This window comes from Pinus tabuliformis, chromosome 8 (assembly GCF_031772625.1).
Source record: "Pinus tabuliformis cultivar Carrire ecotype Pingquan chromosome 8, CPIR1, whole genome shotgun sequence".
NCBI classification, from domain to species: Eukaryota; Viridiplantae; Streptophyta; class Pinopsida; order Pinales; family Pinaceae; genus Pinus; species Pinus tabuliformis.
In genome coordinates this window covers 1502647173-1502888201 of record NC_142294.1, presented here as the reverse complement: position 1 = coordinate 1502888201, position 241029 = coordinate 1502647173, and the positions used below count along the sequence as shown (strand labels likewise).

At 36.3% G+C, this 241029-nt stretch overlaps 1 protein-coding gene across 1 annotated transcript; it reads left to right on the top strand.

Moving 5' to 3' along the window:
* The first annotated feature begins 13331 nt into the window (after window positions 1-13331).
* LOC149241546 (calcium-transporting ATPase 8, plasma membrane-type-like) lies at window positions 13332-193750 on the top strand. Its single transcript, XM_089370583.1, has 28 exons — window positions 13332-13787; window positions 41097-41183; window positions 41286-41355; window positions 42048-42139; window positions 42257-42388; window positions 42501-42590; window positions 119411-119480; window positions 154562-154632; window positions 155196-155279; window positions 155377-155454; window positions 155594-155665; window positions 155809-155892; window positions 155990-156072; window positions 156172-156280; window positions 156444-156499; window positions 156613-156655; window positions 156740-156823; window positions 156944-157072; window positions 190492-190557; window positions 190688-190786; window positions 190926-191036; window positions 191158-191328; window positions 192100-192159; window positions 192558-192722; window positions 192895-193011; window positions 193139-193237; window positions 193337-193474; window positions 193614-193750. The coding sequence occupies exons 1-28, from the start codon at window positions 13665-13667 to the stop codon at window positions 193716-193718; spliced, it is 2688 nt and encodes an 895-aa protein (XP_089226709.1). The 5' UTR covers window positions 13332-13664; the 3' UTR covers window positions 193719-193750.
* Window positions 193751-241029: the final 47279 nt, after the last annotated feature.

Genomic DNA, 241029 nt, shown 5'->3' with positions numbered 1-241029 from the left:
TTCACCTGTTGATATGGATGTTACTTTTTGATTGTGAATTGAACTTGTCTACAGATTTTGTACCAAATTCTTCAAAGAAGCTGCTTCTCATGATGAATGGAAAGAAGCGATGAAAAAGGAGTATGATGCCCTCATAAAGAATGGCACTTGGAAGCTGGTTGATCCTCCATTTGGAACCAAACCAATTGGCTGCAAGTGGGTCTACAAGAACAAATACAAAGCTGATGGCTCACTTGACAAGCACAAAGCTAGGCTTGTGGCAAAAGGTTTTGCACAGAAGGAAGGGGTTGATTATGAGGAAACTTTTGCCCCCACAGCAAAATGGGCCACCATCTGGACACTCTTTGCACTAGTAGCTCAGAACGGTTGGAAAGTCCATCAAATGGATGTAAAAACTGCATTCTTGAATGGAGATCTAAAAGAGAATGTTTTTATGTCCCATCCTGAAGGATTTGCTGTGAAAGGACATGAACAAAAAGTATGCAAACTTGTGAAGTCCTTGTATGGCCTCAAACAAGCACCGCGAGCCTGGTATGAAAAACTAACTGAGCATCTTCTGAAACTCAACTTCAATCATTTTGATCTTGATGATTCAACTTTATTTGTCAAGAAAGTTGGCAAAACAGTTGTATATCTTGTGGTATATGTAGATGATCTTTTAATGACAGGGAACAATGAAAGCTACATTGCATCCATAAAGAAGGATTTGGGAAAAGTTTTGAAATGACTGATTTGGGCTATGTTCATTACTATCTTGGCATTGAAGTAACCCAACATCCAAAATCCATATTTCTTTCTCAAAAGAAATACATTGGAGATTTGTTAAACAGATTTGGCATGACAGAGTGCAATCCTCTTTCTACTCCAATGGAACAAAACTTAAAGCTCACATCTATTGAAGGAAAGGAATTTGAGGATGCAACAAAGTATAGACAGCTTGTAGGAAGTCTCATCTACCTCACTACTACCAGACCAGACATTTCATTTGCTGTTGGAATCCTCTCCAGGTTTATGCAAAAGCCTTGTGAGGGACATTGGTCTGCTGCAAAAGAGTTCTAAGGTACTTGAAGGGAACTCAAGACCTTGGAATCAAGTATACACAGGTGGACGACTTTAGCTTGATTGGATACTCTGATTCAGACTTCGATGGAGACAAAGAAACTAGGGTATCTACTTCAGGATATGCTATGAGTCTTAGATCAGGAGCTGTCTCTTGGAGATCACACAAACAATCAATTCCAGCAGATTCCACAACAGAAGCAGAATACGTGGCAGCAGCTGAAGCAACGAAAGAAATTATGTGGCTTAGGAAAATTCTTGAAGATTTGTAGGTAAAACAAGTACAATCAACTCCACTCATGATTGACAACACATCTGCAATAAACTTGGCCAAGAATCCAAAGTTCCATGATCGTACAAAGCACATCAATACTAAATATCATCTGATCCGACATCATGTTGAGGCAAAAACAATCCATCTCCGTCATTGTTCCACAAATGAGCAAATTGCAGATGTTTTCACCAAAGCGCTTGGAAGAGAAAAGCTTGAAAGATTCAGAATGATTCTTGGACTCACCAACATCCCTTCAGATTAAGGGGGGGGAATGTTGACACCTAATCCTCTGCGGTTGGGTGAACCTGGAATGTGAACAGTCATCAGAAGATGAACTAAGCAGTCACATTCTTGTATATAACAATAGCTACCTAATGTAATAAATCGAATCAGTTTTTCTGAGTTTTCTGCCAAACTGGAGTTACTCCTGGCCTGACAGTTTCCTTGATCGGTAACTTCTGGATGGGTAGCCATTGTTGACACCTAATCATCAGGATTGGGTGAATGCAATTGATGTAAATAATAGTAAAGAATATGAATAGTCATCGGGAGATGAAGTGAACAGTCTCTCCCTCATGTATATAATAAAGACCAACCTGAAGGAATAAAATGAATTGAATTCGTGGAGTTACTACCTGGCCTGACATGGTATCAGAGCGAGAAGCGGCCCATCTGCTCCTCCCCCTGGCTTGGCCTTATCACCATAATCCATAACCAGAACCCTCTCTCGCCCTATAGCGTACAAGAAGAAGAGGCCCTTGTATTAATTTAGGCATCTCGACTAATACGGATTCAAGCTCCTGAAGGCAGACGGATTCGACCTCACCGCTCTGAGCATTGGACGATGGCCTGAATTAAGAACAAGATGAAACCGATGGCATTGCTGGGTTTCGATTCGTTTTGCTGCTGCTGCATTTGCTCTTCCCTCGCTGCATGTCGACACAGAATTTGAAGCAAAACGGTGAGCGTGGACCTCATTGTAATATACGTGAGTGTGAACTTTATTGACTGTGATATACGCTCTACAGTTCCAGCCTCCATGATTGAAGTTTTTGGGACATTCATCTTCATATTTTTGAGATTTTGTGGTTATAAATTTTGGTAAACTACTCTGTGTGATGAAATGAATTTAGACGCTGCTCTATCATCTCTATATCATATCTGCTCTTGAAAATCTCGTCCTTTTTTATGTAATCAAAACGTATTTATGCCTATATGGTCTAGCACAAACCATACGCTCGATATTGAACGCTGATACCTGTGAGTTTTTGAGTACTCTCTGCATTAGGTTTTACCTTGTCGTTGGAGTTGATCCTCGATACGTTTCAAATGAGTATTGACTGGAATATTGACATAAAAGATATGCTTACTGGCTAATTTTATGTGAGAATAGCTGAGAGGGAATCTGAATGCAGAAGCTCAAAGTTAAATGTGGAATTTTGGTAAAAAAAATAAAAATTATTTGTTATCGTCTACATGGTGCAACTAGGATACTGGGGACACTGTTGGTATTTACGTTATAAAATTTTGTGTATTTACCATGAAATTTGCATTTTGACATTTGAATTTGCTGTCCAGTCATATTAGAATTATATTTTTCCCATTAGGAGTAAAATTTTGCAGCAGAAGTTTTTGTTATAGAATGCATTCAATCATATCCATTGTGGGAATAGTTCTCACTAGCAAGGAGAAATATCCTGGGTGGTCCCAGATGGTAAAACACACCCTCATTTTCAATGAGTTGTGGAAAGGAGTGTGCATTGGAGATAGAGACAAATAGTCAGAACAACCTACCTTGACAAAGAGCTCGCCATTTGGGAAAATAAGAACAAAAAAGCCTATGCACTAATTGTAGCATCTGTAAGTGAAGAGGTGAGTCGCCATATTACGCCATTTTCAACTGCTTTCAAAGCCTTACAAAAGCTGAAAGAACTCTATGAATCACATTCTGCACTTGAATTTGTTCAAATCATGATTAAACTGTTCACTCTTGAATTGCAAAATAATGATCCTCTTGCTCTTGCATTCGAAGTAAAGTCTATAATGCATGATATCCAAGCCACTAAGATTGATTTGGATATTCCTCTTATTTATTTTCTCAAGGGACTTTATCCTACTTACTCCAATTATCTTGAGTCATTGCAAGCAAATGGAAATCTTAAAGATATTACCTTTGACTCTCGTGTAAAAAAAATTTGCTGAAAGAGAGAAAGTTTTTGGAAAGAAGACAACCCTTGAATCTTCTGAAGAGGCTGTGTGCCTTGCTCATAAATAAAATCATCCTGCTCAAGATTCTTTCAGAGGAAGAGGTGGTCGAAGAGGAAGAGGAAGATATTTCAGAGGCAGGGGGGCAGACACTCTCAAGGAGAAAACGTAGATTGGTACTGATCTGAATGATGGGAGTGATGTGCCCAAATGGATCTATAACACCTGGTAAGAGCGAAACCCAATTCTTGTTGTCAAAAATTGAAATTCTAGAGAAAGAAATTAGAGAATTGAGGGAACAACTAGCAGAAGGAAAGGCATAGCCAAGAGCCCTAGGGCTAGATACTTTGGCAGAGGCCATGGACAGGGCCAAAAGGGGAGAAATCTCGAGCACTCTGTGCGTAGCCTGTGCTGAGAAGTTGGTGGCAGTAGGATTCAAAGTCTATGCAGCAGACACCACCTTAAGGGAGACTCAAACTGAAATCTAGGAAGCTGTTACACAAGAACCTGTCGAGGACGTTGTTGTTACACAAGAACCAACAACCGAGACAACACAATCCATAGGAAGTGATCAGGTAATGGATACACAGGAGCCCTTGGCTAACACTACTGTTTCATCAGAACCAACAATGGAGGAGGAATTTAGCCAAGTGGAGGAAGAGAAAGATAATATCCATGAGCTTACAGTCAACACTGCTACTACACAAGAACCAACAGTGAAGACCGAAGCCGATTCGGAGAAAAACGATGTACAAAAGTTTATGGATAACACTGCTACTACACAAGAACCGACAATGAAAATGGGATCTGGCTAAGAAGATAAAGAAACTATGACAAAAACCACTAACGAAGTTGTTGCTACACAAGAACCAGTAACCGAACTAGAACAATTTTTCCCTTAGGAGGTTGCTATACCCTCAATTGATAGTGGATGCAGAAGAACACCAAGTCCTAATGAAGGATGGCATTCTAAGAGATTGTTTCTGTTGCCAGAGCTACAAAAGTGGAAGCAGCTCGTGCTCTCTCTCTACAGGAGGGAGTGATTTCACTCGAAATGCATAAAAGAATGATGGATTCCCTAAGAGAAAAATGGCTAAAAGAAGAATGGGAAAGAGAAGAGGAGGCACGGAGGCACAAGGAAGTTATAAAGAAGAAGGATGAACAACTGTATCAGTTGCATCGAAAAGTCTCAGACCTGATGTTTCATAAGACCAAACTCCATGATGTTGCTCTAAACTTGCTAGCATGCAGTCGGCCATCCCCATCATACCATGTGTTCTTGTGGGAACATTACTACTAATTTCAATTAAAGGAATTTTATGAGAATAGGTCCTATTTGTGTTATTCAACCCGTACCTTTTTGGAAAATTTCCACTCTTGTGACTTTGATGACTAGAGCTTGTTGTGTGAGCTGTTCTTACACAATAACATGTGTGAATTTGTGAGCATGAAGATGGTGGCAAGAGTCCTCTCCTACATGGCGGACTTGCAGTTGCAGGCCTTCCTTTCATTCATGAGGAATCATATTGAGTGGCACCTAGCCAAGAAAACAACAGAAACCAATGAGGAAAGAACAACATTGTGGGTCAAGGCTGAACCAGGAATGGCTTGCAAACTCCGGCGAGAGTTTAGACTATTCCTGAGCACTCCGAAAATTAGAGAACAATCGACCATCTATAGAAAAAGAACTGTGAGGATTTTCCTGAACATGTTTACAAATATGAGGAGCCAAGCGTTGGCCAGATGTATTAAGTGCACCGAGGCCTGTAGCACAAAGTTACAGGAAGGGGACCCCTTTTAGTACAGGAACTTCATGGCTATTGTTACATAGGATTCGAAATATGCTCATATTATATAGACACTGGAGGCGTTCTAGATTGGCCTCAGGTTCAAATTTCCTTTGATATGGTTCCCATTAGATGAGTATTAGCCTGATTACCATTTATGTGACTACGAAGAGGACTATTGGCCACATCAGTTAATGGCCATTCAAGGATTCAGAGTTCTGGGCGATGATACTACTAGTGCCTATAATTTCACAGATTTGCATTGAGGGTACAATAGAAGGAACTGAATTTTGCATGGGGACATGCAGCTGCTTCAGTCAGGGGGAGATGTTAGGTGTGGTTTTTTACCTATTTTTTGCACATTCTTTCCCCAGTTTTGACCTTTCTGTCCTCTAGGCCTGTGACTTTATATGACAAAATTCCCTGTTTTCTTACCTTTTTGACGTATTCTATTGCCATGTTACTTTTTTGTATTTTACCGAATAATACGAGGCTTGATTCCTTTTTTTGGCTAACTGGGAGAGTATTGAATAAGTATTTTAAAGTCATTCTTTTCAGGTGATGGCTGCGAGAACAAAGCTATATAGGAAGCAAGGATTAACTACAAAAAAAGGTAGAACAGTTTGTTGTTACACATTCGATGATGTTATAGGTTGCTACTACACATTAGATGCTATTACAGGTTGCTATTACACATTAGATGTTGTTACAGATTGTTGTTACACATTGGATGTTGTTACACCACGATTGATCCTTCGTCACACCAACAGTGTTGTCGCCAGTAATGTCGCATCATCCTGAACCGCCATTCACTTGATGCTGTTGCATTCGAGGCTGGAAAATGTGGGTACTATTCCACTAACAACTGTCGATAGTATGGATTGTTTATTTTTGAAGCAATAAGACTCAAGCAGTTGCAATCATATCTGATGGATATTTGTATTTAGCAATAGGTTGTAAATTATTTTATTTTTGATCATCATGAGAATCGTGAGATTCTCATGGTTGTTCTATTTCTAAGTTCGGGTTGTAATAACTATAAAAGACTTAATTTTTCATGAAAAGGGACACGACATATAGAAGAGTATTGTTACTCTGCTTCTGTAATTCTGAGTTTATTTTTAATATCAATCAGCATGGTGATGTTGTTACTATTCTTCAACTGATTTGTTAATCACTTTTGTGTTCTTCCTATGACCTGCTGAGGAGGAAGGGCCCTCCTCTTTGGTAGCGATTGCAGTGATCTAGGTAGTGTACATTCTAGTTTAGTTCATTGATTATGGTTTCTCGCTGTTGCTATAGAAATCGTGGGTTATATTCGCTGCTATTTCTATTTATATTATGTTGTTACACTAAGTTAATCAACAGAATGGTAGTAACGAGTTGGAGTAGATATTAGTTCCTGTGTGGCGCGCCTTTAATTTGATAGCTGCGAGTTGTGATTTAATTATTTAGAGTGCTTTTTTTATGTCTACACGCATGGTTTAATTCAACAATTTATATCAACGGAATCTTTTACAATTTTGGGCATTTTCTTATGCTTGGCTGGAGTGCATCAGCACAGACAGTGCAAACTCCATTGAAACAACAAGACCTACCCTGGGTTGACAATGAATGTTGAAGTCTTAGTCAATTAAGATTGATTAAAACAACACTATAGACCTCATAAAGGAGGAAGCATGTAATCTCATTCTTCTTGAAGAAAGGACACAAGAAGAAATACTTTGGCAAAAGAAATTATAGAATTAGATGGATGAAGGACTAAGAGTGAAATAGTACTTTCTTCCACAATTTGATGCTTCAACATTGGCACCACCATCATATTTCTTCCTTAAAAATCTAGGAAGGTGTCAAATTTTAGGATGATGAGGACATGGCTAATGTGTTGGACCAATATTATAAAGACATACTATGTAACTGCAAACCAAACCACTTAGAGGCTATAGATAAAATAGTTCATTACATTTCACGTCTGATTACCAAAGAGAAAAATGAGGCTCTCTTAAGAGACATCTCTATCAAAGAAGTCGGAGAGGTAGCAAAATATATGCCCTGTAACAAGGCCTGTATAGACCAAACAACTTCACTACTAGCTTTTCTTAGGCTTATTGGTCAACAATTGTACATGATATCTAGTAAGAAATGGAGAAAGCAAGGATATCAAAAACCATCCTTAAAGCTCTTGATGCTACATTGTTCACTTTAGTTCTTAGAAAGGACAAAGTAGAGGACCCTGACAACTTACACCCATTACTTTGCGTAATTTACTCTACAAAGTGATCACCAAAATAACATCTAATTGTCTCAAACCCTCCCGTGTTAGCTCATTTCAGTGAAACAAACTGGTTGTGTGGAGGGGCGTACAATTCTGAATGGTATAATTATTGCACATGAAACCATTCACTCTTTCAAATCCTCCATGAAACTTGGCATGCTTCTAATACTTGATCTCTCTAAGGCGTTTGATAAAGTCAATTGGAACTACCTCTTCAGGAATCTATGCATATTTGGCTTCGACCTTGACTGGATCTATTAGATTAGGAGCCTTATCTCTTCATCCTTCTTCTCTATTTTCTAAATTGATTTCCTATTACACCCTTTTCGACCTATCGTGGTATTTAGAAAGGATATTTGATGTCATATTTTCTCTTTATTATAAAAGTGTAAGGTCTTGGGCAAGCATTCAAAGTGAAGTTGAGGAGAAAAAAATCAAAGGATTGTGTCTATTTGGAGACAATCTCACTCTATTGCACCCAAAATTTGTGCCAATGATACCTTGGGTATGGATGTTCCAACTATTCAAGAAGCCAAAAGATTTTCTCACATTTCAGAGAACATCTCTCATGCCTCACATATGATAATAAACATAGATAAGCACCATATTTTTTTCTTTAATACGACTTGACTATGCATAAACATATGGAAAAGTTACTTGTTTTCCAAATCGATAAATTACTATCAAAATATCTAGGATATCCACTTGTAAATAGTTCCATGAAGCTTAGTTTATGGGAGGATCTCATTAGTGAATTCATCAACAAGTTAACTAGGTGAACTTTCCAATCCCTAAACCTGGTAGGAAGACTAGTCCTCCTCAAGTTGATGCTACATGCTTTGAACATATATTCATGCTTTGCTATGATGGCTCCCTCCGCCATCCTTAACTCAATCAAAAGCCCACAATTTTATTTCTTGTGGGGAGGAGAAAAATTGGAGAAACAAATGGGTGCTTGTAGCTTGGGATAAGATATGCAAACCCAAGTTGAAAGGATGGCTAGGGCTAAGAGATCTTTCAACTTTAGCTACAATTTTGAGAGTCGATATTTGGTGTCATTGGGTTCAAGGAAGTTAACACCTTTGGAAATATATATGGATGAGAAATATGCAAAATACCTTCCTATTGGGAAGTTCATAAGAATTCCATTATCCCAAGAAGGTCCATCCATTTGGAATCTAGCAAGAAAAGGAAATCATTTGATACAAAAACACTTCTTCTAAAAAATTCTTTATGGATAGATAACCATGTTTTCAGATGAAACATGGCAACAACTCCCAAAGCTCCATGACCAAAATGACTTAAGGGATTTTCACCTCCACATGAACTCCCAAGGATTTCAAATGTCAAAGACTATTGGGAAGAATCTAATTCAGATCAAACATGGATACAATGGTTAATTTCAAGGGAATGGAACCCCGGACCTAGGGAGGAGACTTGGTCAGATGTTTGGCAAAAGCTTTAGCAAAGACTCATCTTGATATCCAACTTAGTTGATAAACTACAATGGGGTTATGGAATAAGTGGTTCCTTTTCTATCCATGCAACTTATAGCTTGGAAGTAAGTTTCAAAGAATTTCCAAAAGATACCATCTAGAGCTGCAATTGGTGGATAAATCTATGGTTGAAGTTTTCCATCTTCTTATGACTCCTGGCTCAAGGAAAACCTTAACCTGGGAGAACATTAAAAAACATAAGTGTATGGGCCCCTCCGATTATTCTTTGTGCCTTGAGGACACTAAAATGTGGAACACTTCTTCAATAGTTTCCCCTATTCCAATCATTTAAGGAGTGATCTAGAATTTGGCATTGTTGGGTTGTGTTATATTCTTTCCACGACTAGCCACCCTATTACAGCGGGGCCTTAGAGGGGGGGTGGAAGCCCCCGTCCGTTGCATCCATTGCGTAGTGGGGGGGGGGGGGGTCATAGGGAGGGCGGAAGCCCCCCTTATCCAGAGGGTTTGAGGGGGGTGAGTAGTCCCCCTCTATCGGGTTTGGGGCAGTGTAGCAAGGAATTGTTTTTTGAACCCTATATTAGGTGGGGCGAACCTACCTATGGTTTTGAGCATGGTTTTCGCACATGGTTTTGGGCACAATGGTTTTCGGTCCATGGTATTGGATGCTTTGACATGTATATATATGTATTGTAACATTGAAAAGAACATAATGAAAAATCAATTTGGTAGTCCCAATTTTGGGATCTAGGGGAAAATCTCTATGTATATGTGTTTTATGAGTTATGCTCTCGCATTGTTTATTTTTTGTGTTTTAGAATTTCTATGCAGGTAATTTCTGTATGGGGTTAAAACCTACAAGCATGAAGAGATCAAACCATGATCTATCTAATATCCTTCACACCATTACCAATTGGAGGGATTAAGATTTCAATAATCCTATCTTGACCCAAATCTAGACTATCATTCCAGGATTTCTCCTTTGGTCTATTTGGAAAGAGAGTAATCATCGCATATTCAAAAATCACTCCCACTCATGACTCCCTTTAGAATATGGCTCAAGAGAGTGTAAAGAAATTAATTTCCACATAGCCCTAATCAATCAATACAAGTAGGCCTCAGGCAAGGAGGCCCTGCTGCTTCATAGTTGGTTCTCTACTCCAAGAATAATTTTTTCCCCCTCTTCACGCTGCTACAATGTTTGTTCCCTCCTCTTGGAGCCCTCCTCCCCCTAATTTTCCCATGGGTTCTTTACTGGGGGAGCAATACCATACCATGTGCATTCATATTGGGGGATATATATTGAGGAAAAAATGACATAATATATTGAGCATATAATAGGGGGTAAAAGTTTTTATATTGGCGGGTACAAAATATGGAGCTCAAAGTTAATGAAAAAATATTAAAGGGTATAAAAATGCTATTGAAAAAGTGGATACCTACAATATATAGTGAAAGTAGGGGTTTTTTAAATTGGGAAGGTGTATTGGGTTCGTATTGGTAGGAGTTAAATATTGTGACTTTTATAGGTATTTTCCAATATGTAGTCAAATAAAGGGTATTTTTTAGTATGCCATGAACACATGTGATATGTTAGAGGTTCATTGAGTGAAGAACCCGTGAGTTTTCTAAAGTTCATTTTTAATGGTGCTTCAGAAGGTAACCCAGGTGAGGTCGTATCTTCATAGATTATTTGGGATCCCCCATATATATTTATTCAAGATTTATGGGATATAACAATAAAAACAAAACAAAATTGAAAGCCTCTGAAGAGGGGCTATTGATTTCCTAGAATCAAGGCTACATCAAACATATGGTGGAAGAAGATCATCAACTTTTGTAAAAGTGATCTGTAAGATCTTTCATAGCACCCATATCATCAAAATATCTCTTAGTTGGAGACTTGCAAGCCTACTTATATGAGTAACATCACTATGTCCTTCCATTTTGATGATCATCCCTACTCACATAAGAAGAACTAGAAATAAAATTGCAGATAAGTTAGCCAATTGAGGATGCATCACATTAGCTTGATAGGTCTCCTCCTCATGGAAATCCTTTGAAGACTCTCCCCTCAAGCAAGAATGTTGAACCATAGATAAGCATGACAAATCACCCTGGCCGATCTCTTTCTATTTTATTCTTTTAGGTTCTTTGTTTGTATATCTCAGTCTCTAATTTTCCTATGTGGCTCAATTTTTAGTCTTTGTTTTTTGGTTTTTATATCAGCAAGTAGAAATATCTCCTATACTCTTTTGAAAAGGTTGATATCTTGGATTTGGTTTGGTTTTCTCAATGATACACTAGCACATAACTCCATAAATTAATATGTAATTCAAAAAACAATTCTAAAAATAATAACAACACTAAAAACAATTTTAGGAGCTTTAAAAAGTATCACCACCATGAGAAATCAAGCATAACAAAAATAGTATAATGAAGTCCAAAAATTAAATTGGCCCACACAAGAAAGAAGGGATATAACCTAAAAATAAAAAAAAAAATCCATAAAAGCCAAAAAAAAATATCATTATAAGACAATGAAAATGCTACAAAATATAAGGATGAAATCCAAAAAAAAAAAATGTCATGGAAAATTCAAAGAAAATGTTGTGAAAATAAAAAATTACCAAAAAACTTAGGAAGAATGACGTAAATTAGTTAAGAAATGAACCAAAGTTCTTTACTCCTTTTAAGTCAACAACCACAATGAATTGGGAGAAAATCTTTAGATCTTACCAGTATAGAGGCTTTATGTGAAAAATGAAAAGCAAACCCAACTAAAAAGTGCATTCCAAACACAATGGAATTGTCAAATTTTCTCCATATTGCACAAATTTTGCCACAATAGAACAACTACTCCAAAATTTCAAGAGTTAATAATGATATATTTATAACTTTGACTTGAGAATCAGAAGAAGGAATATAAAACTCTTCTAATACTCAACATAACTACCTTTATGTTCAAATTAAAAATAGAGTAAACTCATCAGTGCTCTCATATGACATTGGAAATCGGATGGAGGAAACTAAAGAATGAACACAACAAATAAATAATACACACATATCTAAGATATGAACATTGAAGATGAGATTAAGCACAAATGGTTTATATTGAAATTAACATTATAATAATTTTTTTTTTTTTTTAATTTAAAATGGAGTAGTCGTTGTTGTATACATATCTTGGTTTTCAAAGATGTAATCAAATTAATAAATTAACAATTAGTTTTTTGTCATTGTTTTTAGTTAAGAGATTGTTGAAAGTTGGATCAGTTTATCATCAATTTGAATCAGAAAAAGATTAAATTACAAAAAGCTAATAACAAAGAATTAATGATCTTATAGATTATTTTTAATCTCGTAAACTTTAAAATATCATTTCATTACAAAAATAACTAAAATACATTTAAAAAATAAAATAAAACAAAACTGCGGCGTACCTCTTATACTAACTTCGACCAATCTGATGCTAAACCACGTAACTGCACCGACAAACTTCAACCGATCTGCTGCTAAACCCTGACGTAACTTCACCGACAAACTTCAACCAATCTGCTGCTAAAACCATGGCGTATCTGCACCGACATTATCCTTACACAGTCTTCCCATGCAATTCCGGCCAACCTTCGTAAAAGTTATAGTTCAAAAAAGAATGATTAACTTTCCAGGGGTTAAAGCAAAGAAAAACCACGCGTCATGATTTTTTTGGCATTTTCTCACATCAAAAGAGCTTTTCGTATATAATCGAATGACAAGAAATATTGATGTGACTGCACATGCCACTGCATCGACCAAAGACGAGAGGAATACTCCTGTGGGAGAAACAAAAGCAAAACCCAAAGCATATCAACCACGAGATCAGATCTTCTTTTTCTTTTTACTGTGTGCAGATGCCTGCTTTGCTTACAATATTTTTAAGCGAAAGCCGAAACGCAGAACAGGGGCCTCAATGTTTTTTTTTCGAGATTAGCTAACGCGTGGCTCCATTCTTTCAGGCCCAACTCATTTTCATCAAATTACTATATGTTTTTAAAATGTAATTTTTATATATATACACTAAAGGAATCGTGGTTGGACCAGTTTTTAGAGTGGACCAGTTCTCAAGTATACATAATCTTATCCAGAATTGTTACGCGTCAAGAAAAAGAATTTCTGACCGTACTTTAATTATCCAGAATTGTTACGTGTCGAGAAAAAGAAGAATTTCTGGCTGTACGTTAATTTCAAAATGGTGGGCATTGGTGTTTTTCAGTATACATAGTCTTATTCAGAATTGTGACATGGGTCCAGAAAAAATGAAAATGTAAGTGTGTTTCTGAAAACTATTGAAAACAGTACTTTAATATGAGCAATACCGTGCTTTCACGCCAAGGATTGTTCCGAAATGGTGACATTGGTGCGATTTTAGTGTGTTAAATACTTCCCAAAACAAAAGGCAAGCTGTGACTTGCAGTGGAGGTGGTCTGTAGTTTGTGTTATTGTGACTGGTAACATTTCTCCTGCGCGTAAACAAGATTTCCACGAGCTCCGGCGGTCGCGGAAACCCGACGAGAAGTCCTTCGAGGTAGAAGTACGAGCGATTCAAGAAGAGTGAGGGTATAGACGAAATGAAGCGGGGTGTTCCAAATGAGGCGCGCACGAATGCCGCACTGGATCGCGGTCGCCCATCACAGAATGTTTACGAGATCCCTCACAAGAATGCCACGCTGGAAGAACTGAAAAAATGGAGGGTAAGTATGTTTCTTTTTTATTTCAATTTTTATTAATAGTTGAGTGTGGAAAAAAATAAATAGATATTATGTTTTTATTGGTCAAAGGACAAATTTAAGTGATTTTTTTGTTAAAAAAATACATATGGTTGATGGTTGGATAATAATTACAATTTAGTCCTCATTATGATCATGAGTTATAGTGAGTGGTTCGAAACACTTGTCAACAATCTTAATGCGATTTTTTTTTTCACGGAAAAACTCTTTTAAATATGAATGAATATTATATTTTTATTTTAGAAAAAAAAAACAGGTTTAATTTATAAAATATATATTAAACTAAAAAAATATTAATTTAATATTGGTTAAAGTTAGAAAAATCCACACTGATTCAAGTTCTTTATATAGGGTGATATGAAACCATAGACTCTGATCCATTTTAAAATTATCCATTTTGGGTTTTTTACGTTTTTAATTTTGATTAGGATTAAGATAGAAAGAAGTTTTATCTATATTAAATAATAATTTGGTAGTTTTACTTGAGTTTAATTTTGAATTGGTCTACATTTAGATTTTGATAGGAAGAGAATAGCTTTTATGTATAATAAAATGATTTTATAAGATTTCTTTAAATTTTAGATTCATCTATATCCAATTTTGATGACTAAAAAAGTTTTGTTTCAAGTGGAATGATATTTTAAAGAGCTTTTCTTTTTTAAAAATGATTTAAGTTTCAATAGATTGAAATTTAAATTATTTTATTTTTTATTTTTTTTATAGTTATAAAAAATTCACTACATAATTAAATAATTTTATTAAACCCATCCACTTACACACAAAGTAAACTTTGTAACTTTTTACATCTGTAGATTCTAAGCCGGGACAATTCCTCAAAGGGTGTGATTCAATTTTGAATTCTATCCAAATCTATATTTCTACTTTCTGCATCTCTAGATTCTAATAGGGGACCATGCTTCCAAGGGTTTGATTCAATTTTGAATTTGATCGAAATCCATATTTGTATAACTAGGGGGAGCTTTGTGCATGGTAAAACATGCTTCTAGGGGTTTTTTGTCATCCAAAATTGATCAATCCGAATTTTGGTAATTAGAGGGAAGCTTAGAATGTTGTTTTTGGTGATTTTGTTCAATTTTGATTTAATTTAGATATTTAAAAAATTAATAAAAAAATCAGATTAGTTGACACCTTAACTTCTTATAGTTAGGAAGTTTCGAGTTTTGATATTTAGAAGGAATTTTGTCACGTGAGTGGGATTTTAGGGCATTTTCTCTTATACAAAATGTTTTAGCAAAATTTGACTCTTTTTAGATAGCAATATCTCATCTCAATTTCTAAACTATAATATCTGAAAGTCTCATATGATATGCAGATTTTAATTTCAATTATTATAAGTTTTAATTTCAATTATTACTTTTAAAATAAAAGCATAAAATATAATTTTTTGAAACAACTTAAATGTTTTATAATTCGTTTCTATTCTAGTCACTCAAAAGAATGTTAGTTATTATTTTAATGTAAAATCCTTCTAAAATGATTTAGAATTAATAAAATCGCACCTATTAAATTAGTACAACTACATTAAAAATATTAATGTGTTTGATATAGTTCAAGATTTCATAAATATAATAAAAAATAGTATTAACACCAAATAATGTACACATTTACCTGTTTAACCATGTATAAAAAAAAACCATGTATAAAAAAATTATGGATCAACTTTAAGTTAACAAAAAATGAATTACACGTCTTATTGTAAAATGTATCATTTTGCTAAATAAAATCTGTTTATATATAATTGAATGTTATAAATAATAATGAAGAACTTTTCATGAATAAATTTATTAGAATTGGAATCATCTCAAATCTCTAAGAAATTGGTGAGTGGGAACCACATGGCACAAATCTAGTTTTTTAAATTTATTAAAAGTAATGGATCATTATGCTAAATAAAATTTTCTTATATATAAGTAAATATTATAAATTATAATGAAGAACTTATTAGAATTGAAATACTTTTAAATCTTTAGGAAATTTTTGGCAAGGAGCCTCATGGCAGGAGTTTACTTTTTTAAATTTATTTTTTAAATTTATTAAAAATCAATGCAACTTAATAAACGCTGCAATACACTATAATCATTGCATATTCCCTTGAAAATCAATATAAACACTTAACTAAAAAAATCCACAGATCCTCATCCACTTTAAAAAATAAAAAACTTTCCGCAATTAAATTTAATTTTTTAAAATTCAATTTTAACATAATTGGTCAAAGTGTCATATCAGTAATTACATCCTTCAGATAAGAATAGGAAAGGAATTTTTTTTTCTGAGTGTGCGGCATCTTGCTTTGCTCATGAGCGAAAGCTCACGCGCGGAAACAGGGGCCTCTATGCACTCTTTTCAGGTAAGCAATTTACGCGTGCCGCGTTCTTCAGGTCGAAATCATTTTCATCGGCCGCATATCTGTTTTTAAAGTTTAATTCTATGCAGCGCACGTATATTACGCACACTGAGATATATTTTATGGACTCTAGTAGTTAGAGAGAAGCTTATTTATGGCATAATGACGCTTAGGTGTTTCGCTCAAAATTCTAAATTGATCGATGTAAAAATTTTGATAAGTAAAGGGAAGTTTTATAGATGATGAAATAATGTTGTTAAGGTTTTTTCCAAATTCTAAATTGACCTGTGTCTAGACTTTAATAGCTAAAGGTGAGCCTTAGGTATGGCAGAAGAATGTTTCTAATAATTTTATCTATTTTTAATCAACATAGATCTTTAAAAAATGGGAGCCTTATGTATGGTGGAAAGATGTCCCTAATGATTTTACCTATTTTTTAATCAACTTACATGCTCTAAAAATGGGTCAAGATTCAAATGAATCAAAACTCTGATTTTAAATATCTTTGTATTTCAATAGTTATAAAGAAATTTGCTACATAGTTAAAGAAATTAGTTTAACACCTTCTCTCACATGTACAACAAGTCTACCCTTGTCAACGTTTATCCCTATTTACATAGTGATGCCCCATTCTATTTTTTAATCTATAATTCAACAAATCTATATATAACATGGACTTTAACTTCATTAATTACCTTTAAGATAAACATATGATATAGTTTTTCACTTAATAATTTTGAATATTAAAAAAAAATATACTTAAACATAAAATGTACTCATTTCTTAAAACTACAAAGACTTTTTTAATGGGAAGAAATGGCCATTGAGAATGTCGCTAAAAATATGAGCATTCACAAATTAAGGCACATCACTAGAATCCACATAGTAAGAGGGATTATAAAAATTAATCACTCCTAGTTCACAGATAACATGCTAATTGAACGTGCATCTACAGTGATAGCCTCTTCATTGAAAGCAATAATGGTTCTCTATGTAAATGTTTCAAAAAATCTTACGAATTGTGGGAAAGCCAACTTTATGCTTGGAACACAAGGCCTAGAATGCAAGTGTTTATTACTAGAATACCTAACTTCCAAGTTCAAGACAATTGGAAGTCATTTAGGTATTTGGGCATCCCTATATGTCTTCACCCCCCCTTCCTACCTCGCCATTGCTACCAATAATCAACCTGAAGCTTATTCTCTTCAATTGGGTATTAAATTGGTCTCCTCCCCTAGAATACATATAATTTGAACATTATAGGTGACTCCAAAAAAACCATTCAACATTTGTGCTTCGACACTAATCCCACTAGATCATTGTTGATTTCCATATTCTTCAAATTCATCTCTACTACCCCTCCTTTTCTAAGATTTATTTCTTCCACATTGCTTGATCCAACAACTCCTTTGTGTATTTTCAAGCAAATAAATCCCTTTTAAAAAATGTTGTGGTTTAAGTTATCAATGGGAAATGTTCTAGCTACCTTATTTCATGACAAGGCTCTTATTTAATTTACCATTCTTAGCCATGAAACATGTTAATTAGATGTTTTCAACCCATATATATCAATTATTTCACCTCCCTTATGTAGCTTCTTGGATTGAGGTGGGATCTTGCACACTGGATTGGAAATGCTTGTCAAGTCAATCAATGATGATCTTGTGTCAACACTACCCTACTAGGTACAAGTAGTTATTTTCTCCAATTTAAGTCTTCTAGGGTTCCTATTTCTTTTTTATTCTTCCTTACTACCACCTTTGTCTTTCCACTCCTCTATGCCCTTTATTCCCCATGGCCCTTTCCCACTGTGGACTTGTCCCTCTATATCCTAATTTTTTTCATGGTTATATGTAGCCTCCCTGCCATTAAGATCACTATGGATTAATTGGAAGATGACATATTTTACCGCCACTAATCCTCCCACTCTCTACAAATTTAATTAGCCAACCTAGAAACTAGACTAGAAACAATGATGAAGATAATGATTTAACACATGGATTTAATCTGCTAAGTCTAAGATGAAATCAATGCAAGTTGGAGTATGTTGTCAAATATCATCATTGGTGATTGGTCATCATCAAAATTTTGTGTGGCACTCCTCCCCATGCGAATCTTGCTCTATTTACCCACCAAATATGAACTCCACTCTTTCAAACCTTGATGTAGCAACCCCTAAAGTTTCTTTACCAATTCAAAAAATAAGTTGGGTATGTATTATATTATTTCCTTAACTTATATGAAACATGGAAAAAATGGGGTTTGAGGGGGGGTTGTTCAGCCCCCCCTAGTTGGGGGGTAGGCCACATTTGACAGGGTTTGGGGAAATGACCTAAGTATTTTTTTTTGGGTGGTTTTTTTCACTTGCCTTTGCTGAGTTGGGGGGTATGCCACATTTGACAGGGTTTGGGGAAATGACCTAAATATTTTTTTTTGGGTGGTTTTTTTCACTCGCCTTTGCTGGTTTTTGGCCCATGGTTTTGTTGAAAGCAACTTTGTGTTGCATGGTGGTTTTGTCCATGGTTTTGTAGTTTCCGTTATGGAACTACAATTCCATTTTCAGTTCATATGTTGTGGGTTGTATATTGTATTGTAATATATTGTACAGGAAAAAATGAAAAAGAGCTTGATGGTTTCCTAAGTTTGGGTTTCTAGGATAAATTATTTATGAAAATTTGTGTGTTTTCCTTTGTATCTTTTCTGTTTTTTATTAATAATTTGTTTGCATCGATTAATTTTATAGGATTAAAACATAAATTTGTTATCAGAGAATTTTTGTATTCAAAGTGACACCTTTGTGGTTAAGGGGTTTGGATCATATTTGTGGTAGGTCTTGTTATAGTGGGAGATTTGTGGGATTGATACTTGTGGTGAATTGTGGTGAGTAGTTAAAAAATAGAGATCACGAACTTTAATGGGAAAAGTTTTGAATTGTGGAAGATCAAAATGGAAGACTTGTTGGTGGATAGAGTGGATTGTTGTGGATCCAATTGCTGCATTGAAGGGGATGTCAATAGAAAATTGGATGATGATGGATCAGAAAAAAAAACAACATAATATGATTGTGTCTCTCAAATTCAATATTATTGAATCTGTCAGGGGAAGCAACAAAAAATGATTTGTGGGACGCGTTAGGGGCTTTATATCAGTCTAAGTCCCTAGTAATCAAATTGTTCCTATAGAAAATGTTGTATGACCTTAGGATGAAGGAATGGAGACTTGGTGATAAAGCATCTGAACACTTTTAATACTATGGTGGGTCAACTATTATTTGTTGATATTAATATTGCATATGAGGATAAGTGCATTAGTTTATTATGTTCTCTACCAGACTCATGGGACATTCTGGTTATTTCAATAGGTAGTAATGAAACTACCTTCAAATTTCAATGAAATAGTCTCATCCTTGTTTTCAGAGGAGATGATACAGAAAAGCATGGAGAGTTAGAATAGAGATGCCTTGTTTGTAAGTGGATGCTCCGAAAATAGAAATAAAAATAAGTCCTCAAGTGGGAGATATAAATCTAGAGGAAGATTGAAATCTCTAGGAAAGTTCATAAAGGTATGTTGGAGATGTGGAAAATAAGGGAATTACAAGAAATATTGTAAACTCAAAATTGCATAGAAAGGGAAGGGATCTTAAGATGCGCCTTTTGTAGAAGAAAAAACCTCCTCAAATGAAGGAGGGGTGTGTACTTGGCTTCTTCAAGTACACAATTAGATCATGAATCATCACTAATTTACTCATACTCATCCTTTCATATGACTCCTCACAAGGAGTGGTTTTGTGAGTATCAAATATTCAATGTTCGTGATGTTTTATTAGGAGATTACTCGAAAGCTAGAATCATAGGATAATGAAAATTCAAGTCGGAGATCATGGATGGAAGGATCAATACACTCCTTGGAGTTCTGCACATCCAAGGATTAGCCAAAAAATTGATTTATGTAAGAAACATGAGTGATGCAGGTGTAAAAATATTGTTTGAAAAGGATACCTACAGGATGGTTCGAGGAGCAATGGTATTTATAAGGGGAGTTTGAATTGGAACTATGTATAATATATTGGGAAGCACTGGTAGTGTTTGGTGTAATAATTCCATTATTACTGAGAGTGGAGTAGAAGAAGGGAAAACGCTTGTAGCTTCAGGAGCAAATACTATGTTGTGGCATCAAAGAATGAGATATTAGGAAGGACTACTAGTGTTGGGTGCAAAAATTCCATTATTATTGAGAGTGTAGTAGAAGAAGGAAAAAACATTGCAACTTCAAGAGAATAGATTATGTTGTGGCATCAAATATTGGGACACATTGGAGAGAGGGGCCTTCGAGTATTGCGTGGAAATGGTATGGTAAACGATATGTTTAATTTCTCTATGAATTTTTACTTTTGTGAACATTAATTATATGGAATCATAATCGAGCGAGATTCTTCTATGGTGCTAGGAGGGCAGAGGGAATACTACAACTAGTGCACAATGATGTGTTTGGACCTATGTCATTTGCATCACTAGGTAAATCAATGTACTGCGTCTCATTTATAGATGACTTCTTAAGGAATTCATGGATATGTTTCCCTGGAAAGAAATCTAAAGTCTTTGACAAATTTAAAGAATTTAAGGCTCTGGTGGAGAATCAAATAGAGAAGAAAATAAAGGTGTTGAGGATGAGTATTGGTGGAGAGTTATGAGGGAAGGAATTTGAAGAGTACTGTAAAAAGTGGGGTATAGAACGATATAAGAATACCCCATACACACCTCAGTAGAATGGATTTGCAGAAAGGATAAATAGGACATTGATGGAAAAATCAAGGAGCATGCTCAGTGGTTCCAGGTTGAGACAAGAATTCTGGGTAGAGGTAGTGTATACTACATGTTACTTGGTAAATGACTAACCCTGAAGTGTTGACAAGCTCCAACCTGTAGGGGACTTCATGCACTAGCCTAGCACCTCCATTCCATCCTATAATGACTGAAATGAGACAAGAGTGTGGATTCTCGTGCCAGGGACAATGCTCCACGATACAATATGATTTACAATGATTTTTATTTAACACCCAATCACACTATGACCTACAACACAACTATGACATCATCCCAAAAGAGACTCCTATACCTCCCAATAATGCCTTTTCGACTCTAAGCAGATTGACTCTTTTACAATAATGACTCTTCCAATGATGACACTTTACAAATCACTCTTTTACAACTTTAAAATGATGACTCTTGGCCTTGACACTTCTTCACAATATACTGCCATGTCTTCAATGGATGTCCCACTGTAATGCTTCCTTTGATTTGACCCTTATGCTCTTGAATTCTTGCTTGAAGTTGTAATTAAATCTTCTTCTACCTATATCCAAAATTTGCCCCGTGAAACCAACCCCAAAACAAAACATAATAGCCTTCAACTTACCTCTGCCTGCAAAACACATGTAAGTGCATGATAATGAATAAATACAAATTAAAAATTACAATGCATACCTGTTATGAAACCAGTTCACAAAAAGACAGAAAAGATATATCAACGCCTTAGAATTCAGCCTCTTCGAGGAGGCAACCTCCTTTGCATTACACAAATGAACAATTCTTGGATGATACAAATGACTAAACCTCCCTTCTATATATAGGAGTCTAAGGGGTCACAATATAATCAAGCCGACATAACAGTAATAACATAAGGGCACACCAATAACAATAGTGGGTTACATTAATAACAATATGGGGACAATAGGGGCACAATAATAACAATAAGGGCTACAATGACAATAGTAATGGGGGAAGCACTAGTATTATAGGAACCTAACATTACCCTCTTCTTCCAAAACGTGTTGTCCTCAACGCTTGAGTAGTTTTGGATGCTTCTGTATAAAATTCTCATCCTCCCATGTGGAATCTTCGGTGGATAAGTTCTTCCATTTGATGAGATACTCTGAAATTGATCAATTTCGTAGCTATCGAGTTCTTGTTTCGGTGACTGATTCTGGTTCCAATATGATTTTTCCTTCCTCGTCAAGTTCTGGAAATATTGTTTGAACTGGGAACTTGTCACCTATAACCTTCTTTAAACATGAAACATGGAAAACTGGGTGCACTTGGGAAACTGCAAGAAGCTCCAATTTGTATGCTATAGTACCAATATTTTGCAACACCTTGTATAGACCATAATACTTTGGTGATAATTTATTATCCTTCTTAGCTTGCTTGAGGTACATTTTTTGATATGGTTGTAGCCGTAGGAATGTCCAGTCACCTACATCAAAACTTCTTTCATTGTGATGTTGATTTTCCTGTTGTTTCATTCTATTCTACGCCAACGTGAGGTTATCCTTTAAGAGTTGGAGAACTTGTTGTTGATGCAGGATGTGATGTTCCATTGCTTGAACCTTAGAATTTTCTCTTAAATATGATGTGATCGATGGTGGATGATATCCATAAAGTGCCATAAATGGAGTCATTTTTGCTGCAGTATGGAAGGAAGTGTTATACCACCATTCAGCCAAAGGCAACCATTTGACCCATTGTGTCTGTTAATCATATACAAAGCAATGAAGATATCCTTCCAAACATTTGTTTACTATCTCAATTTTCCCATCAGATTGAGGATGATAAGATGATCTATGAGCTAACTGAGTAGTGAGACAAAAAAATAATTCTGTCCAAAAATTTCCGGTGAATATGGGATCTCTGTCGCTTACAATAATATTTGGGTTTCCATGTAGCTTTTGAATTGTTTCCATAAATGCAGTAGAAATTGTATTGGCTTTAAATGGATGCGATAATGCACAAAAGTGTGCATACTTGGTAAGTTTGTCAACTGCCACCATGATGACACTCTCTCCTTTGGACTTGGGTAAACCTATGATAAAATCCATTGAAACCTCCTCCAAATGTTGGCTTGGAATGGATAAAGGTTGTAATAGACTCAGGGTCTTAATTTTTTCAACTTTATTTTGTTGGCAAACTAAACATCCCGCCACAGAATTTTGAATATCTAATTTAAGGCCATCCCAAAAAAACTCCTTCTTAATCTTGTGGTAAGTTTTTAAAAATCCTGAGTGCCCTCCTAATGGAGTAGTGTGCAGTGCCATAAGAATCTTTTGTTTGAGTTGGGAATTCTTACATATGTATAAGCGATCTTTGTACCATAACAAATCATTTTTCCAGCTAAATGTATCATATATACTGGGATCTTGTTGTATCTTTTGAATGAGTGCCCACACTTCATCATTCTTCCATTCATCCCTTGCTTTGTTTATCCAATCTGATTGGATAATAGAAATGGTGCACAACAATGCTTCCACATCCTCATCCTTTCTTGAGAGTGCATCTGCCACAACATTTTTCTTCCCTTTTTTGTAGATGATTTGAAATTCATAAACCCAACATCTTTGTGACCCATTTTGTTTCTCTTCAAAGCATAATCTTTGTTCTAAAAAGTATTTAACACTATCATTATCCGTTTTTACCTTGAATTGTCTTCCCATTAGGTAGGGTCACCATTTCTTAAGTGCATGTAGTATTGCCAAAATTTGCTTCTCATAAATTGCTTTGTGTAAATAATTTCCTTTGATTGGATGACTTTCGAAAGCAATGGGTATTTCATATTTCATTAAAACAACACCAATTCCATTTCCTGAAGCATCACATTCCACAATAAAGGTTTTTATGAAGTCTGGCATAGCTAAGATAGGTGCTTCGCACATTGCTTCTTTAAGATGTTCGAAGGCCTTTGTTTCTTCTGGAGTCCATGAAAATGCATCTTTCTTCAATAATGTTGTTAGAGGCGCTGCTATTCTCCCATAATTCTTAAAAAACTTGCGATAGTACCTTGTCAACCCAATAAATCCTCGCAAATGCTTTATGGATGTGGGGATTTTCCATTCCCTAATGGATTTAATTTTGCTAGGGTCTACCTTAACACCTTCATGAGATATAATATGACCCAGATATTCCATCTCTTGTGCTCCAAAGAAACATTTGGAGCTTTTTGCATATAATTGTTTCTCCTCCAATAGTTTGAGCACCTTGTCAACATGCTGAACATGATCCTTCCAAGAATTGTTGTAGATTAGTATATCATCAAAAAATACTAACACAAATTTTCTAAGGAAGGGTTTGAAAATGGAATTCATCAAACCTTGAAATGTAGAAGGTGCGTTGGTAAGGTCAAAAGGCATGACCAAAAATTCATAATGACCCTCATGAGTTCTAAATGTTGTTTTTGGAATGCGTTCAGTCTTCATTCTGATTTGATGATATCCTAAACAAAGATCCAACTTGGTGAAGTAAATTGATCCATGCAATTGATCCAATAATTCATCAATGACAGGAATGGGAAATTTATCTTTAATATTGAGCTTGTTGAGCTCCCTATAATCAGGAAACATGCGCCATGATCCATCCTTCTTGTGCACCAATACTACTAGAGCAGAGAAAGCTTTTTGACTAGGTTGAATTATACCACCCTCTAACATTTATGCAACCATACGTTCAATTTCACTCTTTTGGGCGTAGGGATATCTGTACGGCCTAGTCTTTGGAGGAACACTTCCTGGAATCAAATGAATAGCATGATCATGGTCACGAATAGGTGGGAGGCCTTTGGGAGTCTCAAATACCTTGGAATGATTGTCCAAGACTTTTTGGAGATCTAGAGAAATAGATGATTTCGATGTGCGAACCTCTAGAGAACATAATTGTGTAATTACGCCTTGTTGTTCCTTCTTTAGAAGCTTTGTCATACCGTTAGAGATGATTACCTTTCCCGGTTTCCCTTCAATACCCCTTAATTCAACTTCCTTTCCTTCCGCACATAATTTCATTAAAAGTTCTTGAAAATTAAAAGCTATTGTACCCAAAGATTGTAGCCATTGGAATCCTAGTACAACATCAACACCACCCATTGGAATGGAAAGCATTGGGCTATTCAATACATATTCTCCCATGGATAGCTTGATATTATGGCACTTTCCAAAGCAATTTATGGTTCCTCAACTTGCAACCATCACTTGACATTCTGGTGCTGGATATAGGAAGCAATTCAAATCCTTGGCTATCTTACAATGAATAAAATTATGGGTAGCTCCTGAATCAATCAACACTATTGCATTTTTCTTCTTGATATGTCCTTGTATCTTGATAGTTTGAGGAGTGGTAATTCCATCCAATGCATTACAGGATATGGTTGGATTCATTTCTTCTTTATATAGGGTTTGTTCCTGGAGTATATCCTCTTCTTTTGACATTTCTTGTTCCTTTTCTTTCTCCTCTTCACAATCTATGTAGAATAATTTCTTCTCAGTACACTTATGACCTTTAGTGTATTTGCTATCACAACTGTAACAAAGTCCTTTTGCTCTTTTCTCTTTCAATTGTTGTGGTGTCAACCTTGTGGGTTGTGGAAGGCTAGGGGCAACAACACTTCCATCTTTATAGTTGTGAGTGGTAGGCTTCCTGAATGCCATAATTTTTCTTTCCATTTTTCTTGCTAACCTGAATGCCTTCTCCAATGAATCAGGTTCCCAAAGGCAAACCTCATGTTGGATATTATCCTTTAAAGCCCCTATGAAAACATCAATCCTATGCTGCTCTGGAATATATTTTACCCTTATGTTCAATTTTGGGAAGTCCTCAATGTGCTCCATCATTGAACCCTTTTGTTTGAGATTTATCAATTGGCTAAAAAAGGTGTTGCTTTTTGTATCCTCATAATGTGCTATCATTTATTCCATAAAGTTTTCCCAAGTGACAATTTGTTTATGGGAGCAAAGCCATTGATACCATACAAACTGATTCATTTCCAAATATAAAGTGGCAATACGTACCTTTTGTGTGTTTTGCACATTATGGAGATCGAAAAAATTCTCCATCTGTAGTATCCATGTTTCAGGATCCTTGCCATCAAACTTACTCATATCAATTTTTAGAACACGATGGGTCTTCAATCCAACATTAGAGTCTATGAAATCATGATTAACATTTCTTTTGTTGTCATCATGAGTTTCATTTACTACCCTTTCACCATTAGTAACCATTTCTTGTAGCAACTTATTCAAATTTATCTTCAATTCTTCCATATTAGCATCCATGCCATTCATCTTAGCTTCCATGGCATCCATCTTAGATTCAATTGCCTTTTGTGAGAGTGAAATTTGTCGTACTTGGTCATGTAATTTTGATATATCATGTTGCATTTCTTCCTCTTCTTCACAAGTCATACTAGATCTTTTAGGTCACTTACTAGGTGTTTCCATTTTCTTTCTTCGGGGTATCAATTAATGCTAATAATTATTCACTATTCCCTTTGAATTCCTTCAAACTAATTTTTCAAACCAATCTTATGCAAACTTTAAAAAAAAACTACACACCTGTTTTTTCTTTGTAAGAACTCGATATTAAATCTATTGTATCTCTATAACTGTGGATCTTGAATATCTGAAATCACATCCTGCAATAGCCCTTCTGATCAAGATTGGATTCTCCAAAGAAGAGTTATGCCAAATCTCCCACGTGACCTGATTATAGACTAGTTTAGTAGAGTGAACTTGTATGAAGTGCCACATGTCACTGTTTCAACCTTAGTACCTGAAACTAATAAACAGAAAACTACAGGCCTTCCTCTTTCTGAAATGTCTTACGCAATTTCAATCTAATGCTCAGAACAAAATTTATGACGATTTTCCCTAGGCCACCTATTTGGAATGTAATTCAGGATTCTGCAGAAACCCTAACTTCTCAGATCATATCTCAGAAAATATAGCGAGAAAAGCTCTGAAATTTAGACCCTAAGTTCAAAACGACTTCGGCTCAAATGAGTTTTTTTTTCTAAAACGTCGTAGAAAAAGACTTATAGCACAAATACCATGATGACCTATTTGGAGCAGCGAAATCCTAGAATCCAAACCTTTGATACAAAATGTTATGAAACCAGCTCACAAAAAGATAGAAAAGATAGATCAACGTCTTAGAATTCAACCTCTTCAAGGGGGAAACCTCCTTTACATTACACAAATGAACAATTCTTGGATGATACAAATGACTAAACCTCCCTTCTATATATAGGAGTTTAAGGGGAAACAATATAATCAAGCTGACATAACAGTAATAACATAAGGGCACAACAATAACAATAGTGGGTTTCTATGGGGCACACTAATAACAATATGGGGACAATAGGGGCACAATATTAACAATAACGGATACAATGACAATAGTAATGGGGGAATCACTAGAATTATAGGGACCTAATAGTACCTGAAGTGTGCTTTTCACTTTTGTTGTTCACTTGCTACAGTAGTCGACAAATACTTCCACTCTTGATATAGGCCTGGACTCTATGAAAGACTATATCCAAAATTGACCTAAAGATATATACAATAAAAACTGATGACAAACCCTAGACTTGTGATGGACCAAGTTCTAAGTACAACAACAAAGAACATTCCATCAACTATGACAAGACTAGTAACATGAACTTACAACATCATATAGATTTAACAAACTCGGTGTAGCATCAAGAATATGTAGCATAAAAATGTGTAGTATCAAGAATAGGACATCCGAAAAACTAGTTGTGATGTATAGAGACATAGAGATATAACCGAGACACTGTATATACTTACGTTGTTTTGCAAAAACATATGTCATAGATGATACTAAAAATTCAAATGTAAACACTAATCATACATACCTTTCTGTAGGAGACCTACCCTTGACTGTTGATGTGTGGTCCTTATTGTAGTGAACCTTGAATGCATGCTTTTTCTTTCCTTCTAGGACCTCGATATTGAATCTGTTGTATCTATGTAATTGCGGATCTATAGGGTCTAAAATTGCGTCCTGTGGTGTCCCTCTGAGTCGTATTTCCAACCCCATAGGTCTGATCAATGTTGGATTTTTCAAGAAAGAGTTATGCCCAATATTCCACAATGACTTGATTATAGACTGGTTCAGTAGAGCGAACTTGTAGGAAGTTCCATGTCTCACTTCTGTGAACTCTCGACCTAAAAAATCTACTGAACGAACTATAGTCTATCCTTGTTCTATGACTATTGACAAAATTTGAATCCAATTCTCATAGATAAAGTTATGATGATTTTCCCGACGTCACCTATTATACATGGAATTTGGGAGCCCGCATAAACCCTAACTTCCTCAGGTCATTTCTTTGAAAATATAGCATACCAAGATCTGAAATTTGGTCACGAAGTTCATTAAGATTTTTGCTCAAGTGAGTTTTAACTTCTACTTCTGAAGTGGGGAAGAAACAAAGTTGTAGCGAAAATTCAACAATGACCTGTTTGAAGCCACAAAACCCTACTAGAGGAGGATATCAAGGTCATTATTTATATGAATGTCTTGAGTTGAGAGGGTCCTCAACAAGTGAACATTGGAGGGATTGTAGGAGCAAAAAAAAACATTATTAATTATTGACTATTCAGTGACCACAACCAATTATGAGTGCCATGCCACAACCCCATAGGGTTTTAGCCCACTAACTAGGGTTGCTAACTTCAAACATGAATATCTCTCAAACCGTGAATAATTTCTTGGCATGCCATATATCAACAGAAACATCTCGATGACTAGAATCCATCTAGAAGACCCTTGACTCAGAATAGAGTAAGTTTTCAAGTCAAAATTCCCATGAAATATCGGGGTAGCCGCTGGTGCTGCTTGGGTTGACATCAATGACAACAACTGATCAACACTAAGAAATGCCTTTTCCAAACACTAATGTTGGAGCTTATGAAACTCATTTATGCTACTTAGTTTGGTTTTTATAACTTTGAACAAAATTCACAATATGTCCCTAAATGATTCTTGGAAGTGAGTTGAAACTTGCCCCAAAACTCAAAATGGGACACAAATGTGAAAACCATTAGTTCTATTGGACTCCTATAATAGGATTATATCTAGGGACACCCCCTCCATGGAATCCATAGGTCAAATATTGATTTATTTGGATTTCCTAGAGGTTTGGTTTTTCTCATTAAATATGAATGCAAAATTTGCAAAAAGGCGTTGGAATTTTCAAATCTTGAGTGATCATGGGTAGCGTTCTCACATAGGACTTGGAAAAACACAAATGTCGGCTTAAAAAACTCATTTATGATGCTTGATTTGATTTTTATACCCATGTACAAAATTCAAAGATGTCCCTAAATGGCTCTTGGAATCAAGTTGCAACTTTCCATAAAATTCAAACTAGAACTCAAATAGGAAAATTGTCGATTCCACTGGACTCCTTGAACCATCCTATTGCTAGGGACACCCTAATCTAAAGACTCCATAGGTAAACCATTTATTTATTTGAGGATGTTCAAAGACAGGGTTTTATTCAGTAAAGATCAATGCAATTTTTTCACAAGGGGTTGGACTTTCCAAAACACTCGCTCGAGTGATCATGGGTATTGTGCTTGCATGGCCCTTTTCTAAATAAAATTTCCAAAGCTTATGAAATTGAAATTCGAAGCTTGTTTTGGTTTTTATACCCACAAAAAAAATCAAATATGTACTTGAATGAATTTAGTAAGCATGATGCAACTTTCCATAAAATACAAATCAAGACTCGAATGGGAAAATTGTCAATTATGCTTGGATCTTAACACCGATTTTTACCTAGGGACACCCCCTCCTAGGGTTCTATAAGCCATGAAATCATTTATTGATGATATTTAGAGATATGGTTTTGTTCAAAAAATGATAATGCAAATTTTTCAAGGGGGTGGATTTTGCAAAGCACTCACTTAAGCAAATGTGAGTAGTTTGATTGCATGGGCCTTGGAAAAAAAAACTTTCCAAATCTTAGGGAACTCTTTCTTTCTACTCAATTTGGTTTTTGTACCCACAAAAATGTCTCTAAATGACTTTATCAAGTGAGATGCAACTAGACATAAAATACAAAGTAGGACTCACATCTCCAAACTATTAACATTTTTGGAGTTTTGGCACCAAGTTACATCTAGGGGCACCACACTCCTAGGATTTCATAGGCCAAAAAATTATTCATTGAGGATTTTCAAAGCTGGGGTCTTTTTTAATAAAGGCTAATGCAAATTTTGCACATGGGGCATATTTTGCAAAACACTCACTTGAGTGATAGTTTTTACTGTACTCGCATGGGCCTTGGCCAAACACAATTTCTAAAACTTATGGAACTCATTTTTGTTTTTATAGCCACAAAAAAAGGATCCAAGGGCTAGAGACCAATGGGAGAGGGTGCCTGATGAACCAAAACTATGTACTAGACATCCTAGTGAAGTATCACATCTAGATTAAGTTGAAAGTGGCTCAAGGAAGATGTTCCATGACATTACAATAGTAGTTTAGTGGTGTGGTATCATCATTAGCTATGTTAAGCATGAATATGACATATGGGTGAATTATAGAACTCACCTTGCATGGGTAAGCATATGTGAGTACCCAAGTGAAAATATTATATGGCATAAATACCACTAACAAAAAATAGGAAACTTTTTACCCACATAAGATAAGAAAAAATGGACCCTTTTTTCAAATGCATAAAATGGTGTAATTTTATGTAACTTCTTAATAAGTGATTTACATTAATGATCATATTTGAGAAATAATAATAAGGAATCTTCTATAAGAGGGGATCTATGACAAGTGTAACATTCCCCATGCCTGACCCATAGGATTTCTCTTACATGTATTTGGGTAGTTGTCGAAAAATATAACTAGTGCATGACAATATATTTTTATGATGTGAATAACACTACAATGTGAGAATATAATAATCTAGGAAAATAATTTACCTACCCAATACTATTGGGGGCTTCTTAATGTGCTCAAGTGTGGTTCTAAATCTATTAATCAAATGAAAATAACATTTGGGACATGTGGAACATAGAGGAGAATCATCTTGCGTGAGAACGCTTGGATAGTAAACCATGGATGAGGAAGCTTTGGACTAACACTTGTTAGAGAATGCATTATACTAGAGGAGAGGTGTTGATCCCGAGGATTGTGCTTAGAGGGTGTTTCACTTGTATGGAATTATATCCTTATTATGTTAGCCTCCCTCACCTATTGTATATATAAGGGAGGATAGAGTTGTTGTATATTTTGTCATCATTGTAATCTATTCATACTATTAGGAAACCATAATAGTATGAAATTAGGGTGCATGAGTAAACCTTAGAAAAATAAAGTGGGAGAGAGAGATATCTTGTATGTTTCAAGAAAATATTTCTTTTGTCTGAATAGTTTTCTCATGTGATTCTATGGTTTATGCTATGCATGTATACCCTAGAGAATAACATGGTATCGGTTTGATTCATGATGATGACTATGATGGACCTTGATGTACCACCAGATTTTATAAAATCATAGAATACATGGATAGTGGAGCAACGCCTTGCATGATTTTATAACCTTTCTCTTATGGGATGTGAGGCTAGGGAAAAATCATGGTGATATGAAATTTATGAGTATTGATCATGGTATGACACCTTTCTTAGAATACAAGTTAGTTATTATATATTTTATGATGTTCCATGGAGGTGTTGTTGTTTATATTGATGTAAGAGTTGAAGGCTAAGGATTTGAGTCCACAACCCTAGGGTGGATAAGTATATATGGAGACTAGTTCTAGAGTTGTCTTTCCATGCACTTGCGTGATGAACCATGGCTATAGTTTGTAAACCCTAAGGAATAAAACAATGCTAGTGTGAAGAGCATATGTGCTACAAGATTGTTCAAGTCAAGGGAGGACTTGTTGATGTTCATGCTAGTTTTTTGTGGATTTATGATGGTGGCTATAATTTTTATGACTTTACCTTGCTAGAGATTGTACAAATATTATGATAAAAATATTTCAAATGTATTTCATTTATTGTATATATGTATAAGTTATATTTCTATCCAAATTTGTGTGATTGAGAAATTGATTTTTCATCTTGCATTGTATTCATAACTAAGTAATTTCTAGGATCTATAATTTGTGTTGATTTTATATAACATAGGGTTCAAATCATTACGTGATTTAATATATAGCTTGAATATTAAGAACATAATTATTTTACATGTATTTGGGTAGTTGTTGAAAAATATAACTAGTGCATGAAAATATATTTTTACAATGTGGAAATGTTATGTGAAAAGATAAGCATCTAGGAACTAATTTAGCCACCCAATACAATGGGGGAAATTTTAATGTGCTAAAATGTGGTTCTAAATTTGTTAATCAAATGAAAATAACATTGGGGACATGTGGCAGATAGTTATAGGAGAATCATCTTACATGAGGACACTTGGATAGTAAAACATGGAAGAAAACACTTTGGACTAACAACTTGTTAGATAGTGCACCATCTTAGAGGAGAGGTGTTCATGCTTGGAGGGTGTTTCACTTATCTGGAATTATGTCCTTATTGTGTTAGCCTCCCTCATCTATAGTATATATAAGGGAGGAAAATATATTTTGTCATCATTGTACTTTATTCATTGTATTGTCTTAGAGAAGTCTTGTAGGGATAAATAAGTTAGGTTCATGAGGAAACCCTAGTAGTATGACATTAGGGTGCATGAGGAAACCATAAAATAAGAAAAGGGGTGAGAGAGATGTCTTGTATGTTTCATGGAGAGTTTTCTTTTGTGATAATTGTAGGTTTCTCATGTGATGCTAGGGTTTATTCTATGCATATATGCCTTAGAGAAGAACATGGAGTTGGTGTTATTCATGATGATGACTATGATGGATCTTGTTGTACCACTATATTTTTTAACCTCATAGAAGACACATAAAATGGAGCTAAAACCTTACATGATTTTAAAACCTTGTTCTTATGGGATGCGGGGCAAGGAAAAGATCACAATGAGATGAAATTAATGAGTCTTGAGCATGGTTTTGTGCCTTTCTTAGAATAGAAATTGTTATTATATCTTTCATGATGTTCCATGGAGGTGTTGTTGTTTATGTTGATGTAAGAGTTGAAGGGAAAGGATTTGAGTACACAAACCCTAGGATGGAGAATTATATATGTGGACTAGCGCTAGAGTTATTTTTCTATTCACTTATGTTATGCGACATGGATATGGTTTGTAAACCCTAAGGAATAAAACATTGCTGGTGTGAAGAGAATATATGATACAGGATTGTTGAAGCCAAGGGAGGACTTATTTGTGTTGATGCTAACTTGTTGTGGAATTTTTATGGTGGTTATAGTTTTCATGATTTTACATTGATAGAGTTTGGAGAGTTAGAGGTTGTACCAATTTTGTGATAATTTGTTCACATATCTTTCATTTCTTCTATATATGTATAAAGTATCTTTCTATCCAAAATTGTGTGATCTCAGATTTGATATTTCATCTTGTGTTGTCTTCACGATTAAGTAAATTTGATGATCTATCATTCATGTTGATTTGATATAACATAGGGTTGAAACTATTAAGTTATTTAATATAGAACTTGAAGATAAAAAAAATATATAAATTATATTACAAATTTAATGTTGTGACTTTGCTAGTTTCTTCATGATCATCAACTACAGGGATCAATAAGAATATGCCTAACTAACATGTCTTTAAAAACCCAAGGAAAAAACCTCCAATAAATCAAAATGTTAGAATGCTCACTTAGCCATAGGTAATATTGCATCATTTCCACATACATGGAAATTCAACCTAGCAATCTAGTAATTGAACATCTCAAAATGTTGTCAAACATACATTTTTAACAAAATGGCATAGCATTCCCAATATAAAAAATGAAACCTCGTGTTTATATGCCTAAACATGGAGGTATGGTGTATGGTGACCTATATAGAAAATGGTTCTAATTATGACATGTCATTCCCAACGTGAAAGTATGGAATACGAAGTCATATATACGAAATTGGTTTCATTTATAAATCATTGACCACTTCCACCCTCACCATCATAATTTGCATCTTTGAAATTATCTTTCTCCTCTTACTAAAAGGAGTTCAAATTTTTTTCTTTTGGGGCGGGCTTCGTTTCTCTACAGATTGCACAAAGAAACAAAATTCTCATTAGATCTTTTCCCCATAATAAATTATCACAATTATAAAATAATAATTTCTAATTCGAGCTTAGAAAACTCACTACAAATGATATAATTATTCACAAGGGTGTCATTCTCCTCTGTGACCCCAACATCTCCACTATGCCACCCTATGATAGTTACACGAGTCAAAGCATATAATCTAAACAAAAAATCATAGAATCGATCTAATTCACCATAAAATAAATAAATAAAATAAAAAGGAAATGAATGATCTTACCATGAATGTATTTCCCAATGATGAGGATTCATTAGTGTGTGGAGTAGTCAGCTACACAACCTGCTCAAAGGAAACATCTACTATTGCTTCTAGCAATATTTCATCATGGATTGATGGTCAAAGTACTACATGGGGGACATATCTTGAAACTACTAGGGATGGAACAATAGTAGTAAAAATGGGGAGGGTAGGCTATTGGATGGTCTACTGATGGAACCACTATGGATGGATGGGATTGAAAATGTGGTGGAGATGGGTGATGACCAACATCCATGGGTTTTAGTAATGAAGGAATTTCGCCAGTGGAGGTAAGATGAATACTAAAAATTAGGGCAATGTGATGATATTTACAAACAACTAATTGGGGAATAGTGGATAGCGGGGAATGATATATGGAGACAGAGTGAAAAATTGGGAAAATGCAGGAACCTACATCACACCTACATACACATTTATAACAATTTAATTAGTTAACTAAAATATATAGTGAATCAAATATTTAAACAAAATTTAATTTAAAACATGATACCAAGGGTGGGGATGATATGTATGTCCTAGGTGGGTTTTTCTCCTCACGTAGTGTCACCGAAACCTAAAAAAAAATTAGATGAACACTATAATCATACCAAAACTAAAAGAATGTATCATATGGACTAAAAAAATATGAAAATTTGGCAAGGAGGGATAGTTTTAACTCACCATACCTGAGTAGGAAGTACACTAAATGAGAAAGCAACATCCACTATAGCATCGGTGGCTGAAACTAGCACTAACACATTTGTAGGGGTGGGGTGGATGCTATCAGGGAATAACAACTATAAACAACATATAATTATATGTATAAAGAAAACACAATAAAATTTATATGTGTGTGTAGTGAAGAATATAAATATGGTTAAGCTAATAACCTCCTCCATAAAAAATTGTTGTCTACTCCCCTCCATCTACCGATAGCAAGTTTGTTCACAAATGATATATATATGAGGCTCATGTGAGCCTCCATGTAGGCTTTGCTGGTCAAACAATGTTGTAGAACCTAATGATCCAACCCTACACACACACACACAAACACACACATATATAAAAAGAATGTAAAGGAAGTTAAGATAATAACCTCCTCCATAAAATTATACTGCTACTACCGTCCATTATCTCGTATCAAGTATGTTCACAACTGGTACATCTATGAGGCTCACGTGAGCCTTCACATGGCCTTTGCTAGTCACATTGTGTTGTAGAGTCGGATGGTCCAACCCCTCCCATAACATTAACTGTTGGTGGCTCCTAGTGTGAAAATTCTACAAACCTGCCATGTTGGAATATGGTGCGAGTCAATGTGTCTATTTCTATCTAGGTTTTAATAATGTTATCCATAACTGGATGATGTTGGGTAGGGGGCTTAGGTAGTAGTCTAGGTGGACATTGACCTAGATCTGGGTTACACCTAGCGTTTTGTCTATCATATGATTACCCTCTAGAATTCTCAAATGTCATAGTAGCTAACATGGAATCCTAGCCTAAATATTGCCAATAAATTCCTCAAGAAATATATTGGTACCTCTATATTATTATAGGGAAGTTTATAAAATACCATGATCCACCTATCCCTCCAATGGTATCAAATTGGTCAGTAGGTGCACTTGTCCATACAAATGCATATTTTTTGACTGGTAAAGGTTGGTTGTTTCTTAGGTCAATGAAAAAAGAAATTAATTTGTAGTTTAGTAATTTTGAGGTCTCTAATTCAGTCTTTAGTTAGATTGGTTCTATGGTGTTCATACATTCTAGTCCTATAATAAAAAATATTAGTTAACTAGATTTGGGCATTATATATGGATGATGAAAGTGAGTTTAATGAAGTTTCCAAAGAAAATAATGATGGCTCTTTGGTGTTATAGAGGTCCTATATTAGTGACATCCAAGTAGCCAAGTATACATCAATTTCATCACTTGTATTTCTTGTTCTTGATTGGGGTTTGGTTGTTTTAAATTTTAGTTTGATGATGGTAGCTTTCAGTTTTGAATAGGTTCCATATTAACCAATTTCCATATGATTGAATATGACTATTGTGCATAGGATATTATTTAGATAATTTTATCAATTTTAAACCAATTAAAAAAAAACAAAAACAAAAAAATAAAAATAAAAAACAAATCCTTTAGAATTCTTACTTGGAGTCGAAAAATAATGTATGGCTGTTAGTTAGCACTCAATGTAGACTATTAATCGAGATTTTTTCCCAATCACACCTAAAATAACACTACACATTCCCAAAATGGTTAAAAATTGAGGTTATGGGCACATAAAATAATGGCCACACCAGGAACATGTAAGTGTTGCAAGAACATGCATGTTTCTAAGAACACGTGCATGTTCATGACCCTTGTTGAGTTGGCATCCTAGTTGGAAGCTAAAGCTTTCTTGAACCTGAATGCTCAAGGATGTGTGCATGTTATTAGGAACATGAATGTCTTCTTGTGGGAACACATTCTTGATGCCCCGATTTCCACTTTTGTGGCCATCATATTTGTGCACCCACTCTTGAGCATTAGGATAATGAAGGAAAGGAGGATCAAAGTTTGAAATTTTCATGCTTCATGGTTGTCTTTGATGTTTCCATCCTTTTCCAACAACATGATTCAATATGGCCATATAGTACACAAAAATTACAACACTTGTTAGTGTTCCTTCTCTTGGACTTTGCTCCTTATTCTAGATTTGGTGTATAGGAACACTAATTATGTTTGGAGCACTTATTTCTTTTTTCTCCTTCACCAATTCTTCTTGTGACCTTTCTTCCACTACACCACCAAGGTTTTTTTTTGTATATATAAAAATGATATTCACGTGCAAGAGCTTGTATTGTTCTCACGTTAATTGACCACAAAATGTTTCAAAGTAAGCATTTTATAAGTAGCTCCAAAATATTTTTTCATGGAAGAAACAAAATACAACAACAAGGTAAAGATTAAAGGTTGAAAAGTATCATCAAATCCCCATACTTCTTTATAACATAATCTACAAGTAGTCTGACATTATTAAACCTTAAGATATAACATTCAATGTGAACAAAGACAACAAGATCCAAATCAACTCTAGTGTATTCATTCTTGGGTTGATGAGCTCAAATTTCACTCTATTTACTTAATATAGTTTGTCAACCCTTAAGGGTGAAACTTTAAATCTTTAATGATTAATATTAATAAGTCCATAGGCTTCATCATGTTTTAACACCTTTGGTTTTGTTTATTTCATATAAAGGTCATACTTGTGCTTCAAAAGTAATTCTTGAGTCCCTTCTTAACGGAGCTTCCATGTGGGACTTCCATGAGAAATAGTTATTTTTGTTTAAAAGAATTTCAATAGAATTAGAAAAGTAAGTAACTAAAATCAAATGACTAGAAACACAAACATTAACTATATCTTTACAAAAGTACATGAAAAACAATGTACTTTGAAAAATGGCACTTCAAAAGATCATTGAATGAACAAGATACACCCTTTATAAGTTACAAAAACAAGAATTAGAAGGGGATTTCCAAGAAAAATGAAAAATAACAAAAATACTAAAAGGAGTTAAGAACTAATAAGATGATAAAATACTTAAGAAAACACGAAGGATCAAGAATATAAACTCTAATGAAGAATAAACCAACAATAAATACTATAAAAAGGACAACAATACCCACATAGATAGATAAACAAACAAAATAAATCCCTAAAAGAAACCTAAAAAACTAGGAGGACAGGACATGGACCCAACTTCTACTAATAATCCAACCATCGTCTCTATTCAAACTATTGGGTCTTTTTTCAATTTCTGTGGCCTCCCTCAATTTACGATGATGGTAATGACTAACCCTAGCAACCACTCGGGCCTCCTCAATGCATATGTGATGCTTAGATTTCTGCATGCTTTTCCAAAGCAGAGGAGTGGGTCCTACCATGCTTGATGTCAACGTTTTGCTTATGAATCCTTTAATTAATTGAGTGACCAATATTTGTTTAATGGGCCTCAACCCTGCATTTTATTGTTGACCCTGTTTTATTTATTGATTATTTTTCTTTGAATATATATCTATATATCTATATATATATATATATATATATATATATATATATATATATATATATATATAGATATATATATGTCTTTTGGCTGGTGTATATTTTTGTTTTATTTTATTTATTTTTTATTAATTATTTGATTTTAGTTGATTTTATTTCCTTTAAGTATTTTTATTTATTAAATGATCTATGATTAGGGTCTTGATTCTTTTTTATAATTTTTGACTTCCCTCCTTGTTTCGAGTTTGACTTTGATTTTTTTAATAGGATTTTTTAATAATATTTGATTTTAATAAATTACTTTAAATATATTTTTTCAAAAACTAGCCATTTAATATAGTCGTTACTTATTAATATTTGTTTTAATAAATTAATATCATAATTTAAATATTATTTTTCAAAAACTAGCGGTATATTCGTTACTTAATAATATTTGTTTTTAATATATAATAAATTAATATCATAATTTAAATATTATTGTTCAAATATAGCCGTTACTTGAAATTATGGTCACTACATTGCTCTCTATTTAAGTCTTTGCCATGGTTTGCCTCTTCATATGGTCCTCATGATGAACCACACTTGTTGGTTCGAAAAGCACCAGCCAAAAAATTCTCTTATGTGATTTCTACCTAAAAACTTTTCTTAATTCATTGTGATGATGAACCACACTTGTTGGTTCGAAAAGCACCAGCCAAAAAATTCTCTTATGTGATTTCTACCTAAAAACTTTTCTTAATTCATTATGGATCACAGAACTCTGAATTTAGCAAACAGTATTTATATAAAATATTTTATTGAAAGTGGGCATTGATTATTTTTTATGTTCAACACTGAAATACTTTTGTTATTAGTATTTTTCTAAATACCATATATCAACTCCATCTTAAGTATTGGGAGAACTACACAACTCCCTCATTCTTGAAAAGTTGAAAACACTTACTGGAAAAATAAGAAATTTCTTTCATATTATATATATCTATATATATATATATATATATATATATATATATATAAAACGTAAGGTAAATATTTTATTTATGACAGTCATTAAAATATTTAATTTGTTATTAACTTTTTTCCCCAACTTGATGCTGAGCACAAAAGGAATTACATATCTCCCTCATACCAAGATGCCAAAATTGCCTTTCAAAGCATGAATAATTTCTTAACTTTCAGTTGTGCATTCTCTCTATAGATGATAATGAAATATTTTATATATGTCTCACATTGAAATGTTTTATTTATTTATTATCCTTTATTTCAACATATTAGATTAGTTTAATCATTGAATAAATTAAACAACCTCAACAACCATGCACCATGCACCAATATTAATGATGAAATATAACCATAATTCTCCCCAACAAGTCATCGATAAATTAAATCACCATGAACATGCATACTAATCGGTAGCACACTTTAAAAAAAGTCGTACCATTTAAATAAAGAATGTCCTCCTAACAAAACCCTTACATGATAACAACAATATATAAAATCCAACCTAAAGTGCACCACCACCATTCACCGTCTAAACATAGGAAAATGCTAGGTCACCATCAAATCATAATGTAATACCTCCTCTTTATCTCAAACTTAGCAAATAATATGTTAGGGAAGATACTAACATCATAAAATACATTCCCCTAGGTGACATCTAGAAAATATGATAAATCACCCCCGAAAAGTTTTAGAAAAACAAAATAAATCATCCCACTATAACAACAAGCATAGAAAAAAGTTAAACCATCCAACCATAAATATGTACCCATCACACATCTAACATATAAAATATCATTGTAGAACATCCCTCCTAATGCCACCAAATTATACCACATTATCTTGCAGAAGTCATCATAAATTTTTAACAATCATCAAACACATCATCACTTAACTCCTTGGGAATAGAACCCATCATCCATACCCAAAATAAACATATATACCAAACCACTATAATGAGATACTATGTTTCACATCCTTCAAAATTGCAACAAATTATACCACATTATCTTGCAACAAATTATGCCGCATCATCTTGCAAAGGTCGTCATAAAATTTCAACAATCATCAAACACGTTATCACTTAACTTCTTGGGATAGAACCCATCATCCATACCAAAACAAACATATATACCAAACCACCCTAATGAGATACTAGTTTCACATTCTTCAGAATTGTAACAAAGGGGTGACCAACAAGCCCAATCATTACCCAACCAAGGAGAAGTGAAACTGTTCTAGATTCGACACGCCAAAGAAGATGTATCCAAGGCGTTTGAGAAACGTGTTATTGCTGACTTTGCCTTCTGCAATGTTAAGCTGCAACTACATATTAGGTTTAATATCATTCCGTCTTACATGTTATAAGACTTACACAAGATAGATAAATGATTTCAACGTTGAACTGAATAACTGAATATTGAATAACCTTCTCAGATGGTAACTACTGAGAACCATAGGAATTAAATATGTTGGCTGTAACTTATTGAAATATTTAACATGTTTGGACAGCCTTTGGTTTGTAGGTCCATATTTTTGTAATATATGTATCATCATCTACATATGCAGGCAGCAACGTGGGCTCTGAATGCCGCTCGCCGGTTTAGGTATACTTTAAAACGGGATCCGACCGAAGAACGTGCTGAAATATTAGAGGTAAGTCATCTATAATTGTGCCTTTTTATTGTTTATTTCTTTGAAGGAAAATGACTCCTTGATCATACAACATTCCTAAATCCTTTTTTTTCATTCTTGCAGGAAGCCAAGCTCGTTAGGGAAAGAACTCTGAGTGGAATAAGAGATGGTATGAGAAACTCTCCTTCTTTGGGTACTATAACACTTTAATCCCTTAAGTGAACAACATAATTCTATATGTGGAACAGATGAAATTGGTGAGTGATTATTGAAGAATCCGGTTAATTATTTATTGACTATAGTCTTTTTAGCCAAAATTTTTAATTTTGTTTTATGGGTCTCTGCATGGTTTTGGAGAATTAATGCCCTAAATTTTGGTAATAGAACGTAGTTACAAATCTATATATCCTAGCATTTAATTGTTTTTCAATGGACTAAATGAACAGGACTTGTGTTGTTAGCTAATTGTTTTTCAATGGACTAAATGAACAGTACTTGTGTTGTCAGAAGAAACACTCTAGCTTATTTTTACTTTTACTTTGTATATGGTATTCTGTGGAAGAAAGATCATTGTTGAGTGGAGAGGCTTATTCTATAGTGTGATGTGTATGGGTATTTGTTGGTCATCAAATTTTGCTTTGGTTAGATCTGTATTTAAGAAATTAAATAAAAATTTAGGCCAAAATAAAAATTTTAAAATATAAATATTTAAATAATATCCACTCATACAAAATTTGCACGTAAATAAATTGGATCCTCTCGATGGGTATTGAAGATAAATCTATACCGGTTAATTTTTTTTCACAATTCTCATGTGCATATTTAATATTCGGAAATGCCTTTCCAGTTTTTGGTTAATAACTCATGAACTATTGCCATTCTCAGAAGCTCCCCCGGAAGAATATGGAATTGGACCACTAGTGCTTGCAAAACTGGTTAAAGAACAGGATATTGAGGCTCTAAAGGGGAAGGGAGGGGTAAGTTGAGAAAGTGACGAGAATTCTATTTTGTTCACACATCTCAATTATGATGGACTTATGCTTTTAAGTTCCTGCTGAAGTAGTTATTACAGTAAGAACCCTATCTGCTAACAGGTAATTGGAGTAGCCAATCTATTACATACTGATATCGAGAAGGGTATTAAGGAAGATCCAGAAGAATTTGAACGTCGAAAGAAAGAATATGGAGAGAACACATATCCCCGAAAGGCTGCACGCAATTTTTGGGTAATGTTTTGTTTTGCATTCTTCGGTACACAACACTGCATATTTGATCTGCATGCGTATTTATCCCTTCTGAAATCTACATTTATTTATATATACGACATTCCTCTGGCAGGTCTTTGTGTGGGAAGCGTTTCAGAACACGACACTCATCATTTTGATGATTTGTGCAACCATGTCACTTGTTTTGGGCATAAAAACTGAAGTAAGTTTTAGATATATGCACCTACAAATTCTTTTTAAGGAAGAACAAGGTTTATTTTATTTAGAGACAGAATGCAGTCTTTACTTCAGTTTTAGATATATGCACCTATAAATTCTTTTTAAGGAAGAACAAGGTTTATTTTATTTAGAGACAGAATGCAGTCTGCCTATGATTATATTCCATTGTACATGTATGTGATTCAGATGATACATTTTGTCAATTAAAAGGGAAAAATGCTGTCCCAACTTAGCATGTAGGAAATAAACAATGTAGGACTCATACAATGACTGAGTATAGCTTTTGAGATTTAACCTTATGCCATACTAGATCTATTCTTCAGCTCTGCTTTTTGAGAGTTTGAGTTTCATAATTTTTAATTTTTGAAAACATATCGTATGTTTATAAAATAAAATATTTACAAATAGTAAAGCAAAAGTGAAGATACTTCCCATGAAAATCATTATATATTCCAAAATGTGATTAGTATTGAAATGAAATTTGAATAAGTTAAAGATTTTAAAGATGGTCATTTTTAATCAACACAAATCCATTAGACCACACACACCACACTCTACAACAAGTGGACAAGGAGCTAAATAATACTAAAAACAAAATTAAACCTAATTTATTAATGAATAAATAGGATGTGGCAGGGTGTTTTGTTAAGGCACTCTGTGGTGAAAAGGTCACTGGTTTGAAACTTCATGCCGAAAAATCCAGCGATGTTAAGGGCTTGTTGACATGGCTAATGTGCACTATGCCAACAAGGGGAACTAACCCGATCGCAAGCCCCAATTAGACCTGCTTTTGTTTGGGTTGGTTAGCTCTGACAGGTTTTAAGGGACCCCGTAAACCGCTTGAACATGCCGAAAGATTACTTCCGAGAGGAAGACTTCAATTAAATCAATAAAATGAAACAGCTAACCTCTATGTATTGAATCCTATCTATACTACTTCTAACTACTCTAATCTATCCTGCAAGAGCATGATACAGAGGTTTAAACATCTTATATATGTTCAGCAGGAGCGTGATAGAGAAGGTTAAACATCATGCATATATTCAAGTCCAAATGAATCAATCACTGAATTCATAGCTCGACAAGACTGTATTAAAGCTAAATTGCAATCCAATCACTCATATAGGAATCCACATTCTTCTATGGAATTAAAATTGCAACTGATGTTTAATGTAGTTTCAAATCAGAGACCATTCACAAGTTAACCATGAAACTGAATCACATTCAATTTAACAAGACTAATAGTGAACTGTAAGTCATCAATATGCTTAAATATAAATCACATTTATATTCATGTCAGTAACAACATTCTGATCCAAAACAATACAATGAGTCTGAAACTAATGGCTCCTTCTTCTCCCAAAAACAGTCCTCCTCATTCACAATAAAGCAACACTGTTCTTCTCGAAAATCAAAAGCCCTTTCTCCTCTTTAGAGGTAATACTTATGTGGCCCTGCACGACCCTCGGCCTTCCATGACCTCCCCTACTTCTTGTCATTACACAGATCAGTATGTACAGCTGCGACAGGTTGGTGAAATTGTCGACAAGCTGAGGTCGCCCTACCTCCTCATCTTCCCACTATTTCAGATATGCCAATCGAGTACAAAGAGATAGGATCATTAGCATGACTGCCGACATGTAGAAGGCATAACAGCCGGCTCGATTCCTTTCTTGAGGAGGAGAACAAATGTTGGCAAAAAGTGTGACTATGTGTTGCCTCTCCATAATGAAGACCGAGACAGCTCAACTTACGAAATGCACAGGAAATGCATGGGCTTCCGACTCGGAATGCTTGCATCTAGACCCTTAAACGCATCACTTCTGCATCCATGGCTCTTCATATCCCCTCTTGCGTCCTTTACTTCTCACCTGCAGAGATAGCTATCATTAGCTTCATAATTGTGAGCGATATGACAAAGACATTCACATGAAACACAAACACTGCTTCCATTAATTTTATAATTGTGGAAACAAGTGCGAAAAGGATCTATGCATAAAACACAGTCAACATGCAATTTTCCGCTCAAAACATAGGCTTGGCACAGTTTTCGAGGGCCTTCTTTCATCGCAATCGGGTATCGGTGCCCTCTCAGGTCATAGGACCCATGCCTTCCACCACCTCGATGCGCAATTGCACTATCGGGAGACCACAGGCTTGCCCTTTATGCTGAAAACTCGATCCCATTATAATATCAGAAAATTTTGAAAACAAAGAAAACAAAGGAAAAACCCGAGTCAATTGTCCAAGCCAAACCTCAATTATTATATGCTTGGAACCTGTAAATATCGTCGAGCCCGACCTATCGCATATCACAATATGTGCAAGCCTGAGGCTCTACTGATCGTGATGTGCGATAGGGCTTCGGACCCAAAATATATATATATCATATTTGATAGGTCAGCGGGTCCGCTATATCACTGTGCATAATACGCATAAGGCCCGGGCTCCGCCGATATGCAATATGCAATTGGGAGGTGGACTCGAAAACACATATACGTTAATGTTCATAAATCCCTTCAAGTCCGTAATGTTACCATTCCCTTTGGAAAACCCCAACTTTAATGTTTCATCGCAAAAACATGGATATATGGAAAGACTCGCGTATGGCCATTGGGGTGGATTTGAAAATCAAGATGCCGAGGTTTATAATCATCAGCGGGTCCAGGTGGTTAGGGCATGCCATATACATAGATTTCGGACCCCGCTGATAGCGATGAGCGATGGTCTCGGATCCGAAACACAATATACCTCTGTTAATATGGCCGTCGGGTCTGGAATGCTTATGCGCCCTTTATATATGGCTTTGGGGCTTGGCCGGTTGGCGATTTGTGATGCGATGGAGGACTTACTCGCATCGCTCTCATTCACTCATGATAAATCAGCCCTTTGCCCTTTGATCAAGGTGGAGTGCGATGAGTGAAAATGGGTGATTCATGTGTGCTTTGTGAAGGATTTCCACTATAAGGCATGGTGATGGGAATAGTAATGCGATGAGGGTTTTGAGGGGTTAAACAAATCCCGATAAATATAGGAATGAAGGGCTTAAGCGAGGGATCTGTTAAAGGGCTTTACCCATCTGTGAATGGAAGATTTGGCTCTCCACATAGTTAAAATCACTGGGATGAAACAGATCATTCAGAGGGATGAAAGACTAGATTTATAGGGGACCCATTGAAAATTTGCTATCAGAGGCATGTTTCAATAGGGTGGTAGTTGTGGCCACAACAGGGTTGGTGTGGCCCAAGCCATGTACGATCCTAAGGTGAATTTGATGGCTTAGGTGCCCTTGGGTTGCTACTACTCAGGCCACAAGTTAGGCTTGATAGTCATCTCAGGACTCACAATACTTAGCAAACAAAAAATAAAAATAAATAGGACATAGATTCTTAAACACTACCATAACCCATTAAAGATGGAGCAAATTAGAGAACAACAATCTCCATAAAAAGAAAAAAGCCAATGAACCCAACTTTAAAGTAAAACTAAACACTAATTTTAGAAATACTTTTAACAAATTAACACTTCAAAAATGTGCTGCACCATCTTTAGGGCATGATAAATAGGGAAAACACCATCACAAAGCCCACTTTTGGCCTTTCTGACTATTTTATAAGCTACGCATTTGAAACCCTGGCATCTCCACAACACCTATATCTTGCAATCTCCAACTCCAAATTGAGCATGATTCTTGTTAAATCCCAATGTGCCTTCTTCCCCTCCCAATTCCATTGAATCAAACCTGCAATGGCTTTCCAAGGTGACTGTGTACTTTTGAAAAAGGAGCTAGAGACTTGAAATAGGTGGGGCAAGGAAATAATATGGAAAAGACCAAAGTCCCTTGCATCATACCTATATGCCAAGAAAACATCATCCGATGTCAAAACAAAACCTACTAAGGGATGGAGCCCACAATACACCTCACCACCTACTTTGTTGTGCTTTGTTGCAAAAATACTTGTCAAAGTGGCAACATCAATCAAGCCAAGACCTCCCTAATCCTTGGGTATAGTACACATATCCCTTGGAGAAAAATAAAAGTGTTTTTTCTCCACCATACTTAGACCACAAATATGGACATAAAATCTATTCTAATTGTTGAAATTGAGCCTTGCTAGGAAATCAAGAAGAGACATAATAAACATGAGAGGCCTAGAGAGTGATCCTATCCATAATCATCTTCCCAATAAATGGGAAATCCTTATGATTCCAAACATGAATCCCACATAGAAATTAGAAAAAACCCCACCCAAAAAGAAATGCTAGAAAAGGAATGTACATGGTTAAAAACTACACAAGGAAAAGTCATCAGCTTAGAAATATGCCAACCAACCTATATTTTCAAAAATTATATAGGCTCTTTAGGTAATCTTTTAGTGCATTAGTGGAATCAAGTTTGTGACACACAACGACTCCCCTTATTTTTCTAATTGCTGATACAAAATGTCGTTATAGATGCAAAAAACGTTGCATGCAATTTCTTGTTGGGAGAAGGATGCTAAATTTTGTAGAATTTGGAAAATTTTAGTTGTAGTAGAGCGTTAACTAGTTTTTGTAATGCCATAATTGGAAAGTAATGCAAATAAAATGGAAAAGTATTGGGAGAAGTCATGTCAAAGTAACAATGGTGAGGTGGTGTGATGAATAACTTGGAAATGATGATGCACATGTGGAATTAAATTAGCCATCATGCCATGTCAAGGTACTGATAGTGTGTCATACGAAGGTACGATACGAAACCCACCTCGCCCCCCCTCCTCACCCACCCCCTCAACTGAAATGGTGGCCCTCTTAGGCCATTGTTGCAGGGTGGTCATGTCACACTTAAATACATGATTGCAAGTAAATGAGAGAGATTAATTGTCAAGTACTTATCAATTGTGCTGATACAACAACTGATTAGGACAAAACTGACTTGTTTGGTAGTGTATGCTGGCATAACTCATGGAAACTTCCTTGGTGGGTACCCTCTATGCGATCATAGTGGAAAAAATGGTGTTACGCCATCAATAACATCCGTTGGAGAAATGGAAGAATGTTATCAACAAGAATGACTATGATTAGCTGCTAATGGTAATTGGAGTATCAAGATCAATGATTGGCATCTATTCTTTAATGATAAAAAATTGGTAGTGTTTGATCTCCAATATCAACAAAATCTAGTTTTCAATATCACCAGGTACATCTGACATCAATGTTAACAACAACATTTGGCCTTCAGTATTAGTAGGTACTTCTGGTCTCAATGTCAACAACAACATCTAGTTTTCAATATCAACAGGTAGATCTAGTCTCAGTGTCAACGACAAAATTTAGCTTTCAATTATAGATGAAACAACGTTTGAAAAACATTATTTTGTTACTACAAAGAAAAATAATGTTTCAATCTCCAACAATATGGTTTTGAATCAACACTTTATCTAACTGCGCCCTAGATGGGTTTTCACCATTAGAATTTTATTTATTTATATTTTATTTTTTTGACAACATGTTAAAGGTGTTGGATACTTCCAACATGCAAGGGGGTCTCCCTAATGAAAAATCCCAATTAGACTTCACACCGTTTGGTGTGCGAGCCATTCCAGAAATAAGGCCTGACTACCATATATTCTTAAAGATATGACTTTACTTCAATGTTCAACAGAAGAGAGTAATGCACAGATACTTTCGGATTAGAAAGTGAGTATGACTTGTGGAATGTTTAACTACGGAATGTATTAGGGTTCTTCTACTGAAAGGGGAGAGAAAAGTGAGCATTTTAAAGACAAGTAATAGTACTAATTTAGAAAAGACACACATGCATGTACATGTAAATGAATCGTTGGACAACTAGAAAAATAGTTCACATAGAAGAAATGATTGTTAAAACACATACAATACACCTTCAACAAGATAAGTACAAAATCCATCGAAATAATTCAATTTCCTTAGTACAGATGAAAAAAACATACATTGCAAACATTCAAAGAATAATATTGCAATATTTATGACATATGAATGAAAGTGTGTTGGCTCAATGAGATTCTAAATTAAGAAAAATTTCCAACATACATCAAGATAGTAAACACTACTATCCCCAATAGTGGAGCATTAGAGTAACCACTTTCTCTTCTAAAAGAACTAGTTTCCTCTCTGATGCCTGATAGGAGGAGCCAAGGTTAAAGGTCCTTTACATGAGTGATAAGGGTGTATATATAACAAATGGGGTAATCATTCATCTCCCTTATGACTCTTGGACTACCCTCATTACTATTTGACTTCTCTATGACCTTTCAACTCCTACATGACTTTTCACTTTCTATACATGTCTCTTGGACTTCCACTTTACATTACATTTCCGATACAATGAAATTACAAAATCCACAAATGATGTGGCCAATAATGACATGACACCTTGACAAGACATTGATGACATGGACTGCATGATGATGTGGCAATGCCAAGCCATTCTTTCTATTGCTATCTTGGAGTCTTCTTGAAATATAGTGCATTTTATTTTCTTTCCTCCTTAATCAAGCTTGAAGATAGGGAGTCTTCAATGTAATACTGATTTCCAGCTACTGTCGCAATATAGTGTCCCTTTTTCTTCTCTTGATCAATCAATTTGTCTTCACAGCTTCAAAGGTGTCTTCTAGTAGGGTCTCCTTCTATGTATCCTTCATCATCATCCTACCATGACATGATATGATACTTGCAACTAAAATCCACTCATGACAAGAAGACATCAATATGATAAAACCCTAGTCTAACATGCTTCAAGATGATCCATTAACTAAGATGGAACCATTTGAGAGGATGAGACACAACCTCAATGATTGAACAATTGTGTAGCTTAGGAGGTTAGGGGCTAGGACTGAGTCTTGAGATTGTGAAGTACGTAGTTTAGGCTGGTTAGGGCTAGACATATGTGTAGTTGAGGGGCTCAAGGAGTCAGGTTGAGGGCTTGACACTTGAGGTTTCCCACTACGCAGTTTCAGAGGGACAAAGGCCTAGGGATTGTAAAGTTGCACAGTTAAAGGGATAAAGGTTGAGGCTTGATGCTTGAGACCGCATTTTGCACAAAGGGGACTAATAGAAGGTAGAGACTGCATAGTCTTAGTGCTCAAGGGTCAGGAGTAAGCATTGAGACTACGTTGTGTGCAGTTTTGGAATGTGTTATGTAACCATTTCACAAAATAGAAGAAAAGATAGCTCAACAAATTCAAAATCAGCCTCTTCAAGGGGGAAACCTCCTTTACATTACATAGATGAACAATTCTTGGATGATACAAATGACAAAACCTCCTTTCTATATATAGGAGTCTAAGGGGTCATAATAAAATCAAAGCCAACATGAAAATAATAATATAAGGGCACAATAATAACAATAGCGGGCTTTTATGGGGCACAATAATAACAATATGGGGACAATAGGGGCACAAGAATAACAATAAGGGCTACAATTACAATATTAATGGGGGAATCACTAGTATTATATGAACTTAACATGCCCCTCTCCTTCAAAAAAGTATTGTCCTCAATTCTTGAGTGGTTTTGGATGCTTCTGTATAAAATTCTCATCCTTCCATGTGGAATATTCAGTGGGTAAGTTCTTCCACTTGATGAGATTCTCCGAAATTGATCAACTTCTTAGTTTACGAGTTCTTGAATATGTGACTGCTTCAGGTTCCAATATGATTTTTCCTTCCTTTCAAAGTTTTGGAAATATTTTTTGAACTGGGAGCTTGTCACCTATAACCTTCTTTAAGCATGAAACATGGAAAGCTGGGTGCACTTGAGAAGCTTCGGGGAGCTCTAATTTGTATGTCATAGTACAAATTTTTTGCAACATCTTGTATGGACCATAATACTTTGGTGATAATTTTTTATCCTTCTTAGCTTGATTGAGGAACATTTGTTTATATGGTTGTAGCCTTAGGAATACACTGTCACTTAAATAAAAACTTATTTCGCTATGATGTTGATCTGCATGTTGTTTCATTCTATTCTGCACCAAAGTGAGGTTATCCTTTAAGAGTTGGAGAACTTTTTGTTGATGCTAGATGTGATCTTTCACTGCTTGAACCTTAGAATTTTCTCTTAAATATGATGTGATGGATGGTGGATGATATCCATAAAGTGCCATAAATGGGTTCATTTTTTGCTGCGGTATGGAAGGAAGTCTTATACCACCATTCATCCAAAGGCAACCATTTCACCCATTGTGTTTATTTATCAGATAAAAAGCAACGAAGATATCCTTCCAAAAATTTGTTTATTATCTCAGTTTGCCCATCAGATTGAGGATGATAAGATGAGCTATGAGCTAAATGAGCACCAAGACAAGAAAATAATTATGTCCAAAAGTTTCCAGTGAAAATGGGATCTTTGTCACTTACAATAATCTTTGGATTTCCATGTACATTTTGAATTGTTTCCATAAATGCAGTAGAAATTGTACCAGATTTAAATGGATGAGTTAATGCACAAAAGTGTGCATACTTGGTAGTCTGACACTCTTTCCTTTGGACTTGGGTAAACCTGTCATAAAATCCATTGAAACATCCTCCCAACATTGGCTTGGAATGGATAAAAGTTGTAATAGACTTGGGGTCTTAATTGTTTTAAATTTATTTTGTTGGCAAACCATACATTCCGCCACAAACTTTTGAATATCCGATTTAAGGCCACCCCAAAAAAAATTCCTTCTTAACCCTATGGTAAATTTTAAAAAATCCTGAGTGTCCTCCTTAGGGAGAGGTATGCAATTCCATATGAATATTTTGTTTGAGTTTGGAATTCTTACATAGGTATAAGTGATCTTTGTACCATAATGAATCATTTTTTCCAGCTAAATGTATCAGATGTACTGGGATCTTGTTGTAAATTTTGAATGAGTGCCCACACTTTTTTTTCATTCTTACATTCATCCCTTGCTTCTTTTATCCAATCCAGTTGGATAATAGAAATGGCGCAAAGCAATGCTTCCATATCCTCATTCTTTCTTGAGAGTGCATCTACCACAACATTTTGCTTCCCTCTTTTGTATATGATTTCAAATTCATAACCCAACATCTTTGTGACCCATTTTTGCTACTCTTCTGAAGATAATCTTTGTTCTAAAAAGTGTTTAAGACTATTGTGATCCATTTTTACCTTGAAGTGTCTTTCCATTAGGTAGGGTCACCATTTCTTAAGTGCATGTAGTATTGCCAACATTTCCTTCTCATAAATAGATTTGTGTAAATACTTTCTTTTGATTGGATGACTTTTGAAAGCAATGGGTCTTTTTGCTTGCATTAAAACAACACCAATTCCATTTCCTGAGGCATCACATTCCACAATAAAGGTACGTAGCTAAGACAGGTGCTTGGCACATTACCTCTTTAGGATGTTCAAAGGCCTTCGTTGCTTTTGGATTCCATGAAAATGCATCTTTGTTTAATAATGTTGTTAGAGGTGTTGCTATTCTTCCATAATCCTTAACAAACTTGCGACAATACCCTGTCAACCTGAGAAATCCTCACAGATGCTTTATGGATGTGGAGATTTTCCATTCCTTAATGGCTTTAATCTTTCTAGGGTCTACCTTAACACCTTCATGAGATACACTATGACCCATATATTCCTTCTCTTGTAATCCAAAGAAACATTTGGAGCTTTTTGCATATAATTGTTTCTTCTCCAATAGTTTGATCACCATGTCAACATGTTGAACATGATCCTTCCAAGACTTATTGTAGATTAGTATATCATAAAAAAATACTAACACAAATTTTCTAAGGGGAGGTTTGAAAATGGAATTCATCCAACCTTGAAATGTAGAAGGTGCATTGGTGAGGCCAAAAGGCATGACCAAAAATTCATAATGACCCTCATGCGTTCTAAATGTTGTTTTCAATATGTCTTCAGTTTTCATTATGATTTAATGATATCCTGAATGAAGATCCAACTTGGTGAAGTAAATTGATCCATGCAATTCATCCAATAATTCATCAATGACAGGAATGGGAAATTTGTCTTTAATAGTGAGCTTGTTGAGCTCCCTATAATATGGACACATGCTCCATGATCCATCCTTCTTGTGCACCAATTCTACCGGAGCAGAGAAAGAACTTTGACTAGGTTGACTTATATTGGCCTCTAGCATTTCTACAACCATACATTCAATTTAACTCTTTTAGGCATAGGGATATCTGTAAGGACTGATGTTTGAAGGAACAATTCTTAGAATCAAATGAATAGCATGATCATGATCACGAATAGGTGGGAGGCCTTTGGGAGTCTCAAATACCTTGGAATGATTGTCTAATACGGAGATTTGGAGAAATAGATGATTTTGATGTTGGAACCTCTAGCGAACATAATTGTGCAATTATGCCTCGTTGTTCCTTCTTTAGAAGATTTTTCATTCTGTTAGAGATGATTATCTTTCCCATTTCCCTACGATACCCCTTAATTCAACTTCCTTTCCTTTCAAAAAAAAATTCATGAAAAGCTCTTGAAAATTAAAAGCTATTGTACCCAGGGATTGTAGCCATTGAACTCCTAGTACAACATCAGCAACAACCATTGCAATGGAAAACATTGGGCTATTCAATACATATTCTCCCATGGATAGCTTGATATTATGACACTTTCCAGAGTAATTTATGGTTTCTCCACTTGCAACCACCACTTGACAGTCTGGTGCTGGATATAGGAAGCAATTCAATTTCTTGGCTATCTTACAATGAATAAAATTATGGGTACTGCTCAAATCAATAAACACTATTACCTTTTTCTTCTTGATATGTCCTTCTATCTTGATAGTTTGAGGAGTGGTAATTCCAGCCAATGCATTACAAGATATGGTCGGATTCATTTATTCTTTCTGTAGGGTTTTTTCCTAGTGTATATCCTCTTCTTTTGATGTTTTTTGTTCCTTTTCTTCCTCCTCTTCAAAATCTATGTAAAATAATTTTTTCTTAGCACACTTATGCACTTTAATGTATTTTCTATCACAACTGTAACAAAACCCTTTTGCTCTTTTTTCTTCCAATTGTTGTGGTGTAAACCTTGTAGGTTGTGGAAGGCTAGGGGAAACAACACTTCCATATTTATAGTTGTGAGTGGTAGGCTTCCTTGCTTCCATGATTTTTCTTTACATTTTTCTTGCCAACCTAAATTCCTTCTCCAATGAATTAGGTTCCCAGAGGTGAACCTCATGTTGGTTGTTATCCTTTATAGTCCCTATGGAAACATCAATCCTATGCTCCTCTGGAATATATTTTACCCTTGTATTCAATTTTTGGAATTCCTCAATGTGCTCCATCATTGAACCCTTTTGTTTGAGATTTATCATTTGGCTAAAAAAGGTGTTGCTTTTTGTATCCTCATAATGTGTTATCATTTCTTTTGTAAAAATTGTCCAAGTGACAATTTGTTTACAAGAGCAAAGCCATCGATACCATACAAACTTATTTGGTTCCAAATATAAAGTTGCAATTCGTACCTTTTATGTGTTTTGCACATTATGGAGATTGAAATATTGCTCCATCTGTAGTATCCATGTTACGTGATCCTTTCCATTAAACTTCCTCATATCGATATTTGGAACATGGTGGGTCTTCAATCCAATGTTAGAGTCTATGAAATCATGATTTAACTTCTTATTTTTTGTTCTCATCGTGAGTTTCCTTTACTACCCTTTTGACATTAGTAAGAATTTCTTATAGCAACTTTGTCAAATCTGTCTTCAAATCTTCCATATTGCCTATAAGTTTTTCTTCTATACCATCCATCTTAGCTTCCACTTCATTATCTTCGATTTCATGCCTTTCTTTAAACCATCCATATTAGCTTCCACACCATCCATCTTAGCTTCCATGCCTTTCTTTAAACCATCCATCTTAGCTTCTGTTACTTTTTGTGAGAGTGAATTTTGTTGCACTTGGTCTCGTAATTTTGATATATCATGTTGTATTTTTTCCTCTTATACATTAGTCACGCTAGAGATTTCAGGTTGCTTACTAGGTGTTTCCATTTTATTTCTTCAGGGCATCAATTAATGATAATTATTCTTCACTATGCCCTTTGAATTCCTTCAAAGTAATTTTTCAAACCAAACTTATGCAAAATTTTAAAAAAACTACACACCTTTTTTTAACATTGTAGGAGCTTGATATTGAATCTGTTGTATCTCTGTAATTTTAGATTTCCAAAGTCTGAAATTGAATCCTTTAGTAGCCCTTTGAGTCCTCTTTCCAACCCTACAAGTCTGATCAATATTGGATTCTCCAGGGAAGCGTTATGCGAAATCTCCCACGATAACCAAATTATAGATTGGTTCAGTAGAAAGAACTTCTACGAAGTTCCACGTGTCATTGTTTCAATCTTAGGACCTAAAAACGATACATAGAAAACTACAAGCCATCCTCGTTCTATAACTTATTACAAAATTTCAATCTGATGCTCAGATCAAACCTTATGATCCTTTTCCCCAGGTCACCTATTTGATATATAATTTGGGAGTCTGCAAAAACCCTAACTTCCTTGGATGCTATCTTTGAAAATATGAAGAGAAAAGATCTAAAATTTGGACCTGAGGTTCATTGAGATTTCATATCAAATGGGTTTTAATTTGAGCTTCTGAAACATCATAGAAAAAATGTTATAGTGAAAATTCCATGATGACCTATTTGGAGTAGCGAAACCCTAGAATCCAAAGCTTTGATACCAAATGTTATGTAACCAACTCACAAAATAGAAGAAAAGATAGCTCAACGACTTCAAAATAAGCCTCTTCGAGGGGGAAACCTCCTTTACATTACACAAATGAACAATTCTTTGATGATACAAATGACAGAACCTCCTTTCTATATATAGGAGTCTAAGGGGTCACACTATAATCAAAGCCAACATAAGAAAAATAATATAAGGGCACAATAATAACAATAGTGGGTTTCTATGGGGCACAATAATAAAAATATAGTGGGTTTCTATAAGGGCACAAGAATAACAATAAGGGTGACAATGACAATAGTAATGGGGGAATCACTAATATTATAGGGACCTAACAGAATGAAAGGACTATGCATTGCGTAGTGCTAAGAGGTAAGGTTCAAGGTTGAGGACTGACACTGCATTGTGTGTAGTTAAGGAAGGATGAGTGTTTCTAGGTTGTTGGGTCCGAAAGTTTTTCTACATTTCGCAAAGTGTGGGATTAGTGAGGTGAAGATGTATAAGGACGAGCTTGAGAATGATCACAAACTTATAAAACTTAACGATACGACATAGATCACCCAGAATACATCAACACCATACTTTCCTCAATGTGACGACATTGCGACAACGTTTCCCGTGTGCAACATTAAAGATACACTTTGCGACAACAATGACGACACTTATGCGACAATGCTTAAAATTTTTGAAATGAGTGTGATAGACGTCTACATGGTAAGAATGAATCATTAACAAAAATATAATCCCTTGAAACAAACCAAAACCACATTTGTGTGATGTATGATGCTTCCCATGCTAAAAGACGACATTTTGATTTGATTATAAATGAGACAAGAAAATTTAGTGAAAACACATGTAATGACTCTTAAAACTTTCAACGACACTATGAAAAGTCAAAGTATGCTCCAAAATTTCGATGTGGGCAAAATTTTGGAGGATGTTGTAGCAATGACAACACTTGGTGACACACTGGTAGAATTCTAACTTCTCTGCCTTGGTTAATTCTTTTTTGGAGGGTCTAGTTCCTTAGGAAGTATTGATTCATTGTTTAGATCATTATGGTTACCCCACTAACCCTTTGTATAAACATAGTTCCCTTTATCCTTCCTTGGTTGAACAAAATCATAGATCTAACCATATCACAATGTTTCAAATCAGGAGAAGGGTAATATTGTTCGCGAGCTTTATATTTTCAGAGTATTGTTTTTTATCTCTGGTGTTTCTCCTTTGCCAGTAAGCCTAGATAGTACCCCTACAAATTCACTTTAGGAACACAAACATTGCTCCGCTACCATTGAAATTGGACAGTACCCCGAGAAAGTTGCTTGCTTCACCTCCCTACGCAGGAATATTCTTTCACCCTTTATTTATTTATTTTATATAGGATTGTGCATTGATAGTTATTAATTTCATGGGCAGAAGAGGGATCCCGACTTATTGAGAGAAGAGGAGATTGTTCCCTCAGAGAAACGTATATGTTATGAAACAAACTCACAAAAAGATAGAAAAGATAGTTGAACGCCTTAGAATTCAGCCTCTTTGAGGGGGCAACCTCCTTTACATTACAGAAATGAACAATTCTTGGATGATACAAATGAAAAGACCTCCTTTATATATATAGGAGTCTAAGGGGTCATAATATAGTCAGAGCCGACATAACAATAATAATGTAAGGGCACAATAATAACAATAGTGGGCTTCTATGGGGCACAATAGTAACAATATGGTCACTACATGGGTACATCAATATAATAAGGGGGTTGTACTAATAACAATAAGGGGTTACACTAGTAGTATCAGGGCCTAACATGCCCTTATCCTTCAAAAATTGTTGTCCTCAATGCTTGAGTAGTTCTTCATGCTTCTGTATAAAATTCTTGTCCTCCCATGTGGAATCTTCAGCAGGTAAGTTCTTCCACTTGATGAGATACTCTGAAATTGATCGATTTTGTAGCTATTGGGTTCTTGTTTCTGTGACTGCTTCAGGTTCCAATATGATTTTTCCTTCCTTTTCAAGTTTTGGCAGTATTGTTTGAATAGGGATCTTCTGCAACTTTTGAATAAGTGGCCATACTTCTTCGTCCTTCTTCCATTCATCCCTTTCTTCGTTTATCCAATCTAGTTGGATAATAGAAATAGCACAAAACAATGCTTCCACATCCTCATCATTTCTTGAGAGTGCATCTACAACAAAATTTTGCATCCCTTTTCTATAGATGATGTCAAAGTCATAACCCAAAATATTTGTGACCCATTTTCTTTTGTTCTTCTAAAGATAATAGTTGTTCTAAAAAGTATTTAAGACTATCATGATCCATTTTTATCTTGAAGTGTCTTCCCATTTGGTAAGGTCGCCATTTCTTAAGTGCATATAGTATTGCCAACATTTCCTTCTCATAAATAGCTTGCTTGAGATGTAGCAGTAAAAATACCCAATCACCTACATCAAAACATTCTTCACTACGATGTTGATCTACGTGTTGTTTCATTCGATTTTGCACCAAAGTGGCGTTATCCTTTAAAAGTTGGAGAGCTTGTTGTTGATGCTTGATGTGATCTTTCACTGCTTGAACCTTTTTCTTCTTGATATGTCCTTCTATCTTTAGAGTTTGAGGAGTGGTAATTTCTTCCAATCCTTTACAAGATATGGTCGGATTCATTTCTTGATGCTCAATGTGATCTTTCACTTCTTTAACATTTCTTCTTGATATGCCCTTCTATCTTGATAGTTTGAGGAATGGTAATTCTGACCAATGAATTATAAGATATGGTTGGATTCATTTCTTCTTTCTCGATGTGATCTTTCACTTCTTTCTCCTTTTTATTCTTGATATGTCCTTCTATCTTGAGAGTTTGAGGAGTGGTAATTCTTGCCAATGCTTTACAAGATATGGTCTGATTCATTTCTTCTTTCTCTGGGGTTGGGTCCTAGCGCATATCCTATTCTTTTGATGTTTCTTGATCCTTTTCTTCCTCCTCTTCATACTCTATGTAAAATAATTTCTTCTCAGCACACTTATGACCTTTAGTGCATTTTCTATCACAATTGTAACAAAGCCCTTTTTCTCTTTTTTCTTCCAATTGTTGTGGTGTAGCCCTTGTAGGTTGTGTAAGGCTAGGAGAAACAACACTTCCATCTTTATAGTTGTGAAGGGTAGATTTCCTTGTTGCCATAATTTTACTTTCCACTATGTAACAAAGCCCTTTTACTCTTTCCAATTGTTGTGGTGTTGCTCTAAAGAAGGTGTTGCTCTTTGTATCCTCATAATGTGCTATCATTTCCTTCGTGAAAATTGACCACGTAACAAGTTTTTTATGAGAACAAAGCCCTTTATACCATAAAAATTGATCTGGTTCTAAATATGAAGATGCAATACATACCTTTTGTAACAGTGGTACACCATGTAGATCAAAATATTGCTCCATCTGAAGTATCCAATTTACCGGATCCTCGCCATCAAACTTCCTCATCTTGCTTTTTCTTGATTTTAGGATCTCGATCTTAAAACGACTGTAACTCTATACTTTTGGATATTTAAGTTCTAAAATTGTAACCTGCAGTAGCCCTCTGTGTCCTCTTTCCAATGCCACCAGTTTGATCCAAATTGGATTCTCCAAGGAAGAGTTATGCCAAATCTGCCACAGTGACCTAATTATAGACTAGTTCAGTAGAGTGAAATTGTATGACATGCCACGTGTCACTGTTTCGACCTTTGGCTCTGAAAAATATATAGAAGAAACTATAGTCTGTTCTCTTTCTATACCTTCTTACAAAATTTCAATCCAATGCTCAGAGAGAAAGTTATGACAATTTTCCCCAAGTCACCTGTTTGGAATGTAATTTAGGAGTCTGCAAAAAGACCATATTCCTCATATCATATCTCCGCAAATATAGCGCGAAAAGCTCTGAAATTCAGACCTGAGGTTCAGTGTGATTTCTTCTCAAATGGGTTTTTTTTTGCTTCTGAAACGTCACAGAAAAAAGTTATAGCGAAAATGTCATGATGACCTATTTGGAGTAGCGAAACCCTAGAATCCAAAGCTCTGATACCAAATGTTATGAAACCAGCTCACAAAAAGATAGAAAAGATAGATCAATGCCTTAGAATTCAGCATTTTTGAGGGGGAAATCTCCTTTACATTACACAAATGAATGATTCTTCGATGATACAAATGAAAAGACCTCCTTTCTATATATAGGAGTCTAAGGGGTTATAATATAATTAGAGCCGACATAACAATAATAATGTAAGGGCACAATAAGAACAATAGTGGGCTTCTATGGGGCACAATAGTAACAATATGGGCACTAGATGGGTACATCAATATAATAAGGGGGTTGTACTAATAACAATAAGGGACTACACTAGTAGTATAGGGGCCTAACAATATATAAATCCTTTGATATTGGTTTTCTCATTTATATTTTCCACACTGTTAAAATGATTCTTCCACAAGGATGGGCTGCAATGGGGAAACTGATTTCTTTGATCGACCGGTGCATTTCTGAAAAACTGGACACTTACAGACATAAGCATGAACATATTTGAAAAGTATGGGCCAATAGAAACTAGCCTGCATAAATTTGTGCATCATTGTGTCACCCGCAAAATGTCCTCCGGCTATTCCATCATAAAGGTCACACAGAATCCTTTCTAAACCTGGTACTTCCAACCATCTAAGTATGACTCCATTATGGTGCTTTATGAAAAGAATTATATGCTGCAACCCTAATTACAGTATGGAAAATTCTTGATGAAAGTATTGTATGTTTGTATTGGTGATGAAACCTTCTCACAAACGAAGTTGTGAATAAGACATGTACAAGCCCTAGGTAGCCGATGTGTTGGACAATGACTCATGATATTTTTATTTTGTTTCTCAGCTAAACAACTGATGAATATCTAATATAAGAAGAAGAATTGAATTTTGGGTTTTCCCCTGGTCTTCAACCAATCCTAATGTCTATAGTGTATGATTTTCTTCTATTGTTTTTCTATGTTCCATTGCATTGTTGGTGATATTTTTATTTCTACATGATTGCTATTAATGTGATGATGTTATGTGGTGAATGAATATATACAAGATGAAATGAAATTATCAAAAAAAAAGAACAATGTATCCCTAAGGAAAATTAACATGGCATCAGAGGTGGGATGAAGAAAAGTCATTGAGCTCACCCCTATGAAGACACTATTGATGGAAGTAAGTGAAGATGACAAAGACCGAAAATAATGCTAGGGTTTGAAGGAAACCCTAGGAAACCTTGTTCTAACAAAATATGTTAGGGTTTGCTGACATGAGTTTATGGTTTGGAAGAAACCCCTGAAGTGTGTTTAAAGAAGGACCTGGATGTGATGAAGGCTTGAGCTCTATAAGCCTTGAAAACATAGCATGCTTTGCACCTATGAAAATTTCTATGTAACCCTAGGCGGGCTAGCCTCATTACCAAAGATAATATGTTAATTGGACTTGGTTGGATGTTGGTTGTCAAGGCATCTTCTCTTTTGATGATAATTATGATATATGGTTGATGGCCTATGGCACCTCATGATTAAGATGGAAAGGACCTCAAATAGGATGCTCTAAAGATTGCAGGAAACATTGACATGTGGATGATGGCAAATAATACCTCTTGGTGGTTGGATCAATAGGAAGCCAATCACTTCCTTCAAGCCTCATTAATGATAAGTACCTTCTATATTCATGTTATTTATTTATGACACTGCTCTTGTTTTGATTTTTCATTTTGATTATTTCTTATCCTTCCTACATGAATATTGAGTATTTGAATACTTCTAACTTCCTGATGAAGATGTGATAAGCATTTCCTTCTTGAGGAGCATCTGGATACTAAGCTCATGTAGGAAAAGAGAGATAGTGTAGGAAGAAAGCTTGTGCTGGAAAAGAGAGCTAGTGCAAGAATAAATCTTGTAAAGGAAAAGAGGTAGTGCAGGAAGAAAGTTGGTGCAGGAAAAGGAACCTAATGAAAATCTATTCTATGAGTTAGCGAAAATTATTCTGGGCATATGCGAGATAAAATAGTGTATATGCTACAAGTTGCTAAGATATTTGAATATTTAAGGTATGTACATTACAACATACTTGTTACAATCTTATTTTTCAATTTAGCTGCAACATTGGGATATAAAGTTAAGCACTGAGGTATGACAAGGATATTTCCTTTAGAAAAGTCTTGATTCATACAGTACCCTTGAGTAATGCTTGACAATCATACACATATGTGAGCAAGTTTGATTCCTTACCTCATTGATATTTGGATATTCTGATCTTGTTTAAAAATAAAGCATAGTCAGAAACATTCACTTTGATAAGTAGTAACTTGATATTGTTATCAATGAGTATGGTAACCTTCATGGAAATAGTGTGATTATAAGATAGATACTGAATATCTACTGACTATCTTCTTGTTGATCATGATAAGGCTTTGATAATTTGTAACTATTATGATGACTCATGTGAAAAAAATGGAGGCATTGACTAGATGATGTTAGGACTCTGATGAAAATGTTTGTATAATGTGATAAAGAAGCAATGTTGTGACCATTAACCCTTGATGAATTATTTATGACATATACTTGTTTGACAATGAAGCCAAATTGAATATTTGATGATGACTTGTCATGACATATATATATGAGAATTTGATATAGTTTGACTTTGTGATCTAATACATGACATTTTTGTATAAAATAATATGGTTATGCCCTAAAAAAATAATGATATTGATGCATTGTTGACGACTTATATATATATATATATATATATATATATATATATATATATATATATATATATATATATAGTTATAGATATGAGAATTTGATATAGTTTGACTTTGTGATCTAATACATGACATTTTTGTATAAAATAATATGGTTATGCCCTAAAAAAATAATGATATTGATGCATTGTTGATGACTGAATAAGATTCCCATTCAAAGGGAGAGACCCTTGATGAGATCCCAACACCTATTATTATTTTCAGCTACCTCAAGATTTTTGAGATGGATGAATAGGAGACCCATGATTATAGACTAAAACTAGTCTCATAAACCTGGATTTATGAACATATGATGTTGTATTTGTTAATTAATTTTATGTGCTAATAGTTCATTGCTAACATGACTGGTTTACCACAAGCAATTTTAGGAACCTCTTCTCATGTAGAAGTGTTTTTTTCAAAATCACGGCATACTAGATTGCATTGATGGATTGTTGTTGTTAGATCTCATGGATCCTTGCATTGATGCACCCCGATCTAAATAGAGTTTGGACACACACACACACATATAGAGCTGGGACAAAGACATCTTCATGGATTGAGAGAATGTTGTTGTGTGAGACAAGATTAGGTTTGTGGTTGCTACCTCCTTGTGTGAGAAGGAGAAAGGATGCATATGGTATTATTTTTTTTATGATATGTATTTTCTCTAACAGAATATTTGATTTGATGTCTAGTATGAACATGAAATCAAAGGACTAATGCATAAGGCAGTGTGGTTGAACTAGTTAATAAGTTGTTTGAGCCAGTGTTGGATATGAGCACTTTGATATGTTTTAGAGAGAATTAATGAGGCTCCATCCTATTTTGTGATCTTCAGAGAGTAGCTTCGATTGATGGATGTGATCCTCCTAGGTAAGTGTCCCAACTGATCGAGAACATTGAGCTTGCTCTTGCCCCCTGTTGAGTTCCCAGGGTGAGAAATGTAGCAGTAATGGCTCCTAGGGTTGAGGGGCCTATGGAAAATTGGATAGGGTGTGTATCCTTACCTTTGTGGTAATTTAATCTCGCCTATTGTCACTTTTATAGAGTATATGCCAATTGGCATCCTACCCACAAGTTGGGCTTGTTAGGATTGAACCTTCCCATCTGGCTAATGGATTGAGGTAACTTGAGGTAGGGTGTGATCCTTACCTGACCTGGTAAGTCAATCTTACTCAAGTATTAGATGTAGGTGTTCTACCAATTAACTCTTAAGGGTCTCAATGGAGGATTAGCGGACCATAAGACAGAGTGTGATACTCAAGTCAATCTCACCTATTGTCACTAGATGATAAGATAGAGTGTGATCCTTGAGGAGATCCCACCTATTTCTTCAGGTCAATAGGATAGAGTGTGATCCTTTCCCTTGTGGTAAGTTGTTCTCACCTTTTGATAGAGGGTTAAGTTGGGCTCCCGGATGATGTGGGTTGAGTTGGAACTCCCTTGTGGTGATTCATTAGATAGAGGGTGGTAGCTTTAGATCCCCTATGATGTAAGATCCTTCTTCTTTATACTTGAGACTTTTCAACAGCTGGAGATGGGAAGAAATGAGCCGAGACAATATATGACTTGATGTCGATGATGATTCTACTTTAGATGACCAAACTAATTATTAGATATAGAGTGGAAGAAATAAGATCCCCTATGATGATTCTTATTCTTCTTCTATTGGATTGAGATTTTTCAACTAATGATCAAAGGAATCAAGTTGAGAAAATATATGATGAAATGGATGTCCTATTGATATAGCTATGGGATATGTCTCCAAGACTAGTAGGGTTTGAGGATTGATCTCCCCTACCTTTTATTATGCATTAGTCTTCTTCTATAGTTGAAATAAAAGTAATGAGACTTGACCTAATGATAGGTAGGGTTTGGAGAGTTTGTCTTCCCTACCTTTGGTTATGGATTTCTCTTCTTTCATGAGATGACATGAGATGGGTATTATTGATGATACAACTGTATATCTTCCTTATGATTGAGATATGTTCATTTGAGATACATCATGATGTTGTTGTAATGAGACATCCTAGATGAGGATTATGATGCTGCTGGAAATTCCTCCCTAGTTGAGAGGGAGTGTCAATTTTGGTAGCTAGGGATAAATTTCGTAGCCTACATTTTAATTTTAAATATTATTTCAAGAAGAATTTATCTATGTTCACCAAGTCGGCTTCAACTCATTGGAGAAAAAAATATTAATTTGAAAATTGTATAGGTTAGCTTCAAATAGGTTCATGTCATCTTCCTCCAAGGGTCGTGACCCTTTGTCAATAAAAATAACTATATAAACCCCATTGGTTTGACCTTTAAAGTGGAATTCAGATGGAATATTTGATCTGATATTTTTCGATGGGTCTGAGGTTTTGATGGTTTCTCTATGGTCCAAGTTGTGATCTCTATGGTGCGGCTATATCTGTCTGAGGTGAGACCTATGATAAAATGGTTACACATATCTATAGCTACAGGACTCTCATCTCACTCTATTCTCATTGCAATTGCATATGGATTCTCGCATGGTTAAAGTCCCTAGTATGGTTACAAAGATCTCGCTCTAGACTCTCGCATCACTATATTGTTTCAAGATTCTGATATTGTATATTTGCATTATGTATGATCTTACTATTTTATATCTATGATACATATGGAATCTTGGTACACAATTCATATGGCATCTTGATACAGAGTTCCTATGACATCTTGATACACAATTCTATGACATCTCTACATTTGGTTGTGATACACAATCAGAAGTATGGCCTCTACGACATCGACATATAGATCCTTTGCATTATGAACTCATGGGTTTCGATTGCTTCATGTTATGGACATCAATCTATATGGCTCTTTTGCATTTCATAAATGGTATATTTTTATTACATATTGGAACCGTTTGCGCTACATTACAATGTTATCTATGTCTCACTATAGCGCCATGTTATGTATGGTCTCACTTAAGTACAATATATGCATGGTCTCACAATAGTATGATATATGTATGGTATCAATATCACCATATATAGTGTTGTATGTATGGCATCAATGCATTTCAGAGAAAGGGTGGTATTTATATGTTGCAACCCTATTCAGAGCATGGAAATTTTTTGATGAAAGTAGTCTATGTTAGTATTGCCAATTAAACTTGTTCAAAACTAAAGTTGTGAACAAGACATGTATAAGACCTAGGTAGCTTGGTGTGCTGGACTATGACTTGTAGAGTCTCCATTTTACACTTGGTCATCCATCATTTCCTACAGTTTTCCCTCACTCATCTCTCCCTTTTGCTCTATTTTGCTGCATAAACTCACCCAGATCATTACATATGATGGCATTAAGCATGATTTAGGGATTTTGCTAATGTGTGACTGTTTTGTTTAGATTTTGACATACTTACAGGCATTCCGCAGCCATCTGCTGATTCCGCAGCCATCTGCTGATTCCGCAACCATCTCATGATCCCGCAGCCTTTTTGTTAATCTCAAGGTTCCATGTGTCATTTTGCCAAATGAGCCACATGGGCACTTAGGAATCAAGGTGCTCGAGGTTCCTGTGCTATCTGTTCAGCCATCCACGTCATCTGTACCTCCGGTCAACGAGGGTCAAGTTACGGTCAATAAAGGCAGCTTAACGGTGATACGTAAGCTGTTGGGTCACGTCAGTTCAAATGGTGACTTGTCCGTCTTATGCAGGCCGTGGGGGACATAATCCAACTCTGGATTCAATGCCCATAACGACCAGAACCTCCAGCTCATCCACGCAGACTTATGACGTGTTTTGATCCTTAATTACGCATGACAGTTAGTTAGTTTTCCAGTTTTAGCTGTACGCATTAGGCCGTCTTTCAGATGCCTATAAAACTAGCGTTTGCATACGCTGAAGGTTACTTTTTAGTTGCTGCATTTTATAAACTTGTTGTTAATTTAGAACATTCGAAGACTCTGTTTTTATAGTGCTGTTCTAGCACTCTGGACTGTATTTTTCTGCACATGGAGTAATAGAAACAGTGCTGTTTTGAAGTTTCCAATTCCTTGAGTCTCTTTTGGATGATATGAATGGAGGGCCCCTGTTCATGTTAGCCTTGTAAAGTATTTTATGTATTTTATATGCAGCATTTCCTTATTTCTATTCAGCATTTCTCTTAGTTGAAACATGTACAGCGTAATTTACTTTCTTGTTATTTCATTTCCAGCCTTTCTTTTTAGTTGATCAGCATTGTTCTTTTGCAGGTTTTTAAGCCCGGGATTGATTTTGTGTTTGTGTATTTGCTTAAATATCTAGTGGTAGTTTCAGTTGACAGATTCAAGTTGCTGCCTTTACTTTATTTTCATAGCTGATTTTTAGTTTTATTTCTCAAAGTGGTTTGCTAACATATGAATGATCTCTTTATCATAAATTGTCTATCTTTTAGAGATCAGAATATTAATAACTTGCAGCTGGCTTTGGGTGCTTTTTAGACTAATCCTTAACTACTTTCTAATTGTGTCTTACACAGTACTATGTGTTAGAGGCAGAGAGTTAGAGAGAGCTGAACATCATAAATAGTCTTTAAAGTAGATTTTTCTCATTTTTATCATTTCTTAGACTTATCTTTAGCTACTTCCTAATCGTGTCTTACACAGTACTATGTGTTAGAGGCAGAGAGTTAGGAAGAGATAAACTTTATCATTGGTCTTTTAAGTGATTTTCTTACCTTTTATTTGCAGCAGCATGAATGGTGTCTAATGCCATTAGAAAGTGGTTCTTTGCTTTCAAGTTATTTCAAGTTACTTATTTCCTTCAAGCTTTTCCTTTTCAGCAAGTAGTTAGAAATCACTAATCACACACTCTCACTCATCTAGAATTCACTTTACACACACCATCACTCATCTGTTTATAAATCACCACTCCATTTTAGAAAGATAAATTAACCACAAACAACACCCCCCAAACGACAAAAAGCTCTAAGAGGTTGCTTAAGTACATATAGTACACCTTCACTTCATCAGCTTACGAGCCCCGGGTTGACAATTAATGACATCAATTTAGGAACACTAAATTGACTAAACATTTTGGCGCCGTTGCCGGGGAAGTGAAATTAAGTAGCCATATTCTTAGAAAAAAAAAAAAAAAACATAAAAATTTCAAGGAAAGAAGTTGATAACCTATCAAAGTATGCTCTCCTCTTGCACTGCAAGGTGATCTGGAGGATCAGAAAAGAGAAAATTATTAACTCGGTAGTTTCTTGAGTATGCTCTCTTCTTGCACCTGGAGTGAACTGGAAGATCAGAAAAAGAACTATTAACTTGACTTGAAGAAAATAATAAAAAATGACATGCATAGAGCTAGAGATTCTAGGGGAAGGTTTTTAGCTAGAGCTCGAAGTTCAATTTTTACAAGTCCATCTGCTTCAAGGGATAGACAAGAGACACCCCCCTTATCTCCAACCGAAACTCCTAGTCCTAGAATTCCTGAAATTCAAGAGCCAAGAGTTGACTCTCCTACACCTTCTATTGAGTTTGAACCAGGAAGAGACTCTTCTCTTTCTCCTACAGGAAGACCAATTGTAATTGAGGAAGTAGAATCATCTGAAGAAGAAGGAGAAATCTCTTCTCATTCACCTTTTGTAGAGGAACCAGAAGATTTTGAAATCCCTAGGAGAATCATCATGGCAGAAGAGGAAGGAGGTGGTAGGGGTAGAGGTAGAGGTAGAGGAGGAGGAGGAAACAACAATAACAATAATGGAGGTAGAGGTCCCCTTGGAGGAGGAAATAGAGATGGGGATAATTCATTTGGGTTTCCCATTGTTAATGAGGATTCCCGAGCCACCATGAAAAACATATCACCATCTGTCCTCCCTAACTTCCATGGGTTAAGAACTGAGGACCCTGAAACATTCTTATTTGAGTTTGAAGTTGTGTGTCAAACTTATGACTATCTGGATGATACTCAGAAACTCAAATTGTTCCCCTCAACATTAAAAGATCAAGCTTTGAAATGGTTCATGGGGTTACTCACTCAATCCATTAGGACCTGGGATGAGATGAAACAGACATTTTTGGATAGGTATTTGGACTATTGTATGCCTACTAATCACAAGGACGAGGTTTTTAAAATGATACAAAAAGAAGATGAGAGCTTAGAAGATTTACTTGAAAGATTTCAATACAACTTGAAGAGAGCAAAAATGAGTACCTTGGATGAAGAGACCTTAAAAGCCCTCTTATTAAAAGCCATTAGGGATGAATGGATAGACATCTTAAACATGATGGGGAAAGGGGATATTTCTCAACTTTCTCTCAATGATATAGCAGAACTTTGTATCCATCTCTCAAGGGGCAAATCAAAAACTCAAAAAGGGCCTAGAGATCCTTCTCTCCTTAGGGAAAATAAATCTGCAACAGGATCAGTGAGTAGGGCTGAAATCGGCAGTATGCTTGATGAATTTAACACTGACATCTTAGGGAGTCTCAGTGAACAACTTGATACCCTTAAGATTCACAATAAACAAAAAGCAGAAGCTGAGGCTTTGGCTATCTTTTGCCCGAAGTGTAGAAAGAAACATGCTTTAAGGGAATGTCCCTTAGATGCACACATTGTAGAAACATGTGTAATTTGCTCAGAAACTCATGAGACCAAGGATTGTCCTTCAATTCCTGGCCTCAAAGCAGTCTTTCAAGAGGATCCAGATACACTTGAATCTCTCTGTTTTATTGCAAGGAGACCTTGGCAAGGACAACAGAATCAAGGGTTTAACAACTCTATGAATTCTCAATCCCAACCAAATTGGAATCCTTGGCAACAACCTTGGCCTCAACCTCAAAATGCTTTTCAAGCATGGATGCAAAGCATGCAAAATCCTTATGCGAGACTTGCTCAATTCTATCAATATCCTCCATCATTTCAGAATCAGCAAGCTCCACAACTTCCAAATCAAGGTCAACAACTATCATTGCCATACCCTCAACAACAACAACCTCCTCCACAAAATCAAAATTCTCAACTCTCCCAGCAGAAGTCAAATCAACTTCCCTCTCAGCCATTACCAAATCCAAATAATAGGAACCCTCAAAATGCTTACATGATGGAAGGTCAACCATTCCCTACCTATATGGTTGTTCCTCTCAATGAAGTACAACTCAGATCAGGTAGAATCCTAGACCAACCTTCTACAAGTGTTCAACAACCAAGCATTTTTGAGGAAGAATCTCTCAAAGCCAATAAAGGTTCTGAAGTATCACTTCAAAACCAAAATATCCAAAAAGAAAAAGAAAAAGAATCAACCTCTACAACTCCCATAGTTGAGCAACCTACATCTTTAGCTACACCTCCTTTTCCTGAAAGGTTACAAATTGACAAAGGAGTGGAAAAGCAGATATGGGTGCTTGACTATAATTTCCTAGATGAATTGAAGAATGTCTGTATCAAGATCCCCTTGTTACAAGCCATTAAGGAAATTCCCATTCTAGCGAAGACAATAAAGGAGTTGAGTTTGAAGAAAACAGTAAAAAGAACCAGAGATACTAAAAGGATACATCTAGTTGGAAAAATTGCAGACATAATGATGGGTAAGATTACCATGCAAAAATATGTAGATCCCGGTAGCCCTATTGTCAAAACTCATATTAATGGGGTTGAAATCCCAAATACTCTGATTGACTTAGGAGCCGCGATCAACATCATGAGTAGACAGACCATGGATCAATTAAAGCTTCCTAACCTTCTCTTTACACCTACTTTGCTGCAACTTGCAGATAGATCAATCATTAAACCTGATGGTGTATTGGAAGACATTCCAGTCTCTCTAGATTCTTGGGAATATCCAGTTGATTTTATGATTTTAACTCCCAAGAATAATCTAGGAGGACATCCTCTTATTTTAGGAAGACCTTGGCTGGCCACAGCTGATGCTTTCATAAGCTGTAGGTCTGGGGACATGTATATCTCAGATGGTAATTCCACCAAGAAATTCAACTTGTATCCCCCAGCAAAAGCTATAACAGAAATAGGAGAAGATGAATGGGTAGAGGATGAAGATACTATTCAACCTGTTTTAACCATCTCTGAGATTAGTGAAGACAGTCAAATTCTAAATACATTAGAAAATTTTGAAGTATCTTTAGAATATGACTCTACACATTTTCAGATGGATGCAGATATTGAATATCTCTCCTCTAGACAGATGTCTCTCTTCTCAATGGAAGAGTTTGGTAGTTCTACAGTTGAAATCCTTCCAGGAAAAACATTGAACATTAACAAAAACTTGGGAAGACCACAACAAGAAGAATTAACTAAACTGTTGCAAAAACATTCCACTGCCTTTGCATGGGAATACACTGACATGAAAGGAATCGATCCTAAGACTTGTATTCATCACATCTATATTGAAGAAAACAGCAGACCTATTAGGCAACCGCAAAGGAGGATGAATCCAAACCTTAGGGAAATCGTGAAAGAAGAATTCCAGAAATTGCTCAAGGTAAACTTCATTTACCCCATTTCAGATAGCCAATGGGTTTCTCCCTTGGTTATAGTGCCCAAAAAGAATGGTAAATGGAGAGTTTGCATTGATTATCGAGAATTGAACAAGGCAACCTTAAAGGATCATTTCCCTCTACCTTTTATTGATCAGGTACTAGACACTTTAGCAGGTAAAAAGTATTTCTCATTCTTGGATGGTTTTAGTGGGTATAATCAAATTCAGGTAGCACCTGAAGATCAAGACAAAACCACATTCACTTGTCCTTGGGGAACTTTTGCTTACCGAGTACTCCCTTTTGGATTGTGAAATGCACCCGCTACATTTCAAAGGGCTGTACTAGGAATCTTTTCAGATCTGATTCATGATTGTGTAGAGGTATACATGGACGATTTCACAGTTTATGGTAATACATTTGAAGAAGCTTTGGAAAATTTGGAAAAAGTACTGGTAAGATGTAAGGAAACAAATCTTTCTTTAAGTCATGAAAAGTGTTTTATGATGTTTACTGAAGGGATTGTTTTAGGACATCATATTTCAGGAGATGGGATTAAGGTTGATAGATCCAAAGTTGAAGTCATCTCTAAGTTACCTGTTCCAAATTGCCAAAATGATGTTAGGAGTTTTCTTGGGTTTACTGGGTATTACAGAAGATTTATTGAAAACTTCACTAAGATAGCATCCCCTCTTTTCAAATTGCTTACCAAGGACTGTGAGTTCAAATGGGATCCTGAGTGTCAATCTGCCTTTGAAGCTTTAAAGACTAGAATATCTGAAGCACCCATCTTAAGGGGGCCAAATTGGAAACTCCCTTTCCACATTTCTACTGATGCTTCAGATACAGCTCTAGGAGCTGTTTTGGGACAAAAGGATTTGATCCCTTATGCCATTTATTACACAAGTAAAAATTTGACTCCCACTGAGTTAAATTATACTGTTACAGAAAAAGAGTTCTTAGCTGTGGTACATGCAATCAACAAGTTTAGACACTACATAACCGGCTATGAAACCTTTGTCCATACTGATCACTCTGCCATAAGATATTTAATGAACAAACCTGTCACTAATGGTAGAGTTACAAGATGGCTTTTACTTTTACAAGAATTCAACATTACTGTGTTAGATAGACCTGGAAAACAAAACACAGTAGCTGATTTCTTGTCTAGAATCCAAAACACTAATGAAGATTCTCCAGTAGAAGATAAGTTTCCAGATGAATACTTGTTTGCAGTGACTACCAAGACTCCTTGGTATGTAGATATGGCTAATTATCTTGTTACAGGGAAGCTTCCTCTACACTTATTTCCTAATGAGAAAAGGAAAATCATTCAGGAGAGTGCACATTATTCTTGGATTTCTAATGAATTGTTCAAAACAGGGCCAGATTGTATAATCAGAAGGTGTGTTCGGGAAGATGAAATGCCTGACATCCTTAAGGCATGTCATGATGAACCATGCGGCGGGCATTTTGCTAACAAGAGGACAACCTATAAAATTCTTTCTCTAGGATATTATTGGCCTTCTCTCTTTAAAGATGCAAAGAAGTATGTTAAAAGGTGTGACAGCTGCCAAAGAGTTGGGAAACCAACTCCTTCAAATGAAATGTGTTAGGCCCCTATACTACTAGTGTAACCCCTTATTATTATTAGTACAACCCACTTATTATATTGATGTACCCATGTAGTGCCCATATTGTTACTATTGTGCCACATAGAAGCCCACTATTGTTATTGTTGTGCCCTACAATATTATTGTTATGTAGGCTTTGATTGTATTGGGACCACTTAGACTCCTATATATAGAAAGGAGGTATTTTCATTTGTATCATCCAAGAATTGTTCATTTATGTAATGTAAAGGAGGTTGCCCCCTCGAAGAGGCTGAATTCTAAGGCGTGGATCTCTCTTTTCTATCTTTTTGTGAGCTGGTTTCATAACATTTGGTATCAGAGCTTTGGATTCTAGGGTTTCGCTGCTCCAAACAGGTCATCGTGGCATTTTCGCTATAACTTTTTTTCTGTGACGTTTCAGAAGTCGCAAAAAAAAACCCATTTGAGAAGAAATCGCGCTGAACCTTGGGTCCGAATTTCAGAGCGTTTTGCGCGATATTTACAGAGATATGATCTGAGGAATTTGGTCTTTTTGCAGACTCCCGAATTACATTAAAAACAGGTGACCTGGGGAAAATCGTCATAACTTTCTCTCTGGGGATCGGATTGAAGTTTCGTAAGAAGTTACAGAAAGAGGACAGACTATAGTTTCGTGTGGGTGATTTTCAGATCCAAAGGTATAACCAGTGACTCGTGGCACGCCATACAAGTTCGCTCTACTGAACTAGTCTATAATCAAGTCACTGTGGGAGATTTCGCATAACTCTTCCTTGGAGAATCCAATTTGGGTCAGACTTGTGGCATTGGAAAGAGGACACAGAGGGCTACTACAGGTCATAAGTTCAGAACTTAAAGATCCAAAAGTACAGAGTTACAGGCGTTTCAAGGTCGAGCTCCTAAAATCAAGAAAAAGCAAGATGAGGAAGTTTGATGGCAAGGATCCGGTAAATTGGATACTTCAGATGGAGCAATATTTTGATCTACATGGTGTACAACTGTTACAAAAGGTATGTATTGCATCTTCATATTTAGAACCAGATCAATTTTTATGGTACAAAGGGCTTTGTTCTCATAAACAACTTGTTACGTGGTCAATTTTCACGGAGGAAATGATAGCACATTATGAGGATACAAAGAGCAACACCTTCTTTAGAGAAACACCACAACAATTGGAAAGAGTAAAAGGGATTTCTGACATAGTGGAAAGCAAAATTATGGAAACCAAGAAGTGTACCCCTCACAACTATAAAGATGGAAGTGTTGTTTCTCCTAGCCATCCACAACCTACAAGGGTTACACCACAACAATTGGAAGAAAAAAGAGAAAAAGGGCTTTGTTACAATTGTGATAGAAAATGCACTAAAGGTCTTAAGTGTGCTGAGAAGAAATTATTTTACATAGAATATGAAGAGGAGGAAGAAAAGGATCAAGAAACAACAAAAGAAGAAGATATACGCCAGGACCCCACCCCAGAGAAAGAAGAAATGAATCAGACGATATCTTGTAAAGCATTGGCAAGAATTACCAATCCTCAAACTCTCAAGATAGAAGGAAATATCAAGAAGAAAAAGGTGCAAGAAGTGAAAGATCACATCGAGAAAGAAGAAATGAATCCAACCATATCTTGTAATTCATTGTTCGAAATTACCACTCCTCAAACTATCAAGATAGAAGGACATATAAAGACGAAAAATGTTCAAGTAGTGAAAGATCACATCGAGCATCAAGAAATGAATCCAACCACATCTTGTAAAGGATTGGAAGAAATTACCACTCCTCAAACTCTAGAGATAGAAGGACATATCAAGAAGAAAAAGGTTCAAGCAGTGAAGGATCACATCGAGCATCAACAACAAGTTCTCCAACTTTTAAAGGATAAGGCCACTTCAGTGCAAAATCAAACGAAACAACAGGTAGATCAACATCGTAGTGAAAAATGTTTTGATGTAGGTGATTGGGTATTTTTACTGCTACATCTCAAGCAAGCTATTTATGAGAAGGAAATGTTGGCAATACTACATGCACTTAAAAAATGGCAACCTTACCGAATGGGAAGACTCTTCAAGGATGAGGATGTGGAAGCATTGTTTTGTGCTATTTATATTATCCAACCAGATTGGATAAACGAAGCAAGGGATGAATGGAAGAAGGACGAAGAAGTATGGCCACTTATTCAAAAGTTGCAAAATATCCCAATTCAAACAATATTGCCAGAAATTGAAGAGGAAAGAAAAATCATATTGGAACCAGGAGCAGTCACAGAAACAAGAACCCGACAGCTACGAAATCGATCAATTTCAGAGTATCTCATCAAGTGGAAGAACTTACCCGCTGAAGATTCCACATGGGAGGACAAAAATCTTATACAGAAGCATCAAGAACTACTCAAGCGTTGAGGACAACACTTTTTGAAGGAGAGGGGCATGTTAGGCCCCTATACTACTAGTGTAACCCCTTATTATTATTAGTACAACCCACTTATTATATTGATGTACCCATGTAGTGCCCATATTGTTACTATTGTGCCACATAGAAGCCCACTATTGTTATTGTTGTGCCCTACAATATTATTGTTATGTAGGCTTTGATTGTATTGGGACCACTTAGACTCCTATATATAGAAAGGAGGTATTTTCATTTGTATCATCCAAGAATTGTTCATTTATGTAATGTAAAGGAGGTTGCCCCCTCGAAGAGGCTGAATTCTAAGGCGTGGATCTCTCTTTTCTATCTTTTTGTGAGCTGGTTTCATAACAAAATGCCTCTACAGCCTCAGGTATGCATCGAACCCTTTGAGAAATGGGCTCTAGATTTCGTTGGACCAATTAATCCTCCATCAAATCAAAAGAAGTATATACTGGTTTGTACTGATTATGTTACTAAGTGGGTAGAAGCAAAAGCATTGCCTTCTGCCACTGAAAATTAGTTGTTCAATTTCTTTTTGAGGATATTTTCACTCGTTTTGGTGTCCCAAGGGAAATTGTAACAGATCAGGGCAGCCAGTTCACATCTAAATTGATGGAGAAGCTGATGGAGGAATATAAGATCAAGCACAGAACATCTACTCCATAACATCCACAGTCAAATGGCCAAGTGGAATCTACCAATAAAGTTCTTGAAGGCATTATCACCAAGACTGTTCATCTTCATAGAAGAGATTGGGCGGAAAGGCTCCCTGAAGCCTTATGGGCCTATAGAACTACATGGAAGAACACAACAGGACATTCTCCCTATGAACTTGTTTATGGGAAGGAAGTCCTGCTCCCCATTGAGTTCCAAATCAAGACCTTCAAGATGGCACTCCAATTGGGAATGAGCCTCTCAGAAGCTCAAAGATACAGAATGGACCAGCTAAATGAGCTAGATGAAATAAGACAAGATGCAATTCTAAGGACCGATCTAGTTCAGCACCAAAGATCTAAATGGCATGATCGTCATATCAAAGAAAGAAAGTTTCAGAAAGGAGATTGGGCTCTATTGTTTGATTCAAAGTTCAAAGACTTCAAAGGAAAGTTTCAAACTCATTGGCTTGGGCCATATGAGATTGATGAAGTCTTTAGCAATGGAGCAGTTCGAGTGAAAACTATTGATGAATTTCATACTCCTCTTATTGTGAATGGCCATCGCTTGAAAATCTACCAAAAGCCATTCTCAAAAGAAGAGTTTGTCAAGTTTTTTAAAGAAGATTCTGCAATCAGGTTGGTGGAGAAGGATTCTTCTCCTCCATCAGCCTAACCTTTTGTTTTTGAAAAAAAAAAAAAAAAAAAAAAAAAAAAGAATAAATGTATGAGCCTGAAAACCAATCTCTGATTGGCAGTCTCATGCAGAAAACCTGAGGTGAAAATCAGGGTCACCTGACACCTCATGTTTTCCAAAAGAAAAAAATTCTCTTTCTCTCCTTATTCCATCTCATTTTCATCATTACCACCATTTCATTCATTTTCACTCCACTTCATTTTTTCATCCATCCATCCGTTCACTACATTCCATTCCATCAATAAAGTCATTTTTAGATAGCTAAAGTTGTTTTTGTGCAGCCGGAGGTTACCACTGCAGTTTCCGCAGCTGTTTGGCAATTCTGCAGCCATTCAGCCATTCCGCAGCCCTCTGCACCTGCATAAGAAAAACACAGTCTGTTTGAAAAAATTTTACAGTTCAGAAGTCATCAACAGTAAATGGGAAAGAGTCATGCAATAGCAATAAATCAATGAAGGGTTAGTGGCAAATCATCAAAAGCAAATCCAAGCACGGATCTGAGGTATGATTTAAATCCTAAACTTACGGTTATCTCATTTTGCAAAGTTTTCTGGGTTATGTTTTTTTGCCACTAAATGTAATGATTACCAGTTTCCCCTATCATGCGACCATACATCCACGTATTTCCCAAATCTATCAGTCCTTGATTACCACGATTTTGAAATTCACTTGCGGCTGCTTCTTTCATTAAGGCTTTCGTACCTAAGTGACGTAGCCTACTGTACTACGTCTCTCTATGACATAATCCCGCAGCCAAGTGTAAATCTACGCCCGAAATCTAAGGACCTAGCCGTTTCTACTCATCATCTCATAACCCTTCTACCCTCCTACGCTCATACCATTCCATTCACGCTGTTTCATTTCCACGCTGTTTCATTCCATTCACGCTGTTTCATTTCCACGCTGTTTCATTCCATTCACGCTGTGCTCACTACGCTGCCACCATTAACCATACTCTGTTTTATTCCTCTCTGCTAATTCTGATCACCAGTGAAAGTCTGTTACGGCTGTATCAAGAGTCAAGAGCCGTAATCCTCTGTGTTAAGGCCGTAAATCCACTATGTCAAGGCCGTAAATTTACTGTGTTAAGGCTATTGCTGAAGCCGTGTAACCTCCTTTTCCACAAAGTTCTAGAACAGAGCCGTAGAGCCAATGGGGAAACTCTTAAGGGCAGAACCAGAGGGTTCAAAATTTCTGGAGGGATATCCTCAGGTTAAAGAAGCGTTGCAAAAAGCAAACTGGCTACAATGCATCCAGAAGTTCAGAGGTTACCACAAAGAAGTTACGAAGGCCTTTGCACGCTCCTTCAGAGATAAAGATAATCAAGTGGAGATAGGGGATTTAAAGTTCACAGTCACTGAGAGCAGCATAGCACAAGCTACCTCACTTCCACAAACTGGAGAAAGATGGTTTAAAAACCGATCAGTACAAGACCAACAGTGGAAGCAAATCTTGAAGAACCCAGGTATGGATACCAGCATTTTTACAAAAGGGATTCCTGTTACTTATGTCAAGGAAGAATGGACAACTTTACTGTTACTAGTGCAAAAATTCTTTACTTGTGAGGGAAGGTTTGGAGTCTTATATGTTTACCATGCCAAAGTCATGATGCATTTCTTAGGAGATGATATTAACCTTCCATATTTTCTACTCTCAAGTCTTAGAAAAATGTGTTCAATGGCCCAAAAGAACCCAACAAACATTGAATCACATCTATGTCATCATGGTCTTGTTAAAATGCTAGTTGAGGAACAGTTGAAAGCAAAAAGGGATACCTGGGAGAAATTTCTTGTGAGAAACCATTTTGAGGAAGCAGGAGAAACCTCTGTGCCTAGAAAGAGTAGAAGAAAACGAAAGGAGGCTACCCCTGAAACTGTTGACCAAGAGGAAACTGTTGTCCAAGAGGAAACTGTTGTCCAAGAGGAAACTGTTCAAGAGCAGATTGTAGAAGAAACTGATGTACATCATTCTGAACATGATATTGATCCTGAGCCTGCTGTGGACATTGGTAAAACAGCTCAAGGAATTATCACAGAAACTCTTTCAGAACTTGCCCAAGAAATTGCTCAAAAGAGAAAAGAGAGTAAGAAGAAACAAAAGAAAGATAAAGGGAAATCCATAGCTCAAGAAACTTACCTCACTCCTGAGAATTCTAGTGAGGAAGACACTCAACCCTTAGCACAAAGATTGGCTCAACTCCATGAAACTGCCCTTTCCAAAAAGGTGGAAAAACAAAAGCAAAAAGTACCAAAAGAAAAACAGAGTACCACCTCTGTGAGAAGGAGCAGCAGATTACAAAACAGAAAAGTAGGGGCCACAAAGGGTAAACAGTCATTCTTCATTGACTTGAGCACACCTCAAAAAGGTGCTACAAGTCTTGACTTGGAGAAAAGTCCTTCACACGCTGAGTATGTAGAGACCAGTCCTCCACGTGAGGAAAGTCCATTTGAGCATGAGCCTGAATTTGAACAAGGATCCGAATTTCAGTATGAGCATAGCCCAAGGAGGTCACCTGAGGTTGACCCTGACCAACAAGAAGTTTATAATTACCTGGAGACGTTGGAACAAGCAGTGGCTGGGCCAAGCACTGCTCAACCCTTGGAGCAACAAATCCAATCACTGAAGCAGGAAATATTTGAACTAGAGGTACTAAATCGCCACATCAAACAAGAAAATGAAAAACTGAAGATACAGGGCAATGTGGACAAGATGGTCCAAGATAACACCATGCTTCATATGGGCTTGTGGCAAAAGGAAAACAAAAAGCTTAAGAAGAGATGCAGAAAATTAAACAGAGCTTTAATCAATCTGAAATTCAGGTGTTTGATGAAAAGACCAAGGGTCAATGTGGCCACACAGAGAAAGAAGAGAAGGCTGGATGTCCTAGCAGAGGCATCCCAGCAGGTGGACTGAACCATGTTTTTGATTGCATGAGGACATGCAATACCCTCGCAGTGGGGGTATGTAGAGTCTCCACTTTACACTTGGTTATCCATCATTTCCTACAGTGTTCCCTCACTCATCTCTCCCTTTTGCTCTATTTTGCTGCATAAACTCACCCAGATCATTACATATGATGGCATTAAGCATGATTTAGGGATTTTGCTAATGTGTGACTATTTTGTTTAGATTTTGACATACTTACAGGCATTCCGCAGCCATCTGCTGATTCCGCATCCATCTGCTGATTCCGCAGCCATCTGATGATCCCGCAGCCTTTTTGTTAATCTCAAGGTTCCACGTGTCATTTTGCCAAATGAGCCACATGGGCACTTAGGAATCAAGGTGCTCGAGGTTCCTGTGCTATCTGTTCAGCCATCCACGTCATCTGTACCTCCGGTCAACGAGGGTCAAGTTACGGTCAATAAAGGCAGCTTAACGGTGATACGTAAGCTGTTGGGTCATGTCAGTTCAAATGGTGACTTGTCCGTCTTATGCAGGCCGTGGGGGACATAATCCAACTCTGGATTCAATGCCCATAACGACCAGAACCTCCAGCTCATCCACGCAGACTTATGACGTGTTTTGATCCTTAATTACGCATGACAGTTAGTTAGTTTTCCAGTTTTAGCTGTACGCATTAGGCCGTCTTTCAGATGCCTATAAAACTAGCGTTTTCATACGCTGAAGGTTACTTTTTAGTTGCTGCATTTTATAAACTTGTTGTTAATTTAGAGCATTCGAAGACTCTGTTTTTATAGTGCTGTTCTAGCACTCTGGACTGTATTTTTCTGCACATGGAGTAATAGAAACAGTGCTGTTTTGAAGTTCCAATTCCTTGAGTCTCTTTTGGATGATATGAATGGAGGGCCCCTGTTCATGTTAGCCTTGTAAAGTATTTTATGTATTTTATATGCAGCATTTCCTTATTTCTATTCAGCATTTCTCTTAGTTGAAACATGTACAGCGTAATTTACTTTCTTGTTATTTCATTTCCAGCCTTTCTTTTTAGCTGATCAGCATTGTTCTTTTGCAGGTTTTTAAGCCCGGGATTGATTTTGTGTTTGTGTATTTGCTTAAATATCTAGTGGTAGTTTCAGTTGACAGATTCAAGTTGCTGCCTTTACTTTATTTTCATAGCTGATTTTTAGTTTTATTTCTCAAAGTGGTTTGCTAACATATGAATGATCTCTTTATCATAAATTGTCTATCTTTTAGAGATCAGAATATTAATAACTTGCAGCTGGCTTTGGGTGCTTTTTAGACTAATCCTTAACTACTTTCTAATCGTGTCTTACACAATACTATGTGTTAGAGGCAGAGAGTTAGAGAGAGCTGAACATCATAACTAGTCTTTAAAGTAGATTTTTCTCATTTTTATCATTTCTTAGACTTATCTTTAGCTACTTCCTAATCGTGTCTTACACAGTACTATGTGTTAGAGGCAGAGAGTTAGGAAGAGATAAACTTTATCATTGGTCTTTTAAGTGATTTTCTTACCTTTTATTTGCAGCAGCATGAATGGTGTCTAATGCCATTAGAAAGTGGTTCTTTGCTTTCAAGTTATTTCAAGTTACTTATTTCCTTCAAGCTTTTCCTTTTCAGCAAGTAGTTAGAAATCACTAATCACATACTCTCACTCATCTAGAATTCACTTTACACACACCATCACTCATCTGTTTATAAATCACCACTCCATTTTAGAAAGATAAATTAACCACAAACAACACCCCCCAAACGACAAAAAGCTCTAAGAGGTTGCTTAAGTACATATAGTACACCTTCACTTCATCAGCTTACGAGCCCCGGGTTGACAATTAATGACATCAATTTAGGAACACTAAATTGACTAAACATGACTCATGATATTTCTACTTTGTATCTCACCTAAAAAACTGATGAATATCTAATAGAAGAAGAAGAATTGAATTTTGGGTTTTACCCCTTGTGGGGTTTTTCCCTTGTCTACAACCAATCCTGGTGACTATTGTGTATGCTTTTATTCTGTTGTTCTTTTATGTTTTGCTGTATTGTTGATGATATTGTTCTTTCAACATAATTTTTAATGATGTGATGATGTTATGGGGTGAATGCATATGTACATGATGAAATGAAATTATCAAAAGCAAAGAACAATGTAGCCCTAAGGAAAATTAACAAAACACATTATTTCCTAAACTAGAAACCTAAGTCTAGGAAATTATTAAGGGCAAAACAATGTCATCCTAGAGTGGTATCAAATATAATGTGTCTAAATATGTACAAGCCATGCCTTCAATGGATAAAAACAATGTTAAATGTTCTTAGGTATAGATTGTTCTCTGTTGCAGATAATTGCATTTTCAAAATTTTCCAACATTTACATTCACCCCATAACATCATTATCAAAATTAGCAATTATATAGTGAGAAAAATAAACATAAACAATGCAGCAGAATAAACAACAATAGAAGAAAAACATGCACAAATAGAGACACCAAGATTTAAGTCAGAGACTAGGGAAAACCCCCACAAGGGGGAAAACCCAACCAAATTCTTATTCTATTAGATATTCATCAGTTGTTCATCTAAGATACAAATTGAAACATCATAAGATATCATTAATTATATCAGGCCACCTAGGGCCAACCTAAGTTAGTTCACAACTTCGTTTGTGAACTAAAACAAGTCTAAAAGAATTACCATCATAACATTGTTAATTATAATATCAAACTATCACATATGTTATCCATATTGCCATCAAGAGAATGTTCCATCATAATTACTACCATGTCATTCAATTTCGTGATCATGGTCACATCAAGGTAAATGCTATGCATTGTCCATCATGTTATTGTCATCAGGTATCATAAGCAAGGTCACTGTTAACATATCTCTTTGACATCTAGGGTTACTTCTAGCCATATCAAGGTCAATTTCACACTAAAGTCACTATGTTATATCATCCATCAAGGTTACTGCTACTCTATGATACTACCATATTCAAGCCTTACCACGATGATTATGATAGCCATACACCAGAGCGAGTCACTATTGTATAGAAGATCGAAGCCGAAAAGAAATTTATACCATAGAGTGGGCCATATATAGGCCACTATATAAGCGATCCATATCATTTATGCGAAGGTATCTATAAGTAAATTTCATCACTATTATCACAATGATGGAAACAAACAACAGACCACTATAGAAATGAATTTGATGCTACCATAATTGAACTATGAAACTGAGTCAACGAGCTCAAGTGATTCCATGGTGTATATTTCACATATGCCATTGTATTGTAAGTCGAGTGATCAAGCCATGGAAAGTGTAGATTGAGCCAGAGATAAATGTCACCAAAAATAACCAAGCCATTGAAATATTAATTGCAATGTGATGCCTCTGCGCTTACGATGCTTCATCCAATTATGATCCATTATAAAGTGAATTTCCACCACTGTAATTCTGATCCAAATGATTCCAATCATGTGTATTGATGTGATTTTGTGTATAGAGGTTATGTCCATACAATATAACCAAGTGATTCCCATGCTATGTATAGAAGTTATGACCATATAATATATTAAAGTGATGCCCCATGTAAATTCCCATGTTGTTATAATAGTGATTCCCATGTAAAATAACAAAGTTATGCCCATGCAAATTCCCATGCTGTGTATAGTAGTGATTCCCATGTAATATAGCAAAGTGATTCCCATTTTGTGTATAGAAGTGATGATCATATAATATATCAAAGTGATGCCCATGTGAATTTGAGCCACCACAGAGTATTCAAGCGACAATTCTAGAAAATTAATAAATACGAACCAAAAATGAAAAATCTTGTCAATCAATAAGGAAAATGATGTCCCTATACTACCACGGTAATGTGATGTCCTTTGAACGTATATTAATGCCACTGATGAGTATAATAAATTGCGTGAGCCATATAACGTAAGGTTGTGTGGCAGAAAATATGAATATGAGAAAAATAGAGAGTGAGGATGCAAACCTTCATGATTGTGTGATGATCTATTACAAGGATTCACTTTATATATACAATTCAATGGAGAGTTTGACGTAACTCTTGTTGAGGACAACTTTTAAATTCAGAGGGAAAACTTCAATTTTTTATTTTTTATTTTTAATATATTTTGGAGATTGTTTGCCCAAATTCAACTAGGATAATTAATCAATAGTAAATCCAATTTCAAAATTTCTCTATTTTTCAATTCAAATTTATTTTTGGCCAATTTAAATCTTCTTGAGGAATTTTTTTAGGATAGTTGGGATCCTATGGGAAATTCGTCCCATAGCTACCCAAATTTCAACACTCCCTCTCATCTAGGGAGGAATTTCCATGTACATCATAAAATTCATCTTGAATGTACAAGTTTGTTGCATCATGACTCATCTCATCTCATCTTATCTTATCTCATAGAATAAGAAATATTCACGATTGTTGGTAGGGGAGATCGATTAGATCTTCCAAACCCTACTAGTCATCAAGAAAGGTTCCATGACCTTCATCTTAGTGACATCAACAATATATCTATCTCATCACTTCTTTTCATAACTTGATTCCTTTTATCCTTAGCTGAACAATGATATTTCTAGCTAAAGAAGAAGAATCAACATAGGGGAGCTTAATCTACCACCCTATATCTAATGAAAATAGGTGAGATACAACTTACAAAGCAAGGACCACAACCATATTGTTATCTAATCAACATGCTAGATACAAATTTCTATGAAAGGTAAGGATCACATCCATCCTATCATATAGTGACAATGGGTGAGATACAACTTACTAAGCAAGGTCACAACCATCTTGTTTTCTATCAACAGATGAGATACAACTTGCCATAAAAGGTAAGGATCACATCCATCCCAATGTCTATTGGTATTCCCAACTTTGACCTGAGAAAGTCAAGTGGTAGAATACCTTCATCTTCTCACTTGAGTGAGATACCACTTGCCATGAGAGGCAAGGCTCACAACCATCTCAATTCATATGAACCCATTGGTTAGATGGGGAGGCACAATCCTAACAAGCCCATCTTGTGGGTAGGATGCATATTTGGGTATACTTTGCCTAATCTAATACATGAAATGGGGAGATACCCAACTTACCATAAATTACAAGGACCACACATGACCTATGGTGATAATAGGAGAGATACTACTTAGTGAAATGGGTAAGGATCACAACCATCCTATTCTCTATAGATATCTCAAACTCAGGAACTCCCTATCTCAAATCTTCTCCTTGGGAGCTTAAATAGGGGGGGTAGAGCATAGCTCAATGTTCTTAATCAGCCTGGGTCCCCTTCCTCTTATTAGTGCCTTCAATAGGCTTACGATTGTTAGTCCTTCCCATGGTGCATGGCACCTAGAGAGTATTAGGTCAACCACAAGCTTACATGCTAGAACTCAACAGTAAAATTCTCTATTTGTGCAACAATAAAAAAGTGATGGAGTCCCATAAGTCATCTCTCCACCATATCTGTGGTATAGTCATATTTGATTTCAATGTGCTTAGACCTATCATGGAACACAAGCTTATCTACATGTCATATCCCTCATGATGTCATAATATATCATAGTTGCTACCAACATATGCTCAAAAAATTTCAAAGAGATTTATTAATCATAATGACTTATAGGTAGTCATCCTGGAATCAATGGATACTGCCACTCAAAACGACAAAGTTTAGTACCTATCTCATCCTGGTGTAGAAATTTCACCTGTAGAACAAACCGATATATGCAATGTCCTAAAGCATAATACTTGTTCTATTTCTACAAAACATTAAGCGGAAGCATAATCGAAATCATGAGCAACATCAAGTAGAAACATGCATAATTGATCAAGAGAATTAATCACACATAACACAAGATATATCTAGGGGAAAGCACTAGCATAAAACCCCAACCATGTATTACCAATCAAGTGGAAATCCTCTTCACAATACAAAAAGAATAAGCTCTCAAGCTATTCAGTTCTCAATGAACTATGAAGATATGAAGATATGTCTCATGAACCAACCAAGCCCTATTTATATAGGCTTTCCCTATGGTCCTTACGTAGTTTGCTTAGGAAATAATAGCAAAAGCCTATGCTATTAATTCCAACATACCAAAAACAACCAATGGTCCAACTACGTATTCCTTGAGAACACTAGTTCCTCAACCATGCAAAAACCACTTACTAGAAATAGTTAAGCATCTAATAGTACAATGTCCCACATCTGATCTCAACTGGGTCTCTGACAGAACTAACATGCAACAGTTATCCATGAGTGAATCCTCAGTTATCTAGAATAATAGTTGTCACATGCATGCAAGCATTAACAAACTATATTTTATTATTTTAACAACTTGTTAAAATAATCTAACTGGACTTGACTAGTTAGAACTAAGTCAACTGATTCTATCATTATAGAACTGAACCTTATCTCCTTTAATCAAGGGATAAATTCCTAAATCAAGGGAGAAAATAATGGCATGATCTCACAAAGATTTCAAGTTTAATTTTTCATAATTAATTAACTCATGGAGATTAATTAATTAATATTTTAAACTGTTGTTAAGACCAAAATTAATTTTACTTCCTATAGATAGACTAGGGACTGCTATAAATAGGAAGAGACCTAGAAATGTTATTTTTAAAACATTCTATTTTTAGCAGTTTCACCTCTCACCCAATGTGGCCAATAACCTCACTGGCCAAATTGCTATTTTTAGACATGTTATTTTTAGCAGGTCTATTTTTAGCACATTCTAACTTTAACATCTCTTGTTACACATTTTTCAACACTCCCTCTCAACAAGAAAGGCTTCCTCTCGAACTTGATCTTGTAACTCTGGAATGTTTTGCATGCAACACATCTACCTGGTCCACTTGCTCCAACAACACTTGGAACAAAAACACTTCCAACTGACCACTCTATTGGGCTAGGAACATACTCTGATGCTGAAGCTCTACCTATTGCTAACATGTGCTCCCTCTCTGACATCTGTGCTACTGCAAGATCTCCATGCATCTCGCACCATTGCACACCTCTCTATACCACGTAGCACTGTGCAAAACACTTGTGCCTCTCGCATTGCTACAGCCTGCTAGCTATGCACTGTCCTGGGATTCCCTGCACTGTCGCTCTCTCTGCCGCTCCATCCGCACCTGTCTCTACCCAATCAGTCAGTTCCTGCTACTCCACATCGAGGCTCTTGTAGCAAGTTCTCATCCAAGAGGTTGGGTACCTCACGGATCCTGCCCCTCCTCCTTGGGATGATCACTCTATATCGCCCCACCTCCTACCTGGAGGTATGGCTGCATGTGATCCCTCAGCCCACCTGGCTCGAAGTTTCCCCCTACTGGAGGTCTCTGCATGAGTAGATGTCTCTACTCAATCTCCACTCAGCTTCCCCTGTTGTGGCTGCTCTACAACCTCCTGAAGCTGCTGCACCAATCGTGGCTCCTCCACAATTGTCTGAGACGTCTTCTAGCTCTAGATGTTGAGAGGTAATATAACCTCCCTCTCAACCACCAAGTCTCCATTAGTTGCCTTGCTGCTCAAGGCTTTGCATGCATCTTGAACCTCAAGAGCATACAGGTTCTTGACCCATGAACCAATCTGCTTCACCCGTCTAGTGATGATGTGTCTAAGGAAAACCTTTCCCTTACTGAAGACTACATCATAGCCTTTGTCTTCCAGCATCGCAAATGACACCAAGTTTCTCTTCAGTCCTGGTACATACTTGACATCAGTCAAGGTAAGGCAAGCTCCATGCTCCCTCTGAAAAATAACCGTGCCTACACCTGAGACACTATACTTCTCTTCATTACCCATCACTATGAGTATCTGGAGATCTTTCTCCTCCAAAGTACTGAACAAACTCTTGTCATCGGTCATGTGGAAAGAAGATTCATTGTTAAGAAACCAACCACTTCCCATCATGGATGAAACCATGCATGCGAAGAGTGTGAAATCCAACTTGAACTGTGAAGCAAGTGCCTCACCTTGAGATCCTTCCCTAGATCCCTTCTTGGATTTCCTCAATGGACAATTTGCAGCATAATGGCCCACCACATGACAATGAAAGCATCACACTTTCAATTTGTCAACCTTCTTCCCATCATTAGAAGAACTGGATTCGAAAAGAGAAACCTTGTCCTTCCCCTTCTTCGCCTTACTCGATAAGGCATAGTTCTCCTCATCATGCATGGATGAAGAACTGTCCCTGGTGCTTCGCCTGATCTCCTCTTGCATGAAATCCAACCATAGTCGTTCCCAATCTAGCAGTTTCTCCCTTCCATTCACCGAGTCCTGGTAGTTATGCCAGCTCTTAGGAAGGCCAAGGAGTGTTAGACTCACCATATCCTCATCTCATGTCACTTCCCCTATGCTTGCAAGCTCATCCCTGCATGTGATGAGCTTGGTCAGATACATAGAGATTGTCTCATCCCTTTCACACTTGATCTTTCGAAGTTTGTCCTTCAGTGCCAACTTCCTCTGATCACTGTTATTCTGATATAAATCTTTCAATGTTTTCCACATTGCATGCGGAGTCTCCTTCCCATGGAGACTCAAGACAATGTGATCTCACACTCCCTCTAAGAGAATTCTCCTAGCTCTAGCCACACACTTCCTCCATTCCACCTGCTCAGTCTTGTTAGTAGGCTTAGGGATTTCTTGATCAATGAAATCCTTAAGACTATTATCTTCCAAAACTACCTTCATGCGATCCTTCCAAGCTATATAGTTTGAGCTGCCATCAAGGGCCTACTCAAGCCTCAAACCATAGAACGCCATCGATGAAATAGATGTGATAAGAACTTAAGATCTATATCCCAAATAATAAACTTTGAATTTGTCCTGCTAGTATACTGTTCTTGCTTGATCACCTGTGCTCCGATACCATGTAGAAATTTCACCTGTAGAACAAACCGATATATGCAATGTCCTAAAGCATAATACTTGTTCTACTTCTACAAAACATTAAGCGGAAGAATAATCGAAATCATGAGCAACATCAAGTAGAAACATGCATAATTGATCAAGAGAATTAATCACACATAACACAAGATATATCCAGGGGAAAGCACCAGCATAAAAGCCCAACCATGTATTATCAATCAAGTGGAAATCCTCTTCACAATACAAAAAGAATAAGCTCTCAAGCTATTCAGTTCTCAATGAACTATGAAGATATGAAGATATGTCTCATGAACCAACCAAGCCCTATTTATATAGGCTTTCCCTATGGTCCTTACGTAGTTTGATTAGGAAATAATAGCAAAAGCATATGCTATTAATTCCAACATACCAAAAACAACCAATGGTCCAACTACGTATTCCTTGAGAACACTAGTTCCTCAACCATGCAAAAACCACTTACTAGAAATAGTTAAGCATCTAATAGTACAATGTCCCACATCTGATCTCAACTGGGTCTCTGACAGAACTAACATGCAACAGTTATCCATGAGTGAATCCTCAGTTATCTAGAATAATAGTTGTCACATGCATGCAAGCATTAACAAACTATATTTTATTATTTTAACAACTTGTTAAAATAATCTAACTGGACTTGACTAGTTAGAACTAAGTCAACTGATTCTCTCATTATAGAACTGAACCTTATCTCCTTTAATCAAGGGATAAATTCCTAGATCAAGGGAGAAAATAATTGCATGATCTCACAAAGATTTCAAGTTTAATTTTTCATAATTAATTAACTCATGGAGATTAATTAATTAATATTTTAAACTTCTGTTAAGACCAAAATTAATTTTACTTCCTATAGATAGACTAGGGACTGCTATAAATAGGAAGAGACCCAAAAATGCTATTTTTAGAACTTTCTCTTTTTAGCAGTTTCACCTCTCACCTAATGTGGCCAATGACCTCACTGGCCAAACTGCTACTTTTAGACATGCTATTTTTAGCAGGTCTATTTTTAGCACATTCTAAATTTAACATCTCTTGTTGCACATTTTTCAACAAAATCTTGGTTGTTCTAAGACAACACTATGATGTGCTAAATATCATCAACATATCCATATAATCTAACGTATCAAGAAATGGCTCTTAGATCATAAATTACCAACTTATGCAACATACTGGTATACATATCGAAGCTCTATACAGATCAAAGAACATAATGCAAATCAAGAATTCATCTAATTGTCAACTCTTTGTGGGAATCCATCAAAACTATATTTGAAGAGGAGGCTCTCTCAAATTCTTTAGTGTAAAACTATTATGCAAAGTCTCTGCTAACAAGCTTCCCTTAACAAGGAAGCCCTCATCTTCCTTTTGTTACACTTCTGATCTTGAGAAGTGGAATCATCTTGGGTGCAATGGTCAACTCCCTATGGCACTGAATGTTGAGATGATCTCGATCCTATCAGAAATCAATTTTCATCTTATAAAATAAAATATCAAATACATACCATCAATCACGAAGAGATATTAGGGGTCACGTCATTTTAAGCATGTTAAGCCCAGAGGATTTTCTAGAGTCCATATGAAGCTTTCTTCTTTCTGCAATCATAGGTCTACTACTCATTCCATTCAAGGTCTTGAGATAACTGCAAATATTCTTCTTCCTTAAATACATCACAGAGGAAGCTCACTTCACATATATCTGATAATAATGTGTTTTTGAATAGATGTTAGGATCTCATCACAACCTTCTTTCTATGAGAGCATATTTCTTTTCATAGATTCAATCATATCATGAAAGAATCAGACACTGGTACATTTTAGTCATCTAGAAAGGTCCTTGTATGGCATGCATATTACTCTTATTTTTTATTCCATCTACTCTCTCTAAATAGGAAGCATCTTTAATCAACCAGTGAAATTGCAGTCCTTCCTCTAAGATCTTGAGCTCTTGTCCATTTCATTACATCATCCCCAATTTTGATATAGAGGGCTTGATCCTCACATTCATCAAATGTACATGTGATCCCAGAACAAGGGCAAGAAAAACAATAAATAATCACAATGAAAATCAATATCTGGTGATGAAGTAGGACTATCATCCTTCATTAGATGTAAGAGTGTCCTATGCAATATACTACTCCATCTCCCTCTACAGTTTCTCGTACCAACTTTATCTAGGAGATTTCTATTCCTGCACTACTCTATATCTTTATGATCCTCAAGATGGATCACATCCTCATCCAATAAGTTAGTGAAACAAATAAAATATTCATGTAGGAAGAATCACCAATAATCGAAAATAATAAATTCATAAGAATAGTGACATAAATAAATGACATAAGCCTTGAAAGCACTTATTGTTAATGTAGATAGGAGGAGGCTCATAGCTCCCTTTTGACCCTATCTCCCTCTTAGCTAGGAAGCATAATTTTCCATCAACCATATGATAATATCGTCTTCAAAATAGATGTATCCTCATGAATACCATATGTATCCTTAATTGGCAACCAAGTCCAACCATCAATGTATACGATGATCATTGAATCTACATCAAACCCTTCTCCTAGGGTTTCTTTGAACCTATCAAGTAATTGAATAAATAAATGGCATCTTACAATTCATATCATATCATGAATAATTTTAAATCATACTAGGCCTCTTTCATATGAAGGCCACTCCTAGGGTTTCTCCCAAACCCTAGCTTGTACTTGTAAGAGAAAAAGGTCTCCCTAGGGTTTCCTTCAAACCATAGCATTCTTTTAGTCTCATCCATGTTCATCTACTTCCATCATCGGTGTCTTCAAGGAGAGGGGGGGTGTGTTCTCAATGACTTTTCTTCAGCTTAGCTTTGGTCCCATGTTAAATTTTCTTAGGGCTAGATTATTCTCTGTTGTAGATAATTACATTTTCAATTTTTTTCCATCATTTACATCCACCCCATATCATCATTATCAATTATGTAGAGATAAAAATAAGCATCAACAATGCAACGAAACAAGCAACAATAGAAGAAAATCATGCACAAATAGAGACACCATGGTTTAGGTCATTGACTAGGGAAAACCCCACAAGGGGTAAAAACCAACCATATTCTTTTTCTATTAGATATTCATCAATTTCTCAGATGAGATACAAAGTACAAAATCATGAGACATCATTAATCATATCAGGCCACCTTGGGCCAACCTAAGTCAGTTCACAACTTCATCTGTGAATTGAAACAATTCTAAGAGAGTTGCCATCATAACATTTTCAAGTACAATATAAAACAGTCACATTTGTTATCCATACTATCATCAAGATAATGTTTCCATCAAAATTACTTCCATGTCATTCACTGTCATGAACATAATCACATCATGATAATTGTCATGCATTTTCCATCATGTCATTATCATCAGGTAGCATAAGAAATGTCATTGTTAGCATATCTTTTTGACATCTAAGGTTGCTGCTAGCTATATAAAAGTCAATGCCGTACCAAAGTTACTGTGTTATATCATCCATCAAGGTTATTTCTATTTTTTGATACTATCTATTCAAACCTTACCACAAAGATTATGAGAGCAATACCCTAAAGTGAGTGACTATTGTATAGAAGATCCAAACCATAAAGCAAGTTATACCATAGAGTGGGCCATATAAAAGCCATTATATAAGTGATCCATATCATTGTAATGCAAAGGTATGTATAAGTATAATTTCATCAATGTAATCACAAAGATAGAACTGAACAAAAATTCACTGTAGAAATGAATGTGATGCTACCAGGATCAAACTATGAGACTGAGTCAATGATTTGAAGTGATCCCATTGTGTATATGTCACATATGCCAATGTACTGCAAGTAGAGTGATTGAGCCATAGAAAGTGTAGATCGATCTAGAGATAAATTTCACCAAAAATGACCCAACCATTGAAATACTAATTTCAATGTGATTCCTCTACAATTACGATGCTTTAGTCAATTACAATCCATTGTAAAGTCAATTTCAATACCACCGTCATTGTGATCCAAATGATGCCAATCATGTGTATTGATGTGATGTTGTGTATAGAGGCGATGTCCATACAATATAACAAAGAGATAACCATGCTATGTATCACAAGTTATGGCCATATAATATATTCAAGTGATTCCCATGCAATTCCCATGTTCTGTATAACAACAATGCCCATAAAAAAAAGTGATGCCCAGAATTCCCATGTTGTGTATAGCAATGATGCCCTTGTAATATAACAAAGTTATACCCATGTAGGTTCCCATGCTATGTATAGAAGTGATAATCATATAATATGTCAAAGCAATGCCCATGTAAATTTGAGTCACCATAGAGTATTTGAGCCACAGTTCCACAGAATTAACAAATGCAAACCATATAGGAAAAACAATGTTGATCAATAAAGAAAACAATGTCTTTGTAATGCCACAATTTTGTGATGTCTTTTGAATGTATATTGATGTCATTGATGAGTAGAATAAATCGTGCATGCAATATGACACAAGTTTTTGTGCCATAGCATATGAATCATGCAAAAAATAGAGAAAGAGGATGCAAGCCTTCATGATTGTGTGGCAATATATTACAAGGATTCAGTTTATATATATAATTTGATGGAGAGTTTGATGTAACCTTTGTTTAGGCTCATGATTGTGCGATGATATATTACAAGGATCGAATTGATATATAATTTAATGGAGAGTTTGATGTAACCCTTGCTGAGGCCGACTTTGAAATTCGGAGGGAAGAATTCAAATTCAATATTTTTTATTTAAATATATTTTCTAGATCACTTTCCCAATTTTGATTTTCCTTACTGATCAATAGTAAATCCAATTTCGAATATTCTCTCTTGTTCAATTAAATTTCCCTTTTGACCAATTTAAATCTCCTTTAGGAATATTGATAGGTAGTTGCGATCCTATGGGGAATTCATCTCATACTTCCAAAATTTAAACAAACAATGTTTTTCATTGCATGGGGTAGCTTTTAATGACTTGAAAGGCCAACATTACACATGGTGGTTGAGCCAAATCTTCCACTACATTGTAATAGCGTCCAACTCACACATTGGTGTTGTGTGTCAAACAACAAAGTACATTCTCTAGAGGATAAAGCATGGTGTCAAGAACTAGCTTATCAATGTGAATAGAACCATGATTAGGGGTAGATGATGAAGGGTATTTCTTATAGGTTGAGGAACTAGGATTACCATAATCAAAAGCCCGAGTAGAGAGATCAACCAACTTTTCAACGATGTAAACATTCACCCAAAATAAAGAGCCCGGTTGTGGAGGGGGTTGAGCACATCTTTTGGCATAATATTTGGAGTAGAAGCAACCAATTTTTGCTATGGAGTTGGAAAGGCTTAGGTAAGGATCGTATGTTTCTAGTGAGTTTCTTGTTGGTTGAAGTAGCAGTGGATTTCATCCATGCGAGGAAACTAATGGGTTAGGCGGTACTCACTACATATTTTACGAGGGTATTTCAAGTTTCATTTCCCTTTCTACTCATTTCAAGTAGAATCATGTTTTGTTTTAGCATCCCATTCAAAAATTTGGTTTCTATACTTTTTCTTTTTCTTTTGGCCTCTAGGTTGCTGAGAGTTATTTTGGTTCATGGACTAAACCATATGAATCTCAGAGGCCTTGGAAGGTACCAATGATGAAGGAGTGGGAGGAACATTGGATGTAATAGAGGAATTCACTACCATTTGGTTTAGTTGAGTATCCAATTGGACTATAAGATTAATTGAAATTGAGCGCACCACACCATTGACATGGGGTCTAGATTATGGTTTGGGAGGATTTGTGACAGTCCTTGGGGCATTCAAGATGATGTCACACACTATGCCAAACCAAGAGTATATCAAATGAAGGTGTTGGGAAAGCAAGATGGGTTGTTCCTTGATAGTGACACTAGCCATGGCCACATCATGGGTGATTTGCAAGAGTAAGGAGCACATAAAATAGTCCCATAAGAGATGGTCAAATATTTCCATGTGAAATAAACATCATTGTCTTCAAAAATAATGAATGTGATATGATATGTGAGTGGATTTTTCTTGAAAAAATTCTGACATTATGTCTATCCAGATATCTTAAAGGATTGACTACTGAAAGTGAGTGAGAAAGTTCATTCCTAACATTGTGAAGTCATTGTGATATTCCCTAGTGACTTCAACATATAATTTTGTGGCATCGTTGGTGAGTATTCATTAGAACAAGTGTAGATAGGTTCTATCATCAACCATCAAGTCAGATGATCACCATTGATGGTATTTGGTGATGTAATTTTTGGAGTTCTCAACCTATTTGCCATCGAATTTAGGTATATCAGAAGGGACCTTTTGTGGCATAGATGGCCACAATAGATTATGAAAAATGGGTTAATTATTAAACTTATCCAAGTTATGTAGGTCCAAATATGCAAGAAAAGGTAATTGAGAGGAGGCAAATGACTAGGCCAATGGATTTGTGAATATAGGTTGAGCACTTGGTGCTCTTCTGTGATAGTATCTAGTGGTTGCAGGGATCGTGGGTTGAGGTGGTAACCTATAGTAAGATAAATTAGCCATGGTAGGGTGATCATAGGGAAATAAGCTTATTGTTGGGTTTCCCCTAGTTGGAAAGGTTCTATTGTGGTTGGTTCAACTGGAGAAGGGGTGTATGAAGCTTGCAATATTTCCAAAAGGATATATGTTATGTGTTGGAAATGTGTCGAGGGTGAAAGTGTCATTAATGGTCAAATTTCCCCCAAATGGAGGATGGTTTCCATAATAGTTTTGAGGCCCTTAAGAGTGTTTCCCTAAGTGAGTAGTGTTTCTCGCAACCTCTTAAGGGGTAGGTTCTGATCCTGTTGGAATGTTCAGGGAAAAGGGTTGGGAATGAAGGAAAACAAATAAGGTCATAGTAAATGGATTAGTAGAAGATCTGATTCTTGTGGTGGAAAGATAAAAACTCTAGATTGAGGAAAGGTCATGGAGGTAGATTCCATGGATGACATTAGTGTTGGTGGGGTGACACTGTCACAACAGGAAAACATGACTCTAGTATTTGACCCCAGATAGAAAATTCATAAGTACTAGGAAAAGTGGCAGAAGTGTTAATTCTACTTAATGGAGAGAAGGGAGGAATCAAACTATATCCTCACACAATGGTAGTCAAAGGTGGTGAGGACATTCCTACATGTGATGTCTTAATTATGTGCAAGTAGAAAAATCCAAAGAATGAAAACAATGCAATCTTTCACATTCAATGAAATCTAACTACAATAGGGAGGAGTGTTTTTCTTAGTTTATTTTCAAACCAAAAACAACATGAAGATATAATATTTCCAATGCATATAACTATCAATGCATATCCACTTCGCAAAATGCGACTTTCTAAAATAAATTGAAATGATTTTTTTTTCTTTTTTAATGAACAAAAAAGAAAAAGATGCTTGTAGGAAATGCTAGATAAATCCAATTATGATTATGTAGAAAAACTCTTTTCAAACAACATTTCATCAAGCAAAATAACTCCAATGAAGTGCATCACAATGACAAAGTCAAAAAGCCAATTTTTTTCATTTTGTATGTGTGAGAGAAAACTCAAACAAGGAGATCGAAAAAAAGTATCAAAGAAGAAAAATCATTTAAATAGTAGAAAGATTTCTCAAGGACTAGAAAAACACTAAATTATTCTTACAGTAGCCTCAATTAAAAACCCAAAAAACCAACATGTAAAAAATATGCAAATTTTATGTGTCACCAAAAAAAAAATTCAACATGATAAGAAAGAAACTATGAAAAGGAGGGTTATAACAGGTCAGACCTAGGCACATGGGACTCAAAAAAATGTAACAATTGATAAAATGAAACCTTAGAGAAGAAAAATCCCTATTAGCCACCTACAAGGGTGGTTGCACCTAGGAAATGTTCCATAGAGCTAAATATAATAGGTTGTGACCACTATGGCCAAAGGAAACCCACAGTTGATTGCATTTATGTGAGAACTAATCTTGTGATCATGGAGAGAAAAGGGGAAAATTGAAGGTTTAAATGTGAAACCAATAACCTAGATAATCAGACGAGCAATCCAACGGCTTAATAGTAGACCAAGTTTGAGAAAATGAGCTCTCAAAGAAAGAGAACTAGTTCTTTACCCAATGGATTCACCAATTTTGCTACTAAGAAATTCCCATTTACGGTTAGGTGAGTCCATTGGATTGCACTTTCCCATAACTTGAGGCCGAATAGGGGTGGAACACTATGTGGAAATAAAATGAACTTGGAATAAACGATGTATTAGAACATAAATGGAAAGAGAAAGAGTTTTGGGTGAAACCTCTTATTGAAGGTCATCCTTACATATCCTTAGTTCAGGTAGCTCGAGAGACCAAAGCTTCAGTTCCTACACCTCCCTTCCTTCACATAAAGAGGAAATGAATACTTTCTAAATATTTGAAAATGTAGACGATTAGTAGCAATATAATCACAATTTTCTTAATAAATCCAAATAGACATAGACATGCATATAAAATAGATAAAATGTAATAATAAGATTTAATGCATGAAAATGGATAACAATTAAACAAGGGGGAAATCACATAGATCCATTGTATTAACTAAAAGTAGAAATGCAATACACAAATGATGTTACCTCAATCCTAGAAATAATATTCTTTAATTACTTGATTTGGTATCTCCTTAATCCTCTCTCTAAATTTTCATAGAATAATATTATTCTAGATCTAAGACTTGTGTGATCCATAATGTTGATATCAGTCTTTCGGATTAATCACATCGTTAGGATTTGGTCAACGTTTTGAACCAACTAATGTGGTTCATCCTCAGGACAAGGTGAGAAATCAATAGATCTGAGGGAATAAATAGCAAGGATGCATCACTGCCTAGAGTTAGCCGTTGGAAATTAGCCATTAGGTAATTTGTTAAATTGTTTAATAATTTAGTTAGAAAATAGTTGTTATGTAATAAATAAATATTTTATTTTGATATTATAAATTGATAATATTAAATTTAGTTAGAAACTAGTTGTTATGTAATAAATAAATATTATATTTGGATATTATAAATGGAATATTAATATTAAATATTGTAATAATATTGTCTAGAGATAATTAATTTTCAATATGGTTTGTTAGGGTTTGACTCATAATATTATGAGTCAAACCCTAACAAACCATATTGAAAATTAATTATCTCTAGACAATATTATTACAATATTTAATATTAATATTCCATTTATAATATCGAAATATAATATTTATTTATTACATAACAATTATTTTCTAACTAAATTTAATATTATCAATTTATAATATCAAAATAAAATATTTATTTATTACATAACAACTATTTGCTACCTAAATTATTAAACAATTTAACAAATTACCTAACGGCTAATTTCCAACGACTAACTCTCGGCAATGATGCATCCTTGCTATTTATTCCCTCAGATCTATTGATTTCTCACCTTGTCCTAAGGATGAACCACATTAGTTGGTTAGAAACTTCGACCAAATCCTAACGATGTGATTAATCCAAAAGATGATATCAATATTATTCTAATTATTCATCCCATTTCCCTTGGAATGGCCTTCATTAAACAAATGAATGAGAGGTAGTTTTGGGATTGATGGATGTGCTTAAATGCTTCAACGAATTGGGTGGAGCTAAAGTCGATAGACCAATTTATTATTGATGTGTGTGAGGCATGATTTGAATCCCACATTTATCCTCCTTAGGATTTTCAAGTTTGGAGGCTGAGAGAGCAGCCATGGAGTATAAATAGTGTAATCTGTTAGATACCTAATCCTCAGGGATTGGGTGAGAAAATTGTAAATATGTAAATTAACGAAAATTTAAGAGTTAGAATAGGAAGAGACCTTGGAATATGAATAAAAAAGGTCACATCTCCTCATGTTATATAATCATGTTTTCATTAATGAAAATCATATTTGGGAGTTACCATCCTAGCTTGGCACGATATTAGTGCAAAATTTGGGAAATTTGCCCTCTTTTTGTATCTCCTTCATTGTCTATTCCGTTCCATCTTAGGTCATAGACCTACACTTGAACTTAGTCACTTCATAGATTCCCTGTCATCACAATATCAACATTTCTCTAACTCTCCCTATTGTTTCCCTAATGTTGTTGTCCTGACTCAGTCCATGTCAATTATCTAAAAGGTGGTACCAGTATTAGTCTATAGATACTCACTTTGGTTCTAAAATTTTAAAGTGAAGGAAAACATGTGGAAATAGGGGTCACAATTTTTTTGGGTTACCAATTTATGTGTGCTCACTTTATTCAGTGCAAACCCATTTCCATTTCCCTGATATCTGTTTGGATAGTACAATTTATGTAATGCATGTTTACCTATATGAGATGTGTTGAGAAGAGGGGGATTTAGAATAATTCTAAAAATGGTTAACAATACTTTAATGTGAATAATATTTTTCTTTCACACAAAGCTTCTTAGTCTCCTCATTTTGGGGGATTGCTTAGACTACTAGTTCCAAAGATTCATTGGAAAAGGACTGCAACAATATTCAAACCATGAACCTTAAAGGTGACGATTCCATGTTTAGGTTCCATTATGTTGAGAAGCCTCAACATGTCCTATGTGATGCATGTCTTCTAGAACAACGTCATTGACAACATGGTTTTATTGGTGATTGAATGAAGCTTCGTGGCATTCAGATAATTGAGGAGAATGTGCAAGCTCAAGATGTGTTGAGTAGTTTTGAGCCCAAGACCAAGGAATGAGGATGCCTACATGGATGTAATGTTGATGACCAGGATAGTGATGGTCATTTGGGTACTTACATCTTCCATTAGCTTCGTCCACACAATATATTTTGTCTCTGTGATTTGCGCAAATTCCTATGACGTCTGAAACTCATGTTTATTAACATGGTATGTCATTAGCTATAACTTTCCTTTGATAAGTTAGGCTAAGAGAAGTGGTTGTTTAATCCCATTATATATATTTTTATGAAATTTCTCATGGGAAGAATGACTTTTTTTTGGATAAAGCGTTTAATGCCTCGGCTCAGAGAATAAGTCCTTGATGACAAAGATGCATTCCCTCATCTCCATTATTAGAGTAGTACTTATTGGAAAAGAGAATTACCAAGAAAGGTCTAGAAAAATTAGGCACACCCTTATCTTTAATGACTTTTGCAAAGACATCTATGAAGGAGAAGGTGACAATGAACCTGTCAAGCCCACATTAGATAAATAACTATCCATTTGGGAGGAGAAGATAAGATAAACTATGCCTTAATTGATTCTTATATAGGTGAAGAGATGATTCGTCATATTATTCCAAATATAAATTCTTATGATGGATTGAAGAAGTTAAAATATTTATCTAACTCACTCATAGAATTGGAAGTAGTTCAATTGATGATTAAGCTCTTTAGCCTGGAGTTAAAGGATGATGACCCACTAACCCTAACCTTAGAGATTAGAGTCATTATGCATGAGGTAGAAGCTGCTAGATTTAACATGGATATTCCTCTCATAGCCTTTGTCAAGGCCCTCTATCCTACATACTCTCACTATCTTGAATCCTTACAAGCTAGAGCCTGACTCAAGGAGATTATTTTTAACACTCTTGTGGAGAATTTTGTAGTATGGGAGAAAGATTTTAGGAAGAGGAAGAAAAATTCTCATTCCTGTAAATAATCAATGTGCTTTGCATAGAAAGAGAAAAACCAATCACAACATTCTCCTAAAGGAAAAGGTGGTAGAAGAGGAAGTTGAAGAAATAATCATAGTGGTAAAGTGTGTAAACACCACCAAGAATAAAGGTTTGATCTCCACTACATTTGTTGTGATAGAAAAGGACATGATGCATACACATGTACAATCCATTGAGAAATAATAATGCATGAACCCAAAGAAGAAAAAGTTAAAACACTAGATATAAAAAGAGGTAAATCACTTGAATCTACTAATTACATTATTTACCATTGCAATATTGGAGTTACTGAAGATTAGTTTCATACTTCATTTTCTTCTTAGAAATATGCTTGGTTTCCTAATACAGGTGCAACCTACCATATGACCTTTCAAAAATATTTTTTGAAGACCTCAATGACAATGTATATGAAGCGTTGCCTGATACAGGTGCAACCTACCATATGACCTTTCAAAAATAATTTTTGAAGACCTCAATGACCATGTATATGAAGCATTTTACTTTACAAACAATTCAAGTCTCAAGCCATTTAGACTTGGCACCATCAAGCTTAACCTACCTGGAGTTGGTAACTTTCTTCTGCATGATATAATTTACCTTCCAGAACTACCAAGAAACTTGTTTTCGTTGTCCCTTGTTTACATTCTCCAACAAGGACACTCCATTCACATGTTTCATGGAAAATTTTAGATAATAAAAGCATCAAAAAAAATATTTGTTATGACTGGAATAGAGGAGGAAAATTTTTGAATCTATAAGGAACATATGCTCGTGCAAAAAACTTTGCATGCAATTATCAATATGTTGTCACTGTGATCAACACCCTCCAAAAATTTTCTCACACTCAAATTTTGGAGCTTACTAAGGATCTTACAATCTGTTGCTCTATGGTTACTCCATTATCATTTGATGTTTTACAAAGTGTTCAAATCTTCTTTCTAGTTTCAAACTGACAAGTCACTTGCACTAACATGCACAGTCTTCAATGAGTCCATGAGAACACTCCCTTGTGCAAGCTTGAACATGCATAGCACCATCCATCAAGATAGTTCCTACGTGATTTTCAACTCATGTTGATAGTCAATGCATAATTTTATTTTCAACCCCCTACACTTTGTTGTGTTTGTACTTCTATTTTGGTGAGTTTTCTCAACAATCGACTTTGGCACATTTTGTCTTTCACAAGTGTTGTTTTCACATTTGTAAATGTCAATCTTTCTTTCTTTCACTTTGATAAGTGGATTTTTCATGCTATCTTCACTTTGGCATGTGTCTCTTTCAAGATTGCTTGCCATTTTCAAGTGTTGTCTTATGTTTTTCTCATGTCACAGTTGCCACTCTTTTGATTTTCATTCCTACATGTGTCACACCTTTTCACAACACCAAAGTTATTACTGGAACACTCTTATGCATTAGATGGTCTTACATATCATTATAATATGTGCTAGACACATTCCTATAGCTTAGCGCATTGTTTTATCATAGTTATAATAGTTGTTGTAACTTGTGTTCTCAGTGTCGCAGTGTTTCGTTTCAACTATCGCACTTAGACATAAGTGTCGATTTGTTGTTATTTCAAGGTGTGATTTTCATTCATGATTCATGTGTATTATTCTCGCTTGTTTTGATGGTTTTATGTTTGGTAACCAAGATTGAGTCATGTCCGGATGCATTTTCCTCTTTTACTCTATCAATCCCACACTTAGCCATTTCGAAGCCCTTCTTAGTCCTTTAATCTAGTGAAATTTCTGAAGCCTTTAGCCCTCTTATTGAGTGTGGATCTCAATCTTTTTATAGGCCTCAATGATGAAATCCTACTCCCAAAGGTTGGTGTAATAAGTCCCTCTCAATACTACCCCAAATTTGTTGCACATTATGATCCTCCCAAGGGAAATCACTTGATCCTTCTCGCCCATACTGACTCAATTCACTGAGTTTTTGTCACCTCTGCGTTACATGAAACATATAGCACTCATAGATAGTATCATGAACCTCTTTAACCCTTTTGTAGAGGCAAAGCTTGCAATGAAAATATCCTCCTATCCTCCCAATGTAGTGAAATCCTCCTAAGCAAAGTGGCTTCATCCCTATGACCTCCATCAATGAAAAGTGTACTCCAAATGGTGAAGCACCCACTGTTGGGTCAAACTATGCTAGACTGGGATAGAAATCACATTAACAGTGACCTCTTGTTGAAGAAAATTGTGCTCTCTTTCAATCCTCCTCTTGCTTTGAGTGTATGGCACACTCCCAAAGGCTGAATCTTCACCCTTCCCCCTTCCACAACATGCTCTGCACCCAAGCTCAACATAATTATTCCTCTAGAGAACATGGATTAGTAAGGAAGGCTAAAGGAATCCTCCTCCTTCCTTTGACGAGACAAACTACACCCTTTTTTAAGCTTCCTTTCCCTTTGTGTGCATGGCACAGTCCTAAAGATTAAACCTTTCACCTTCCCTCCTTCCCAATGTGCTTATGCGCCTAAGATTGCCTAGCCTTTCCCTATAGAGAACATGTGCAATAGGGAATGCCAAAGGAAGCTTCCTATTTTCTCTGACCAGTCAAACTATGCTCTCCTAGAAGTCTCCTTTCCTTTTGAGTGCATGGCACAGTCCTAAAGGATGAACCTTTCACCTTCTCTCATTCCCAATGCACCGATGCTCCCTAAGCCTTCCTTTGACCCTTCCGCTGAAGGATACCTCCCCTCACCCTTTATTGTTAAAACTTCACTTTTAGGTTTTCCTTCTTTTTCTTTGGAGTACATGGCTCAACCTTGAAGCATGAAGCTTTCCACCTTGTCCCTTTGACTTCACCCACTGCGCTAGACAAAGGAGAGATAATACTCATAGTGCATGGTGCAGTAAAGATGAATAGTGGAGCCCTCCTGAGCCACTGATGAGCTTGAATTATCCCTCTGAATCAAACCTTCTTATCTTAACACTTTCATAGGACTATCATGAACATACCATTCCATAAGCTAGGTAGTGATAGAATATATGTTTTAAGACTGATCTTGCCTTATCATGAATTATTTTCATTGGAAGGAGTACCTTCCTAACATGAAAAGGTGATGCTCAAGAGTAGATAGCAAGGAGAAAGCAAAGTAACACCTATAGAGAAGAATCACTAAAGAGAGCTACCATGGAGACATGAAGCAAGATCATGGACCGAGATAGAAAGAAGACCTTGCATGATTACTCAGAGGATTTTGATATTGATAAAAGACCCTTTGGAGGGTGAAGATGAGAAACAAAGTGGATCCTTTATGGGGATGAAGCACAAATAAAATCCATCATCAATAATGCAAGGTGAAGCAATAAGAAAGACGACTTGGAACTGGCACCTGATCATGAAGTCAATGTCATCATTTTCAAGTTGTATCTTGTACAAGTGTCATCATAATAGCCAATATGTGTCCATGATTCATGCCACATCATCATGTGGAATTTAATGATGTATTCACAAGAAAAGGACAAAATGTAATGCAATGTATGGAAGTCCAAGAGTCATTTGTGAAATAGGAAGAGTCATCTAGTCATATGTGGAAAAAGAGTTGTATAGAAGTTCAAACGTCATAAAGAGAAGTCCAAAGGACACACTAGAACTCCAAGAGTCAAGAGGGGATGAAAGGTCACTCCTATTGTTATAAAAGAAACCTCGCAACTCAAGAAAGGGGCTTTTGGAGGCTTAAGCTTTGGATAGCTAGTCTTGGCTTCTCTACTTGGCATAGGAGAGAAAACTATTCTTTGGAGAAGAAAGAAGTGACTTAATGTTCCACTATTGGAACTAGTGTCTCATCATTGTAACTATGTAGTTGGATCTTTCACCTTATAATTGAAGCTCAATGAGTCAACACATTTTCATGCATGTATTGTGAATGTCTTAGGACTATTCTTTGGATGTTTGTTATAAATCTTTTGTTCACATGTACTAAGGAAATTGAACTATTTCGGTGGCCTCGGTAGTTATCCTATTTAGAGTGTGTTGTATGTGGTTAAATGATCATTGTGTCTAAGTGAGCTATTTCATTAGATACCTAACAAATATTTATTTTCTTGTGTGTCTCTCTTAGGTTAGTACTATTACTTCCTTCTAGAGGCCCACTTTTGTCTCCTCCCCTTTCGAAGGTATCCTTTTACACATTACAATCGATGTTTCACAATTGAACTTACTTTCTTGTTCATGGTTTATGTATATAATATCTTATGTTATCCGTTGAAACCAAGATGAAATTTTGTGTTATGGTGGTTGGGTCGATAATCCAGATGGGGCTCCTACTCCAAACGGTGTGAGGTCTAATTGTGACTTCACATTGGGGGGACCCCTTGTATGTTTGCGGTATCTATCATCATTAACACAATACAATGAAGGCACATCTCCATCCACTCTTCTATGGCATGAAATATTTGGACATCTTATATACGCCAATATTTTTTTGTTGAAAATAAATGGTGTTTCTAGTTTGCCAACAATTCTGAGGAAGCTAATGTTGGCTGTGGAGCATGATTGTTCAGAGGTCTTTGTTTCAGCCGGATGTATAGCCCAGGAAGTTTGTACACTCCTCCACACGGGGGGGTGGGGGGGGGTAAGGGGGCCAGCGGTCCCCCAGCGGGGGCTTCAGGGGTAGTACCCCCGAAGCAAAAAACAAATGCAAAATTGCCTTGTAAAGGTATAGTAATTTCTAATCAATCTGGGTCGTTCATTAGGTGGATGATCTGACGGTAGAACTTATGTTTAGTTTAGGGTTTTTTTTTTCCCTAGAAGGCAATCCCTCTCTTTGTATGAGGGCATTGTATTGAGGCTGTGTAATAGAAGTGTATTCTCTGAGTGAGAAACAGAGAGGTGAGATTGTGAGAGAAACAGAGGATATTACAGGGGATTTGTTGTAGGTTGTGTCTCTTCATTTTGTTGGATAATAAAAAGGAAGGACTGGCTATTCAAGGTGGATGTAGCCCAAACTGGGTGAACCACATATATCTGTGTCTCTATGGTTTTATGCGTTTATATTTATGCAATATTCTATGTGTTCCATTGCTCTGTAATATATAATTTTCTAACAACTGGTATTAGGGCCGAAGGTCTATTTGGCTGATAAACTTGCAGGAAGGAAGGGTTCCTCATTCGAGTGGGAGCAATGGCGGAAGATGGTAAGTTTAGGGTTGAGAAATTTAACAGCCAAAACTTCTCACTGTGGAAGATGCAGATGGAAGATTATCTGTATTAGAAAGATCTGTACCTACCATTGGGCGGAAAAACAAATATGCCAATGGGTATGACAAATGAAGAATGGAACCTTCTTGATAGAAAGGCACTCGAAATAGTATGGTTGTGCCTCGCAGCATTGGTCGCCTTCAACATTTCGAAGGAAACAATGACAGAGGGTTTGATTAAGGCTTTGGAGAAACTATATGAAAATCCCTCGGCCTCAAACAAGGTATTTCTTATGAAACGGTTATTTAATATGAAGATGTCGGAAGGTGGATCTGTTGCAGACCATTTAAATGATTTTAATATTGTTACAAATCAGTTATGTTCTGTAGGGGTAAACTTTGATGAAGAAGTTAGAGCTCTATTATTCTTGTGCTCATTTCCAGAAAGTTGGAATGGTTTAGTAATGGCCATTAGTAAATCTGTTTCTAGATCTAGTACTTTAAAGTTTGATGATGTTGTCGGTGCTATCCTGAGTGAGAAAATGCGATGGAAAAGCTCCGGTGAGACATCAGGTAATGCCTTGAGTGCAGAGTCTAGAGGAAGAAAAATGGAAAGAGGAAAGAGCTCAAGATATCGCAGTAAATCAAGGAAAGGCAGATCCAAGTCTAGATCGGGGATAGTGTGCTGGAAATGTGGAAAGAAAGGACACCTAAAGAAAGATTGTAGATCTCGGAAGGGAAAAGAAGGAGATGCATAGTGAGAAAAAAATCATGAAGAAAATGTGACAGATGAGGTGTTACAAGATGCTTTGATTCTTTCTTTCGAAAATATTATTAATTCCTGGGTGGTAGATTCAGGGGCCTCATTCCATGCCACACCCGATAAGAAATATTTTCATGACTATGTTCAAGGAGATTTTGGACAAGTCCATTTGGGTGATGATAAACCTTGTAAAATTGTTGGAATGGGTAAGGTTCTTGTAAAACAACAAAATGGAAACCAATGGCTACTAAAGGAGGTAAGGGATGTTCTAGATCTGAAGAAAAATCTGATTTCAACAGGGCAACTAGGCGGTGAAGGTTGTGTGACAACTTTCACAGATAAAGCTTGGAAGGTCACCAAAGGAGCTCTAGTAATAGCAAAAGGTGAAAAGGTTGCTACATTGTATTTATGCAATTGTATTTCTAACTCTGTTAATGCTTTAACTTCCAAAGGATCAGATGTAGCATTATGGTATCATAGGCTCAGACACATGAGTGAAAAGGGGATGAATATTCTTCACTCAAGGAATTTGTTGTCAGGTTTGAAGAATGTTCTGTGAGAATTGCATTTATGGAAAACAGAAGAGAGTCAGATTTCTCAGAGTTGGGAAAGAAAAGAAGAGTGAAAAATTAGAGCTTGTGCATACAGATGTATGGGGACCTGCTTAGGTATCATCTCGCGGTGGCTCTCGTTATTATGTTACTTTTATTGATGATGCAACTAGAAAAATTTGGATTTATTGTATTAAGAATAAATCTGATGTATTTGATACTTTCAAGAAATGGAAAGCTTTGGTTGAGTTTGAGACAGGAAAGAAATTGAAGTGTCTTAGATTAGACAATGGAGGTGAATATTGCAGCAAAGAGTTTGATGGGTACTGTTCAGAGCATGGAATTCGCAGAAAGAAGACAGTTCCAAGAACACCACAAGAAAATGGTGTGTTAGAAAGGATGAACAGAACAATCATGGAGCATGCAAGGTGCATGAGATTGCATGTAGGATTGCCTTTACAATTTTGAGCAAATGTTGTAGATACTGCTGTTTATCTAATAAACAAAGGGCCTTTAAGTTCCTTCGATGGTGGTGTTCCAGAGGAAGCATGGACAGGTAAAAAGGTAAACTACTCTTTTTTAAAGCCTTTTGGTTGTGAAGCCTTTGTCCATATTAATAAAGAAAATAGAACAAAGTTTGAGGCAAATTCAAAGAAATGTACCTTTATTGGATATGGTGTTAATGATTTTGGTTATTGCTTATATGATTACGAAAATCACAAAATCATTAGGAGCAGAGATGTAATATTCAATGAAAAGGTCTTGTATAAGAATCAGTTGCAGGAAAAGAAACAAGAAAAAGAAAACAAGGAATACGCAGTTCTTGATGAAATCACTAAAAAAGTAAAGGTGCCTGAAAATAATAATAATCAACAACCACAACAGAAAAAGGCACCCCAAACACTTGAAAGTGGTGTTAGAAGATCTACCAGGATAAGTATACCCCCTGAACGATACTCTCCTTCATTATATTATTTATTGTTGACTGATTCTGGTGAACCTGAATGTTATGAAGAAGCAATGCACGTTGAAAGCAGGAAGAAGTGGGAGGTAGCCATGGAAGAAGATATGGACTCCTTAATGCATAACCAGACTTGGGACTTAGTCAAGTTACCTGTAGGAAAAACTGCATTGAAGAATAAATGGGTTTACAGGCTAGAGGAAGAAGATGGAGGAAAACAAAGGTACGAAGCTAGACTTGTGGTGAAGGGGTTTGCACAGAAGAAAGGTATTGATTTTGATGAAATATTTTCTCCTGTTGTTAAAATGACTTCAATCAAAACTATTTTAAGTCTAGTAGTAGTTGAAGATTTGCATCTTGAGCAGTTATATGTAAAGGCAACCTTTCTCCATGGGGATTTGGAGGAAGAGATATATATGCAGCAGCCACAAGGATATGAGGTAAAAGGGAAGGAGAAACTAGTGTGCAGGTTGAAGAAGAGATTGTATGGCTTAAAACAGTCTCCAAGGCAGTGGTATCTAAAATTTGACAAGTTTATGTCTAAACAAGGTTATACTAGATGTCACTCTGATCATTGTGTTTATCTGAAAAAGAAAAATGATGGCAGCTATATTATATTGTTATGGTATGTGGATGACATGCTTGTTGCAGAGTCTAACATGCAGGAAATAAATGTGCTCAAAAGAAAAAATTTGGCAAATTAATTTGCAATGAAGGATTTGGGAGATGCAAAACAAATCCTTGGTATGAGAATAACTAGAGACAAGAAAAATCACAAATTAACATTGTCTCAGAATGAGTACATACAAAAGGTGTTGAAAAGATTTAATATGCATAATGAAAAACTAGTTAGTACACCTTTTGCTAGCCATTTCAAACTTAGTAAGGAAATGTGCCCAAAGACCCAAGAAGACATGGATTATATGTCTAAAGTTCCATATGCATCAGCAGTTGGAAGCTTAATGTATGCAATGGTCTACACAAGGCCTGATATTGCACATGCCGTGGGAGTTGTAAGCAGGTACATGAACAATCTAGGAAAGGAACATTGGATGGCAGTGAAATGGATTCTCAGATATTTGAAAGGTACCACAAATCAAGCATTATGCTTTGGTGGTTCAAACATTTCTCTACAGGGATATGTTGATGCAGATATGACAGGTGATAGAGATAACACGAGGAGCACTAGAGGATATGTATTTACTGTAGGTGGAACAGCTGTCAGTTGGGTTTCAAAAATCCAAAGTGTTGTTCCACTTTCAACAATAGAAGCTGAGTATGTTGCTACTACAGAGGCTAGTAAAGAAATGATTTGGTTACAAAGGTTTATGGGTGAATTAGGTAAGGAGCATGATATGGGCATGTTATATAGTGATAGCCAAAGTGCCATTCATCTTGCAAAGAACTCAGCATTTCATTCTAGGACTAAACACATACAGCTCAAGTACCATTTCATACGATCAGTGTTGGAAGATGGAGAGTTGAAGCTGGAAAAGATACACACTAGCCAAAATCCTGCAGATATGCTAACAAAAGTTGTAACCAGGGAGAAACTAAGAATATGCTCAGTTTCAATTGGTCTTAAGGATGACAATGAATATGAGAAATAACCAGGTCCAAAGAGGAGTCATTGTCCAACAAATGAAGTAGTGATGGAGTTGCTATAATCATTCTCCAAGTGGGAGATTATTGGGTGTGGAGCATGATTATTCAGAGGTCTTTGTTTCAGCCGAATGTATACCCTAGGAAGTTTGTACACCCCTCCAAGCAGGGGGGTGCAGGGGGGGACTTGTCCCCCTTGCCGGGGTTCGAGGGGGCTGATCCCCCCCGATTGGGGGGTCCGGGGGCCAGCAGTGCCCCCGAAGCTAAAAACAGATGGAAAATTGCCTTGTAAAAGTATAGTAATTTCTAGTCAATCTGTGTCGTTCATTAGGCAGATGATCTGACGGTAGAACTTATGTTTAGTTTAGGGTTTTTTGCCCTAGAAGGCAACCCCTCTCTTTGTATGAGGGCATTGTATTGAGGCTGTGTAATATAAGTGTATTCTCTGAGCGAGAAACAGAGAGGTGAGACTGTGAGAGAAAACAGAGGATATTATAGCGGATCTACTGTAGGTTGTGTCTCTTTATTTTTCTGGATAATAAAAAGGAAGGATTGGCTGTTCGGGGTGGATGTAGCCCAAAATGGATGAACCACGTATATCTATGTCTCTCTGGTTTTATGCATTTTCTGTGTTTATATTTATGCAATATTCAATGTGTTCCATTGCTCTGTAATATATAATTTTCTAACAGCTCAAGCAAAGTGATGATTGCATCCTGATAAAACATAACAAACAACAATTTCATGATTATGCTTCCAAAGAACATAGAAATCTTGCATTTATTCATTCTAATTTATGTGGCCATATTCCTATTCCTTCTACAAATGGAAATATATATTTGATTAATTTTATTAATGATTACTCTAGGATGTGTAGGGTATACTTGTTGAAAATTAAATTAGAAGCTTCTGTAGTATTCAAAAATTTTCATGCATACATTGAAAATGATGCATAAACACATATTGGATCTCTTCATACTAATAATGGAAAATAATATACTTCTAATGAATTTGAAAATTTTCTTCACCAACATGGGATTCAACATCAAACTATCATTCCTTACAATCCTCAACAAAATAATGTAGTTGAAAGAATGAATAGAACTATCTTAAATATGGTTCACTAAATGATGTTCTTAAAAAATATAAAGTTGATTCCTTTTGTTGAGGTAGTTCTATGTACAATATATATTTAAAAAATATGTACATATCATTTTCTAAAGAACAAAACTCCTTATGAAATGTGGTGATGGCCAAATTACTTCGGTAAGGAATCTCAATGTTTTTGGTTCCACCTGCTACACTTTGATTCCTAAGGAACACAGAATCAAGCTTGATGCAAGGAGTTGCAAGTACATATTCTTTGGGTATTCAGATACCACTAAAGCATATCATCTCTCCGATGAGGTAAATGAGAAGTTTATATTGTCTAGAAATGTGATTTTTCTTGAATCTTCCAAGACTGACAATATTGTTGAGAAGAAGCTTGATCGTTTGGATAGACTCATTCATACAAAAAATTACGATTAATTTTATAATGAGATTCCACATCTTGAGGGGGGGTCCCTTGTTGAGAAATCTATTAGGGCAAAGATTAAAGTGATTTATCTTCTATTAATAACTGCTTGTGATGTCTTTTTACTTTTTCTTACTTATTATATTTTTGACTTATTATTATGTTTATATATCATCAAACAACTACCGAAAACAAGAAGAACAAGAACAAATAATATAGGTCTCAAGCCATAGCCAAAACCTATCCACTTGAGAGGAAAACCTACAAATCTCTTCTCTTCCTTATAGATTCTTTAATTAACAAATTCCAAGACCTTTAGACTAAGACCAATACTCTCCAAGACCAAGTCCAACCTTTTCATATGTTGTTCTTTCCTTGTCCAAGTCAAACCCAAGCAAATCTCTTCCTGTAGCACAATTTCAACCTCCAATTGTAAAATTTCGGCCCCCACTACAAACCTGAAATTTTTGGCCCTCCTGCAATTACAACTATCACACGTGTGAGATTATTTTAGCCTCTCAAGACTTCATTAGGCATTTTCTTGGCTTTATATTCCTTTTGGAGCTTGAGGATGGCTTATTGTGACATTCGCCCAAAAATCTTTCCTTCCTTTCTTTGAGATCAAACTTGTAGAAGAAAACCCTAGATCTGCAACCTAAACCCTAACATTCCTTCCCACATGTCAGAGAGAAATAACCCAAAACCAAGTCTTCTTTGTCCTCTTTTTTTTTTCCTTCTTCTTCTTCCACCTTCGCTTTAGTGAGTGAGTGATGAGTGTGTCCCAAGGAGGTTGATTTCCCTCCTTTGTATAGGCTTCTCAAGGTGGATGTTGCTCCTCAAAATAGAGGGACTTCCCAGATGCCAAGCTGGATTGGCCTTGAAGGGTATTTTGAAACTTTTAATGACAAAAATAATTTTCTTTACAAGTTAAAATGTGCCCAATGGGGCCTTTAACTTATGACCATGAATCTTTTGACTTCTTGACCTAGGACAAACCCTAGAAGCACTTAATGGATGCTTGAACTATAAAATAAAATACATTGAGCATGAAACCCATGCTCCAAAAATAATAGTAATAATAATTCTCTTTCATTTCACAATATACAAGAATAAAAGGTACATTTCAAATTTATGAATACCGAACCTAGTTACACATTTTCAACACTCCCTCTTAACTAGGGAGGTATTCATAAATGGTGCATGGACATTCTCAATCTGAAGAGATCTCATAATAAGAGTCAGATTGGTAACCCATTTGTTTAGCATCATATCAACCAACATTTTCATTTATCAAGGCCTTAATTAACATCTTTATCTCTTCACAAGGTCATATAACAATGTTGGTGATACCAATGATTTATAGACACCATCATTATTTTCTCTCAAGGTACATACCCCACCCATGTGTTCACAAAGTATGACCTGCCTTGGATTATTCTTATCTTTGATAGCTAGTCCTAAAAGAATATCGGTTCATGACTACTCTTATCTTGGATGCCCTACCTCATTCTCAAAGAGTATCGGATGATATATGCTTACCCAATCCTATATTATATCTTCCCAAGTGAAGACAATAATTATGTGCCTATATCTCCCTCTCAATCAGGGAGGATACATCAACCAAACCAATCTTGTCTCTAAAATACAAAAGATTGCTATTAGGAAGATATTTTTCCAATATGTCAACTACCTTCTCATTGGTGGAGATATATTGTAGCTGCAACACACCATCTTGTACTAGCTTCTAGATGTAGTGATACTTGTTGTTGATATGATTTTTCTTTCCATGAAATATTGGGTCTTCATACAATCATATAAAACTGGTGCTATCAGAACATATCAATGTAGGGTCCATTGGTCCTTCAAATAGGTTGGATGACAACTTCCTTAACCAAACAACTTCTCTTCTTACTTCATAGGTTGCAATATACTTTGTCTTAGCACTACTCAAATAAATCATATCTTGATTTCTTCTTATCCATTAGATCATGGAGGATCCCAAACTAAAACATCCTCCTATAGTGCTCCTTCCATCCTACTCACCGCCTCCCAAGTTATAATTTGTATATCCAATCAAGTGGAAATCATTCCTCCTATCATATTTTAGGCAGTAGTGGGTTGCTCCTTGCATATATCGCAATATATGTTTTGTTGTTATCCAATGATCATGCATCGGCTCCACTTGGAATTGAATGAGAATATTTACTGCAAAGCATATGTCTAGATGAGCATTCACCAAGTACATTAGTGAGTCAATCAATTTTGATATGCTTGGAAGGATCCATAGGGTTCGATTCAGAACTCCTTAGTCTTTTTAAGTTTTTGATCTTTGGGGTTTTCATTGGTTTGAAATCCATCATGTCAAACATCTTTAGCATCTTGATCACATACTTTCCTTGATCCAGATAAATCTCATCTAGTCCTTGGTAGACTTCCTGTCCCAAATAGTAGTGAATCAACCCTAGATCCTTCATGTCAAATTATGCTCCTAGTTGCTTCTTACATTCTTCAATTCGACCTTCCACACATTTCAAGAGAAGATCATCCACATACAAAGTAATGATTACTATCTCTCCCTTCACAACTTTAATACAAATGTTTCGATCAGTAAAACTCTGTGTGAAGCCGAATATTTATAGGTATGCATCCATCCTAGCATACCATGCCCTCGGTGCTTTCTTGAGGCCATATATGACTTCTTTAATCTCCTAATATATGCACTTATATTTTCAACTTCAAACCCCAAGGGTTGATCTATATATATTTCCTCATCAATTGTGCCATTCAGGAATGCATTCTTGACATCCATTTGGTGGATGTTCCATCCCATCGATGCTGCCAAACAGACCAACAGACAAATAATAATATACCTTGTTGTTTGAGTAAATGTCTCTTCATAGTCGATGCCTTCTTGTGGAGAGAAGACCCTAGCCACACATATTACCTTATATTTATCAATACTTCCATTTATTGCATGTTTGATCTTGAAGAGCCACTTGGAAGTTACCACAGATTTATCTTCAGGCTGATCTCCCAAACTCCATTGTTCATTATCGATTGATATTCTTCATTCATGTCATCCTTCCATTCTTAGTGATTGAAAAATTCCTCAAAAGTGGACGGCTCTACTTCTATTACTTTCGTCACGTAGGTTGCATATCCAGAATACCATTTGCTCTTCTTGCTTTCCTTGAATGTACCTTGAGCTACCCCATGATCTTCTACATCTAGTAGTGCAGACTTTAACCAGTTAGACATTTTTCTAGTTTCTGAGATTACCGCAATTTGTATAGGTTCATAAGGACCTTCATTTTCATGGTTCGATTCTTCTTCTTCCCTAGTAACTTCTTCTTCGAATACCTAAATTTCTTCATCATTAGATTCCATAGGGAGATCCTTTGATTTCTTGAATGCAATACTTTCGTCAAATATCACATCTCGACTGACTTCTATTCGATGCCCTTCCCTTTTGTAGATCCTATAGGCCTTAGAAAAGTTACTGTAGCCAATAAATGTTCTCTTCATGCATGATGGATCCAACTTCTTCATCTTGTCCTTATGTATATGAATATAGATATGACAACCACAAATTTGAAGATGATCCATGGTTGGTTTCTTCCCAGTGAACACTTGTTCAAGAGTTTTTTTTCCTAGAGACATGTTGGGACTTTGATTTTGCATGTATACAAATGTCTTTGTAGCTTCACCCCACTTAAAAATTTCAGTAAATATTGATCACGTAACAATTCTTTTACACTTTTTTCAATGGGTCGATTATTTCATTTTGATACTCCATTTTGTTTGAGATTATATGGGACTGTCATCTCCCTCTTAATCCCAGACATGTTACAGGAAGAGATGATTTCCTTAGATGTGTATTCTCCTCCATTATCAGATCTTAATATCTTGATTCTTCTTTCTGTAAGGTTCTCTACTTTAACTTTGAATTTTTGAAATTAGGTAAATACTTCATCCTTGGATTTCATTAAGTAAACCTGAGTTTTCCTTGAATGACCATCTATAAAAGTGACATAATATAGATGACCTCCAAGTGATTTCAGAGTCATATGACCACAAACATTGTAATGAATGATATGCAATATTTATTTTGACCGTGAAGCACTCCTTCCAAATGATCTCTTGGATATTATTACCTAGTACACATCCCTTCCATACTCCTTCATGACTTTCTTTCAGTTTAGGGATTCCATCTACTATTGAATTTATGGTTGGAAGGATTTTGAAATGGAGATGACCAAATATTCTATTCCAAATTTCACATGGGCTTATTTAAATGTTAACTAAAGCTTGAGCAAGAGGAGATAGAAACCTATAAAGTATTTATTCACGAATCCAAATTAATCCAACGTTTTATATGCTTGATGTTTTACCCAATACTACAAATTTTTCATCAATGAAATCCACTCTAACATATTTATCTTCTAATATTGAAATGAAGAGTAAGTTTTTATGCAAACCTAGAATAAATAGGATGTTGTTGAGACGAATACGACCTCTAGTCTCTAGTTCTATCGAGGTTGATTTGATTCCTCTCACATAATAGCTCTTATTATCTCCAAGTTTTACGGAGTAAGAATACTTTTATTTTGATAGTGTATTAAGTTTCGTTTTCTTGATGCTCCATTATCGATCACCCAAATGCTCTCATCTTGAAATGTGCTAGTGTGTGCTGAGAAGAGTCCTTTGTCCTTTGTCTTAGTCACTTCCTTCTTTAGAGTAAATAGGAGATTCCATACTTATTTGATGCCTTTATTGAGATGGATTTATACCTTTGAACACTTCTTTAGAAACTTCTTCAATGTAGTAGAGATCTTCATAATGCCCTTAGCCAACCTTAGGTCTAATACCATGTTGAGGAATCTATTAGGGCAAAGATTAGAGTGATTTTTATTCTATTAATAACTTCTTGTGATGTCTTTTTACTTTTTCTTACTTATTAGGTTCTTTACATATTATTATGTTTGTATATCGTCAAACAAATACAAAAAATAATAATAACAAGAACAAAAAATATAGGCTGTAAGCCAGGGTCAAAACCTCTCCACTTGAGAGGAAAACCCGCAAATCTCTTATGTTCCTTATAGATTCTTCAATTGAAAAATTTCAAGAACTTTAGACCAAGACCAATACCCTCCAATACCAAGTCCAACCTTTCTTGATGATGTGCTTTCCTTGTCCAAGTCAAACCTAGTCAAATATCTTCTAGTAGCACAATTTCGACCTCCAACTGCAAAATTTCAACCCCCAATGTAGACCTGAAATTTTCAGCCCTCCTGCAGTTATTGTTTCCACATGTGTGAGATTATTTTAGCCTCCTAGTGTTTCCTTAGACCTTTGCTTGGAATTCTCTTCCTTCTGGAGGTTAAGGATGGCTTCTTGTGACCTTCCCTTGACCTTCTTTCCTTCCTTTCCTCGAGATCAAACCCATAGAAGAAAACCCTAGATCTATTGTTGAACTCTTATCCTTCCTTTGCCTGTGTGAGAGAGAAATAGACCAAAACAAAATCTTCTTCGTCCTCTTCCTTCTTCGCTTCGTTCTTCTTCTTCCTCCTTCTCTTTAGTGAGTGACTGATGAGTATGTCCCAAGGAGGTCGAGTTCCCTCCTTTATATAGGCTTCTCAAGGTCGACATGGCTCCTCAAAATAGGTCGAAGTCCTAACTATTAGGATGAATTGGTATTGAAGGATATTTTGATACTTTTAAATGACAAAAATAATTTTATTTACAATTTATGATTTTCCTGATGGGGTCTTCAACTTATGACAATGACTCTTTTGACTTCTTGACCTAGGAAAATCCCTACAAGCACTCAATGGGTGCTTGACCTATAAAATAGAAGACCTTGAGCATGAAACCCATGCTCTGAAAATAGTAATAATAATTCTCTTTAATTTTACAATATACAAGAATGAAAAGTACATTTCATATTTATGAAGACTGAACCTAGTTACACATTTTTCAACATCCCTATCTTGGTTTAGTCTATGAAATCTCCTTATGAAGAATTATCTCCCCCTCACAAAGTTCCAACCACTCCTTCAACTGAAAAAGACCCTTTAGGTGAAGTGATTGAGAGGATTGTAAGGATAAATATTGATGCATACCCATCTCAATCAATAAGAAATATATAACATATCAAAAATGTCCCCCCCCAACTTTCTCACCAAAACCCTTAAAAATGTTCATCCCGATGAAGTCGAAAAGGAAGGAACTAGAAGTGCCACAAAAAAAAATGGAGGTGATGTAGAAGATGTTGATTTTGTTGATGATATGGATGTTTCATATGATTTTGAATTGGATTGGTCTACTAATTTTGAACCATATTCCTTTAAATAAGTTGTGTGTCATGATGAATGGAAAGAAGTAATGCAAAAGGAGTATGATTCTCTCAGAAAGAATGGAACATGGAACATGGTGGGTTGTCCATTTGGAGCCAAACCTATTGGATGCAAATAGGTCTACAAGAATAAGTATAAATCCAACAACTCACTTGAAAATCAAAAATCAAGACTCAGAGAAAATTGATTTGTGCAGAAAGAAGTTGTCATTTATGAAGATACCCCCCATATAAAAATGGGCTACCATTCAAACTCTCCTTTCCTTGGCAGGTCAAAATGGATGGCAAGTCCATAAGATGGATGTGAAGACCACTTTGTTAAATGGGGACTTGAAATAAAATGTCTTCATGTCTCAACCAAAAGGATTTGTTGTTAAGGGACAAGAAAAAAAAGTATGTAAACTCATAAAATCCTTATATGGTATAAAATAAGCACCACGAGCATTGTATTAAAATTTGAATGAGTATCTTTTGAAATTAAATTTCAAACACTTTAATATATATGATGGAACTCTATTTTTCAAGAAAGTTGGAATTTTTTTTGTTTATCTTTTGGTATATGTAGATGATCTGTTGATAACAGGGAACAATCAAAACCTTATTGCATCCATAAACAAAGAGTTGAAGAAAGGATTTGAGCGGACAAATTTGGGACACCTTCACTACTACATGGGCATTGAAGTGACCCAACATCCAAGTCATATATTCCTCTCTCAAAATAATTACTTTGCACAATTGTTGAATAAGTTTGGCATGATTGAATGTGATCCTTTGTCCACTCCAATAGAACAAAATTTGAAGGTCACATCTAAAAAAGGAAATGAATTTGAGGATGAAACTAAGTATAGACAACTTGTGGGAAGTCTTATATACCTCACCACTACCATACCAAACACTTATTTTGTTGTTGGAATCATTTCCAATTTTATGCAAAAGCCTTGTGAAGGACACTGATCTACTCGAAAATAATATCTAAAGTACTTGAAAGAAACTCAACACAATGGACTGGAATATTCATAGGTGGATGACTTCAGCTTGATTAGATATTCTTATTTAGACTTATTGGAGATAAGGAGAATGGTGTGTCTACTTTAGGATATGCTATGAGTCTTGGATCAGGAGTTGTCTCCTAAAGGTCATGCAAATAGCTTCTAGTATATTCCATAACAAAGGAAGAATATGTGGTAGCTATAGAAGCAACCAAGGAGACTGTGTGGCTCAGGAGAATTCTTTAAGACTTGCAAGAGAAACAAGAGAACTCAACTCCCCGACAATACTTCTTCAATTAAGTTGGCCAAGAATCTTAAATTCCATGATCGAACCAAACATCTCAACACAAAGTATCAAATAATTTGACATCATGTAGAATCCAAGTCTATTCATCTATGACATTGTTCCACAATTGGAAAATTGTAAACATCTTCACCAAAACACTTAGAAGATAAAAGTTTTAAAGATTTAGAATGATGCTTAGACTCACAAACATACCTTCATATTGGGGGGCGGATTGAACCGGAAGTGACCTTGGAATAAGAATCCCAAAGGTCACACCTCCACGTGCTATATAATAATGTTTACATTAATGCAAATCATATTTTTGATTTACCATCCTAGCCTGACACAATCCTTGAGCAGTGCATGCTACAAGTGGTGTAGCCCATGATCAATTACACTCTATTATTTAGGATGGTCACAATCATGCTAAAAATATGTTGCCTTGGGAAAGTGATATAGTGTCTGAGTGATGAATATGATTGAATCCTCTAGGGAACATAGGGGTGGTTTTTAAGGCTATATCAAGGGGATAAATCATCATCCATTGACATTGATAATGACCTTAGTATTTGTTAAAGCTATTAACCAAGAGAAAGTAAACCTTAGATTCTTGTGATGCATAAGTCGTACTAATGAGACAAATTTCAGATGCATTATCTATGTAAGTAATTACAATATAATGACTTTTATACTATAGAATAAATAAATAAAAATGGGTAAAGGTGGAAAACATCTACAAAATTTCTCTCAAGAAATTAAAGTTTTTCAAGAGTTGAACCATGAATTGCACAATGAAATTAAAGTACTTGAGTGGAAATTAAAGAAAAATAAAACCATAATTGATCCAATGGTTGACACACTAGTAGCAACAAAAGATATTAAAAAAGAAATAGATATGAAGGAACAATTGATTGATGCACTCTAGGTAAAATTGAGGCAAAAGCAAGGTATACTTAATGATATGAATGATGCGAGATATACAACAAAGATAGATGCAATATATGAAACATAATATCTTATCCAAATAATGAATGCAATTTGTGAAAAAAATGAACTTATCCAATAGGTTGATGAAATAACATTGATGCAACAAGTTGTACTAAAAATCTAATACAAAATTTGATGCAACATGTGATATAGTTGAAATAATGACAAAAGTTGATGTAATTTATGACACCCATGACTTAATATAGGCGATTGATGCACATTGTGATACATATGACTTAATGAAATCAATGAATCAAATACATAATATCATCAATAATAGTAGTTGTGAAGAAGAAAAAAAACAATAAAATGACCTTTCCAAGATGGTTTTCAAATCTTGCAAAGAAATTTCATTCAACAAAAATTGACATGAATTAGGATACACCAAAGGCAACAGTTTTCATATTCAAAATTTCTCCAAACCAATTCAATTTGTTAGTGCAGAATTTCTTAATAAAGTTAAAAATGTTGATAAAAATTGCCAACATTGCCAACATTGATAAAAATTACTTCAATGCTATACCATGAATGAAGCGTAGTATATTTAGATGGCCTTTTTACTGTTAATTGCACCTCTATCTTTTTGTGACTTTAATTCTATAATATATTAACCGTAAACATTATATTATTTGATTTTAATAGAATGGTTTCAACGACAATGATTAGTTTTTCTTGTGTGGTTTTAATTCTATGGAATATTACATAATACCTCATGGTTGTTTTATATTTGAAATTTGCAGGGCATTAAGCAAGGATGGTTTGATGGTGGAAGTATATTTTTTGCTGTAATCCTTGTCATTCTAGTTACAGGTAAGGATTTCTGCTTTAGATGTTTTTAATTTTAAAACTTTTTATGAAAATCAATTTGTATTTCATAACGTTTTTATTTTTAATATTAATATATTAAATTAATTTGTAATTTATGATATTTTTATCTATTAATAAATTTTTAATATAAATAACTTCATATATATTTTTATAAAAATATAAAAATTATGATATATCATTTGAATGGTTTAAGTTGATTTATAATTAGAAGTTTTAAATATATATAAATTTAATTTATAAAATATAGATTAAATCATTTGTATAGAATTTAATCCCATCCATTACTTAAGTGTAGCTTAAGTAGTTTAGGTAAATTAAACGATATGTGTAAATTAAATGATTTATAATGGATTTAATTCCCATCAAAGCATTGTTTTAAATCTCACATATCACTTAATTTACGTAAATTGTGACACAGTGGCCACAGCTTAGCATCCACTGCTTGATTTCCTCGTGTATTTGTCGGCAATTATCAGCCTATCACATTTTTGTTGGCAGCGTTCGTATGTTTTAAGGATCATTTACCACTGTTCGGGCAGCAATCATTTCTGGAAGCACATCGTTTAGAAACAAACGTAGTCATTCACATTGCTACTAAAACACAATGTTTGAAGCCTATGAACAGTTTCGGCGCTCACAACCGATAAGAAGTTGTTTGGATATATTTCTCACTTGGTTTTGGTTGAATATCAGAAATACATATCAGTTAGGGTTTTTAGAATTTTAATTTAATTAAATAGTTGATATCATAATAAAAGATGTACAAAGTCTTCATAAGATCATAATATATGTTTATCTGGCAATGTTTGTAACATCCTATGATAGCAATATCAGCAAAAAGAAGGGAGATCCATATACCACAAGATGAGCCTGATAGATGAACAACATGTTCCAGATACAAAAAACAGTAAAAGCAGAGATTTGTGGATATGAATATATACAAATACCCAACAACTGTAATATCAGGGTAGTACAGAAGCAGCCCAAAACCGAAGATGATCAACAATATTGCGCGAGTAGCATCAAAACTACAAAAAAATGTACAATAAGGATAGAGAAATCCGGAGTCTGCAAAGATCAAGCATGTGATCACCATCTAACGAGGAGGCAGAGTCATATAAAGATCAGCATGGATTGGACTAAGCCAGCTTTGTAGATGACAGCCACGGTTTTAAAATTTTAAGCCCAGTGGCCAGGCATCCAGTTACTGCTAACAAACAACAGTCATCCAATAATACCGCAAAAAACTATATTCATATTTTAAACCTGCAATATCATCAAGAAAATAAAAAGTTAGTGGGGAGGGATTATTTAACCAGGGAGGGAAAATCTTCAATATTTATGTTTTTCTGGTTGATAGTAATTGTAATGTGCATCTTGCCTAATGAACATGATAAGCCCTTCTTTGATAGCTCATCTGCTGTCATATTTTGTTTCCTTGTGGACATGTTCTATGGAGGAATTGTTTAGTGGAGTCCATAAATGATCAATTCTTGTTAACCATCCAAGAACTAAGGGATTGGTGATTTTGGCAGTCCCCAATAAGCGTTGGATTATTACTTTGGAGTCACGATAGTAGATGTGGATAAAGGGAATATCTAGAAAATGGATGAACCATATGAGACTCCATAGAGCCCTGACCTCAGCCTTGGTGATTGTGCCCTGCCTCCGTGCCAGTAGACGCTATAGCTTTGCTCTCTAGAGGTGGGTTTATTATAGCTTTTCTCTCTAGAGGTGGCTAACGAGAAACCACAGCCACTGCTACTTTGTACATCTTTTATTTTGAATCAATACAATATTATGTTTTTTTCGTACTCAAGAAAATAGATAAATAAATAAAAAAATTTAAAATAACTAAATTATAATTTTATTTTATATATTATAGATGCATTTTAATTGATTTAGAAGTGTCAATAGAAATCAAATATTTTTATAATGCAGAATTTTAAAAAATGTTTATATAAATCATTGATTAATATGGATCTATATCCCCCCTCTATATATATGTACATTATATGAATACATAAATGAAATTAATGCCTTAAAATTCTCATTAAGCATTAATCTACACAAATTAAATTATATATATATATATATATCTGTGTGTGTATTTTGGAAAAGAAGTTAAGCATATGGCTTGAAAGTGAAGGTAAGCGGGCTAAAGGCCATGCAAGTTTCAGAAGGCGTCACTCAACAACTGACCACCTCATTATGCTTAGGACCATTGTGGAGGAATGTCGTAATGATAAATCCAATTTATTTTGTTGCTTAGTGGACTTTAGAAAGGCTTTCGATACAGTTCCTAGATACAACCTTTGGAATAGATTAGAAGAGCTAAAGGTTTCTCTCGAGTTGAGAGCTACTACTATAAGGTTATACGAGAAGGTAATTGCCAAGCTAAAGAGCAATGAGGGGTGGTCAAAAGATATTAAGTGTAACATCGGAGTTAAACAAGGTTGCCCCCTCTCCCCTACCCTATTTGGCATTTACATCGACAAGCTCGAAGGCTATTTAGAGGAAGCAAGATGTGATGGCACGTTCTTAGCTGGGATAGTCGTCATCCTTCTTCTCTATGCTGATGACATTGTTCTTTTCGCAAGGTGCCTATCTGATCTTGATAAGCAACTCAGGCTTCTTAAGGATTTCTGCTCTACCATGGGTATGACTGTTAACACTGACAAAACAAAAGTTATGATTATCAAATCCAAAAAGGACACTTACGCTAATTTTATGTATGACAATAATAACTTGGAGGAAGTGTATTCTTACAAGTACCTAGGAATTGATATTCATCACAAGCTCAACTGGAACCATAACATTGAGAAAAGGATTAATGGGGGGTGGAAAGCTTATTTTGGTCTTGAAAATAATTGTAAAATTGCGAACCTAGTAACGTGGGATAAAAAGAAGTTCCTCTTCAAAACTTTAGTCGCTCCTGTTATCTTATATGGCTATGAGGTTTGGGGTTGCAGCATCTCTAGAGAATCATGGAGAAAGATTGAGCAAATCCAAAAGCGTTTTATAACGTATAACCTGAAAATTAAAAGTAATACACCCTATCCTATTCTCCTTATAGAAGCAGGTCTTTCCCCTATTGAGAGCCTGGCTATGAATAGGTTTCTGATGTACAAGCACAAACTCAATAACATAGGTGGTCATAGACTTCCTAAGCTAGCATTAAATTCCAGCCAAAACCACCTAAGGCTCAAATGGGGGTGGCATAAAGACACAAGGGCCTGGTTAAACTATTGGGAGATCAACGAGAATGATGCATTGCAAAACATCAATAACATTAAAGATATTGTTACTTCTAAGTTCAAAGAAAAAATGTGGTGTGAGAAAGATTTAGCAACTAAAAGAAAATTAAGTTATTATAAGGAGGTCATCAACCCCACCCTAGAAGATCAAAAGTATCTCTCTATTTTAACTAGCTTAAAGAGGAAAATTAATATAGCAAAGATTAGAACGAATTCTCATGAGCTCCATAGTGAAACAGGTCATTGGGCAGTTCCTAAAACACCATGGATGGAAAGGATCTGCCATCTATGTGAGAATAGGAACGTCGAGGATGAAAACCACTTCCTCTTAGAGTGTCTTGCGTACAACCACATTAGATCTCAGTTTCACAATCTTTGTTACAATACTGACCTTCCTAGCCTTTTACAATGTCAAAATTATAGTGAGCTCGGAAGGCTTCTCTCCAAACTTTTTGAGCATAAGAACAAAATCTTAAATCAAAATAAATAATTTGTTTCTTTAGGTCTGATAGACCAATGTTTGGTCTCAGTGGACGTTAACCGCCATCATCATCATCATATATTACTTAACATGGATAATAAGATATTTATTTATAAATTATGTTGTAAACAACAAAATGTTATTTTTGTTATTAATATATTTTTAAATACATGTTAATAATCTACGTGTTGAATTTTTTTATTTATTAAATACATTGATTTTATTATTATTAATAATAATTTAAATGCAATATATTGCTTTTATCTTAAAAATTTAGATAAATTATACATGTACTTTTTATTATTTTTATTATTCTTATCGTAATTGAATTTTTACTTTACACATTGATTAATTTAACATTCATAATATAATATTTTATAATTTATAAGTGTCTTATTATGAATCTATATATCACTTGTAACGTTATGTTAGGGTTAAAGAACTACAAGTTTAATTTAAAGCACTAGGCACCGGATAATATATTTGTACAAAGGATTGGATAGACTAAAGTTCAATAGAAATTAACTATTTTTTTATTTACTATTTTAGACTTTTTCTAGAGATCTTGGGGTATATTTGGAATATGATTTAGGATTTAGTTTTGAGTATATTTGTGGAATGGCATTTGGGTTTAATTTGTGTGTATTGTTTCACTTTATGTGTTTTATAATTGAATATATTTTGCATTGTAACTTGCAATTTCTTTTTTTATAAATTTAAATATAAAATCATAAAATTATAAAATCATTTTTTAAATTATGAATGTAGATAAGATTTTATAATATTATTATGTTTAGGTTATTAATATTTTCAAGGAATTTTATAGATATTAATAGATCTAATATAATTTAAAATATAAGTTCTTTATCACATTATTTCACTATGTTTTTTACTCTCTTTTTAAACTTCTACTCCGAGATCTTTGGAATATGATTTAGCATTTAGTTTTTGACATATTTGTGGAATGATTTTTTTATTGCATTTAAAGTGATAATCATTAATTGGCAGTGCTATTGATATATAAAGAATGTAAAAAAATTAAACATTTTTTTACTTTTATATTTTTTTCTAATTAATTGAGTTGGTGGGCTTCACTGTAACCTAAAAAAATATTAATAAACAGATGATAAATTTAAATATAAAAATCATGAGAGTTTTTTTTTTAACTACTAATGTAAATATTTTTTTATAATATTGTTTTTTAAGGATATTAGTATTTTCAAAGAGTTTTATGAATATTAATAGGACCATTAAAATTTAAAATATGTATATTTTTTAACACATTATTTTATTGTTGAATTTAGGCTTTTGTGATCTATATCAAGTTTTTTGAGAAAAAAATTTGGCGTCAATCACATTAGAATGCTTTTGTCCACGAGTTTCGAACCAACCAGTGTGGTTCATCATCAGGACAAGTTGAAGAACCAGATCCTGGCTGCAAGTTAAATAGAAGAGTAGATCATCCAACAACGACTATATTGGATTGGGCAACTGGACCTTCTAATGGCTATATTTGACTGGGAAATGCTAACCAGACTGGACCAGGGGATAGGGATAGGAAAAATAAAATTAGTTAGTTATATATACTAAATTAATAGGAATTAATTAGTTAGCAAAAAGACTTATATTTTAATTAAATAATTGGTAAATTAATTTAAGTTAGTTTCATAACTATTACCATATATAAATGAAGTAATGTATTTAATTAAAATTTATATCAAAAACTATATAATTAAATATTTAATATTATATAAAGTTAAAAAGTTGTGTAATTAAATATTTAATATTATATTAAAGGTATATAATTAGTTATCAAATATGAAATAAAAGGGCTAATATTATAGAATTAAATAGTTAATTGTAAGTTGGTTATGTTATAGTTAATATCATAACTTATTAATAGAAACTATTAAAATACATATAAGCTAATATTAAATTTATGTAATGTCAATATTGATTGAAAAAACAACGCACGTGAGTCTGCCTGAGAGCTGTGCAAACCTAGCCGCCTCCTTGTTTTTGTAGGCCTCTCTCGGCAGCCTCCTATTGCTGAGTATTCCCTAACCATGCACCCCTTAGAGGAGGGCAACCCCCTCTCATCCAGGCACCAAGGATCTGAAGAAAACGAAGAAGCATTTGTGACTTTGATAGCTACGAATGGAGCTCCAAAGAACAGGCCAACAATCAACAAATTTGTAAAGAAGCTTGAGGACATACCAAAGATCTCTCTTCCACCTGCTCTCCCTCGAAGAGCAGCTCTTTCTTTGGCAGAACGTCGACTAGTTGGGAAATTCATGGGGTTATGGTCATCACCCAAATCAGTGCAAAAATAGGTTGAAAGAAACTGGAATGCAAACATTCAGAGGAAAATAGCAATACGATTTTGTGGAAGGGGATACTATACCTTCCTCTTCGAATCAAAGGAAGATAGAGATTTGATCTTCAGAAACGATCCTTACTTCATGGATTCCAGAGGTTTATATCTAAATAGGTGGATGCTAGTTTTCGATCTAGAAATGGATGTGCCAAGTGCAGTCCCAATCTGGGTCAGACTACCACACCTTCCGCTACATTGCTGGGGAGATGATTCGGTCAAAGCTATAGGGAACGCAGTGGGAAAGTATATAGACAAATGTGAACCAAAGGATAACATGCATGCATGTGCGTGAATATGTGTGGAAGTAGACCTTGGAAAAGGCCTTCCAGAGGCAATAAAGATCAAGGTAGATCAGTGGACGCATATACAGTAGCTGGATTACGAGCAGATACCATTCAAATGCAAGGTATGTCATGAGTATGGTCATTTTGCTAATAGATGTCTTTCAAAAAAAGAGATTGAAAATGTAGAAGATCAAGAGAACACATGGGAACAAGTAAAAAGGAAAAAACCCATCAATAAGCAACCAATATCAACTGCCTCTCAGTTTCAAGAACCAAATGAGACTACTTCTCAGCCCTCATTGAAGGTTATTTCCCCACTCCACACATCTACGAATCCCTTTGGGCCCTTGGAAGACTCTATTGAACCATCCTCTCCCAGATCCCCAATATCCAACCCCAACTCCCTTGCACACATTCCCTCTTCCTCTATTCCTATTTCTCCTCTACCTCTTCCATCAATGGACCACATATTAACTAGAAATCAAGCTAAAGAAAACCCTCAAACCTTGGATCAGCAAAAAAAAGTGGGAAGAAAATCCAACAAGGAAATAAGAGACGAGGTAGCAGCTAAAGAAATGGCACTAGGAACTCAACAACCAATGGAATCCTTCCTTGGGAAAAATGTAGGAAACAATGAAAAAAGTCAGCAAAGAGGAAAGGGAGGTTCCCACTAGCACAACAGTAAATAATGATAGTGGTCTCTTGGAATTGCCGCGGCCTTGGCACCACTTTCAAAGCCAATGCAGCTAGAGATATTTTACTCAAAGAAAAGCCAGACATCTACATGATCCAGAAGATCAAAACAAGCAATCAAGAAAATAAAAAATTGATTCAAAATTAAGAAATTATGATGGAACAGTGTTAGAGGCAACAAGAGCATCAGGAGGAATATGCACCAAATGGGAAATTATAAACCAAAAAATCAGCAAACGTTGGATTAGAACAGATTTGAGAGACCTCAACACAAAGGAACTGTATAGCTTCATGAATGTTTATGCTCCAAATCACTACAGAGAAAAAGAACACTGTTGGAATTCGATAAAAGAAGAACTAGCAGAAAGACAAAATGGGAAATTAATCCTTGGAGGAGATCTAAACCTGATAAGGAACACCGAAGAAAAATTTGGAGGGAACTATCATACAGACCCGTCAAGAGAAGCCCTTGAAGAAATAATGGAACAACATAAACTAATCGACATTCCTCCAAGCAATGGGAAGTACACATGGAGTAACAAAAGAATAGGCAAGAATAATATCAAGGAAAGGTTGGATAGAATCTTAGTACAAGAAAACATAGCAACTGATTTCACTTCTATGAAAAGCAAGATCGTTCACACAACAACTTCAGATCACAAGCCGGTGGTATTGAGCATGGGTAAGTTGGAAAATCAAGGCCCGCTCCCTTTCAGATACAATTCAAGTTGGGACAGCAATGAAGAATTTGGAAACCAAATCAAAGAGAGTTGGACAAAAAGTATCACTGGGTCTCCCCATTATGTTTGGGAAACAAAGCTAAAGAATTTAAGGTTGCACTTAAAAATTTGGGCAAGAGAAAATGATATTCGAGACAAAGCTAGGAAAATAGATTTACAAAAAAAAATGGACAACATTCATAAAGAAAAAGAAAACAAAGAAGAAAGCAAGCAAGATTATCTACAAGAAAAGGAAATTTTCTTGGAAATTTACAAGAAAAATAGAAAAGAAGAAGAAGAAAGTCGAATGAAGTCCAGATGTCTCTAGCTGAAATCAGGAGATAAAAACACAACCTTTTTTCATAATTCAATGAAAATAAGACGGGCAAGAAATCAGATTGAATAGATTCAAGTAGATGGGCAAGAGATAAAGGGAGCTGAAGAATTAAAAATTGCAGCACACAATTACTTTCAAGAGCTGCTAACAACAAACGATTAGCAAGCAGTTAATGAAGATTTTTTGAAGCACATAAATAAAAAATAAGTGCTCAGCAAAACGTAGAAATAAATAAAGAGATCACTGAGGAAGAAGTCAGGGAAGCGGTTTGGAGTCTTCACCCTGACAAGGCTCCTGGACCAGATGGGTTTACAATGGCTTTCTATAAACAACACTGGGATATTATTAAAAAAGATTTTATGAGAATGATTAAAAATTCTTTTCAAAAAAAAAATTGGAGGAAACACAAAATCTTCCTATTTGGCACTCATACCCAAAGAGTCCAATCCAATAACTTTCAATAGATACAGACCAATCTCTCTTTGCAATTCTTCATATAAAATAATCACCAAAATTCTTGCAAATCGAATCAAGAAAATTCTTCCGGAAATCATATCGGAAAATCAGGGCGGTTTTGTTCCCAAGCGGAAAATCACAGACAATGTGATCATTGTCCAGGAAGCCATCCATAGTAACATTCAAAGGAAAGAGAAAGGAATGATAGTAAAACTAGATATGGAAAATGCCTTTGATAGAGTTAATCATAATTATTTAGCAGTAGTACTCAATTTTTTTTGCTTCTCAACAGATATAATAGAGACTATTCAGGCTTGTATATCAACCCCATGGATAGCCCCTCTAATAAATGGAAGGCCCAGTAAATTTTTTCAGAGCACAAGAGGGCTAAGACAAGGTTGTCCTCTATCTCCATTCCTCTATATCATCATGGCAGAAACTTTAAGTGCAGCGCTGGAAAATCAGAGAAGGAAAAAAAAATAACAGGTATACAGATAGCAAGAGGGGTTAAAAATATAAATCATTCACTATTTGCCGATGATACCCTTCTTATGGGGGGGGCATCAAGCATAATAGCTAGAAGATTTTAAAAAGTGTTGGATGATTTTCTTCAAGCCTCTGGAGGAATGCTAAATAATACTAAATGCAGAATATATAGCTGGAACACTTCTCCAAGAGATATGCAGCATATATCACAAATTCTGGAAATTCCAATACAAACAAAATGGACTCACTTTACATATCTTGGGCTGCCCCTAGCTAAGGAAAATGTAAAAGTAGAATTATGGAGCAAACAAGTGGAAAAAATGAAGGATAAAATCCAGAATTGGGGAGTGATGTGGCTTAATTTGGCAGGAAGAGTGACCATGATCAAGGCACTCCTTTTAGCCCTTCCCATCTATCAATATGCGATCATTCTGGCCCTAGCAAGTGCGCACAAGCAAATGGAAATAATAATAAGAAGTTTTCTATGGCAAGGAGGAAAACAAGAGAATAAAAAATTCAGCTTAGTATGTTGGGAGCAAGTCACCCTTCCTTATGAAAAAGGAGGTCTAGCAATCCACTTACCAGGCCAAATGAATATTGCTTTAGGGATAAAAATAATTTGGAGAATGATAAGTGGAAAGGAACACTGGTGGGAAAAAGTGCTAGCCATGAAATATCTGAATCATCATAGAACAAAATTGATAATTGAATCCATTCCAGTCAGGCCTTGCACACAAGTCTGGAAACTTGTAAAGAAGATAATTCCCCTTATTAGAGACCAAATTTCTAAAAACCCAGGGAATGGCAAAATAGTTGCAATTTGGGAGGATCGAATAATGGGAAGAGACCCTCTACATCTCCAGCGGGATCTAAGAGGACTCCAGTGTTGGATGGAAGAGAGAAGGATAAATACTTTATATTCAATCTCTGAGTGGGATCATGATAACTGGCTTGAATGGAAAACACCAACAATTCCAAAAAGATTAAAAGGTCAATGGGAGAAACTAAAATCTCACCTATCAAGGGCAGCTCCTATAAACAGAGAGGATCAGGATGACTTTGTGTGGGACCCAAATGGAGGGGAATATACGGTGAAATCAGGGTATAACATCCTCCAAGAACAACAAAACCAACAAGACTGGAGTCTATGGAAGGCAACCTGGAAAACAGAATGCCTTCCTAAAATCAAAGCTTTCATTTGGACTCTTCTTAAAGGGAAAATTCTAACCTATGAAAATTTTAAAAAAAGGAATACAAGGGCCTTCTAGGTGTGTCATGTGTCAAATGGAGGAAGAAACAATTCAACATCTCTTCATGGACTGTAGGGTGGCCAGAGAATGCTGGACTCAGATAACAAGCCCGCTGGAAATAAATATAAATTTCTCAAATCAGTTGTCTACACATTATAAAACTTGGGAGAAGAGCTATCCGTACTCAAAAAGAAACAAGGCCACAATAAGCAGGATCTGGAATTTCCTCCCCTCAATTCTATGCTGGCAAATTTGGCTAGCCAGAAACAAATGTATTTTCAAAGACCAAAAACCAAGAATAGGCAAGATTCTTTCAAAAACATGGAGCCTAGTATCAGAAATAATAAGCTCCAATGGAATGTCAAATGTGGATCAGAACAACCTACAGCAAGAAGAGAAAGATTGGTACAACAAAGCAATATTAGAAAAAAAGATAGAAGCTACAAAAAAAAAGAAAAAAGCTTCCACAACCAAGAATTGGAAGTCAAGGCTGGATGATAAAGAATTGGAAGAATGGAGGAAAAATAAAAAAAGATTCAATCTTTTTTTCAATGGGGCTTCAAAGAATAACCCAGGAAAAGTAGGTGCAGGTGGAGTAATTACAGACCTTAATGGGAAAACAATTATTACTTATGAATGGAGTCTTGGAGAAATGACAAACAACAAGGCGGAAGCTTACAACCTTCTCTTAGGCACAAGACTATTAAAAAAACTTGCAATTAAAGATCCTATAATTATAGGAGATTCGGAAATTATCATAGCAACAATGGTAAATGAAAATGACTTCAATAGTATCACTATTAATAAAAAAATTTAGAGGATCAGATCAAATATAACAATTCTGGGAAAAATAACTTTCAAACATGTGTTGAGAAATCAAAACCAGGAAGCAGATAATTATGCCAATAAAGCAATTGAAAGATCAGTTGGGACTGTCAAGGAAAACAACGAAGTCTATATCATAAACATACCATGATTTCCACAACTATGAAGAGGACTGAGAAAGCAGAAAGTGGAAAGAAGCATAATAAAAGGAAAGATAAAGATGATCAAATTCTCATTCCAAGATTCAGATTGTTAACAGAATACAAAGAAGATTTGGTATCAGTGGATCTCAAGTGTAATCTGCAAGATTCAGAGCACAAAATCAACTCAATCCCCAACAAGCTTCATAGCACGCATGATAAGGATTACAGGCGTCCTTTACCTCTGAGCAAAGACGATAACAGTCATATCAGTCACAAGCTCCAGGATCGAAAATGTCACACAAGTGCAAGGTGTTCTATAACGAGCAGTTGTACAAGTGCAAAGGTAATCTACAACAAGACAATCACCTACAGTAGCAGGTTAGCCTTCCACTCTAAGGTCAATAAATTGGTCGAAGAGCACAGTCATTTTTGCTATCTAGAAAGTCCAGCCTATTCACATTCAGGCTATCTCTCAAGTGATCAGATTTCTTTGTATCCCCTCGCCTCAAATCCTCCTGATGATCTCATTACCAGTCTGAAGCTTTCAATAGCTCACCATCTCTTTCCTCCCGACCCATCAATTCGTATACTCAGGCTCAATCCACCTCAGAGTGGTATAACTTTGCTGACTTTAGTTGCTCTCCAGTGTTTTCCCCCAGCTGATAGCACCTATAATATAACTCTCACTCATAATCCAAATAATCCAAAAAATCCAAATATTCAGAATCCCATAGTAGTCTCTCTTCACTCATGCACTGCCCCCCTCTGTATAACTCATAGGTTTTGGTTCTTAAGAACTACCCTCATTTTGAGAGCAGTTTCACCTCTCCAGCGTCCTTAGTCTTCTGGTTACCAGGAGCCTATTACTCTTATCATCCTTCACCTCTCACATAATCAACATCTTCCGTCCATCTACTCCCTTCAAGACAACTCCTTGGATTGTTATTGTAGCACAAAGCAGGATCAGCGCATACTCATTTCTCTCAGAGTATTGGGAATTTTTCATCAAGTGGACTCCATCAGCTAGAACTTTGTCATCAAGAACAGAGGAACAAGTAGAGCACATCAAAAAAGGGCCATCACAGGGATCAAAAAAGACACAACCTCTACAAAAGTTCAAAGCAATACAATGGCTTGCAATCCTTTAGATAGAGCAGAAAAGAATGATAGTTGCCCAACTTGCAGGGCCAATAGATTCATGATTGGAAGGTTTAACCAAGCTTTAAAGGACCTCAGGGCAGAAATGAAGACAACCAATGTGTACATGCAAAGGGATATAGACAAACAGAGAGCTGAAATAGAAGATCTAAAAGACAAATGCAAGCATCTTGAAGAAATAGTCGAGTACATCAAGACCCTCAATCAAAGCCAACAAGGGGAAACATCCACCAAGAACAGCAAGAAGCGCCGCCCTCAGCAAGAGGAATCAGTAAATCAGTTCTGGTGATCTTGTCTTTCATATAATGCAGTGCAAATATAGTTTGTTTCTAGGACAGTTTGTAAGGCAATATGCCATACTAGTTTTTGATTTTTATAGAACTAAGGCTGCAAGTGTGGATGCTGGGACTATGCTCCCATTTTGTGCACCACACTTGAACCAGCCTCCTTCCGAATGTACAAGGAGCTCACTCCTTTTCTTTTTTGCAATATAAAACAAATAGTCGGCCGCGTTAAATATCTATATCTATATATATATATATATATATATATATATATATATATATTAAATTTATGTAAAGGTATATAATTAAATATTTAATATTATATTGAAGTTATATAATAAATATTTAGTTAAATAATTGTATATCTATTCTCAAGTATGTATTTAATTAATATGAATCCAAAGGGCTAATATTATATAATTAAATACCATAGTTTGTATAATCTATTAATAAAAACTATTAAATTAAGTATAAACTTAAACCATTAAGCCATAAACTTAAAACTATCTAATTAAATATAAAATTTAAGTCATTAATAATATATAATAAGGGTATTTCATTAAAAGGATAAATTATTAGGTTAGATAAATAACAGACCTTCCAATTAATAATAGGAAGAGGATATGAGGCAAATTCCCTAAGAATGTCCAAAACAATGAGGAGCTAATGAGAAAGAAAATAGTTTGTTGTAAATTGGTTAGTTAATTAAAAACAATTCTCATCTAAAAAAAAAATTATCAATATTTCGGTAAAGAAAATTTTAATAAGAGGGACTTTCATTCAAGGAAGAGAGGGCAGGGATCCAACAACTGCTAATTTTCCAGCCATCATCTCTATTGAGATTGCTCGGCCTTTTTTCAATCTCAATGGCTTCCCTAAATTTTCGGTGATGAAATTGCGCAACCTTAGCAATAACACGGGCCTTCTCAATACATACATGATGTTTTGTCTTCTCAGCATGTTCTGCTATGGCGGAAGACCATGTTTTAAGTTGGCTGAGTGCTCATTAATCCTCTAATTAATAGAACGACCAATCTCACCAACATAGGGGGTCCCACAGGAACTTGGAATAACATAGACACCTTTCATATCCTCGGGGTCGACCAGGTCCTTTACTGACCGAAGGGAGCTAAGAATGGTGTTAAGGGGGCTAAAGGTAGAGGTAATATTATGCTTCCTAAGTTTCCTTGCAATCTTATCAATTGTCCCTTAGATGAAAGGGAGATGAACCCTAGAGACTCGATCTTTAGGGTCTTTCTTGACCAACGGCTTCTTGCTGGCTTTAAGGAAAGCTTTTTGACCAAGGTGCCTACTATAACTGTTATTAACAAAAACATTAAGGAGATGGGCCTTATTTTTATTGAGGCTGTTTTCATCAGAGATTCTCATCGCACGAGTAGCAAGCATGTTGATAACACCCAACTTTTGAGCAGGGAAATGATGGGAGTTGGCATGAAGATACTGCTTAGTATCTGTTTTCTTCCTAAACACTTGGTGGGAGAAGGAACCATCATTATTCTTTGAAATAATAACATCGAGGAAATGAAGGCATCCATCTACTTCTTGTTCCATAGTGAACTTAATGGCGGGGGTTTGATTGTTGAGATGCTTGAAGAACAGATCCAACTTGTCTTGGCCATGCAAACAGATGACATCCATGTCATCCACAAATCTCTTCCAGAGTTTGGGCAATAGACAGGTTTAGGCCAGGGCCTTGGATTCGAAATCTTCCATAAAAATATTAGCAACAACCGGGGACAAAGGGGAGCCCATGGCAACACCACAGGTCTTTTCATTGAAATCACCTTCAAAACTAAAAAAAGTGGAAGTGAGCCAAATCTCAACTAACCGAGTGGTATCAGGAGCTGTGAGTTGGTTAATAACCCCAATGGCCTCCTTTATAGGATTGCACATGTAAAGGGAGACCACATCAAAACTCACAAGAATGTCCCTAGGGTCAAGATTTATGCCCTTAAGCTCTTCAACAAAGGATGTAGAGTCTTTGACGAAAGACTCTGTGAGGCCAACTAAGGGTCTAAGCTTCAAGGCAAGGTATTTAGCAAGAAGGTAAGTAGGACCACCAATGGTATTGACAATGGGCCTAAGGGGAGCCCCCTCCTTGTGAATATTTGGAAGCCCATAGATCCTTGGAGTAATGGGGCTACTCTCAATGAGTTTATGGCAAAAGGAACCCACGGAGTTGCTGGACTTGATAGCAAGAGCCATAATTCTTGAGATCTTTTTCAGGGGATTCTTGGAAAGCTTTTTATAGCTTCCACTATTACAAAGATGATCCAACATCTTCTGGCGATAGTCCTCTTCCTCAAGGATGACGGGAGCGTGATGGAAAGAGAAATTGGGGGTGACCCAAAATCCCTTTTCCTTAACAAATCAATCTTGAGGCCTATGGATTATGGCCCACAAAGCCTATCGAAAGTGTACATTAGGCTTTAAGCCTTTATAAATCATGGACCACACATATATCGGAGGCTTTACACTATCGAAGGCTTTTATTATATACTTTTTAGCCTTAAAAACCCCGATCAATACATATATCGGAAAATCCATGGTCAAGGGATTTACAAAGGGAAACTTCACTTCAATCTTAATAGCCGGACCTCAAATCTTCATAAGCCTCAAATAGAACTATTGACAGGGCCGCTCCTTATCCTTTTTCACTGTGCTGATCTTTGCCTTCTCTGATCTCCGATTGGCGCCATCTCCGATCGCTGGTTGGAGCGTATCGGCGACATAACTCCATCAACCTCGGTCTATCGACGATATTGCCATCAATCACCCCGACTTCCGATCGCTGACTATCACATTCACCGTATCGACATTCCACCATCCTGATTCCCCTGGTCCTTTGACTTGCCGATCTGCGATGAGCCTTCTGGAACCGATCAGGGTATAGACCATGTTCTATCATATTTCAAGTCTAGACTCTCAAATCTGCTAAGTGTTTTTTTTACGCTAATACTTAGTGTAATTGGGATTCGCTTGCAGGACTATCACTGGTTAAATCACTTCACCGACGCGATATAACTAATGTGCATGCTCACATTCGTCCTCCATTTGATGGGCACTGTGGTTAATCCAGCTTTATTTCATTTCTACATTCACAACCGATTCCACACATAACAATGTTCCATTGGATCGCCATCGATCCTATTGCGATCGACGGTCGATCAATGCATTCTCAATCTAGGAATTAAAACCTTGGCACACACATATGAAACAGAGTTAAAAAGAGACATATTACATAGACATGCAGGAACACAAATCATAACTAGCATAGTAACAATTCTAAGGCATTTCAGCCTTAGCACAGGCTCACCTATTGCTACATCGCAACACTTTTGAATTCACAATTTTTATTCTATATTACTCTATCTCTCCTTTTCTGAACACGTAGGTTCATCACATACACACACACACACACACATATGGAAGCATTGTTGGATCGGATCACGAAAGGATTCGATCAATCCTCTAGAAAAAGCCCTAAATCTCTCATATGCATGCATGCATATGACACATGGCAGATTACATTAAAAAGCATTCGAGACTTTTATCCATCTCCATCTTTAAATCTGTTTTAAAATAGATTTTTTCCTATTTTTCTCTCCTGGTCCATGTCTTCCTCTTTGCTCCGCTTTTGGATTCCTCCCTTTGATTAAGGGTGCTAGATGCTCCTGCATAAGACTCCCGAGGCACAAAAATTTATGACCTCCTGATCATACGCTTCTCCTTTTCCTTGGCAATTCTACCCATTGATACGTCACTTCTTCAGTGGAACTGCCTTCATGGTCTTCTGTGAGCTGCAACCAAGCCTCTACAATAGCAAGTCCTCTCTGCTGCCACTTACCTCACCAAGCTCTCCTCTGGACTTGGTTTTTTGGGAAGATCTATGGTCCTCTCCTCGAACCTCTTGCTGACTAACAATTCTACCCAACACTTCTTTTACTGGAATTGTTATCTCTAAGACAAATCTACCCAAAATCGCAACTATGGAGATGCCTCAACAACTTCTACCCAACCGTAATTAGAAGTTGTTCTCAGCTTCTCTTGAGCACTCCTTGCTCTTAGGCTATCAATGCAATCTTCTCACCCTCTGCTGTTGTTCTCTGTGTGACAGTAAGACCATAACTCTCCATACCTTAAACAACTGTACCTGCTGCTCCTTCTTCTTTCTCTCTAGAATCTTTCTCTTAGGAAATTCCTTAATCTCCCTTTGCACGCAGAATCTTCATATGCTCTGATACCAAATGATGGAAAGAGAAATTGGGGGTGACCAAAAATCCCTTTTCCTTAACAAATCAATCTTGAGGCCTGTGGATTATCACCCACAATGCCTATCGGAAGCATACTTTCGGCTTGAAGCCTTTATAAATCATGGACCACACATATATCGAAGGCTTTACTCTATCGGAGGCTTTTATTATATACTTTTTAGCCTTAAAAACCTCGATCAATACATATATTGAAAATCCACGGTCAAGGGATTTACAAAGGGAAACTCTGCTTCAATCCTAATAGCCGGACCTCAAATCTTCATAAGCCGCAAATAGAACTATTGGCGGGTCCGTTCCTTATCCTTTTTCACTGTGCTGATCTCTGCCTTCTTCGATCTCCGATTGGCATTATCTCCGATCGTTGGTCAGAGCATATAAGTGACATAACTTCATTGGCCTCAATCTATCGGCGATATTGTCATCAATAACCCCGACTTCCGATCACTGAATATCGCATTCGGCGTATCGGTGTTCCACCATCCTTATTCGCCTAGTCCTTTGACTTGCCGATCTGCGATCAGCCTTCTGGAACCTATCACGGTATAGACCATGTTATATAATCTTTCAAGTCTGAACACTTGAATCCGCTAAGTGTTTTTTTTATGCTAATACTTAGTGTAATTGGGATTCGCTTGTGGGACTATCACTGGTTAAATCACTTCTCCGACGAGATATAACTCTTGTGCATGCTCACATTCGTCCTCCATTTGATGGGCACTGCAGTTAATCCAACTTTCTTTCATTTTTGCATTCACAACCAATTCCACACATAACAATGTTCCTTTGGATCGCCATCGATCCTATTGTGATCAACAGTCGATCAATGCATTCTCAATCTGGGAATTAAACCCTCGGCACACACATATGAAACAGAGTTAAAAGGAGACATATCACATAAACATGCAGGAAACACAAAACACATATTTATTATAACTAGCATAGTAACAATTCTAAGGCATTTCAGCCTTACCACAGGCTTGCATATTGCTACATCGCAACACTTCTGAATTCACAATTTCTATTCTATATTACTCTGTCTCTCCTTTTTTGAACACGCAGGTTCATGACACACACACGCATATATATATGGAAGCATTGTTGGATCGGATCATGGAAGTATCTGATCAATCCTCTAGCAAAAGCCCTAAAACTCTCATATGATTGCATGCATATAACACATGGCAGATTACATTAAAAAGTCTTCGAGACTTTTATCCATCTCCATCTTTAAATCTATTTTAAAACAGATTTTTTCCTGTTTTGCTCCCCTAGTCCACGTCTTCCTCTTCGCTCCGCTTTTGGATTCCTCCCTTTGACTAAGGGTGTTGGATGCTCCTACATTAGAGCCCCTCCTTTGTCAGCTTTTAGAACCACGATATCTTTATTCTGGTTTAAGGATCTGAGGGCAACAAATTCCTCCTTGTTGATGTTGCTTCTAGGGGGCTTTATGAATCACTCTATTATATATTAATTTATTAAAAATAATAATAATAATGTATATTATAGATTTGAAGCTTCTGCGATCTTCATTTTATGTATTGATGTCTTCCGGAGTCATCGCATTCATGATTTTATTGCATATATATTATCATGTATATTTATAATATATTTTATTAAATAAAAGATTCACATATTATAGTTTATAATTAAAAAATAATAAATTGAAAAGAAAGATCGGATGAACTTTGTATTAGAAGTATTTTTCTTTAAATTTATAATTATGAAAGAAATAAATAAAAGTATAATAATAATATATAAATGTCACAATGTATAGATATTATAAACAAGCTAAGATGGATTTATGCTAATTTATAATATCTATACAGTGTGACCTTTACATACTATATGTTATATTATTAATATTATATTTTTATTTACCTCTTTCATTAATATAAAATTAAAGAAAAATTTCTTTAATAATATGTTGGTGGGATTTTTCTTTTCAATTTATCATTTTTTAATTATAAATTACAATATGTGAATAATCTTATTCATATATTTTATTTTAATAAAATATATTATAAATTTACATGATATTTTTTTTTATAAATTAATATATCAAAATTTGTACATTTAATTTAATATAATAGAGGAATGAAGTAAAAATAAAATAATGTGGTGAGTTTATATTTTAAATTTTAATGGCTGTATTAATATTTACAGAATTTTTTGAAAACACTAATGACCCAAACAAAACAACATTATAAAGTCGTATTTACATTAATAATGATAAAAAAAAAATCATTCTTCATTTTTATATTTAAATTTATAATTCTTATATTTATAATTTGTCTGTGGGTTATAATGCATCTAATAAAACTAAGTCAATTAGAAAAACATAAAAGAACATAAAAATGTTTAATTTTATTTTTTTTCTTCACATATTGGTAACATTCTTCATATATCGGTAATACAATTGAAATCCATATCACTTTGAATGTGATACATTGTTGAAGTCCATCTATTTAATTTTTGGGTAAAGTGAAACAACACACATTCACTAAACCCAAAAATCATTCCACAAATATGCCCAATACTAAATCCTAAATTCTATTCCAAATATGCTAAAAAAATCTAGAAGAAATTTTAAAAAAGAGTAAAAAACATGGTGAAAAAAATTAAATAATATGATAAAGAGTTTATATTTTAAAATTTAATGGTTTTGTTATTATCTATAAAACGCTTACATTTATACTAGTAACACTACATAATTAATCGTTGTTACTTTGAATGTAAACATAGTCATCATTGATTCAAAACCCGATTATGAGCCTAGATACCTGGTCCAAAAAAATTAAATAACCATTACTTATGGTGCATTAATAAAATTGATCTATTGGGTAAAGTGAAACAATAGGAACACAAACTAAACCCAAAAAATCATTCATCTATTGGGCAAAGTGAAACAATAGGACACAAACTAAACCCAAAAAATCATTCCACAAATATGCCAAAAATGAACCCTAAATTCTATTCCAAATATGCCCAAAGATCTTGGAGAAGTCTAAAAGGGAAGTAAAAACATGGTGAATAAAAATATTAGCTGGTTACTACCAAACTTTCGTGTGTGCAATACTTTCCTCGTGATGACTTGCAAACTCTTTCCATTCTTATATCATTTCAAGCTTGACTAAAAATATTGTTTCTACCTAGTATTGATGCTTTAAACCAACCCCACTTATAAATTATATATTATAATAAACATTTTATATATTAAATGATATTAAGATGATATTAATCATAGGTATAAAGTATAAAATAATAGATTAATAGATATACTATTATGGTTGGGTTGTGATTTAAATCAACCTTATTTTTTTATTATAAATTATATATTATAATAAATATTAGGTATATTAAATTATAATTTTAAAATATTATATTAGGAATATTTATAATTTTAATTTATTTAAAAATATTGTCATATATATTTTCAAACATTTCTCATACTGAACTATATCTATTTCAAAATGTGGAAATAGACTGAAAATTTCATATTTAAAAAAAGATAATTAAAATTTCATGCTCGTGAATATTCTCCGTTGTATAACCAGAGAGAGGGGGATGCGATCTCATGCCCATCGTAACCTTGTAAGTTACGCTAATTTTTAATTAATAATCGTAATTGGAAGGTCCAATCACTAACTGAAAGTCGAAGAGCCGTTGTTTCCATTCTCTTCTTTCGCCTGCTGGATCGTGGCTGTTTTATTCTCTGCGGCTTGCCTGCCATTACATCTAACCTTGAAACCATAGCATATACCGCCTAAAACCACCTGAAACGACGTAGCTTGGTTGACTAAGCCCAAACTATGCAACACCAGAGATGACTCATCGTGAATAAATTCTAAAAAGACCCATTGTTGAGGAGTAATGACTGTATACTAATTCCCTCACCTCTTATTTGACCTAGGCGCCACAATTTTCGAGATATCTTCAAAAGCTTTTTGGTGGTTTGGGAGGATTAGTGAAAATTACAATGGCTAATTTATATGAAAGCCTTAGCCATTTTGCAGCCGCAAATAAGGCTTTCAGCAAGGGACAATCCCAACTACTACATTAGTCAGAAAGTTTGCGGCACATGAACCAAGGGACTCAAGCATTTAAACCTCAGTCTATAATATATGGTCATGGTTTATATTGTTAGATGACTCTTATTCATTCCTTGTTATTGCTTATTTCATATGGCTGATAAAGGTTTGGTTTCAGGGTTCGAGTGGTTGTTTGCCCCGACATATATATATATATTTCTTTTTCTTGTTTTACAAAATAAGATTATCATATATTTTCCTTTATGGTTAATATTAAAATGTATTTTTTTTTATTGTTAATATTTTATATTTTGATGTTAACAATAATATTGGATGTTAATTATCATCATAAAATATTATTAGTTTATATAATATAAAATATTAGTATTTAATTAATAATAGAGGAGAAATAACTTTAAGGATTAATATCAATTATTGGAACAGAATATTTATAGGATCTCTCAAATAGATAGTATTTTTTCAAAATGGGATTTGTTCAAAACATATATGCCCTGGTTTTTTACCTCTGCATGGTGTAAATATATTGAAAATATGCTTTTAGATACTCTTTCGGAGATATTACTACATGGCAGTAATCCATTTGTATCTATTTTGCAAAATATTAAGCATAATATTTTGCTTAAACGGAATATATTGTGGGAACTTTCTCATCCATTATGGGAACCTATACAATGTAAATTGAGAACGAATCTTATTAATAAGTTTTTTTTTCCAAGTAATAATTTCAAGGATTTTTTCCCTTCCTGCAAGGATTTTTTAATAGAGGAAACTAGTGATCGAGAGAAGTCATCAGTTCCATTCATATGGGCACATATGAGATTACTAAATGCTCGGGGGTATAAATATGGGATTCTTATCCCTTTTTTCGTTCTTGGGTATTCTATTCTTCAATATTTTAAAGTTATTTCTTTCACCTTTATCAATATAAAGAGATACTTTGAACTCATCAAGTATTTAAAGCATCCATCATACGTGATAGAGTTGCAAAAAATGATTAATCCTCCCGTGCCTAATAGCTTTCTCTATTATACAATAGACAGATCCAGTTCTCTTCCACAGATTATTAATAGTTTTTTTTCTATGAATATGAAGAGGAAGAGGAAGACGAAGACGAAGACGAAGAATATAAATATAAAATTGCTTATAACTATAATAAGAGAGTTGAACGGATTGTGCTCTAGTATGGATATCTCCGAAAAGGAGATGAACTTACTAGTTCAGTTTCTAATGACGGAAAAAACCCTTTTTAAATTTGAATCAATTTTTACTTACAGCCATAATTTATTCAAGAATGAATTTGGAGATCAAATCATTAGATAGCCAGGGCTTATTCACTTACAATATTTGGCCTACACTTATCAAAAAGGTCTAATTAGTTACGGGTTCAATCCATTTTGTTTAGCAGAAAGATGGGTATTCCTTGCTTTTTGTCAGAAGATTACCTCTTCACAAATATTGTGTCAAACCAACCCCATATTTCATGGAAAACCTTTCTCACTCCACTCAGGATCATTACTTTCCAAAGGGATTTTACTGATAGGTCCTATGGGAACTAGCCGATCCTATTTGGTCAAAAGTCTAGCAGCAGACTCATATGTTCCTTTAATAAGAATATCTCTAAAGAAGCTCTGGTATGGTGAGTATTTAGATTACCCTGTTGAACGTATTCCTACTGAGTTTGATCCTTTTGTGAAAGACAAAATGGAAGATTTCCATATTACCTTATAATTGGCGAAAAGCATGTCTCCTTGCATAATATGGATTCCAAACATTCATGAACTGAATTTAAATGACGCAACTAACTATTTATTTGGTTTTGGCTTCACTGACTTGTTCCTTAGTGTATTAATGAACAATCTCTTTAGATTTAGAGATGGTGAAAAAGATTCTATGAGAAATATTCTTGTTATTGCTTCGACTCATATCCCCCAAAGAGTGGATCTAGCTCTAATAGCTCCAAATCGATTAGATAGATCGATCAATATTCGAATGCTTGTTATCCCACAACGACAAAGGGAATTTCCTATTCTTTTATGTAGCAAAGGATTATACTCGGGAAAATTTCCCAGATTAAAAAAAAAATTAAAATTAATTTAAAATTTATAATATTAGTAAATATTTGTAATTTTAAATTATAATATTAATAATATTAGTCAAGTGTATTTATTAATTTGGTTAACTATGTTTAATAGTCAACACTCTTCAACTTTGATTATGATCAACCACCTTAGTCAAACAAAGTCAATCTTTATAATTAATATTTATATAACTAACTATGATCAAACTTGTTCAACCCTATGTTTACTGTATTTAACAATAGTTAATCATGGTCAGTCATGTTGAAGCACGAGAAATTTAGGTCAACCATGGTCAGTCATGGTCATATTTGGTCAACCATAGTCACCATAATCAACCTTTCAAAACTATGGTCAACCCATCCTCAACATATGCAACCATTGTTAATCTAGTCAACCTAGGTAAGCATGGTAAAACATGGTCAACCATAGCCTTCCATTATCAATATAAACAACCATCATTTATTATAGAAAACCATGGTCAAATTAGTCAAACCATGTTCACCCATGGTCAACTTGGTCAAGTCATGTGACAAACATTGTCACATTGTGACAAAAAATGTCACAATGTTAAATTGTCTTACTAGGACAAACATTTTCGAAACTTTACATTACATTGCAATTTATCCAACGTCGCAACACGATATTACAAAATTAGTTAACCACATTTACTAATGTGGTTGGCTATGTTGGACAATGTTTGACTGTGTGACACTCAACACTCTTCAATTTTGGCCAAACAAAATTGCTTATTAATATTATTGATTAATATTAATAGTTAAACATAGTCAACCGCATTAGTCCAACATAGTCAAACATAGCCAACCACATTAATCCAACACAGTCAAACAAAGTTAACCTTTATAGTCCATGTTTAATTAGTTGATGATGATAAAACTTGGTCAACCCTATATTTACCATATATAACAAAAGTCAAAAATCACTCATACTTTTCCTTTGTCATTGTAACTCGACCATATTCAATTATAGTTAACCATGATTGACCAAAATCAAACATTGTAACATTTTGGCTTTATAATAATGGGTTTATAATATTAGTGTTGATGTTAGGATTTATAATATTACGGTTTATAATATTGGTTTCATATAAAAATATGGTCAACCATGGTCAAATTAGTCAAATCAATTTCACCCGTGGTGAACATGGTCAAGCCATGTGACAAACATTATTGCAATGTTACATTGTCGCATTGTAACAAACATTTTCACAATGTTACATTACATTGTAATTTATCCAATATTGCAATCCAACATTACAAAATTAGTTAACTACATTTACTAATGTGGTTGACTATGTTAGACAATGTTTGAATATGTGTGACACTCAACACTCTTCAACTTCGGTAAAAAACGCCTATTAATATTATCGATTAATATTAATAGTCAAACATAGTCAACCACATTAGTCCAACATAGTTAAACAAAGTTAATCTTTATAATCAATGTTTAAATAATTGACCATGATCAAACTTGGTCAACCCTATATTTACTATATTTAACAAAAGTTAAAAGTCAATCATATTAAAGTTCGTAATATAAGGATAACATATACATACATATATATATATATATAACTTTTATAATATTGAGTTTAATTTTAGCATTTATAATATTAGAGTTTAATATCATAAAACTTCATTATTGCTTATATAATTATATAATATTAATATTAAATCGCTATAATTATTAATATGGTTGTTGGGCATTGGATCCATGGTGAATAGGTACACCATTAAGACACTCTTTGCATAGATGCTCATTGCATATATTATCTGTTCAAATTCCTCCTCGGTGCTAGCGTACTCTCTCTATATATAAAATTGACCTTTATGAATGTATTTGTCCATATGGTCGTTAGAATAATAATCAGGAAGTTGTTTATGATTGTTCATATGACGGCGAGCCATGAATATCAGTTGGCAAAGAGACGACAGGAGTCAGCTGTTGGGTATTTTTCAATGGGGAAATACCAAAACCAAGATTCAAACTAAACACAGAGACAATGCTCTGTTCTTTGACTCCAGGATCTTTTATGCACAGGGAGACTTAAAAAAAATTCACAGAGAAACAGAGTAATTCACCACCATAAAAAAACATTTCTGAGAATTTACTGAACTGGGTTTACTGCTGTAAATCCCCTTTTGCATTCACTGCTGTAACAAGAACTTTACTGCTGTAATTTAAAAATTTACATAACTTTACTGCTGTGAAAAACAAAATTACACAGGCTTACAAAATTCGCTCCACTATTTCCTTTATCCACTACTTGTCCAAAACCACACATGGTTTTTCGGTTTTTACTGCATCTTCTTTTACAATGCTCCACACAAAAAAAATTACAACATATTTGTGCACTGCTGTGCATACACCCTCTGGTTCTTCACATTTTACACACTGCTGTGTGTTTTCCTTTTTACTGCACCCTCGTATTTTTGCGCTACTGTGAACACACACCTTTTTCATTGCCTCCCGTGTGCCATACATACATTAAAAAAAAGTCAACACTCAAAACATAAAAAAACTTGTTACATACGAGTTCATATTTAATACATGCCGTATATAAATATATATAAAAAAACTTAACTTAACTTATTCACCTAAGCTTATGACAATGCATTAAAGAAGGGTATGGTCAACCAAGTTTTTAAATTACTCCACGCAACATTTAATATTTGCCGTATGCAGGTTTGGAGCAGCTTTGGTTGATCGACGGTGGAGAGCGATGGAGTAAATCCGACGGTGGAGAGAGATATCGGAAGCCCTCACTTGAGTGAACGATAGCTCCCGATATGTCAGAGCTGCTTACGTCAGGCGAGAGCCACGTGCCTGCACCAAAACGCATCGGAGGCCAATATACGGAAACTGCTTTTCGCTGGAAGGTGGTGCGATATCGTCTGGGCGGTTTGTGGTTTCATGCTGGCGGTTTTGGATGTGTACGTAGGCAGCGTTGAAATTATGATTTCAACATTCCCCTTTAATTTCAACAGCTGGGCATTCGGTCATACCGAGACACTTCCTCAAAAATTCAAAGCTCTTCTGATCAAGTGGTTTTGTCAAGATGTCTGCAACCTGTTCTTGAGTCCTGCAATGTTCTAGGACAATTTCTCCATTGTTCACCAATTCTCTGATGTAGTGAAACCTTGTATCAATGTGTTTCGTTCTCTTATGAAACACTGAATTCTTTGACAATGCAATAGCTGAGCTATTGTCACAAAAAATCACTGTCGCTTTTGCCTGCTCTTGGCCTAAGCTTCTCAACATCCTTCTCATCCACACTGCTTGACATGCTGCTGCTGTAGCTGCCACATATTCAGCCTCTGCTGTAGACAATGCTACACTGGACTGCTTCTTAGAAGCCCATGAAATGGCTCCTGAACCCATATTAAAGACATAACCGGAAGTGCTCTTCCGATCATCTACACTTCCAACCCAATCGCTATCAGTGTATCCAACCAAATCTGAATGTTCTGAGACATTATATAAAATTCCAAACATTTTGGTGCCTTTGACATACCTCAAAATTCTCTTTGCTGCCTGCCAATGTGCCTCCTTTGGCCTCTCCATGAATCTGGAAATCAGACTAACAGCATACATTAAATCAGGCCTAGTTGCTGTTAAATACATAAGGCTGCCCATAATGCTTTTATACAAGCTAGGATCAAAATCCTTGCTGCTGTCCTCTCTGCTGAGTTTTAATCCCATCACTGTGGGAGTGATCGCTGCCTTGCATTCTTCCATCTTAAATCTGCTCAAAATTTGATTTACATATCTTGCTTGAGATATAAAAATTCCTTTTTCATTTTGATCTACTTCTATGCCTAAGAAGTATCTCAACAAACCCATGTCAGTCATTTCAAATTCATCCTTCATGACTGATTTAAAATTCTCAATAAGATAAATATCATTTCCAGTGAAAATAACATCATCTACATACAAGACAACAATTAAAATTTTACCATCCTTTTCCTTGATGTAGACTGTGGGTTCTCCTTCAAATTTGTCAAATTCATTATCCAATAGATATGAATCTATCCTGCTGTACCATGCTCTTGGCGCTTGCTTCAGCCCATAAAGAGCTTTCTTCAATTTGCATACTTTGTGCTCTTCACCTTTCTTCTCATATCCGAGAGGCTGTTCCACATAGACCTCTTCCATTAACACTCCATTTAGGAATGCTGATTTCACATCCATTTGGTAGACTTTCCATTTGTTTTGTGATGCTATGGACAACACTGCTCTCACGGTTTCCATTCTTGCAACCGGTGCGAAAGTCTCCTCATAATCTCTCCCATACTGTTGCTTGTACCCTTTGACAACCAGCCTTGCCTTGTGCCTTTCAATCTTGTCTTCAACATTGCTTTTGGTCTTGTAGACCCATTTTACACCAATGACTTCTTTGCCTTTTGGTAACTCTACCAAATCCCATGTTTTGTTTCTCTCTATGGCATTCATCTCCTCATCCATAGCTTCTATCCATTTCCTATCTTTAATTGCATCTTCGAAATGAATAGGATCATCAACATGACAATACAAGGCAAATAAGGAATTCATTCCTTCATTATAAATGTCACTTAGATTTCTAAACTTCTTACCTCGTTCACTTGGTGTGCAAGTGCTTGAAGATGCACTTGAATTTCCTCTTTGTGGTGTGCTTGGAGAAGCACTTTCATTTGAACTCAATGGTGTCCCTTGCTGTCCTTGTGTTGGCGCTGCTGTTTGGGGATGTATTTCAGCCACCTCCTCTTCATCTTCATCATGAGACAAACAGTTTTTAACATTCACTGTTTTCTCTATGCTTCCATCCCAAGCTTCCTCTTCAATGAACTGAACATCTCTGCTGACAAAAAACTTCTTGGTGGATGGGATATACAACCTGTATGCCTTGGATTCCTCACTGTATCCAATGAAAAGACATTTCTCCCCTTTGCTGTCCAACTTCCTCCTTAGCTGATCTGGAATGTGTGCATAGGCCACACATCCAAAAACTCTCATGTGGGTGACTCCTTGCTTTCTCCCACTCCATGCCTCTTCTGGCACTTTGTTCATGACTGCTTTTGTAGGACACCTGTTCAGTATATAAACTGCACAATGTACAGCTTCAGCCCAATACTCATTTGGCAAATGCTTTGCCTTCAGCATGCTCCTCGCCATATCCATGATGGTCCTGTTCTTCCTCTCAGCAACTCCATTTTGCTGCGGAGTGTACCTTGCTGTAAACTGTTTATGAATTCCATTTTCTCTACAAAATCTTAGGAATTCCTTGGAGATATACTCACCTCCTCTATCAGTTCTCAAAACTTTAATATGCAGCCCGCTTTGGTTCTCCACAAGTGCTTTGAAATTTTGGAATTTCTCAAACACTTCACTTTTGTTCTTGAGGAAATATATCCAAGTCTTTCTTGTAAAATCATCAATGAATGTCAAGAAATATAGGCTGCCTGCTAATGATGGAGCTTGCATTGGTCCACATAAATCTGAGTGGATGATTTCTAAGGGTGCCTTTGCCCTTATGCTCTTCCCTGATGGAAAACTTTCTCTGTGTTGTTTTCCTAATATGCAACCTTCACATAGGCTGTCCGGTTTCTCTATCAATGGCAATCCTTTCACCATTCCTTTTATGCTCAATAAGTTTAGACCTCCAAAATTTAGATGCCCGAATCTCAAGTGCCATAACCAGTTCTCATCCTTTGGCACGCTTTGGAAGACCTCTTGGGTGACTGCTGCAATTTCCCTTTTGTTCTTCATGTTTGCCCTGATCCGGAGAGGGAACATTCTGTTCCTTGTCATCTTCACTTCAGCAATGCATCTTTTGCTGGGTGGTATATCCATGATGGTGCACACATCATTTGCAAAATAAACATTGTAACCCTTTTGGATAAGCTGTCCAACACTCAATAGGTTACATCTCATTCCGGGGACATAGTAGACATCTGCTATGGTTTTCCTTTCTCCTTGTTTTGTAAATATTTTTACCTCCCCTTTTCCCATAACAGACACTTTACAATCAGTTCCTAGTGTGACCTCTGATTTCAAGTTTTGATTTAAGGCTGAAAAGAGGGCTATATTCCCTGTCATATGGTTGCTGCAACCTGAGTCTAAAAACCATATGTCCTCACTATGTGTTTCAGCCATGTTACAAACTAATAGGACATTTTCTTGACTGCTATTTTCTCTTGTAACATTTGCATTTTGTCTGATGTTCATATCATGTTGTTTCTTTCTACAATCACTAGCATAATGTCCATACTTTTTGCAATAATAGCATTGAACATTAGATTTATCATACCTTTGTCCTTGAGCATGATGTTGTCCTCCTTGTTGGCTGCTGCCCTGACCTTGGTTCTGATTTGGATTGCTGCCTCTTCCTTGTGCATTTGTTGGGCTGTTCCTTCCACCTCTGTTCTGGCTTCTGCCTCTTCCTCTTTTGTTTCCTCTGCCTTGACCTCTTCCTCTTCCAAAGGACATCTGGGTCTTGAAGGCTTGCTCAAGAGATGAGTTTTCATTCCTACTCAACCTCTGCTCATGTGTTATCAGTGATGCATGTAGCTCATCAACTGAATAGTTTGAGAGATCCTTTGTCTCTTCAATGGTGGTGACTATGGCATCAAACCTTGAGGGTAAGACCCTCAATATTTTCTCCACAATCTTTCTGTCTTCAAAGGTTTCTCCATGAGTTCTCATTTGTGTGATTACACCAATCACATGAGTGAAGAATGATTCAATGTTGTCTGACTCTTTCATGTTCAAGTTTTCAAAATCCTTTCTCAGCAATTGTAGCTTTGATGTCTTCACTCTCTCCATGCCTTGATAGGCTGTCTTGAGGGTTTGCCATGCTTCATTGGCTGTCTTAGCTGCTGCTAACCTTGGAAACATACTCTGGTCTACTGCTAGATACAACAACACACGGGCTTTTGAATCTTTCTTCCTATTACTCTTCAGCTGATCCTTCTCTCCCTGAGTTAATGCATTGAACTCAGTTTCATCTGCTGGTTCTTCAAAACCTTCCTCAACTATTTCCCATAAGTCTTGGGAGGCAAGCAGGGCTGTCATAGTTATTGACCAGTAGTCATAGTTCTTCCCATTAAACTGTGGGAGCTGGGTGTTAAACAAACCCATACCAGTGCTTGTGCTGGCCATTCCTTGTATTCTGATCTATGCCACTAAATCCTTGACTGTGTGTTTAAACAGCTGACTGTTTCTTCAGCAACACAAAAAAAACTTTGTGAAATACCTGAGTATTCTCTTGACTGAGCCTTCACTTTGCTTGAGAAGTTTTACTGCTGCAACAGGTCCTTCTTTCAGCTTCTTTGTCACCTTCAAAGAGCCTAAACCTGCTCTGATACCACTGTTGGGTATTTTTCAATGGGGAAATACCAAAACCAAGATTCAAACTAAACACAGAGACAATGCTCTGTTCTTTGACTCCAGGATCTTTTATGCACAGGGAGACTTAAAAAAAATTCACAGAGAAACAGAGTAATTCACCACCATAAAAAAACATTTCTGAGAATTTACTGAACTGGGTTTACTGCTGTAAATCCCCTTTTGCATTCACTGCTGTAACAAGAACTTTACTGCTGTAATTTAAAAATTTACATAACTTTACTGCTGTGAAAAACAAAATTACACAGGCTTACAAAATTCGCTCCACTCTTTCCTTTATCCACTACTTGTCCAAAACCACACATGGTTTTTCGGTTTTTACTGCATCTTCTTTTACAATGCTCCACACAAAAAAAAATTACAACATATTTGTGCACTGCTGTGCATACACCCTCTGGTTCTTCACATTTTACACACTGCTGTGTGTTTTCCTTTTTACTGCACCCTCGTATTTTTGCGCTACTGTGAACACACACCTTTTTCATTGCCTCCCGTGTGCCATACATACATTAAAAAAAAGTCAACACTCAAAACATAAAAAAACTTGTTACATACGAGTTCATATTTAATACATGCCGTATATAAATATATATAAAAAAACTTAACTTAACTTATTCACGTAACCTTATGACAATGCATTAAAGAAGGGTATGGTCAACCAAGTTTTTAAATTACTCCACGCAACATTTAATATTTGCCGTATGCAGGTTTGGAGCAGCTTTGGTTGATCGACGGTGGAGAGCGATGGAGTAAATCCGACGGTGGAGAGAGATATCGGAAGCCCTCACTTGAGTGAACGATAGCTCCCGATATGTCAGAGCTGCTTACGTCAGGCGAGAGCCACGTGCCTGCACCAAAACGCATCGGAAGCCAATATACGGAAACTGCTTTTCGCTGGAAGGTGGTGCGATATCGTCTGGGCGGTTTGTGGTTTCATGCTGGCGGTTTTGGATGTGTACGTAGGCAGCGTTGAAATTATGATTTCAACATCAGCTAAATTTATGTAAACAATAATAATATACGGTGAATTGATGTAGAATCTACGACTGTCTACTTACATAAATTCTCCTATGTTGAATGCAATGAGCAAGCTCATGTAGTGAGTTTCATATTTCGGATATGGTATTGGAGCTAGAGTTGTGGGCTCGGTGGTGTGTGCAGTCGTGACGGCTCAGTGGTGTGGCTATGTGTAAGCCTGGAGCATGCGAAAGAAGCTGAGTGTGTATTGTTGAAGAGCGTTGTTTGTAAGTTGAAACTATAGTTGGTTTGAGCATAGTGGATGTGTGGTGGCGTGAAATTCTGCGAGTGGATATGCTGAGAGCAAACCGAGGGCTCAAGGAACATTATTTGGCAAATAAAATTTCTTGGATCGTGGCTATGGAATTCACTGGAACGCAGTGAAAGTGCAAGCATTTTGTTGTGGATTAAGTTATGTAGTTTGACATTGTGAGATTTTGTGTCAGGCATTGTTAAGACAACGTGTTAAAGTCGCTATGTGTTGGAGACAAGGCTAAAGTGTGTGAAGAAGCCCTATGTGGGTCGTGTGGATTGCGGAGTATAATCACATTGGAGGACCATGTTGTGAACTGAAGATACTCTGTTTGTGTCTTGGAGGCAGTGTCAAGAGATTTTTTTGCAAAGTTACTATGTTTTGTGCATCCGCCGCTGTTGAGAGAATGTTGAAAGAAGTCATCAAGTCACTGTTGGTGACCATGGTAGTGAAGTCGCTGAAGTGCTGCATTTATTGTCTTTTAACTGCTGCATGTGAAGTTCTGAGTGCCAATGTGAGATCTGGTACTCAAAGTCCTTGAACCAGAAATTAATGCGGGTGTTTGGCAAGCAGTTGAACGTGGACATGTGTTGATTTGTACATTGTGGTGTAGCATCTGGCAAAGGAAAGTCGTAAGGCCATTGAGTAGCATGGCTCCAAGCCACTGCTAAGATCTGGTGTGGCAGATCTGCATCGGAGGAGTCTGCACAAGGAGTTGGAGTGCGGGCGTAGCTTGTAAACCATGGTAGAGCTCAGCGAAACTTCAACATGTTAGATCATCATGGTCAAAGAAATTGTAAAAGATAAAAGGAGTATGCGAAGTCATGATGGGTTTGCAAAGAAGATTGAAACAACTTAAAAGAAAGAATCAATGGATAGAAGTCGCAGAAGAATATGGAATGTTTCTAGCAATAGAATTCATGCTCAAGGAAGACATGAATCCAAATATAGATGTGGGTCAACCAGAAGAATTTGAAGACACTGGTGCAATATTGAAGCAATTAATGGAAGTTCTGTCAATTTTCTCAGGGAAAATTTTTAAAATTTGGGCAATAAAAATGGAGGGATTGTTTGGTTCAGTAAATTTATGGCAATTTGTTCAAGAAACTTTGATAAATGCCCCCAATAAGAATAGAGGTGCCATAACATTGCTTCTCATCATATTAACTCTAGATAAAAACATTTTGTCCAATATTTTGTATGAATCTGGTGAAATATGTAATGCGAATTTTTTTTGGCGTGAAATGAAGTACAACATGAAGTGGAGTGAGAAAGTTGAAGTTGATGAAGGTGTTGTTAAAAATGGTGATTGCATTAAAAGCACCATAGTTGGGATCAAGACTGAAAGTGTGTTTGTATCCGATAATAGAGTAGCATGTGATAGTGAGGAAACTCCTTGTGATGCAGAGACTGTGAAGTGATGAGAATTATGTATCTCATGAAGAGTGGTTCAATCTGATGCATGAAAAGCATCTTATTGATGAGTTTTTATTTGGTGAGAAGAGATGTCTACCTTTATACACAAATCAAATGCAAGACAACATGTTTGCAACAACATAGTTGATTAAAGAGGTTGAGGACATGAAACAACCAACTATGACAACAAAGAAATATGAAGAAAGGAAAACTCTCTTAAAAGCTCAGGATGACAAGAATTAGCATGGTTCTTATGATCTTTTATATAAATCTAACATTTCTTTAAGTGTGCAGATATTGACAGTGAGGAAGAAACAATAAACTTTGAAGAAATTCCAAGCATTAAGGACAAGTATAAGTCTCAAGAACCCACAACAATGTTGAATACAAAGAATGTTAGCCCACAATCAAGATCAAGAAAGAGGAGATTACGAGTTCAAGTGTTCCACCTTTGGCGCAGAAAACGTAACAAGGAGAAGCTCCGCCACTATCTTATGGTAAGAAAGGTGAAGATGAAACTACACAAGCGAATGAACAAGCATGGACCCTTTAGCAAGAAGGTGAAAATGAAAGCTTTGTTATCAAGTTTTCTTATGTACCATTGTAAGCTTACCTGAGATTGAAACCAGAAGACAAGTTAATATTTAGGTTGTGATTAAGGGGAGGTGTTAGAATAATAATCACGAAATCGTCCATGACTATTCATATGACAAAGAGTCATCAATGTGAGTGAGAAGAGTTGGTAGGAGTGAGCTAGATTTAGGTAAACAATAATGAGAGTCTATGAATCATTGTAGAATCTAAGCTTGTCTACTTGTATAAATTGTCTTATGTTAAATGAAATGAGCAAGCTCATGTAGTGAGTTTCATATTTCTAATAATATTTGACATAAACCTATCAACCACATTTATTAATGTTATTTGACATAAATCTATCAACCACATTTATTAATGTAATTATGCTGATATATAATCTGGAAAAAAGAAATACAACTACACTCATAAACTCCATAATACCCCTACCGCATGCGGAAGAAATGGATACAACCTTCATTTCTGTGTATAAAGCAAGTCATACCACAGTCGTGTTTATCGAGTTCCTTATGAGGAGTAGAACTCGCAGCAGCGAGTGAAGGCCTCAATTCTCCACGGCCGGCGTATGTCACCGGCTTCACAAATATATGCGATAATAGTGTGGGAGCAGGAGAGTACGTTGTCGAATTTCATAGGCCGAACCTCAAAGAATTGGATTGTTTAGTTGAGATTCGCCCACTCTCAAAGCCTAAGGTTCAAATTTTCAGGTTCGAAATTAAAAAAACCCTGTGACTTACAACGCTAGGTTCCATGCAATCAAATTCACTGAATATACTTTAACATGAAAAGAGTTATAAACAAAACCAAAATGTGAAAGAGAGAGACAATAGTACATCTGATGAGCAATTACTAATATAACGAATTGATAATGTCTGGAAAATTCTTATATCATTTAGGCAAATGAAAAATTTTGCTATAAAATTAGCTTCTATTATGGAACACGGCGCTCTTTATCACATCGCTGGTAAGAGAGTGAATTGCATCCTTTCCTATTCATTCCATTGTCTACTAGTGTCGTGTATGTAATCACTCTAGTGTCGTGTATGTAATCACTCATTTTTCTACAGGGTAAAAATATGGGAGTCTGTGAATGTTGAGTCATATCCAAGGAATAAACAGTGCCATTGTATACATTATATTTACCTATTTTCAGGAATGGTATAATCTTATATTCATTCACATATTGATAATTCTGTCTCTTTATTTGCAGCAATCAGTGATTACAGACAATCTCTCCATTTCCAAATTCTGAATGAAGAGAAGAAAGATATTCAACTTCAGGTGCGTCTCCGGTCATCAATTGACTGAATCTTTGAAATTTCATGGTATGTGTATATATATGGGTGTGGTCTAATCTTTGAAATTTCCTAGTATGTGTATATATGGGTGTTGTTTAATTATGAGATGTCTTGGAGTTTTTAGTGGGTGAAAATTTTGTTGGTTAAATTTTGATTTTTGTTATTTAAATTAGGTTTTGAATGTATTTATATATGTAGCATTTTTACTGGTTATATTGTAGAGAGTTTACAATTTAAACTTGTAATTCCAATTATTTCAACAATTTTTTTTTAAATTCTGAACCAATTAAACTAGAAAATAAACCAGAAAACTTCCAAAACCTCTAATAATAAATAGCCTACTATCAATAAAAACAAATAGAATGAATGTTTGAAATTTTATTTTTGGTATTATGCTTGAAAAATGTTTTGTACTGCCTTTAAGGTGATCAGGGGAGCAAGAAGACGTAAAGAACGCTTGAGATTTTCTTTTTGGTATTGTTATTAAAAGAATGCTTGAGATTTGCTTTTTGGTATTGTTATTAAACACTGTTTTGTACTTTTTAGGTTATCAGGGGTGGAAGAAGGTATGACATTTCCATATTCAATCTTCTTGTTGGTGATATTGTGCCCCTCAATACTGGTGACCAGGTATATTAAAATTGGAAATGTACTCATGCCATCAATGCCTTTCTTCATTTGAGAAATTGAATAACCATGCTATGAAAGACTCATCTTTCCTTTACAGGTCCCTGCAGATGGCATTCTTATCAGTGGACATTCCCTGTCAATTGATGAATCTAGTATGACTGGGGAGAGCAATTACGTATGTACCTCATTTGCTGATCTCTTTGCATCTTAGCCTATTAGCAAAGTCGGAATTTTTCCCAGAAGCTTGTGATGCTAAAGTTTGCAACACTTGCATCAGTCTATGACTGGCTCTTCATTTTTCTTTTTCTTAATAGGTTGATAAAAATAAGAAAAAGCCCTTTATGTTGTCTGGCTGTAAGGTGGCGGATGGCTATGGTACCATGCTGGTGAGTTGTTACGCTTGGTTATTCGTTTTGAAATAATTGCGATTCCTGATTGCGATATAATGGATTATTTTTCTCTATCATTACTGTTATCTGTTCTGTTTGATAGTAGGGAGTTGATTTGAGGTTGTAGTGCCTTATTTCAGGTAACTGGTGTCGGATTAAATACTGAGTGGGGTGTATTAATGGCTAGCATATCAGATGATAATACGGAAGAAACTCCATTACAGGTCTGCCTTTTCCAACTCGTTTAATTTGCATTCCATTCTGTGCCATGGATGGTATTTTCACATCTTCAACGCTCACAGAGAGTCCTCTTTATAATAGGTCCGCCTCAATGGTGTTGCGACTTTTATTGGTAAGGTTGGACTTGCAGTTGCAGTTGTAGTCCTTGTTATCGTCTTGATTAGGTAAGTGATACTACCCTTGAATTTTTATTCTAAACTGTTTGTGTTTTCCACTGCCATATGTTCCCTGCACTGACTGTACTTCATGTTTTGTTGTATCAGATTCTTTACAGGACATACAGAAGACTCCAAAGGGAAACCCATGTTTCAAGCAGGAAAGACTAAGGTTGGAGATGCAATCGATGGAGTTGTTAAAATCTTTGCAATTGCGGTAGGCCGGCATGTGCCACCTTCAATATCTTGCTAGTTTTATGCTTGAACGGATGGTTTCTATAAAATCATTTATTTCTTGTTTACAAATATGTTATAGTCATTTCCAAGAATTTTATGAAAATGTAATGAACATAAATATTAATGGAAGTATCTGTTTCTAGGTCACCATCGTTGTTGTTGCAGTTCCAGAAGGACTTCCATTGGCAGTCACCTTGACGTATGATTGATCACAGAAGTTTTTAAATTTAACTTACTCATATTACCATTTAGTAACAATATGGATAGCTACTATTCTTTTCTTAACTCGTCTTCTTTTAATTTTATTGACAGTCTAGCTTATTCAATGAAGAAGATGATGGTTGACAAGGCTTTGGTTAGTATTTTATTCAAAATAATTTATTGCTATGGATTGATGGCTGACTGGGTTTTCAGCATCTTAAAAATTCATGAATTGCAGGTACGAAGGTTGTCAGCTTGTGAGACTATGGGTTCTGCTACAACAATTTGTAGTGACAAAACAGGGACACTGACAATGAATCAGGTGGATCATTGTCATTGCTGAATATCCATAAGCGTGCTTCTTACTTATTCGTGCAAATAACAAGAGGATGTAATTGTTGGTAATTGTATGCTAACCTTAAGAAATCATACTTGCTTGCAGATGACAGTTGTTAAGGCATGCTTTGCTGGCAACATCAGGGAGCCATCAGAAAGTTTCCCCACGGTTTTACAATCTCTTCTTATTGAGGGGATCTCCAACAATACTACAGGAGGTGTCTTTAAACCTGAGGTAAAACGTTCGAATCTTTCCAAGCACACATGTACGAATCGAAACAATTGGAGGCGAAGATATGCCTAAACTCAATATTGCTCCCTTTTAATTGCATTGTGAACAATAAGCAAGTCTTCCAGCAATGTTTGTTAAGCTCTTAGTTACTTGTTTTCTCTCTCTTGATTTTCCGTTGGAAGCTTCAATTAATACACCTTTGAAGAACTGTACTACAGAATAGATTAAAATGTCAAATTTGAAAACACCTATTTTATTTTTATAAATTTACATATCGTCTTTCCTTTCAACTCATACATATCATATAGAGCGTGCGGATTAGTAAGAATTAAATCTAAACCTTTATGGTTGTCCTAACACTCCGACGAGCACCACAGAACCAATGTCCCGTTGGAGCTTCCTTTTAGTTTCCAATCTTATTTACGTTACAATATTTGAGATATGAGAAGATGGCATCACCACAGAACCAATGTCCCGTTGGAGCTTCCTTTTAGTTTCCATTCTTATTTACGTTACAATATTTGAGATATGAGAAGATGGCATTAAAGGCTTTACATCCTTTGAGTAAGAAAGTTACTTTTGCGAACCTAACCGGGTTAGAAGAGTCTTTTTTGAAATGTTATTTATATATTAGCATAACCTCGTTTATTAATGTGTTGATATATGTTGATTGGCGTAAAAGTGGAAAATGTCATCAATTAACATATATCAACTATATTAGTAATGGGGTTGTGCTAGTTACAACTAATGTGCATGGGGTGGATTCATTGACCATGGTTGACAAGGGTTGATGAAGTTGATCAAGGTTGACCTTGGTTGGCCATGTTTGACCATTCTAACCATCAACATCTTCGTTGACCTTGGGTGACCATGGTTGATATTTGTTGATCATAGTTGATCTTGGTTGACCATGTATGACTATTCTAACCATCCTAGCACAACCCCATTTACTAATGTGGTTGATATACCCCATTTGATGTCGTTTTCATACATCGATTTTCATATGAAAATGTTGCTTATATATTAACATAAATAACATACAACCACGTAAAAGACTACTTATCAACTATATTTCAACAAAATGATCATGGTTGACCTTGGTTGGCCATGTTTGACCATTCTAACCATCAACATCTTGGTTGACCTTGGGTGACCATGGTTGATATTCATTGATCATAGTTGATCTTGGTTGACCATGTATGACTATTCTAACCATTCTAGCACAACCCCATTTACTAATGTGGTTGATATACCCCAATTGACATCGTTTTCATACATCGATTGTCATATGAAAATGTTGCTTATATATTAACATAAATAACATACAACCACGTAAAAGATTACTTATCAACTATATTTCAACAAAATAATTGAGTAATGATCTTTTAGTAAAAGTTATTTTAATTCAAAATTATAATTTTTTTATTGATTCAAAATTAAGAGGTCCAATGAAGTTGATATCAATTATAAATACTCATTTTAAAAAATGGTTAAAGAAAAGACAACCCCAAATATCCTAACACAGTTTTAGTGGTCTCAAACATATCTACAATTCTAAAATAAATGAAAATTTTTCTCAACTTCACCACAATGAGGACACAATTCATTTCTAACACCCAATGTTGAGTGTCATTCATTGAATGGTAAACCTTGGTAAATTAACAACCAAGTAAACATCTTCATTTTATAAAAGAGCTCGCAAGTCCAAACTTGTATTACTTAGCAACTATCTAACTTGTCCTGAAAAAGAAGTGCGTGACATTGTTTATGTTTTTATACTCAAGTGGGTTTACTAAAAAATCACATCCAATCCCACTAAATAGGAATTAAGTGTGTGATTTCTCCCAAATTGTATTTGATTATAAAATTCCTAATCCACAAGGAACAACCCAAGAGAGAGCTAATAGGAGTCATATCGCCTAAGAAATTTATCCCCTTTACTATTTTAGGTTGGCCCTCCTTCAGCTCAATGGGAGTATCCCTAGTAGGATTACAAAAGCTAAGCAACGAGGCATGAAGTGATGTGAGAGTAGCTTTAGTAAATTAATATTTTTTTTGGTATTTTTAAGATATAAAAGAGGTGATGGAAAGAAATAGATGTTAGTGTCAAATCTAACAAGGAAATGGATTTAAGAAAAATCTAAGAGGTATTATGGTACCAAGAAGAAACATCTTTTAAAATGGGCTATTGTCTCTATGGATTAAGATGAAAAGACTAGGGCCAATGACTTAATAGTCTTCTATCTAATCAAGATGAAAACGAAGACAAAGGCCTACAAACAAGGGGCCCTAAAAAGAGCACCTTCACTAGAAAACTCAACTATCTAGCATAGTAATAATAATTAACAATCTTCCAAGAGTTACTAAAAGAGTAGATGGCATTAGAAATTAGATACTTGCTAAAATAAGAAAGGGAATAAGATAGAAGTTACCCTAAAATTATTTCCTTCCAAGTGGCAATTATTACCCTTTAATGGATTAACTTTGTTAGCTTTGTAAAAGACTTGAAAATGTTTAATCAATCTTTATGCACCAAATGGAAACCAATGGAGAATAACTTCAAGAATTAACACCAAATAGTTATGCATCCCACAAAAAAAATCCTTTATATATCATTTATGCTCTGAGAAATATATGCCAATGAATCTCCAACACGAGAATCCTCCAAAAACCAAACCATGAGTATACATAAGGAATGACTACATTTTATATAGAATCTAGCTCATTTCTTTCATAATAAAATAAACATTATTCATGTGAAAACCCAACATCTAGCCTAGGAAGGAGTAAAGAATGATTTTATTCAAATAATATTCAATAATACACAAAATAATGAAGTGGTCAAGGTGCATAGTTACAAGTCTTCAACAAATTAAAAGAGTAAAAAGATTAGTGAAAGCTGCAATTGTTAGCCTTTAAAGGCCTCCAAGTGGATAGATCCACAACTAACTCCTCAAAGTAGGAAATGAAAACCTCATAGATCTCCTCCAAGGTGGATATGTATCTCTCTAAGGTGAAATGTCCTAACAAGCAATGAATAGATGCTCCCAAGGGTGGATGGCCTTCAATATCTGTATAAAACATGGGGCATGTGGTATTAGGAGTCAGGGATTTATTCACCATGGACATGATCAATAATGATCTCCCCAAATCACTATAACACTCAAGCAAAAGATGTTGGGAATTCCTCCAATGAATGGTGAAATTTGTAATGAAATTTTTTCTACAACAAATTTTAAAAGCACCATAACTTTGTCATTTTTTTTTTAATTTCTAGTACAAAAACATTTTGGAAATTAAAATCATTCTACATTTAAGGGAATTGACCTGGTAGAAATTTAGGCACTCTATTGAAAGATAAATTCTCTTGAATCTAGACCACCCTCAAAATATGCAATCAAACCTAGATCTAGGGTTTGGAACTATAACAACTCTTTTTGGTCACCGCTCATGTAAATATTATTGTATGAACAATTGTGTAAATGTGTACACATATATGTGTGTGAGTGGTTGTGTTTAAAATGATGATTGAACTGAGGAGTGGGAATGGGTTTAAAGGCTGAGGAGATGAAGTTGTTGTTTTGAGTGTAAGCCAACCACTACATTTGATTTTCCACCTATTTCATTGAATAAGTATGGCCTAACTAGTGCAAGTCTTGAATCCATATGGGTTGCCTAGATGAAGGATGATCCCATATTGTTCTCGTTGTCGGTGGAAACCTGGGAGATGGTCAACATGAAAAGATGTTTGTGCATGGTAGAGGAGCATAAGGGAGAGACAAAAAAAAATGGAAGCAAAAAGCAAGGGAAAGAAGTGGAGGAAAGATGATAAAAATTTTGATATGCAATCGTGAACAACCTTTCTCATGAGCAAGTGTTTTGTTATTATGGGACAATGATCCCTATTCTCTATTTAGACTAGTGGTATATCCGTGGGGAAGAGAGATTTACAGTGAGAGTTCGGGATAGTTAAATCACTCAGTGCTTTCCTAGAGCTAATAAACAGCTAGGTGCTTTCCTTGGGGCTAAAAAGCCACCTATGTGTTTGCTTAGAGGGATGATAAACCACTGCGTTTCTTTCTTGGAGATGATAAACCATTAATTTCTTGCATTTGGGTTGATAAACCATTTATGTGCTTGCTCGAAGGGCTAATAAACCACGTGCATAGTGCATTCATCCTCCTAAAATTGAACGGTGTATCATTAAGCCTCGGGTGAATATTTGTCATTGAATCTAGTTGGGTAGAGGGTCACTTTGGTGCTTACTATAGGGAGTAGTTGATATACCACCTATAAAGTGGAACCCTTACCTAGATTGTTTGTTGACTAATGATTGGTGTGAAACCCTTAATAACATAACTCCTTAGACTCAAAATTTGGCTCAAGGGTGATCAGTTCCAAGAGAACATGGTTGGGTGGAGAGTTGAAGTCACTCCATTGGTTTCCAATCAATAACTTAATCAAATAAGTATAATTACCTATATAATGATTTTTCTATGAGGAATGAGTGATAATATCATGTGTTATAACAATGAATGCTTTATCATTTCTAATAATGGAATGTGTGATTCCTACTTATTTACAATGAGATTCTCATGTGATTGATTTCCTTAGTTGGGGAAGTGTTGTCGTTGCTACAAAACCCTCCAAATTTTAGCCTATATTCAAACTTTGGAGCCTTCCTTTGATCATGTGAACTTTTATTTCTAGTTTTTAGAGTCATCCCAATACTTGCTTCCTAAATGTATAATTCCCTTGTTGAAGGAATTCAAAGTGTCGTCTTTTGTTAAGGAAAGTGTCATTCTTTGTGAAAGGAAGTTATGGCACACCTATAAGAGGGATATCTGGTGCTTTCTCTTGCATTAATGTATTTTATCTATCATAGGGACATGCATTGGACTTATTCTTAAGGCATTGCACACTCTCTTGTTGCAGTCGACACTTGTGTCGAAACTTATATTTTAAGTGTCACACTAGGAGGTAAGTGTCATTTTGTTGTCGTTTCGATGGATGCATGTTGATTTTGGGTGTTGAGTGTCTTACTACCATGTGTATGGTCATTTATGAGGGTGTGATCATGTTCAAGTCTTGTTACATTCTTCTACCTTCATCTTTTTTCCTTACTGATTGCACACTTACTCAATTTAAGAGTTTTCTCTGTCTTCACAACTTTCCTGACAAAGCACCAACCTTCCTACATACTTGAACTTCAAAGAAATGCCTCCATCAACTACGCACTGCACAATATCAGTGCTCAATCACTATCAACTGCAATTTCCCATTTTGCAGTCCTTAACTAGCCTTTCCTTCATTGCACACTGTGCACTTCCAGTCAATAGTCAGGCCATGTCTCTATCTCTGTAGTGCTCAAATACATAGTAAATTGATCGTCCCTTCCAGAACCACCACTGCATAGTCACAGTGAGCAGGCATGTCATCTATGCCTTCCTAACTTCCTTAACTACGTAGCCATGTGTCCCACTCTCTTAACCACTACACACTATGCAGTCATAGTGCATGAGCCCTCACTCCCTGCCTCCTACTCCTACACACTACACAATCCTTACGTCTTCTCCTTAATATTACACACTATCCCAGCTTAGTCAATGTGTTGCATGAGAAATAGGAGAGACTAAGGGATTTTGGAACTGATGTTGTCTTGTCATGAGTGACCTCTATTTGCAGGTCTTATTATCTTAACATGGAAGGATGATGCTCAAGGAGAATGTCAAGGAGATGATACAAGAAGACACTTATGAAGTTGAAAACATAAATAGATCATCAAGCAAAGAGATAATGGGACACTAGATCACGATGGAAGAATGAATATCAGGATCACATGGAAGACTCTATATCATAACTAGCCTCTTTGAGGATGAAGATGAAGTGCAATCAAGACCTATCACGGAGATGTGAAGATAGAAACAAAAAGAAAATCTTGGCATTGATACATCGCCATGAAGTTCCATGTCACCATCACCAAGTCATGGCTTCTCAAAGTGTCACCATAAAAGTCATGTGTTGTCAATTTACTTTGCCACAAATTTGTGGAAATGTAATAGTATTTTCAAAAATGAGAAAATGTAAAATGTGTGGAAGCCCAAGGTTCACACATAGAATGTGAAGAGTCATGTAGAAGCTCAAAGGTCTCATAGGAATTTGAAAATTCACATGGCAGATCAAGAGTCATGGGGGAAACTCAAAAGTCACAAGAGAGGTGGAGAGTCACCTCATTTGTTATATATACACCCTCATAACTTAATAACAGGAATTTCCACCTTGGCTTCTCAAGCTAGGCATAGGAGAGAAGATTATTCTTTTGAGGAGCAAGTGATGGCTTAATGTTTCACTGCTGAAACTTTTTTTGTATCATTGTAATGGTGTATCTTGGGAATTTCACTTTATAATTTGAAGCTCTTGGATCCGAAACACTTTCATGCATATGTCATGAATGATTGTAAGACTATTATTTCATTGTTTGTAGTGTATGTTTATGTTTTTACATTTAAAAAGAACCATTTCGTTGGCTTTAGTATGAAACTTTGAAGTGTGCGTCTCTTTTTTTCATGATCATTATTTCTATGTGAACTATTTCACAAGATAAATAATGATTCTTTTAGATATATGCAGGTGTCATTTCTAGAATAGTACTATTACTCTTCTCTTAAAGATTCACTTTCTTGTCCCTTCCACGAAAGAACCATTATACACTTTTCAATTGAATACATCACAAGGCTAACATACTTGTTCATCTTGAAAGTATATGTGTTCTCTCTTGTTTTGTTTATTGCAGCCAAGGAAAATCATTAAGGAGATGGCATCCATGCCTATTTCCCGGATGGGTCTCCTATTCCAAACAGTGTGAGGTCTAATTGGGACTTCATATCTAGAATACCCCCTGATTGTTGGCAACATCCAACACTGTCAACAATTTTGGTGCTAGAAGGAGGGCAACACTTTTATGGCTGATAATTCCCCACATTCACATAAATAAAATTCTATGTAAGGTATCAATTGTCTGAGCTCAACTCCAACTCATATATCTGAGAAAAAAGAGTCATCTCATCAAGTTCCCAGTGGTTCTTACAAAGTTACTTATGAGAAACTATGGAAACTTCGGATGATTACCCGTTAGTTTATTAGAGATCTTAGATTACTTCTTGTCACATCTGTTCTTCCTCATAAGCAAAGAAAGAAAGAGAAAACTCGTCATGGTGCATTTGTTTATTTTTCAGAAAGAATTAGTTAATGTAACCCTATAATACTTAGCTGACTCTCTTGAAGAAACTTAGCATCAAGGGGAGATTACACCACCTATTGGGGAAAATATAGAAGGTGACAGGGATTATTTTCATTTTTTTTACGAAGAACGACAAAGAAATTATGAACATATGGATAACAACAAGAATTTGAAAGATGAAGGTGAAGAGTATTCAAAATAAGAGAGTGAGGAGGAAGAGGAGAACAAAGATATGGTCGATGACCAATTAGATTGGATGGCTCAAGTGCCTCTTTCTCTTTCGAGAAATCTCCATCACTTACCAAAGCACTTGGAAAGGTTGCTTAATAAGTATGATCCAGATAAGAAAGTGAAGGTCGAAGATCACATTGATGATTTATATTTGCATATATGGATGTTAGAGGTACATTTTGATGATGTTGCTTGTAGACTAATTTTATACACTCTGGAAGGTAGAACATCAGTTTGGTACAATAGCTTTCCACCTAATTCAATCACAAATTAGAAGAAGTTTAAACATTTATTCTTATAAAATTTTGTTGATGATAAAAATCCTTCCATGTTACTTAAAGAACTCATAAACATTAAGATGGGGGGTAAATAAAAGGATAAACATTTTAATAAAAGATTTACACTCATTTTAAAAAAATTCCCCATTGATGTGCAACCTCATGATTCAATTACTAAGGATTATTATACCACCACCTTGCCCACTAGCATTTCTATTTTTGCTAAGTGTGTTGTAAAAGAAACTTTGGCTTGACTTTTCATAAGCGATCGTTGTTGAAAAGGACTTAATGTATATTGAGGTCACTGTTGGTCAAGAATATTCAAAGGACTCCAAAGGCATTAGTAAAATGTCCCAAGCCTCCCAAGCCTCTTCCACTAAAACTAAAGAGAAATGTCCTTTTGACATGGAAAATTTGACTAAATCCTTGAATTTATTAATCAATGAAGTATTTGAACTCAAAACAAAGTCAAGTGAGGCTTCTACTAATAATACATCTTTTAATCGATTTTTTATAAAGGACATCAATCAATCAACTAAGTTTGAACAGAGCTCTAATGTTGTATTCAATGTTGAGAACTTGGGCATGGATAACTTCTATACTTTTCATTAAGAAGCACATTCAGAGAAAACATGCTCGAAAAGGAAACAAAATATGAATGTTGTGGCTGCCAATATTATAGAAATTTTCTCATTAGAAGAGCATTTAGAGCAGACTCAAGAGACTGATGAACCAACCTCGAGAGAGGAGAACACAAGTGTTGGTGATTCAATATTCACATTTTATCTTATCTTGAATAATGATCGACAAGTTGTTGGTGAGTCCACATTGAGTGATGATCCTCCTCAAAAACCATCTAAGTAATATAATTTTGAGGAGAAAAGGACTGGTGCCTAAGCAAGATGTGAGGAAGAATTTGTGATTTTACCTCCTAGTAATCCTACTTAGGGCACACAGAACAAATCCAGAAGTGCACAACCTTAGAAGAATTCTTCTGGAAATAACAAGAACAAGTTTGACACTCCTGAGGTATCAAAGAAAGTCACACCACCTACCACTTCAACACACCCTGCTTAAGATGAAGATATATATTATAATGTTCTTGAAGACATGAAGAAATGTCACGCTAATATTTCCATATTTGATCTTGCAAAGTTGGTAGGGAATGTAGGTTTTAACCTCGTACATAAATTACCTGCATATGAATTCTAAAACACAGAAAATAAATAATGCAAGAGCAGAACACACAAAACACATATACACAGAGATTTTCTCCTGGATCCCAAAACCGGGACTACCAGCTTGATTTTTCATTATGTTCCTTTCAATGTTATAATACATATTTATACATGCCGAAGCATCCAATACCATGGACCGAAAACCATCACGTCCAAAAAGCAGGTGCGAAAATCATGCACAAAACCATAGGTGGGTCCGCCCAACCTAACATAGGGTCCAAAACCAAAATTTTCTGGGGCATTGCCCCGGATCCCATAAAGTGGGGCTGCGGGTGCCCCTCAAACCCCCTGTTAACTATGTGGAAATAATATAACACAACCCAACATTCTCCCACTTGTTGTTTTCTTTCCACAGGGGGCCACAAGAGAGCTTAGTCATTTTTCTAGCCCTGAAATGCCCATTGTCTCTCTACACCAAGAGAACTTCTCAGAGCTCACAGATTTTGTTAATGCATCTGCAATATTCTTCAAAGTGTCCACCTTTACTAGCAACACCTTTTTGTCTCCTATCATATCCCTCACAAAGTGATATTGAACATTAATGTGCTTTGTCTTTGAATGATATGTAGGGTTCTTTGCCAAGAAAATTGCACTTTGGCTGTCACAGTCTATCCTTATAGCTTCCTGTACTAACCCCATACTTGAACACAATCTCTGTAACCAAACTGCTTCCTTACTTGCATGAATGGCTACCATGTATTCTGCCTCTATAATTGACAGTGCCACTACAGATTGTTTCTTACTTATCCAACTGACTGCACCTCCAAATAGGTTAAACACATACCCACTTGTAGATCTTCTTTGATCCAGATCTCCAGCCCGGTCTGCATCAACAAAGACATGAATATCCAACACTCTGTCCAATCTTGTTCTTCCTTGGTAGCACAAACCATAATCACTATTACCACGCAAATACCTGAAAATTCACTTCATTGCTATCCAGTACTCCTTCCCTGGTTTTGACATAAACCTGCTCAATACTCCCACTGCATGTGCAATGTCTGGTCTAGTACAGATCATTTGTTGGGTTGTGTTATATTCTTTCCACATAGTTAATAGGGGGTTTGAGGGGCACCCGTAACCCCACTTTATAGGGTCCGGGGTAGTGCCTCGTAAAATTTTGGTTTTTGACCCTATGTTAGGTTGGGTAGACCCACCTATGGTATTGTGCATGATTTTTGCACATGTTTTTTGGACGCGATGGTTTTCGGTCCATGGTATTGGACGCGATGGTTTTCAATCCATGGTATTGGATACTTCAGCATGTATAAATATGTATTATAACATTGAAAGGAACATAATGAAAAATCAAGCTGGTAGTCCTGGTTTTGGGATCCAGGGGAAAATCTCTGTGTATATGTGTTTTATGTGTTCTGCTCTCGCATTATTTATTTTTTGTGTTTTACAATTTGTATGCAGGTAATTTTTTTACGGGGTTAAAACCTACATTTGCTATCAGAGAAGATTTGGCTTCAAGGGGACAACATTTTTGTTGAAGGGTTTTGCTCGAGCCTATGGTAGACCCTGTTCAGTGGGAGATCTGTGAGATTGATTCTAGTGGTGAAAGAAGATGGCAAGTAGTGGAAAGATAGAGATCGATAAATTTAATGGTCAGAGTTTTGAGTTGTGGAAACTCAAGATGGAGAATCTATTGGTGGATAAAGATTAGTGGATCAAGGTAGATTTGGGTACTAAACCAATGGGAGTGTTCGATGAAGAATGGAAGAAGCTGGATCAAAGGCAAAGAGCATAATACGATTGTGTGTCTCAGATTCAGTATTGCTGAATGTATTAGGGGAAGCTACAACAAAGGCTTTGTGGGACAAGTTAGGGACTTCGTACCAATCTAAGTCTCTGGTGAATAAATTGTTCCTGCGGAAAAAGCTATATAACCTAAGGATGAAAGATGGAGACTCGGTGACAGAGCATCTGAATGCATTTAATACTATGGTAAGTCAGTTAGAATCTGTTGATATTAAAATTTTAGATGAAGATAAGTGCATCAATTTTTTGTGTTCTCTACCAGAGGGTGAGCCCCAGTATTGTAGCAATAATGCTGCAACTCCTGGAACTCCCTTCTTTAATTTTATCAACCCGGTAGTTCGTAACAAACTTGGAAGCGACGGTGTTGTATGCACAAGTACTAGCTCTTGCCGCAACTGTCACTTGGTCAGCTGGCACAAGTCCACTAGGAGCTTAAGCCAACTTCTATGAGCTCTTAGAAGAAGCTTTTTAATTGATGGATGAAAGCTATCTCGAAGGAAGCTAATCTACTTGCAGAAAGAAACTGAAAGCCAAAAAGAAACGCAAACCCTAGCAAACCCTAATTTTATCGCCTAACCCTATTGGTGCAAGAAGAATGATGAAAGCTACAGAAAGAGATGCCATTAAATTCTAAGAAGGTAAAATGCATGTCTCTAAGTTATCACTATCTAAATAAAACATCTTTTTGTATTTTTGAATAAGTTATTAGAATTATCATGCATGTGCTTTTAACTGGCTTTTTACTGTGTAGGGGTGGATCAAGGAGGAGAAATGCTTGGAAAAGGTTGGGAAGGTTCAGAGAGGGTCTGAGGAGTCCCTAACACCCTTCCATAGAGTTTCAAAGAGTTTGGCTATCAAGAAACCTCATTTGTGAGCTTCTACAAGAAGTTTGCAGGGGTTCTACAGGATGTTTCAGGAATTTCTACAGGATGTTCAGAATTTTCTACAGGATGTTTAAAAATTGGATTTTGGAGGATGGGTGAGTGAGGGAAGATTCATGAATGGATATGGAGGTAGGATAGGGGTCTGAAGTGGCCCAGGGAATAATGGATGGAGTGGTGAGAGGGTGGAGAATGCTGACTTGGCTTAAAGAAGGCTAAGACAATGATGGAGGAAGAAGGTAGGGTTACGTGGGCAAAAGGACAGGTGTGAGACGAGGAACCTAGATAGGAGATGGAACAGCTAGCTCTGATGAAGCTTAGGTAGATGAGAGAGTGGTAGATATGCCCTGCACAGTATACATTCAACTGAATCAACAAAGTCTTGCAAGCAATCAAAGTCCTAGCTAATCTAATCTAACTAACAATAAAGTGAATGAACAACAGCTTTATTTGGAAGAGAACCACGTATATCAACTATGAAATGAAACATTTTAAAGATCTGAACACATAACCAACTTCTGCAAATGAAACAGTACACTAAGGATTGCATGGTCAAGCAAACTAGTGTTTTTGTTGGGGCAGCACTGTTTCTTCAATTCCAGCCCCTGATCCAATAAGGATGAGGCGAAACAGAGAGTGTTGTTGACCCTTTTCTTGGAGCTTTTTTCTGTTATTATCCTACCAACTAGATCTGAACATGAAAAGCCTTTTTTACCATCAAAAGCAATCTAAATAACAAAGCAAAATTTAAATCTAAATAGCAGATTTTATTCTAAGAATGCAACAAAAACACATGAAAGTAAACAAAGGAGAAACTAGGCACTTGGGATGGGCCCAACCCCAAGAGCTACAGCCTCCTAAGAGAGATTTAGAGCTGGTGAAAAGCTGGATTCATCTTTATTGATCAAAAGAAATGTTACATTCCAAAAACTATCCACAAGGAGAACTTGAAAATGTGCTGAAAGCAAAGCTAATATACTGCCTAAAAATCGAACTACAAAATGAATACAAAATGACCAACTACTGGCTAACCAAAATGAGGCCCTAAGCCTTCTTATTTATACAAATTGAGGACCCCAACAGTCCTCCTAAACTTTAGGGACTCGGCTGCCCAAAACTTGTAGTTAATAGCAGTGCTACTTGACTTGCTTGGCTGCCCTTGTGATAATTGATTTGGTGGCCCTTGAACTCCGAGCGGATGGTGGAGAATTCGAGGTAAGGGCCCATAAATGAAGGGAACACCTTCCTAAAAATCCTCTCCACGAATTTTGCTGCCAAGTGCTCATTTCAACCCTTGATTTTGTCTCCAAATTGACCAAAAAGACTACACAAAGCACACATTAGACTTGTTGGCATAATGACTAACCCAATTCACTCTATTAGCACAAATATAATAAAAAACATGCAATAAACTAATGAGAATGGTGGATTAAGTCAAATTAGGTGGTTGAATGAGCCCAAATAATTATCCATTTTTGGGGCTCATCATCACCGCCTACTAAAAGTGTTGCTCATCCTCTAAGCAACCAATCTATCTCCTCGTCTTTGATGGCACTGGTGGCCTCCCTGTCATGCCAAGCTTTTGAAGTGATGTCCTCTTCTTAGTCATGAAACCATGCTTTTCTCTCTACTCCTTCCCACTGCCTGTGCTTCTTTTCCTAGAGAATTCTCAACTTCCTGTAGAACTCTCTCAGCATCCTGTAGAACTGTCTTTGAGTCCATTATCTGAATTCTCTCTCTCCAAGTGAAGGTTTTTGGCTTACTCATTCATAGGTGATGGACATCCTTGAAGGAGACTCCTCCTTTAGTGTGGTAGGGGTGTCAACAATGGTGATTGGTTCTTTGGACGGTGGTTGAGGTTTGCCGGTTTTAATTCTTACACTTCTTCTTGCCCTAAAATACAGTGAGGGCTCCCTCTTTTGCTTCTCCTTCTACTTGGGGGATGTGCTTAGGGTGGCCAGCACAACTGCTGCCTCCCTAGCTAAAATCTCGGCCAATCTCTCCTTCTGCTATCCTTTCCCCAAACTTCATGTAGAAAGTCCCGTAGTGGCCGTTTTCTGGCTTCCTGTAGAAGCAGTTTTCCTTGATTTGGCTTGATTGGCTTGGGGTGCCTTCTCTTTGAATTGTGCTGTGGTTAAATCCATCTTATGTCTGAGCTCAGTTAACAAATGGAAGTGATAACCATATACAATATTGAATCACTCATAGGTAATATATTTCATAACCTGAAGGCTGACCTTGCTCCAAAAAGGATGTAAGCTGGTTGGTCTGGTTTGGTGAGAGTGCCCTATTTCAATGCTCCGAGCAGAAAGGGACTGTTGTTTTATGTTTTCCTCTTTTGATCCTCAGGACAGGATTTCTCAGGTGTTTGTATTTCAACTTTGCACCAATTCCCTGGTTATAATGCTTTTGCTGCCCAAACCCGACTGTCAAAAGGGAATCAGGCTCCCACAGACAGAGTGCAGAGCTTAATTTTCATCCTCAGCATGCATACAATCACATAAAATTCACATTCTCCATGCACAGGTTAACCCTCACAGTGGTTTATCGTTTCTAGCAGAGGAATTTCTTAACAGGAACTGTGGAAGAGAATTTGACGCAGAACCAACTGAAACATTTCGTGTAACACACAGGAAAACTACTATTCTGGATTCACAGGCAGACTTGTTTCATACTTTCTTATTCAAAACAGTTTAATTCACCACCTTTCGAAATATCATGCATGGGAATGGTGTTTTCCAGCCTACCTCTCTTCAAGCTCCAAACTGGATGAAGAAAAACTTGGGCTTCTCTACTCTGGAAGGCTTTGCTGTACTTTCCTGTAGAACGTCTTTCTGTAGAATGCTGGCCGGCTTCTGTAGGATGTCTTAGCGCCTCTGAACGATCTTGGTATACGGGAGAATTTTGAACAAGCCGAAAAACTCAGTGGAGGATGATAGGTTAACCGATTGTGGGAGCGGAGGACGCATCCTTCAGCTAAGAATGTTGCACATGCAAATTAATCAGCGGGTGGTGAGAGTCAGCCGAGCATCATTTAATTGCGGCATGATTTGTGGTGGGGGAGTGAAGTTACAGCTGCAAGGACGATGATAAACTGGAAACAACAGTGGTGAGAGTTCGATCGGCTGTTTTATGGAGATTTCTGTTGATGTAGGGTGAGCTGGCCAACTGCATGTTGGCCCCATGCAGACTGTTGGTCCCCTGCAGTGCTTAACTGTTTGTTCTCTGCCTGTAATCTCGTCCATCAATCACGCTGAAGTTTAACTGGTTATCACTACCTGTTTTCCGATTTCCTCTTGAGATGGCTGAGCGCACGTGTCTCATTCACCCACCGAGCACTATTGAACTAGATGACGGTGGTCAGTTAGCTGGCCACCGATTTTTTTAATCCCAACCATCTCATTGCTCATGTTGTTTCCGAATTACATTCATGCAATTAGAGGAATGAGTTTTAGTCACGTACCTAAAGTCAAATGGTTGCTGTGCGGTGCTTTTTGCTGCTGCATGCATCTGTTTCGGTGGTTGCATGATGGATCCTTTATGCTATAAGCTCTTTGTTGTCTAATGTGTGGTTATTTTGCTTGTGCAGGTATCCTCTAGCCGGATCTAAGCTGCAGGAGTTCATTTCCACGTTCAGATCTGCACCCTCAAGCTGCTGTTGCTGAATTTTCTCAAGACCGAAACTTGTTTTATCCATTGCTTCGGAACGATAGATCGGATAGATCTGAAACTTTCTGAGCATGTTCCTATCATCATTATGCACCTCCCATAGCAAAATTGTGATCATTGGATGCACAGATTTTGAGAAAAATGGAAAATGGCTGAAGATTTCAGATATCAATTTCTCGGAAACCGTGCATCAGAATTGGCTGAAACTGATTGGGTAGGCTACTATAACCCATGTGCATCTCCCCATGAAATAGGTTTTGAAACGGATGCACGGATATGGAGAAAATGCAAAAATGGTTGATGGTGATGGAGGCTTATTTCTTGGAAACTGTGCACCAGAATTGGCTGAAACTTCTTAGGCATGTTGCAATCACCCCTGTACAATTCCCCATAAAATGGTCTTTCAAATGGATGCATGGTTTTCAAGTTAGGGCAAAAACAAATTCTATTCTATGTATATTTTCCTTCAAAGCATTCTGCCAGTTTTTGCATGGTGAATAAGAATGAGCTTGGGCTGTGATGCAGGCATGGAGATGTTGGAGGAGGAGTTTTAAGATTGCAGGAGGACTTCTGAACCCTTGCGGAAGCTATCGTGTTCACCAAACCACCTTTTTGCAATCTAGTTTTAGCTTCTTGTAATTTAGAAAACACAGTTTTCATAAAAGAAGCACAATGAGGTGGAAAAAATGATGGAAAAGGGTGAGGAATGGAAACATGGATGCTTGTAGGCATAACCAGCATATTCTAGGCTTTAGATTCCCTTCCAAAATTGAATCTGGCTTGCTTGAAGGTTCTATAGGATGTTTCCTGTAGAAATACAGAACTTCCTGTAGAAGGCACAAAAATTCCTTTGTCTTTGTTTTGAGTGATCCTCCTGACCTGCAATGTCCTTCTTGTAGCCTACAATTATTAAACGGAAATTAGCTTTATTTTTCTTTTTTTTCTCTTTTTTTTTTGAAAAATAGGGAGGGTGCCTCATGGAGGTTTTCACCCTAATTGCCTGCCCTGGGCGCCTCCAAGGGAGGTTTTCACCCAGGGATCTTATTCCCTTTTTATTTTCTCTTCTTTCCAACCCATTGACCGCCTCATGGAGGTTTTCACCCTAATTGCCTACCCTGGGCACCTCCAAGGGAGGTTTTCACCCAGGGATCTTATTCCCTTTTTATTTTCTCTTCTTTCCAACCCATTGACCGCTTCATGGATGTTTTCAATCAATGAGCCAATCTAAGGTGCCTTCGAGGAGGTTTTCACCTTAGATTTTTATTTTCATTTTTTCTTTTTCATTTTTATTTTTCTCTACCCTACCCTACTTGAAAAACAAAATTCTTTTCAAGTATAAGAATACTTCCAATGGAGCCATGTGCACATCGAGATTAGAGACAAGATGATGTGGAGGCTTGAAATGCATGCTTTAACAGCTATCCGGATTTCAGAGACCAAATGATTTGACTTTGAAGGGATCAAACATAGCTGAAGAAGAGAGTACTGCTGCAGCTTAGTGACCGTCTGAAACCATATTTCAATATAGCTTTGATATCCTTGGTCCTTTTACTGATTTGGATCATTCTTCATGTCACATTCTATCATGACCTTCTCATCTTCCTCTTTTTGCTGATCTTTCTCTTGAGTACATGGAGGATTTGATGGTAACCATGAGGGAACTCTCTCGATCTCTGATTCTGATCTCTTCTCTTCATCAAGTGCAGCCCATGGTTCTTTGATCTCCTCTTTTGAATCTTCTTTTGCCGGATGTGGTCCTTCAATGCTTTCAATATAGTCTCTTTTTTGCAATACTCTTCCTGAGCTATGGTGAAGATCATTGAGCTCAAGAGGAGTCATTTCCACATGTTGTGCCTTAGCTTTGCAATTGGATTGAGCTACTCCCTTGTATGGTTTTGGGAATGGTGGTACGGGCAGCTGAGTGGGGGTGTATATTTGAGATGGATGAGGATGGGGTTGTGGTTGGGTAGGCATTTGGGGTTACCTTGGTGGAGCAGGAGGCAATGGTTGTGGATGAGCAGGTGGTGGAGGAAAAGAAGCAGGAGGAGTGTTGTATTGGGGCCTCCACCCCCGATGAGGTGCATTCCACTGAGGCTGTGGCTGAGCATAAGAGTGAAATGAATGAGCAACTGGTTGGGCATAATATGGATCTATGAAGGAACAAGGAGGAGGTGTGAACCAGGAAGGATGAGCAGGGAGACCCCAAGAAGGCATGAAAGTGGCTTGAGAGGGGTCATAATAGGTCTCGGATGTCCCTTGCAGTTCCTGCTTATAAGATCTAGGTTCATGTGGCCTCCTTTGGTTCATATAATAGAGTGATTCAGTGGCTCCTTTTACCCTCTGATATGCAACTTTGATTCCAGGCAAGGAAGGGCACTGATTCGTAGGATGGTATTATTCACAGAAAAAACACACTTCTAGGGAGTGCATTGGACATTCGTCCCTAGGAAGCTTTCTAGTGCACCTGGGACAAAAGATGGCCAAAGCCCTCTTGGCTTCCTCTTGCTTCTTTTGGATCCACAGGGTATCCAATTGCATGGCAAGAAACTGCCTCATATCACTCTTGAAATCTTCCATCTGATCTTCGAATTCGTCTTTGGATAAGGTGCTACTCTCAACATTTTTGCTTGTAGCCATTTTCTCCAGAGGAATGGTTTCTTCTTCTTCTTTCCTTCAGGTTCTTCAAATATGTCTTGTTGTCCCCTAAGGGTTCTTTAATCATAGCCATCGAAGAAGAGATAATGTTGGCTGTGTGAAGCAGTGGGGGTGTTGTGCAATCGTTTTTCTGACTTATCTCTACTCCTACAAGGCATGAAAAGAAATATTTTTGGTTGATTTTTGATTTTTTCTACTTCTACCTGCAAAACTGAAATAGATTGAACTGCAACTAACTATCTTGCTAAAATGAAAATGCGAAATTGAAATGAAAGCAGGAAAGGACTAATCTATTTTTCTCAAATGAAATTGCAGGAATGAAATGCTAGGCTACACTTGCGGAATTGAAATGCTAATCTACGCTTGCAGAAATGAAATTGCGGAATTGAAATGCTAATCTATGAAAGCGGGAAATGCTAATCTACTTTTGCATAAACGAAATTGCATTATGGAAATGAAATAAACTACTTAGCAAAAGATTGTAGTGGAAAATAGAAAAAAAGCGGCAATCACCAATACTCTGACGCTTCCTCGGCAATGACGCCAAAAAGATGGTGAGCCCTAGTATTGCAGCAATAATGTTGAAACTCCTGGAACTGCCTTCTTTAATTTTATCAACCCGGTAGTTCGTAACAAACTTGGAAGCGATGGTGTTGTATGCACAAGTACTAGCTCTTGTCGCAACTGTCACTTGGTCAGCTGGCACAAGTTTGCTAGGAGCTTAAGCCAACTTCTATGAGCTCTTAGAAGAAGCTTTTTAATTGATGGATGAAAGCTAACTCAAAGGAAGCTAATCTACTTGCAGAAAGAAACTGAAAGCCAAAAAGAAACGCAAACCCTGGCAAACCCTAATTTTACCGCCTAACCCTACTGGTGAAAGAAGAATGATGAAAGCTACAGAAAGAGATGCCATTAACTTCTAAGAAGGTAAAATGCATGTGTCTAAGTTATCACTATCTGAAGAAAACATCTTTTTGTATTTTTGAATAAGTTATTAGAATTATCATGCATGTGCTTTTAACTGGCTTTTTACTGTGCAGGGGTGGATCAAGGAGGAGAAATGCTTGGAAAAGGTTGGGAAGGTTCAGAGAGGGTCTGAGGAGTCCCTAACACCCTTCCAGAGAGTTTCACAGAGTTTTGCTCTCAAGAAACCTCATTCGTGAGCTTCTACAGGAAGTCTACAGGGGCTCTACAGGATGTTTCAGGAATTTCTACAATGTTCAGAAATTTCTACAGGATGTTTAAAAATTGGATTTTGGAGGATGGGTGAGTGAGGGAAGATGCATGAATGGATATGGAGGTAGGATAGGGGTCTGAAGTGGCCCAGGGACTGGTGGATGGAGTGGTGAGAGGGTGGAGAAGGCTAACTTGGCTTAAAGAAGGCTAAGACAATGATGGAGCAAGAAGGTAGGGTTATGTGGGCAAAAGGACAGGTGTGAGACAAGGAACCTAGCTAGGAGATGGAACAACTGGCTCTGATGAAGCTTAGGGAGATGAGAGAGTGGTAGATATGCCCTGCACAGTATACATTCAACTGAATCAACAAAGTCTTGCAAGCAATCAAAGTCCTAGCTAATCTAATCTAACTAACAATAAAGTGAATGAACAACAGCTTTATTTGGAAGAGAACCATGTATATCAACTATGCAATGAAACATTTCAGAGATCTGAACACATAACTAACTTCTGCAAATGAAACAGTACACTAAGGATTGCATGGTCAAGCAAACTAGTGTTTTGGTTGGGGCAGCACTGTTTCTTCAATTCCAGCCCTTGATCCAATAAGGATGAGGCGAAATAGAGAGTGTTGTTGACCCTTTTCTTGGAGCTTTTTTCTGTTATTATCCTACTAACTAGATCTGAACATAAAAATCCTTTTTTACCATCAAAACCAATCTAAATAACAAAGAAAAATTTAAATCTAAATAGCAGATTTTATTCCAAGAATGCAGCAAAAACACATGAAAGTAAACAAAGGAGGTACTGGGCACTTGAGATGGGCCCAAACCCAAGAGCTACAGCCTCCTAAGAGAGATTTAGAGCTGGTGCAAAGCTGGATTCATCTTTATTGATCAAAAGAAATGTTACATTCCAAAAACTGTCCACAAGGAGAACTTGAAAATGTGCTGAAAGCAAAGCTAATATACTGCCTAAAAATCGAACTACAAAATGAATACAAAATGACCAGCTACTGGCTAACCAAAATGAGACCCTAAGCCTTCTTATTTATATAAATTGAGGACCCCAACAGTCCTCCTAAGCTTTAAGGACTCGACTGCCTAAAACTTGTAGTTAACAATAGTGCTACTTGACTTGCTTGGCTGCCCTTGTGATAATTGATTTGGTGGCCCTTGAACTCCGAGCTGATGGTGGATAATTCAAGGTAAGGGCCCATAAATGAAGGGAACACCTTCCTAAAAATCCTCTCCACGAATTTGGCTGCCAAGTGCTCATTTCAACCCTTGATTTTGTCTCCAAATTGACCAAAAAGACTACACAAAGCACACATTAGACTTGTTGGCATAATGATTAACCCAATTCACTCTAATAGCATAAATATAATAAAAAACATGCAATAAAATAATGAGAATGGTGGATTAAGTCAAATTAGGAGGTTGAATGAGACCAAATAATTATCCATTTTTGGGGCTCATCACTAGATTCGTGGGATAGTCTAGTTATTCCAATAGGTAACAATACAACTGCCTTGCAGTTTGATGAAATAGTCTCAGCCTTGCTGACGGAGGAGATGAGACAGAAAAATATGGAGAGCCAAAATGGTGATGCCTTGTCTGTACGAGGATGGTCCCAGAAAAGAAACAAAAATAAGTCATCGAGTGGGAGATCTAAATCTAGAGGGAGATCTAAATCTACAGGAAAACCTATAAAGGTGGTGTGCTGGAAATGCGGAAAGGAAGGCCACTTCAAAAGGGACTGTAAATTTAAAGATCCTGACAAAGGAAAGGGATCTGATGGGGCTCCTTTTGCAGAGGTTAAAACCACCTCAGATGAAGGTGGGGATGTGTACTTGGCTTCTTCAAGTACACATTTAGATCATGAGGCATGGTCGATTGACTCAAGTGCATCCTTTCACTTGACTCCCCATAGAGAGTGGTTTTGTGAGTATGAGAAATATGATGGTAGTGATGTCTTCTTGGGGGATGGTAGGAAGGCTAGAATCATTGGTCGTGTAAAAGTAAAGTTGAAGCTGCAAGGTGGAAGGGTTAGAACACTTCCGGGTGTTCTGCATATTCCTGCATTAGCCAGAAATCTGATTTCTGTTAGTAGGCTGGATGATGCAGGTGTAAAAATAGTGTTCGAGAAGGATACCTATAAGATGGTTCAGGGAGCACTGGTATTGATGCGGGGAGTTCGGGTTGGAACTCTGTACAGGCTGCAAGGTAGCACTGTTGTTGATGGGTGCAACAGTTCCATGGTTCCTGAAAGTGGAGCGATAAATCTAGTGGTCTCTGGAGAAAAGACCATGCTGTGGCATCAAAGGCTTGGAAATATTGGAGAGAAGGGCCTTCGAATACTTCATGGTAAAGGTATGGTAGAAGGTATGAGTAATAGCTCTCTGGATTTTGATTTTTATGAAAATTGTGTATACGTGAAGCAGAATCGGGTGAGTTTCCCCTCTGGTGGTAAGAGGATGAAACATATATTAGAGCTTGTGCACAATGATGTGTTTGGACCTGTGAAGGTTCCATCACTGGGTAAGGTTGTGTACTATGTATCATTTATAGATGACTTTTCAAGGAATACATCGATATATTTCCTTAAGAAGAAATTTGAAGTCTTTGATAGGTTTAAAGAATTTAAGGCTCTAGTGGAAAACAAGACAGAGAAGAAGATAAAGGTGTTGAGGACAGATAATGGTGGAGAGTTTTGCAGTATGGAATTTGAAAAATTCTACAAGAAGTGTGTAATAGCATGGCAGAAGACTACTCCATATACACCTCAGCAAAATGGAGTTGCAGAAAGAATGAACAAGACGTTGATGGAAAGGGAAAAAAACATGCTCAGTGGTGCCGAGTTAGGACAGGAATTCTGGGCAGAGGCGGTGGATACTGCATGTTACTTGGTCAATAGGTCACCTTCATCAGCATTGGAGGATAATACTCCACAAGAGGTGTGGATTGGTAAGAAAACCTCTCTTTCACATCTGAGGGTATTTGGATGTGATGCATATGTACATGTTCCAAAGGAGAAAAGAAAAAAGTTGTATAGTAAATATGAAAAGTGCATCTTTATTGGGTATAAGGATGGTTTAAAGGGTTATAAGCTTTGGAACCAAGTAACAAGGAAGGTTATGTACAGCCGAGATGTGGTGTTCAGAGAGGTGAAAGATGTTATTAAACATGAAGTCCAACCAAAGAAACCTGAGAAGATAGAGTTTGAGCTAAAGGAGGAAGAATTAGACTCTACAGCAGAGGAGAAATTAGAAGATGAAGAGCCACAAACTCCGGCCATGAGAAGATCAGTTCAAGAAAGAAGGCAACCAGAAAGGTATAGTCCATCTGCTTTTTGTTCAAATTTTGCTTTGTCCGTTACTGATGATGATCCCAGAAATGTGAAGGAAGCAATGGATTCAAAGGATGGAAAACTCTGGAAAGAGGCCATGGTTGATGAAATGGCATCTTTGCACAAAAATGAGGCTTGGCATCTGGTGGAGTTGCCAGTTGGAAGGAAACCCATTGGTAGCAAATGGGTGTTAAAAAATAAGACAAATGCAGAAGGAAAAGTGGAGAAATACAAAGCTCGGTTGGTAGCAAAAGGTTATTCTCAAGTGCCAGGAATTGATTTTGGTGATATATTTTCTCCTGTTGCCAAGGTAACTTCTATTAGATTACTTTTATCTGTTGTTGCTGCTTTTGATTTTGAGGTAGAATAGATGGATGTGAAGACAACATTTCTTCATGGGGATCTAGAAGAGGAGATCTACATGAAGCAACCTGAAGGCTTTGTGGTGAAGGGTAAGAAAGAATTGGTATGTAAGTTAAATAAGTCTCTATATGGGTTAAAACAATCACCAAGGATGTGGTATCAAAAATTTGATACATTTATACGGGGACTTGGCTTCACTAGAAGAAAAGCATATCACTATGTGTATTTTAAATTAATTGGTGACCGTGTTATTTATCTGGTCTTGTATGTGGATGATATGTTGTTGGTTGTAAATGACAAAGAAGTTATCCAGGATTTGAAGACCCAATTTTCCTCCAAATTTGAAATGAAAGATCTTGGTGCTGCAAACTATATTTTGGGCATGGAAATTAAAAGAGATCAGACAAAGAGGAAGCTCTGGTTAAACCAGAGGAACTACATCGAGACAATATTGCAGAGGTTTAATATGCAGGATAGTAAACTGATGAAGGTTCCTATTCCTGTAGGTGTGAGGTTATCTGCTGAACAATGTTCCAAGACACAAGAAGAGGAAGAGGACATGTCCTGTGTTCCATATGCAAGTGCAGTCGGTAGCCTAATGTTACATCACCTTTGTCAACATGTTTTCATGTCAAAAACTTGCTTTTGTCTCATGAAATGTGTGCGGAATAACCATTGTCCACATATCAATGAATTCCTTCATTTTGAGCATACAAAGAAATATCACATTGTTTTGTTTTCAAATTTTCTTTCCATACCTTGGAATTTTGCTCATTTTTCTTAATAATTGTTTTTGTCTTCCTCTCCTTGAGTCTGAAATTTACTCCTATGTGCTCAAAATTTTGACACTTAAAACATTGCACCTGATAGTTTAGAGGAGAAAAAGAATTACTATACATGGTTATAATTTTCCTCTACTGAAATCTTCCTCTCAATCTGAATTTCCTGTAGGATAGATTGAATCTACAATTTGTTTCTCTATGGCCATAGTTTGTGCATGTGAAATGATACCTTGGGAATATATTATTATACCTAGAAGGATCCCTTCTACGCTGGGTTGAATTTTGGGCATTTCGATTTTCTTGGTCAGTATTTTGATTTTGCTACTACTAATATTTTTTGGCTACGTATTCTCCTTTTGTTGTTTCACAACTCATTCATTAGCTGATGGAACAAAGGTGATTGTCTTCTTTCCATCATCTTTGTTGTTGAGCTGGTCTCAACCTTACATCCTTGACCACTACAATCTTAGGAGACACATTGTGCTTCCAATATTTCATTCAAATATTTGGTTCCTTTACCAAATTTTTTATTGAAGCTCAGTTGTGTTTTTGCCTTCCCCAATTCCTTCTTTAGCTGTAAGATTTCTCCTTCTAGCCTTTCACATGCTTAAAACTTTTCATTCAGTTGCTGGTTCAAGGATTCCTTAATATTTTTACCTTCTTGTAATTTCAAGAGTAATGGCTCAATAGAATCAACATTTTCTTTTATCAAAGACTCCTTAGAGATTTATTTTTCTTCCTCAGCCTTTCTATTTATTCAAGTGCACTTACCAACTCTCCTTCTAGGTCGACTTCACCCTCTCCATCATCATAATTAATGGCTTCGACTTGCATATTTTCTATTACCATCAACATGAACTCTTTTGGGTTTGCATCATATTTGTCCTCATCTAAGGATTGGCTAAGTTCAATTTTCAAGGAACTCTCTTCTTGAACATAAAAACCCCTCTTTTTATACTTAAAAGGTAGCTTAATTTTATACTTTCCTAATCCTCACTTGAGCTTCCTTACAAATTTAGCTTCTTCTTCATCTAATTCACAACAAGAGTCATCATTCTCCTCTTTACACCTTTTTTCTTCTTTAAAGGTTGATTCTTTGGCTATAGACTTGGCATTGGAAATTATCATCTCATAGGTAGTAAGTATACCAAGTAGTTGATATAGAGTAAGACTTTTTAGATTGTAAATCTCTTCAATGGCTAGAACCTTGGGATTAAACCTTTTGGAAGGGATATCAACACATTTTGAACTACCACAACTTCATCTAGCTTCTCATCAAGCTCTCTTATGGTGTTCACAACTTCATCAACTCTTAAAAAGTACTTTGCAATATCTTCATCATCATGCATACTTAAAGACTCAAATTGTGTCCTATAGCATTGGAGTTTAGCTTTCTTTACCTTGTTGTCACCTTCATAGAAACTACTCATTTTGTCCCAGATAGCTTTGGTAGATGTGCATTCCGTTACTTTGAAAATCTCAAACAAAGATAAGCCAGCAAGGAAGGAATTCATGGATTTAGCATTGCATGTAAACTCTATCTTTTTATCTTTGGTAATCACGACTGGAGGCTTTTGATATTCTTCTTCCACAACATCCCACACATCAACTCCAAGTGATTGAATGTAGGTATTCATCCTCACTTTCCAAAACACATAGTTTGTTCCATTGAACATGGGTGCCCTGTTGGTAAATCCTCCTTCCTGGTTTTCCATGGTCCTTGATATTTCTTTGAGTTGTTAAATTGATCTGAAGTAACTTGGATCTAATACCAATTGTTGGAAACCAAGAAAATACTGAGAGGGGGTGTGAATCAGTATTGTAGGAATTTTACCAATTTCAAAAAATATTATTTTACTTGTGCAAGAACACTAGGAAAACATTAAGTAATTCATCAATTAATCTAAATAATCATGACATAAAATAATATTATTAACACAGAATGAACAAACAAATTCTGCAACAATTGCTCTTAAATTGCTTCATAAGGTAAGCTACAACTTTTTGTTACAATTCTCCTCCTTGATTTATCAGCTACAACTAAATGGAGCTAGAACCCCAAATATTTACTAGCACCCACTCAAAGGAGCACCAACCCATGATCTGCAAGCTACAACTTGCTTGACACTCATTGATTAATCTTTCATCCATTTTCACATTAGAACCATGAATGTCAACTCTACCTTCAAAATAAAATAGTTTTCTCCTTATTCACTAATACCTTCAATAATGTCTGATTAATGAGAACACCAACAACTTCACCTCAACTTGCTCACATAACTTGTTCAATATTCATACTCAAGGCTGCATATAAAGATTTTTCTTTACTAATTTTGTCTTCTTTTCTTTTCTTGTATTGCTACATGACTCCTTGGTTTCTTCCTTTGTCCTATTTATTTCAGTCTTCTGGATCTGTACTCTAAGTCTTCAATCTCTTATCTATAGTTCTAAATTCAATCTCTGAGTTTTTCTGCTTAATTTAGCTATTCTGACAGTTTTCATATTTTAGCAAGGCTTTTCTAATTTTGGAGCATTGTTAACTTTGGCTTAGCTATCAAATCAACCACTAGTTTGTCACATGCTATCAACTCGACCGTCCATGAAAAACATTGCTACACCGTGAACTCAAGTTTTTGACTCATCACATTAAGTTCCCAATCAATTTACTAAGGACCAAGGCCTTTTAATAAACCACTTCCACCAAACATAGCTCCATGGGCCTTTTTAATTTTATTACAAAAACATTGCCAATTTTTTCGCAATTAACCTTAGCAGTTTTCGCACTAGTTCCTATCTATTTTCTTGCCCCAGGACTAGGTGTAGTGACCATATGCTCAACCTTCAGGTGCTTAACCATGTTCAAGCTTGTTAGGGCTTAATTTATTGATTAACTACTCCACGCCACTGGTTCTTTGTTACATGTATCCTCGTTTCGGTGCTCAGCGTAGAGCTCTCTATGTTAACATTTTGTTTGTGAACCCTTTTAAAACCTTTGGGGTCCTACCAGCGAGCTTAACTATCAGTGGGACTATCCTTGATGCTCCTCATTGGTTGTGGATCTACCACAATTCTTGTCAGCTCGATCCCTGTTGCATGACACTTCCACTCTATGCTCCCTTAATTTTTCTTTGGGGTCCTCTACCACACCTACAAACCAATAGAATTTCTCCTAGGCTTAGTCATCTCTGACACCACCCACTTCATCTTATACATAGTTATTTTGTCTATTTATTCAAAAGAAATGATAATTTATTCTAGGCATGTACCAACGAGATGATGCTGCATTAACATCACCTGTGCCACATGTTGACCTATGATTGGTCCATGTGTCACTCATAAATGGGCTATTAGGGTGCCCAAAAACACCAAATTTACCTGCAATGTGTCACCCTCCCATTAGCCAATGTTAACATCATCATCCTCCATAATTTGGGCCAATCAAATACTTCCAAGTGTCCTGTTGTCAGAGAGGAGAGAGAAAGGTCCACGACCTTGTTTTTCAATGGTTTCCTCTATAAAAATTTAATGTCTCTCATCTCATTTCTTTGCATTGCTTCGCCCAAGTTGGCTCTCCCTATGCCTTCTCCTTTGAAATCCTCAAGGGTCACCTTTCCAATCTAGCCTAAATGGGCTTTGTTATCCATGTGAGGGCCTCTTCTTAATTATCCACCAATGACCACTTTTACTGCATTGTGTCAGGGCCACGTATTCACGTTCATACTCCTTTGCATTCCATAATATTGCATTGGGGTGATACCATCGGCCTTCCTCCATTGGAATGCGTTGTAATGAGGGCTCCACCTTATGGCTAATCACATGCTTCCACTTTTAGACCACATCTACCCATTGCATATCATCCTGCCTAAACTCTTAAGACCTATTTTAAGTTTTATTAGGGTTATATCGCCAAGCTCTCAGCTGCGGGCTTATGTGTTATTGTGGGCTCCACTTGTGGCCAATGAAAACCTTTCCCATTGCTTTATTGGCACACCACGTCAGCCCATTCCACTAGATAGTGGTTCCACCAATGTTTCCGTAAAGTTTGGCCATTTTTCCAAATAGACACATGCTCCAAAATGGGTCCCCAACCTCCTTAGTTATGCTAACTTTGACTTGGGCCATGCAAATTTGACTTGCTCTTTCTCTCAAACCAAGAGACCATTTTCAAACTTCCGCGTACCAATGGAAATATTTTTCGGAGCTCTGTCCATCCAGGTGGGTTTCATCTTCATCTGAGATGACATGCTACTCTATAATTGGATCCAAAGTCTTTGCACCATTCTCATCCATGTTGCTCATAATTCTTCTTCTTGTGTCCAGAACATGATCTACTGAGGCATCATTTGACACTTTGCTAGCAGTTAAAATTAGTCACAACATATTTCCAGCATAAGGATGCACACAACTATGCCTGTAAGTGTCATGTATGTCAAAGATGTGTTAGCTGAGATAAGAGTTCAATTGCCCCATTGTAGCCCATTGTCGTTGAAGAGCCTTTTTAAGAATGTTGATTGGATGTTATTGGTCAGATTTTTACACATTCATCAAGGAAACACTGATATGTGTTAACTACCAAATATGATTTATTCAATGGGATAAATAAATTATGTTGAAACAACTAAACAAGAAAGAAGTCATCCACTCCCTTAAGAAAAATATTATTACCAGGTTCGATGTTCCAACGTCACTTGTTTTTAATATCACAACTTACTTTTCATCATTAAAACTTTATGATTTTTCATTATAGAATGGTATTGTTTTAAAACACACATCTAATTAATACCCTTAGGGAAATTGTTTAGTTTACTCTGTTAATAAGAATTTAATTCACATCATTAAGAAAATTGTTTACTATGAGGAAAGGAATTGGCATACTACATTTATGAATGCTTTGTGGGATGACAGTGTCACACCAATACTCTCTTTGAAGACCTCCCTGACCCTTCAGCTCTCTCAATCCTGAGGTAAACAATGTCTTTTTGTTCATAGTAGTATAGGCACCCTTCTTAAGTTAGATAAAGAAAGGTGAAAAACAAAAGAAAAGTTTGCTATGAATTAGAATCGTATCAAGTGTTGGTTTGACAAGAAATCTACAAGGAACAAGGAGTTCAGTGTGGGAGACTTAGTATTGAAATGGGATAGAGCCCATGAAGAGAAAGGTAAACACACCAAATTTATATCCTTGTGGATTAGGCCCTTCGTTGTTCATAACAAGTTTGGACACCATACTTATTATCTCCGATCCTTAGATGGGAAGATGGACTCTCTTCTCATTAATGACCAAGATCTTAAGCGTTATTTCCAATGGAAGCCTAGGGATTTGTTTCTACCTATGTACATATTTCTTTCCTTGTCTATTTTGTTTGTTTTGTTTGGTCCATTTCATTTCTTGTTCTTTCTCTCTTCATTTTGTTCAGTCTATGTAAATAAAACCTTGTGTGAAAGTGTTTTTCTTGGTTCTAACAATGTGGAGAAAGTTTTAAAGGGCTTTGTGACAGGCAAAAACACTTGGTTAAATTTGTATCCCTCTTCTTTGCTTGGGTCTGATATCTTTAAGGTCAATGATGTCTGAATGGAGAATATGATCCATTCGAAAGGAAAGATTCAAGAAGAACCATGATTCTTGTATCTATTTTAGGATGTTCATTCCTTGACTCGTTGTTGTAATTGAATCGTGTTTTTGCATGCTGAGTAGAGAAGGGAAAGGAGAAAACTAAAGGTGAGCACATTAAGTATAGAGGTGTATAATAGTATTTGAAGGAATAAACTCTCTTTATCTCGATAATTTGGGATCCGTATTCTACCTTCGCAATATAAATGCCGATAAAATACCAGTGAGCATATTGAAATAAATAAAGGGTGAAAGAAGATAAAGGCTTCCTATGCAGAGAGTTGTAGCAAGAAACTTCGCTGAGGTACTAAACATGCTCACCAGTAGTCAAACAATGCTTGTGTACCTATAGTGACTCTGCCAAGGTACTAAATAGGCCTACTAATAGCTGAGAAACACCAAATATGGAACTAAAACTTTGATTATTCTAAACTTGTGAATATATATTATCTTTCTCCCGAATCGAAACAATTGTGATATGGTAAGACTTGTAATCGTGTTTAGACGAGATAGGGAATAGGAGATACCACTCCTATAGCTAGGATAGATGGGAAAGTTGAAGTGATATACATGATGAATCAATACTTCTTGAAAGGATAGGCCCCATGCATAAGGCTAGACCTGAAAAGAGAAATTGAGGTTCTTCCAATGAATCACCAAGTGTTGCCACTGCTAAAACACCCTCTAAATTTTGGCCTATATTCAAACTTTGGAGCCTCCCTTTTATCATGTGAACTATCATTTCTAGTTGTTAGAGTCATCCCATACTTGCTTCCTAAGTTTCTAACTCCCTTGTTGAAGGAATTCAAAGTGTCATCTTTTGTTAAGGTAAGTCTTGTTCTTTGTGAAAGGAAGTTATGAAACACCTATAAGAGGCACCTCTCATGCTTTCTCTTCTTGTTCTTGGACTTCAATGAAGATGTGAAAATAGTCTTCATCATTGTGTTCTTCAAGTGATTAACGACTTTCTTGTTGTGTTTGGTGTTCAATGGCATCACAAGGGAATTATTCATCAATGTGTTCTTCAAATGGAGGTGCAGCAAGATCTTCAATGGCCTTGTCATCTTTGTCTTCTTTTAAAAATGGCTCATGAGAAGAACAAGTGGAATCATGTGACTCATATTCAAACTTTAATGGGGGAGGATCATCATGTTTTTCTTGATATAATAGTGAAATAAAATAAATGGATATTTTCCTCTTTCTATTTCCACAAGAAAGTCATTGAAAGGATTATCATCATATTTGATTATGAAATCATAAATTTTATCCCCTATTTTATAAGAACACATGCATCTTCAACTTCTTCATAACCATAAATCCATTTCTTTTGAAATTATTTTATTAAATGTGGAAATGATTTTACCTCTTCAAAGATGAAATTACAATATCAATTCAATACATTTTTTCCTTGCATTAAATATGTCAATAGATTAAACTTCTTATACAAATTTTCTTCCAAGAAAATTCTCTGCAATATGCAAACATTTTCATCAAGATATGTTCATGGACAATGTTATTATCTACCACATAATCCATAAAAGAGTAAAGGTTCCTTAAATCCAACCAAGGATTTCCATTAATCTTTGGGACATGGGTAGTCCATGTAGCCAAATTAAACTTACATGGATATAATTAATGCTTTAAAATACCTAATGAGAAAGAAAATCTTCCCAAAATTATCCTTTGGTAGAAGCCATGCTTTTTTCTTCAAATCTTAAAACATAGAAGACACTAATTTTTTTAATTTAAAATTTGCATTCCAATCATACCTCATACCAAAATGAGCTTTGGAAGTTCCTTCAATATGTTTCATGTGCTCGGCTTTACATACAAAAAAATCCTTCAAAATTTGCAAGGACAAGGGTCTTGGCCATTATGGAAATCATCTCATGAGAAAGAGATCTTCAATACAACTCTCTCACAATTTTTTTATGGAGCATAATCATCAAAATTTTCCAAAGAATTGACTTCATTCCCAACCATAGTGCCTAAATATTACCTCCCAATTTATAATTGATGATAAAATCCCTAATCGACAAGGTACAAACTAAAAAGGAAGTACTAAAATGCATACCACTATATTATAGATAACCCATTATCTTCACTTTAGATAAATTCTCCTATTGCTCAAGGAAGGTATTCCTAGTAGCATGATTACTAAACCTACACAATGAAGCGTGAAGTGATGTGAAAGTAGTTCTAGTAAAACAATGTTTTTTTATTTTTATTTATGGGATATAAATGAGGTAATGGGAGGAAATGGATATTAGTGTCAAATCTAATAAGGGAAATGGATTCAAGGGGAATCTAAGAGGGATTATGGGGTCAAGAAGAAACACCTTTTCAAAGTGGATTATTTCCCTATGCATTAGGACATTAAGGAGACTAGGGCTATTGAATTAATATGATCATATCTAAAGTGGTTTTAACATTAGGGAAACTTTGAGGTCAAAATAGGCCTCAAAACAAAAAATGTACTAGCAAAATCAACTTTAAAAGAGTCAATATGATTCAAGATGATGATGTAAACCATATGGATAAATATTTTTGGAGGAAAATGAACAAAGATATGTGTGTCTAGGCTTATTATACCTTTGAGTCTATAAAAGAGAAAGTAAGGTTATGAGTGCAATTACTTAAACTTTTAGACTTGGAAGTAGTAGCTGAAAGTTGAAGTTTGGATCATCAAATGTAATTTTTATTTTCAAAAGAAATAATTAATGAAGCAATTTTTCCCTTGGAAACCCAAGCTTGAGAGAAAACCCAACTTTTCTTATTAAGAGAATTGATTCTTCAACAATGTTTACAATTTCAAAATTGTTTAGAAATCTGTGCCAGAATCCAAGTATATTCACCAATCAAACTTGGTCAAAATTGGTCAAAATTCCAACTAGTCAAACCTCCAAAAATAATGAATTTCGGTCCATTTTTTACAATGTCGACCTATCTTCTGCAGTCAATTTTGGACCTGCAGCTGGCCCGTGCTGTCAACTTAGACCTACGATTGACTTCTTGCAATCAAACCCATGGTTAACCTGCGATCAAACAATCTCTCTACCTTCAAACTCAGCCTTCTTGACTTCTCACATGTGGATAAGAATAGAAGACCAAATGTGTGTTCTCGAATTTGTTAAAGTTGAGGTGTCATATTGTGTATAAATAGGTGTCATATTGTGTATAAATACTAGTCAAATAGGGTGAATTGATCAAGGGTCACACCCTTTCATGCTGGGCCGACTTGACCATTTTGAGCCTACATGAAGCCCAAATATTAGAATTGATGATTTAACACATCTACTGAATTCTAAACAAATTAACAGGAAGGCTATCAACTCTCGTTTGTATTCCGAGTAAGTTATTTATAGTAAAAGGTCGGTGACAAGCTGTTAACTCTGGTTTCTATTCCGAGTGTTTCGTTTGATCCATATTTACCTTGGTAATTTACGTTTACATTCTATGTTTTCCGCGGCAAGAACTTAGGTGAGAGGCTGCTAAAATTCTTATTTGAATCATTTCCCATGGTATGCACTTACTTTTGAATTATTTTTTTTTACCTTTTTTGAATGGCTGGCATTGGCCATTCGTCTTATTACACAACCAAAAGATAAGTCCAGCAACTTAAGATTCCAACTTCCCACAAGAAATCACCGTTAGAATCAGATACAGTCATCTTTGTCAAAGTGACCATTAATATGATGTTGCAAATATGTCTAATTTCTCCGGACATTTCCAATTTTTGCCTGAATTTTGCAGGTTGCCGATAGTTCCGGGTTTTCAAGTCCAAGCTTATAATTGCTGATATTTTCCCTGAAATTAAAGTCTCTTTTCAGACCGCTGGCAATATATTCCCACAAGCAAAATCTGCAACATTTCTAGCTACACCAGAAATACCCCATAAAATCTGTTTGTGGATGTGTAAAAAAAGATTAAAGAAGATGAGCATGCTACCTGATTTAAACTTTGTCTTTTCAGTCAAAAAAGCATGGTTGTATTTCATGGCATGAGATTATTGAATTTTTTTTTTGTGATTACATTTTGGGATTCTTTGTGTGGTTAATAATTACAAATTTGTAATACAATTAATGGTAGTATCTGCTGAGGAATAATAATATGTGGAATCTTCCATTGATGTCTTAACCACCTTTATATATGCTATTTCTCACTGAGATTTTTTTATCTATTTTAGGGTGGTGGAGAGATAGAGGTGACAGGATCACCGACAGAGAAGGCTCTTATTTCTTGGGCATTAAAGGTATGATGTGCATTTATGTCTTCTCTATGCAAAAGTGTAGCTTATTACTCAATTGTTATTTTTTCTCGCTCCGTTCAAATACATAACAGCCAACAATTCATTTGTGATCATAATTGTGATGTTCTCTTAGCTTGGAATGAATTTTGATAACGAAAGATCCAAATCCTCCATCTTACATGTTTCTACTTTCAACTCGGAAAAGAAACGTGGAGGTGTTGCCCTGAAGAAGGTAACAGGTGTATTCATGCATCTACAGATCTTGTTCTGTGTGCAATATAGTACCATTTTCTGTATTCAAGTAGTTATCGTCTCTGACTATTTATTATTGGATTTTTACTTTTCTTTTAAATGTTAATGCATAATTGCAGTCTGAAACTGAAGTACATATACATTGGAAAGGAGCTGCAGAGATAATACTAGGTCTCTGCAGTACGTGGATTGATAGTTCTGGCTCTGTGCGAGAAATGAATCCTAATGAGGTTTGGTGTGGCTTCTAAATGTGATTTTGTGGAGGGAAAAATCCAATACCAATATGCTTGTTTAATTTGATCAATTTCCAAGTCAACCTGAGTTTATGACGGCTTGCTTCCTTTATCCCAGATAAACGAAAGTGAAAAAATCATTGAGGGGATGGCTGCAGAGGCATTGCGGTGCATTGCTTTTGCTTACAAGACATATGATCTTCATAGTGTGCCTGCTGATGAAGATCAACTCCAATCATGGAATATTCCTGAAGAGAACCTTACCCTCCTGGCAATAGTTGGGATAAAGGTAAAAAAAATTGAGGTCATGACCCATTCATCCATAAAATTACTTGGAGCTTGTTAATTTTATACAACATTTTTGTATGTAATTACTCATAATAGCATTACTGTTCCCATTAAAATGATAAACAGTGAAAATGCATGACTATAGACCGAGGACATTGCTTAATATTTTATGTTTCTGACCTACAGTACAGGGCTTTTATTATAGGATATTTTGGAAACTTGATGTATAGAAAATTTTACTAATGGTGAACATTTCTGCTACCATTGTAGGAAGCTTTCAATTAATGAGCAGTTTATATTACCTGTATAACACAAATGCTGAGGTCTATTGTAGATTCTTTTCATGGTATATCTGTAAGAATATGACTTAGAACTATCCACTGGGTGGGCAAAAGTTGTGGTTTCTTCTGCAGGTGCTTATAAGTTTATTATAGTTCCCAAACTGTAATCACACAACTATGTAGCAGTGGCTAGTTTTTCCATATAAACTTTTTGGCTATGAGTTCATCACCCACCCAAACTTTCAGGGAAATATCGAGCAGCTATATGTTTATAATGAATTTATAATAATAAGCTATTTTCTATATGGTATAAACGTGTTAATAAAAAAAAGCCTTTTGAATATCAAAGATGGTCCATGTTATTTTTTTTGTCAATAACTTTTGCTACTACTAAGCATATCTCTTTACTCACGAATTTCCCCTCGTTATTCATGTCTCTTTACTCATGAATTTCCCCTAGTTATTCTTTTCATCTTTTCTTTACTGTGCAGGATCCATGCAGAGCTAATGTAAAAGAAGCTGTGAACAAGTGTCAAAGGGCTGGTGTGAAGGTAATGGTTGAAGATACTATCATGTGTGCTTGAAGGTCTAGTGTTCTTGGAACGGTTATTGCATGAAGTGTATTTACATGGCATGTTTTTTTGTATTTACCAAGCAAATAATTAATGATAAAATAACCCTCTATACTGTCAATAAAATATTAGTCTCGTGCAGTAAAATCACCAGAAATATGAGTTCATGGTATTTCCTATATAGGGGTTCATGGTAGAAGATTCTTTGCAGAAGATTGTGTAGAATTATTGGCATGAAATGCAACAAAAGCTCATATATCAGTTCAATTGGCGGTTATTTATGAGTTTCAAGGAACATGCTTGCTTGGAATGTTTTGCATTGGGTATTTGACTTGTTCCACCTTAATTTTGTATCTTCTTATTAATCATTTTTATAGGTTCTCATGGTGACTGGTGATAACATTAACACAGCAAAAGCTATAGCTCTTGAATGTGGCATACTCCAGGCAGGGCAGCTTACAGAAGAGCCAACTATCATTGAAGGAAGGGTTTTTCGCAACTACACTGATGAAGAGAGACGGGAAATTGTGGACAAAATTTGTGTGAGTATGCGTGTACCAATCCTTACCCTAAAAGACGCACACAAGGGTAAAAATGGAAAAAAAAACATGCACACAACAGAATATTGTGAAAGAAAATTCTAATGGGAGGAAAACCACAGAATCTTGTGAAAGAAATTTCTAATGGGAGGAACACCATTTTGTTTTCCTGCAGGTAATGGGGAGATCCTCACCTACAGACAAACTTCACTTGGTGCAAGCACTAAGAAAAAAAGGTCATGTTGTTGCAGTTACTGGAGATGGAACAAATGATGCACCTGCACTTAAAGAGGTTGGTTTTCTTGTTGCATAATGCTGTGAATTCTGATTATGCAAGCCAGTCTTTCCTTTGCAAGAATATTTCCAGTTCTATAAAGTTATATTGATGGAGCTTATTTTATATATTATCTGGCATCTAGGCAGACATAGGTCTCTCCATGGGTATCCAAGGAACAGAAGTTGCCAAGGAAAGTTCTGATATCATTATTCTAGACGATAATTTTGCCTCCGTTGTGAAGGTTTGTCACAGACATGGATGTTTGTTTTAGTCCTTGAAAGCTATGCGATTTTTTTCACAAGTTACAGATTCCTTACAGTTGTTTTCCCATGGTTTTTAGGTAGTACGATGGGGTCGTTCAGTGTATGCAAACATTCAAAAATTCATTCAGTTTCAACTCACTGTAAATATTGCAGCACTTGCAATTAACTTTGTTTCTGCTGTTTCATCCGGGGATGTTCCTTTAACTGCTGTTCAGGTTAGTGTCAAATTCAATAGAACTGTGGTCGATCCGACAGTTCCTTTTATTCTCATGGTTTTGACCCCATTTCCTTTTCTTACCTTGACTGTTCCCTATTATTCTCATGGCTTGGGGCCCCCAACTTACGTTTCTGCAGCTTCTCTGGGTCAACCTTATCATGGATACTCTTGGAGCTCTTGCATTGGCAACTGAATCCCCAACTGATCGTCTAATGTGCCAGCCTCCTGTAGGGCGCAGGTGAGGCTCAGCCTACTGTGCATATTTGCATTATGTGTGGCATTTGTTCTGCGTTTGGTTTGAACTAATATTTTCCTAATTATAATTACTGGATTTGATTTGTGGAATTATTTTTTTATACAAAATTGCTATGTTGGATGAGTTTCTGGAACAGTAGAAAGATCAGAGGTTTCCTAAAATTTACAAGGAATAGTAATATTATATAATAAAAAATAAAAAGTTAATTTTTGTAATTATATAATTTATATAATAATTAAAATGATATCTAATATAATGTAGTGAGAAAACTCCCAATACTTAAATAAAAATTAATATTGAATCAAAATATTCAAATATTAAAATCAATTTAAATATATAATCTTTTTTATATATAAATATATTCTCTGTGTCTCTCTCTCTGAGTTTCTCCCTTGTATATATATAAAATGTCAAGTTTATTATTAATGATTTGACAAATAACCTCATGTTTGAAACAATCTGGCTTAAAAATACAAAGAAACAATTTTACATATGTTTCTTTAGTACTTTCCGCGATTAACTAAGTGCTTTTCTTCAACACACTCAAATATTCCTAAGGTAGGAGTATCAAGGCTATGAAGTGGAGGTTCAAGGTAAAAATTAAAAGTAAGCCTTGATAAAACTATCGTTGTTGTACTATAATACATGTAAATGAAATTGGTGAAAGCAATATGAAATCGTTGTTGTACTATAATACATGTAAATGAAATTGGTGAAAGAAATATGAAAAATAACGAAATGGGTAAATAAGGAAAAGAATGTGAAATGAAGCCAATGCTTATCAACATACTTCGCGTAATTTGCCACAGTCAACTACTACTTCATTGAAAGGAATTAAGGAATTATAAGGAAGAAAGGACTTAATTTGACACATCCAAGGTTAATAGTTAAAACGAATAGTGTTGGTACATTAATATCATTTAGTTATATACTCAATGTAAAAGAAGCTAGGTTTGAAACAATTTTCCTTAACTTGAAAATAAGTTTGTAAGCTATTTTCGGAGAGTTAGTGTTACCACTTATTGCACAAATATGAAGGTGATGATTTATTAGTTTAATTATTATTCTAATTCAATAACTAGGTTTTGTAGATGAAGAAAAACAATGTAGAAACAAAATGACAAATAAATCAGGGGTGTGTTCCAAACATGTAGTTACTCCTAAGTAAATAAGCTTTCACATTAGCATGACAACAAGAGGTTGCTACAACAAATTTGTAACATCTGAAGAGCCTGAAATAAACCTTACAACAAAATATATGTAACACTTCACTTGTTTATTAAGTTTTCAAAAACGATATACAATAAAGCCAATCAACCAGCTCCTATTCTCTATCTCCAACCTTCTCAATCACTTCACTCCCTATCCAAAATCCTATATTAATCTAGAGCATAATCTCCTTTACTCCCAATCCAAAATATTAAATGAATGAAGAGTAATCTCCTTTGTTATATAGAGGGATTTTCATCTCTCTTACATTAAAATAAAATATTTTCTATTAAGACCATGAAAAGTCAAACAATAATAAAGTAATGGGTTAGTTAAGAAACAATCTCCAAAAATAGCTCAACAAGGTGAGGAATGTCTTCCAAGTTCTCCATTAAATAATGATTATTATTATTATTCAATTTTAAGGTCACAAGCAAGCCATACACCATATTGGTGTATGAGACACCCTTGTTTGTGGGACAACGGACCCACCTTCGTGTAGTGATTTGACTGCTAAGTCTACAAAGGCATACATACTCTACCCTGCTTTGTTTTTGAACTTGTGACCTCTTAGGAGGAAACACATGCTCTTAACCATTAGGCCCACTCAATCTGCCTCAATAGTATGTCATTTAAGATACATAATCAATAATACATTAATAGGATCCACCTAGAAGAAGTCACCATGTGTGTCCTCCAAGACATATGAATGAAGAAAAAAATATAATAATCCCCCTGGGAATACAATCCTCAACCACCTCCTCAAAATAGAGTAGGTGGTCCATGAGGTGCATGAACATGTGTGCAATAATAATCCTCCATGTGTGAATCCCAAGGTAGGTTGCTCCAACCAATGCATGAATAAATGTGCAATAAAGGCACCACAAGGCTAGGAACTCCATTAAGAAAAGAGGTTGACCATATGTCAAAGAAAGAAACTAGGGAAAGGGTGCCCACACAAAAAAATCCACAGCACATCCTACAATGGATAACAACCCTCCAAAAATGTGCAAGGAGTCAACAAAAATGTAATAAACAATAATCAATGCTCAGTTAATTACACAGGGGTGCGCCCTAGAAAAGTGTGCTAACCTACTCACACATGTGACTAGAGTGGGGGATTCCACCACCAAAATCCATAGAAAGGTGTGCAAGGGTACCAAATAGGTGGACTGGTCCACACAATGTTGGTCAAAAGTCTTGTAACCTTTTAAAATATCACAAAATATAATATTATTCAAGGTAAATTCCTTAAATGTGCAATGACCTCAAAGTTGCTCATGTCAACTCTTTTAATAGATAATGAAATGTGATCGAAGGTGGTTATAATTCATCAAATCTTGTGAAATTTGATACATCCAATGAATGTAAGAATCAATGACCCTATCCTCTCACCATGTCAATAAGGAACCCAACAAATTACCAAGTCTAAGGGGATGACTACTATTGTAAGAAAAATAACAATAAAATATGTGATTTTCATCAACATGCATGCGAAAGAAGGGGTGTGCTCCATCAAAGTGTTTTACTATGTAAAATAAGTTACATCTCCTAGCAAAGCCCCACCATGGTACTAAGATAAGAATAAAATATTAGGCTCAACCTAGGCTTAAATGTAAGACATGCATCCATCATGGGACTATTACATCATTAAGCTTTAGAAATGTTAGACCATCATGTAGTAACCTTCCTCCACTCCTCAAACTCATATGAAACAATATACATCAACAAGGGTACCAACATTATTAAATGAATATCCCCACCAAGGAGAAGTGTATCACCATACTACATCCAACACCATAGGAAGAGAAATGTAAGAAAAATTCTAGCTCCTAGTATTACATGAAGTATGACCCACCATACACACAACAAAAGGGGACCATGTAGAACACCCCTACTATTGATAAACCAATATCATAACACCATCATATATAGCCACTAGGAATCTCCAAAAATATATGATGCATGAAGTAGTAAGCATTAATATGTCAAAAGAATGATCCATCAAGCAATGATATGAAAGTAAGACCAAATTGTTGGATGACCATCAAAAATTACCATCCACCAAAAATAAATGAGTTCCCCCCTACAAAGATATCCATGAAATAATCTAGTATGAAAAAGAGAAGAGACTCCATTAAGGTATGTACCCCAAATCCATCCAAAATCTCCATAGTCACTAGCTACAAACCCTATCAAATGTGATGAAAATCATAATGTGAAACTTCATACATATGAGGTTTAATAGCTTCTACATTGTTCAATTCCAACTATACAAGTGCATGATCCATGTTTGATATTCACCAAGAAAATTGAACTCAAATTCTAGTACTAGTTTAATGGAATGAAATTATGAAAGATTCAAATTAATCAAAAGATGTGATTAAAAAGAATCAAGTATCTTACTTTGTATTTTTCTATTGAAATGTTCAAGATTATAGTGGAAAAATACAATGTCATTCAAGGGCTTTTATGTTTAGAACGGGTTGTGCATATTGGAGTGAATTTTCAAGCATAATGTAGTTGGGCTTACTTATGAAATATTTAATTTTGAAAGGTGATGTGAACACTTTGAGTTGAAAAGGATTGGTAAGAATGAGAAATTCAAAGAACTATGGCTTTAAGTTAATCTTTTGATGATAATTCTATTAATAAGTTTAGGTTTATCAATACCGATTTTTTTTTACCAAAGACCTAGCAGGTGGCCAGAGGTTAACTCACTAGGATAACTTGAGTGGTTGAGTGATTGTACTTGCATGTATGAGGTCTCAAGATTGAGTCCTTGGGTTGGATTCCTCTATGATGTTCTAGATATTGTGGACCTCACTTGATGTCCATACTAGTTCAAGAACTCTAAGTCTATAGCAATTGCTTTACACTAGGTATTGTTACCCGATAATTCGTCTGCAAAAATATAAAGTCCAAAGTATCTAAGTGAACACTTGTGAAAGTATGAGGTTGGACACTATTACCCCACTAATTATCCTCTACATTTTAAGTCAGCATAAAAGAAATCATAACCGATGGAGGCTTCCCTATGGGTTGTTAAACTTAACGTGTATGGAATGTATAGTCAAAATCCAATCAAGCTTAGAAACTTAGAATAAAAAGGGGAAAATTGAATGAAATGTATTTTTGGGGAATGGTGGATGAAAGGGAGACTAGTGACTTGCTTGTTAGGGAAATTAAGTCTTATATCAACTTTAGAGGGCATTTTATAAAAGATTGAGTCCTATAAGTAACCAATTGGTGTATTATATGACCACCTTAATTTGAATCTAAAAGTATTTAAGGGACAAGAAGTAATCAATTGATGTACATAACTTAACCCTTAACTTATTCACTTGATTTTCAAATGCAATTGTGGAGAGGGTAAATAAAAGATCCAATGCTTCAAACAATTTCAAAGGTGGCCCCTGCAAAGCATATCTATAATGTACTTAATCAATTGATGTAGAGTATATTATGTTCTATCTTGAAAGTAAATGATGCAAAATGGATGTAAGAGGGAGGAAACAACTATTTTAAACCTTTCTAATAAGATATATGCACCATTTTTGGGCAGTTTATTTGTATTTGTGATCCATGCCTACAAATAGAACCTCTAATGGTGTGCCTAGAACATGTATCCACAGAAATATAAATTGTAGAAATATGAAATAAATTACATAACGCCTAAATCTTGGAGCTAGCTTGCTCAAAACTTCATTCATTCATTAATTCCTTAGTTTCAATTGGAGAGAGAAAATCATTTTAGAAGTTTTATCTCACCTCTTTCATACAACAAAATAGTATTTTTTTCCTAGATCTACTTTTATTTCCAAGGAATGTAATTAAACCAATATAGATCAATCTTAAGCAAAAATCTAGGATGTGTTGAGACAGATAAAATCTCTTCAAGTGCAAACCGCTTTTAGAGTGAAAAATTTGAAAAAAATTACATCCCTCTCATCCCTTAGATTCTAGTGAATTTATAGTGGCTCTCTCTATAGTGACATGAAGTTGTTCGATATTGTTGCTAGTTGTTGATAATCACGAGTTTAACTCTCTTTGATTACCTTGTGGTGAGGCCCTGTAATCACAACCGACAATTTACCATCCACAAAATGTGGTGAAGTACTCTAGGGTTTCCTGTGCTTTCATTTCAAGTAAAATAAATAGAAAAATAAATAAATATACAATGTGTAAATTTTCATTGTTTAAATTGTATTTTTGAATGCTATATAGAGTACATAACTTAAACTTGTAAGTCCCTTGTAAGTCCAAAAAATCTTTGTTGGATTTTAGGGGAAATTGAAAAAAGAACTAAAAAATGACCACAATGTAAAATAATGAGACAAATTCAAATGTTTTAACGATACAAGTTTTTTTTTCAATTTCTTTATATGATATATACATAGTTCTTTTTAAATAATATATAGTTGACATTAAAATATTTTATATAACATGTGTATTGGGACATGTTATCTATCAACTACATTGTTCACATTAAAATGATTTTTTTGTTATTAATACATTTTTAAGTAAACGACAATATATGATAATCTTTAATATTAAAATATTTTAATGATGATCCACATTGAGATCATTATTATTATGAATATTTTTAAATGTCTCATATTAATTTTATATTAAGAATTAAATGAATTACACGTCACCCTCTTATTCTTATTAGAAAGTACTTTACATTTTTTATTATTTTAATTTTAAACTTTCAATTACTTTTTCTTGGACATTGAATATTTTATTATATACAACATTAAAGTAATGTTTTTAACATTTTCTTTCTATACATAGATATATATGAAGTCAATATTGACATAAATAAGCTAACATAGATCTTCAAATAGTTTATTTAAATCTTATGTTGAAATATTTTTAAAATGTATAAAGTTTAAACATCTTACTCACACCTTTTTTACTTCTAATTACATTATCTTGTTTTAAAGTTTATATGCAATTATATTACATCATGTGGACATCCAAATATTTTATTTATCACTGAGAGTGAGTAAAATATTTTTACAACATTGGGTTGTAATATCTACAACAAATTGAACGACCATAGTGAGTTTGAGATTATCCATGTTTCATAATGATTTTAATTTAAACTAACTAAACATGCATATTCATTTTTGTTTTCTGTTATATCCGGCATTGAATTTCTATTTAGAGAATATTATATTTGTATTTTAAGAGGGATGCATGTCAACTCCATGTTCAACACAGACGAATCACACATCACCCTCATATTCAGTTATAGAATGTGCATCTCGGTGCAACAACAACAAATGCAGTGACCATATTTTAATTAAAACTAATTAGACATGCATATTCATTTTTGTTTTTAAAATGGCTGACATTGCTTTTCTATTTAGATAATATTTTACTTTTATTTTAAGAGGGACACATGCAACTCCGTGTTGAGCATGGATGAAATCACACATCAACTTCATACTATGTGGTATAAAGTGTGTCTCGTCTCAATAAGACTGTCAACAACTTGATTACTAAAAGTAAAAAGAAGTTGGTTCAGATCCTCAACTTCCCCCAATAAAATATTCTATTAAAAAAGTGCTAATATACCCATTTAACTAACTTCAGTAGCCAACTCCACAATGTTGGGTTGTGTTATATTCTTTCCACGTAGTTAACAGGGGGTTTGAGGGGTACCCGTAACCCCACTTTATGGGGTCCGGGGCAGCGTCCCAGAAAATTTTGATTTTGGACTCTATGTTAGGTTGGGCGGACCCACCTATGGTTTTGTGCATGATTTTTTCACATGTTTTTTGGACACGATGGTTTTTCAGTCCATGGTATTGGATGCTTCGGCATGTATAAATATGTATTATAACATTGAAAGGAACGTAATGAAAAATCAAGCTGGTAGTCCCGGTTTTGGGATCCAGGGGAAAATCTCTGTGTATATGTGTTTTATGTGTTATGGTCTCGCATTGTTTATTTTATGTGTTTTAGAATTAGTAGGTAGGTAATTTCTGTACAGGGTTAAAACCTACACACAAACATAAAATATTGAAGTTAGTTGCCAGTTTTTTTACAAAAATAGATCCAAGATATAAGGTTTCCTTCTTAGCTTGAGGATAAATTAAGTTTAGGCTCCAAAAATAGTAAGGAGATAGATATATATTTGTGCACCCTCCTAAAAGCCTTTTATGTGTGATTCCATGAATAAGTTGCAAATAATTAACTCAATCACATCTGTGGACCTTCGAGGCCATGTCATCCCATGAAGAATGTGAAAATAAATTTTCATGTACCATGTGGTATTATCTCAAGGGAGTAGATCAAGTGGATATATAGTTATCCTCGCTAGTAGCTTAAGAACATGTGCAATACACCCTCCTCAATGTAGATGCATGAATATGTGGAGAACTCGAGAAAATGCTCCAACCACAAGATAACCAACTCTCCATGTGTACATGATCTCAAGGTAGAAGTAGTGGTAGATGACATGGAGAAGTGTGTAAGGTAACCTCACTAAGTGGATAGGTGCATCAAATGTTGGAATGCTCAAGTAAGTTATTCCAAATCACCAATCTCAAACTCCAAGGTGTAACTAGCCTCAAGAAAATATGTAAGTAAAACACTTCAAGTGGCATGTGTGGCTCCAATTGATCGATAAACAAAGATGGATGATGTGCATCTCTAGGTAGAAGGTTAACTAGTAGCAAATAGACACCATAGAGAATGTGCCAAGTCCTCAATCTTTAACAACCTCCACATGCATGTAAGGAATCTTATCCATGAGCCTCGATCCATGAAAAATTCCTCCACATGTGTGCAATTTACAAAACACACCATGTGCATGGGGTGCCAAGTGATCGAAAATTGCAACCACAACATGAAAATAGAACTAAAAATTAAAACTCTCTACTATTGGATTCAAATTTGTAACATGGAGTGAGTTGGCCCCTTAAATCAAAGAATAAGATATTGGAATGCCATGAAGAGGTGGATCGATCCTTTAATTTTAGTGTATATCTAAATAGATATTGTAAACCTAGAGTGCCCTTACTTAAGGTGCCACATAATTAGTCCTCATCCAATAGTTGAAAACGATTTAAAAATGGTGCCAAGTGTTGGAAACTATATGGGGATTTCTCACCAAATGAAGTTCCTATGTATAATAATGTAACCATTGGACTATATTAAAGACATAAAAACCACAAATCCCTTAACCAATAAGTGCATGACTATCTATCCTCTTATACAAGTTAGAAAACCAATGTAAAATATGTCAAGTGATTGTCATCCATAATAAATTATGATTCCTAAACAAAATTATGTACATTATATCAAATATGACATTAGGATTATGGTAAACACAAGAAAACTAGGAATATTTTGTCCAAAATGTGTGATCCATCAATAATGTTAAAACCAAACCCTAGATTGCTAAAAATGTTCCAAGGAAGTGAGAATTCATGAAGATGCTTTCTCTATCATGTTAAACATAATTATAGGAGAATAATGGACACAATAGGATCTAGAGAATTCCAAAAAATAACTCTCATGATTATACCATCATCAAAACCCCTAGGGTGCTCCAAAGTACAAGAAAATGGTGATCCCTATAATAGGTTGTGTATTTCATTAAATATCATCATGGGAATGCAGTAGAAATGTCAAAGGATAGAATTATCCATTAACAAATATGATAGTTTATTATACTATTTCTAAACCACATCAAATGCATGACACGGAGGTGGGAAAGAAATGGAATCACTTGTCTATTTTTTCAAGAGTCATCAAAAGAGCACAATAGACAGAAAAAATATGAGGACTCTCCTCCAATATTATCACTCAAAAATACCAATACATAATCCTCCATGCACATGAATGACATCATAAAGATAACCCTTACACCATAGCATGCCATCTCCATCAATCAACAACAAGGAGCGTGTGATTGTGGAGAAATCAACGAAGACCATTGAGAGCATTAACCACATGATCCATTAAGGAATACCACTATGCTCAATCACCCTCAAACAAAAATAAAGGTGTGTATCCTTACTCCCTTAAATCCATACAAGCTACCCTTGAAATAATAATTACCACTCATGTGAGTATGAGGAGTAACATTTGGATCCTCCTTGGGAACATGTAATCTTAGGATAATAGTGTAGGAGAACCACTAAATCACTAATTTACTTATGAGAAATTTCTCCTAGCAAGAAGAATACAAATATATGGTGGGATGGTTTATGCCTCATCGTAATGACTACCTCCAAATGTGTGTACAAATTATTACATCAAAATTAGATATGCAATAATCGTAGGGCATAATCCAGCCAATCTAGGCATGATTTGAAATAACCATAATAAAAAAATTATTCTTCTAGGCTAATGTTATTTAAGAGCTTATTCTTCCCACTCCTGCTTTACATGAACAAGGTACAAAAGCTAGGTGTAATCATATGGAGCCACCCCAACTATTTATTTACATGGAAAACTCTTCCCTTATGTTTGGATATGAAACAAATCATGAATACATTAATCATCATGTATGATGAAGTTGGAATATTCACGAATGCTAGATTCAACTCTAGAAAATCAACATGAAAACAGAAAAGAACATCAAATCCATGTCCAAGATGGCATGTAAAAATACAATTCTCCTCTATCTATAGTTGGATAGGAGTGAAATAAACTTCTTGAAGATATGGGACATCATTAAAAATATAAAAATATTCTTCATTATCCTTAATATTTGAAATTTTAGTTTGGTCCATTATTATACAATCTTTAGATAAGCATGAACACATAACACAAGATTTTTTTTCAAATTTGAAAACTGATTTATAAGTGCATGTAGTGGCTTGTTGGTCCATCTGTGAAGGATGGAAATATCTATAACATATGTATATATGTTTTTCCTTGGCCCAAACAATTTCTAGCGAACCAAAGATGATTTCCAACTTGCAATTTACATGAATACTTACCAACACCTAAAGATGGTAGTGGTTGGAAATTTTCTATGCTAAATTGTTCACTAAACTAAAGAAATTATGAAATATTTACAAGTGAACATTGTTGGAAGTATGTGAAAAAAATTGAACATGGCTGAAAATGTTCTTAAAATCTTTCCAAAATATCTTCCATTATACTAGGTTGTCTAAGCATTCTAGATTAACACTTCCCTATATAAATGTATCATAGGTAGTATCTTCAATAAATTTCCAATAATCTACATGGAGATTATGAAAATAGTTATCCTTTAAAACAAACATTTCCACCCAAATATTTATTAAGTATATAAGAAAATAAATGTGAAATTAAATTTTCCTCAAAAACTTCAATAGATATATCCTCTAGTTAAAAAATGTAATTAATTTTACAGCTGTCCAACCCTTTTTCTATGAATGGAGCTCGAAGAACATGCTTGTTTGTGGATGAGATTTTGAGAAGGTTCTTATTCAACTGTTTGAGGACTTCCTTCACCTTCATGTCCTTCATGATGTCATCCTTCAAATAGGACTTGACACACATGATTTTCAAATTCTTCATGATCTTCAAGAGTTTATTCATTATTGTGCTTCTTGTGCATTTGATCTTTAGTGGAGTCAATATGAGATTCTTTATCATTTTTTCTTTCCACATATTTAATGGCCTCTAAGTATGAAATAACATGCTTGTAGTATTGTTGTAGGTGCTACAACCACCCTCTAAAATTTTTCCTTAGCTTCGTTTTGGAGCCTCCCTACCAACCTTTCACAACACCTTGTCTTGCTTCGTTAAGTACACAAGCTTTAGTGTTTTTCTTGCACAAGGACAACCTGTTGATCAAAACTTGATCCATTCTCCTCACAGGTTGATCACTCGGACTTGGTCCAGTTGCAGGAAGAGTAGCTCCCTCAAGAAATTGCACAATTTTGGAGGGAAACTAGCCTTCCCACCAAAAATTGCACAACTCTGTCTGGCAGCCTGCTGGGCTCCAGAATTGCGCAATCCTGCTAGTCAGGCTTCACCCAGAAAACTATGCAATCCTTCCCAGCAGGTCCACTCAGACAAGGGCAATAGGAATATTGTCGATCATGTGGAGGAAGAGAAAATTTGCAAGTTCTGAGAAGATCCACTGGTAGAGAAAGTAGCTATGGCTATAGATGTAAAGAGGAAATATCACGACAAGAAAATTGTGCAAAGGCAAAGGGATAAGAGAAGAATGGAGGAAGTAGAGAAGGAGTTTCATGAGTTGAAGGATCAACTCTGGGAGGAACAAGAGCTACGGAAATAGAAGAGGGAAGCGCAACAACAATAGGTACAACAGGGGGAGAGACTTGTGCAAACAGATGAAACAACACCCGTACAGGTAGTGGATTCATCAGAATAGTTGGCATCATGTAGACAGGGTGAACCATCACAGGAGCAGGAATTTGCTCATGAGATAGTGCAAGCACTTCAACAATTGGATATGGATATGGAGCAACGGGAATTGGAACAGGACATCGAACTTATGCCTCACCACCAAGAGGTTGCCTTACCTGCTTCACCACATCCAGATGATGAGCAAGTCTCAAGCGACTGAGGAGGCACTGAGATCCTTAGAGATCAACCGGAAGGAGAGATGCACAACATCTCATTCGACGAATCTTAACATAGAGTTGTGTAGTCTCATAGACTGTTGACTTCGGATGATCATACATCTCCTGGAAAAGTTGAGGAACGAGTGATCATGTCTGATGTGAGAAAAATCCAGCAGCCTTGGCCAATGCAACTAGAGTGTATGCCAAATCCACTAGCTGAAGTGTTCGCTTTCTGATAGTAAAAATGAGCGAATGGTTAAGGAACATCAGACGACTAAAAAATTAGGATAATTTGTGACAGCGTCTGCCCGAATTGAACTGAAGAAGGCAATACTAGATGAAGTATTGTCCCTTGACATAGTTATGTGAGTGTTGTACTCCACGTTTGGCACCGTGCATAAGGGAGTTGTCCATCTCAATGGATGGCATCAGCGATGTACTAAAAGAGCACGTACCTTGACGAACTTTCATGCTGTTGTTGATTACATGCAAACATGGATGATGAGATACAAGGGAGACCTGCTTCACTTGCCTAAGTTGATGAAGGCCATTATGGTCGAGCTGAAGGCACATATCTGGAGTTAGATCTGGAACTATGAAGAGCTCCCGCAGCTCATCACTAGTATACAGGCTTCCCATTCACATATGTTCAAGAGTATGGATGTTGTGGTGCGCGTACATGCGATCCCATCTATTGGGACTCTCACCCAGGCAAAGACAAAGGCATGGGTCCGACTAGCGCTTGACTCGTACTTTGACAAGTTGATGCACATTGCTATTAGCCCAGACTTTCCCATCAGTGCAAACATCATACACAAGTATGTTGATGGTCTAGCCACATTGAAGACAATGATGCACAAGCTTACAAATGAGTTGGACAGAGGAGCCTGAGCAGTGTACCTGGATGTTATGGAGGCAAGAGTCAGGTTCCAAAAACATGTCACCTTGGAGCACACGGACACCATCGCGGACTACCGATCTTGGCATCAGTATGTTACTACTAATCAACACAAGGATGTTGAAGAGTTGGACTTCCATGGTTATCTAAGTCATAGTGATGTCTAGCATGGCTTGCTCAAGCCATTTCTCTCACATGGGTACATGTGCATTTTAATGTAATGTCTTGTCAAGTGTAAGTCAAGTTGTGATAGTTGGATGTAACAGTCATAGAGTAGATGAAGAGTCATGAGGGTAGTTGAACTATTACAAAGGGGAATGTCAAGGGCCACCCCACTCTTTTCTATAAATAGTCCCTCATAACTCATTTTATAGGTTTTTGGTCAGCCAAGCTTCCGATAATACTATCTTGGAGAGAGCTTGGATAGTATTGTAACGAGCCTTGGCTTCTCCATTGCGCAGAGCTAGTACATCTCTTTAGAGGAGCAGGTGGTTGTGGCTGTAACGTTCCGCTATTGAAACTAGTGGTTGGACATGGATGTATTGTATGACTGGAACTTACACTTCTTAATATAACAAGAGCCAACACGTTTCATGCATATGTTGTATTGTATTCTATGCTATCTGGTTTACTCTAAATGATATATGTATTGGTTTTCTTATGCATGCATGTATATCTATCTTTGTATGTATGTATGAATCTTTCTGAAATGCGTTGTTGGTTTAACCCTCACTTTGGATTGCTTGCTAACTTGCCTTCCTTGTTGTGATGTATCCTTGCTCGTGTGTTTCCTTCTTAACTGTGTGCTATCACAGGTTTCCAAGGGGCGCACTCATCTCAACCCCCGTGTGTTAGAACCTCTCATGAACCTTCCTTGGTTTGTTGCAACTGTCACACCCTTACTACAAACAAAGTTATCTTAATTTCCTCTGTGCGAAATCACGGTCAAGGCATTAACATACGACCCACTGCTGGGACTCCTACACCAAATGGTCTGAGGTCTAATTTGGATTTCTTACTGAGGAGATCCCCTGACATGTTGGCAGGTCCAGCGCCGTCAACTTTTTTGGCACTAGAAGGAGGGCCAGATGACAAGATGTGTCCTCTCATCCTGTTTTGAACCTTTGCATATCTATCATGGATTTTTGCACTCTTCTCCCTCCGTGATGTTTTTCGAATCACGAAGATCTCACCATCATGAAGGATTTCTTTGATCTCTTGTCCACTTACATGTATGATGTGAAGGCGAAGTGGCCTAGCTTGAGTTCTTACATGACTTTATTTCCATGTTGCATGAGGAATATGGATGTTCTCATGAATAGGCCAACTTGTTGCTTACATACACACTTCGCGAATCTCCACATCGGTGGCTATGAAGCCTATCAGTTGATGGCATGCACTCACTTGAGCACTTATGTGATTTCATTGAAGACACTTTCTATCATTTTGATCCAGACCATCTTGAACAAAAACTATTACAAAAATGGAAGGCTCCGCATGAATCGATTATGGATTTTTTGGTAGCGCTTTCGTGACTTGCAGTTTCAAGCTCCGAAGAGCCAAATAAAATTTTTCTATCTTTGGGACCGGTTCGAGTATTGTGTTAAGAAATCTGCTCGCCCCAAGAAGAAGTTTGAAATCAAGCCTCGCTCAACATTCTTCAGTGATGGAACTATGCAATCTTAGATGGAGATGGTCACTCTCACAAGTGACTGTCCGCTATCTTCTCATCAAACAGTTCCACCACTGTAGAGTGATGTTGAGGATCATGCTCACACACTTGTTCAGCCATCACATCCTCCCAACATCACTTCACTTAATTTTCATGCAGATTTGGTTGTGAGTCCTTCGAGTTGTCACATGCATTGGTTGTGAGTCCTTCGAGTTGTATCATTTTCCTCCAGATGATACTGTCTTGTGTTCTTCCATTCTCGACTCTACACTTGTTGTGAACGAGGAACAAGCCACTCATGGAGTTGGTGTTGCACAACCAACATACACTGTCATTCATGAGCTTGAGAATCAACACTCGGTGAATGATGAATCCCTTTCATCTGATCCCCCTTCGTTCTTTCCTGACATCTTTGGTGAACCTACCATCCACGATTTTGCATGTGTATCTTCGTCCACGGATGCACCCATTGTTGATCACTCACAGGACACACCGGATGTTAGTCCATCATTCGACAACAGAGAGGATAAGTTATTCCTTGAAAATCCACTTTATCTTTCATCTGTCTTTTCTGGAAACACAGAGGATGATTTTGTCCGCTTTTAATCTACCCCTTTGTTTGATTCATCAGATCATGAGGATATCGATGAAATCGTTGATTTTTTCTGATCGTGGTTGTTGTGATCCATTTACCCCTATATTCGATCATGATCATGTTTCTATCACAGTTGATTTTTCGAAGCCACTGGTCTATGATGATCTATCTGACAATGAAGTTGAAACACTCCAGACTGTCGAGGCACTTCAGCCCGAGCTTATGGTTATGTCAGGCCCTCATTGTCCAAAGATTGGTCTCACTTCCGATTAGGAAATTGTTCAATCACCCGAGGTTCCTCATCACTCATCTGTATGCATTGAAGATCAATCTCAAACATAGATCATTCTTCCTCCACTCAAACTACATGATCCTATCGCTCATGTATTGGATGAATCTTACATTGCAAGCACACGTGCACGATGCAAGTTGTCCTTGTTTATTTCGTATGCTTGCATGTCACAGTCAAGAGTGTGCATATGCTTCAAAGTTGCACGCAATGTCACACAGAACCAAGATAAGTCCAAAAATTGCTTGTCATACACTTGCACTCACTTATGTCCCATGGGCACTTTGAAACACGAAGTGTAGTTGTCTTCATTGTTATATCTTTCTTGCTTACTAGTTCGCACAACTGGATTGCTCATGGACCAAGCCTTCACCAACATGGTTCAACCAATGCACCGGTGGCTGCATTGGAAATATCACTTCACGTGATCAGGCCCATGCACCATTAGTTTAGGAGTGGGAGTAGTGTTTTATTTCAGTCAGTTTGCATGCATGCTTGTTTTCTTATTTGATTTGTTCACTTGTTTTTTTTCCTACTTGTTTGCTTACTTTGCTTTCTCTTTTTCTTATACTTCTTATTTGCTTGTTGTTTGTTAGTTTGCTTGTTTTTTGCGTAGGTTAGTTTCACATGAAATCATGTATGACTCTTGAAACAAGTTGGGTAAAGTACAAGAGGTCTTGTGCAGCTATCACTACTTGGTTTTCTATCATCTTGCCTCTGTATGAAAATCTTGTTACTTTTAGTCCATGATACGTTGAAGGAAAATATGTACTGTTAGAAGTGAACCTTGGTGAAAACACAATGCTTGCATGCTAACTAGTGTCACCTACTCTAGTCGGTTGTTTTTGGGTTAACCCTTGTCAGCTCAGTCAAGTAGAGTAAGGTGAGGGGGAAAACCTTAACAGGCACGTCAGAGGTATAATAAACTACTTCTCTACTGGAACAACCTCTTCTGCTCTCAATAAGTCAGGATCCCTCTTTGGCCTCTGAAATGAATAAGTTCTATGCAAAGTTACCAAATAAAAAAATAAAAAAAATGAAAAAGTGAAAAAAGTTTGTCAAAATGAAATATGAATAAGGCAAAAAAAGAGAAAGGCTTCCTGCTCAGAGAGGTCATGCAAGTAACTTCATCGTGGTACTGACTAAGCTCGCTGGTAGTGAAGCCATGCTTGTGTTCCTATGTGACTTTGTCAAAGTACTGTCTAGGTCTTCTGGCAGCGGAGCAACACCAGAGATGAAACTAAGACTCTCATGACTATACTGCTTTTGCACCAATATACCCCTCAATCCCAATCGAAACAACTCTGTTGCCTTGGCTTGGAATGTGTTCCAACTAACCAAGAGCTTGGCAGATGCTACATCTTACAATCAAGCTAGTGTGAAACCAAGATGAACTGAGAATTGAACAATACTTCTGGAGCTGTTAGACTTTATTTTCACAAACAAGGTCCATTCAAACAACTGGAGTTCTACCAGTGTGTTGCCAAGTGTTGTAGTGGCTACAACCACCCTCCAAAATTTTGCCTTAGCTTCATTTTGGAGCCTCCCTACCAACCTTTCACATCACCTTGTCCTGCTTCGTAAAGTACACAAGCCTCAATGTTTTTCTTGCACAAGGACAACCTGTTGATCAAAACTTGATGCATTCCCCTCACAGGCTGATCACCTAGACTTGATCCAGCTGCAGGCTGAGAAACTCCCACAAGAAATTGTGCAATTCTGGAGGGAAAATAACCTTCCCTCCAGAAATTGCGCAATTCTGTCTGGCAGCTTGCTAGGCTCCAAAATTGCACAATCCTGCCAGTGAGGCTTCACCTAGAAAACTGCACAATCCTTCCCAACAAGCTTGCTCAGCCAAGGAATTGCGTATCCTGGACAACAATCAACTGCTCTACCCAGAAATTACACAAATCTTCTAGGAAACCAACCCAACTCCCATATAGAAATGTGCATTTTCTCCCAGCAGTTGAGCAGACTCATGCATGAGCGGTTGGGTTGACCAGTTCCACCCAAGACCAAGGAAACTTGACTTGCATGCATGAATTTATTTTTCCCAGAATAGCAAAAGGCAACATGCAAAACACATCCCATGATTCGGGGAGCTATTTTTAGCAGCTAAAGGTTTCAAGCAAAATCATTTTAGAATCTTTCCTCCAAGTGTCGCTTTTTCCTAGATTTGTGGCATGCGTGTCATGAGCTCAAAGTTATTTATTTGATGCAATATAGCTCATTATTTCACATCGATCTTGGAGCTCTGACATCCCACAGCACATCCAGGACTCTTCGACACATCCATCTCAACTATTCACAGGTAAGTGGTCTCAACTTTTCTTTTTCAGCATTTCTGTCACTTTTTGTGTTTTCACTTGTGTGAGTGTTGTTTGCTTGATTTATTTCAAAATTTGTTGTTGTTTACTTGCATACTATCTTTTACTAGCACCATTTCAATTTTTCTTTCTATCTCTCTTGTCACATGCATGAAACTGTTTTGCACAAAGAGTCGTCGACTCGGTGACTCGCTTCACCCACATGCATGTTGATCTTTTTACTGAATCTTTCATTCAATGTTTTCATGCATGATCAATCACTTCTTCTTTCACTTAGTGTCGCCATGCATTCACTTTCAGATTTTCTTTCAGTTTCCCATCGGTAGGTTTGGGCAACCTTTTCCTGGACTCTGCCCCCCAAGATAACATTGCTCAATCTGGGGAAGGAAGGCTTTGTCTTCCTCTCCATAAATGTGCATTTCTACCCAGGAATTGTCCTCCAGGACTGCTTTGTGCATTTTTGAGGGACAATGAATGCTAACCCAGAAAATTGCACAATGGAATCCCTGAGCTTGTAGTCATTGCCAGCTGTAATTGTGCATTGCGCAATCCCAGCAGTCAACAGTCAGCCTGGATTGCACATTGTGCAAATCCAACAGCCAATCTTGCCTCCTAAATAAACCCAGATGACCTTTTGCGTAGTTCTGACATCTAGTCACCCAACCTCCCAGAAGAAATTGCACAATCTTTTGCTATCTTCCCCAGGTATTTGTTATTTCATTCCCCAAATTTTCTTTGGTTTTTGCTGATAGATTTCTTGCCATGCATGCTGCTTTGTCTCCAGATATTTCAGGTTTTCATCCACCTCTTAGCAGCGTAGGATCAATGGCCTCCAATAGAGCAGGATCAAAGGACACTTACGAAAGTGCAACTGGAGCAGTAGTTGAGTAGGTGTCAGCATGTCTACTGATCTATGAAATATATGAAGATACCAGGCTATTTCTAGGCAAGGACATCAAGTTGAAATGGGAAGAGGTCAATGAAGAATTTGCAGGCACTTTTGGGGAAGACCTCGAAGACCGTAAGGTGTATGTGAACATTCACAAGTCGAGCTTGTACCATATTCCATGTAGATACCCCGCGTTCCCATGCGCAAACATGATACATTGGATTGTCTCGCACATTGATCCCGTGATGATGACTCTGAGAAGTGTCAGTGGGATGAAGCATGCCACCTTCTGGGCACAGTATTATGATGAGATGTATCAGACGTTGAAGCCCATGACTATCATGGAGACTCCTTTCAGCTTACCTAATAGCATTGCTAACTCTAGAGACATTTTGAAGAACTGGTTAAAGGAGCTCGCTAGATTTAGGATGATACCCAACTAGATCTATAAGATGAAGATACTATGGAATGCGTATAAATACTTGTTCATATTTTCATGTCGACTATGTGGCCAAGAAAGCATGGAAATGTTCCCATAGAGTTGGGTGATCGCGTTGGACCAACTGGCTAGAGAGGGTAAACCATGTAACTGGTCCAGCATGTTGGCTCATCAGCTAAAGGAACAGGTAACGAAGGCTCAACAGTCACTCGGAGGTATGCAAGCTAAGATCTACATGTCTGCCTACATCTTAGATGAAATCTGTTCCCAACAAGAGTTCTCGGGCTTGGAGTGAGCATGGTCACTGGTGGAGACTGTTGTGAACACATATTGTAAGTTGTTTTCCGAATGCAGCTTCAAAGGAGTAATCACATAGTTGTTCGATCATTTTTTCACCCCAGTTTACAAGATGATATTCGAACATGATCCACCTTGCATGTCGAAGGAAGCAATGGAGGCACTGATAGACATTGCTAATTGGTATGCCTCACTGTTTGACACCTTCATATGAATGTTTAGTGCGGAGAAGCCTCCGCACGTTCTACCGAAGTTCACCTTGGACATACTCGTCATGCAAGAAGTAGCATATCACATCTCGGCAGGATTGACAACTAGATTGCACTGAAAGAAGAAGGCTCCTTGGCCTGCTCTTCCATTGCGGTTTGGGTTATATGAGATCCAGAGTTTTAAGTAAGCGGATGTTGAAGCAAAACAGATGAAGAAGTATCCATTCAACCTCTGAAGTTACAATCCATATGAACCACATTGTATTGTGAAGGATCACTGCATGCGAGTACAGTTCAACTGGATCTATAGGTCATTTCATTGGGTGGAGGAAGACCCATGGAGGTATTTCTAGAGTTTCTCCAGAACCAATGAACATTTCAGCTTCGTTGTGGAGTGGTTAGTGAAGCAACATGAAGCAGCATCCCGGAGGGCACCAACACTAGAAGCAGTAGCAACAGAGGCAAGCATACGAGTGTGTGACAAGGGTAAGAGGAAGATTGTTGATCACATGGAGGAAGCGAAAAGCTGCAAGTTCAGAGCAAATCCACTGGTAGATAAAGAAGCTATGGCTATAGAGGCAAAGAGGCAACAACACGACAAGTGAATCGCGCAAAGATAGAGGGATAAGAGAAGAATGGAGGAAGCAGAGAAGGAGTTGCATGAGTTGAAGGAGAAACTCCAGAAGGAAAAAGAGTTGCGCAAACAAGAGAGGGAAGTGCAGAAATAACAGGTATAGAAGGGGTCGCAACATGTGCAAACAGATGAAACAACGCTTGTATAGGTAGTGGATTCATCAGAATAGCTAGCATCAGGTAGACAGGGTGAACCATCGTAGGAGCAAGACTTCACTCATGAGATAGAGCAAGCACTTCAATAGTTGGATACAGATATGGAGCAATAAGAATTGGAACAGGACATCGACCTTATGCCTCACCACCAAGAGGTTGACTTACCTACTTCATTTCATCCTAATGATGAGAAAGTCCCAAGCGATCAAGGAGGCACTGAGATCCTCAGAGATCAGCCAGAAGGAGAGATGCACAACATCTCATTTGATGAATCTCAACATAGAGTTGTGCAATCTCATAGAGTGTCGACTTTGGATGATCATACATCTCCTGCGCATGTTGAGGAATGAGTGATCATGTCTGAAGTGCATAAACCTCCACCATCCTTGGCCGATGAAACTAGAGTGTATGCCCAAGCCACTAGTTCAAGTGGTTGCTTTCTGATAGCTAAAAATGAGTGAATGGCTAAGGAACTTCAGACGACCAAGAGGGGAGGAGAATTGGTGACAACGTCCATCCGAGTTGAACCGAGGAAGGCAATACTAGATGAAGTATTGTCCCTTGACATAGTTATGTGAGCGTTGTACTCCAAGTTTGGCACCATGCATAAGGCAGTCGTTCATCTCAACGGATGGTAGCAGCGATTTGCTAGAAGAGCACATTGTTGGGGCAAAGTGATTTTTTGTCATTTAATTTGTCAACTCAGGGGTTTCGTAAACTTGTGAAGCATGTGTGCACTATATGTGCTAGAAATTGTCTTTCAGTTTAGATCAATCTAACTACAAAATAACAAAAACCAATTCATCTAATCTATGAAATCAAATAATGAAAATGAAATTCAACTAAATTGTGAAATCAAGTAACGAAAAGAAAGAAAAAAATTCAAAATAAAATATAGCACGCGCAATGACACTTGTAGGAATTGAAATTTTAATCTAAGAAAGCATTTCAAAGCATGTAAGAAAAAAATAACTAATGTATACTTAGTTACTCCAGCATTCAATTATGAAGTGTTACCTTCTTGAGATGGTGTGTAAGAAAATATCTATACTTTAACTTCTAATGTCCTAGAAAAGAAAGTAAAGTGTGCAGAAAATAACTAAGTAATTGCATGTATTAAATATTTAACCATTCAATCTTGAAATATGATTAAATCAATTTCTTAGAATGATTTTTGGGAATATCAGTTAATGCAATTAAATGAGGATCTTAAAAGAAAATGTAAAAGCACGAAAAGTAAAGCTCAATGATTACATATGTTGAACATTCAATCACCCAATTTGAAGTCACCTTCTTGGCCTGATCTTTTATTCAATTATACAATGAATTAATAGTTTGATCTAAGAAAGTAAATAATAGAACATGAAAGGAAACTAAATAACTATGATCTCTTGCCTCAAACTTAATCAAATTGGAAAATAAGTAAATATTTCCTATTGAAATGTTTTTAGAAAAGCAAATATTACACTGTCATTCTAAAACTAATACTAAGAAAGCAAATGAACTTTAATCTATAAAATCAGTTAAATCTCACACATTTTAGGTAGTTGATCTAAAAGTGTGAGAGATGGTAAATCGAGATGCTCCATATGTAAGCAAAACTAAGTCAAAGTGAAGGAACATTCATGAGTAAGGTGCCACAATCTAATTCTGTATTTAAAGCTTGAGCATAGCTCCAATTTTACACATAGAAATGATAGGAGAAAACTTCCCCTATTTATAAAAAAAGATGAGAAGCTATCTCATTAATGAGAGTCCATGAATCTCTCCCTATATCTATAGAGTTACAATCAAAATAGTAAATGATAAGACACATGTCTTCTTAGAGCTTTAATACGAATAGGAAATAAGACACATATCCTCATGATCACATGATCTTCTCCATTCAAATTCGAATTTGGATTTAGTAGGTCACATAAGGGTCTTTAAGAAGCTTCCTTTTGACCTACACATGTCAACAATCTCATCCCACTTGTTAGGTATAAGCATATGCACATTATTTTCTAATTATTAACCATAAATTCACTTAAAAATGCTAAGAATTAATAAAGTTTGGGAAAACATAAATGTGACCCAATAATGATAATGGTAAGGCAAATATAATGAAATGGAGGTGAATGTAATGAAATAGAGGTGGAGTGAAGGTGACAATATGGAAATATAAGTGAAAATGTAATGGAAGTGAATGACAATTTCATTGCTCAACACACATATCTTGACGAACTTGCATCCTGCTATTGATTACATGAAAACATGGATCATGAGATACAAGGTAGAACCGCTTCACTTGCCTAAGATGACGAAGGCCAGTGCGGTCGTGTTGAAGGCACATAACTGGAGTCAGATCCAGAACTATGAAGAGCTCCTGTAGCTCATCACTATTATACATGCTTCCCATGCACGTGCGTTCAAGAGTATGGATGTTGTGGTGGGCGCACATGCGATCCCATCTATTGGGACTCTCACCTAGGCAAAGACAAAGGCACAGGTCCAACTAGGGCTTGACTCATTCTTTGACGAGTTGATGTGAATTTCTACCAGCCCAGACTTGCCCATCAATGCAAACATCATGTACAACTATGTTGCTGGTCCAGCCACATTGAAGACAATGATGCACATGCTTATATATGAGTTGGAAAGAGGAGCCTGAGCAATGTACCCGGATGTTATGGAGGCAAGAGTCAGGTTCTAGAAATATGTCACCTTGGATCACACAGACACCATCGCGGACTACCGATCTTGGCATTAGTATGTTACTGCTGATCAACATGAGGACGTTGAGGAGTTGGACTTCCATGGTTGTCTAAGTCATAATGATATCTAGCATGCCTTTCTCAAGCCATTTCTCTCACATGGGTACATGTGCATTGTAATGTAATGTCTGGTCAAGTGTAAGTCCAGTTGTGATAGTTGGATGTAACAGTCATAGAGTAGATGAAGAGTCATGAGGGTAGTTGAACTGTCATAAAGGGGAATGTCAAGTGCTACCCCACTCTTTGCTATAAATAGTCCCTCATAACTCATTGTATATTCTTTTGGTCAACCAAGATTTCGATAAGACTATCTTGGAGAGAGATTTGACAATATTGTAACAAGCCTTGGCTTTTCCACTACGCAGAGCTAGTACATCTCTTTGGAGGAACAAGCGTTTGTGGCTGTAATGTTCCACTATCGGAACTAGTGGCTAAACATGGATGTATTGTATGACTGGAGCTTACACTTCTTAATATAACAAGAGCCAACACGTTTCATGCATATGTTGTATTGTATTCTATGCTATCTGGTTTACTCTAAATGATATATGTATTGGTTTTCTTATGCATGCATGTATTTCTATGTATGTATGTATGTATGTATGAATCTTTCTTAAATGTGTTGCTGGTTTAAACATCACTTTGGATTGCTTGCTAACTTGCCTTCCATGTTGTGATGTATCCTTGCTCATGTGTTCCCTTCTTAACTACATGTTATCACAAGTTTCCAAGGGGCACACTCATCTCAACCCCCGTGTGTTAGAACGTCTCATGCACCTTCCTTGACTCTCTACAGCTGTCACACCCTTCCCACCAACAGAGTTATCTTACTTACTTCTATACGAAATCGCGGTCAAGGCATTACCATACAACCCACTGCTAGGACTCCTACACCAAGCGGTCTAAGGTCTAATTGGGACTTCTTACCCGGGAGATCCCCTGACATGTTGGCGGGTCCAGTACCGTCAACAAGTATAAATAAGATTGATTTTCATCTTCATCAGATTCATATCCAAAACTTATTGACAACCATTACAATGCCTTTCTTCAAAATATTTAATGAAATCTATGAACCATTTGTGTTCATTTTCTATTTGAATTGACAAAGAATCCTTATCTTTGTAGAAAGTTGTACTTTTCTACTTCAAATCATCATCATGAAAGACCAGATATAAAAACAAAATATACACAATATCTTGACCAAAATAGAAAATAATGGAGTCATCAAAATGAATCTTTGATGCCTTCACAATGTTGCTTGCTTCACCCTATATGCTACAAGTTTTGAAATCTACAAAAGGAAAAGTTGTATTTTTTTTTCCATCAATGAAGTAACCAATATGATAATAGATCTTCAAAATTTCTCCCTCATCCAAAATTATAGGTATCTACTAGCCTGGTTCCATCTTAACTTCGGATCTACCAAGCATCGAGAGGAATCAAATCTCTTTTCACTCCAAAAGAGGTTTGCAAATCAAGAGATTTTATTCATCCCTACGATAGATCTAAGTTGGTATATATATATCCAATTTTATAATTAAATTAAAAAAAAAAATCTTTCAATTTTTTTTTTTTAATTCTCAATATAAAATGTATTGGGAAAAAAATAAATTAATATGTTAGAGATGTATGGATGGATCTAAGCCAATCTTTAAACTCGTGAATTTAAAAAATCATAAATTCCATTTTTAGCCAATATATATATATATAATGAAATTTAAAAAATAAATTGCTTTCAAAAGAAATTTTTAAAATTTCATTTAATTCTCAATATAAAAACTATTGAGAATAAGTATTGATTTGATATATTCAAATTATAGAAACTCCACATAATATTCTACACTAAAAAAGTATTTAAGTGATATGTTAAGGATGTATGGGTGGATTTACACTAGTTATTTTAGAATATAATATCATGCTCATAATCTTTAATACTCTGAAGGAGTTTTGGATAAATATAAAGTACTAGGGAAAGTTGATTTTGGTTGCGTGGTAAATTTGTTTAGGGAAAAATCTAAGGAGGATTGGAATTTAGTTCAGAAAGTGTCTCAAAGAAACTATTAAAATCAGGGTTGAAGATAGGAAGATCCTTGAAACTAATTAAAGATCAAAGTTGCAGTGATTTGAACAACAATTTTGGGAGGAAAGGAGATGATGCACATCAATGGAGTAGACAAAACTACAAGGGAAAGCTTTAGAATCTTGTGAGACTCCCTGCAGAACTTCAGAGGTGACGGCCTCGCTCTCTACAACTTACTCAAGATGATAATATTCACAACTAGTTCAACAAGGGTAAATATATTAAACTCTTTCAACCTAAAATACACAAAAAGTTTGAATGCAAGTCCAACAACCTCGCTCTCTGTTGCTTACCCATGATGACAATATTCACAACTCATTGAGAAAGAGTAAATATATAAAACTCTTTCAATCAAACCAACACAAAAAAAATTGAATGCAAGTCGAGTCAACGCAGGGTCTTAGCACTAGGGTCAATTGAGTCAAGAAGAATTCATTTTGATTCAAATAAGATTGTATTTGAGTCAAGTGCCATTTGGAATTTTTGTAAGAAAATAAAAGAAATTTATTTTTTGAGTCAAAGTGTCATAACAAGGCCAAGTCAACCCTCCTTGAATAATTTAGCCATAGGGGCATCTATTTGACCCTCCTGGACATGTATATATACAAGTCAACTCGACCACTTGAGGGGTTATTTATTCACTCATATCATCACATCAATTTATGTGCCAAAGAAGAAGAAGAAGATAGCCAAAGTCAAAGGAGAGGGAGAAGGTGAATTTTTTTCCCTATTTCTATTCACATGTGCAAATTTTTTTGAGGTATCGCAAGACCAAGTTTTTAGGGGCCCAAATTTCAGCAGTTGACCAAATTTCAAAGATTTTACCAGTGTTGATTTTTTTGACTTTGAATTGGTGGAGGAGACTTGGAGGGTTGACTTCCTTTCATTGTGACAGTGTTAGTCTTGGGTCTTGGATATCTCACTTTGATCTAATTCCATAAGAAGAGGATTTTTGTGTTTCCCCCTTGTGGGATTTTTCCCTGGCTTGAAGCTTGATTTATGGTGTTCTCTGTCTCTTTGTGATATTTATGTTTTTGGTAATTTGTTGATGAAGAGAACATAATATTTAATAAGAAACCAACAAACGTTCAAAATTAATTACTAGGATTAATATAAATTATCATCATCTACTTGCATTTGGTTTCTTAACATGGAATCATAGATAAGGTGAAAGGAAGGAAAATGACATCTTCTTGACATATTACAACAATTATTTTCCTCTCAATACACACTTGCAATAGTGATATTTGAAGACATCCTTGCAGAAGTCATATCTCTCTCTATTAAAGCAAAGAAAGAAGGTCATCAACACTCATCAACATTCTTGAAGACATTCATATAACAAATTATCTGACAATTAATGTAATGACCCATCTTGAACTATGGGAAGAATAGGAATATTAGAACGCATACGACACATGCATATGACAACTACATATGTATGCATTGCATGTACACCACTATTATATATATTAACAAAATTTCCAAGTATTGGGTAATGAATTAATATTGGAAATACTAAGTAATTACCTATCTCATCATAATATAATGAATAATTAAGTGGGGTACTCGATATATATAACACCATGATAATATGTAGTTAAAACAAGGTTAAATACCTAAGTGTGAAAATTAATAAATGTATTAAGCCTAGGACTCTATAATATCACCCAAATGGGTATTCTAAAATAATACTTCAATTGATAAAGCTTATTAACTAATATAACTCTGATAATATTAAACCTTATTAATTAATGTTAATATAATTATAAACCTTTTTAATTAGTATATTATTTAATTAATGTAAATATGACATTAATAAAGTATAGTAATTAATATACATTGGTTAAAATGAATTAAAACAAAACTTTATTTTTAGTTCACTTATTAAAGTTGATCATTACCATGCGAGCAAGGGAAACTTGGGAATTTTAAAAATTATTTAAATGAAGGCGATAGGAAGGTTTTCGAAGGAGGGCTTGAGACAATGGTCATCGAGGGCTGAATATATATAGGCCATGAAGAGAATGAAAGCAGGACTGTCTGGTCAGGAAGGCAATGAGGCAACCATTATGTACATAAAGGTGGGACTGACTACAAAGTAGATCATTGTGAGGACTTTAATAAGACATCTGAAGGCATATGAAACCCTTCCCATTGGATCGAGTATGAGAAGAAACTATATTAGAAATATTCCATTCCAATACATAATAGAAGAACGATTCACTTTGATGAATCTAACCTATCTATGAAGGATAAAAGTATCCAAGACAAAGCAAGCAACTCAAAGAAATTTATGTGGTTGAAGGATTAAGGCACCTTTGTTGAAGAAAGTTGTCAGATATCTACAGCAATAAGGTAAGATTGAAAAAGGTACGTATAAAACTTGCTCATTTGTAGAGCATATAATATAATAATCTAATGATATCGTGTAATATAGAAACCCATCATAAAAAGGGATTGTGTAGAGATAATTGACATGTTAGCATTTGAGGTATCTCCTTACATATGTATACTAGGTTTTATGATCAAGGAATGAAATATCTTGTATAGAGATCATGTAAATAATATCTCTAGGGTTTTGTAACTAACTTAATAGCTTGCTTGTAGAATTTTCATTTTCTAAAATGGAAAATATTGAATACTTTGAAGAAACCAGGGTTTGGAAACCCTAAGAGAAGTTTTAGTTAGAAAACCCTAGCAATGGAAAACGTAACTAATTGTTTATGTTGTAAATAGAAAACCTATTTCTTGAGAATGATAGGAATGATATCATGTTGATGTGGGATCAAGGTCCAAGACTAAGAGGGAGTTAAGCTTCAACAAAAGGATAAGTACTATACATCTCCTTGATTACTACTATTGCTATTATCATTTTAATTTTCCCTTTTATTCTTTCATAGTCTTCCAATAAAGGTTGCAGGTCAAGACAATATCTATCTAAGTTTGATTAGCATATGGAAGAATTCAAAGAAAATGGAAAATAATGAAGATTAAGGAGGAAGAAGAAGTCTATTAGATAGCAGCACAAAAGAAGAAGTTCACCCACTTTAGCTAGAAAGAGGGAGCTCTGATTAGTTTAGGAACACATTTTTTGGGTTGACAGTACTGATGTTGACACTACCAATGATTGGTAGTTGCTATGATTTCTTGGAAGAACTTGCAACTGAGCTTTGTTGCAATGAATAATATGTGAAGTCTTATGAAGAATTTTAACTCCATAAGGAATTTGATGAACTATTTGATGACTTGTTCTATTTTATATGAAGATTTTAAGAAAAATAGGAAGATTGAAGTGTTTTATAATTCTAGATTATGATGTAGATAGGAGTCAAGAAGCTACAATAGATCTCCTTGGAGGAATAGGTAGTTGATTCCTTGATGAGTATTTTTGAGACAAGTGTAGGCTTGTGGTTATTTCTCCCTATTTGAGATGGAGTGAATATCTCCTCTTAGGCTGAGAGGGAGTGAGGGTGGACACTGTATTCTATATATGTCATGCACTATGTTCTAGGACTAACAGTCATAAACCTAGTGAAGGCACCGGTAAGGAGAATGGTAGATTAGATAAGAATCTGGGACTGATATTCTTTGAGGATTTGTATCCAAGATAAGAATAGTCTTGAAGGACCGATATTATTTGAGGATGTGTATCCAAGATAAGAATGGTCTTGTGAGTACATACATGGTGAAAATCTAGATGGGGTATGTTCCTTGAGAGGAGGTGGTGTCCAAATTTATGCCTCACGACATTGTGCTCTAATCTAGTGGAGAGATAAAGCTTGTTAGTCAAGGCCTTGTTATTTGTGACAATGCTAGTTATATTCATGCTTATCAATCTGAATCCTTTCTTATATGAATATTTCAACTTGAGAGTATCTTATTGTGTCATCATGAATATCTCCCTAGCTAAGAGGGAGTGTTGAAAATGTAAATAGTGTTAGTATTCATAGTGTGCTTCAAATGTACTATTGATATATTTATTATATTTATCATTACAAGGTCAATTGAGTAAAAAATGATTCATTTCGAGTCAAAGAATTTAACCATCCCCTCCCAAATGAGACATAGTTATTATGACATGACCTGAACTCCAAGCTTTAGTTATGGAAGTGGGGCCGACAAATGAGACTTACTAACCACAAATTGGCATTGTACAAATCCTATAGAAACTCAAGGGACAAAGAACCACCTCAGGTGAATAGACCCTGAGCTACACTTCTTTTTTAGTAACTTAGAATCCCAACTGCATGCACAAGCTTGCATGAGTGTGGTTCTAACCCTCCAACTGCATGCACAAGCCTTCTTGAGTGTGCTTGCAACCCAAAATACTTTGTTCAGAGGGTGTGGTCTCTAGCTCTGAGCCAAAAATATTTGTCAGACTCAAGACCACTACGCAGAACTCCCTAGGACTTTTTAGAATTATAAATGACTTTAAGTAATTACTAAACATACAAAAATTGATGAAAAACATGACCTAACCAGGCCTAACCATGATAAACATTTCATCAAACATATGGTGAACATGTAATCCACAAGTTGTGAATGCATATCTAATCATAGGAGTCTGAAACCTATCTAGGAATCATGAAGAAGTTTTAATTCCCTCTCATAAAAGCTACAATAACATTTGTTAGCTCATTCATTCATTAACCATCAAATACCTATCAAATCCTGAATAAGACATAGCTAGAGTACATTTCAAATCCATGGTTATAACAAACACATTACCAAATTATTAACCACAAAATAACAACTATCAAAGCATCAAAATATTAGGTATAAATTCCAATAGAATACAATATGAAATTAACTCTTATTAAATGATGCAAAAGCTAACCAAGTCAATGACTTCTATGTATCTCTCGACCATAGATTGAACTTAACTAAATCTTTCATTCAGCCAATCACCCTCACGCCATATTCTAAGCAGGAATGTCAGTTCTCATGAAATAAACAACCAGGGATTAGTGGATATTAAACCACCTCCACCCTCAAGCTACCACAATCTTTCCAAAACCAGTGAAAAGATTACAATTCCCAAAATAAGATTGGATGACTTAGAGTTTCTTATCTTGAGGAATTTTGCTGTCTCCACCCACCTATCGAAGGCTTCCAAGAGATTAAACCACCTCAACCCCCACCCCTTGGGATTTTTCTTGAGACCACCTCACCTAGTTCCAAAACCTTCTGGCAATCCAAAATTGTACCAAGAAAGGAATCTCATCGCACCATGGCTATCTGAAAATGGGAAGGCAAGGCTGAAACCACTGTGAAACATGAAAAAACCCATGCCAATGAAAACAAATTAACCAAATACACAAATGCATGTACAATGCATTCATAAACAAGTAAGGAAATCACACATGCAACTTGTTACTTGCAAATCCTCCTGCTGAAGTTGCTTGATCCAAACGTCCTTGCTTGTCCTTTGCTTTCCTTTGCTTCCTTGTCCTTCCTTTGCCTTATTTTTCTTGCTTGCTTGCTTTCTCCTCTTTGTGCTCTTCTCTCTCTAAAAATAATTCCAAATCCAAACTGACAAAAAGTTGACAAAAGCTCTAAATTGATCCTTAGAAGTCTTTTTATCATTAGGGCCTCTATTTTCTTCATTTTCCTCTATTTTTCCATTAATTTTACTCTCATGCAAACTTGTCACCTTGCATCTCCCTTTTCTCCTATTTTTCTTTATTTTCATAAATAAATGCATATTAATGCCTCTTTGCCTTTGCGAAATTCCTTAGCCATAAATAAACTAAAAGTGATACCCGCTAGGATTTTTTCCCAACATTCATCTTGGAATACATGTCCCATGAGCGTGGTCTTATTATTTTCCTTTATTAACTTTATTAGATGAAATTTTAACCCGGGGATGTTACAAACCCCTCCTCCTTAGGATAAAACTGTCCTCGGTGTTCTATGATACCTATGACCAACAAAATGGCTAAAAACCAAAACATATTGCTTATGGAGCTTTATAACTTAGCTCGATGCAATATTTATAATGAATAACCTATTGAAAATAAAAATGAACATGACAAACATGACAACATAACCTAAAAAACATGACAACGTGACAATCATACTACTTATTGCAGCTTTATAACACAACCCATTGTGGTATTTACAATAACAACCATACATAGATATATACATATACCAAAACTTATTTTCCTCAACTAACAAACAATGAAGGATACATAGTCTGCATATGATCAGTCATCTCCCATGTAGCTTCATTAGGCCTAAAGTGCTTCCACTACATTTGAACTGGCTTGATTTCTCAGTTATGGAGCATGAGTTGTTTCTACTAGAATACACATTGAGGCTCCGATTGAAATTATTTTTCTGGCTCCACCAACAATACATACCAGTCAATCACATTTCCAAACATCCTTCACATAATGAAACATTGAAAACATCAAGGAATTTCATTGTCGGTGACAGTGTAAGTTTGTAGTCCATTGATCCAATTCTCTCAAGGATCTCGAAAGGCCCGCAATACCGAGGTGCCAACTTGTTACTTGACACAATCCTTAAGGAGCTCCTCTTGGGCTTGATGCACAAACACACATGCTCCCCAACCTGAAACTTCTTAAATTCCTTGTGTTGATATGCATAACTCTTATGTCTATCCTGTACTACCTTTAGATTCTTCTTGATAACCTACATTTCCTTTTCCATTTCTGCCAACATGTCTAGTCTAATCAGTACCCTATTCACGGGATCACTCCAATTGATGGGAGTGCTACAACTATTCCCATAGAGTGCCTCAAACAAAATCATCTTCAAGGAATATTTATACCCACTATTGTACACAAACTCTACCAGTGGAAGATATTCTTCCCACTTTTGTTTCTAGTGCATAACATACATCCTCAACATATCCACCAGAACCTTGATGACACTCTCTATCTGTACATCTGTTTGCATATGATAAGTTGTACTAGAAGCCAACTCTTTCCCCAACCTACAAAAAACTCCCAAAAACTTCAAGTGAACTTGACATCTCTATTAGATATAATCTTCTTAGGAATACCATACAATCTCACTATCTCCCTGATGAAGTCTTGAGCTACCTCACTAGCTCAATTAATAGGCTTCACAGGAACGAAGTGAGCTACCTTGGTCAACCTGTCAACCACAACCATGATGGAATCATGCTGTCTAGATGTTCTTGGTAAACCTCGTGTGTTTCGTGACATGTTATTAACTGCCTCTTGTGGATCCATTAGCTTTGGTGATGTGTCCGTTTATTAACACCTATGGGTTTTGGTCTAACAACAATCATGGTTCCCAACAAGTGGTATCAGAGCCAAAGGTCTCGAGCTCGAATCACACTCGGCTCGTGTTGGGGTGGATTGTTGGACATTGGATAAACCAATGCACCCTATGTGTTTTGTGACATGTGCTTAACTGCCTCTCATGTATCCATTAACTCTGGCGATGTGCCCATTTGCTGACACCGGCGAGTTTTTGTCTAACTGAAATTGTGATTCTCAACATTGGATGCTTGCACTCTGCTTTTACCTATTGATAATCCAAACACCTTGCCACGAACTCAAGCACCTATTTCTTCATATTCAACCAATAGTAAAACTTCTTCACAACTTTTATATTGATATGATATCTCGATTGACCTGAATACAACTTAACATGAAATTCCCTCAAGGTAAGCTTCTTGAGTTCACTGTTTTCCAACACATAGATGATGTCCCTAAATCTTACCAAACCATCTATTTTGAGATGATAATCAACATCCTATTCACATGTACCTTCTTGTTGTAGCCTATGCTTAAGCTATTGACGTGTGTCATATTGTTATCCTTCATATAAGATCTGATCTTGTAAATCTATCCCATATGAAATCATAATTGCTATGTGATTCACCTGCAACATTTTTCTCCTTACCCTTAATGTACTTGATCTCAAAGTCAAACTTAGTAAGTGTGTCATACCATCTAGCTTGCCTCGAATTCAGATTAGGTTGGTCAAACAAGTATCTCAACCCATTAAGATCTAAAGATAGAAACCCTAGAATGGCTCACAGAGCCTAGGGTTAAGGCTAATCCTCTCATTCTTCAAGATTATATTAGCACTCTAAACAACAATATTGAATCTGGTTCCATTGAAAGTGTTACTTCTTCAAGGGACATCTATCATCCTCTATCATCTATGTGAAAATTCTATCACTGAAACATCTGATTTACTTTGCCTATTTATTTTCAATAATTTATTTATGAAATTCCTTGAATAAACATTAAAATAACTTTTGTTGCAGATATCACACCATAATACAGAAAAAACACATGCAAAAGAATCAACACATCGACCCAAATATTTTGGACAACAATCCCCAGAAAAACCCAATGTGGGAAAATCGGTGCATCAAGGGAGGATTTTATTATTCAACAATGCTTCAGTATAACAAGGTGCCAAGCTGGCTTACTCAACAGAGAGAAAAAAAATCTCCAACACTTCTCCTAGTCCCATTTTCAGCCTTTCTGACCTCTGCGTAGCTCCCATACACTCCGCGTCAACCCTGGGCCTCTCTACATCACCCACGTAGGCCCTCTAGTGACTACGCAGTCTCGTGCTGCCTCTGTGTTTACCTGAAAGGCTCAGCGTCTGCCTCTCCTACCTCTCCGCTGGTCTTTTGTAGCTGATCCCAACTCTTTGTTCCATACTTGCTGCCAATGCTGCTCTCCAGACCACTAGTTCGAATTTCTCAACTAACCCCACTCCAGAAATCGAACTGACTCGTCTCCCTCTGTGTGTTTTCCAACTGACCCTCAAGCCTCCTCTTATACTTTTCCTGTTGGTCCTTCAACGACCAAGATTAAATCTCTAATCAACGGCTAATATTAGATTTGGCTTGATCCATGACTTTTGGAACCTTCTAACCCAGTTTTATAGTAATACTCATTAATATTTTATTTTTCCTAATTTTAGACTTAGGAACACCATTTAAAAATATTAATTATTTTAATATCTCCGAAACTGGTTAGAATCTGTCCAACCCATTTATGGGTCTTGGATATCTCATGTTCTTTAGCCTCTCTACCAATTTTTACGACTAGAGCACATCCGATGCTACCCCAAATCAACACTCCCTCTTAGTAAGGACTGTGCTCTAATAATACTCCACACTGAGAATTACTCTGATCATACGACATTAGTACCTGTGCTGATGCTAAGCCTCTCTTCCCAATATCCTTTGCACTGTTGCATCCTGTACTCCTACCCATGGCTCTATCACTCCCACTACTACATCTGTACTGCAGCTCCCTCTGCATCCGTGCTACTGCCGGTCCATCTTCCCAACACTTCATCTGCACTACAACATCATACCCATTTCCGCTACTGAAATGGATTCTTTATCATCCCAATCTTTTCCTTGAAATAATAAAACTTGGTTCTTCCAAGGGCCTTGGTAAGGATGTTTGCCACCTATTCTCCTGTAGGAGTGTAGATCAACTGTACAGCTCCTCATTGGACACAGTCTCACAGAGGTTGATGCAACTTTGATTATCGCACATGATCCTGGTCACCTCCATTTTCCTTTTGAATAGGTTCACAAGACATTTTCTAAGCCATATGACCTCACACAAAGTTGTGCTTGCCTCCATATATTCTGTCTCAAATGAGCTCAGAGCCACATATTTCTATTTCCTACTGCACCAGGAAGTTATTCCTGATCCAATGTTGAAACAGTACCCAGAGGTACTTTTAGAATCCACTGAGCTTCCTGCCCAATCTGCATTAGTAAATTCACTCAATTTGATATCGTTACTCCTGGTGTACAATAGTCCATAATCGATTGTTCCCTGTAAATACCAGAGAAAATGTTTAGTTGTTGCCCAGTGCACCCTCTTCAGTTCCACCATGAACTAACTAAGGGTGTTGACACGTAGCAAATGTTCGGCCTGGTATTCACCAGATACATCAAGGACCCTATGAGGTGCCTATATAAGGTGGGATCAACATACTTATCTTCTGATGCATCAATATTCTTCCAGTTGGTTATCATTGGAGTAGCCATGGGTCTACAGTCCTCCATATTGAATCTTTTCAGGATTTCTGTAGTATACCTCCCTTGTCCAAGGAAGATATTTCCCTCTTACTGCCAAACTTCCAACCCCAGGAAATAATTCAGTCATCCAAAATCCTTCATATCGAATATTGTGGCTAGATTCTTCTTACAGTCCCTAATGAACCTGGATGATCCTGTCAGAAAGAGATCATCCACATATAATACTAAGATCAATGGCTCATTCTCTACAACCAGATAGTAGAGATTTAGATCCACATCACTCTTGAAAAATCCCATCTTCTGCAAGTAGCCATCGATTCTACCATACCATGCTCTAGGTGCTTGTTTCAACCCATACAAGGCTTTCTTCAACCTACATACATGAGACTTCCTCTCATGTGTTTCAAAGCCCTCTGGTTGTTCAATGTATACCTCTTCTTCTATTACACCATTCAGAAAAGTTGTTTTGATGTTCATCTGATGAATCTCCCACCCCATCTGAACTACAAGAGATATCACGGTTCTAATAGATGTATACCTAGCTATCGGGGTGAAGGTCTCCTCATAGTCAATTCCTTCCTTCTGAGGATACCCCTTAGCCACAAACATAGCTTTATATTTTTCAACACTACCATTTACAACATATTTGATCTTGTAGATCCATCTCCAACCTACCACTGATCTGTCTTAAGGCCTTGGCACTACCTCCCAGACATCGTTCACCATAATGGAGTTCTACTCCTCTACCATTGCATCTAGCCAAACCTGATGTTCAGCTGCCTCCTAGAAACTGGCAGGCTCCCCATCTTGAGCTACTAATGCCTGATATCTTTCTGGTTTTTTTCACTCTCTCTTACTATTTCTTGGCGCACCGATGAAGTCATCTTCATCTCACAGAATATGATGAAGTTCCCTGTTATTTCTTCCTCTACAAGTAGGTGATTCTGTTAGCTCCTCCTCCTCATCTTGTGAATCTTCCTGATCTGAGGAAGAATTATTTACTTCCACTGGTTGAAGAGGTTTAACGAACGACTCCTCTTTTGACCGCTCCTCAGAAGGCATCCCATGATATTTTCTGAAAGCCCTGCCCTCCATGAACTTTAAATATCGTCGAAATACTACATTCCTACTCCCTAGAAGATAGATTTTGGATGCCTTAGCGTTCTTGCTATATCCCAACATATATCCCTTTTCTGCAGTTTGATCTAGATTTTTCCTCTTTTCCTCGGGTATGCGTCAATATGCTAAACTCCCAAATATCCTAAAATGACTGACTTTAGGAGTCTTCCTTGTAAAAAATTTCTCTGGAATAGTCTTGCCCAATGCTTGATGAGGAGTCTTTTTCTAAACATAGACTGTTGTGTTGCATGCTTCTGCCCACAATAATTTTGGCATATCCTGATCATACATCATGGCCTTAAATGCTTCTACAACAATCTTGTTCTTCCTTTCTGATACTCCATTCTACTCCGGATTGTAGGGAGCTATCCACTCTCTTTTGATGCGCTCCTTAGCGCAAAAATCAACAAAGTCCTTGTTGACATACTCTCCACCATTATCTGGGCGCAAAACTTTTATTTTCTTCCTAGTTAGATTCTCCACTAGAGCCTTGAACTCTTTGAATCGACGGAAAACCTCGCCCTTGGTTTCAAAAAATAAATCCAAGTTTTCCCTGAGTTGTCATCAATGAAGGTAAGGAAATACTCATCACCACTAAGAGCTTTGATGGACATAGGTCCGCAGATATCTGAGTGTATCAATCCTAGTACACTCTTGGCCCTGTGTTTACTCCTAGGAAATGATGCCTTGGCATACTTTCCTAGAGCACATCCTCTGCACACATCATCTCATTCTGTACTAAGATCCGAAACTCTTATTATAGTGCTCCTGATAATTCTTAGAGCTCCATGTTGCAAATGTCCCATTCTTTTGTGCCATAGTTCGTTCAAGTCCTTGTCTCCATGACTGCCTATTAGTGCCATTGGTGATTCTAGTTGTAATATATACAACCTGTTACTTTTGATCCTGATATGCACTTTCTTTTCCAGCTCGGGTGTTTGACGTATACCTTCTCCTTGATGAAGTAGACGTCATAGCCCTTGCCTTGAAGTTGTGACACAAAAAAGAAGTTCATCCCCAATCCTAGTTCATGCAGCACATTTGTAGCACAGAACCATTCTCCCAATTCTGTTTGAAAAACTATGGTACCCTTCCCTATTGGAGTACACTTTGCCTTGTTCCCCATGGTGATCTAAAAGTTTATCTTCTCTTCTCGATATTTTGAGAAGCATTCCCTGATTCCCATCATATTCCAAGAGGCTCCACTATATATATACCATACTTCTGATGATGCAGAACTAGTCATACAAGCCACTTCTTCTTCTAGCCTGGAAGCCAACATAGAGAAATCAAAACCTCTTTCTCTTGTGCAATTTTCTGAAAATTTGTGTGAGTCCCCTGACGTGGATGCCTCTGCATCATGGTATCGACCAATAACTGATTTTCCTTTCCCATCTCTGATTACTTGCTCTGATACCATGTGAAAATTCTATCATTGCAACATCTGATTTACTTTGCCTACTTATTTTCAATAAGTTATTTATGAAATTCATTCAATAAACATTAAAATAAAATTTGCTAAAGATATCACACCATAATACAAAAACAAACACATGCACAAGAACCAACACATTGACACAGATATTTTGGACAACAGTCCCTGAAAAAACCCAATGTGGGAAAACCGGTGCAGCAAGGGAGGATTTTATTATTTAGCAATTCTTCAGTACAACAGGGTGCCAAGCTGGCTTACCCAATAGAGAGAAGAAAATTCTCCAACACTTCTCCCAGTCCCAACGTCATCCTGGCTGACCTCTTCATAGCTCCCAGACACTATGCATCAGCCCTTGCTTGACTATGTTAGCCCTAGGCTTCTCTACTTCACCCACACATGCCCTCTAGTGACTGTGCTATCTCTTGTTGCCTCTGCATCTACCTGAAAGGCTCAGTGTCTGCCTCTCTGTTGTGGGGAAAAATGCCTATGCAGGACGATCCTATCCACCTAAGGTGTGACAGTGCCTTAGCAACAAACAGAAACAACTATTCTAGTATTCTTCCTTTATGAATTAAGAATGAAGAGAGATGGATGGACTAACCGGTGTCTTCCGTTTGTCCCTCGATCCGGTTTCTCTTCTCTTTGAGAGTTCCCAGCTACTTGCCTTCTCGCTCGCCCAGCTTCAACAGGTTCCTGCAAGATCACAAGAAGAGAACACTACACAAAGACATAGATTCATATTCATAACTAGTTCAGGATTAGAAATAAACTAAACATACTAATGCAATCATACATCAAAGACACGTCAGCATATAGGAGAAACCAAGATAGCTTTATTGATGAATAACAAGGTTCAGGAAGAGATACAACCCAGAGGGCTCCAATCCAGCATCTCCTTCCCAGCAAATGAAATTCCTATCTTCCCCTTCCTTCAAAGCATTAAGCACCCAATGATTCCAACCTCAAACCAATAGCAATTCTTTGCAATAACAACATTCCAGCCTCTAGATCTCATGGAGGAGAGATCCATATATAGATGTTTGGAGAGAGGATGAGTCAGCTTGAGACCTGACTAGTGTCCTCTCCCTCTGTCAGTTCTTGTTTCCACTTGGAGGTTCTTGCTTCCACTTGGAGATTGAGAACCTCTTACTCATCACTAGTCGAATTCACTGAGGCAAGTGTCATTGAGGAAGATTCTAGAAGCTTCCAGGGTTTTGACACCTTGTTGAATGAACTTGCCATTTGTCAATTCCCGCTCAGCGCACCCTGGTAGTGCTTCTACCTGCGTTGCAGTGCAGACTTTGCATTTCAGTGCAGACAGCTAGTGGAGCCTCTGAATTGATCCTGAATTGACTTGTTTTTGAGCAGTTTCTGGTGGAGAACTTCTGTGAATTGCTGTGGTTTGTTAACCTTGTTCCTCTAGGGGTAGGAGCAACATGTTTAGGGACTTTGGATCCCTTAGATTATGGACATTTCATGCTTATAGCTTTAAGGCACAAAAATGTCTATAACAGTTGCCCCCTAAAGTATGAGGCCGTTTATCGGGTGAAATGCTTTATCAGGAGGATCCGAAGTTCATCTAATGCTAGGAGGAGACCTGTAATAAGATACAATACAATACACTATTTTTCATACTGCTTTCATGATCTAGTTGAGGCGGGCATTCCCATGCTCAGCTTTATAAATTCATTTTTATGTACATAGAACAGACAATCGTCTGATGGTAGACCGATAATTTTGATGAAATTATCATCCTTTGGGTAGGATGATTATCTGCTGCAATGATGTACATGTCAATGTCTTTATCTTTCCTGAATATATATCGCAGCCCGAATGGATGAAACTAGATCTGGGGTCTTCAAACTCGTTTGATCTTCACTCTAAGTACAAGTCGATCCATGTGAGAAATGCTCTGAAGTCGAACATGGAAAGACATCGCTTGATTACCGGTCAATGAGGTAAACCGTTAACAAGCGCGAGAGGAATCACCAATAATGATAATGACCCTCAAGGTACTGCAGTACAATTCACGTGGTGTGAATAAAGGACTTGGCGTCGAACACCACGCAAAATCTTTCGGTCGAAGGTCATTGATGTATACCTGTCGCCGGAAGTGAGAAACTTGCCATTGAGGCATGCAAGCTTCAAAGTATTGAAGGGGTTGTTCCTAGATCAACTTCTTGGATAATGAGCTGATGTCGACAAGAAGCGATCCGTCAAAGGAGGGCCTTAATGAATCCCACATCAGTGACATGGAACAGAGCAAATGATTTTGATGGAGGTGAAAACGATCTGATGACATATGATTCAGGGTGGCGGCCATGAAAGGATGAAGGATAATGTATGGCAGTGGATGGGACACGGTTGACTTCTCTGAATGACTTCTCTTGAACATATGGCGATACTTATGCGATGGATCGGTAGCATTACCCCAAATATGGATGGTATGGCGAGACCATGGTGATGTGACCGGTGAATGAAACAACCCAACCCGACTGTGGTACGGAGGAAAAGTGTCATGTTCAAGAGCGACTTTCTACCATCAAAGTTTCTTGAGTTTCTCCCAATTTTTCCCCAGTCATTGCTGACCAGTACCTCTTTATTTTTGTCAAGCTTGAGGAGGATAACATATGCTTGTTCTATAACTTGCCCTTCGGGCAAGCCCATCGCTATCTTTTAACGAGACTAGCGATAGTGAAACTCGTTCTCGTTTAAAGACAAGTTTGTCGCAATTTAATGCTTTTAACGAGTCTAACGACAAAGATAACTCGGTCCTTTTCATTTTTAGAGAGTCTAAAAAGGTACGTAAAGTCAACTCCGAAAGTCCTTTTTCGTCATCTAATCCCTTAAGTCCGAAAAAGTATAAAACAATACAGAAGGGATGAGTTTTCGATAGTTTTAATGAGCCGAACAAAACAAGCGCTCGATCTTTTTGTGCAATAATCCCTCAGGTCCAAAAGGATTAAAATCTAGAGGAGGGATAGCTCTTCTGGTCGCTTTAACGAGCTGGAAGGCCAAAACTCGACAATATTTTCATATTTTACGAGTCAGATGAAAAGAGCTTAAAGAAGACTCATCTTTTGAGGAACGAGTGATAAAATGGGTTAGCAGCTGATTCCAGGTACGGATTGGAATTTTCCAATCACGACAGTGTCACAAGGATGGCTAGTGAAATCACTCTTCGCAGCTGTTTCTCAAAATGGGTAAAAAATCATATGGAGGTGAATGATCGGCCAAATGAAAAGTGGAGGTGACGGGCAAACACGACCAAGGCTTTAATGGCTGATGATATTACATTCACTGTGGTTATTTACCGGGATAGTTCATTTTTTAACGAGCTTAAACGCGGGTGGAAACATTTGCTCGATCTTATGTTTATTTTTTAACGAGCATGAACTATGCGATAAAACTGCTCGGATCTTGCGTTTATTTTTTAACGAGCATGAACTGTGTGCTAAAACTGCTCGATTACCCAGTCATATGATCAGAATGTCTCATTAAGATTCTATTTTTTATGGAGCTTCATCTCACAAAGCTTTGCTCCGGATCCTTTCGTTATGCAAGTTCGGAAACGACTAATCCTACGAGTTTAAAGGGTTAGACCTACAGGTTTAAAGGGAAGAACCAAAAAATTTAAAAAATAAATAGCCACCCCTTGCTTGCACTCCAAAACGTTTGCATGCCCCTAGGCATAAAGTACGATTTCAAGGTTACCCCTTCTTAGTCCAATAAAACATTTGTTTTACCAGGAGAGGCCTACCTCTTTCAGGCTACCCAAAGATTGTTCTGTTATTCTTTCAACAAAACACTTCTTCAGCGGTGTCTACCGAGATAGACAAAGGTGAATGACCTCAGTGCCAAACACGTAGCTTTGACAAGAGAATCTTATTCCAGAACAACCCCACTTCCAACCACGGACGGGGTACGAACTAGTCATATTCTCTCGCAGAAACCTACCTTATACCCAAAGTTTTTCTGCCGAAGCAGACCAGGACGCATGTCCCCTGGGTTCCAGTCATATCCTTCCAGATTACTCGCACTCATCGGGAGGACGGACCGTGGGTTGAGACATTTCTTGCGTGAAGAGACCATTTAGGGATGGTATATGACTATTTGCGATGCGTGATCTGGGAAATGAAAGCTGGTCCACGAGCTTGACCACTCTTCCTTCGTGTGGAAAACACATTACTCTAAAGAGTGAGGAAACGATGGCTCCCATGCAATATATATAGTCTTGTCCAAGGAGTAGGTTATAATCCAAGGGTCCTTGAACGACCATCACGTTCATTTGAACAATCTTCCCTTTCAATCTTATAGGCACATTGGGGAGGATCCCTAAAGGTCGACTGGTTCCTTTATCAAAGCCTGTCAGATTTCTCATTTCAGGTAAAAGCGCTGGCGAACCAAGCGCTTTCCAAGCAATAGAGGAAAGGATACTCACAGATGCCCCCTCATCAATGATGGTGCCAGCCATTACCATTCTGTATATTTGAACGATAATTCTGAATGGTATGCTTGCTGGCAAACGGGGTCTTCCTAGTTAGTTCCAGTCGAACGAGACAACTAGGTTGCTTGGTGGTGGGACCGAATAGACGGTCGGGTATGACTCTGACGAAGTTCCTTCCTGCGATAAAGGAATGGGCAAATTGCCCCCTTGTTCGCCGGAGTCTGTGTTGATGAAGAGAATTTGGATGGTGTCGTCTTTATTCTCCTTTGTGATGGTATCATTCGAAGATGGAGCCTCTGAAGGAAAAACCGGGTCAACTGCCGCCTCAACCTTTTGAATTTCGTCAGCTATGGATTCAGACGGTTCATCCTCAATGATAGGTGCTTCGGCTGACCACCTGAGTGGGCCAGCCGGGTTCTCAACTGGTGAAGGACTTGGCAGGAGTTTTTGATATCCAGGAGGAAGTTGCGCTCGTAAAATCGGGCGATCTTCCAAAAGTCTTTTAGCCTCGTCTAAGAAGGGACAATGGTGGATGGCATGGTCGCCTTCACACAGTTTGCAGGGGAATCTAGCTTTCCCTCTTTGTCCTGTGGCTTCACTTTCACTAGTTGACGGTGTGCTGTCAACATGGCTATCAGAGGTTGACGCCACCGAATTGTGCAAACGGGGAGACCAGTCCCTTAATATCCAAGGGATGCAGGGACAATCTCTGTGGAAGTGGTCTCCCTTGCATATGACACATGGCGATTTAGGCCTAGTCAGTGCTGTGTGTGGATTTTTGTCAGACGACACTTGTTTGCCCCCAGTCGCTTTTGGCTCCTTCTTCTTCTTCTCTTTCTTCTTCTTTTCCTTCTTCTCCTTAGGAACTTGGTTTTTTGTTTTACCAGTTCCGTCAAGTGAAGAGGAAGGAGGAGAGGAAGAATTAGATGAAGTAGAAGGCTGGTGGGTAACTCTGGTCTGGTCTAACTGTTGATTCGACTGTTCAGGAATAGTGGTGTTCTGAACGACATTGGTTGAGAGAAGAGCCAGACGGCAAGCCAATTGTCAGTCTTGGAAGCGACAATGTGGCCATATGGGGCACACCAACATCTCCCCAAGAGGAGAAGGGACTAGGATTTCCACCAAGGGGAATTCCTTGGTTGGTATGCTCCATTTTCTGAACCTAAAGATCAATGCAGGAAGAAGGGGTGATTGTTCCGTTTAAAATAAATTTTAACGACGCTTTAGACACAACTTGCTTTTTCAATTTTAAAGAGTCGAGAAAAAGCTAAAGATGACTCTAGTCTCCTTCGATGTTTTAACGAGCCCGAAGTGACAAATGCTTGGATATTGGACTTTTTCTGTTATAGAGTCTGAAAAAGGCCAAAAGGAACTGCTTTGGAGTTCTAGGTAGAGGGTGTGCCAAACTTTTCGCAAAACCGCAGAATACTTTTTAAGGTACGGGCGGTCTATCTTCCTGAATGCTGTGTTCAGTGCATTGCGATCAGTAGGGCGGCTGACACGGCTTCCTAAGGATAAAGGTTTTATGCCTATAGGGGTCTCCCAATATATACGCGACGGTACGTGGGAGCACAATCCGTACTGGCGTTATCATCCCTCAGGAGGAATCACCCACCATCAACGAGATCGACAGTCACCAGGCTTTACGACGCCGGAACACGTCTCTAGACTAGACCTCTATGTTGTGCGTTATGTTGCAAAGCGTTGTTAAGTTCATTCAATTTATTTTAGGTTGATCTTTTTAGAAGTTTGCCTTTCTGGATCACCACGAGATGTATGATACAATTCCTAAATGTAGTCTAAAGATGATAAGCAAGCTTTATATCTTTTCAACTATGAAAATCCTAGCTACAAAGGGAAAAGAAAGACACCATCTTTTCTCAAAGAGTAATCAGCACACTCTAATGCACTTTTCCTAAATCAAGCATGCAAACTATCAAGATGCAAATGCACAATGCAGGTGTTTGTTTTCCGCTTTCTTAGTATTGATGCCTAAAAAGAAAACTTTTTGTACAACTTTGAATTTGCTTTTAAATGACAAATACAAACAAGTTTACTTTTTCGAAATCAGAAAGGGTAGAAGAGATTACAACACTTAACGATTTTTGAAATGAATACTTGTTTCGACACTTAAAAGAGACAAACTCAAACCAAAAGAAAAAGTAAATATATAATCAACTGTAAATAGCCAATGAACTCTCTCCTAAGATCACAATCAACAGATCTGAATCAAGGGCTACAGGATGACTATTTCACTCTTGCAAAGGAAAACTGTAAATGACGCCACAAACACATAAAAACACTCACATTCTTTTTGTACAAAAGGAGGCAGAATTTAAGCAGAGAAAAGGAGTTATCAGACAGGTACCTATGCTGGTTACAGGCTGCAAAAATCAGAGATCAAAACAGGGCAAAATAGAGTAGAGAACCCCAGCTGCACAAGGCCTAACTGGATCAACGCACCCTCAACACAGAGGTTTTGACATTCAGCGCAGGTAGCCTTCACGGGACCTGCGTTGAAATGCATAACGTCTTCACAAGGTCTGCACTGAAGGAGAAATGAGAGCTTCTCACTGGGTTCTAGGTCACAGTTTGCTATTTAATCTACAGTTTCAGGCCAAATCAAAGCAACAAACAAGGTACAATCAAAGGGATGCTTTGGGGAAGGGCTAAGATCTATCACAAAGGATCATCAAATCATTTGTGAGTCCATTGTTCAGATCATAGACAAATCCAGTGATCGGATCAAAGCAGCAGCTGTCTACTTTGCATCTGAGAATATCAGATGCAGTTCGATTGTTGCTGTTGAGTCTATGAAACAAACAATGATAGAGACACAAATAAAATGACTAAACAGATCTCCCCAGCAGAGTCGCCAATTTGTTGTGGGGAAAAATGCCTATGCAGGACGATCCTATCCACCTAAGGTGTGACAGTGCCTTAGCAACAAACAGAAACAACTATTCTAGTATTCTTCCTTTATGAATTAAGAATGAAGAGAGATGGATGGACTAACCGGTGTCTTCCGTTTGTCCCTCGATCCGGTTTCTCTTCTCTTTGAGAGTTCCCAGCTACTTGCCTTCTCGCTCGCCCAGCTTCAACAGGTTCCTGCAAGATCACAAGAAGAGAACACTAGACAAATACATAGATTCATATTCATAACTAGTTCAAGATTAGAAATAAACTAAACATACTAATGCAATCATACATGAAAGACACATCAGCATATAGGAGAAACCAAGATAGCTTTATTGATGAATAACAAGGTTCAGGAAGAGATACAACCCAGAGGGCTCCAATCCAGCATCTCCTTCCCTACAAATGAAATTCCTATCTTCCCCTTCCTTCAAAGCAATAAGCACCCAATGATTCCAACCTCAAACCAACAACAATTCTTTGCAATAACAAAATTCCAGCCTCTAGATCTCATGGAGGAGAGATCCATATATAGATGTTTGGAGAGAGGATGAGTCAGCTTGAGACCTGACTAGTGTCCTCTCCCTCTGTCAGTTCTTGTTTCCACTTAGAGGTTCTTGCTTCCACTTGGAGATTGAGAACCTCTTACTCATCACTAGTCGAATTCACTGAGGCAAGTGTCATTGAGGAAGATTCTGGAAGCTTCCAGGGTTTTGACACCTTGTTGAATGAACTTGCCATTTGTCAATTCCCGCTCAGCGCACCCTGGTAGTGCTTCTACTTGCGTTGCAGTGCAGGTAGCCAGTGCAGACTTTGCATTTCAGCGCAGACAGCTAGTGGAGCCTCTGAATTGATCCTGAATTGACTTGTTTTTTGAGCAGTTTCTGGTGGAGAACTTCTGTGAATTGCTGTGGTTTGTTAGCCTTGTTCCTCTAGGGGTAGGAACAACATGTTTAGGGACTTTGGATCCCTTAGATTATGGACATTTCATGCTTATAGCTGTAAGGCACAAAAATGTCTATAACACTCTCTTGCCTCTGTGCTTGTCTTCTGTAGCTGATCCTAACTCTCTATTCCATACTTACTACCTCCTGCTGCTCTCCAGACCACTAGTTCGAATTTCTGAACTAACCCCGCTCGAGAAATCGAACTGACTGGTCTCCCTTAGTGTGTTTTCCAACTGACCCTCAAGCCTCCTCTTACTCTTTTCCTTTTGGTCCTTCAACGACCGAGATTAAATCTCTAATCAATAGCTAAGATTAAATTTGGCTAGATCCATGTCTTTTGGAACCTTCTAACCCAGTTTTATAGTAATACTCATTAATGTTTTATTTTTCCTAAGTTTAGACTTAGGAACTCCATTAAAAATATTAATTATTTTAATATCTCCCAAATCGGTTAGAAGTTGCCAAACCATTTCTGGGTCTTGGATATCTCATGTGCTTTAGCCTCTCTACCACTTTTTATGGCTATTTTATATCTAATGCTACCCCAAATCAACAATCTACACGTTATGAATCTGCATATCATGATCTACTTGATCAATCTGCTCCACCAACTAACTTTTCATGCTCTCTGGATTTTCAAGTTGTTGCTTCAAATTGCGACCAAATACAAGGAAACAAAATTACACTGGTAGAGGAGGAAGCAAGTACCCCATGTCAACATGATGCAATTCCATTCTTGAATGATTTTCAATCTCCTAATCTCGATAGTGAATCAAATGCAATCAATTCTTCCAATCAATCTGTAGCCCTGGGCAACAATCATTCTGATGATGATGACTGTTGATGTGCATAATCATGAATGCCTAGGTGTATCATATGATATTTTAGTTCCTCATGAATATTTTAATTTAGATATTGAATCTGATTTGATCAAGGAATATGCTCTTATCGAGACTTCCTCTTTCTCTCATTATCCTTTGTGCTCTACCATTTGCGATGCATCTACTTGTGACAGAGATACGCCATGCTCTGCAAGTTCTTCATTCGATGAGTTGAATTCTCAATTGACACTACATGGTGAGATTATCCATGATGAAAATAAAAAAAATTAAATCATTGAGCACTCTTTCTATTCCTTATCATCTCTTCTCTTGCATGAAGACAACCCATCAGATAAACTTGCTCATGAAATTTCTTCAATTCACACATCTTCATATTTACGATTAGAATAATATTTCAACTTGATTAATCTAGTTGTTGAATTTGAAAATTTCGATCAAATCAGTGACAAAGATGGCTTCCATCCGGTGAGTAGTGCTCTTATTGAAACTAGTGGTAACAGTTATCCTCACACCATGCATGATATGATTCAATCGTCGGAATGTGATTTTAAAATCCTTGAAAGTTATG

What these genes read in the sequence shown, in the direction of transcription:
- LOC149241546 (XM_089370583.1), top strand. Translation starts at nt 13,665, where the DNA reads ATGAAGCGGGGTGTTCCAAATGAGGCGCGCACGAATGCCGCACTGGAT. An exon ending in GAGAAATGAATCCTAATGAG is followed by an intron (nt 191,037 to 191,157) that starts GTTTGGTGTGGC and finishes CCTTTATCCCAG; the next exon opens with ATAAACGAAAGTGAAAAAAT. An exon ending in AAATTGTGGACAAAATTTGT is followed by an intron (nt 192,723 to 192,894) that starts GTGAGTATGCGT and finishes GTTTTCCTGCAG; the next exon opens with GTAATGGGGAGATCCTCACC.